This window comes from Panthera uncia, chromosome C2 (assembly GCF_023721935.1).
Source record: "Panthera uncia isolate 11264 chromosome C2, Puncia_PCG_1.0, whole genome shotgun sequence".
Classification (NCBI taxonomy): Eukaryota; Metazoa; Chordata; class Mammalia; order Carnivora; family Felidae; genus Panthera; species Panthera uncia.
In genome coordinates this window covers 95,694,559-95,965,634 of record NC_064810.1, presented here as the reverse complement: position 1 = coordinate 95,965,634, position 271,076 = coordinate 95,694,559, and the positions used below count along the sequence as shown (strand labels likewise).

The 271,076-nt window shown below is 37.4% G+C and overlaps 5 protein-coding genes and 1 pseudogene across 8 annotated transcripts in view; 2 read left to right on the top strand and 4 right to left on the bottom strand.

Moving 5' to 3' along the window:
- The window catches only part of WDR49 (WD repeat domain 49), a 145,813-nt gene extending 105,979 nt beyond the window's left edge, over positions 1-39,834 (bottom strand). The window contains exons 1-5 of the mRNA XM_049628591.1: positions 39,071-39,834; positions 18,391-18,831; positions 12,722-12,898; positions 11,717-11,891; positions 611-778 (exon numbers count right to left, since the gene is read on the bottom strand). Of these exons, the coding sequence (XP_049484548.1) occupies positions 611-778; positions 11,717-11,891; positions 12,722-12,898; positions 18,391-18,831; positions 39,071-39,232 (1,123 nt within the window). The 5' untranslated portion in view covers positions 39,233-39,834. The remainder of the gene's footprint in view (positions 1-610; positions 779-11,716; positions 11,892-12,721; positions 12,899-18,390; positions 18,832-39,070) is intronic.
- An 18,137-nt stretch (positions 39,835-57,971) lies between these two features.
- Positions 57,972-107,939, bottom strand: PDCD10 (programmed cell death 10). 2 transcript variants are annotated; one of them, XM_049628589.1, is made up of 9 exons: positions 107,813-107,939; positions 98,328-98,511; positions 88,301-88,508; positions 79,054-79,107; positions 73,229-73,346; positions 72,458-72,584; positions 64,840-64,918; positions 64,452-64,534; positions 57,972-61,851 (listed from the first exon to the last, which is right to left on the bottom strand). In XM_049628589.1, exons 3-9 carry the CDS (start codon positions 88,394-88,396, stop codon positions 61,770-61,772), a joined length of 639 nt encoding a protein of 212 aa, XP_049484546.1. In that variant the 5' UTR covers positions 88,397-88,508; positions 98,328-98,511; positions 107,813-107,939; the 3' UTR covers positions 57,972-61,769. The 2 variants fall into 2 exon arrangements, with proteins under 2 accessions (XP_049484546.1, XP_049484545.1); XM_049628588.1 differs by lacking the exon at positions 98,328-98,511.
- A 201-nt stretch (positions 107,940-108,140) lies between these two features.
- Positions 108,141-180,538, top strand: SERPINI1 (serpin family I member 1). Its single transcript, XM_049628587.1, has 9 exons — positions 108,141-108,837; positions 154,438-154,704; positions 155,735-155,965; positions 157,932-158,126; positions 159,815-160,019; positions 165,765-165,862; positions 178,186-178,272; positions 179,665-179,754; positions 180,224-180,538. Exons 2-9 carry the CDS (start codon positions 154,455-154,457, stop codon positions 180,298-180,300), a joined length of 1,233 nt encoding a protein of 410 aa, XP_049484544.1. The 5' UTR covers positions 108,141-108,837; positions 154,438-154,454; the 3' UTR covers positions 180,301-180,538.
- Positions 146,005-146,156, bottom strand: LOC125922270 (uncharacterized; annotated as a pseudogene).
- Positions 180,539-197,428: 16,890 nt separating the features above from the next.
- Positions 197,429-197,638, bottom strand: LOC125921175 (protein CEBPZOS-like). The gene has a single exon (XM_049628590.1). It carries the CDS (start codon positions 197,636-197,638, stop codon positions 197,429-197,431), a length of 210 nt encoding a protein of 69 aa, XP_049484547.1.
- Positions 197,639-255,307: 57,669 nt separating this feature from the next.
- Positions 255,308-271,076, top strand: part of LOC125921172 (uncharacterized) — a 27,920-nt gene continuing 12,151 nt past the window's right edge. For 2 of the 3 annotated variants that reach the window (XM_049628585.1, XM_049628584.1), the window contains exons 1-3: positions 255,313-255,489; positions 263,498-263,639; positions 268,083-268,176. In XM_049628585.1, coding sequence (XP_049484542.1) covers positions 255,464-255,489; positions 263,498-263,639; positions 268,083-268,176 — 262 coding nt within the window. In that variant the 5' untranslated portion in view covers positions 255,313-255,463. Of the gene's footprint in view, positions 255,490-263,497; positions 263,640-268,082; positions 268,177-271,076 lie in introns of all 3 variants that reach the window. The other variant, XM_049628586.1, reaches the window with a different exon arrangement.

The window sequence follows — 271,076 nt, the reverse complement described above, 5'->3', positions numbered from 1 at the left end:
TGTGGTGGTGGTAGTAGTCGTGGTGGTAGTAGTAATAGTAGTAGTGGTAGTGGTGGTAGTAGTAGTAGGGGTTGTAGTAGTGGTGATAGTAGTAGTAGTAGCAGTGGTGGTGGTGGTAGTAGTAATTGTAGTAGTGGTAGTAGTAGTGGTGGTGGTAGTCGTGGTGGTAGTAGTAATAGTAGTAGTGGTAGCTGTAGTAGCAGCAGCAGCGGTGGTGGTGGTGGTGGTGGTGGTGGTGGTAGTAGTAGCAGCAGCCGCAACAGCAGCAGCAGGAGGTTGAGCATTCGGTGGTGTTAGAAAGATGGCAGAATAGCAGACACAGCACCAAAACCGTCTTCTTTCTCTGTATCATCTCACATCCTCCACAAATTCTAATAAAAACGCTAATTCAAGCATTGGGGCCCTTTCTCATATTTCCACCCCAATGTAGTTCATACATGCCGCACATCACAATGCATCATTATCAGACATTCTCAGGCAATAAAATGTGAGCTGTTCAACTTGGTCTCTCTGGCAATAAAGCAAGAAGGTGGAGAGGCCCCGTGCATACAAATACACATCCCAGACTATTTATGAGGCCCTCAGAGTTACCATGATTTATTTTACATACCAATTAAATTGAGCCGAGAGTGGTAATCAAAAGCATGAATGCCCTCGGCAACATTGAAGGATGTCATTTTAAGAGGCTTTTTTGATTTCTCTCTCCAAGCCAGCACCACAGTGTTTGTATTGTTGGTTGTACTGGAAATGATAGCATCTAAAGATGCACTGTAAGTAACTGATTAAAAAAAAAGGATCTTTAGTTGGTTTCTCACAAAACATGAGCAAAATTCAACGGTTTTAATACCTAAAGTCAAAAATTAAACCCAGGTTATGAGGACACAACCCAATACATAGAAAATACCTCATTAATGCCTCCCCGCTCCACTAAAGAATTTACAGTGGGAAGTTACAGCAAAGTCTGCATTCTGACCTTTTACCCAATCTAAGGATACCTTGACATTTTTTTTTTAGTTGGCACACATGGCAGGAAACAACATAATCACAATAATCATATGGGATTCTGGAGTCTTAAGATGAGTGATTGGCCAGATTCCTGGGTTCTTCCTCCTGGATCTGAAGCAGGCAAACAGAAGCTTAGACACCCTCTGCTGCTCTCCCAGGTCCAAACCGTGCCCAAACCATGGTTCGTTTAAGTCATGACTGGACCTAGACAGGGCTCAACGTCTGGCACAAACACAGCCAGGGACTTGGGTAAAATGGCTGTTCCTATGTCCTCAGGGACACAGCACCAGATACCGTGGAAAAAATCTCATTCCCCAAGCAAGGATCTTGCTGCCTCTTGCCAGGAGGACCTGTCAGACTCCCAGGCTCCAAAAAGCAAATAGCCTGTTCCTCCATGAACAGTATTCTTATCGCCTCCTTGCTTCCTCTCCATCATTTTCTCTCACCTGTCTTTCCTTCAAAAAAGAAAAAAGAGAGAGAAAGAAAAGAGAGAAGAAGGAAGGGAGAACAAACGTAAGAAGTGATCAGTTCCTGGGGCGCCTGGGTGGCTCTGTCGGTTAAGCATGTGACTCTGGATTTCAGCTCAGGTCATGATCTCATGGTTCCTGAGATCAAGTGCCATTGAGGCTCTGTGCTGACAGCATGGAGACTGCTTGGGATTCTCTCTCTCCCTCTCTCTGCCCCTCACTCACTCGTGTGTGTGTGTGTGTGTGTGTGTGCGTGGGTGTGCGCGCGTGTACGTGCGCAAGTGTGCATGCATGGGCTTTCTCTCTTAAAATAAATAAGCATTACAAATTTAAAAAAAAGAAGTGATCAGCTTCTACAAAGGTGAACCTCACTAGGGAGCAATTAATGTCAGGACAATAAAGGTCCCTGAGCACCCGCTATACCACTGCTGCTTCTTTACAGGAAGTACCAACAGACTAAGTCTGATGACATCTGTTCTCATTAGGAAGCAACCTCACTGAAAATATTCCTTTTGTTTACAGAAAATGCTAAGGGTTACTGTAACTTGACTCAGTGAAGCAATACTATCTGATCTAGAGTATATAACAAACGCTATATCTTCAAATCCATGGAAATTTCAAGACGTCATTACGGTACAGTCAAAATAAAGTATTTCTGTGCAGAAGATTACTTTGTCTTGTGTTCCCACATTACAATGAACTATCATCTTCAGTTTTGAGGCTATAAAGAAAAACACATAAAAGTACGTTCTGCTCTGGTATTCGAAGGACTGCTTTTAGATTTGAATCTGCAGGCTCCCAAGTGACATTTATGGGTGTGTAGTGTTACATATCGGAGGCTTAACAATTCACACTTTATTTCCAGACCAAGATATAACTTGTATCTGATTAGACTGTGGAATGCCAGAGCTCCTGAGAATGCCCGAGTAAAAGGTGAGGGTAAAGCCATTTCCTTAAAATCAAATTATCTGATAAATAAAAATGTTTTCCTCCCTTCTTGAAGACAGCAAAGGAAATGATAGGTTATGATGGAAAAGTTTTTAAAATATCAAGCTAGGGAATGGGGTGAGCTGATAAAATAAATGATTTGTTTTTAATATTCTCAGTGAGTTTCAAGATTGGTGGAGGAAAAATACTTTTTAAATTACTTTTAGATACTGTTTTCAGGGGGAAAAAAGTCTTCAGGGGACAACTTGATCATGTCTGTCCATTAAGATGTTCACTTTCCATGCTTCCGCTCTTTGCCACTTAGTCATGAAAAAGGCGTTAAGCGAACTGCCATCGATCCCTGTTCTGTTCTCGTGCGTGTGCTGTCAGGATGACCCTGTGTAATGGCAATTAGTTAAGGTGAGGAAAGTGATCTGAAAATGGAATGTGATCCCTAAAAACCAAGTAAGTAATGCCATTAGGTGAAGTTGAAATAAGCTAGAATGAGGCCACCTGATATCCTCTGCCAACAGGTACAAGCTGTAGCAGAGTAGAAAATGGGGCCATTTCTAAGAACTCTTATTATCATTTTCCAAGCTTTTTTACTTTAGGAGTCATACAGCTTTAGGAAAACACCCTACCTTGAACTTTCTTTGATGATCTTTTGCTTGAGAGAGTTGGTTTTCAGTTACATTTCTTATTTTGAAGTTTGAGTCCCTTTCTCTGAGACCACCACATGGCCGCCTATATTCTGACCAGCTACCATTGTAAGAAGGACAGAAAGAATCACCCTATTTTGTTTTTAAAAATCAAAGTGCATCTAACTCAGTACTGCTGGGCACATTAAAAAATAATAATGCAATTAATTTAATGACTGTTCAAAATGCTGATTGGACGCCCATGCCCATGATACAAATGGATCTTAACCTCCCATCACGCTGTTAAACAGGCTGCAGGAAGAGACCTCTTCAAACCTAGGCTACCAGCTCAAAGCTCATTTCGACAGCTTTAAACACAGTGAGAGAACTGATAGGAAGGACACGGTGTTCTAGCTAACTCAGGAAGGCACCCTCTTTTTGTCTGGGCTGATTTAGATGCAGAGCAGTGGAACAAAGCACAACAAGAGACTAAATGTAGCCCTTATTCCAAACTTCATCTCTATCAATTATAAAGGCTTCCTAAGGAAATGTAGCCTGGTAGCTGTATTCTCAATTCTCTGGCACACCTCTATTAATTAGTGCAGCAATTACTGATTTTGTTATCAGTCCAAACTGTTTTGTACCTTCTCCCATCCATGGCCAAACAAAGGAGACAAAACACCTTTCAGAGTAATAAAAAAAAAAAAAAAAATCAATGCTTTTTTTATTATTGGCAATTTAGTGCTCACTTTTTCAAAAGCTATACTGCCAGTCTATGGTTTCCAAGGTTTCCAATGATATTGTCTATAAGAGGAGACAATTACTTGGGAAAAAAGGAAAACTTCTCTCAGATTTAAGACATTTATGTCTTGCCCCTATTGCATAAAATCTCTGTACTTTACAAGCATTTTTAGAATGTAATTATTTTTCTATTAAAATGTGACACAGAACCACTCAGACAAGATGAAAATATTTCTCCTTCAAAGTTTTAAAATAGAAATCTGAACCTTATCTTAAAGCAGTAAGTTAATATTCTTACGTCTGACTCTAAGTTTTTCCTTTGACATTTCAGTTTTATAAATATTTTATCCTTGGCTTCAACGAAACATTATTACCATACTTGCTCATTTATTTCTTTCTTTCCCCAATTGTATATTCTCTTCTCACACTAAGAATAAAATCAACAAAAAATATTTCTTGAGGAGTTCTAAGAGTATCGATTCATGTCGCTGGGGTAAAAAAAAAAAAAAATTATATATCAAATGAAAGCAACTGTTGGTTGCTTGCTCCTGGCAGGTTAAGTCTTGTGGACCAGGGATCACTATTAGGCCCACTGTTCTATTTTTTATTCCTTCCTGCCCTCCTCTCCCTGCTGCATTATTTTAGTATTTCTTTCCTTCTCCTCATACTGAAATAACTGAGCTGCAAATAAACAAAAAAAGTTGTATTTAAGCTTCTAATAGCTACTGCTAAATCTGGGAACAGGCATTCATTCATTGGTTAGGACTGAATTAGGTCCTTCTTTCACAGGTACTTTGGGCTTCAAATCTAAAATTTGAAATAAGAGGGGCTCCTGGGTGGCTCCGTCGGTTAAGCGTCCAACTTTGGCTCAGGTCATATCTCGCAGTTTGTGAGTTCGAGCCCCGTGTCGGACTCTGTGCTGACAGCTCAGGGCCTGGAACCTGCTTCAGATTCTGTGTCTCCCTCTGCCCCTCCCCTGCTCATGCTCTGTCTCTCTCTGTCTCTCAATAATAAATAAACACTAAAAAAAAAAAATATTTTTAAGAAAAATTAAATTTGAAATAAGAGAAAATGTTATAAACTCTTCACCTTTCTAGACTCTATATACTTTTTAAATTGCCTTCTCCCCTATCCATTTTCCTCAATATTGATTCACATAGTATTAAACTATATACTATTTGCAATCTTTTTTACCCCAATCACTTTTTTAACCATAAAAAACCCCCTATTTTTTTTTAAATCTACTAATAATGAGCAAGATTTCTTTTGGTATCTCTCTTTCCTTTTGAAATATTTTTCAGTAGTATTTATCCAGTGTCTTAATCTATTCAGGCTGCTATAATGAAATATACAGACCAGGTAGCTTAAACAACAAAAATTTATTTTTCACAGTTTTGGAGACTGGGAAGTCCAAGATCAAGGCACTAACAGATTCAGTGTCTGGTAAGGGCCCATTTCCTGGTTCATAGGTGGCCAAATTCTTGCTGCTTCCTCACATGGGAAAGAAGTGAGAGACTCTCTGAGGTATCTTATAAGAGCATGAATTCTATTCATGAGAGCTATACTAGCCACCTCCGAAAGGCACTACCTTCTTTTTTTTTTTAATTTTTTTTAATGTTTATTTATTTCTGACAGAGAGAGATAGAGCATGAGTGGGGGAGGGGCAGAGAGAGAGGAAGTCCCAGAATCTGAAGCAGGCTCCAGGCTCTGAGCTGTCAGCACAGAGCCTGACGTGGGGCTTGAACTCACGAATGGTGAGATCGTGACCTGAGCTGAAGTCGATCGCTCAACCAACTGAGTCGCCCAGGCGCCCCAAAAGGCACTACCTTCTAATACCATCATATGGGGCTTAGGATTTCAACATATGAATTTGGAAATGGACACAAACATTTAGTCCCTAACATTCTGCCCCTCCCCTATCCATGTCCTTCTTGAAAGCAAATTACATCCCAATAGTCTCAAAAGTCTTAACTCATTCCAGCATCAACTCTAAAGTCTAAGTTCAAAGTCTCATCTAAATCAGATACAAAGACTTGGGATACAATTCATCCTGGGGAAAATTTCGTTCCAAGCTGTGAACTCAAGAAATCAAACAAGTTGTGTGCTTCCAAAAAAGTGGTAGAACAGGCATATGGTAAGCATTCCCATTCCAAAGGGGAGAAATAGGAAAGAAGAAAGGGGTACTAGATACCAAGTAAATACAAAGTCTAACCAAGAAAACTCTGTGAAACCTTAACACTCAAGAATAATTCTCTTTGGCTTGATGTTCTCCCTTACAAATCCACTGGAATGGCCATGCTACTCCCGTGGCTTGGTGCTGCTGTCCACCTATGCTGCAGCTCTCTGAGGGGCTCCCACTGCTGTGCTGGCTCCTCTGGGTGTGGCTACACCATGACTCTCTGCAGAGCCATCATCCCTTCAGAGCTAGGTTGGGACGATCTGGCCCACGTGAACCAGAGAGGCAGCCCCATCCTCTGAAACCATTCTGCAATATCTCAGAAGAAAAGAAACAGAAACTCAAAGGCATAGAAAGAAAATCTAACTAAACTAAAACATAGTGATTTAAAATAAATTTTAAAAAGACTGAATAAACATGTATAAAGCTTATTGCAGGATAATATGAAACATCTAAGATATTTCACACACATAATGGGAGCCCCAGAAAAAAAAAAAGGAAGGGGTCAGACAATTTTGGGGAAAATAACAATAGAAAAATTTCCAAATTTAATAAAAACTACAGACCCATATATCCAAGAATTTCAATGAATTCTAAGCAGTGTAAACACACACACTCTCTCACACACACACACACACACACACACACCAATAAACTGAAGCACATCACAAGTAAGCTACTTAAAAACAGTGAGAAAGGGAAAATAGGGCAAAACATGGTACCATGTGTTACAGTAGACACTATGGAGAATAAAAAACCTATCATACGCCCTAAGAAGATCGTTTAGCTTTCAGTTTATGTATACATGTGATTTGCATGTGATACATCCAAATTTCCTCTGGGTTTGAAAGAGTTATGACAGGCAGGACAAAAGTTGTGATGTAGGTACAGACATTTTTAGGATTCCTTCACAGATTGAGCTGCATCTGAAAGCAAGATTTTTAAGAAGTCAGGAGCATAGCTCAAATTGAGAACCCTGAAAATCATGTAAGGCAAAGTCCATATGAATGACAAGAAACAGCAAAATAAGGAGTTTGGTAAAGGTAAGGGAAGTTTCGGTGTCAAAACTGGCAAGTAAGACTCTGCTTTGGTGGCAGGATCTGGAATATCCCAGAATAAGGGAATCCTTCAGAGGTAGTCCACATTGAGAAGGTGAATGGAGAAGAATATGAGCACTGGGTAGGACCAGGGCATCTGCAATCTGCAAATTGAACATTCCCCACCTGGAAACTGATGTTTTTGTGGGACATTCTAAAATGGCTCATCATTTCAAATGTTCAGACCTCAAGTCCTGAAGATTCCTGTTTCAGAAGGTTGCTTATTTCCCTCCTTCCTTGCTTGCTTTATCATTTCCACTTTCTCATCATCAAAAGCCTTGTAATTAGCCAGTCTGATTGCAGTGTCTTTCTTTGTCCTCCAACCTATGCCAAACAGAACTATCAAAGAAACCATTCCTAAATGTTGTGTGCATTAGGTCTTCCAAGTATCCTCAAAAACCTTCAGTGCTTCACTGTTTCATTTTCTATCAAGTGTAAACAGGGCTAGTTGCCAAGATTTCCAACATATGTCCCTATTAGACCTACTCACTTGTATTTGCTCAATACTCAGCCTCTCATCTATTCATGTCCATTTCTCTTCCCTTCATTGTGTCTGCTTGTCTCCCTTTACTCATGTTCTCTGTGTTCTTTTTCCCTCCACCTATCCATCCTTTGAGTAGCACCAGCTACTCTTGAAGCTTTCCTCATAATGTTTGCTGCTTAAGAATTACTATGGGAGAGGGGCGCCTGGGTGGCTCAGTCTGTTGAGCCTCCGACTTCAGCTCAGGTCACGATCTCACGATCCATGAATTCGAGCCCCGCGTCAGGCTCTGGGCTGATGGCTCAGAGCCTGGAGCCTGCTTCCGATTCTGTGTCTCCCTCTCTCTCTCTGACCCTCCCCTGTTCATGCTCTGTCTCTGTCTCAAAAATAAGTAAACTTAAAAAAAAAAAAATTAAAAAAAAAACTGCTTTAAAAAAAGAATTACTATGGGAGTTAATATCTCATTTATGTGGTTTAGTAGCTAATTTTCAGTACCATTGTACAATGTTCTAATAAGTTATTTTACATGAGTCTTTAATTCTTATTACTATACTAAGTTTCTTGAGGGTTATAATTAATCTTTCTTCTACAGTCTCCAAGGCCTAAAACAGTTTAGAGCACATAAAAGACAAATAAATAATTGTTGATTGATTGACACATTGAGTCCACAATTTAAATAAACTGACTAATGTAAATATATTTTTTCGGCTATTTTTCCAAAAATGAATCACTTAATTACAATGAGTTTTGATTCACAGAGCTAAGAAATATGTAATCCTAATAAGATAGTAAACATCCTTGATATTTCTTTCATATGTAAAATGTTTTTGTAGCCAGTTCCTAATTGCAGTGATTCAGAGGCCAGACTTCAAAGTTGGATTGCTTAGTTCATAAACATGAATTACAGTGTTGATACTAAACTAAGTTTCCATGTTCTTTTGTCACTAGATGAGGGAACCAAAGATTAGAATGATATTTTGGAAACACGATGAGCAATGATTTCACTTGAACCTACAGAAAACTCCTTGTCCTGCAACTTAACAGACAAATGCTTATAAGCAGTTACCAGCAGAGTTGAATTTAGGTTTAAATGAAACTATGACAGGGTCTAGAGTGGAAACTTTTCATTCTCTCACTGAAAGTGAAGAGAGTATTTAGATACTACTCATATTCAGAAAATATAATATCAAATTGAAAACTTTACTTGTTATATCCCCAATCTTTTCTTTTTTTTTTAAATTTTTTTTTTTCAACGTTTTTTTAATTTATTTTTGGGACAGAGAGAGACAGAGCATGAACAGGGGAGGGTCAGAGAGAGGGAGACACAGAATCGGAAACAGGCTCCAGGCTCCGAGCCATCAGCCCAGAGCCTGACGCGGGGCTCGAACCCGCGGACCGCAAGATCGTGACCTGGCTGAAGTCGGACGCTTAACCGACTGCGCCACCCAGGCGCCCCTATCCCCAATCTTTTCAATAACAAAATTCTTTTAGCTACTCCTCTGTATTTATTTATAGTAATTTAAGGTCATGGAACTCAAATAATACACTAATCTTGAGGAAGCCTACTACAAGCAGATTTTAAGAATTAGTACTTTACTACTATAGTCTATCTAGTGTTTGTTTTATGTATTAAAATAACATGCTTGTAAAAATAAACTATTGGACCTACACCAAAATAAAAACCTTTTTCACAGCAAAGGAAACCATCAACAAAATGAAAAGGCAACCTACTGATTGGAAAAAGGTATTTTCAAATGATATATCCAACAAGGGATTAGCATCCAAAATATATAAAGAACTAATACAACTCAATACAGGAAAAAAAAAAAAAACAACCAAAATAATCCAGTTAAAAAATGGGCAGAAGACATGAATAGACATTTTTTTTTCCAAAGAAGACATACAGATGGCAAACAGACACATGAAACGATGCTTGACATTACTAATCATCAGGGAAATACAAATCAAAACCACAATGAGATATCACCTTACACGTATCAAATGGCTAGAATTAAAAAGACCAGAAACAACAAGTATTGGTGAGGACGTGGAGAAAAAGGAACCCTCATGCACTGTTAGTGGGAATATAAATTGGTAAACAGGATGGAGTTTCCTCAAAAAATTAAAATAGAAATACCATGATCAGGTAATTCTACTACTAGGTATTTACCCCCCAAACCCAAAAACACTAATTCAAAAAAATAGATGCACTTCTATGTTTATGATAGCATTATTTAGAATAGCCCAGATACGCAAAATAAAGAAGAGGTGACATATATACATATATATACGTATACATATATACATACACATATACACACGCACTCGTACACACACACAATGGAATACTACTCAGCCATAAAAAACAATGAGCTTCCAATTTGCAACAACATGGATGGACCTAGAGGGTATTATAATAAGTGGAATAAATCAGATAGGGAAAGACAAATACCCTATAATTTCACTTTTATGTGGAATCTAAAAAACAAAATGAATGAATAAACAAAAAGCAGAAACATCCATAAAGACAGAAAGCAAACTGATGGTTGCTGGGGATGAGGTATGGGCAACACTGATGAAGAGGAGTGGGATACACAGGATTCCAGTTATGGAATGAATAAATCACAGGAATAAAAGGTACAGTGTGGGGAATATAGTCAGTGATATTGTAATAGGTTGTATGGTGACAGATAATAGCTACGCCTGTGGTGAACACAGTGTAACGTACAGAGTTGTGGAATCACTATGTTGTACACTGGAACCTAATATAACATTGCATGGCTAGTATATTTCAATTACCATGCTTGTTTGGAAGCAGCTGCAATAGCTCCCTGCATTTTTTTAGTACTGTGATTCTTATATCCATGTTATACAAACATAACACACAATTTTGTGCCTGCAACACAGAGGAGATAACCAAAAAAATCATCTTCTGTCTTTCCCACATTCAATATCATGCCAGAATTAAAGGATGGGCAGAAGGTATCAAAGATGTGATACGATTTATAGTGAAGAAAAAAATATAGAACCTATAGTTCCCATCTTGTGGGATATTACTATTGTGGGCCATGAATTAAAGAATTAGTTGCAACCTTCTAAACTCCAAAGAGGGTAAAAATACTAAAAGGGCCAATAGCTGGGTCCATTTTGACTATCTCTCCTTCAAAGTATATTAGGAATAGACCTATAAGATAATAGTCAAAGAGACTGTTAGTTTCCATTCCTTTCAATGGGCATAATTTAATGTTGCAATTTAAAAGTGAGAAAGTTATCATAGACTAGTAGATACTAGGACCCAAGAGATATCAGAACAGATATTGCACATGTAGATCCTGGACTAGAGGCAAACTTTGTATAAGTTATATATATTGTGAAACTAATAAACTCATTGATGACAAGGTATTAGGAATTTTCTGGCTTTCTATAGATGCTATTTTATGACATAATCTGTCACACAGAGAAATACTACTCAAGTACTGTAGATCAGACGAACCCAGTCACTATATCAACAAACAGGAAAAAAAGAAGATCCTTTTTGAAGACAATCAAAAGAATATACTTTCATGAAAACATGAAGAAAACAAAGGAGTGGTTTTGAGGGCACTTGTTGCATTCTTTCACTAAGCAGCCATGGATGTGGCTAGATGAGACTTAGAAAAAAAATTTTTTTATCGTTTTATTTATTTTTGAGAGAGACAGAGACAGAGTGTGAGCAGGGGAGGGGCAGTGAGAGAGAGAGAGGGAGTCACAGAATCTGAAGCAGGCTCCAGGCTCTGAGCTGGCAGCACAGAGCCGGATGAGGAGCTCAAACCCACGAACCGTGAGATCATGACCTGAGCCGAAGTTGGATGCTTAACCGACAGAGCCACCCAGGTGCCCGTAGATGAGACTTTTAGGATCAGAGTTGGGTTGAAGTTAAATGGATTCTATGACAATTTTTTCCCTTCTCTTGAGATGTCTTCAATGCACAGTTCACCTGAACTAATTGCATGAAATTTTAGAAGGAAAGAAAAGAAAGAAAGAACTGTTAGTGTGCAGGAGATAGCTGACAATCCAGGCCCAAACTTCCGGAGAACCAATTATTGGTTGTGAGACTAACATTTTATGGGAAACATTTTCAGCAAAAAATGTAAATGTAGACGTCAAAGGTGACCGTTTCTTTCATTACTGTTCAAATTGAGTACCTTGCCTGACCCAATCTCCATGATGAAGATTATGCTCTAATGTATAGCAACATTTGTGATATCCAGAGAGCAGCTCTGCCCAGTTAATAGTCACAGTGGCTTCTTCGTCTTCGTGTGCATTAGCAGGACGCTCAAACAGGGAAATCAAGGCCGTCGTGAAAACAATTGCTTGAACCTTGAGACAGATATTGAAAGGAAAACAAAAATGGGCAGGATCATTGTTGGAAAAAAAAATCTATGTTCTTTAAGATTAATAAGGAATAGGTATTGAATTAATGGGAATTTCCTCAATATTATTTAAACGATGCAGGCAGTCATACTAAAAGACAAAACAACTATAATGTTGGTAAAGCAATTACCAAGGGCAGTTCATTATTTGCTTTTATGATACACTTGTGATTAAAAACACAAAGAGTGAAAAGCTTTCACAATTAGGAGAGGAAATTGTTCAAATTAGACCACTTCAGAGCTCATGGGCATTCAACAAATAATAATTTTTTAGCGGTTAGGTGGAATGTGATAGAGGAGTCATTGCATCCAATGTCCGGGTTTTTGTGCTGCCCTCTCTAATGCATCTATCCCTTTGTTAAGTGATGCAGGAAACAAGCACTGCCCAGGGAGCGGGTACAGAGGAGGCTTTTAAATGAAAATCAGGGTAATTAATTTGAAAGAGTTATAAGAGATAATTTTGGGCATTTAAAATTTGATGTTTATTAAAACTGGGACCTAAGAGATCAAGCATCGTTTGGTGAAAAAAAATTACAATTTCTTTCTAAATAAGGAAAATGAGACTATACATAGACAAGAAAACCACATGAAGGCTGTTTTTCATAAGCAAGAAAGGGAACTGTGACCTAATCCTTCTTTTCCACGCCCAGCAGGTGTGGCTTTATAATTTGTAGTGTAGCTCAATTAGGAGGTCACACTCCTTGTATTCTATTTCTATGTTGAGCTACAGTTTGCTGATTAAATCCATAGTGTTCAACTTTTCCTTCCCTCACTTACCTTTCCAGTTATGTCCCCAAAAGAAAGAATTGATTCATTGGCATCAAGGACGTCATACCAATATTCCATACAAATCGGTGTTCCCTTCAGGCCTTGGAGTTTATATTGACAAGGAAATTCTCCTTTGGACAGCAGATCATAGAAACAAATCTCTTTACTCGTAAAAGCCACTGCTATCTAAAGTAACAAATAGAAAATATTTGTTCAAGAAATACAGAAATACAGAAAGTATTTTTTCTGATGAATTTAGTGAAATCAGTATACAAAGGAGACATGCGACTCTTAGCCCCAAATCAGACACTGTTCCCTTCAGGTCACTGACAGTATTATAGAGGCACAGCATGGCAGCACAAGTGGACTTTATTCTAACTTTGGACTCTAGCCAAGAAAAAGTTCTTCCCGTTAAAGGCATTTGAACATATTTTCCTCTGTATCTCCATTTCACACACCTGTCAACCTCATCCATCCACGGGAGACGAGATGATTAATCACAAAGGAAAGACAAAAACAGAGGTCTAGAGCATCACACAGTCATACCAGAAGCTTTACAAATTATGCTTTATAAAGCAAGCAGAGTCTTTCACAAAAATCAGTTGATAAAAACTCTGTAAGTAGCCTTCACAAGTTAGATAAAATCCCAAAACTATTTTTAAAAGTGTAAATACATTTGTCGATAAAATTGACCAAACTTCAGCTAAACTAACCCAAGATAAAAAAGAGTGAAAATACACATCACTGAAATCAGAAATAAAAGTGTATTCTGCTATCGACCTGATAAAAATAAAAGGAGATTATAAGAGAATATCATAAACAATGGCATGCCAACAAAGTAGACGACCTAGATGAAATTCCAAATTTCTGAAAACAAAAATAGTACCTAAACTAACTCAAGACCAAATAGAAAATCTCAGCAAACATATCAGTAAAACAACAAAATTGAATTGTAATCAAAAACGTTGTCACAAAGAAAATCCCAGGCCCAGATGGCTTCACTAATAAATGCGACCAAACATTTAAAGAATTAGCAACAATGTTTCTCAATCTCTCCAAAAAACAAAAAAATTAATAAATAAATAAAATGGAGGCAACTTTTCCAAAATCATTTTATGAAGCCAATACCATCTTAACACCAAACTACACAAAAACATACAAGAAAACTACATATCAAGAACCCTAATGAATACAGATGTAAAATTTGTCAACTAAACAATAGCAAAGAGAATCCAACAACATATAAAAAAGATGACATACCATGACCAACTGATATTTATATCAGAAAGCAAGGCTACTTTAACATACAAACATCAATCAATGTAACACACTCTATTAATAAAATAAAGGACAAAATCTATATGATTCTCTCAATATATCCAAAAAAAGCATTTGACCAATTCTAACACATTTTCATGATAAAAATGCTCAACAAACCAGGAATAGAAGAAAACGTCTTCAACTTGATACAAAGAACCCACAACTGATATCATACTTAATGGTGGAAAACTGAATGTATTCTCCCTAAGATCAGGAACATGATGAGGATGTTCACTCTCACCACTACTATTCAATACCACACTGCAATTTCCAGAAAGGGAAATTAGGCAAGAAAAAGAAATAAAAGCATCCAGTTTGGAAAGGAAGAAGTTAGACTATCTTTGTTAGTAGATGACATAATCGTAAACACAGAAAATCCTAAAGAATAACAGCAACAAAAAATGATCAAAACCAGTAAATGAGTTCAGTGTAGTTGCAGGATATAAGGTCATTTTTAAAAATCAATTTTTTTCTATACACTAGTAATGAACAATCTGAAAATGAAACTACCAAAAGCAGTGTTAGGAAAATACAAAGACAAAACATGTGCTGTAAGACAGTATTTGTAAATCATCCATCTGATAAATGTATATATCCAGAACATATAAAGAACTCTCAAAACTCAGTGAAATAAAACCAACAACAAAATGGGCAAAAGATTTGAACAGACATTTCACCAGAGGATATACAGGTAGCAAATCAGTATATGAAAATAAGCTCAATATTATTAGTCATTAGGGAAATGTGAATTAAAACCACAATAAGATCCAATACAAACCTATTAAAATGGCCAAAATTAAGTGGGTAAGAAAACCCTGATCATACCAAATGTTGGTAAGGATATGTTATATCCACATGGTGGAATATTACACAACAATAAAAAGATAAACTGATATATCCAATGACATGCCAAGTTAAAGAAGTCAGACCAAAACGAGTATACACTATATGATGTAAATTATATACAAATCTAGAAAATGCTAACTATTGTATGGTGACAGCATATCAGTGGCTACCTGACAAGGAGAGATGGGAGAGGTTGGACAGGAGATTACAAAAGGGCACAAGGACATTTTTGAGCGTGACGATTATGTTCATTATCTTCATTGTACTGTTGATTTTTCACAGTAGACAAATGTATTAAAATCTGTCAACTTGGGTATTTTTAGTATGTGCGGTGCATTTTGTATAATTACATCTCAATAAAGCTCTTTGAGGAAAGAAGAAAAAAGCAACCCTCTTTAAACTTCTATGTTGCAAAAGTGCAAAGGAAAGGCTAAGATTTAGTTATCAGTCCTGGAAAGAAGAAACAATGCGACATAATCATTACACAACATAACAACATAAACATTGCATGATAATAACAGAATGCTGCACACAGATATAAAAGAAAATCTGGGCTTGAACCATCTTGTAATCCATATAGTTAACATTAACACCAGATCCTTAGCAAGAAGAGACTGGATGTGATGATGTCCAGCTACCACTCTAGAGGCAGCAAAGACTCTGAAACACAGGTTCTGAAATCAAGCTGCCTCTGTATACAAATCTTACAACATGCATTCTGTGTGACCTGGGGCAATTTCCACAACCTCTCCTTGCCTAGTCTCTCATTCTTAAAGTAGGAACAATGTCCACTTCATGGTGATCTTGAGAAGATTAATAGAGCAGGGTGCATCACGTTGGAAGTTAATGATGATGATGATTCTTTACGTTCAAGGCAGTAGAGCCTACCATTTCCCACTTAAAAAAACCCTGGGTTTTTGGAAACACGGAGGACTCTGGCTCTGGCATAATAAATATGCAAGATGATCCTGGAACAGCTTGTCACACCAGAAAACAAAGAAGCTTTCAAAGACTAACACAGTTATAGCAGAAAAGACTCAGAAGCTGACTTGTATTCATTCCAGTGTATAAAGATGGTACAATTTTAAGGATGAGTTAGCAACTCGGTGGACTGAAGCAAATAAAATTGCTTAAACTCATGAGTTTGTGATGATATTGATAACAATAATGATAGTTTTGCTCATTTTTCGTCTTTAGAGGATTCTGAATACTGGCAAATAGAAGTAAAGAATTAGCCATTCATCCTCCTTTGTTCTATGATTTGTACTACATTATAACTAAATAATTGACAGGTGGAATTTCTTTTTATAGAGGTATTCCAGCTTATAAAGAAAGTAGAAATGATGGAATTAGAATGTCATCATCTTGCAACCCCTAATAAATTGACAGATCAAGGAATAATCAGCAATAACTGTCCACATCCCAGGAAGAGAGAGAACAGGCATTTTGTGCCTCCTGATTGAGGAACACCTATTTCAGAACGAACCATCTTGAAACCGATCAAGGCTTTAGATTTGACTACCAATTTACTGGAAATATGGGGAACAAGGAGACATGTAAAACAACCCCCTCTAAACACAGTCTGCAAAATCCAGACTGAGACACTTTAAAGAACAAACACCAGTTTCTCTTACAAAAACAGAATAGCAATAACAAAACAATGCAATAATAAAGAAGAGGTGGGGAAAAACACATAGATCAAAAGAGACATATCAACAATTCACAATGGTTTGGATCTTATTCAGATCATGATTCAAATAAACTATCAAATGAGGAATTAACAAACTATTAAAAAATTACAAGAAAAGAAAATGTGTATTTGACTGGATATTTGAGAATAAGGAATTATTGTAATTGCTATTAAATGTGATCGTGGTATCATGGTTATGCTAAAAAAAAGGAGATTTTTTATGAAATATTTACAGATTAAACAATTGTATGCTTTGGATTTCAAAGAGGGGAGATATAGATCTAACTAGACTGGCTGTGAATTGGAAATGGCCAAGGGTAGATATTGGTTCTTAATACTGTTATCTCTGGGAATGCAAGCTGGTGCAGCCACTCTGGTAAACAGTATGGAGGTTCCTCAAAAAACTAAAAATAGAACTGCCTACGACCCAGCAATTCACTACTAGGCATTTATCCAAGGGATACAGGTACACTGTTTCAAAGGGACACATGTACCCCCATGTTTATAGCAGCACTATCAACAATAGCCAAAGTATGGAAAAGAGCCCAAATGTCCATTGATGGATGACTGGATAAAGATGTGGTATATATATACAATCGAGTATTACTCGGCAATCAAAAAGAATGAAATCTTGCCATTTGCAACTACGTGGATGGAACTGGAGGGTATTATGCTAAGTGAAATTAGTCAGAGAAAGACAAAAATCATATGACTTCACTCATATGAGGACTTTAAGAGACAATACAGATGAACTTAAGGGAAGGGAAACAAAAATAACAAAAACAGGGAGGGGGGACAAAACAGAAGAGACTCGTAAATATGGAGAACAAACTGAGGGTTATGGGAGGGGTTGTGGGAGGAGGAATGGGATAAATGAGTAAGGGGCACTAAGGAATCTACTCTTGAAATCATTGTTGCACTATATGCTAACTAAATTGGAGGTAAATTTAAAAAAATAAAAAATAAAACAAATTAAAAAAAATACTGTTATCTCTGCTTGTATGTGCATTTAAAAGTTTCATAGTAGAGGCACCTGAGTAGCTCAGTTGGTTAAGCATCCTACTTCGGCTCAGGTCATGATTTCACAGTCCATGGGTTCATGCCTTGCGTCGGGCTCTGTGCTGACATCTCAGAGCCTGGAGCCTGCTTCAGATACTGTGTCTTCCTCTCTCTCTGCCCCTCCCCTGCTCATGCTCTGTCTCTCTCTCTCAAAACTGAATAAATGTTAAAAGATTTTTTTTTTAATTTTCATAGTGAAGTTTATCATCTGCTTAATATAAAATACTAAGAATATGGATTCTTTAAGTTATCTTCATCCTTCCCTCACACACTGATTTTCCTTTCAATACATTATCTTGCTCATAGGCTGTTACATAAGGATATTTGTACTGAGTGGGCCCTACCCATCAGAATTAAGAAATTGAACCGTGGTTAAAATCAGATAAGCAGTTCCCTGTGATTGCACTGAGTTGTGCCATGCATTGTAATAACCTCTCAGCGCCTCATATAGACCCATGATTCTACCATAAACTGTGGAGTCAGAAACGTCTTACCAGCCAGTAATGCAGCATGGCCACATTTGGGACAGAGCCAAGAATCTGAGTCACTGTCAGCTGTGTCCTTTAAAGGAGCTGAAGAAAACAGTCTGGGAAATTGAGAAGCTCACTGGCTCTACTCGCATTCCCTCCAGATCAGATGAGAGGCACAAAGTGGGACTGAAGCTCTCAGTCCCTGCTGGTGTTATACTTGATATTGATCAGGAGCCCCATCCTATCATTTTTCCCCTTTTACAGGCAATAATTTATTTATAAAGACGTGGTACCTTGTTTATATTTTCCAGAGAAACCATACTTGTCACCCACAGGTGTTTAAGCTTGGTGGCATCTGAAGTGATGGGAAATGTTTCTTGGAGCTTTAAATTCTCTCCCCAGATTCCTAATAAACCTTCTTTACTGATGGTCAGATAACGACTTGAACTTTTTAAGAAAATTACTTTTTGAATGATGTCCTTGTGTTTCGTTGGAAGGAGTTCAAGGTCTTTCCACTGGGGAACCACAGTTGCCTTTGCTCGTTCATCGTTCTCATGAAGTGCTAACAGCATAAATGAAGTCAACTTGTCCCAGTTAATGAAGCCATCTTGGGCCACATCCACTTTGTCAAAGAACTCCCCATATTCTTCCTTTGTGCCCCAACCAACAATCTCTGTCATTCTTTGCATGAACTCTTCTCTGGACATGCAAATAGTCTGACATGGTTCTGAGGGCTAGAAATAGGAATGAAAACAAGATGATAGTGAAAGCATCATAAGTACTAGGGCATTGTACCATACCACACCCAAATGTGGACCCAATCAGTAAGTCTTCCCAGCTTAAAAAAAAAAGTTGTCTTTTACTTTATAACTATACTTAAGTTAATTTGGGCTGGGGAGCAAATAACTGACAGGGCTACAAGCTGACATTCTCAATAACCAATGTCCTTATAACTGGAAAAGGGAGGCAGGAGAGTCAATGATTTGATATCATGATGGAAGCAGCAGTCAGAGTAACGTGGGGCTATGTTCCAAGGAAGGCAAGCACCTCCAGCAGCAGGAAAAGGTGAAACAGAGTTTCCATTAGAGACTCCAGAAGGAAGACAATTCTGACACATCCTGATTTTAGCCCTGTCCAACCCACTTTGGACTTCTGACCTCCAAAGTAAGATAATAAACTTGTGGCTTAAGCCACTACGTTTGTGCTAATTTGTTATAACATCAGTAGGAAACTAGTATAGTGGTTGACAGAAGATAGATGAACAGAGTTTAGCACAGCCAGTGAAATTATACCACAGTGAAACTTTAATGCATAAGCAAGCAGTCCACTTTGGTAAATACACCATTACAGTGAAATTACAAGTACACCATTACAGTAAAAGCACATATGTTTGATTTTTGTGATGAGTGGCACTTATGCTCTATAAAGTCTTTGCAAGTACTAAATTAGCAGCTACTGAACCATAGTTCAGAGACGAAATACAGAGTTATGTTTCTATGACCCTTTGGTCACAATATTTTCATCACTTGATCAATTCATAATTTGTTTTGTGTGTTTCTGTTGAAAGACACTTAACTTAGCATATTAAGTTAACTTATTAATATTTAATTCATGACCAATAGAAGAAAGTTTATCTAACACCTGTATTTTCTCCATAAGGCACATCACTGCCTTCTTAATGTTTATTTTTGAGAGAGAGAACATGAGCTGAGAGGGGTAGAGAGAGAGAAAGAGAGGGAGACATAGAATCCAAAGCAGGCTCCAGGCTCAGCTGTCTGCACAGAGCCCGACACAGGGCTCAAACCCACAAACTGCAAGATTATGACCTGAGCCAAAGTCAGATGCTTAACAGACTGAGCCACCCAGGTGACCCCACATCATAGCCTTCTTGTACTTAGGAACACTAATCAGAACCTTACCACCACACTTGGGGACCATTTTAAACAGTGAAATAACCAACAAAAACAAAAAATGCAAAATGAACTTGGTATTAGTAGACCTCAAGTTAGATGCTTGTTAGCAGTGTGAGTGCTAGAATAAAAAGGTAGAGTGTTATGTTGTTTGACCTCATCCTAGAATATGAACATTGGGGGCAGAAACCTTTTGCCACTCTGTACATGTCTGTGAATGACCATGAAAGTGTTTTTAGGATTCATTTTTGGGGTTACAAATAAATTTTAGTAAGCAGGCAAACTCACAAATACAAAATCTGTGAATAAAGAGAATAATACTATATCATTATTATTATTATTATTATTTGAAGTAATAATATTTCAAATAAGTATACATTTTACTATTTAATAGGTTGTTGAGTTTGGTGAGATTCATGATAAGAAATCTACTTTTCCTACTACCTTGGAGCCAAAGAGTCAGGATTGATAGTAAGCTCTGGGAGGAAGCATATTGTAGAGCAAGTCAAGTAATTGCAGATTTAACCCTAATTCCACCAGTAATTGTAGGAACTTTACTTCAGTGCTGAGGCTTACTCTCCCCATCTGTAAAGTGTATATGGCAATATCAGTTACAATAAAATTGTTTTTAAAATTAATTGATATATCAATACATGTAGAAAAAGCATTTGACAAAATTCAATGGCCATTCACGATAAAAACTCTTGGTAAACAAAGAATAGAGGGTAACTTCCTCAACTTACTAAAGAATATCTGCAAAAAAAAAAAAAAAAATGGACATCTGACATCACACTCAATGGTGAGAAACTGGAAGCTTTCCTACTAATATCTGGTACAAGATATCTCACAATTGCTTTTTAACATCATAATGAAAGTTCTAGCTAAGGCAATAAGACAAGAAAAGGAAATAAAAGGTTTAAAGATTAGAAAAGAATCAATAAAATTATCTTTGTTCACAGATGACATAATCATCTATGTAGAAAACCTGAAAGAACCAACAAATAAACTCCTGGAACTAATAAGCCATTACAGCAAGACTGCAGGATACAAGGAAAATATATAAAATCAATTGCTTTGCTATATACCAACAACAAATAAGTGGAATTTGAAATTAAAAACACAATACCATTTATATCAGTAACCAGAAAAATGAAATGAATATAAATCTAACAAAATATTTATAAGACCTAAACAAGGTAAACTACAAATCTCCAATCAATGAAATCAAGAAGAAATAAATAAATGGAGATATTCCAAGATCCAAGATAGGAAGATTCAATATTGTTATGATCTCAATTATTCCAAAAATAATCTATAGATTCTTTGCAATTCCAATCAAAATCCCAGAAAATTATTTTGTGGATATCAACCACCTGATTCTAAAGTTTATATGGAGAAGCCAAATACCCAGATGAGCTAACACAATATTAAAGGACAAGAACAAAGTTGGAGGACTAACTCTACCTGACTTCAAGACTTACTATAAAGCTACAGTAAGTACCAAAATAGTGCGTTATTGGCATAAGAACAGATAAAAAGATCAATGGAACAGAGAGCTCAGAAATAGACCCATATAAATATAGTCAATAGATCTTTGAAAAAGGTCCAAGGCAATACAATAGAGAAAAGATAATACTTATAAAAAGTGGTGCTGGAATAACCAGACATCCACATGATTAAAAACGAATCTAGACACAGACCTTACACCCTTCAGAAAAATTAACTCAAAATGGATTGCAGACCTAAATGTAAGACACAAAACTATAAAACTCTAGAAGATAACATAGAAATAAAGTTATATGACCTTCAGTTTGGAGATGACTTTTTAGATGCAACACCAAAGGCATAATCCATGAAAGAAAGAATTCATAGACTTCATTAAAATTAAAAACTTCTGCTCTGTGAAATACAATGTGAAAAGAATGAGAAGAAAAGCCATAGACTTGGAGAAGATATTTTCAGAAGATATATCTGATAGAGAACTCATCCAAAATATGTCTTAAAAATTCTTAAAATTTAACAATAAGAAAACAACCCAACTTAAAAATGGGCCAAAAACCTTACTGAATTCTTCACAAAAGAAGATATACAGATACAGATGGCAAATAAGCATATGAAAAGAACATCATATGTCATCAGGGAAATGAAAATTAAAACAGCAAGGTGTCACTACACACCCCATTCGAATGGCCAAAATCTGGAACACTGAAGCAGCAAATGCCGGCAAGGATCTAGAACAGGAACTCTCATACATTTCTGATGGGAATGTAACATCAGACAGACACTTTGGAAGGTAGTTTGGCGGTTTCTTACCAAGCTGAACACATTTTTATTATATGATCCAGCAATCACACTCCTTGGTCTTGACCCAAATGAACTGAAAATTATGTCCACACAAAAAAACTGCACAGATGTTTATAGTAGCTTTATTCATAATTGCCAATATTTGGAAGCAACCCAGTTGATGTCCTTCAATGGGTGAATGGATAAATAAACTGAGGCATGTCTGGAGAATAGAATATTATTCAGCGCTAAAAAGAGATGAGCTATCACATCATGAAAAGACCTGGAAATGCATAGTACTAAATGAGAAAAGCCACTCTGAAAAAGGTTACATATTGTATGATTCCAAATACATCAAATTCTGGAAAAAACCAAACTACAGAGACCGTAAAAAAAAATCAGCGGTTGCCAGGGGTTGGAGGAGTGGGGGAGGGAAGAATAGGCAGAACATAGAGGATTTTCAGGGCAGTGAAACTACTCTGAATGATACCATAATGGTGGATATACATCATTATGCATTTGTCCAAACCCCACAGAATATACAACACCGAGAGTGAATCCTAATGTAAACTGTGGACTTTGGATGATTATGATAGGTCAATGTAGGTTCATCAACTGTAACAAATGTGCCACTCTGGTTGGGGATGTTGATAATGGGGGAGGCTATGCATGTTTCAGGGTAGGGAGTATATAGGTAATCTCTGTACCCTCCCCTTAATTTTGTTGTTAGCTTAAAACTACTCTAAAAATATGACATCTTAATAAAAAAAAATCAAGTGAGGTATCATGTGAGCAAAAACTAAGTAGTCAAGTGTTTAATAGAATTTGGTCTAGGCTTTTAACTTAATTAAATTAACGTTCTGAGAAATAATTGGTATACATCCCTTTGAACTACTCAGAAGTCCATCATTCTTTTGTTTGTTAAATTATTTTTAGCCCCAAACATTTAGAGAGATGGAAAATTTTCAGTGACCCAGATTTTAAGTGTGGAGAAAGAAATCTGATCCTAAAACCACTCCATTTGAGCCAAGACTGCAAACTGTTTCTGAAAGCTAAGTCAATGTTGATCAAAAGTTTTATTTTAAACTGTTCTATAATGACATCAATCAGCTGCATATTTATGTTATTATATTATGTTATGTTCAAAACATTTTAAAGCTGAATCTCAGAGTATTTTCTTCGTATGAGTTAGTGATTTATTTTTATTTCTAAGAACAGGAAACTGTTTTGATTGATAAATACCAAAATGAGTCTTTTTTATATTCTAAAATACGGAATTACAACTAGACCATAAACAAGATGACAAACTTTCTTCCCCAAAGTAACATACACAATAACCTTTATAATTTTCTACACATTGATAATGTCACTCTGCACTGGGAGATTTGAGGAATACTCCCAATTTAGGAAGTTTGACAGAAAAGAGCAACTATATAATATACCTGAAGCTCTATTATTGACTGTTTAGTGATTTAAGTTTGAAAATAAAACCAGTTTTTGCCATACCTTTGGTTAAAATTTAGGAATTTGCTTTTATTGGGGCACCTGGGTGTCTCAGTCTGTTAAGTGTCTGACTTTGGTTCAGGTCATAATCTCACAGTTCATGGGTTCAAGCCCCACGTTGGGCTCTGTGCTGACAGTTCAGAGCCTGGAGCCTGCTTTGGATTCTGTGTCTCCTCTCTCTCTGTCCCTCTCCCACTTGTGCTCTGTCTCTCTCTCTCTCTCTCAAAAATAAAAAAATAAACATTAAAATTTTTTAAATTAAAAAAAAACGAAAAAAACGAATTTGCTATTAAAAATGCCCAACTTGTTTCAAGAAGCATTATGCCTTGATCAGTATGTGGTTTATGTTTATTAATTCTATTATATGCCAGCTTTAATAAATTAAATGTACAAGAAAGTATGTGATCTTTTATATAAACTTAAAGGCACATATGCATTAACTTCAACCTCACAGTTAATTCTCATTTTATCAGTGGCTCCCACTTATCTTCTGGTACTAGAATTAATTCACTCATTCCATTATATTATACTCATCGCATACTATGGTAGGGAGAGTGTAGGTGTGCAATTGGAGGTCTAAGCCTTAGCTTCAGTTACTGTACCTCTAAATAGGGACAATAAGGGGTGCCTGGGTGGCTCAGTCGTTTGAGTGACTGACTCTTGATTTCAGCTCAGGTCATGATCTTATGGGTGTGTGGGAATGAGGCCTGTGTCTGGCTCTGTGCTGACAGAGTGGAGCCTGCTTGAGATTCTCTCTCTCTCTCTCTCTCTCTCTCTCTCTCTCTGCCCCTCCCCCCCCACTCATACACATGCACACACGTGTGCTCTCAAATAGATAAACATTTAAAAGTAAATAAATAGAGATAATAATAACTAACTGTTAGGGCTGTTACCAGGCTTAGCTGATATTTTATGTGGACCACATGGGATAATTTAATGTGAGTACACCACATTTATACCCAAGAAATGTTAATTTCCTGCTAAATAGTTTAAAGAACAGAAGGACTTCACACCAGCAATGAGTCTTCTCTAAGGATTTAGCTAAATTCATTTGTTGGTGTGTGTGTGTGTGTGTGTGTGTGTGTGTAAGGATTTGGAGGTGTACATAATTACTAATTTTAGTAAACTGATCCTATCTATCAGGAGGGGCTAGTTGCTAATTAGCTTCTAAGAGACTTCTCAGCGGGCCCGAAGATTATGTGAAGGAGACTCGACTAACAGGATTATGCGAAGTTCTCAGTTTCTGTGACCATTGCCATCGGGGTAGCAGGTGCTAGTTTGGGGCTTAATACGAAATAGCAACCGTATACACCGTGTCAGTTGGTCTTCCTCAAATACAAAACTGTTCCAAGTGAGCCCAGTGAAAGTAAAGTTTACCTACCCGTTTCCAGAGCCCAAGACCATTTCATGCATACAAGACCAACATCTTGTCATTGTGACTCACTGTAGCCTGTACCTCGTCATGAGCCATTTCAACTGCTACTTTATGAATTTTAGGTGAGCCAGAGGTTCCTATCCTGGACTTCTTGGCAGAAGGTAACTCCACAGGAAGAAAGAGAAAATAATCCTTCAATCTAAAAATGAGCTTCCATATACCATGATTTGGTTGCTATAAACTCTCAATCTGTATTAGATTCAGTACTCAGTGGCAAAATAACATACCTTTGAGTCATTTTGGGGAAAAAAATATATGTATAATGTGTTTAAGTATACGTATATATCTAAATTAATACTAATTTAGTTAACATCTGAATATTATGCTTGAATTCACTACCTAAAATTTGTGGGCCCACAAGTCAGTCATAACGTCTCTCAGGGTATGTATGAAGGTCCAATAAGATAATCTGCACATAGGCCTTCTTTACATTAAATAATTTTCTTACAACTTTAAGTTATTATTGTTGAAGACACATCCACATCAACCTAAATTCACAAGCATATATTTAGTATAGCTAGGGAAATATAAAGAATTTAGGAAATTTGATTTCATTATAAAACATACAGCCTAAAATAATTAACTGTCAGTCCATTCAGTTGAAAATTTAATTTGGCTATAGTAAAAAGTATGGCTTTAATAAAACCTTCTTCCGGTGGACATTTGTTCCAATTTGAATATAGACTTTCCAAACAAAAACTCCTAACAGATTTTGAAAGTATACCCTTTCATTTCTATTTTTTTCTGGGGTGGGGGAGAGGAGAGAGAAGTTGAGAGAGGGAGAGAAGAGAATCCCAAGCAGTCCTCGTACTGTCAGTGCACAGAGCCCAACGAGGGGCTCGATCTCACCAACTGCGAGATCATAACCTGAGCCAAAAGCAAGAGTTGGATGTTTAACCAACTGAGCCACCCAGGCACCCCATCTGTCTGGTTCTTTTTGAGGTAAAAAATTAATACCCCCGTATTTTTGAAACTTCTCTTATAATAAACGTGAAAAATGTCTGCTCTATTAGAAAACATATTCTCATTCAGCTCTTCTAAGATAATGCTTGTAAATTTATTTCGCTATGTCTATGTAACTATTGAGCAATTAAAAAAAAACAACAACCCAGTATTGCTTCCAACTTTTCTTGCAAAAAAAGCTAACATACTCAGGATGTCTGCTTGATTATCTCAGTGGGCACAACTTTAGACATTTAGAAAATCTTCCTGTCTGCCTGAAAACCTTTCAAAGAATATTCGAAAAATCCTTTCCTTTTGCCTAGAAAGCATTTTCTGCAGATACGCTCAGTTCTCATAAGCTATTCTTATAAAAAAAAAAAAAAAAAAAAAAAAAAAAGAAGCACGAACTCTGTAAAACTTCCTCCAGCCTTTGAGATTTGTAAGATTTGGATTTCACTATAACTTATGTCAAAACTAAGCACTAAAACCTAAGTGCAAACCTCCAAAAATATACCCTTTGTAAGAAACTTGACAGCCTTTCTTTAAATTAAGAAGCGATCATGTGCTTTCAATTAGTAATGTGTAAGTGTGCCAATACATTTGTAAAATTATTTTTTTGCACAAAGTAGTTTATGTTTACTATAGAAAATAGAAAATATAAATAACCCCAAAATTAAAATCCTCCATAATGCCATCAACGTCTCAGATTTTCTTCTGGGCAGAAATAGAATACCTGTGTGTTATTTCTGAAATGGTGTCATGATATATGTATCTTTGTGTGCTGCTTTTCCACGTTACAGCATATCATGAAGGTTGCCTTGTGCAATATAGGTTGGTCTTTACCTTCATTTTTAACAGCTGCACAATATTCTATGGAGAAGATATACAATTTATGGCCCCACAGTAGTAAAAATTTCAATTGTTCCCAATGCTTTGTTGTTTTATATAAACAGTCCTGCAATAAACATCCCAACACATATGTCTTTGCTTATTTGTCCAATTATTTCCTGAGGGAAATTTCCTGGAAACATAATTGCTGGGTCAGAATTTAAATATTCTTAAAGCATTTGATATATCTTGCCAAATCCTCCTCCAAAAAGTTGAACAAATTTACATTTCCATCAGTAAAGTATGAGATTGTCTATACCCAAAACCCCCACTGAGCTCATTCCTCTTAAGACTCACCAATTGGCTGCTGAAAAAAAAGTTCTAATAAGCCTAAACGTTCACATACTTGCTGGCAAAACAAAGCAATACATTTTTAAAGCAGACGCTTCCTTCTTTTAAATTCTGCCAACTTTTAGAAATGCTATTTATATTTATTTTTTCCTTAACTTTTTCCTGTAGCAATATTTTTTAATGAAATAGGGAAAGAAATTTTTTCCTCTTTTTTCCCTGCTCTGTAAATAAGGATTTGCCCAAGGTAAGAATATAAGTGCCAGTTAAAAACTATGGAGAGACTGACAATCCAATTTCCTCAGAAATCTAGGTATTTTCTCCCATGTCAAAGTTAGCAGTGGGTTAACATGTCACTGACCCAAAGTTCACTGCCACCATTCACTGGTGAGTAATGAATATTGCGAATTAATGCCAAAATGTGAGTTGGCATGGGGTGCCTGGGTGGCTCGGTCGGTTAAGTGTCTGACTTCGGCTCAGGTCATGATCTCACGGTCCCTGAGTTCGAGCCCCGCGTCGGGCTCTGTGCTGACAGCTCAGAGCCTGGAGCCTGCTTCAGATTCTGTGTCTCCCTCCTCTCTCTGCCCCTCCCCTGTTCATGCTCTGTCTCTCTCTGTCTCAAAAATAAATAAACGTTAAAAAAAATCAAAAACAAAAACAAAATGTGACTTGGCTTAGGCGGATATTTCCACCCACCCATCCATCCATCCATCCACTGATCTAGTCATTAATAAATATATATTGAACTTGTACATCAGACAAAGTAGCATGGGGTAGGTTTATGTATTCATTCATATTCATATTCAACAGATAATTACCAAGCAACTGCTCCACGCCAAAGACTATTTGAAGCATTTGGTATCAGCTTTGAACAAGACAACAAGATGCATGCTCTTCAAACTGAATTTAGCATTTACGCATGTTGAAAATATTCTATAGACCAGAAACCTTTCCTTAGTTTGAAAGCTTTTTATTTTTTTTTTACTTCCTATCATTAAAATTCTGCAATGCTTTTTTTTTCTCTACATGAAAAATAGTTTCTAATACGGTTTCAGAGTCTCATTTTCTCCAGAACCTGCTAGTTTTATCAAGCATTTCACCCAAAATACTATTTCTTCTTGTCAAATATTTGGCATGATTTGGGGGTAATGTTCCATGACAGCTGAATGAGTGTGCACTATCAAAATGCATTCTTTCCTCCATCTCTATAATTAAATTTAAAATTAACATGCTGCTGTCTCATGCTGCATTCTGTTGCACTTGCCTCAATTTCCCTTGGTTACGAAGCCTATTGGTTATGAATATGTATTAGCGTTTGCTGTCAACCCTTGTGAACATCTTCTGGAGCAGAAGATTAGATATGCTATTTCAAAACAGATGCATCAGTTTAAATCATGGTCTGCTATGTTCACCTACCAACTTTCATGAGAGACTGAACAGCACAACAGGAGACACTAGTCTGCCAGCCAAGGTTCATATTGCCTTTTTTTTTTTTTTTTGGCTTGCTTCAGTGAATTTTAGTTTTAATTTTCATTTACAGGATGATATCAATGATTCGAGGGCTCACGAGTCTGGACAGAATTAAAATTTTGTGACTAACAAAGACACAGGTAAATGGATGCCTGAAAGTACCAACTACTTCTGCCCAACCAAACTCTGCACTTCATATCCTCTTTCCAGAAAACTAATCTCCCAACCTGCATTTACCTGCCTGCGTGATGCCCTTCCCTCAGGTGGCGGCTTTGACTTTACTTCCTTCAAGAAGCCTTCCAGGAGGCCCTTCCCCAATGTGAGCCGTATGCTCTCCCAGTTCTGTTCTTTCCTCAGAGCACGGAGTGATTACAGAGCAACTGCAAGTTTACTTGTTGGCATATACCCTTCTGTGAAGGAAGGTCAGGGTCTAAGTGCTTTTCAAATCCCACAGGGTAGACATTCAATAAATACCTGTTGCAAGAATGAGATAATGGATGAAAATATTTTTACCGTCCTCTTCCATATTGCAGAAGAGATGCTCATCTGTTTTACCAGTTACAGCAAATTTCAGAAGGAGATCATAGTAATAAACAATGGTCAAGTTATAGGAAAATACTGTGTAAAATAATGTTGGAAAATTCGAAACAATTCTAAACGAAGTTTAGGGTTGTCCACCATGAGAAAAGGGACGGAAATGGATATCAGAAGACACTGAGCAATGTTCTGGCTTTGCCCACAAGTCAAATGGAGCTGGACAAAAACAAATCCCTTTGTTTTAGATTTTTGTTTCCTCTCATGTAAGATGAAGGCAATAAAATAGGTCTCCACAGTCTGTCTCTTAATGTTAAAACTCAGCGAAAGGAAGCTGGTGGAGAAACATTACTTAGTAGAAGCTCGAAGTATTTATAAAAGGTGTCACTTTTAAATTCAGCATTGCTTAAATTCAGTGTTGTTAGATACACATTTAGGAGAGTACCATGGAATTTTTAGGTTATTAGATATGCTGACATTTTAATGACATTTATCTTTGCTCTGAATTACAATATAGATAAGGTGCCCACAAGTCATCTGCTATGCTTGTCCTGCTACAAGATTCTATTTTTCCGTGATTGAGACCTCAATACATATTGAAACACAGACATTTTTCATTTTAGAATATGATTTGCACGGTTCTGCAATTTTCCTTTTTCCACTGAACAGTAAATCCTGACAATTTCATATGCTTGCCTTATTCTTTTTAATAGCTGAGTAGTAGGAGTATACTGTCATTTCCTTATCTATTCATTTATTGACAAATATTTGGTCCATTTTAAATAGTCCATCTTACTGACAATATTAAAATGAATTACAATGAATATTCTTGTACATAGATTTTTTTTAATGCATGTCATAATTCATTTAGGATAGCTTATAGAATTGGAATTGCTCATTCAAAAAGTACACATTGGATACATTTTACATTTGATATGTTCTGGAAAACGGCCTACCAAAAAAGCTTTGACAATTCAGTCTTAATAATAGTACCCATTTCCCTGATTCTTTGCCAACAATATATATTGGTAATCTTTGCCAAGCTGATGAATGAAAAAAGATGTCTTCTTTTTTTATTTGCATTTCAAATCAAATTCCTAGTGAATTTGAATATCTTTTCACATGATTAGGAGCTATTTGTGTGGCATTTTGTCCTTGAATGCATAAAATATGTAGACATAGTTATGAAGAATAGAACTATATGTGATATGGGGATGTGCATTTATGGGCAGAAATGAATAAAAAATACACTGGAAAGATGCAACACAAGAGTAGTTAACTTGGGGCAGAGCAGTGGCTGAGGGTGGGCCGTGGTAAGAGGGCAATTTCACGTGTGACTCAACTTTTTACAATGAGAATAATGTTTTCCTCCTACCTTTGTTTTAATAATAAAGGGACTGTTAAATAGGAATCATAAAAATGAATGAAATTGTATTTCACTGGCTATACTCTCATTTTCTGTTTGCTTCTCTCCTTTCAACTTCCAGGAAATAACCTTGCTTCTTTGTTTATTGTATCCACTCCAGTTTCTCTACCTCCTTGAAAAAATTCCCTAAGATCTGTCTTACACACTCTACTCTCTTCTCCAGATATCTCATCTGCATCCATAGTGTCCACCCTCTGGGATCTATTGATGTTGCACTGACTTCTCTCTGCCTGCCTGATCCTTCGACTTGTTTTTAAATAACAGCATTGTACTTAGGGCATATGCAATTAAAACAACAAAAAGAACATACAGAAAGCTACAAAAAGAGGTGAACAGAAACCTGGGAAGGTGATAACCCAGCCTTGATGGTGAGAGAAGACTTTCTTGAGAGAGAAGTACGTAAATATGAAGTATGAGTATGAGTTTGCTGGGAAATTGTGGGGGAGGGGGCAGGAATATTCCAAGCTGACACCAGCATTTGATAGGCCCTAAAATAGCAATACTGTTAAATCATTCAAATAACTAAAATATGACCAGCATGACTTAAATAATTTGGGTAATGTTACAGTGCTGGATAATTTTGTGACTGATATGTTGGAACCATAAATCTAGACTAACTACCTGTGGGGAGGTAGAAAGGGATCGGATGAGGAGATAAGGATTCCCCTGAAAGGAATAGATGTTACGTATTCTTTACCATCCCAGGGAAGAAATGTAGAAAAATAGGTCTGAGACTAGAGCGAAGGAAAATATTTTCTGGCCTCCAGGCTCTATTTTCTGAAGAAAAATATTTTCTTCAACCTCCGGGTAGGTTTACAGAAAGAGTAACCTCTTTGCCATATAAATGTAACCAGAAACGAAGAAATGGAACAAATTAGTAGGATACCATGAGAAGGGTCCAAAACAGCATTGCCCAATAGGACTGTCTGCAATGATAAAAACATTCTATAAACTTAATTATCCAATATGATAGCTATTAACCACTTGTGGCTACTGAGTACTTTAAATATGGCTGGTGCTTGTGAAGAACTGAACTTTCATTTTATTAAATTCTTCTTTTTTTAATTTTCACTTTAATTTAAATAACCACCTGGGGCTCATGGCCACCATATTGGACAACGCAGGTCTGGAGCAATGTGGCAACCTGACCTCAGAAGTGTTGAGAGAATTAGAGAAGAACATGTGCACACGTGGAAGGGGAAGGAGTAGAGGAAAACACTGTCCCTGATAGTCCTCAGCAGAGAATGTCAGTGCCCAGAGAGTCCAGATTTAATGGGGGTCATATATCCATGAAATGGTGGTAAGACATGATGAGGGGGGAAAAGACCCTGAGGTGCTTGTGGAAGTGTGAAGCAGAGGCTTGGGAAAAAGTTGGAAATCACCAAGGGACAATCCAGAGACTTCCTGGGGTGGGAGGTTGTGTTATCACTGAGTGTAATATACTTGGTAATGAATGACAAATGTGCAGTAATGGCACACATTATAGTTCTTCGGTTGCCTATTTTGTTTTTCTTTCTAATTCTCAAGAAAATTGAAAAAGTAGGCCGTGCCCTTGGTCTACAGGTCTGGCTAAGTTGATGCACCACAAATGAATAGCAACAGGCACTGTACTGTCTCTCTCTCATCTTTATAACAAGTTTCTTGGTTGCCTTCTCTGCTCCAATCCTGGCCAAAGCTCAAGGTTAAAATATTTGTTCACCTAAAGCATTCTTCACCACCCTCTTTGACCCGGATCAATTTTTATAAGCACCTGCTCCAAAAGCACACAGAGAAATGGGAAAGGGTATGAAGCTGTTAGAACTCATCACAAAATTCGGCACAAAGTCAGCAGTGTTTAAGAAGGTCGATTTTTCATGTGTGTTGACAAACAACTTTACTTGCTTTTGTTTTGGTGATGACATTGTTTGCTAGCCTCAACCACGAATTCTAGCAAGTCAAACAAAACCTCCAAAGAATGTCAGTCATTTCCAATTGTACCAGCTGCAGTGGTGTTGGATTTGCTTTGTGTTATTATTACCTTAATGTTGGATGAGCGGTAGGGGAGACCCCCCTGAGCTTCACTGATTTCCTGCTGCCACCAAAAATGGGTTTTTTGATTCCACGAAGAGAGGTGAGGTAAGAAATGCTCTGATCTACTGCCTTTGTTTAGCAGGTCATGAATTGACTGAGGCTGCTGAATGTACAACGTACTATATAACAGAGTTCTAGATTAAGCTTTACCTGTTTACCTTCTCATAAGCCTCCATTGAGATGCCTTTATTTTATTTATTTTTTTTAATTTTATTTTATGTTTATTTATTTTTGAGAGAGAGAGAGAGAGAGAGAGAGAGAGACAGAGTGTGAGCAGGCGAGGGGCAAAGAGAGAGAGACACACACACAGAATCCAAAACAGGCTCCAGGCTCTGAGCTGTCAGCACAGAGCCCAACATGGGGCTCAAACCTATGAACCATAGGATCATGACCTGGGCTCGAGTCAGATGCTTAGCTGACTGAGCCACCTAGGCGCCCCATAGATGTCTTTAGAAAGGAAAAAAAAAATAATAAAGTACTAAATTATTCTTATTTTTCCTTTTTTTCTTCCACCTTTTCTCTGCATTGATTTTATTATTATTTGCTGATTGTACGTTAATCCCAAGTTACGAGGGCTGAGCGCCTATGTTATTAACTTAACGTGGTTGTTTTGTTAACCAAGTCCTTATCCTATCAGATTCCTGTTCCTTACAACAACATCCCACAAGGTTGCCTTGTGGCCAGTGGGAGCCGTGCCATACAATGGGCTGGAAAGTTGACAATCTGTCCCTGGGTCCTGGCTCTGCCCCATGAGGTAATTCAATTAAATATTTTTGCGCTTCATTCTTCTTGTGTGTAAATGGGAAATAAAAATGTCTACCCTGCCTACATTCCAGGCTGGTGAGAGGATCAAATAACATGATGCCTATAGAAGTGCTTTATAAAATCTTATCATACTTGAAAGATATTAAATTTTTATTCATCATTTTCACCTCCACTGATTTCCAGGAAGAGTTTTAGTTCAGTTACAATGAAGGTACATAGGTGGTTAGACCATTAAAGCAAAGATAAAAGAACAGGGGTCATATAATGAAAATAGCAGATAGCTGTTCCAGAAAAATCTACATTAAGAAGAGCGGTATTAATTGAACACTAAATTCAAGCCTGACAATTAAGGCAAAACACAAAACATCGTTAGGCACATGAACTCTCCTTAATCTATGAAAGGAAGCATGTTGGTTTATTAGGAGAGACAGAACTTTTTCTACCATCAAACTCTAAGGATTGGGGATGAGACTGTTTTCTGGGCACAACCTGTGTACATAACCTGTGTTCCAGCTGCCCTTGCAGTTGGGGTGTGTCCGGGATCCACGAAAACCTTCCACATGTGACCCTTCTTGCTCTCACTCCTGCTACTAGCTTGATGCGTGGCAATCACAAATGGTGAGAGATGGAAGGAGCCCGGGCACCTGAATCCTTACCTGGAGCTGCCCACCAATTAGAAATATCTACTTCCTAATTTATATGAGCAAGAAATAAACCTCTAACGTGTATGAGCTATTATATATTTTACAGTGTGCACACGCTATGAAAATATAAATTGTCTAATGTGGAACTTTACTGGATAACATAATATAGAGTTTTTAACTATCAGTTTTACCTAAATTTTTTTTTAATGATCTTCCTGAACTGTCTCCTATTTTGTCAGAGATAAGCAAAATCTAATAGTTGTAAGGAAAGGGAATGAAACAAAGATGGGGGATTTTATTTGTGTTTAGGATAGTAATGCCTGGAGTGGAAAAGAAAGAAGCAAGAGACAAGAATTCTTCTGGAACATGAGATATGTCCAAAAAGGCCTGTCCATTTGGGGACCTTAATAGTGAAGATACAATGAGCAATGAAAAGGCTGAGAGAAGACTGGGGCCTTATGGAACAGGGAGAAATCTTGACGGATTAGAAAGAAGGACAAATAGGGGTGCCTGGGTGGCTCAGTCAGTTAAGTGTTTGACTTCAGCTCAGGTCATGATCTCATGGTTCGTGAGTTCGAGCCCCACGTTGGGCTCTGTGCTGACGGCTCAGAGCCTGGAGCCTGCTTCAGATTCTGTGTCTCCCTCTCTCTCTGCTCCACCCCTGCTTGTGCTCTGTCTCCCAAAAATGAATAAATGTTAAAAAAAAAAAAGACAAAGAAAAAAATAATTAAAAAAAAAAAAAGGACAAATAAAGCAAAGGTAGGAAAGACCTAATCCGTCTTTCCATATTCCCTTAGAGTCTACACCGCCTGGTAGGATCTCAGAGCCTTCAGCTTTGTCCTGTCGGAACAAGGAAGCATCATTCATAGGCTCAGCTGTAGAATCTGTCTATAGGCAGACTCTTGCGAATTTTATAAAGACCACCAAGAATAAGGATAACATAAATTCTGTGGATTTAATCGTTTTATTACATCTCAAGCACAATTTTCAGGAACTGTGGAATTGCCTTCTGAACTTCTCTGATGTTTTGAGACTAAGTTAGCACAAGTGTACTGTGCACATTCCATTTACCCCCAAGATAGGTTTGTTCTGAGAACCTCCCTGAACATCTCTGGGGATGTTAAAAATTCTACTAGGATTTTTGCTATGCTTTTCTCAATGTTTTATGCTTTGAGCATAAATAGCTCATCTTTTGCATGTGGTTTAGATTTCATTTCTAGCTATTTAAGCGAAAAATTTAGCAGGGCTGGGGCAAATAGCGGCATGGAATAGACAGGATAGGGCCAGTCCCTCATTCTGGGCCCACAACCTTGGCCAGAACAGAAGTTCCAGGAGATGATATACAGACACAGCTGCTGTCAGAGGTAGGTGGGGACCCAACCCAATGAGTCCAGCAGGGTGGGCAAACCATAGTCCAAGGCCAAACAGGCAGCAGGGCATCCAGGACCGAAGAACAGAAAGTCCTGGCGTGTAGAGGTCAACAATGTAGAATTCAAGGGAAGAAATACTCAGAAATTTACATAGCCAGACTCTGAAGAAACTCAATATATAACAGGTCTCAATGGGGCTTTTCCAAAATTCCATTTCCCTTGGACCATAATTTTCACTTATCTGCATTCCTCTAAAATCATCAAACCACAGCCATCTTTTTCTACATAATAGCTATAGCTTTTGACATATCTAAGAAAATGTAAAATATGGTGGACATCAAAATAATATGAATATCCAGAGACCATGTCATTTCTCTAAGCATTGCAAGTGCTACAGGGAAGTTTGAGTAACAACCATTTTACAATTCTTTGAAGAATACAAGTTTCATTCCATTCAGGTTGATATATGGCTTTTTGGACACCATCACTTGAAAGAAAATGAAATTTCTAGTACTTCTATCCAGGTAATTTCTTTGTTCTAAAGATGGGGATCGATTTAAAATAAAATACGATAAAATTAAAAAAAATAAAGATGAGGATCAAGACATCAGTTAAAATCTTTTGAATGCTAATAAAATGTGAAATAAGAGGTGAAGAATGATGCCTTTGTGCACTTCTATGTGAATTTGTCTTTGCAACTCACTGCTTCCACTTCCTACAGCATCTAAAAGGAATGTAAAAGCATAGTTGTGTTATTCAAAGTTTAAATCCCTTTAGGAAATGTAGGAGTTAGAATCAGGAGAATGTTAGAGGCCATGTGATTCAGCGTCTACTCCCTGAATAATACCCATGTTAATTGAGCACTTACTCTGTGTCAAGCATTCTTCCAAGTATTTTTCAGATAACAGCTTATCTAATCTTCACCACAAATCTGTTGTCCCCCACGTTAGAAATAAAGGAAACCAAGGCCCAAAGGGTTAATTTGCACAAAGACATACTGTTAGAGGCAAAACTGGGATTTAAATCCAAGAAATCTGATAAAAGAGCTTGCGGTTAGTGACTCTGAGTCATTTATACCACCTTACAATACATGTAAGCATTACTTGCTTCATTCCTAAATGTTACTACTAAGATGTATACGGTGTGTATATTTCATTTGGAAATACACGTGAAACATTCAATATGCAATTCAAAGACCCAACTCCCCATTTTTCAATTAAGGATATGGACTTTATCTAATATCTGACAAATCTGTAGCCCCAAATAAGCAATCTGTGTACAAAAAAAAGAGGAGATGAAGAGATCTAGTGACAGAATCTTCGCATTTCCAAGAGCATGTCTTTAATGGTTGGACTACAAATCACCACCTTTAGAGTTCCATGTTGCAGGACACTTAGGGCAATTTGTCCTTTTACAGCAATCTACACCTGTGGCCTGTGGGCCTAACGTTCATGACAGATGGACCGAACTCCAGTGAAATTATCAAGTGTATCATCCTTCTCTCAGTATCCATGCTGTGTTTAGAAATCAGACTGTCTCAAGGGCCTAACTTTTAGTCCTGTTGCACATTTGCCATTGGATTATTCCATTCTGTGTCTGTTGAGTCTGTGAAAAATGGACAGACTTTATTTTCTCTGAAAAGTGTATATGCAAAGCTCAATTTCTTTTTTTTTTTTAAACTGTCATTAGATTTTCTATGTTCATGCAAGCTCCAATTGCAATCTCTTCTCTCTCAGTAATACCTGCTTTTCCAACTGGTAATTTCAAGATAAGTGATCCAATCTTTGAAACATTTAAAGTTAAAAAAAAAAAATCTTGAGACTGATTATCCTGTTCCATTGGCTTCACTCCAGGCTGATCAGTGGTTGAAGAGAACACCCACTCCCACCCTTCGGCAGCAGTTTCATGCTTGAACACATCAACTTCAGGATGTCGACTCTCCTAACAGACCCTAGAATTCAGATTCTTTGTGTCCTAGCAGAACAAACCACCATATTTCTGTTCATGGCGGAGTCAAAGCTGTCATGATCTGGAGTTACGTTTTTCTGAATGTTCTCAAGCTGTCAAAATGTTTGCTATGTCTATCAAAATACGCCAGATCCATTTGGGGCATTGGACATGAGCAACACTGAAATTTTTCAGGCAAATGGGGTTGGATGAATAGCAAATATATGACAATTAAAATGAGGAAAGTGTAGGGCAGAGCATGTCTTTCCTACTAAATATGATGGATTATATTATAAAGAAATGATTGATATAATTGGGACATTAATTTATCATTATAGGTAGAATCTAACTGGTTATGCAAAACAGGGTACAGCAGACTTTTCCAGTAGTTAGCAACTCTTTTGGGGGGAGAAAGCTGAAGATTAAAATTTATGCCAATTACAGGCTGATATAATTGTTACATTTCATCATGCTTTATTAATTTCAAGGTGGTATTCCAAAATATTGCATGTCTGTCTCAAATTAATGTGGATACTCCCAAGCACCCTCAGAGGATCTTCTGAAGTCCTGAGAACATATTTTAGCAAACATAATGAAGTAGAAAGGAGGAGGGCTCATGTCTACCTAAATTCCACAGCACGAAAGAGCACTTCTTCGCACTCACATGAGAAACTAAAAATCATTTTGACGTATGTGGGTTACAATGCACAGCTGCAGAATTCCAAATTAATTAGCTAAGATAGAGAGAAGGAACTTATTTATTTATAGTTAAAATTCCTAAGGTCTATTTCATATGTAGAATTAAAATGAAAACTTTACATTTTGTTTCGATTGGCATTGTTCCAATAATTACCAAAAAAGTGGGAGACTGTTGCTCACATAGATCCTGGGACAATTAAGTGCCCCCCCCCCCCAAAATGGAGTCACTTGGAGTGAAGCAGGGGAGAATGTTTACAAACTGCTTATTTGCATTTCCAGACTTCCTAAGGACAGTTGTGCTGGGAGTCACCTTGGTCCCCACTCACAACCATAACCTTTAGGTTTCCAAAACTATGGTGATCTCTAGGAAAAATTTTGTCCAAGAATTAATCCTTCCTTGATGGCAAGGATATTCAACAGCGGCAATTTTGAACTAAATCATATTTTTTGGCCCACAGAACTGAGGACTAACGTTACTCTGGCGTGAAATCCAAGCCTGATCAGTTCTTTTCAATTCCCTGTTTGTTTTTAATGTTTATTTACTTTTGAGAGAGAGAGACAGTGTGAGCAGGGGAGGGGCAGAGAGAAAGGGAGACACAGAATCCAAAGCAGGCTCCAGGCTGTCAGCACAGAGCCAGACGAGGGGCTTCAACTCATGAACCACTAGATCTGAGCCCAAGTCAGACACTTAACCATCGAAGGTCTTAACCATTAAATAAACAATTTTAAGGGAAAAATCTGTTTCATCCTAGTCTTCATGAACAATTTAAACCCTCCAGTAATTAAGATTAAGGCTTACCTCAAAAGCACTCTGTATTTTGAGAAAGTCGCCCACACAGAGCTGGTTTTCAAGCAGGGCAGGGTGGTGGTCTTCATCTGTGGCCACACTTCCTGTTCCCCTGGGGCTCTTTGACCCCAGCTGTGGCCCCTTGTTCAACTCAAGTGCATTCTGGTAACTCATAATGGCTTCACCTCTTTTCAGCTGCCTTCAACTCTTTCTATACTTTTTTTTTTTTTTTAATTCAACAGGTGCCTTTGAAAACAAACCCAATTTAGCAACAGAATTCCAAAATGAAAGCACATTTCAAGACAGACAATTAGGAGACAAAATGTTCAAGCCAAAATGTTCAAGGTAGGGGGTAAAAGCCCTCAACCCCCACATGTCTTTAATTCCACAGTTTACTTTCAAAATCTACAATCGAATCCTTTTAAAACACCCCTCCTTATATTCTGTTTAATCTGGCTTGATTAAAAATGGATAAAGCTTCCCCCCCCATGTTTATACCAACCAATACAGAACGCAGCTTGTAAATCTCCTTTGAAACGCATTAAAAAAAGCAATTTCTCAGAACTTCTTTGGCTAACCTTGCTTCCGTTAGCATGTCAGGGGTTTAAACTCCATTTTCTTGTGTGACTTGCCCCTGCAAGACTTCTGTCCCAACGGAGGCCTTGCCTCCGAAGGCCACTTTATCAGCAATGTGCAATTCTTTGTTTCATCTGCTCCTGCTTGCCTTTGTGTGTTTCCTGGCAACCAAAGTGAAGCCAACTACAACTTTACCTAACCCTCCCCACTCCCCACCCCCGCCCACACAACTAATTACTGACCTCAAGGTTTCAATGCGTGATGTAAATGTTTTTTTTTTAAAGGACAATTCAGCTACTTCCTTTTCTATTTTATTTTTTTTTAATTTTTTTTTAACGTTTTATTTATTTTTGAGACAGGGAGAGACAGAGCATGAACAGGGGAGGGTCAGAGAGAGGGAGACGCAGAATCCCGAAACAGGCTCCAGGCTCCGAGCTGCCAGCACAGAGTCCGACGCGGGGCTGGAACTCACGGACCGCGAGATCGTGACTTGAGCCGAAGTCGGCTGCTTAACCGACTGAGCCACCCAGGTGGCCCTTATTTTATTTTTTTAATGTTTATTCATTTTTGAGAAAGAGAGACAGAGCATGAGTGGGGAAGGGGCAGAGAGAGAGGGAACCAAGGAATCCAAAGCAGGCTCCAGGCTCTGAGCTGTCAGTACAGAGCCCAACATGGGGCTCAAACGCGCAGACTTTGAGATCATGACCTGAGCTGAAGTCAGAAGCTTAACCGACTGAGCCACCCAGGCACGGCTCATCTCCCTCCTTTGTAATTAAACTTCATTGCTCTATTATTTACAAGCAAGTTTTATAAATATATATTTCTATGAAGCATGTTATATATTATGAAATAATAAGATTAGCCAAAGAAAAGAGAATGACATTCTGGAATTTTATGTTTTCCATATAGGAAACCTTTTATTCTTAATTAATAAGAATCCATTCCTATCTTCTCTTTGTCTTAGTTTTATGTATCTAAAATGGGGATGTTCATCAATTCATTGAACAGAAGGGGGGAAACCACAGCATCACATGATAAGCTTTGTAATAAAACAACTTACAGTATCATCACTGGTTCAGCTACCATTAAAGAAAGGGGAAAAAAAGAAGTATTTTTGAGTATTTTGAGTATTTACCATATGCTAGGCACTACACCAAGCATTTTGCATTCTTTTGCTTGCTTAGCTTTACAACAACCCTGCAAAGCAGACAAGATAGACAAAATCACTCTCCCCACTTTACAGGTGAAGAGAAAAAGAAAATGCCAAAAGCCACAAGAGATAAGGTATAAAATACGGGGGATGGCTCCCAGGCTTCAGAGACTGCGCTGTAGATGGATGTCCTCTCTGCACCTTTCGTTCACCTTTGCAAAACTGAAAAGTCGTCACTCTGTATTTTCTCAGGTCTCTTCCAGCTCTATCATTTCTATGAGCTGGTGTTCACAAGGCTATGGTGATACACAGTACATTCCGAAGAACACAGAGAAGGAAGCGTCCTAAAGGCATTCCTACACCAGTTTTAGAGGGGAAAAATATCATTCATGCATCCATTTAATTCATCTAGCTCTCTGTCCACTGTTCATTCCAAAGACCATTTATTAAGAACCTACTGTATGTCGTGTCCTGAATTGGATCTGGTCCCTGCACCTGAGGGAGTTTTATAGGCTTGTAGGAGCAATTACCTGGCTAGTTCATCTTTCATGCCAATCCCAACCTCTTGCTATTTCTGGTGCTGTGTTGAGAAAGATTCTGAAGTCATATCTAGACTCAGAGGAAAGGAGTGGCATTATAGATTACAGATGTGTATCAAGGGCACAGAAGGGCAAAGGGGGGGGGGGCGTGTTTACCCCAGGTTGGCCTTTCCTGATTTAGACCTTCACGTAAGCTAGGAAAATGTTTTTAAGTCCAAATATTATAAATTCCCCTAAGCTGTCTCAATAGGAACAAAATAGTTCTTTTTGCTATCCTAATTAGAAAACTAATAATAGTTTGGATCAGCTGGATCAGTCTCATAAATGTTTGTAAAATATTTTATAGTGATGTTCTGGAGAGTTGGGCTTTATCCAGGAAGAGTCACTAATGAGGGAAGGCTGAGGAAACAGAAAAACCATTCTCTGAAGCTGCACCGGGAGTTAGGTACCCCACTGGCTAACAATGCAAAATTCTCTAATTATTCTTAGACAAACTGCCTGGCCTACTTAGCTGCCATCAAGATGCAGCTCTAAACGTTTTCATTAGTCAAAACAGGAAAGTATAACGAGCAGCTAATAAATTACCGCAGAAGTTAATCAATCGACACCGTTTGGTTAGGTAAAATTACGGCGTGGGAAATAATTCTTGATCGTCAAGGCTTAAATGGCTTTAACCTTCTTTGTAACTGTGTGGTTAATTTTCAGGTTAAACTTCCACAGCACTGTAAAATCCATAACTAGCCTCTTGACTCCGCTGAAATTTACCTTCTTGCTTGCCGGGAATCAATTATGATTGTGTGAAAACCTGCCCCAGGCCCCCTCCAATACCAGGCTCTGTGGGCGAACGCGCAGTGATGAAGACAGTCTGTGCTCTCAAGGAGTGGACGTTTGAGTCAGGAGAGAAGGCTGGTGAGCTAGGGGGCACCTGCTCCCCTTCCCTGTAGGGACCCGCCAACACTCGCCAGCCCCGTGGAGCGCTCACACGTGAAAGGGTAGAGCAAACGGAAGCGTCCACTGGCCTGTGCTTCCTTTGGAACCTTGGGACTGAATCATTCTCCCCACTGAACACGCTCTCCTAAGTGTGCTTACATGACTCCCCCGGTCCAGCCCGTAATTTATACCCACCAGTGTACATGTGGGCCTCGCCTTTCCTCCAATCCCCCTTCCTTAGTTTGCCCTCCCCTCACACTGAAGCCTATCCTTACCGACATTCTTCATCTTTGCCTAGAATTCTCCCTGCACCTCCTCATTTTGACAGAAACCAGCTTTCCCTTACCAACCCAGTTTTCCACCAGACTATCCCACGTGAAGGCTGTCCCAGTCCCCGTTGCACGGGAACAGCAGAAGGGTGTCTTCTCCTGGTATCCTTGTTTCTTGAACCCATGCCTTCCCAACATGGCCCAGTGGCCAAACACCCCACAGCTCAGTTTAAATACAACCTCCTGCCAGAGCCTGAGGGAAAGCACTAGGCTTGCCTTCTGCAACTTTTAAGTCCTCAATAAATATTAGCTTCTTTCCTTCCTTGTTCCTGATCCTCCCCATTTGAATTAATTACTCCTTCCACTCTGCAACCACAGCATTTTGTTTATACTTTAAGCACAGCACTTTTTCTTTCTGCCTTGCAGTATAATTAGTTGCCTGTGTATCTCTGTCTCCTACTACATTAACTCTCTAAGAACAAGGATGATACCTCGCTAATTCTCGAGACTTACATTGCCAACACAGAGCTTCGCATAAGCCACACAGCAGTACAGCAATGTGTGCTCATTTGTAAAATGGGATGGGCAGAAAGTGAACTTCACCCATAGCTCTGAGATGTCAGGGAAGGATCCTGGGACTGGGTGACACTGAATCAGAAACAGAAGCAAAATTCCATGAAAAATAAAATGAGTGAGGGAAACAAAAGATTGAATCTTCAAAGCACTTAGAATAAACCAGGTAAGTGCTTTTGCAACAAAGCATTTTTTATACATACAGTTTCTGTGTAAGATGGAAATGTGTCGCAACCCTATTCCATCCCAGACACTGCTCTAGGTGCCAGAAAAGCAACGATGAATGAGACACACGCACCGTTGCTCAGAGACACAAATAATAGTAAAAGGTTGGTTTTAAATTAATCCTATCTTTGGAGAAAGCAGGTCTTCAGTGAACTCTTAGGCAATATAATGTTTGCCTCTTGATCTGCTGAACAATGTCCATAGTAACAAAACCGTATTTTCATAATAGCATTTCTCAGACTGTTCAAGTATTTAAACACTGAGAAGTCACACAATAATGATATCCTAAAAGAACTAAATATATAATTTTGCAATAAATTGCATGTTATAAATTTATAATTTGGCAGTGGCAGCCAAATTAAAAAATATGTGGAAGTGAAAGGTAAAATTAAGAACATTCTAATTATTGACAAGTGTTTCTACCACTTGAAAAGGTGCATTCTACCACTGTGCTTTTCTTGTGTCAGTAGACACATAGGATCCACTGAAAGGGATATTGAAAATCACTGCTTAAAAATATTCTCAGGTTCAATGTTTTTATGCAAATTTGAATGGGTGTTTCCAACAGCTAATCACTTTTGAGCACCTCTTTGGTTTAACAAACCCTTCTCCTTGAAATGCGTCCATGCCCAAAGTACATGTGGGCTGGCTGTCTGCACAGCTTTCACTGGGGAGCCACTTTCTGGGCAATTACTCTGAACTAGGTTACCAAATTCCTTTATGTTACCTCTCTCAAAGGACACTGCATTTTATTCTACAAGGAGCTTTAGAACAGTTTATCAAAGTCACCTTGATATCGAACACTTGCATCCATGTATAGAACCACTAACACATAGTCATAAAATCATTGCCATGAAAGGAGTGACTGGAAATCCAGTAAACATTTATTGATTTTCTCTTTGAAGAAAGACAGAAAGCAAGTAGGTTGAAAATGAAAAATTATTGAGTTCCAACGACTGTTAGGCACTTTCACAAATGTTATTTTATTTAAGCCTCATTATACGCCTGCAAGATACTTAATATTTTCCTTTTTTTTTTCTTAATGATGGAACTGAACAAGATTAAGTATCTTGCCCAACCTTACACAACTTATAAATTGCATAATGTAATAATACCATGATATGGTCTCTGCTAACACTTCACATCGATTATTTCATTTAATTTACTTTGATATCCTTTGATATGGGCACTATTATGGTCATCATCTTATAGATGGATAAGCTGAGACTTAGATGGATTAGATAACTTACCTAAGATCACCCAGCAAAGAAGTAGAGAAGTTGGAATTGAAAACCCAGATCCTTTTATGTGTTCCATAGTATAAAGCCATGTGCAGAGAAATCTGTTAAACACCAGGGTGATTTCAAATCCAGTTTGAAAGCTGAGAGGTATAAGAAGGGAGGAGATGGAAAGCATATACTAGGTAATGAAGTCAAAGGAGTTTAGAATTTGGAGTCAGAATACCAGGGTCACGTCTTGGTTCTCTCACTTTCGGACCCTATGATCTTGAGCAAACTGAGTAATAACTCAAAATAAAGATAGCAATATTGTTTATCTCAGAATTGTTTTAAGGTTAAAAAGAGATAATATGGTCAAAGCTATATATAAATCATAAATTCTGCACATGAATTTGCATTAATATCGGTACATAGTCAGAGGAAGGCAAAGTCCCTGCAAATTCAGGGAGACCAGGTAGGAGGGATTGGAATATTGTAACTGGAAGACAGAATGAAGGAAAATTATCCACAGTATGGTATTTTGTATTGAAGCTGACATTCTATAATCATTTTCATTGCTTCTAGGAAGTTCTTACATCTAAATTAATCCCAGAGAGAACAATGGCATACCAATTTTTTCGAGATTAGTTATTAAATGTAATTATTGTGTGTGTGTGTGTGTGTGTGTGTGGGGTTGGTTATCACTTTGAAAAACATTTTCTGCCTTAGGATTGCTAATGGCAACTATCAAAGTTTTCTCTAAGAAGACTTCGTCTATCTGGCACTGTCTGAATCTATTTTTAATAATAACAGAAATAACTTTTTCCCATAACCAAAGCAGTATAACAACTGTCTGTCATAACATGACCTTCTTAGACTATTTGAATGCCTGAATCCCCAGCATTAGATGTTTTATTTATAAAGCATTAAAAACTTTATTCTAGAAGCAAAGTGCATTTTAATTCAATCTGAATGCCCTGAGTGGTTCAGCGTCAGGCAAGATACTATATATACATATACATGTACATGTACGTGTACGTGTACATATACATATACATACACATATACAACAGAGACAGAAACAGAGATTGAGAGAGGAGACATGTAAGAGTGTAAGACTGCGAGCTTCTCCTATAAGTTACCTCAAGGGAGGACCATGGTCAGCCACAGTGCTTTGGGTGGGCACTGATCACTAACTGGGGTGGCAGAGGCAAAATGTGGAGATAAAAGTACCTCCAAAAGGGATAAAATACTATGGGACAAGAGATCCAAGGTCAGAGTCAGGAAAGCTGGATTTTCATGCAGTCCTCACCATATCCATGTAACTCTGGACATATATTTTCTTTGGGCTTCAGTTTCTACAGTCATAAGTGGAGAGAATAATTCCTACATGACCACTTCAAACACCTGCTTTGACATTCAAATGAGGTCTGAAAATACAAGACAGCTTATGTTACCATGCTTATTATGTTTATTATGTATAAACTAATGTAAAATGTAAATATAATCATTATAATAATATATTTATTAGGTACCTAGCACAGCTAGCTAGCTTGGCACATAGTAAGCATCAAATAAATATTTATTGAACGAATGTGTTCTTTAAATGTTTATTTAATTTTGAGAGAGAGAGAGAGAGCACGCAAGCAGGGGAAGGGCAGAGGAGGGGTGGGCAGAGAGGATCCAAAGTGGGCTCCACGCTGTCAGCAGAGAGCCCAATGTGGGGCTTGAACTCATGAACCATGAGATCGTGACCTGAGCCAAAGTCAGATGCTTAACTGAATGAGCCACCCCAGTGCCCCAAATGAATGTTTAATAAATAAAAAGGAGCTCAAAGAAAAAGGAATGGTCATATAATATATATATTATTTTATGTATATCATAATATATATCATATATTTCATATTATGAATCATATATTCATAATGTATATTATATATTTCATATATTCTTTTTTCCTGTGCCAATCTTCCACTGATCACACACACAAAGAAACAAAAAAAATCCAAACTACTATGAAAAATGCTGCCATTTTACCTTTGTTTACTCTAAGAAATTCTGTCTAGGAAAGCAAAGGGGAAAAAGGCAATAAAAAGGAATTCAAAACTTATAGCAAAGTTCTGAGACAAACTGTACTTTAAAAGATTGAAAGCTGTGAGCCTGAGAGAGAATGCTGCCTCAATAAATATTTCCCACAGAACACAATGCTCCCAAACATGGTGCTCTGATGAAGAGCCCTAAGGACCAAGGGGCTCTATTTCTCTGCGGCAGGAGCAGCGATAGTCAAATTAATACCGGAAGGACACTCCTAAATCAAGCTGTTCCAAGTGTGCTCACAGAGAAGTCATCTTACAAAATGCAGATGGAGTTTTGCAATCATTGCCTAGACCAAATACTGTCAGAGAAAATGGATCTTAATTTACTCAACATATTTTGATGTAATTTTCAAGATTCATTTTTGCCAATGTCTGAAAAACATGAGGTCCTTTAAAGACAAGCTTTACAAATATACTCTTGAATGAGGCAGGGAGTTACACATGTGTTGAGCAGATGATGGGAGTGCTGATTATGTGTGTTCATGGTCACCTCAGGTGTGAGTGTCTGTGTGTGTGTGTGTGTGTGTGTGTGTGTGCGTGTGGTGTGGTGGAGGCCACTTAGCTCAGGGAAGAGTTCATGCCCCCTTTTGGGAAAGTACAAAGATGGTAATGGTCTGGCAGATAAATGTACCAAGCAGGATGCTACATTTAGAGAAGTGAGTCAGGTCTCAACTAAGAGAAAAAAAAAATGATGTAAATTTATGACGATAACCAGCTGCATGAACTTGGGGAAGTTACTCAACTTCTCTGGTTTCAGAATCTTCATGAGTAGAATTAGAAGACTAAATCACATGATCTGTAAAACTCCCCTCCAGTACTTAGTTTTAAAAAGGGGGAGAGGGTGAAGTATAAGAATGCTCTATAGGGGCTTCCCCCCCCCACCAAAAAAAAAAAAAAAAAAAAGATGCTATGTTTTAGGTGGTATTACTGCATTCATACTGGCAGTAAGTACTTTTTTTTTTTTTTTTTTTTCCGATGCTGAACCCTGAACTACCAGGAACTCTTGTTACATTGCCAGTGGAGATTTTAACACTTAATGGCAAGTGGATTCTTTGAAAAGAATACAATTGAAATGTAGTTCTTTTTTCGCTTAGTCGTTCCTTTTCATACATTGATACTATGTGACAAGCATAGCGTTCAGCACTGGTGATATAAAGTGACAAAGCCAAACTGGTCCTGTCTCTAGTAGGGTGAGATAAATAAGTACAGGATTATCCTACAGTGCTATACTCAATAATAATGATCTTCTATAACAGCTATCAACACACACATACATAGATATTATTGCACTATTCTTACAGTTAATGTAGTTTTGAAATGTTTTCAAGCTAAAAGTTAACAGTGAAAATTTCAGAATTTGAGCTCAAGCAGGTGAAGCACCACTGATGTCCTGCTGAGTTTATGAGGACAAGCCTCCCTCATGGAAGCCACTGGCTCTGGGGTCAGTTCAGCTTTTATATCCAGGAGTCACACAGCACCCCTCCTCGCCACCCAGGTACCCATGACAGTGCCCATTCTCCAGTGGAGTCTGCATCTCATAATATTGCTTGTTTCTCATAGTATTGGCTATTGAGTATAAACATTTGCAACAGTGAAGCATTGGTGATTGAACAGTTTCCTTAGTTGGATTCTCCTTATAATTCCTGGAATTAATGTGGAGAGAGCAAGTTTACAAAAGGTCAGATACCAAGGCATCTCTGAGGCTCAGAAAGGCTACTAAAGGACCCATTAACATTTTCCTCCTAGCTATCTTGCCAGCAATTTGGGTTTCCTATCCAACACCCCCTTCTGGCGTCTGCCTTGCTAGTAGAACCCCGTTCCATACACAACATTGTGGCCAACACCAGGAAAGACAGCTTGCCTTCCCAGATTCCCTTCCAGGCAGAAATGGCCATGTGACATAATGACACAGTCTGGACAATGAAACCATACGTGGAAGCCTGTTGGGACCTTGGAAAGTCTTTTGCTTTAAATAAAACAGGAAAGGTACTCCCTCTTCTCTTCATCCTGCCCTGTATGCTGACAGGATGACTGGAATAGCAGAGGGAAAAAACAACAAAAATGTCAGAAAATTAATACTTAAGCCCCTTAACCAACATCAGCAACTGTTTTTTTTTTTTCAAGGTTTCCTATGTTAAAAAAACCCAACTATTTATTTAAACATTACTTAGAGTTTTGTTACCTATAACCTAATAACCTATAACAGATATAAACAACGAGGAAGGTAACATTTGTCTTGTTGGAAATACTAGTGCATGTGCAAGGTTTTGGAATTGTTGGACGTAGGTTTTTGAGAACCGGCTAAGTGACATGTCTGATCAAGAACAGGCCATAAATGCTGGAGTGTGTTTCCTTAGGTGTGAAATCATTTCCCCGGATTTCTCTGCCTTTTTGTATTTTGAACACAAAGACAGCAAAGGAATAGGTAAAGGTTATTTCTTTTTTTTTTTTTTTTTTCCTTTTACCTGGGAACAGAGAATTATCTGTTTTTTTTTTTTTTTTTTTTTTTTTTTTTTTTTTTTTTCTTCTGCTTCTTCTTTTTCCTCTTAGGAAAGAAAAAGTGGAAAACAAATCTAGCTATTTTCAATTAACTAGTTATAGATAGAATTTTAGGGATCGTTCTTTTCTAAATTACAAAAAAAATCTGATTAGCCAGGGGAGCTTTCTAGCTGGTAGCTGTGCAGACCAACAGAAAGAAGAGGAATGCCTAATTACACTACTTCCTTTTTCTCCCCTTTCCTTCATTTTAGTGGTAAATTATCAGCAAAGAAAGTGGGGGGGGGATATATTGGGGGAAATAGGGAAAATAAGAGAATAAATCTAGTGTTTTAGCATTAGGAAAATAAATATGAGTGCTTAGTAATCAGTACTCCACGAATACAGCTACCCATGAGGCAATGTAGATCAGGCTATTTTGGTTATAAAAAACAAGCTCACTTAGGTAGCCAAGTGATGGGGATTTGTTATATAGAGGAAGGATGGGGAGAGAGAGAGAGAGCCAGAGAAAGAGAGACATATTAGGCACTCAGAAGTAAGGAATTACAGCACTGCCAAGTTTGATGAAGATCATTCAGGAACCAAACAAGGGCTGGGAATTGGATTATTTTATCTCAATAGCAAGCAATTGAATGTTCACCTAAATGTCACTTGAGCAACTCGACGGCTGTTTCTTTTTGTATTTCTACATTCTTTCACTACAAACTGACAACTTACCCTCTGGTCAACTTGCTTCACCTCACCTTTACCCATGGTTTCTGCTTCCTCCTGACGTTGGCTCATGTGTGTTCCTTTTGCTTTATCGCCTCACTGTATACCTTTGGCTTAATCTCCCACTGTTCCAATCAGTACAGCTAGGAAGAGTGACAGAAATAGCCAAGATCCTTTCCCTTCAGCAATGACCATGGTGGGGCAGTTTCCTTCAGAAGAGGCATCTGGAGGAAACCAAGGTCCCTCATCTAGCACCTGTGAGTACCACCGGAAATAAGAGGATAAAAAAGATGTTAGCGAGTAGACTGGTATGCAGAGAATAACTTCCTATTCATACTTGCAAAACCAGACACCGTAGGATAATTACAGAGTACAATGAGGTATTAAATAAGTTTGTGAATAGCCGATTTGATTTAGAAAGATGACTGCTATTTCCCTGCAGTGGTAGCAAATGACTGGGTTTATTTTCTCAAAGACCTTAGTATACATGCTTGAAAAAGCTTAGCACTTTTGCTTGGAATATAAATGTCAAACTGTCAAAATCATAACAACTCTCAAACAATTTTTGGAAAAAGCTTAATAGGAAAGGGAAATGCATAAACATCATAAAAGGGTCAGATACAAATGCCGATCAAGAAAGTCGGAGAAGCAGAGCGGTATTCAGCTGTTTTCACCACCACAGAAATCTTAATTCCGTTTAGAATTCAATCTGTGTAATTTCTTCTTTTTCAAATTTCCTTTGGAATTATGTCCTACTGCTAATTTGTAGCTTTCCAGGCAATGTGCCCAGGTGAAGGGACACCTTTTCTGAAGCACTGTTTGCTTTCTTATTTTTGCATCTTTACAAAACAATAACAAGTCTCTTAATTCATGCTGAGTAAAAGATTTTGGAACATTTATAAGGTAATGTTTGGATTCCTCCTATAGGATATTTTCCCTGTAGTCCTAATTTATTTTCCCCTATGGACTTCCTCCCTCCTTGCAGAGTGACCTTGAGTAGATCAGGGATTGCCTAGCTAATTGATCAAACATTATTTTGGGTGCTTTTGAGTATTTTTGATGAGATTAACATTTAAATCATAGATTGCCTAGAATTTATCGCTTCTGTCGTGTGGGTGGGCCTCATTCAATCAGTTGAAGGCCTGACCAGAAGAAAAAGTCTGACCGTCCCCTAAGTAAGAGAGAATTCTGTCCTACCTGATGACTTTCAAACTCAGTTATCAGTTTTTTGTGTTTTTTTTTTTCCCTGTCCTCAGACTGGCACTGCACCAAAGTTCTCCCACTTCTCAGGCCTTCAGACTTGACCTGGAACTAAATCATTGACTCTCCTGGGTCTCTAGCCTGCCAACTCACCCTGTAGATCTTGGGATTTGCCAGCCACCATAATGACATAAGGCAATTCCTTATAATAAATCTAACTAATATAAAGTCCTATTGCCCATCTTCCATCCCATCATCTTCTAGAGGAGAGAAAGCAGAGAGGGAGCCAAGGGCAAAATACAACGGAGGTAAACTTAAGAGAGTAAAAGAAATGGCGGGGGGGGGGGTTATATTTTGGGGTATCTCTTATGTGTCCCAAATTTTATAGATGAGGAAAGTTAAATTCAGGAAGTTATAATTTATGTAAGGTTACACAGCCAGTAATAAGAAGTTATTCCACCCATAAGTTTCATGAAAATAAAACTTACAATGTAATTTCCCTTTACCAATAGTCTTCTAGTAAAGTGTAACAACCTGGAAGTAAGGACTTTCTATATCCTTATGTCTGAGTCAGTTGTTGTTTTTTTTTTTTTTCCTCATGGGACCTTTTCCAGAATAACTAGTATACTAGTATTACATCTTCAACTTTTACTGTTTTCCTCTGTGGTGTTGCCCTGTTTTATGGCAATTCATTAATGAGCATTCACTATTTCTTTTGACTGGTATTTCCTGTGCTTTCTTTCTCAATTCTTTGTGGGACTTGTGTCCATCTTATCACATAATATCAACGGTAGAACTTAGTTTTGCTGTTTCCAAGAATGCTGTTCTATTCAACCGTAGGTACCAGACTTTGCTTGCCACATAAATCTTGAGTTCCATACTCCAAGCAGGCAGTATCTTGAATGAAGCTATACACTGAATTGTGCCATCCACAATTCCTATGTTGCAGCCCTAATATGATGGTATTTGGAGATGGGACCTTTAGGACATAATTAGGTTTAGATGAAGTCATGAGGGTAGGGCCTTCATGATGAGATCAGTGCCCTTATAAAAGATACCAGATGGTGCTTCCTCTTCCTCTCCCCATTCCCCTCTTTCTCTCTCTCTGCCATGTGAGAACACAGTAAGAAGGCAGCCAGGAAGAAACAAGCCAGAAAAAATGTTCTCACCAGAACCTAACCATGCCAGCACCCTGATCTCAGATTTCCAGCCTCCAGACTGGAATGTGTGAAAAAACACATTTTTGTTGTTTAAACCATGCAGTTTATGGTACTGTATTATGGCAGCGGCAGCCAGTGGGCTTAGACATCATTAAAAACACTAGGTATTACTCCAAAGGCATACTATTATATCTTTTATCACAATTGGTATGCATAGTTCACTGGATGACTCGAAAATCATTGAATTTAGTCACATTATTTAATAATTCAAAGTCCACAAGGATTCCATTTTGGCAACATGAGTATGCCACTTAGAACTTACTCAGAACAGAAATTTGTATCCCAAGTTAACCTGCAAGTTAACAGCAAGAATACCAAGACTAGGGAAAAGAGAAAAACAGAGCTTATTTTCTATTAGTGCTACTTATGGGCAAAGGGGACAGGGAAAACTGAGAAGAAAGAACCAACCGCTTTCTGCTGAATTTGCCCCAGTGAAAAACAGAGTGAATGATTTATCTCTAAGACCCAATCTTTTAATCCATAGGTCTCAGGGATTTTGGATTTCACAAACTGGCAAAATTATTTTTAAAACTGGAAAGGAAACTTCAGGTTTGGAGAATAATGGTGCCTCTCTGATTCTGTATATCCCCACAACCTCCTAAATAAAATGATAAATTCAACAAGGAGAGTAAGTTAGACCTTAGGTGACTTATACCTTCAGTATTACTAGCAGACAGAGAACGCTGCAACCGTCAAATGACGTGTAAGTAGAGAAGAACAATTCCAACAGACTCTCACTTCTCTTTTGCTGATGGCATGCCTATGAATGAATAGGGCAAGTAAGGGGAAGTTTAAAAGATTCCGTGGAAAGGACTAGAAAGAAATAGAGGAGTTAGGAACAGCAAAAGTAAAATCATCCCTAGAAAGAGAAAGTACAACATAAATGACAAAATTCTGAACACAGAATTTTGGTATATGGTGGGTATACCCAGGTGGGCATATGATGGATGATTCCCAACATTAGCTGCACAGAAGACACAGGAATGGAAATGGAAGCTTTGGTAAAGCATTGCACCCAGAGAAGAATGAGACAGGAGAAGGAAACAAAATACAAAGAGAACATTAAGTATCTCGTATAATAAAAAAGAAACAAGGTGCACTAGTTTTCTCTTTCCCCAACATCAACACAATTCATTTCTGCTACTGAAAATCCCCACTCCCTCCAAAGAGGAAACCAAGAAGCTAAAGAAAACTGTACCAATACACCCCAACTAAATAAAATATCATCAGATAAGTGTATGGTATATGAAAAAAGGAGACTGAATCATAAGTACAAGTACTAAGAACAGAAATGCACAAAAATAAGGAGAAAGAAATGAGAGTTGATTGAATGCAGAAACAGAAAAAATATATATGTATATATACCAAAAGATTATATTACAAGGTGCCCAAGAGAAAGCAGACTTGGATAAAAATTTAATAAAGGATCTTAAAGAAAATCAAGGGGAAAAATGCAAATAAAAATTAAAGAAAGAAAGTTTAAAAAAAACACAGAGAAAGTAGTTGAAATGGAAGACAGGCAAAGAGGGTCCACCATATGTTTAATTGATGTCCCAAAGGACAAAAACAATGCAATAAGGTTAATGTTTAAAATTATAATCCAAGAAAACTTTCCAGAAATAAAAGAAGACCTCAATCTACACAGAAAGGGCACATCAGGTACCAGGAAAATCGACCTGGAATGGTCAACTCTGATACATATCCTAATAAAACTAATAGACTCTGAAAATTCTCAGAGCTTCCAGGCTAAAAACAAAAACAAAAGTGAAATAATATTAAGACAAGAGAATTAGACCGATATCAGACTTTTCAACATAAACAACAACAAAAAAAAATGTGTAACAGCAACATATAAAGCAAGACAACAGTGAAGCTACATTTTCAAGAAACTGAAGAAAAGAAAATGTTGACCAAGAATATTTTTACACAACCAAGATATCCTTTAAGTATCAACACTACAAGGAAAATAATGTTGAACCTACAAAAAAATCAGAGAATACTAGATAAATGTGTAATATAACACTACTATACTACTATAATGGTAGTATATGGTGTAATACTATCTAATTGTGTAATAAAAAACAAAACAAAACACCTAGAGGATGAGCTTCATGCAACCAATAGGTGGTTGAGCATACTTAGGACTCATCAGAAGGACTCATCAGAAGCATTTCATCTATTTAATTGTAGAATTTAGACCATCTATGTTTTGATAAAGTAGAAAAATGCAATTAAAAAGGAGAGAAAAAGGGGAATGTACAAAAAGAACAATGACTCCCATTTACTAATAGGTGAGAATTAAAGGATAGGATCCAAAATTGATGCCCACATAGTAAGAGTTTAAAAAAAACCAGGGGATTACAAATCCTACAAAATATTAATACAAAGACATGACTAGAATCAAAATAGAAACCTTCCTAAATGCCAAAAGGAAGTTTTTTTTTTCCCAAAGCAAAGAGAGTACACCAAGTAGAAAAGATATGAATTATACCATAATGCACATACAAATTGTAACAAGTTATATGACAGAGTAAGTCCAAACATAACAATCATACCGATAAATGTGAATGGGTTTAACTCAAGGCCAAAAGACAATTTCAAAAGGCATTACACTAAACAAAATGAACACTTTATAATGTTAAAATCCACATTTCACATTTAAGATGCAACAGGTATGAATATCTATGTGTGAAACAGCACAGCAATCACCTATATAAAACAAATACTACAAGGGATGTAAGGAGAAACAGAGAAACCACTACTAATCGAGACTTTAACACACAGTACAAGACAGGCCAAATGAATAAAAAAAAGTAGGGATATACAAGAACTAAACGACATAAGGTGAATTTTTGTATATATATTGAATAGTACATCCTAATAGAGAACATACAATCTTCTCAAGTATACATGAAACATTCACATGGATAGGCAAAAATTTGATCATATATTAGGGCACAAAGAAAACATCAGCAGGTACTATAAAGTTATTACAAACAATACTTGCCGATCACAGTGCAATAAAAATAGAAATTAAAAATGCAACCAAAAAGGCTCTTCCATTTAGAAATTAAGATATTGCAGTAAACAACTTAGGCAAGATAGGGAATAGAAATAAAAATTACAGAATTTCTGAAAAATGATAATAAATAAATCTGTGGGATACATTCTAAGCAGTGATCAGAGAAAATTTCATAGCACTAAATACCTACATCAGTAAAAAATAAAAATTAATTACATTCCCAACTGAAAGGGCTAGGGAAATAACAACAAAGTAAAACAAACCTGGGGGTGGGGGTGGGGGGGAATAAATACACGAGCAGAAATTAAAAATTTTTTTAAATCAAAATTAAAGAGGTAGTGCACAGAAAATTAATGCATAGAGTTCTGGAAAAATAAAAACAACATAGACAAAATATTTCCTAGTTTAATAAAGAAAATAAAGGAGAGAAAGTGCAAATATACAGAATAAGAAATAACAACAAATAGCTATTGATACAGAGAAAAAAAATTAAACATAAAAGATGTCACTTACTTCAAATGAAATACATCTGAAAACCTAGAGAATACTTTCTTAGAAAAATATGGTTTAACAAACGGACTCCTGTAAAGAAAGCTTACAAAAACAATTTGCATATAAGAAATAAAATTGCCAAAGAATTACTCCACAAAAAAAGCACCAAGCCCAGATGGTTTCATGAAGGAATTGTTAAATTTGTCTACATAATAATAATAAAAAAAATGTATGATAAAAAAATGCATGAGCAAATTCAAAATCACAAAGATATAAAAATGGTGCTTAAACATGAAAGATATTTAAGTTCACTCATAGTGAGAGAAATGCAAATTAAAGCTACAATGAGATACCATTTTTCACCCATCAGATTGGCAAAAATGCAAAAGCTTGACAATATATTGTTAGTGAAGTTTTGGGGGAACAAAGTCTCAAACATTCCTGGTAGAATGTGAATTACCACAACCTTTATGAAAAGAATTTGGCAATACGTAATAAAAGTACATATGCGTATGTCCTTTGACTCAGTAATCCCACTTTCAGGAATCTACCCTGAAGGTATATTTCAAACAAAACAGAAATATGTAAGATCATTCACTGTAACATTATCTGTAATTTTGCAAAATATTGACAACTCCCTGAATGCCCAAGCATTGCAGATTGATTGGATAAAACTATGTACCTCTCACACAATGGAATGCAAGGCCACAATAAAGAGAAAGACAGAGATAAAGAGAGAGAGAAAGATAAAGACAATCTTTATGAATTTACATAGAGTGACTTCAGGCCATGCTAAGTGAAAAAGCAAAGTCTGTAAGAGCATATATGTGAAATAACTAATAAGCAAATGAAAAGATGCTCAACTTTGTCCTTAGCGAAATGCAAATTTAAAGATGAAATAACACTTTGTATCTACAAGAACATCTGTGATAAAAATTAGTCATTAACAAATGTTGGTAAGGATGTGGAGAAACAGGAACCCTCATACATTGCTGGTGGGAATGTAAAACACTATAGCCACTTAGAAAACAGTATGATGGTTTCTTAAAAAGTTAAATATAAATTAATCGCACACCCAACAATTCCAGTCTCAGGTATTTACCCCAAAGAAATGAAAACCAAAGACAAACAGACTTGCACATGAACGATCTTGGCAGCACTTGTGCATCAGGGCCAAAAAGGAAGCAACTCAAATGTCCACTAACTATTAAAAGAAGAAACAAAATAGGAGTCCATAGGATGGAATGCTATTTAGCATTAAGAATACTGATAGAAATGCTGACATATGCAATGACATGGTTGAACGTAAAAATATTATACTAATTAAAAGAAAGCCGGACTCAAAAGAGAATAGTGTAGGATTCTATTTATATGAAATGTAAGTCTAGACAAAGAAAGTAGCTAGTGGTAGCCTGGAACAGGAGAGAAGGCAGGGTGTGGTGGGAACATAGAGTAACTGTACCCAGGCATGATAAAGTTTACTGGACTGATGAAAATGTCCCTAAAACTTAAGTTTGGTCAGGTTGCACAACTCTTTAAAATGAGTTAATTTTGTGACATTATACCTCAACAAAGTTATTCTTTCAAGATATATATGTGAATTTTATAATACGTACAGTATGCATCAATACAGTTTTTGTTTTGTTTTGTTTTTTAAAGAGCAAGTAAACTGGGGCGCCTGGGTGGCTCAGTTGGTTGAGCAGCCAACTTCGGCTAAGGTCATGATCTCACAGCTCGTGAGTTTGAGTCCCGCGTCGGGCTCTGTGCTGACGGCTCGGAGCTTGGAGCCTGCTTCAGATTCTGTGTCTCCCTCACTCTGCCCCTAACCCACTCGCATTCTGTCTCTGTCAAAAATAAACACTAAACAAAAAAAAAAATTTAAAGAGCAAGTAAACAGAGTTGTCAGCCCTCCCAGTTTTAGCACTGCAAGTCCTGTGTGCCAGGAAAGTTCATCATGGGCCAAAGGGCTTGTCTCTCTATATGCAGGCTACCTTTAATGTAAGAAAAAAGGTGGGGGTGGGGGAGGTAAGAAAACATACTTACTTTTCTTCATAAAAAGAATCATGGGGGGACACAGTGAAGTTGGATACCTATGAAGGGGCTGGAGAATGGGGCAGAAGGGGTATGAGACCGTAATACTTCTCAGTATACCTTTGGTATAGTTCTAATTTTTAGAAGCATGCTAATATCCCGTATATTTTAAAAACTAAATCAACAAGGATATGAAGTATGTGTGCGTGTGTTTGGGGGAACCTTAAACCTGGAAAAAAACTGAAACAAATGAATTCGATTTATTTCAAATAAATAACATAATCACAGTAAAAGAGGGGAAAAAGAATTAATCCAAGTAATTTATGAACACAGAATGTATTTATATATCCTTATTATCGGGCAGAGTACAAGTGGGGAGAGAACTGCAAACAAGCTTTTAAGTGTTTTTTACAGTGACATGGGCAAAACAATTCTCAGTACTATTTTAGATGTACTACAGGATTGACTGAGTGAATAAATGAACTTTTTGGAGTGCCCAAATTCTGAAGAAAAAGAGACAGAGAAATATGGAATGGAGAAAGCAAGAAAGAACCCTGAGGATGGCCTGGAACTGAAATTATCAGTGTGAACTCATGATTTCTGAAATCAAACACGATGTGTATAGAAGTACCTGTGAAATGTACATGGTGCATTCATATTACGTTTATGTATGTATAGGCCCATTTCCTAAATCTGTCTGAACAGGCCTAGAAACAGATGACACCTAGCAACCAGACCTACGTGTCTAATATCACTCCCCAGGAGTTTCTTGAAGAAACTGCTAATTCTAGATCCTAGAACATCTTTTATTTAAGAAAATGTGCTAAAAAAAAAAAAAAAATTAAAACGGATGCCACAAGGGCATAGGAGCCAGACTGAAGGATCTCCCATTGAGCAAATTTAAGACAATGTAAGCACCAAAGTAAGTAATGAATTATAAGCCACTGAAAAAATAGACAACCAGGAGTCCAAAACAATAGTAAATATAAAACTGCACATAGATAAGCATAGATGAATGACTGGACGGGGACAGAGGAGGGCTCCTGCTTACAGTAGAGGACAGAATGCTGGAGTTGGAAAAATCACCAAAGGCTGCTAAATCCTGGTGGAATATGATGTTAACATAGACTTAAAAAAGAGTCTTCCTCAGATTGTTTAGTAGACACCAGGTAAAAAATACTAACTATATATTGGAGAAACTGAAAAACACCTTGACCAGGTGACCAAAACTGACATCACCAATAGCAGACAGACACTCTGTATGTGATACTCTGATGACACAGTTTCAACGATGGAGTATTCTGAGAATGAATAATCTGAATCTAATGAGGAAACTCCAAATGAGGAACATTCTACGTAGTGGGGGGGGGGGGGGTGCCAAAAGACTGCATTCTTCAAAAACATGTCATATCAATGCCATAAAGACAAAGGCAGACATGGAAATGATCTAGAGTAAAGGGGAGATGAGGGCAAATGAACAGCCAAATGATTAAAAAATGGTAACCTCTAAACAATAGGTGTATCTGGATAAAAGATGTATTGATGTTCTTCGTACCATTCTAAGTCTTGCCAATTTTTGGTAAATTTTAAATCATTTCCATATAGAAAAATAATGTTAAAAAAACAATTAGGAGGAATTGTGATACTGGGTTGTGAACTTCATGTTTGGCTAATAAAGTTATTTAAACTGCAATCACTTAAAAAAAAACAAAAACAAAACCCTAACATCTATTCTATTTAAAAAAGTGTGAAGAGGGAACATTTTAAACATCCAAAACATAGGAATAATACGAGAGAGAGAGAGAGAGAGAGAGAGAGAGAGAGAGAGAGAGAGAGAATGGGCCTCTAAAATGCAGAAATTTAGATTTAAGAGAAAAACTTCTCAAAACTTCTCACACTGTCCTGATTTTTCCCATTTCCCTGTGGACGAGGAGTGTTTTGTCAGGTGGTGTTAGGGAATTAGTATTCTAAGCCAGATGGATTTTCAGCAATGAATGAAGTACAGATCAGTGGAAAGATCATGGAGGCAAACACTGAATTCAAATCCCTGCACCAGCAGTTGCTAGCTTTGTAATTTTAAGTGCCGGTAGCCAGTTTCCTTAACTGCAAGGCAGACAGCTAAATCATGGGACTGTTAAGAGAATTAAATTCAATGAATGTATTTAGAATACTTGGCAAAGTATTCTTGGCAAAGAGAAGGGTGCTCAACAAATGTTTTCTCCTCCTCCTTTTTTTCCTGTTCTCTGGAGATGAATCTGACTAGGACCATATTGGCCCTTTCCTCACTGACCCAAACGCGGCCCCATTAGGATCATGTAGGAAACTGCATTATCCTGAGAACAAACCCCCCCTTCTGAGTAAACTTTGTGGTAAACTTCATGTAAATGGAAGCCAGGGATACTGGACAGTGAAATGGAAAGACAGATGGCTTATAAAAACAGATGATTTGGGGAATGGCTGGTAACTGGTGAGTTCCGTTAAAGAGGTCAGGACAACTGGAGGGAACATAGTATTAGTTTATGTTATAAAAGTCTGCTGCTCAGAAAAAGATAAAACAGTATATTTTTTCTTCATATATTCACAAGTCTATTTTGCAAACAACCATCTGTCTACTTCCAAGAGTGAATAATTTATATCAAAAATAAATAGTATTAAAATCACCAATTCCACTTGTTTTACTATGAACTTTTGAAAAAAAAAAAAAACAATTCAGTAAAATGTCCATAAATGATGAGATTTCATCCAATTGTCTATTTTTTTTTTGCTTCTTTCCATATACTTCCTGTTCATATCTAATAGGACGATATCCTCTTATGTTGCCCAAGATAGTAATTCTTTATATTTTTAGAAAAGAAAAAAGTTAAAAAAAACCTAAATTGCATTATAGCAAAGAAATTTGTATTGCCAAAGAGAAATTTAGCTTAACATTTAAAATCTTTATAAAAGATAAACAAATCCTGAGTTTCCCTTTATTTTATCATAATTGAAAAATGAAATCACTTAATATGATCACCTGATACATAATTTCCGTAAAACTTCTCTATGATGAAACAAAGCTCTATATATTTAAAGAGTGTGTATAACATTTATAACTCATGACAATTCCAAACCAACTAGCACTGGTATAGCTCCAAAGTACTATTAGTTGTGGCTATTTTTGGAAAAAAAAAGGTACAAAGCTTATTACGTAGGGCCCAGCATACCAGAAAAACTTAACTTTACATTGTCACAGAGTTCAAGAAGTGACATTACAGTGTGAAGACACTATAAACTGCCATTTCTTTCTCATAAGTTTCTTAAAACAGGTTGCAAAAATATTCAGTACCTCATATATAATAACTAACAAAAATATTTCCATTGGCTACCGTTTGCCCAGAGTGACTAAGGACCAAAAAATAGAATTCTTGTTGCTTTATTATCTGATAAACTGCTAGTAAGCTCCCGTTAGAAGTTCTTTAGACATTACACCAAGTTGTCTTGGTCTTCTGATCATATATATATATATTCATATATATATATATATATACACATATATATATATGTATTTTTTCAAGTAAAGAAATGTTTAACAGATGTAAACTATTTATTGAATATTTGCCACCAAATATTGTTAAATACATTATCTTGCAGCATATCGCTTTCAAGTTAAAATGTCAAACAAACACCAATATTTACAATTCTTTTAAGGAATGTTATATAATGACACATTAAGGCGTAAATTCTTTTGGCTTATAATTCTTAAAAGAATGATAATAGCAAAAGTGATGCAAAATCTTCAGTGTGAGATTATGATTAAGCTACATTTTACAAAAATATGGTGTAAGATGGCAATAATCCCATTCAACATCCTGGATTAAATCCCTTCAGGAGGGACTGATAATTTATACAGTCAAACTTTAAAATTTACAGATAAAGGCAGTTCAATACTGCCACTGAGAAGTACATCTCTTAACATATACAACTTTCAGGCCACAGTTTTGAAGGTCTGAAGTATCAAGTTGGTTTGATGAATTAGTCGGTTGGCACTTATGAACACATTTATTGCCCTGTTTAAAAAAAAAAAAAAAGCATTAATTTTACCAAAAAAAAAAAAAAATCATCCTTTAAAAATATTTATACTTGACACCATCTGCTAACAGTAGCACTGAAATCAATTTAGGGGGAAAAAAAGAAAGGCAAGTTAGTACTGAGGATCTTATCCTTCATACCAGTTGGTACTGAATGCTCCTGCATCATTTGAAACTATCCTAGGAATTACTGCCCCCTAGTGGTTCTGGCTGGCAATAAGGTGTTGGGCTGCTAATGATAGGTGGCGCCTCAAAACCCAGATCTCATGGCTAGGTTGAACAAACTGGCCAAACAGGATTCAATGTAGTCTCCAGCTCTGATTTCATGTAAATTACCAAAACAGAATCTTCTCCTCAAAATCTCTATATCAATGGACATGATACTTAAGAAAAAAAGTTAATTACTCGAAATCTGAATTATCCCAATCTCTCTTACCTTCTTTCAAAAACAAAAAACAAAACAAATAACCATGAGAATTCTAAACTACTTTTGAAATAAATCTACTTTTAAAATAATCATGTGGCTTCAATATTGAAAGCTGATGATATATAAATATATGTTCTTAGAAATTACTTTGTGGTGCACACATTTCTTCTATCAGCCCATCTTTGGGACAAAGAACTGATGCCCTAGTCCCATAATGTGGTCTTATCAGTTTCTAAGTATCATAGCTAAAACTTGTATCTTTACATCCTAGACATTTCTCAAAAAAGATGGACCAGAAAGAATTAGTGCAATTAATGCAAATACATCCCTCTATTGAAAGATGGCTCAAAGATCAGGTTCTGGTAACAGTTTCCAGTTTTGAGAAAGCAGGTACAAAACTCGTGGCACATTATTCATACGCAAATAATTATAAATTAAAGAAGCTACTGAATGGAGAAAAAGTAGTAGCAGGGAGCCTGAATAATCCATATGCAGAGTACGTAACTTCAGATTAATGGAAATTAGGCTCTAAAGGAATTTCAACCTTTCAATGTGCTTATTTCATGATAGTTCTTAATTAGAATCAGAAATAATGATCCCATCAAGTAAATTATTCTTTTAATGTGTTTTGGTTATTTGGGCTTAGCAGTGGAGACCAAGGAAAAACAGATGTAAGGTTATTTTCAGAACACACCTGCAAGCTTATTAAACTAAGTCGTCAAGGAACATTTCTCCTAGACTGAACAGTAGTAGGGAATAACACAAAACCATTAATAAAATGTAGCTCGGTATCTTTAATTTATAATGTAAATATTTCAACTTACTTGAACTGTTAAAAAATAACTGAAAATTAACAGACCATTCTAATGTATTTTATTTTTTTAAATATTATTATAATACTGTAATGGTTTGACATGGATTTAGGGATCTTTAAATTTCAAATGGTAGGATAAAATGTTAGAGGCCCCTGCAAGTTATAAATGAAATAATCACTATTTAGATGATTTTTCTGACTTTAAAAACAACGCCCAATTTACCTTTTTAGTATACTACTCGTAGAAGGACCCTGAAAGCTTCCCTCCTTCCACAAGTTAGTCACAACCTTTGCATCACTTTTAAATCACCTGGAATACTTCTTTTTTTTTTTTTTTTTTTTTTAAGTTTAATTATTTTGAGAGCAAGAGAGAATGGGGTAGGGGTACAGAGACAGAGGGAGAAAGAGAGAATCCCAAGTAGGCTCCATGCTGTCAGCACGGAGTCCGACACGGGGCTCGATCTCACAAACTGTGAGATCGCGACCTGAGCTGAAATACAGGCGGAATGCTTGACTGAGCCACGCAGGCACCCCCTGGAATACTTTTTAAAAAAACTTAAACCCTAATTCCAAGCTAACTGAATCAGAACCTCCGAAATTGAGACCACGGCATTGGAATTTTTAAAAACTGAACCCAAGTGATTCTAATATGCAAAGTGCATTAAGAACCACTGCTTTAACTTTAGTTCTCAACAGACCTGGCAGCATCAGTATCATCTGGAAACTTCTTAGAAATGCAGATTCTTGGGTGCACTCTAGACCTACAGAATGGACAATTTGTTCTTTAATAAGCCCTCCCGGTGATTCTGAGGCTACTAAAATTTAAGAACCACAGCCTCAGGGGCTGGTAAAGTAGGGTAGTAAGCCAATCTCACTCCCCATGTTTCTGTATGGCTTGCAAGCTAAGAATACTTTTGTATTTTTAAACGGTTAAAAAAGAAGAAGAAAAATATTATGTAACAGGTGCAAATTATACAAAACTCAAATCTCAGTGTCTGTAAATAAAGTGTTGTTAGAACATGGCCATAATGCCACTTGCTCCCATACTATGACTGCTTTTGTACCGCAACAGTGGAGGTAAAGTACATAGTTCTGACAAGCCCAAGTCAAAATACTTGCCATGTGGCCTATTTCAGAAAAAGTCTGTCACCTTCTGCTCTCAACTAGCTATGGCTGGATTATCAACCACACGCTATTTTTATAAACAGTCTATCTTTGTTACTAGTTAACTCGAGTATTAACAATATAGTAAAAGGGAGTAATTTACATGGTTTTAGTATTATATAAAACTACATAATTTAACTTTAAAAGACAAGGATGATAAATGACACTACTTACTTGCCATCTTTAAAATAGGTTTTCAAAGTATCACTGAAACTTTTGGAGTATTTTACAAATTCTTTCTTTTGGTGTTCAAGTGCCTATAGACATTAAACATAGTAAGAAAAAAAATATTAAATAAGAAAAGAGAAATAACACAAAAGCCAAAATCAAAGACGGGAAGATTACACAGAATACAGAATGGACTTTATATTACGGATTAGAATTTTCAGAAGTATTTACTTAAATATATGTAACAGCATATTTTAATTCAATGACAAAACCAGTGGTTAATGATACAAAACTATTTCCCATAATCAAACCATCTTAGTATTTAATTCAATAAAGCAACTAAGTGTAAAGCAACATCTAAGGTGGTAGCTTATAAAGCTTCTACTAAACTTACCCTGCGGTTCTGGTATTGGTACTTCTTGAAGACATTATTCACTGTATCAAGAAGTTCTTTTATTGCACTAGCTATATCCCTGTTGGGTAAGGAAAAAAGAATCTCCTTTAAATCAATTACATTTGGAAGAGGTTTGTCTGTGTGCATGTTTATTGTATATAATATATATAAATATACACACATATTTTAAGGATTACTAATTACGCAGTTAATGACCACACTAATCCTGCATCATGTGCAAACATCCGACTAGTAGTTTGAGTGGAGCTTTTAGCCCGTACCTTTCTGTGACCCTGACCTCTCTTGCACTGCTGACAGTTTGGTCTAGGTTTATTCTGCAACTTCAACCTTCCCAAATCAGTAACATTTCATTCAGCATTACTTACTGAAATTTTTAAGAATTATCTCTGCTTCTCATCTCTTCCAGTTATGATTTTTCCTTTCTCTGGCTAACGTAGCTAAATTCAAGCTACTATCTTCTTCACTTTTGCTATCTCATGAACAATTATATAAAATTTTTACGCTACATGCAACTCCCTCCTATATTTACCAGCACTTCAAGTTACATATACCTCATACTCTGAATGTTTAAAATGAAATATTTCCTTCTCAGACTCTTTTTTAAATTTTTTTAATGTTTATTTATTTTTAAGAGACAGAGAGACAGACAGAGTGTGAGCAGGGGAGGGGTAGAGAGAGGGGGAGACACAGAATCCGAAGCAGGCTGCAGGCTCTGAGCTGTCAGCACAGCTGAGAGGGCTCAAACTCATGAACTGTGAGATCATGACCTGAGCAGAAGTCGGACGCTTAGCCAACTGAGCCACCCAGGTGCCCCATACATCTCTTAAGATATATTTACCTTCTAACAACTGCCTATCCTCCTCTTCCAAACCTTTGTTGTAATTATTTCCCTTGGAAAATACATTTAAATTTCTGAGAAAGGCAGTATCAGAATATTTTTTCCACCTTAACCCTTTTCAGCTATCATCCCTGGACTATATATGCATCAACACCTTCCTCTCCTTTTAAGGAGATAAAGAAATCAGTAATTCTCATGAGTTGAATGTTATTCTTATCCGTAAACCATTTTTTTTTTCTAAACTCTGGTCTTTTATATCTATGCCCTTTTCAATTTTCATCTTCTAACTTCATAGCAATATTTTTGGTCAAACTGAACTTAAACTTCTGCTATGCAAATGTAAATGTGAAGATATGAATTAGTAAGACATGAATCTAGACCATCCCAAAGATAATCTTTTATTACTGACTTTTTAATCACAAATGTCAGATTTCAGGTATTTCATACCTAAAACATTTCAGCTTTACTAAAGAAAAAAACCAAAAAAGCTCTGTGTCCAGATTTCTGTATGTGTTTCATAGATTTCCCATAAATAAGCAAGTGGGACGACTAAGAATTACAAGTATGCAGGATTTTGGTATAAAGGAAGTATTTTAGCCTATTCTGAAATAGTAAAATATTTTAATAAATATTTACTTATTACCTCCTGTATGTCAAACATTGATATCAGGCTGATACATTAAAATATGAAATATGCAAGTAGGACAATGAATTTTACATAGAAATGGTATCTATCCACTCATTTTTTCCTCCTCTTTGCCTCTAGTTTAGGAACAGCAGTTTTAACTCATACAACAGTTCCTTTCATCTATGGTTTCAAGTAAGCTGACTCCTTCTGTATTGCTATGATGTGCATAAATTCATTACTGCTTAATAAAGTGATGTCATGTGACTATGAGAAAAATTATGATTTCAGAAAATAAATATTTGGAATGTACTTCAAATCCATAATGAGCCCATTTAAAACAGAACATAATGGAGCAAATTAGAGTGATCAAACAGGTGTTTATACAGAAGAACTTTGTAAATACTTTAATATTCTACTTTAAAGAAGGGATTAGGGGTGCCTGAGTGGCTCAGTCGGTTAAGTGACTTCGGCTCAGGTCATGATCTCAAGGTTTGTGAGTTCAAGCCCCGTGTTGGACTCTGTGCTGAGCATGAAGTCTGCCTGGGATTCTCTCTCTCCTTCTCTCTCTGCCCCTCCCCTGTCATGTGATTTCTCTCTCTCTCTCTCAAAATAAATAACGATTTTTAAAAATAAAAATAAAAAAGGACAATAAGAATGTGCTTTCTGGGCTAATCAACAAGATGAATATATGCTCCATATATAATGACAATGGCTGGATTCTATAGGTCAAAAGAGCAGTGAGTTCTCACCCACTCACCTCTTAGATAAAGCAAGGGTTTACTGAATAGTAGTGCCCCAGGCTTACTAATGAATATTGGGAAGCTATCTATATTTTATTTTATTTTTTTATTTTTAAACATTATTTTTTTAATGTTTACTTATTTTTGACAGAGAGAGAGGCAGAGAATGAGCAGGGGAGGGTCAGAGAGAGAGGGAGACACAGAATCTGAAGCAGGCTCCAGGCTCTGAGCTGTCAGCACAGAGCCCGATGTGGGGCTCAAACTCACAGACCGTGAGATCATGACCTGAGCCAAAGTCGGACAATCAACTGACTGAGCCACCCCCATGGCGCCCCATGGAAGCTATCTACATTTTAAAAGAAAACTTAAAAAATAAGCCCCCAGGTGATTTTGCTGATGAACCAAATTTGGAATCCAGTGTTTGGGAACCTAGAGCCTAGAACTAGGCCATAGAGTTTCATAAAGAATTCTATGGAATGATCAAGGCTGTTTATCCCTAGGCCTGCCCTCCTCTACAAACAATCTGTGGTTGGGGCACCTGGGTGGCTCAGTCAGTTAAGCATCTGACTTCGGCTCAGGTCATGGTCTCACGGTTCGTGGGTTCAACCTCTGTGAGCCCAGAGTCTGCTTTGGATTCTGTGTCTCCCTCTCTCTCTCTGTTCCTCCTCCGCTCGCACTGTCTCATTCTCAAAAATAATAAACATTAAAAAAATTTAAAAACAATCTGGGCAATTTATGTCAAATATGACATCATCTGTATGTACACAGAAGAGTTTTTTCAGTTAAGGCACTAAGGTTTGCACCAGGGAAGCTAAACTGTATTAGTAGTTAAGGGTCCATTTCCAACAAGAGAAAATAATCAGCCCTAAAAAATACTTCAGACAATGTAACAGATCAAGAAATGGAGAAAACCTGAGGATAAAATAACTTCAGTGTAATTACAAACAGTCTGGAGTTAAGTGATTCTGTGAAAAGGGACATATAATATAGTTACAATAGCAAGGAATTTTAGCAATTTGTAGCTTTTAGTGGGGCAATTTTGGGGAAACATACACTTGAAAGAGAGGACAACAGGCATCAGACGAAATGTAAACATACACCTTATCCAAAACTTGCATAGAATAGTAGAGCTTTTAATCATGTCACCCAAATTTATATAACATATGTTTATGTGAACACTTTAAAGGAAGGAAATTCCTATGCTGTATGTTTAGTTTGGTCTAGACTGGACAACTCTGGAAAAGCTATTCTGAAGCCATCTGGAAAACCAAACTCGTGAATTTTAGCATATAATTATGCAAATGCAGATAATAAAGAGTGAATAGATCAACGCATGGCTTTCTGCTTTATTAAGGTACAGGTCTCTACTAGTCATTCATTAGAATGTATCAGACTTTAAAAAAACCCTATTAATTAATTTTATTAAATATTTGTATAAGCTTAACTGTAGTCAAACAGAAACATTCATTAATCAAAAGAACTTTTAACGTATTTGTTTGTCGGATCATTTTCCTAATCATCTCCATAGAGAAAAGGGGGAAAAAAGCCCTATAATACAATACAACATGTGCTGTAAGCATATGTGCAGTTCTGTGTGAAGCACTTTGTGTATGTCATTTCTTTCAATTCTTGCAACTGTCACCCTCATCTTCAGACAGAAGCTAGAAAGACAGAAGCTAATAAGCAATTTAACTGAGGCCACACTGCTAAATACTGGAAGAGAAATTCAAACCCAGGTCTGCTAACATACACAAAAATACCTGGATATTTGTTAGTGGACAGGAGTCTTTTTACTACTTTAATATAACCCATGAAATCACATGTAGTACTTGGTAAAGCATTTGATACATGTTTATTGAAAAATATTGCTAAAATAAATGAAGAAGATAAAACTACCTTAAATATACAAAAGTAAAATATTTTAAAGAAAAAAACAGTAACTACATAATATGTTGTACCTGAAGGATAAGCCTTAATTTTGGTGTGATTTTATCCACTAATTTGTTAAACAATTAACCATGGGGACGATATGTACCAAAATGTATCAATCTATATCAGTGATACAAATAATTACACCTTACCTATCTATATTAATTCATACATGGTTGAATTTTAGTCTCAGAAATAATACATATTATCAACACAAACTTTCCATGGCCAATTATACCTCCTCAAACGGTTAAGAAATAAATGTGAATTGCCAATATTCTTAATTCAGTCATGCTGGGCACACTCCAGAAAACAGAACTGAAATATTAATACTGCCCGATAAATGAGAGACAAGCCCCTGATTCGGCCTCTGTCAAGGATTATGGACAAGACTCTTAGGCTCCTGACCTCGATTTCCTTACAATTAAAATGTGGTTGTTTATAAAGTGTTTTTCAAACCTATCTCTCCACAGCCACAGTGGGTTTAGCAGGGATGCTTTGGGGACTCCACAGAGAGGAAAGATGGTGTCAAAGTAGCAGGAGGAGGGTTCTGGGCCTATCATACCTACCCCAGCTTCAACCACAACACTGTTCTCTCTCTTACCTACCGGAATTCTATATTAAGATGTCCTTTATCACACCTCTTCCAAATGGTAGAAACTTTTTTTTTCAATCACCAGATTAGATCAGCATTATGCATCTCGGATTGGGAAGCAGCAGAGAAGACCATGGAGCGAGTCTGCCTGGGTTCAAAGCCAGATCTACCAACTTACCAGCTCTGTGACCTTGGAAAAATTACTTAATTTCTTCACTTGTTATGGCAGTGTTATAATAAGTTAATACACACGAAGCACTTAAGAAAGCACTGAATACATTATTCTAAGTGACTGCTATTACTATGAAGATGACATTGATTCTATAAACTTCTCCTTCAATGACCTGAGGCAAAATCTGCCGAAAATATTATTTTTAAAATGTCGTATTTTCATAGAAACGTAGCAGCGATTATAAGCAAATATATGATCAAAACACATTAAAATCTTATTAAATTTTTTTGAAAATGCCAAAATAAGTTGTTTAAACAACTGTGCTTCAGATCACTGGCAATTTATCCTTTTATGAGCTAAAACATGTTTACTTTTTATGAGACTAAAAATAAAATTTCATGCACAGTTGACTGTCTTTCTTTTTTACATATTAAAAATAGTTAAAGGAAGTTGAGGCTTTCCTATAAGGGTAAAATATCTACCTTGGTATTTGCTCCTGTGACATGAAATTTGGCTACCCAATGAAAAATCTTTCTCATACTTTCAGGTTCTCAGTTAGAAGACCTACAAGAGGGGCACCTGGGGGGCTCAGTCCACTGAGCATCTGACTTCGGCTCAGGTCATGATCTCACAGTTGGTGGGTTTAAGCCCCGTGTGAAGCTCTATGTTGACAGCTCAGAGCTTGGAGCCTGCTTCCAGATTCTGTCTCCCTCTCTCTCTGCCCCTCCCCATTCGTGTTCTATCTCTCAGTCTCTCAAAAATAAAAAACGTTTAAAAAAAAAGGGGGGGTGGAAAAGAAGACCTAAAAGAGGAGGGGTGCTCCTTGATGGCTGGGTTGGGTGCCCAACATGAACCATTATTTTCTAAAATGGGATACTCCTCTCCCCATACCACTCAAAATAGGTGCCCAAACCAGCTAAAACAGCATTTTGTAATGTGAATTGCAAAGAATACTATTTCTAAGAGATGAATGTTATTATTTACTTCCAGTGAACCTCTTTATATTCTTCAACGATACGATGTATGTGAACAGACACCTTTCCAAAGAAGACATCCAGATGGCCGACACATGAAAAAATGCTCAACATCACTCATCATCAGGGAAATACAAATCAAAACCACAATGAGATACCACCTCACACCTGTCAGAATGGCTAACATGAACAACTCAGGCAACAACAGATGTTGGTGAGGATGAGGAGAAAGAGGATCTCTTTGCATTGTTGGTGGGAATGCAAGCTGGTGCAGCCATTCTGGAAAACAGTATGGAGGTTCCTCAAAAAACTAAAAATAGAACTACCCTATGACCCAGCAATTGCACTACTAGGCATTTATCCAAGGGATACAGGTGTGCTGTTTCAAAGGGGCACATGCACCCCCATGTTTAGAGCGCACTATCAACAATAGCCAAAGTATGGAAAGAGCCCAAATGTCCATCGATGGATGAATGGATGAAGAAGATGTGGTGTGTATGTATGTGTGTGTATATATATATATATAATGGAGTATTACTCGGCAGTCAAAAAGAATGAAATCTTGCCATTTGCAACTACGTGGATGGAACTGGAGGGTATTATGCTAAGTGAAATTAGAGAAAGACAAATATCATATGACTCCACTCATATGAGGACTTTAAGAGACAAAACAGATGAACACAAGGGAAGGGAAACAAAAACAATATAAAAACAGGGAGGGGGACAAAACATAAGAGACTCTTAAATATGGAGAACAAACAGAGTTACTGGAGGGGTTGTAGGAGGGGGGATGGGCTAAGTGGGTAAGGGGCATTAAGGAATCCACTACTGAAATCACTGTTGCACTACATGCTAACTTGGGTGTAAATTTAAAAAAATAAAATAAAAAAATAAATAAAGATAGGATGTATGATGACGCAGCCTCTTCCAGAAAAACAAAAAAAAAACCAAAAAACAAAAACCTGAAAATCTTTCCTTGTCAGCATTTTCTACTTGAGGTTTCACTAAAAGGTTGCACTAATAATGCCATTCTAGTTATTCCCAATTTTCTTCATTTTATATCCAGTCAGGCTGAAGAAAATTATGAGACTCTTTACTCATCGGAAATCATGTTTGGAGTTTCCCCCCCTCATTCTCCCACCCTTTCACCCCTGAGGAGAGTGCCCCTGGTTTGAGAACCACTACTCAAGGATGATCCTTCTTGCTGCTGCTCACCAGTCAGCCTCCTGGCCCCATGCATATTCTCAGTCTAATTTAACCTGTATCCCAAAGGTAAGGATTTGGAGGTTTACGATTTGGCCAATATTAAAAAATGCTATTCAAGCCTAAGAGTACATTACTTATCTTAATGACTTATGCCATTTCTGAAACAAAAATAATACTGGTATCCTCTGTTACCCATACTATAATTTATCCAACTTCTCTATTCACTTTAATCTGACATTTACATTTTTCAATTATTTTTTATAGTTCAAACTGCATTCCAGTTTATGTACATTTCATTCACTTTTTATATTAACATTCTAAAAAACATTACATTCTAATGCCAAATACCACAGCTTAAAAGTTAATCAAAAATACAGCATTTAAAAATTTCAAGTTTGATTTCAAATTAGCATTTCAATTTAATATTAATGTCATACCAAAATAAAACACCTAGTATTAGTGGTTCTTTTGAAGTATTTTCAAGAAAAGAAGAACCAAAGCCAAAAGTTGCTTACTTGATTGTCTGCAGAAACCTCACTCGGTCATTGATCTCATCTGGGATCTTACTGAGAATTTGTTTAAGTGCTCGTGCCTTTTCGTTTAGGTCCTGGAATTCTGGCTCTGGTCGTTCAATCATATACTCTGACAAAATACATAATAAAAAGCATCATGCAATTCCCTGCCAAATTCAAGTACAAGAATTCCCAGTATTGGTTAAAGAGATGTGGCAGAGTGGGGAGAGAAAGGCCAGATGATTAGGAAAGACAAGGTTGCAAAAGCAAAATTCATTAAAATTCAACTTAGTTCGGAAATAGTATTAGGGCCTTCACTCTACAAGTGAAGTATCAGAAGATGAAAGACCAAACATTTTCCATTTTGGGATCAACGGAAATCCCATGAATCTTAAATAACTAAACAAACGTCTCAGTCAAGTTTATCAGGCCTCTGAAGCTATACTTGACACAGAAACCTTAAACCTTATGACATTCATAACAAATATAATGGCAACAGATATCTGTCAATGGGGTAGATGAGTTTAATAAAAACCTTTATATTTAATATATCAAAACCCAAACAACCTACTAATATCTTCAGCACATTCTTGAAATCTCACTTAAAACACAAACATAATTTACATTGATTTTTTTCCCCACTATCATCACAATAACAGTAACAGTAAGGAAGGGAAGGAGAAGGCAAGGGGCGGAGGCCCTTTTGTCAAATAAAGATTTGGAGGAAATGCTTTTCAACAACTGTAAGAAAAGTAAACAAGACTCTCTGACTACCTTCTACATCATCAGCTGCCATTCGAAGAAGGGACTCTGTGAAGTTAACTTCTACACTTTTTTTCTCTAAAATTTTCATAATGATGTCTTGCGTGAGTCCTGGATTTTCTTTTTCAGCCTATAAAGAAGAGAAAGCTAGTTTTAAAATACAGAAGCTCAATCAGCATTTTAAAGCCAAAACTTAATCGTTTAGAACCTGCTGAGAATTTCTTTCAGTGATCAACTTATGAGGGCAGAAACCTTTGTAAAGTAGGTGTCCTGATGGCATTCACTTATGTTTCCTCAGAGCTTATGCACGAGGCTTCTTGTTACAGCCAGGGTCTCTTTTGCCATTTGAACGTAAAGTACTTAATACTTCCTACTTCTCCTCTACGCTCACTTGCAATCAAACTAGTAACAAAAATAGAAATAAAGGTTATATATATTTTGATAATCCATCAATTACTCTTTTCAGTAGTTTAAATATACTAAGGATATTTAGATTTTTTTCTCATTAGCTAATATTCCAACTTGAGAATCAAGTAATACTTATGTTACCAGTACTTTGCAGATCCTTGGCATTTAAATGAACAGTAAGTCAAGAAAAACAAAAATGAAACAAAAAAGCAGGGTTCCCTTTGCAGGTTTTATTTAAGCTATATAATCCCTTAACTACTTTCCCACATAATGATTTTCATTTCCTATTTTATTTTTGTAGCAAGAATATTTGTAGCAAGGATAATTTACAGAACATCATTTCATCCTTTTGCTATCTCCTGAGCTTGTCTCACTAATGAGTCTGTATTGGTTCTATGTTACTTACATTCACTAGGGCACTAAAATCTTCTAGCCATTTCAGGACTGAACATAGGAGTTCTGAGCTTATCAAAGTTAACTTTCTGATTTGGGTCTTTCCCAGTGATTTTGTCCCATTTTACTATTTTTAAAAATTTTGTAATGACATTCTAAGTTTGTTTTAAGATGCCTGTCAATTTGAATCATTGTGCTGATGATTTCTTATCATTTTTGCCCAATATTAAACGGCAAATAGAAACACCATTTATGATCATAATCGGACAGCGATCTATTTACTTCCTTATGTGTCAAGCACACTTAACCTCTGCCTTTACAATTCTTTTCTGGTATCACTGCAGATCTAGCTTTCTTCTGTTCCTATGCTCTTTCCATTATAACATCTTGTTTTTCAAGTACCAAACACTGAAAGGTTTTCGGATGGAATGGGAAAAGAAAATATGCACATTTATCTCAATCCTGGGACCATTTTAACTGCCGTCGTATGCTACTTAAGGAAGTCATTTTCATAGATGATTAGTAACAATAAAGTGTATCCTATGAATTCATTCCCTTTTATAACCTGTTTTGATTTTTCCTTCCATGAGTATATGTAAGATAGAATCTATTTTTAAAATACAAGACTACCTTTCGAAGAAAAATTGTATAAATATGGGTTAAGATGGTATCAACATTAATTTGGTGAATTGTCACAAAATTATATACACTATGTAAATAAGCCAGTATTTGATAACAGTGGTTTATCTTCCTTCTCTGAGTAGCATCAAATTGCCTATATAATGCATTGTTTTAGGAGGCAGGAGCGCATTCCCCACCTGCTCACAAAAAGTTTCAGCAGGAAGACAATCTCTCTCTGATTAAGTTATAATACGGTGCCAAAAGAACTAAATGCTGACAGTCTGAGAATAAAGTTTCCAACATCAAGTTGGTCTGGAAACTGCCCAAACTGGAGCATTACAGAAATCTTGCAGAAGTATCAAGCCTTCTCAGTTCACAAGTGTCTTAGTGCTAAGAAATATACCTTAATAGTGCTATGTATTAAGTAGTTAGGTTCAAACAACTTAATAAGTACTTGCGTTCTTCTAACAATGTAGTCGTCTTTAAGAAATACATAAATTGAAAGAAGAATACTTTCTTTAATTCTTAAATAACCAAGATTACTTGCTACTGAGATATATGCACCTGTTGGGCACTGCACAATTCTCAAATGTTGGAATCAGATTGGACCCTGCCCTCACTTCCTGTTGTATATTGATTTTCTTGTGGTACCTGCTTTTTCTCACAGCAATGGCCAAAATTCCAACCTCATAAAGATATGACATCATTGAAAGGAATAGGGCTTAATCTAGTATGTTGGAATTGCAAACTACTTCAAGCTAGCATAGTTCACAGGGTCTAACAGATGTTTAGTATCACTATGTTCCTTTAGATGTTTAACATAACTCATGGCACCCATCTGAGTTTGCTGTGGGGACGCAGGGTGCCTAGGCACATAGCTTAGGAATTATAGTCTTAGTATCTTCTGGCTGAAATCCTAATTAAGCTACTTACTTTTAATTTTAAATGCCTTAAATCTACCCAATTCTTCTGACTGACAAAATAAACAGATCTATGCTTAAACTGGTGACTTTATCTATCTATATCTTCAGGTCTGCCCCAGAATACAACCTTGAATTCTATGGTTGTCCAATTTTTATAAAGAACCCAACTATGACAGGAAACTATCCTCAAAGGCAGTAACATCCACTCTTGTGATTCGGTGATTCTCAACAGCAAAACCTATCAAAACTTTCCAAGAGGAAAAAGAACCAAGGAGAACAGGTATCTTAAAAGATAGTATTTATTAGTATTTCATCTTGGGAGAAACTATTTTAATCCTTTTTCTTGTGATAATAATAAAAATAAATATTAAACCTTGATAGATGACACTGTGTTGTGGTCAAAGAACTGGAAACATAGGCATATATATTATGGATATTAATAGGGATATATGGGTGAGTGAGGCTTTTAAAATCTTTTTCAAGGGCGCCTGGGTGGCTCAGTCGGTTAAGCATCCGGCTCTTGATTTGGGCTCAAATCTTGCAGTTTGTAAGTCTGAGCTCTGCATAGGGCTCTGCACTGTCAGTGTGGAGCTTGCTCGGGATTCTCTCTCTCTCTGCCTCTCCCCCTCTCTCAAAATTAATAAACTTAAAAAAAACTGTCAAGTAAGTTCTAGTTTTAAAAACACAAAATCTTCATCTTTTTAAGGCATGTCCTTTTAATTCCATTTGAAATTTAACAAATTAAATTTGCTCAGTCGATTAAGCATCTGACTTTGACTCAGGTCATGATCTCAAAGTTCTTGAGTTCAAGCCCCTCCTCGGGCTCTGTGCTGACAGCTCAGAGCCTGGAGCCTGTTTCGTTCGGATTCTTTGTCTCCCTCTCTCTGCTCCTTCCCCTGCCCCTTCCCACTCACAATGATGGTCTTTCTCTCTCTCAAAAATGAATAAACATTTAAAACATTAACAAATTAAATATGATAATAATGATAAAATCAAGGCAAACTAATTTGTTTTCCTCTCAAAATAACTTCCACTTTCCCCAATTAAGAATCAGTGCCAAGGCTAACAAAATTTATCCATATGGTAAACCAGATCTATCATAACCACATACTTTAAACACAGTTTAAATTGTACTTTAGTGTTAAAACATCAGATTATATATAAGTATATTAAAAGAAAAAGCTTAACAAAATTATTTTGTCTCTTTTAGGAATAACATTGAGGATATCATCTACTACTTCAGACAGAGTCCTCTTTATGATGAGCAGGAGAAATTTCTCTCTGTTCTTGCTATCAGAAAAGTTGAAAAATGGACTTTTGCCTTATCAATACTATATTGTTGTTTTTTTTATTTTTATTTTTTACATTTATTTATTTTCGAGAGATAGAGTGAGACAAAGTGAGAGTGGGGGAGGGGCAGAGAGAGAGGAAGACACAGGATCAGAAGCAGGCTCCAGGCTCTGAGCTGTCAGCACAAGAGCCTGACGCGAGGCTCGAACCCACCGACTGTGAGATCATGACCTGAGCCGAAGTCAGACGCTCCACCGACTGAGCCACCCAGGCGTCCCTCAATACTATATTGTGAAATAAGTTGCCTTTCCTTCCCTTCTTTGGCCACACTGAAAATAGGTTGAAAGTCAGCTTAAAACAGTTTCCATCATGCCTCCCTAATGACTAAATATGCCATTCCAAAACCACACCAAACTCAAAGAAAAAAAGAAACACAACACTGATGGTGTTACTTGATTCATTTTCTTCATTAACCCAATGATTTGTCAGAACATATTTTAATTAAGCTACTATGTATACATATACAGGCAGTGCTTTTTAGAGTATTAATCACATCAAAATAGCTCTAATCTAATACATACAATGTAAATTCTTATGGTGAGGGAGGAGAGATGTCTAGTGACATAGTCTATGCTACCAGTTAAGAGTGGTATCGATAGGGGCGCCTGGGTGGCTCAGTCGGTTGGGCGGCCGACTTCGGCTCAGGTCATGATCTCGCGGTCCATGAGTTTGAGCCCCGCGTCGGGCTCTGTGCTGACAGCTCAGAGCCTGGAGCCTGCTTCGGATTCTGTGTCTCCCTCTCTCTGACCCTCCCCCGTTCATGCTCTGTCTCTCTCTGTCTCAAAAAAATAAATAAACGTTAAAAAAAAAAATTAAAAAAAAGAGTGGTATCGATAAACTAATCTTTGCCATAAAAAGAAATCAAGCTGGATGGCATTATGGTTTTATTCCAATAAAACTTAACTATACATTTTTTTCTAGATTTAAACATTAAAATACTTTACCTGAAATATAAATTATCTTAGCTACAGACAGAAACAAATACACACAAAGTAAATAAAAATTAAAGATTTGGGCACCCTGATATATACCGGGAAAGGAAGGGGGATGAATAAAGTTTTATATGAAAGACTGCACCCAATATGTAGAATAGGGATGTCCAACAGAAATATAACTCAAGCAACAAATGTCATTCATTGTAATTTTAAATTTCCTAGTGGCCACATTAGAAAAGTAAAAAGAAACACATGAAATCATTTTAGGAGTACAACCAAAATATTACCATTTCAGTATGTAATTACTATAAAATACTTATTGCTGAGTTATTTTACATTCTTTTTCTTGTACTAAGTCTTCAAAATCTGGTGTATATTTTGTACTTGGAGTACAACTCAATTTGAACCAACCATATTTTAAGTATTCAACAGCAACACGTGGCTAGTAATTATTAAATAGTACGTGGCTAGTAATTATTAAATGTCTCCAAATCTGAAGACAATGAAAAAGTTGACTCTAAGTGACTCGACCGTATAAGGAAAAGGTATCCTTAATCTGACCTACACACAGTTCTTATTTTCCCATCAAAAATACTGTTTTATACTTAGGTTCTGTAAGTAAGCAATATGAAAAACATATTTTCAAATTATAATTTTACAAAGAGCTTTTTTTTTTTTTTGATATTTTTGGGAGGGAGGGAGGGAGAGAGAGAGAGAGAGAGAGAGAGAGAGAGAGAGAGAACATGACCGAGCAGGGGAGGAGCAGAGAGTGAGGGAGACCAAGAAACCGAAGCAGGCTCCAGGTTCCAAGTTGTCAGTGAAGAGCCTGATGTGGGGCTTGAACCCGCGAACTGTGAGATCATGACCTGAGCCAAAGTCTGTCACCCAACTAACTGAGTCACCAAAAGGTTTTTATCAAGTCAAATAACAGGAAAAGAAATTGAAAATATACTCTAAAGCTAAAGAGAAGAGACTCCAAAGAAATTAGTTTCAAAAGCATAAAAGTGATAAAAAGATGAATGCTAAGGAAACAGCATTTCTGTCAATTCACTTTTTGGAAGTGTTTTAAGCTTTAAAGAGTACACTAAAACAGACCTGAGATAGCTGAGAGGTTTTCACTAGAAGGAAATAAAGTGGCAATTATCACATGATATTCAGGTTTATATGTAACATACATTTTAATCATAATAAATTATGTGCACCTCACCTTAATGAAAGCTGCTCTCAGTGTCTGAGCTGCAGACAGGTTTACTCGTTCTAGCTGTAATAAAAATTTTAAATCACTGTTAATATCAATTTTCTTAGAAAAAGCACATTTCTGATATTCCAATCTATAGTAATCACACTGATACATCCATCATTTGATTAACAAAAACACTTGCTAATTATTCTAAATCACCATAATTCTTCAAATATACAGGCTATCTAAAATTTTCATTAGAGACCATGAGAAATTAAGGAATATATAGTTTTTCATTGAGAAGAGAAGAGAAGAGAAGAGAAGAGAAGAGAAGAGAAGAGAAGAAAAACACACTCGGGGCACCTGAGTGGCTCAGTTGGTTGAACTTCTGACTCTTGATTTTGAGTCAGGTCATGAACTCAGGGTCGTGAGATCAAGGCCAGCATAGGGCTCCCTGCTGGGCATGGAGCCTGCTTAGGATTCTTTCTCCCTCTCCCTGCTCTCTCTCAAAATAACAAAAACAAAAACGAAAAAACGAAGACAAGCTCTACTTTAAAAGTAGATTTAAAATAAGCATAGAATGCAAAATAATATTAAGTCTCTACAGAAAGAATAAACATATTTACTTCAATTATTGAAAATGGGATTCAAGATCAATTCTCAATAGTCTATTTCAAGTACATGGTAAGTTGGGTGTGCACCGAATATAAAATGATCAATACCAAGAAAACATTTATTTAAGATTCTTTGTATTTTACTCCTTTTTAATTATTTTACAATTCCTCAGCCAGGAATTAAGCTGACGTTAGTATATTTTATTAATTAGAAAATAGCACTGATAAAAGGTTTGATACTAAATAAAGACTGTGGATCATCTGTCTTCTATGTTACCGGGATTAAAAAAAAGGTTACCTAAAATACTGTCTCAAAAGTTGAATTCCAAAGCTTCTAATTTTAGTATCAAAATGTGAGGTTTACAATTATGAAAAATAAGTGTCCTTATTATATACTTTATAGAATTCATTTTTCAGTGAGCCAAAAAAAAATAAATAAATAAAATTTCATTAAAAAAAAAACGCCATTTGCTGGGGCGCCTGGGTGGCTCAGTCAGTTAAGCATCTGGCTTTGGCTCAGGTCCTGATCTTGCAGTCTGTCAGTTCAAGCCCCGCATCAAGCTCTGTGCTGACAGCTCAGAGCCTGGAGCCTGCTTCGGATTCTGTGTCTCCCTCTCTCTCTGCCCCTTCCATGCTCATGCTCTCTCAATAATAAATAAATGTTAAAAAAAAAAAAAAAAAAGCCATTTGTTGAAGAGTTAACTGCTAGGCTTAAAATAACTACCTTCGGTTAAATTCATATTCCTTTGGTCTCTAATGATTGGGCCAATTAACTCAGTAAAACTCAATGTGTATATATATGTGTATATGTGTGTGTGTGTGTGTGTGTGTGTGTGTATTTTTAAGCTTTATATTTAAAAAAAATTATTAACCTCCATATCTGAGAGAGTACAAGTGGGGGAGGGGCAGAGAGAGGGGGACAGAGGAACTAAAGCAGCTTCACCCCCACAGCAAGCAGCCCAATATGCAGCTCAAACTCACGAACTAAGACCATGACTTGAGCTGAAGTTGGACACTCAACTGACCGAGCCACCTAAGTACCCTAAAGTATATATTTTTTTACTGGGGACAATATTAAATGTTCAAAAACAATGTAACTTTTATAGATTTTTATGCAAGTGGAATATTTTTACAAAAACCTTATGAACAGAGCATATTTTGAAGTAAATATTCCTTTCAATCCTTGGAGGCAATAAAATGTAACTTTGCCTTTATAAACAATATAAGCATACATACATGTATTTAAGGAATGGCCTACACTTTATTTTCTAAACAAAACAGAAATGCCAAGAACCTTATCTCCCTACAAGTTATGCACCTGAAACATAAGGCAAAAACAACAAAATCTGCCAAGATAAATACGTTATCTCCAAAAATAAATAACAGACCATTTAATTCAGTATTTAGCTTGGCTTCTACAAATCCTGTAAAACTAACATTGCTGGGAAGATACAAGGGAACCACATAGGCAAATACAACAAAGAAGCAACTACGTAAGATTATAAAATTAAAGAAAGTATGCTTCCAAAAATGAAAACTTCTTCCATGGAATTCATTTAATTATAATGAATACTACTTAAGATTAAAATAACAATACAGCTCTTCTCATCTCAAGTTCTTGTGCAAGGGAGGGAGAGGCAGGCAGACAGGATGAATGTTTTCCACTCTGATAGGAACCATTTCCTTATTTGGGTTTACACCACACTCTGACCTCTTTCAGCAAGTCAAAGGTCTGAGTCAGATGTGTACCTTCAAGTGTCAGCATTATTATCTCTTTCTGTACTGGTTGTTATGTGAAAGGGTCAAGGCAAGTAAAAGAGGCCCAGAAAATTCTGTGAAGAAGTAATAAAAGTACCAAGACAGACATCAGCATCTCTGGATTTCTAGATTAAGTTTACATAAGTTATCTTAGAAAAGAAAAGGAAAAGTCAGGTATATACTAAATCAAATCTGTGAGCTGTGAAGCACCTCACCAGAACTCTGCTGGGAGTCATTTTGGGATACATTATATACCCACACAACTTGTAATAAACCCACTAGGCTTTATTACTCATACGATATCCACATTGCCCAGGGAATACCAGGCATGCAGGCACATATATATTTTTTGAATTGAACTTAATCTCTCATCCATAAATTTATCTAAATTGTTCTTGAATCTATTTATAATTTCAGCCTGTAATACTCAGGCAGCAAGATATGTTTTTATCTTCCCGAATAAAAAGTGCTTCCTTTTTAGATCTTTCACTTGTGATAGATGATTTGATTATAAAATCATGTTCATCCTACCTTTCATGACAATGTAAGGTTCTGTTGTATCCTAATGACAATTATCATTTACTTAGCACCTGTAATGAACTTTGTTATATACAGTATTTTTATAGAGTATCTCATCCTCACAATCTGTAACTAGCGATCATCATCTCTATTTTAAAAGGCAGAAATTCAGTTTGCATAAATTTACCCAATGTTCAGTAGCTATAAGTACAGAGGCAGAATTCATAACAGTTCTCTCTGGTTCCAAAACCTATGCACAAGCCACTAATGCTACCCAGCCTCCCTGAATTCACCCTTTGCAGACTGGCAGTCCCCCTATCATTGAACCTCTTCAACTACTTAAGAACTAACAAATTCCTGAGTTTCTACCATGTGTAAGGAGGTCAGTGTAACAGATACAAAGAAATAGATTATAGTCCTGGAACCCCAGAAGATCAATTTAAGTAAGCCACTACACGGACACTGATGGGATCACTATCAGTTGAAGTAGGAAAAAAAGTCTTTATGAAAGAGAGATCTGAATGGTCCTAAAGAGGGTATCCTCTTAAAATCTTCTTCCTTGGCTATTCTCCCACTTATGTATTTCTTCAGGTTGGCAACACATGGGGGTGTAAACACTGTATGTAAGTTCAGAACAGAAAAGAATTTCCATTTTGTTTCCAATGCTTTCATTAATTAGCCCAGTTGCTTTTTCTAGCTTTTGAGATAACAGTTGTTGGCCAGGGTATCTTTAATGAGCCAACATCCATCATTTCTTAGCTGTAATTGATAGTGCACACACCACATTTTGAATTCTAAGGAGGAGGAAAATATGATTACACCTTGATTAATGGATATCTATCTGGACAAGGAGGGACTTTCCTTGGGGCTCAGCCATCTAGGATTTCCATGTCACCAGTAAAAGGGTAAAGGAAAAAAAAAATGAGCATGAGAGAAAGGGGCACATAATATCTCATTTCACCAAAAACATAAGGACAAGTGCCTCAAGTCCTACCTAGAGGGTTATGATAGGCTGGGTGAAGCAAGGCTCACCTCACATCCTGCCTACTCTCAGTTTTGTGAGCTCCTCCTGGAACTTATTTTTGATAGCTTCTGAGAGCACTTACTACTAACTGCAAACTTTGCTTTAGAATGTTCATGAAAATATTTCAAAAGGTTACACATAATTTTGATTCCACAGAGAGCTCATTTATTACATTGGTCCCTCCAAAAGTTATTAGTTCTTTCCTATACTTCCTTTTCTACTTATCAAGCCAGTCTCTTACACCCATAATTTAAAAAAAAAAGAAAAAATCCATTTAACCCTTTGGTTGCTCAAGTTTTACAGGTCTTGCATAAGACTTTCTTTTTTTAAATTTTGCTTCCTCAAAATCAAGCATGATTTCCCCCATGCTGACATCTTTCTCCCTTCCCCACAAAGACTACTGCTCCTATTCTTTAAGGAACCAAACAGGGCCAGGACACCAGTATAAAAGGTACATTTCTCATGACTCAAATGAGAATGAGGTGAACCAGGTCAAAAAAAGAAAACAAACAAACAAACAAACAAACAAAAAACCAAACCCTACGACAAAAGTAGATAGAATCAAGAGGCCACCTACTAACTTCTGTGCTGTCACACAGAAGACAAATGCAGTCATGTGTTTTATACATAATAAATGCAGTTAACCGTTTCTAAATTGATCCATTCCTGGGGTTGCCAAGTTGTCCAGCAAAAAAAGTAAGCAGAGCCACCTAACTTTTACAAAAATGTCTCCTTAAGAATGGTCTACAGAAAATTACATGAAAGATTCCTGAATAACAGCTAATACTTCACTACATGCTTGGTACTATTCTTAGCACTACAATGTTTGAAGTCATTTACTTCACAGAGTTATGAAAAATAAACATGTTACTGGTTATCATTATCTTATAAATAATAAAAGAAGATAAGATTATACAGCCTAAGTAAGAGGCAGAACGGTAATTCTTATGCAAGATATCAAGTATGGTCACCTCTGGATGGTGGGATTTCAGGTAAAACCCAGGTCTTCACTGTCGAGATGTTTACCATGCTCAACTTTTGGAGTTTGATTTTTTTTCTTCCAATTAAAAAAAATTATACTTCACCTTAAAACAATTCCTCTACAAAGTCATAGGAAGGGGTGCCTAGGTGGCTCAATCGGTTAAGCAACCAACTTAACGCTCAGGTCATGATCTCACGATTCGTGAGTTCGAGTCCCGCATCGGGCTCTGTGCTGACAGCTCGGAGCCTGGAGCCTGCTTCAGATTCTGTGTCTCCCTCTCTCTCTGTCCCTCCCCTGCTAGCACTTTGACTCTCTTTCTGTCTATCTCTCAAAAATAAATAAACATTAAAAAAATTAAAAAAAATTAAATAATAAAATAAAAAGTCAAAGGAAAAAATGATACATGGTGTATCTTTTCCTGGAATGAAGAACTGAACTATACCTCTCTCCTCCTCCATACACAAAAATCAGTAGATAGTGATACAGTACCTGAGAATCTGATCTAGGACTTGTCATGAGGCTTCTATAAACTCATTATTTCATAATGCAACCAGGAGACCGATTACACAGTACATTTACAACACATGCAATATACTTGGGACTCTGAACTCTGCAGCAGCTGATTAAATAAGAAGCCTACTCCTTTCTCAGCAGTCTTGGCATAGCTTCATTAAGTTTAGCAAGCATCAAACTCCCAGAATACCATAAATAACTTTGCTTTGTGAGCTGGAGTAACAGTATTACAATTTCCCAGGTGTAAGGATGTCCTACTATCTAAAACTCTGTTCTACAAGATGACTTCCAGATTACCACTGTCACTACTACGGATGTAATGTCAAGGTGAGAATGCATCAGCTTTTAAACTTACAATACACTGTGGACAAAATTAAGTGCAGCTTTTAGCTTCAGAGGAAAACATTCATCCCTACTCTGATACTATTTTCTATAAGATTAATTCGACAACCATTTTATCTTTAAATCCTCATAGCACAGAAAAACAGAGCCAAACTAGATTCTAATTTTCCCATTAGTAGACTTGTGGAAAAATCTATGTTTGAACTATAGTTAAATATTAATGTTTAACTGATTAGGTATCTTATTTAGGATGTTACGTTAATATACTGGAATGTCAGAGAACAAAGCTAGTATTGTATTCTTTCCAACCAAACACTGCACATTTAAAGGCACAATTATTTTATGCCATTCCTAAATCAAGCCCCAGATTTCATTCATATCTCTATCAGAGAGGAGACCTACTACCACTATTTCTAAAAGACTTTATTTCTGAATACTTGTTTTTTTTTTTTTTTTTTTTAATTTTTTAATGTTTATTTTTGAGAGAGACAGAGATGGAGTGTGAGCAGGGGAGGGGCAGAGAGAAAGGGAGACAGAATCCGGAACAGGCTCCAGGCTCCGAGCTGTCAGCACAGAGCCCGACGCGGGGATCGAACTCACAAACCGTAAGATCATGACCCGAGATGCAGTCGGACGCTCAACCGACTGAGCCACCCAGGCACCCCTCTGAATACTTGTGTTTAAATAACATGACAAATAATTTTTATACAAAGCTTGATACCATGGTGTTAGATCATAAATTCGAGAACTAGACCCTGACAATTTGATATAATATCTCTCAGTCGGCTACCTCTTGCCATTTCATTTTCATATTCAGTTCTAACAACTAATTCTTGAACCAACTATGAATCATTTGGCAACATGTTCTAATTCTGGGCCCATTAACCCACATATTTTTTAAGATATCATCTGGCAAGAATCATTGCCTTTATTTCTGGAAAAGATTTACCAGTCCATTCATAGCCATTTCTTTTTCTTTCAAATTAATTTTACTTACACATGAATAAATTAGAAAAGATGGATCAGTATCAATCCCAATAGTGCATTTTACCAGAATCTCATATCCTATGTAACTATTTTCCAAAGTGAAGATTCAAATAAAATCCATTTTCCATATGTAGGAAAAGATCACTCTAATTGTTAGAAAAAAAAAGCTTCTCTAATTCCTCTTCACTAACTAGAGAGTCAAACAGAAGCTCTACAACACACATTGCCCTTCCTTCAAGTAAAGACTCAAAATACTGGATGAATATAGAAATGCCCCAAAACAACTTGGGCCAAAAGCCTACAGGGGTAGCTATATAGACCAGGAAAGAGAGAGCACCTCTGGGTAGAACTGCCATACTGCTTCTCGAAGTACCTGAGAAATTAAACACTAATCATCAACAAAGGTTACTCAACAGCTCTCAGTGACTATCTTCTTACCTCCTACATGGTACAAGGATAATTAAATTATGTATTTGCTTAAACATCTGTGCTCCCCACAATTCCTGAGGACAGGTATATTGCCTTTTTCTTCTCTACATCTCTAGGCCCTAGCAGGCTACTCAGCAAATAAATGGTTGACATTTAGTAAATATATACTAAACAGAACTGAAGCATTTGCTTCTAACAATAACTGTAGTCTTGTAATAAATGGTAGGTATTAGAACAAAATGGTGGACTTACTGGAGTGTTGGCTATACTTGCAGAGATGGGTATAACCAGACCTAAAAGAGTACCTCCATTGCTACCATGGTACCAGTGTAATAGGGACATGTTTTTCAAAAGATGCCTCCTATTGCTTCCTCTTTAGTAACAAAACTTCTAAATTTCCCAACATCCTTTGCAGGTAGGTGTGTTCATAAGACTAAGTCCTTGCCAATGAGATGTAAATGGAAGTCTTGTACAGGAATTCCAAAAAGGTTACTTTAAGGAAGCTGAATCAGCTCGAAAAAACACCTCACCCCCTGCTCCATTTTTTTTGTACCTTCCAGACAACTTAGAACACGATGAATGGAGAATCAGCAGCCCAAGCACTATGATACTGAGTCATAATTATACTAGCACTGGACCACTTACTGCCACAGTTTTTTCTGCAAGAGAAATAACTTGTATCCAAGCCACTGTTTTTGAGTTTTCTTTTATCCTCACTGAACATAACACTATTTGACAAATAGCATTTGGAATTCCAAAGTGTATGTCTGAAATGGCAACTATGTCTGTGGTTTCCAAGTTGAAGAGGATGAATCGTTCTCTATTGTCCCTAAGACTTAAGACCATAAGTGCATCAAATACATGATCAATAAAACTAATAATATGGGAGAAATGGCTTTGAAACCCAGAATCTTACTCTAATATAAATACTTTACAAAAAGGAATAAAAAGCCCATGGAAATGGTGAGGGTTTCCAGGTTACAGTAGCAACAATAAGGTTAATGCTGTTGACAGCTTTATAATTAATTAAGTGCAAAAAACCCCACAACAACCCAAAACAAACAACAACAACAACAAAACGCCTTAATTAAATGGACAGAAGGGCTGAAGCCACTAAATTTACAGTCCTAGCTCTTAGTCCTAAGTAATTTCAGGAACGCAATTTTATGTAATAGGAACTTGGCTCACGATTAAAAGGAAGGGTGATTAAATTATCTGTAAGGAACTTCCAGCTCTGTAATTCTCTACAAATCTTAGCATATTAATATTAAATTAAAAGAAAAAGTGCAAATGTACTATTATTAACTCCTAGAAAATTCCTCAAGTAAAAAAGCAACTACATCTGCTCTAGATACTAAAGCAATGGTATCTTCTCTTTATCAGTAGAAATGTTTTAACACTACTAACTAGAATTCATCAGGATATTTTTGTGCCTGTTCTTCTGCTACCTAAAATGTGCTTATCCCCGACTCTTCAACTGTCTACCCCTTTTATTTATCTCTTTTCTGTCATAGTGTATAGGTCTCATCTTCATTGAGGCTGGTCCTGACCCCTAAAGCAGGTCCCACCTGCTAGGTAACAACAGGGTTTTTTTGTTGTTTTTTTGTTTTTGTAAACCTTCATAGCACTTACCACAACTTCCCATTTATATAATTACTTGCATTGTTTTGTTCACTATTTGTCTTTCCCTCTATAGTGAAACTTCCAGATGGGAAGCAATACGTCTAGGTTTTTTCTTCCCCCACTTTTTTTTTTTTAATTTCTTTTTAACGTTTATTTCTGAGAGAGAGCATGAGCAAGGGAGGGGCAGAGAGAGAGGGAGACACAGAATCTGAAGCAGGCTCCAGGCTCCGAGCTGTCAGCACAGAGCCCTATGCGGGGCCCGAACTCACAGATCGTGAGATCATGACCTGAGCCAAAGTCGGATGCTTAACCAATTGAGCTATCCAGGTGCCCCATTCCCTCTATTTTATGTCCAGTCCTGGTACAATGTCTAACACATAGATGAAACTAATTTATGCACTTGTTACATGAAGGAATAAATGAATAAATGAAGCAGGCATCAAGAATTGCAGAGACCATATGAGGAAATGTTGACCGACTCACCTCATTAAACACAGGATACATGACTGCATAGAGGGGCATAGAAACCATGGAAGTGGTCTCAGCTTCATTCTTCATCTCTTCCATTGTCATCCTCATTCAAAAGCCAACTACAGTAGAAAAGGCAGTGCTAAAATGCAGAGGAATCTTCATTCACTGCAGTATTTCTTCTCTTTTTTGTGATAAAATAGGGCACAAAACATATACTGACCTGTTTGAAAGGGAAGAATGAACACAGGTTTACTATACAAACACCAGTAACTTTCTTTCCCAGTCCCTATCTTATGAACAACTGATTTGTTAATATATCTTACTTATGAAGGTATCCCAGATCTGTGAGACATCTCTTCCTCCTCAGACTCAAGAATTTGCCCTTTCTTACAACAAATTTCCCTTATTAGGTACTAATTCATAAAGCTGTGATTCAGGAACCCACTCATCTTCAACTGAGACAGTGCTTTCTGAAGCACCATGGAATAATCATGCATCTAATTCCACTACATACAATAAAAAAAGTTAACACAAGGAAGTACCAACAAAAATACATAATTATAACATTTATATGTAATATAAAGCTGTAACTATAGAGAACCACATTAACGAACTAAGAATAAGGAATTAAGGTGTTTAGATTAAAATTTTTTTTTTGCTAGTAGTTCATTGATTTTGTCACCTAAACACAGTCAAGCACCAGAGATTTAAGACAAATCTTAAAACTGGGAAAATTCTATCAAATGTGGTCTATTTGGGGGGAAAATGTTTATTTAATTTTGCTAGTGGTACTTTTCATATCTTGGTCCCCAAATCTGGCACAAAAACTTAAGTACAGAGATCCACAGACCCTGATAACTTGGAATTAAAAATACTGAGGAGCACCTGGGTGGCTCAGGTGGTTAAGCATCTGAATTCAGCTCAGGTCCTGATCTCACAGCTTATGAGTTTGAGCCCAGAGACAGGCCTTGTGCTGACAGCTCAGAGCCTGGAGCTTGCTTCAGATTCTCTGTCTCCCTCTCTCTCTGCCCCTCCCCTGCTCACACTCTGTCCCTGTCTCTCAAAAATGGGTAAACATTCAAAAAATAAAAAATAAATAAAATACTGAGAATTTGGGGTGCCTGGGTAGCTCAGTTGGCTGGGCATCCAACTCTTGGTTTCGGTCATGATCCCATGGTTTCATGAGTGCAAGCCCTGCACTGAGCTCCATGCTGACAGTGCGGAGCCTGCTTGGGATTCTCTGTCTCTCTCAAAATAAATAAAAACTTTAAGAATTTAACAATCTAAGAGGGAAATTTTGCCTTGAAGAGCTGAGGAAATATATTGGTTTTTAAGAGAAAGCAACTGTATTTATTTTCTTTGCTAGGCTAAAAAATGAGCCTAAGTGTAAAGTGAAAGAATAGTATTAGTGACATATTTTAAACAATATATATTAATATATATTTAAAAGCCATCAGTTTTGAATAATTTCTACCATTTACAAAGCATTTTCAGATTATAAAACATTTTTCACATGCTTTTAGTCTTCACAATGTAACTAACTTACCTTACAGCAACTGCCATTCTAATTTTACAGATGGAAAAGCAGGTTCTGAGATGGTAAATGACTTGACCGAGAACACACATGCAGGGGCACAAGACTTAATCATAATACTTTCAATCCAGATCTGATAATTTCACATAAAAGAACTAAGTTTGAGCAGGAAACAAAGAACCTCAGCTCATCTACCCAGGAAAATGCCCAGAAGTTATTCATTCACTGAAAAATGTATATTTAGCACCTACTGTGTATAAGATGCAGTAGGGAGTGATCAGGATGTGACCCTAATCATTAAAAACTCATCTGGGCCAGAATGTGGAAGACCTAAGCAGTTTGAAAAATAAAATCAAAGGCCCGGAGTATGTATAGCTTCAAAAAGCTCTAATAACTCGTCCAATTTGAGAACTGCTTACTATCTATCCTTCCATATCCTTACAAGTGAAGCAGAACACAACCACTACTGAAACAGTTTAGTCCCATTTCTGGTAGTTCTAAACACAGGAAGTTTTTCGTTTTTGAGCTAAAAGCTGCTCCCTGACTTCACAGAACCAAATAACTAACTAAAAATAAAAAGGCTAATTCCTAAGTTTTATCTCATAGGGTAACAGAAAAACATTACCTGATGAGATCATTTATTTAAGCAGACTGCTTCGGTCATACCATTAAAGACAGAACGGAGGAACACGAACTGAAGGGAAAACTTAAAACATCTAGTATATTTATATAAAAGACCAACCAGATTTGAGCAAGTAACAAGAGGAAGTAGGTAAATATCAACTGTGGCCCTGTTGTTTCTATTTAACTACATAAATTTGGTATTCTACTTTTCCACTTTAGAAGTAAATTGTGGGGGCACCTGGGTGGCTCAGTCAGTTACGCGTCCAACTCTTGATTTTGACTCAGGTCATGATCTCACAGTTCTTGAGTTTGAACCCTGCGGTTGGGCTCCGCACTGACAGTGTGGAGCCTGCTTGGGATTCTCTCTCTTTCCGTCTCTCCCTGCCCCTCCCCCACTTTCAGGCAGGCTCTCTCAAAATAAATAACATTATAAAAATAAATTGTGAATACTATTTCATATTAAACTTGGAACAAAAAAAGAGGGGCTGAAATGCAAGGATAGGAGTCAAAATGAAAATGATGGACAGTGGATGCACTGTATAGACAGTAATTGAAGGCATCAGTATCAATGAAAAAACAAGTGAGAAATAGCAGAACAGGGCCAACACTTGAAGAGTTATCTCATTACCTATACAGTATTAGACCTGGGACTAAATACAGAGCAGTGAACAAGACAAGACAGTCTCTGACCTCATGGAGCTTATCCAGTGAAAGGAAAGCCAGAAAACAAACAATTAGTATTACAAGGGAGAAGTCAGGATACTATATTGCAATGGGAGAATTGGGAGAGAGAACCAGTATCACAGAAACAAGGTGTTTCAAAGAGAAGGTGGTCAAAAGTTTTAAATGTCCTGAGCATGGACAATAACTTAAAAAAAAATTATTTGATTTCTTAAAAAAATGTTAATGTTTATCTTTGAGAGAGAAAGCCAGAGCACAAGTGGGGAGGGGCAGAGAGAGAGGGAGACACAGAATCTGAAGCAGGCTCTAGGCTCTGAGCTGTCTCAGGACTCACAAGCCATGAGACCATGACCTGAGCCGAACTCAGTCGCTTAACTGACTGAGCCACCCAGACTCCCCAAAATCATTCGATTTCTTGATGAGCTCACGAGTAACAAAGAGTACTGTCACTTGTATACTGGGGGGGGGGGGGGGGGGGGGGAACTACCTGTAGGAGCTGACTGAGTCTAATGATCTCAGTAAAAAGGAAGTGAAAAATTAAAGTAGGCTGAATTGGATCATTTTTGTATTTTTCTCTTTTGAACATATGTGTACCCCTGCATATATAAAGGCAGATGGAAGTGATCAGTAAAAGTGGCTAGAGTCACTTTCAGGATTCCTGCTGGCATCCACCCATCTACCCCAATAAATCTGTTCAAACACTTAATTTTTTACCTTTTGTAAACAGCTGTATTGAATTTTTTTCCACTGTGTTTCATCAGTAGTATTATCCCATGTCAGGAAATTTTCACTTGAGATTATTTATGATTCAAACTTAAGAAAACACATGTATGTGTTTCTCACCTCTAAAACTAACTATGCGGTAGATAGCTACTATTTATCATCACAAAGAAAGTATTATAGCAATATTATGAGTTAAAGAGGCGGCTAAAGAGGAGGCACACATTCACAAACTGGGGCCACTCATGGTTTCATCAGTGTTTAAATGAGATTAAAAATCAACAATTTCAATTAGGTTTCTTAAATATTAAATTGTTCTGTCATTTTTAGTACAAGTTAAAAAATGCTGTCATTCCTTCTACAGGCTTCTTTATTTGAAAAGGTTCAATGAACAACCTGCAATTACTCCCATCAACAAAGAGCCTGTTACCCAAATAGCAAAGGTACTAAGCTGATCAAGGGCTGAGGGCTGAGACCCTGCCCCTTTGAGAAGGATGTTCCTTTCACAGTGGGTGTGGTCAGGCCCTGAGTAGTTGGGCAGCACCTTAAAAGTTTCAGCTCTCTAGTGGCTACTGGTTTCTGAGGTGAGTGCGGATCATGTATGCATAGCTAACTGAAGATAAATAACTCCAAATCCCAAACCTGGAAAGGCCTTAAGAAGTCACCACATCCACCATCTAGTACAGTAGAAACCACAGTTCAAAAAAATGACTTGCCATGGTAGTAATTGCTAACTAACAATAAATAAAAATTTATTGTGGGTATGGTGGCAACATAACAACTACTTTGTTTCCCATTTCGAATGTGTTGCATTGGGGGAAAAGTTTTGATTTCAAAGTAAGCTTTGTTTCACAAGGAATTAGTCACACACACACACACACACACACACACACACAACAAAAAACAAAAAAAACAAAGAAAAAAACCAAGAACCAGAACTACAAGACCAGTAACACAAAAGTATATTTTTTTAAAAAGTGTATTTATTTATTTTCAGAGAGAGAGGGAAGAAAGAACGCATAGGCGGGGGGCAGAGAGAGAAAGGAAGAGAGAGATCCTAAGCAGACTCCACGCTGTCAGCACCGAGCCCAACTGGGGGCCTGATAATCACGAACAGGAGATTATGACCTGAGCTGAGATCAAGAGTGGGACACTTAACTGAGCCACCCAGGAGCCCCAAAAAGGTATACTTCTAAGCAAATTCTTCTTCAAAAACACCCTCTGTGATATGGGGCTACGAATACAAATAGAATATAAGCAACCTATTCATTTATATTTTCTCATTTCCTTGAGTGATCAAAATAGCACTGCTAATCTCTAACACACAATGAATAAGTATTAAATATCTCCCTGCACTTAAGACCATTATTTGTTTAAAGTGAGGAGAAAACAAAAATAGGTTCTTGTCCATTCCACTGCAAAACGATTAGTCTTAGAGGATTTCTCCCCTGCCCTGCCCTGCCCAAAGAACCAACAGGAGTCTGTTCATTTAAAGAAATACACTCAGATAGATCTCAAGGTTCAGAATCAGCAGTTCCTGAAAGAGTCTCATTTTAATCCATCTGGGCATGAGATAACTCTAGAGCTAAAGTCATTTACTCACAAATATAAGGAGTGGATAAATCGAAGTCCCTGGAACTGAAATACAAAGTTCTTAGGGAGAAAAAGAAAGCTCCTAAATAAATTCTACACTTAAAAACATTTGTGAGCAGGGGGTGACTGGGTGACTCCGTCAGTTGAGCATCTGACTCTGAACTGATTTTGGTTCAGGTCATGATCCCAGGGTCGTGGGATGGATCAAGCCCCACATCTGGCTCTGTGTGAAGTGTGGAGCCTGCTTGAGATTCTCCCTCTCTCTGCCCCCTCTCCCTGGCTTGCACTCCTCTAAAACAAAACAAAACAAAACAAAACAAAACAAAACAAAACAAACAAACAAAAAAACATTTGTAGGCAGGTCTATTTGCCTTGTTTTTCTCTATAGGCAATTCCAGAACTTAGTCTCCTCACCTGGTCTTAAATTCTTACAATTCCTTTCATTTCCTTTCTTAAAGAGGAAAGTTTTATTTATTTATTTTGCTTGGGTCTCCAATCTCCTCATGAACACTTAGCTAAAAGAAATTTATTCATTCTAGCAAGAAGCAGATTCATGTTTATGCTACCACTTATAAATATATTTCTTTTTACCAATACAGACCTTAGTTAGTGCAGCAGATACATAGTAGACACTAATAAATGTTTGTTGAATGAACAAATTAATAAGAGATGGTCAATTTATAAGTTAAACCAGCCTTGCTAATAGTTTTGAAATATCAAGCCTACCAAAACAAAAACATACAAAGAAATCTAATTAATTCTATTAACAAAGATTTTAATTTACCGGTCACATTTACCAGTTTTCACTACTTCTCGTTATCCCAAGCTCTTCCTAGTACAGTAAGCTAAGAGAATATTAGCATCAGATGATTGCAACTAAAATCAGAATTCCAAAAGAAATTTACATGAAAACCAAATCAAACTAGAGAAACAAAACAGTTGCAGATTATAAATTCTAATGTCTCATTTTTATTAAGGGTGAGAGGATGTATTTTAGACCATAGGACTTAATTGGCATATAACTTAATAGTTCACAAAATTCTCAAAGTGCAAGAATTTCCAACATAGATTAGCCTTGCTTTACATAGGAGCAAGATCCAAAAAGTATCAGCTTTTAGCAGAAAGCAAAACTTTCTCTAAGGGCAAGGGTGCATAAGTGGTGCAGTTCCTAAATGTTGGACAACCTAAGCCATCACAGTCACTTCAGTGCTTATTAAAAACATTCCCAAGATGACTCAATCAGAATCTCCAAGAAAGGGTCCAGGAAGCTGTGTTTTGAGTAGACAACCCAGATGATTTTCGTGAACAGGACAGGCTGAAAAGCACTGGTATGGAAAGAACAGTGCCTAGAGAGTCAGAAAAACTAGTTGCCAAGGCGAGACTCAGGGAAGGGGCACAGGTAAAACTAAGTACCTGAGACAGGGCTTCTTTTTGGTTCTGACTTTGTGTAAGTTTCACTTAATCACTGGTTTGTTTTCCCAGCAGAAACAAAGAGGGGATAAAACTACGTAATTTTAAATGCTTTGAAACTCCAAATTTCAGTGATAATAAAATTTTATTACTGCGATCTACCAGAGGTTCAAAGGTAATATCATGGGAAGCTAAAATTCTTTTTATTTTTTTTTAAATTTACATCCAAATTAGTTAGCATATAGTGCAACAATGATTTCAGGAGATTTCCTTAGTGCCCCATTTAGCCCATCGCCCCCTCCCACAACCCCTCCCATAACCCTCAGTTTGTTCTCCATATTTATGAGTCTCTTCTGTTTTGTCCCCCTCCCTGTTTGTATATTATTTTTGTTTCCCTTCTCTTATGTTCATCTGTTTTGTCTCTTAAAGTCCTCATATGAGTGAAGTCATATGATTTTTGTCTTTCTCTGCCTAATTTCACAACATAATACCCTCCAGGAAACTAAATTTTTTTTTATCAGGTCATAAAAACTATTTACAAATTCTAGTAAAGAGATCCTCCCCAATAGCTGGTTGATTCAAGGTTTCAAATACCTGACAATTCTTTGCTTTCTCTTAAGCACCTGGCATCATGAATCATATCCATCAGGCTCCTGGAGAAACTCGACTTATTTTAAGGCTGTGTAGCTCAGTCTGGCCATTTTGCACAGCTGAAAAGGTGAGTCTTTGATATCGCAACCTATCGTTTAGGGCCTTCTCATCTCAAAATGTAACCACTTTTAAATAAGAGACTAAAGGTTTAGAGAAGAAAGCTAGGAAAAGGGGAGGCAGAGGAATAGGGTTAAGTAGAAGATCCTACTTAGATCAAAATAACCTTGAAGCCTTCAAGATAAAGCTACATCTCTCTCCTTCCTTTGCAAATTATATTGTCTAGGATTCACTCTCTTCCATATATAGTTTGCTTTTTTAGTAAGGTTATGTGGAACTCAACCTCCCTGAACGTGTACTACGATCAGTTCAGTTTTTGCTGAATTTTGCAGTTAGGGACATCTAGAAACAATCTCTTTTGTTTTGGTTTGGTTTTTAGTGTTTACTTTGAGAGAGAGAGTGAGAATGCACACGTACGCGCGCGCACACACACGCAGGGGGAGAGGCAGAGAGAGAATCCCAAGCAGGCTCTGTGTGGATAGTGCACTACTAGTGCAGAGCCTGATGTGGGGCTCAATCTCATGAACCACCGTGAGATCATGACCTGAGTTGAAATTAAGAGTCGTATGCTTAGGACTCAAGTCGTACACCTGACCCACCCTAAAGCCCCCAAACAATCTCTTGTTAATGGTAAGGGTAACATATGACACTTTGCCACCATATTTGTTTACATATATCAATATTTTTTCTGGACATCTTCAAAATATCAATGGAGAATTTGTTCAGAGCTATGGAAAAAAAGACCATTAGGTATTAAGATCTGAAAACAAGGGCTCCAATTCCGGTACTATCATCATAAACCATCTTAGCTCTGAGCAAGTCACTTTACCTCTCCATGCTTTAGTTTCTTTAAAAAGCTGAGCCGTGGGGCGCCTGGGTGGCTTAGTCGGTTAAGTGTCCAACTTGGGCTCAGGTCATATTCTCGCGGTTTGTGAGTTCAAGCCCCGCGTGGGACTCTGTGCTGACAGCTCAGAGCCTGGAGTCTACTTCGGATTCTGTGTCTCCCTCGCTCTCTGCCCCTCCCCCACTCATGGTCTGTCTGTCTCTCTCTCAAAAATAAATGAACATTAAAAAATTAAAAAAAAAAGCTGAGCTGCACACTTGAAAGGGATATAGTTAGAATAAAAGATGAAGTAATTTCTAAATCAAACCATAAAGTCTCTATAATAAATACCTGTAATTTACTAAATATTATATTTTTGCACTTTTAAATAACTATTCAAAGAAAGTACGCATTCCACAATGAATTATCACTTCAATCAAATTTTTAAAGGCACCCTCTCTATCATAACACAATTTCCAGGTATCTAGTTGATACCACTATCTAGTTGAAGGACTCCAGCTACAGTTTTCTTAAAAATAAGATCAAAAAGGTAAGTGTTCATATCTCTGCAAACATGACTGACCAAACAAGCATTTGATGAGCTATTAATTGAGAAGAGAGGTTCCAACTAAAACATCATCTGAAAGCTAAGATGTCTCTGAAAACAGGTAACACTGGCAAATTAGAATACAATGACCCATGAAGGAAAAATGCAAAATGTAAAAGTGCTCTAAATCTAACTCTATTACCTTTATCATTCTTTGTTAATTCTTCTATGTCTGTCATACAGAGGTGTTCCGTAACTAATAAGCAGACTTGGTTCTAAACATATACTTAAAAATTAGTCCCTTAAAGCTTACAATTTATTTTTCTATAGAGGATTGGGGTTCTAAGAAACACTTCAAAATCCACAATGCTACCTAAAGGAAAACAGGATTAGGACTGTTTCCATTATACTTAGGTAACATTAATAGCACTGTCATTAGAGAGGTGGGTAATAAGCTTAGTGACTCTAGAACCAGACTTGCTTAGATTCATTCCTGGATCTACCACTTACTAGATGGAGTGACCTGGGGCAAGTTATCTAACTAGTCTGAGCTACAGTTTTCTCATCTATGATAGGGGAATAATATAACAGTCTCCCTCTGTTAAGGCTGATGTGAAGATTCAACAAGTTATTAGATACAGTGTTTAGAACAGTGCATGGCACATAGCAATTATTCAATATTAGCTATTACTATTACATTTTTATCTCGGATGAAATAACAGATCTCTTTCTAGAAATCAGGTCTCCTGCACAATCATCTAGCCAGGAGAATCAAGGACTCCTGAAAGCCAGATAAATAGTGAAGGATAAGTAATTCTAAGCCTCTTTAAAACAGCAGAACTGTTATTTGTTTTTCAAATATTTTATCAAGAGAGGTAAAACACACTAAACTGTTCATTCATCCAATAAACATATGAAGTAACTAGCTTCCTACCCCTCAGCCTCTCCCTCTCAGAGGAGCTCTTTAACAACTCTCCACAGTTGGAACACCACTGCTCTAGACTATCAGGACACAAGCACGGTAAACAAGGCATTATGAAGAACAAAGGGGAATGGTCCCAGAAGTAAGGGTTAGGTGTTGGCAAAAGCCTTTCTAAGCCCACATTTTCCCATAATTCAGTTCTCAATCTCTCATCAGTAAATTTACTCTTACTCTTGTCATATGCTTATGCATTTAAGAAACTTAAATATTAAGACCCTCAAATTTTAAAGCTATACCAGCCATTATATATTATCTAGTCCAATTTTTATATTTTACAACCTTAGAAAGAAATGCCCTTAGAAATTAACATTAAGAAACAAAACAGTGACAGACATTTTAAACAAATATGCTACTGAGCTACTCCAGCTTATCATACAGGTTATGTTAGTCTGCCAAATGAACTACTTCTAGACTAACCTGCCCTGCTCCATATGTCATCCATGGGTCAATCTGCTTACAGCCAAGACCCCCAGACTCCACGCTGAGTGAAGACTGAAGCCAGGAGGAATGGGGCTCTGATTCAAAGTCGCTCCAAGTGGTACAAAGCAGCAGAAGTTTGAGATCTTCAATTTGGTGCTGCTGAGACTTCTGACTCGCTCACCTTACAAGTTAAACCGTTTCGTGTCAGTGAATGTAGATTTTGGAGAGTATCGTCTCTTTTGTGTGGGAAGTATTGTTTAATATAGAAATCTATATGGACAAGAATTAAGTATTTCTACACACAGATGGACAGTACAGAGCAGTAGGTAAAGCTCTCAAATTCAAAACAAAGATCTGAGTGTTATTGTTTACTAATCTCTCTATATTCAGTGAGAAATTAATGAAAATACTGACTGAAGTACTCAGCTTCCTGGTTATTAAGAGTACTAAATGCATATTAAGCATTTAATACAGTAGCTGACACACAATATGCATTCAATTCATATTGTGATTGGTATCTTAGATAAAATTCACGCACCTGACATGTCCTGTGGATTGGAACTAAGGTGAGGCAAACTCACACCTAAGAGCACACAATTTACTTCTGACTTGCATGACAGAGTAAGTGCCTCAAATTTTGTACCCTAGGCCCCTCATTTACCTCAGCCTAGTCCACACCTGCATATCACACACAATGACAACCTCATATTGATATCACAATGTTATACAGCCCACTTTACATAGCATATTTTTAAAACTTTTTCTCCCTCATTTGCCAAAATGGAGACATAAATAAATTACTTGGGCCACCAGAAAAAAAGGTTACACGTCATCCAAAGCAAGTTACAGTATTAGAACACTTAAGAGAATTTGGTCAATAAATAAATTTTAACATTACTTGTCAAGCCTACATTAAAATTACTTTTCATTCTCTTAATGTAAATAGATCAACTTAATAAAAGAAAACTGTGGCCCAGAAGCAGACTGGGTAATGGAGTAAAATTAAGATGCAGTCAAAGACTTCAGGATAATTCATAAAAGGGTATAACCTATATGGGATAATGAATAGCTGACAACAAAATCAAAGGGCTAGTTACCTTTGAGTTACCTAATGGGAAATGGGAACAACAATACAAGTAGCAACAATTGGCTTCTAAGATATTTCTACAAAACTAATTTAGGGGGAAAAATACACATCTCTTTAGTTGTGACAATCCTCAATCTTTTTCCTATCCCAATGCCTAAGTTTCCGTTAAATCCTGGTCTGAATATAAATGAAACATTTGTTGTAGGGCAAGAAACAAAGTTGTCCCCTTGAATATGTTCATCTTTTGCTTATAAAGCTCTTAATCTAGTGGCTCATGAATCACATAATCCCAGAGTAGCCATCAAGTGTCTGAGGGACACCTTTCTATTTTCCTTTTTATCAGTATTTGTGATCTCCTATTTTAATTTCTACAATATGCATTTAAAATACCTTAGAAATTCAACTAAACTCAAATGCTCATACTGTTCCTATGTTCTCTATGCTTGAAGGTATAATTTAAGGAGTCTGTACCACAGGGGCTAGGCCTATCTGCTCTGTATCACTTATAATCTTAGTTATCTAAGATTTACCTTACAGACTCTTAATTGCCTATGGGCCTCTACCAAATACATTGTGTATTTTCTTTACCTTACCTTACCAAATTTCTTTCCACCAAAACATTGCCACAAGGCACTCACATGTTGATAAAATTGTTAGCTGCAGATAACAGACTGAGTAGGTCATGTGCTTAAAACTAGGAGCTAATAAAGACAAGGTTCTATCTTATAACAGTTAACTTCACTTTTAGCTCCTAACTGATCTCCAATACAAATGCTAGGAGTCACAAAAAGAAACGAAGGTATCTGCTTGTATACATACTTCCTCTTGTACCCTTCCTTTGCCAAACTAATTAATTTTTTAAGGAGGGACACCAAAATTAAGGTAGGACCTCAGAAATCTGGTGTTTTGACAACACTGCCAAAATGCCAATTTTATTATGGATAAAGACATCCAGAAAGCATATATATTTCTGAACAAAAAGATCACAGCAAAATTCAAAGTGCTTTGGAATTAAATTAATTAAACCTTGCAACACTATGAACTAGTATAGGGAGCAGTTGCAGCCTAGAGGTCAGGTCTGACTCATTTATCACTCCCAAGTGTTTTTTGTTGTAGCAACCTTATATAAGTCTAAGGAGGCAGCAGGGGTGTGACATCTTAGGGTTTGGTCATTCCTTAACTCCCATCTCCACTGGAGTTCCGGTTCATCCTGAACACAGGGTGGTTGAATAAGGTAGTAAGGCATGTTTCAGTACCAGGGACCACATGGCTAAGTTAGAGAAGGTGTAATTGTTTCTCCTTTGTATCAGCTCTGGCCCAAAATTACCAAACGAATTGATGCATGCAAAAAGTACATAAGAAAAGGGGTAAGAAAGGGTGAAAGATAAAAAGGAAAAATTAGAAAAAATATATATATTAGAAAGGCTAAATGCCCACGTAACAGTTTTTCCATCCCTTTCCCCTAAAGAGAAGATTTGTTACTTTCTCTATCTCCTAGCAGCTAGTACAGTACTTTGGCATAGTCAGGCTAAGTCAGCAAACGCTAGTTGGAGATGTGGTGATGAAGTCAGAAAAAGTCTGTGCCCTTGAGGGTGGTGTCTGGCAGGGAAGAGGAACAATAAAGAAATACGCCATGTAGAGCTGCCGCTCTGCATACCTCCGTGAGTATACCTGCCTCATGTTATACACATACTCACCGAGCAAGTTCAACACCACGTGCATGCTTAACATTTTTTGAAGAAAACAGAGAAAAACAACTATTGAAATACATAGATGTTCATAATTCCATTCCATACACATAAGCCCCAGAATGAAAGACAGAAAAGACATGGATCTGCTATTCCCCCTGCCAGACTCCCAGCTGCAGTACCTCTCACAACGAGTAGCTCACCACACTGTGATGCCCATATTATACATACTACTTTTCCAACATGGCTCTGAATAACAAGTCAAATACTTCACCTACTACTCAAAGGAAAAAGTAAATCTATTCCATGGCTAAAGAAAACTGGCTGGGTTAAAGTTATGTTAGTCTTCAAGGTGTAACTCCCTAAGAGATTTTTTTTAGAGTAAGTTTGAATATAAGTAATTTTTGCCTGCCATACTGACCTTACCATCTAATATAAAAGTTCTCTGTAACTGCAACTCTAAATCTAACTGCCTTCCAATAGAGCTCAATCATTGACATAATTTTTATGGCAATGATTTAAAATATGGTCTCTTGAGTGAGGCAGCTTGGATTCAAATCCTAATTCTAAGCAGTTACTGATTATATATAACCTTGGGCAAGTTGCTTAACCTCTCTGTACTTTAGTTTTCCCATTTATATTGGGGATAATAGTGCATCTACTTCTACTGTTGCAAGGATTATATGGTATCATGTGAAATGCTTAGTCTGATGCCTGGCACTGAGTTACTGCTCAATGAATGCTGCTATCAGATTATATTCCAGCTTATTCTAAACACTTAGAGCAATTTCACATGTAATATATACTCAATAAATATTTGATAAATGAATGAACCAAAGTATTATTATGTAATCCATACTTACTTCTGGTAAACTTATTTCCAAGGCACTGGCCTCAGCAAACAATAGTGACTACCATTTAATATGTTCTACTGTTGTTCCCCAATAATTCATAAGCTTGCTGATAAAATCACCCTTTTTCCTTTTAAATAGTAACACTTGATTCTAAACAACTATAGTAAAGAATGAGATTGAGACTGAATAGATTCAACTTGCTCTTTGGGTAGTAAAGTTACTCAAACCAAAAATATGAATGATCTTGTAAGATTGTAATGCTATATTACATTGAAGATGAAATTCATTTTGTAGCTAAAATTATAAAACTAAATTTTTCCATCTTTCCATAAAAAAAAAAAAATGGACCATCAACTACATTGTTTACCTTTCTGCAAATAAATTATTTCTACTTGCTGCAATAAAAGTGCTTTCATTGGTTACACTGTGATGTGCCCTAAAAATTCAGTACCTAAGACTGTAACTTTCTATTAACATTTCAAATGCAGTCATATACACTAACAATTGCACTCTTTAACTTCTAAATCCCGTTTACAGCTTATTTACTGTGAAATTAGCTTAATATTCTTTGTTTTTAAAATTTTTTAAGTCTGTTTATTTATTTTGAGAGAAACAGAGACAATAGGAGTGGGAGAAGGGCAGAGAGAGGGAGAGAGAATCCCAAGCAGGCTCTATCTATGCTGCCAGTGCAGAGCCCGACATGGCACCTGAACTCACCAAAATAAGCCAGAACCAAGAGGTGAATGCTTAACCAGCTGAGTCACCCAAGTACCCCTAGCTTAATATTCTTCATAACATTACCTATTATCATGACCTTAACAATCTAAAAACATGTAAGAAGCAGTACTTCAGATTTATCCTCCACATATTGGTTATGCTAGGTAAATATGATTTAAAAAAAATTTTTTTTAATGTTATTTATTTTTGAGACAATGCAAAAGGCAGAGTGCAAGCAGTGGAGGGGCAGACAGAGGGAAACACAGAATCTGAAGTGGGCTCCAGGCTCTGAGCTGTCAGCCCAGAGCCTGACGTGGGGCTCAAACTCCCAAACCATGAGATCATGACCTGAGCCGAAGTCGGACGCTTAACTGACTGAGCCACTCAGGCGCCCCATTATGATTGTTTTTAAATCCAAGATTCAAATAACATAAAAACTGACTTTTTAAAAAAGTCAGTTCAGGACTTATCAAAGACATATTTATTAATAAAAACTGAGAGCATCATCAAATTTTAAAGCCAAATACCAGCAATCATTTTTTGACAATATCTTGTGGGACAGGGAATTGGCAAATTCATAAAAGCATATAAGGTTACAGCAACTCAGAGCTGTTGAATTTATTCTGAGATTATTATAGTATTGAAAGGATTAGGAAATTTGTTTTCACGACTAAAACCTAACACAAATTTATCCCTGAAATTTAGTTTGCATGTTTTTAAAATAATGATCTTTTTACTTTCATAAGTATATAGGTTTAAAGTAAATAAGGTATTACCTTAAGACCCAGTGAAATATGAAAATTTTCAAGAAGCCCAAAATATATTAACTTTTTTGAAACAAGCACTACTCAGTTTTACAAAGTCACCATGTCTAAAGCAGGTGATATTAAAAGTAAAATTCAAAAGAAAATGCCATGGTTAAAAAACAAAATGAAACAACAAAGGAAAAAGCAGCATGGATTCTGCTGAGGACAAAATGAGATCACATTAGGGAAGCGTAGAATCCATTAAAAAAAGTCAGTTAGTTTCCTCCACATCTGTATTTTGTTATAATGAATGTTGCCTGCAAAAAGCAGGACAGTGATAAGGTCTCCAAAATGCTCTGTTGTACAGAAAGTTTGCTGTAACAGAATATGACTCCTTTGTCATTTTGCTATAGAAAACGATCTATTCTGATTTTAGAGATCTCCAAAAAAAAACCAAACATCTTTCTACAATTTATTTTTTTAATGTTTATTTTTGAGAGAGAAAGACACAGAGCACGAGTGGGGGTGGGGCAGAAAGAGAGGGAGTCACAGAATCTGAAGCAGGCTCCAGGTTCTGAGCTGTGAGCACAGAGCCTGACGCGGGGCTCAGCTCAAACTCATGAACCGAACCGGAAGACATGACCTGAGCAGAAGTCAGACACTTAACTGACTGAGCCATCCAGGTGCCCCTTTCTACAATTTGTATTATAAAACTTCTGTCATAAGTCCTTCCATCTAAAGGTAGAAAGCGAGTCTGTTTTACTTATTTCTGTATTTTTGTCCCCAGCAGAGTGCTGGAGGCACTGTCCATGGATGTACTCATTCATTCAATCATTTATGCATTCATTCAGTGAGTATTTACTGAAAACTTACTTTGTGCCAGATACTGTGTAAGTAGTGAGGTAAGGCACGTGACAAATGACAGGACCCTACCCAGGTAGCTTATAGTCTAATGAGGGAGACAGACATGTATCACATGAATTACAGAAATGATGGAGTTCCTACTGTGATGATGCTACAAAGGGGAAGTATGGAGTATGATGAAGATACAGTGGGAACTTACTATAGTTAAGTTCTAATTTTAGGAAGGAGGAGTCAAAGAAGGTTGGGAAAGGTTCCCCAGAGGAATGACATTTAAACTGAAATCTGCAAATTAACTAGGAGTTGGCCAGATCTGGGAAGGGGAGGAAGAGCAGTCCAGCAGGGAGATGGTACACGTATAAAGGCTCCCACGTCAGGAAAGAACTTACATATGTAAAAACTGAAAGGTGCAATAAGTAAGAAAGGCTGGGTACAAAGATGGAGAGCTAGGAAGGAGGCAAAGGATAAACTACAGCATTAAACAGAGTAAGAGAATAAGGGTATTTGAATATTTAAGTAATTTTAAGTCCCTTTATCACGTAAAATAAATAAATTTTTTATTAAAAATTTTTTATTAAATAAATATATATTATTATATAAATAAATTATATAAAAAAATTTTTATTAAATAAAATAAATAATTTCAGGCACTGAGTCTTTATTCTATAATATAAAGGTCTACAATCAGAAGACCTGGATTATGCCTTAGTCCCACCAGTCACTAGTTAAATGACCTTACACTTAACCAATCTGAAACTCTTCATTCTCTGTATAAACAGGTACTTAATTATTTTACCTACTGGGGATAGAATAATACAGAGTCCTGTTCTCATGACTTTCTATACTTAAAAATAGATGCATATGGAGACATCCTAAGTCCTGTAAGAGATGATGTCCAAAAGCTGACACCAAGGCTCCTGAAAACAAAAATAAGAACAAATGTGGACACTGGTGAACTACAAACTACGATAAAAACGTAAGTGAACGCATAACTCTGTGAACCCTAACTACTTCAATGTGCAGAGATCCAAAAGGACCACAATATTTTAGCATGTGACTGAAAGAGGATAAATGCAATAAAAACATTATTCCATCACTGCAATATAGATGAAATATCGAAACTGTAATGGACGTCAGAGATGACGAGTAATGACAGAACTGAAACAAGGAGAAAAATTAACACATACTGAACAAGTGCATTAAATTAATTTTACTTATTTCCAAATTTTTCTGACTTTTGGGTCAAAAGCTCATTCCACAACTTCATAGCTGCATGCCAAAAGTTAGAGAACTCACTTTACACTTCCCCAACAAAAAAACAAACATCTACACTGCCATCTAGAAAACATATTAACACTCTTGCTTTACTATCACTAACTCATGTTCAGTTTACAGTCTATGTAAACTACCATATCCTTCCAATATAGCATAGTTATCCCCACATAAATTTTCTACTTGTTTAGTTGATCTTCCTTTCCTTGTGTCCTGCATTACTCATGGTGCTACGTTATTCCTAGAATTCCAACTTCATTCTATAGTATCAAACCTCCACTTTATTTTAAACGTTATGTTAACTTCTAGACCATCTTAACTTCAGTCATACGGGGAACAATATATCTCTAATCCTATAAAATGTTTCTGCATTCAAAAGTCAAACACTGTTGATAATATTTTCAGAGTACATTAAAAAATCAGCAGTTTCAATGGTTAACATATACAGTAGTAAACCATGATTAACTATTAGCTAGATACCTAAGTATTGTATATAAACTTATCACAAAGAAATTCTGATGTCAAAAAACATACACCTAAAAGTCTATTAAGGAACTATCCAATAAGAACATTCATACATGGTCACACTAACAATTATAAAGGAGAAGACTGTTACAAGCAGACTGCTTTCTGCTTAATACAAAATGTAAACGTCCGATTTTCCCATTCTTTAACATAAAATAGAATGAATTAAAAGTCGTAAGTAATGCTAAGAAAAATAAAATAAGTAAGTGCCTGACGTTTTTACACACATGCACGTGCACATACCCACACCAGGGTCAAGAAAATCAAGGGGAAAGTAGAGATCAACAAAAATGTGATGTTACTTCCAAAAAATGCAACGTATATTCTTTTCTAATAATGTGCACACTATACTCTCTTGTTGCTGTTATTATTTGAAAAAAAGTGTAAAATAAGTTTTTTGAAAGAATTCCTACGCTACTGTTGTCAGTTTTACAAAATGAGAGTAAAAACAGTCCTACAGTAGGAAGGGAAAGGAATGCCTTGTAACTATAAGGATGGGATATATTTTTTCGACATTCTCCTATCTCATTATCTGTTTAAAATGGTGGTACAGGGGCACCTGGGTGGCTCAGTGGGTTAAGTGACAGACTCTTGGTTTCAGCTTAGGTCATGATCTCAGGGTTCGTAGGTTCAAGCCTCCAGTTGGGCTCTGTGTTCACAGCTCAGAGCTTGCTTGGGATTCTGTCCCCCTCTCTCTGCACCTCCCCCACTCGCTCTCTCTCTCTCTTAAAAATAAGTAAACATTAAAAAAATAAAATGGCGGTACAGTTCATCACTTAATATACTTCTAATAAGTAAGTTGAAACTCAACATTATTTTTCCAAAAAGTTAGAATGTGTCCTTCTTTTATTGAGGAATTTCTCTAACTCAAAAAACTCTTCACTTCACAAAGGGCTTCTTAAAAATGCACAAAATGCATTACTTTGCGATTTTCCCCCACTCACTTCAAAAGACCACCAACCTCTCTACCCCTTTTCTTTCTGGTGCGGCAGCTCTATTCAGAAGCGGGATTACAACTGGATTAGATCAGATCTGTCCCTACGTGTGTGACCTTGGGCACGTCATTTATCCCTTCAGTTTCTCATTTGCATCTTTGAAACGGTATCTTTGAAAACAGAACGGGTGTAAAGATACCTTGGGACTTATATCTAGGAGGGTTAAGGTTTTCTGCTCAGAGGCAAAACTGCCTCCTTAGAGGGGCCACATCATGAAACTAGAACTGAATCCGTAGGTCTCTGTCAACATTTGACTCTTCCTTCTACAGTTCTCTTCTTTCAAAGGGCATAACCTGAGTCACCTCAAGAGCAGACTCCCAAGCGCCCCTTCCCTCCTCCACTCCTTCCCTATCCTACTTCTAAAGCAGGGGGAAAACAGCAGCCACATCTCCCCGCCCCAAGCCACACCTTCAGAGGACCCCACCCCAGACACATCCGCCTTCTCCCTTCTCCGGGGGCACCAAAGGCCAACCTCGCCCTTCCCCTCCCGCCCCCACCTAGAGGAGACTTCCTGGAGGCGTTCAAGGCCCGAGCAGGGCAGGCAGCATTTACAAACCCGCTTTACGCCACTCGCGTAGGGTAACCTCGCTTACGCCCATAGGGCCCCGTTCCCAGCCCCGTCCGCTCCGCCTGCCAGAACCAAGCCCAAGTGCCTCAGCCACGGCCCCTGTGTGACCCCAGACCTCTTCTGCTCCGCTCGGGGCTACAGAGACTGGGAAAGAACAGCCACACCTTACCGGCAACTGAGGCACTGACTTCACTTCCCACCTTTGGAGCCCTCTTCAACTCCCGGATCAATTCACTCCGGCGACGCCGGAAGGACCCGAGAGGAACCAGGCGTTGTCCGGAATCCTGCCCAGCCGGAGTCGCGCAGGGGCCTATGGGGACTCGTAGTCCCACTCGCCGGCGTCGATTGCAATTCCTGCACAAGCAAGACTACAACTCCCGGCAGGCCGTGCGGTAGAGCCTAAGGCGATGGGTGGGGACACTTCTACCCAATAAAAGGACAGTTCCCTGCTTTTGCGGGAGGAGGTGAGACGGATAGAGAGGGTGCTTGAAAAGCGGGGGGAAGGGAGGGGTCAGCGCTCACCTGCGCCAATCAGGGTGCTGGGTCGGCCCTGCCAGCGACTCACCCATTGTGGGGGCGGGCTAGCGGAGCAGAGGAAGGAAGGGGGTTGGGGAGAGAGATTGAGGTGGGGAACGAGGGGTGGCTGAGCTGTGGGCGCTGCATCGGGGGGAGAGGAAGCAACGCGGGAATCGCCGGCAGAGAGGGAGGGGGCTCTGTGGGGATGCGCTCAGGCCGGAGGGGCAGCTTCCCCGAAAGCGGTAGAGCCCCAAAGACACCAGGCGGCCAGACCTGCGGGTCGCGGAGGAGTAGAGTGAGCCTGGGCTCCTCGAGGAGGCTTCCGGGCCAGGGAGGCAGCTCCAGGTGTGAGGCCACTGACTGAGGAGAGAAGGGTCCCCAGGGAAAGGGAAGGGGCAGAACAGCTGCAGAAGTGCAGGGAGCGGGAAGGTACTAGGGCAGCAGCTTCCCGCCGCCACCAGCCGGGGCAGCAGCAGGAACAGCAGTGGGAGGAGCAACAGCTGCCGAATTCACCAACTAGAGGAGGGGGAGGCGGGGCTTAGTTCACTGTAGCAGCCTGAGGCGCAGTCTGGACTGTAGTTTCCCGGGAGAGACGAGAGCAGGAACACGAGCGGAGCGGAGCGCAGTCCTCCGAGCATCAGCTCCAGCATCCCACCAGGGGTTGCAGGTGTGTGGGAGGTAAGCGTGGGTGCCTCTTCTGGGCGTCCTCATACTGCCCAGGAGAAAGCGTCTTCCAATAGGAATTCTGTCAAGGCACAGGTAGAGTCTCTGACTCGGGTTAGGGAACGGGTGCGAACCCTTTTAGATGAAATACGTACATTTTGGACTTTGAAGGGGGGAAAAAGCAAAAGGTGGCTAGATTGTGGGTATAAAGGGCGTGGTTAAGTGTTTTTGGCGTGAGTTACACCATTAAAACTGTTTTGGGAGATCTTAGGATTTAGGGAAACCCGGATAATTGAAGATGAGGTTGATGGTATCTGGGTAGGTGCGTAGCTGGTTAAAAAAAAAAAATGTCATTGATATAGAATTACTTCAGAACTCTTTCACTAGGAAAATAACTTTGCATTCTTCTTCAGTGTCTACCCCTTACGTTTTATCAGATTGTCCTACCACCGACCTGTTTTCCAGGGTGGTTTACTGCAGGTTCCTAAAATTGAGAGATCTGTATTAAGCAAGCAAATGCAGGCAGAATAATCAAGATGACTAAACCTATCAGAAGTATAACTTTGCCAGCGATAATGTAAAAATGTTTTAATGGATGGATACTTAGCTTTCCTTCCAGTGGCTCTAGAATATTGGAACAAAGACCAGGACTCAGCCTACAGTGGGAACATATGGTGTATTTCGTTGCTGCTTCTTATTCTCTCATTTGGGTCTGGTAATATTTATGCATTTGAAAAAAAAAAAACTAAAGTACAAGAAAAGCTGTGCGAGGATCTTTTCTGTTAAGGGGGTATGTGCTAAATGGTTACCCTTAGTGTGTGTCGTGATGGGTTCAGGCTTAAAGCACATGTAATAGTATCATAAAAAAATAGTTTATTCTTGGTATTAAACCATGTACAATTTCTCTGAATGTTATTAAATACCTGTGGATGAAAATATGTTTTAATACTAGGTAAAGGTGAAAGTCATACCTACCTTTGTGCAACTATGATAAAATTGCAGGCTTTCTTTTTAGAAAGTATGTAAATAGCTATTTTCCTAGTCATTTTCTTTTTGTTTCCAAGGTTCTCCAGATTACACGGCTTTTAATCATAGTAGCATATTGCAGCACGTTTTCCTTTGAAATGCTTTCATTGTGACAGTTGTGTATTCCAGGGTCAGGGTGAATAATTTGGATTTTTTTTTTTTTTTTAACTAGGGCCAATACAGTGGGGTAATTATCTTCTGTTTTCTGGTTTTCATGCTTTCCTCATTTACTTAGTATTTCAGGATTTTATTTTTGTAAAGCACACACAGTTCCTTTTTCAAAAAAAAAAAAAAAAATGGCCAGAAGGAATTCTCTTTATAGATTAAAGTTCTATCCTACTGAGTGCTACTACTGATAAGCCTAAATGACTTATCAGTATATTTACTCCTCCCCTCCAGCACCCCCTGCCACATTCTTATACGCCAGAGAAATATATACACGGACAGATCTTAGAAAAACAGCCGCTTTTAGATTGTCCCCAAGCAAATCAGGTATTAGAAGCAGCAAAGAGCTTAGAAAAAAGAAAAAGCAACAGTAGCCACTGAACTTAGCAGTCGTGGTAAGGATCTGAGTTTATCTTTGCTATATATCACAGGCGAGTTTATTAATCCACGTAGCTGAAAAGACACTATGTAACTGATTTTAGGAGAAAAAAATGAGTACTAGAATATAGTGAGGCTTTGAAAAGATTGTTTTTACCCTTGTTATTTGTCATTCTGTGGATTGTTCTGAATTAGTCTTAGAATCTTTCTTAGTCTCTGCTACCAATTGATTCTGTGAAACTGAACACCCGCTGTCACTGATTTATTTACTCCATGTAATAATAACAATTAATAGTAATTGGCAATGAAGTTCTTTCAAAGCCTATATTAAAAGATCTTTTGAAAGAGTTTGGTTGGGAATCAGTTAATAATCAAGTAAATGGGATAGAAAAAAAAATCAAAACAGTTGGAATTCAGATGTACTCTGAATCCCAACTATTTCTAGGTCTTCTGCTGTGAGGTATCATAAAGGATAGAGTCTCATTAGGAATGACTGAGTTTGTAGTATTAAAGTACTGGATTTTTCTCCTGCTTCCAAGATTTGGATCCTTTTTATTATGTCAGTGAAAGAGATTGGGTTCCTGTATCATTTGGGAGTAAGACCATGTTTTTATAAGGGAGAAATCTTTAGCAATATATAGTACTTAGGTATTTGTTACCTTGAACTTGTGTCAAGAGATTTTAAATTGGTGTTCACGTTAAATCTCATATACTATGAAGTCTTCTTGACTGTATGTTACTGGTGTTGAGATGATTGTTCATGTCACAGTTTATAATTTTATGTAAAGTACTACCTAGGTAAAAAGCATATTATTTGTTCTGCTCTTGATTTTTACTATTTGTATATGGCTATTAGTGAGCATATGATGAGAAAGAAAAACCAACAGTGCAGAATGTCTCTCTGGAATGGATAGTGCTCTGGAAATCACTATTTTTTTTAGCCAAAAGACTTGGTTAATTTCGAATTGCAATATATTTTGAACTTTTTTTAAATACAGGATTCTGACTGTAAGTTTATTGAGTGAAAATAATTGAGTAGCATAGATTTCTCTAACAGGAGGATTCACTGATGCATGCAGCACAAAAGAGCGAGACTTAAAGGTTCAAGATCAAATGGTTTTGGTGTGTTGGGAGGCTGATTTATAGAAGGAGGTAGATATGAAAAATGCTGTTTGATAAACAGCTTGAGAAACTGCCCTTAGCAAGAGAGAAAAGAGATTTGATCTGTATTGTTAAATGCCTAGAAGTGATTTCATGGCCTTTTCTCCCCCCAATCATTGCTGGAAGCCTATACCCATTGTGGGAGACAATACTTTCCTATATTGCATTTTACAAGACCAGTGCTCTAACCCCTGAGATACGGAGCCTTGTTTCCTATATTGCATTTTAAACTGGAGTCAGACTGGCAATAATTCATTAGATATTGAGTGATCGTGGGTTATTAACGCAGAGCAAAAAAAGATCCACTGTGTATATATTCACTTCGAAGTGACTGAATTATTTGGACATAATATTAAAAAGAAGTAAGAACCCAAAAGGTGTTTTCCCCCTTAGTAACAGAGATACTTGAACCAGATACTAAAGATGAGCAAGAGCATCCCCCTCCCCCTTCTTCCATCAAACTTCAAAGGTTAATTACTGCTTTGGGGGATCAGGATTAATTATACAATGGTAACAATTTGTTTTTGTTTTGTTTTCAATCTAACGTCTTCAAAATTTAGTCCTTAAATTTTGGTAAGTGTGTTTGAACCAAGTAGGTTATTAGCTTCTAGAGACCACATACTTCTTTTCTATCTCCTGCTCATTCTGAGCATCTTGTGTCATGCTCAGCATAAAGTAGTGGCCCTATAATCGCTTACTGAATTAGAACTACTGGCTAAGACTTTTTAATGTACACATTGAGACATTTTGCGTTTTGATAGACAAGGGTTAAGTTGACCTCGCAGAATAGTTACTATACATTAGCCTTTCTGAGAATGCCTTTGTGCTGGTTGGCCTTTGCAGAAGTGTCCATTGAGCCCAATTTCATTCAGACAGTGTGGGTTGCAAAGACTGATCTACAACTTTGTGTGGTACCATTTCTAAATTCATCCCAGAGATAGGGAATGTGTATGAGGGGAAAGGGCTCTCCCACTGGTGACAACCAAGTTTGCATTTCCAGCCAGGTCAGTCTATGGATCAACACAATTTGACCTAAGTAAAATACCTTTGCTGAAGCTTACCCATGAAACACACATTTCATTCCATAAAACCTGAATTTATTCTTCCATTTTTATAGTCATTTGTTAAAAAAAAAAAAAAAAAAAAGCAAGAAGAAAGGAAGTCAGACTGTATTTAAGTACATGTGGAATTGGGCATTTATTGTCTTTTGCATTTAAGCTTCCAGAAACAGATTAATCTGATTAGTGTAAGAATGAAGAATTCAAATGTGATTTTTCTTCTATTACTCCAAAACCTGGAGAATTTGAGTTAGTTGTCAGTAGTTCTTTAGTAGTAAATTTAATATAACATATTTACCTGCCTTTTCTTTGCTTTTTAACATAGCTTTGCTAGCATGCAAATAGATACAAATTGCTTAGAACTCATGATTGATTAACCTTCCTTCTTCATGTTCCTTTGGCATGACTCTTCATGCTTAGCATTGTGCCTTGTGTAGAATTAGCTGAGTTTGTAACTGTCTTCCTCACCAGATGCTGAGTAACTTCAGAACTGTTTCATTTACCTTTCTATTTAAGAGCCTTATATAAAGTCTATCCTTGGTAACAATTTATTTAAATGTTTGATTACCTATAGAGAAACATAATTTTACATTTTTCACAAACAAATACAACTAAAAAGGGGATTGTTTCTTGGACCTCTCTTTTAGCACCAAATGCAGCCCTTTGCCCACAACCGTTGCTTATATAGAGTTAAATATAAATACTGATGTCTATTGTGACATTGTGAATGAACAGAGCAAATGTTGCTATTAATTGCAACATTGCATAGGCGTGTACTTCAGATATAAATTTATTAATTGGATGCCTTTTGGCATTGTCTCTCTTTGCCTCTAAAATTTTGCTGACTTAAAGATGTACTTTTAAGTAACATTCCCCACACATTCATATACACACGGTCTATGGCTTTTCTTCTTGATACATAAAAACAGAGACTTAGAGAAAAACAGATAAATGTTACATGAAGCTTTGTCGTAACAAATTTAACTGGTCTTGAATGTTCAATTTTTAGTGAAATGGTTGCATTGGGAGGCCTTATTCAGGCTTATTAAACCTAAATTATATAGATATTTGTCATTTTGAGCCAGCAAGGGGAAGGGTTGAATTTGGCATTCACAGGGCTCTGTGCTAGCCTTCTGTACATCATAGCTACTGAAATGTGCATGGTACTCCAACTCCAGCCACTGCTTCAAGACCCCCTTCTGGTTCACCCTAGGAAAGGAGCCTTCTGAGCTCCTCCCAGCTTCTAATTTAGTGTGGGAAGGAAGGCAGTTAGAATTTACTTTGATTTAATAATCTCATTTTCCTAAGTGTACTGTTTTTCCCCGATAAATCTCATACCAGAGTTCTCAATAACAGTAACTGAAGGGTCACAAAGTGATTTCTATGGCACAATCTAGTAATTCAGTGAGTACCTAACAACTTGGAGTCCATTTCCTTCCCACCGTCTTGGCTTCTTTTGAGTGGGCCCACAACAGTTCACTGGAATACTTTTGATATGTTACCCACATTGGATTGCTTCTGTCATTTTCTTGATAACTTAAATTTGCTTTGAAAAACTAACTAGTATGGAAACCAATTTGACAATAAATTCATATATTGAAAAAAAAAGAAAACTAACTAGTTTTATTTGAGGTCTTTAACCCTATGTAACTTGAAGTGTTAGTTAACTTTACTTTTTCCATCTTTTAATAGTGTGCTGTAAACACTTTATTATAATGTATAATTTTAATTGTTGGGTACTTCAAAAAGCCATCAAAAATCATTGAAGAAATCAATGTTTTTTAAGATACAGTCAGCCTTCCAGTTAAACCTGTATACAAAGCATCTTAAATTGCTTACAGATATCAAATCACTTGTTCTATGGTCAAACTAAGTTAAACTGTATTTTATAAGTCACTTGACATCTAATACTGGATAAAATTTTAATAATACCAGTATCCTGACAGTCACATAACAATGGTATAATTTTTGTTTTTGCTAAGTCAGGGAACTTTTTACAAATTGTATTAAAAATAAAATGCTGGAGAGCCTGGGTGGCTCAGTTGGTTAAGCATCCGACTTCAGCTCAAGTCATGATCTCGTGTTTGTGGGTTCAAGCCCCACATAGGGCTCTGTGCTGACAGCTCAGAGCCTTGGAGCCTGCTTTGGATTCTGTGTCTCCCTGTCTCTCTGCCCCTCCCCCACTCATGCTCTGTCTCTCTCTCTGTCTCAAAAATAAACATTAAATAATAAAATGCCAATAATCCAAAATTATAAACGCCTAATCATAATTATTTGTTTTTTAATTATAAGAACAGATTTAGTTAATAATTACTAATATAAAGTTAAGTATTTTGAAGGAGAAAGAAATCTTATTTTCAAGATTATTAAAAAGCAAATTCTTAGTCATATGGCCCAAAAGTAATTGACAATTTAAAAAAGTTTTACAGTACGTATCAACTAGAAATGCTTTCAGCTTCAAGTTTTATGTACAATTAATATAAAACAATAGGGATTTATTATTCTAGAACAAGAGGTCTAGAAGTAGTTGTTCACTTTTTTGTTTAGAAACTCAGTGTCGTCAAAGTTTTGTGCTCATGCTTTTTCTCGTACTTGCTGCACGTAGGGTGTTCCTCCTGATCCAGATATCATCTTCTACTTCAAGGCAGGAAGAATAAGGAATGGCTGTACCTACTGAGTGTTTCTCTTTTAGTCAGGAAATAAAAGCTTTCCCAACAACCTGTTCCTGCAAATGTCCAACGTGGACCTACTGGCATATGGCATGTGGATGCCTCTAGCTTTTTTTTTTTTAAAGTTTATTTATTTATTTTTGAGACAGAGAGAGACAGACCATGAACAGGGGAGGGGCAGAGAGAGGGAGACACAGAATCCGAAGCAGGCTCCAGGCTCTGAGCTGTCAGCACAGAGCCCGACGCGGGGCTCCATCTCACGGACCGTGAAATCATGACCTGAGCCGAAGTCGGATGCTTAACCAACCGAGCCAACCGGCGCCCCTGGATGCCTCTAGCTTTAAGAGAAGCTTAGGTATCAAGGACTTTTGGCCTTTGCGGTGGATAAAGCAGGGAAACAGTAGCTTGAGAATAATTTGGGGGTAATGAGTCAATAGTTTCAGCTGTAGTCTCATAATTAAGACCATGTTAACTTTAAATTGTATTTCTTCTCATTCTAACTTGGCCGACTGTTTGTTGTTTCACCCGGGTTAGAAAAAGCTAACCATCTTATACCACGTTTTCATTTCTGTAGCTACCAAACTTCAAGTCTCTGGGCCAAGGCATTCCTCACAGACTGATGGTATCTCTGGTTAAAAGGTCATCTGGCCCATACAACATTTAATACTTGTCCTATACTTTTTATCACAGATGTAATAACACCTGAAAGGATGATTCTCTTATAAATCTACTTTAAATTTCAAGGTAACAATGAAGCTCCATATAGACTGTATTTGAGAATATAGATATAATACAAATGAAAGAACAATTAAATATTAGATTCTTTTTTAAGATTTGTTTAGCTGCCTGAAAAAGTAAAATAAGCCAGTTTCATAGAGAGGAACTCACTCTAAAAGATTTTAATCCTGGAGGCGTCTGGGTGGCTCAGTTGGTTAAGCGTTCAACTATGGCCTAGGTCATGATCTTGCCGTTCCCGAGTTCGAGCCCCGCATCAGGCTCTGTGCTGACAGCTCAGAGCCTGCAGCCTGTTTCAGATTCTGTGTCTCCCTCTCTCTCTGCCCCTCCTGGGCTTGCGCACTCTCTCTCTCTCTTTCTCAAAAAAATAAACATTAAAAAAAAAAAAAAAGATTTTAATCCTGGAAATGATGTTATTACTCATTGCTAAAATGTGAAACATATCATCAACATCCATACAGTAATTATTATCTAAATTTTGACTAATTCTTACAGTGACAAATCTTTGATTTATGGTTTTCATAAACTGTGATTCCTTGAGGTTAGGAAAGTCTGAGGAAAGAACTGAAACTGAGAAAATGGAAATAACTATATAGTTTTTCTACATTAAAAAAACTCATAAGGAAAGATGTTGACTGTAGAGTCTTATATAGCAGTTGTCTGAATTTCTCTATCAATATCTTTATTTTTCAATTTTTACATTTCTGTCATTTGATTTCAGGTGAGTGGCTGTATTGTGTCAAAATTCTCCACATAGGGGCACCTGGTGGCTGTGTCGGTTAAGCATCTTATTCTTGATTTTGGCTCAGGTCATGATCTCACGGTTCGGTTCATGGGATTGAGCCCTGCACATCAGGCTCTGCTCTGAGGCGGAACCAGTTTGGGATTCTCTCTCCCTTTCTCTCTGCCCTTCCCCACCACTCATGCTCACTCTTTCTCTCAAAATAAATAAATAAACATTAAAAAAAAAAAATCTCTTCAGATACAGTCATATTTAAATTTCTAAGCTACTTTCACAATCTGTAGCATGGGGTTGGTGCCTCACAGAGATACAACAAAATGTATAAAGTCACTTTTTCCTTGGCATGATCTTTTGTCAATAAAGTTAACAAAAAAAGACATGTGAGACATATTTACATAAAAACAAAGATATGTGACTTAGGACTGATACTACAACAGCTACTATGGTAGAATTCCAGAAGAAGAGGAAATTGAGCTAATGTGGCGGTCAAGGAAGGCTTTGAGAAAGACGTAGGGTAGTGTGGTGTGTTGGTTAAGAGCACAGAGTGGCACACTACGGCCTATAGGCACACTACCTTTTTGGTAAATGAAATTTTGGTAAATGAAACACAGCTGTGCCCATCATTTACATATTACGAAGATTGCTTTCTTGCTACACCAGCAGAGTTGAGTCATTGTGATAAAGACCATATGGCCCAAAGCCTAAACTATATCATATCAGGCCCTTTAAAAAAAAAAAAGAAAAAAAAGAAAAAAAGTCTGTCAACCACTGGTTAAGAATGTGGGTTCTGCAGGGGCACCCGGGTAGCTTAGTCTGAGTGTCTGACTCCTGATTTCAGCTCAGGTCATGATCCCAGGATTGTGGGATCGAGCCACACATCTGGCTCCACACTAAGGGTAAAGCCTGCTTAAGATTCTCTCTCTCCCTCTGCCCTTCTCCCCTGCTCTCTCTTTCTAAAATTAAAAAAAAAAAAAAAAAAAAGAATGTGGACTCTGCAGTCAAAACTGAGTTCAAATTTGGTTTTGTAATCTGTAACTTGACTCAAGTGCTGTTTATGTTGCTATAATGAGATTTCACACAAAGTGCCTTGCAGAATACCTGCCATGCTCATAAATGTTATTTTATTAAATGTTAGATTTATATTATGATTTATTATTTTAAGTGAACAATAACTTGTAATTCAAATAGGAACTTTCAACTCTAAGTACTCCTTAATGCTAAAATAAATGTTCAGGAAACTGGGAAGGATGTCATCTAATTGTAACCAAATTTTCAAGTGTGGCACAAAATATTGTATAGGGATAATAAGATTGATAATAGAACTGAAACAACCTCAATATACGGAAAAGTATAGCCCAGACTTTAAAATACAATTAAGACTGAACAGCATATTGGATATTGTAGGAAGCCATGCCAGTCAATTAAGAAAGAAATTAAGATACTTAATTGAAATTTAGAAGAAAATGAGATTTAAAAGGGAATATACTACAGAAGAGGCATCACTACCAATCTTATAGAAATAAAAGATTATTAAGGAATACTATGAACAATTATATGGCACAATTAGATGAAATGGGCAAATTGCTACCAAAAGACAAACTATCAAAGCAGAAGAATAGAGAAGGTGAATATATACTCAGAAATCCCCCCAACAAAATACTAGCAAATCAAATCTGGCAACAAATAAAAATTATACACCATGATCAAGTGGGATTTATTCTAGGGATTCATTCTAGGTTAGTTTAACATGAAAATCAACCAGTATAATACACCATATCAATAGAATAAAAGGCACATGATCATCCCAATAGACACAGAAAAACATTTCACAAAATCCAACACATTTTCATGTTGAAAACATTCAACAAATGAGGAATAGAAAAGAATCTCCTGGGGTGCCTGGGTGGCTCAGTTGGTTAGGTGTCTGACTTTGGCTGAAGTCATGATCTCACGGTTTGAGTTTGAGCCCCGCGTCAGGCTCTGTGCTGAGGGCTTGGAGCCTGGAGCCTGCTTCAGGTTCTGTGTCTCCTTTCTCTGCCCCTCCCCCACTTGTGCTCTGTCTCTCTCTGTTTCTCAAAAATAAATAAATGTAAAAAAAGAAAAGAAAAGAATCTCCTAACCTGATAAGAGACATACAAAAACCCAACAGCTGACATCATTCTTAATGGTAAAAGACTCAATATTACTTCAAGATCAGGAATAATAAGGATGTTTGCCCTCACCTTCTATTCAACATTGTGTAGAGGTTCTAGCCAGGGTAGTTAGGCAAGAAAGAGAAATAAAAATAAAAAAAAACCCAGATTGGAAAGGAAGAAGTCAATCTATCTATTCACAGATGAAATGATCTTGTATATAGACAACCCTAAGAAATACACACACACACACACACACACACACACAAAACTATTAGAACTAAAAAATAAGTTCAGCAAGGTTGCATGATATAAGACCAAGATAAATTGTATGTTTGTATACTAGCAATGAACATCCAAAAACAAAATTAAGAAAAATAATACAATTAAAATAGCATCAAAAAAATTTAATACTTAGGAAGTACAAGACTTGTACACCAAGAACATAAAATGATGTACAAAATATCACTAAAAGAGAGTAAAGAAGACCTAAATAAATTGAAAGATATCTCATGTTTATGGATTGAAACATTCATTGTTAAGATGGTGCTTATTTCCTAAATTTATCTGCCAATCCAGTGCATCAAAATAGATCTTTCTTGGAAAAATTGACAAGGTGATCTTAAAACTTAATGTGAAAATGCAGTGTACCTAAACATACATTTATTAGTGGAGTAGCACTGAGAGTTCAGAAACAAACCTTACATATATGGCCGATTGATTTTTGACAAGAGAAAGGACAGTCTTCAACAAATGGTACTGAAACAAGTGGACATCCATATGCAAAAGAATGAAATTGGACCCTACCTCACACCATATACAAAATATGTGACACAAAATGGATCACAGACCTAAACAAATGAGCTAAAATTATAAAATGCTTACAAGAAAATATAGAAGTAAACTGTCACCACCTTGTATTAGTTTTCTTAGATATGACACCAAAAGTACAAGTGACAAAAGAAAATATAGACTTCATCAAATTTAAAACTTGTGTTTCAAAGGACACAGTCAAGAAAATGAGAACACAAATCATAGAAGGGGATTAAATATTTGCAAATCAAATACTTGGGAAGAGACTTCTAGCCAAAGGGCATAAAGCGCTTTTTTATAATTCAAAAATAAAAGACAACCCAATTAAAATAAGCAAAGGAATTGAGTAGAAATTTCTTTCTCCAAACAAGATACACAAATGCCTAATAAGCACAGGAAGATACAGAATAGTGGTCACTAGAAAAAAGGCAAATCAAAACCACAATGAGATATTACTTCACATCCATTAGACAGCTAAAATAAAAAAGACAATAACAAGTATTAGGATGTGGAGAAAATTGAACCTTTATAATGTTGGCATTATAAAATAGTGCAGCCACGTTGGAAAACAATTTGGCTAGTACTCAAAATGTTAACCATATAGCTAGCCTATGACCTAGCAATTCTACTCTAGGCATATGCCTAATAAAATTGAACAAAAAAAATATCCACACAAAAACTTGTACACAAATGTTCATAGCCGCGTTATTAATAGTCAGAAAACAGGGGCAGCTGGCTGGCTTAATAGAGCATGGGGACTCTTTATCTCAGCGTCGTGAGTTCAAGCCCCACATTGGGTGTGGAGCCTACTTTAGAAAAAAAATGTCAAAAAGCAGAAACAGCCCACTGTCCCTCAATGAATGGATAAACAAAATGTATAGCCATACGTAGAATATTATTTGACCATAAAACGGATTGAATAACAAATGCTACAACATGAATGTCTCTTAAAAACAGTAGGCTATACAGAAAAAGCAAGACACAACAAGGTATGTTTTGTATAAAACATTCAGAATAGGCAAATCGATAAAGACAGAGAATAGGTTAATGCCAAGAGACATGGGAAATGTAGAGTGACTTCTAATGGTTATGGGGTTTCTTCCTGGGATAATGAAATGTTCTAAAATTAAATAGTGGTGATGGTACAGCTTAATGAGTACATTAAAAACCACTAAATTGTATACTTTAAAAGTGTACATATAAAAGTGTAAGTGAGGGGCGCCTGGGTGGCGCAGTCGGTTAAGCGTCCGACTTCAGCCAGGTCACGATCTCGCGGTCCGTGAGTTCGAGCTCCGCGTCAGGCTCTGGGCTGATGGCTCGGAGCCTGGAGCCTGTTTCCGATTCTGTGTCTCCCTCTCTCTCTGCCCCTCCCCCGTTCATGCTCTGTCTCTCTCTGTCCCAAAAATAAATAAAAAACGTTGAAAAAAAAAAAATTTAAAAGTGTAAGTGAATACAGTTGAGCCTTGAACAACACAGGTTTGAACTGCATAGGTCCACTTATGTGGCAATTTTTTGGTATAGTACCATAAATCTATTTTCCTTATGATTTTCTTAATAGTTTCTCTAGCTTACTTTATGGAAAGAATATAGTATGATACACACACACACACACACACACAGTATGTATTAATTGACCTTACTTTCCTCTGTGTTTTTGATTTGAGTATTTGATGCAGAATATTATTAACATTTTTCTACCATAGGTAGAATCTTAGAAAAATTTTAACATCTGGTTTTAAGACAATAGCAGCAACTATATACATGTCATTTATTCCATGATTTCATAGTCCTGGTCTTGAAATCTTGATTCTCATTAGGTTGCAAGGAAATATACACTTTTTTGTTGTTGGAGGTGATGGTGGTGGTGGTACGTATGACTGAGAAGATTGCTGTTTTTTCTTCTGCACGCTGAATCGTACCTTAGCTGGATAAGCAGTTTTGAGTCATTAATTCTGTATACATTAATCTATTACCTTCTATTATTAATTATGAAGTGCTGCAAAAAAGCAGCAAGGCTTTATCAGTAAGGCTTTCAGTCAACAGTGGACTATTGGTGAGTTTTGGAGGAATCAAAAGTTATACACAGATTTTCAACTGCACCAAGGTCAGAGCCCCTAACTCTCGCATTGTTCAAAGGTGAACTGTATATTATAAAATTGAAAAAAAAAAATAGGGAAGAGTTACAGAAGATTGAACTGTAAGGAACCCAGACTAGCAGATGAAATCGAAGGAAATATCCTTATTTTATATAATTTCGTCTCAGAACACCAGGTGAAATTAATGAACAGAGACCAAGATCTGGCCACACTTTGTTCAAGTTGTTTGTTTTTATTTTAAAATGAAGGGGAGAGGGAACCTAAGGAACAACAAACAAAAATGAAGGGAGTGGAAATCAGCTTGTCGTCAGACTTTTCTGCAACACTTAGTAATGGAAGGTAATAGACTTCTACAGAATTATATATAAGTTTATGACTCAAAACTGCTTATCCAGCTAAGGTACGATTCAGCGTGCGGAAGAAAAAAACAGCAATCTTCTCAGTCATACATACCACCACCACCATCACCTCCAACAACAAAAAAGTGCATATTTCCTTGCAACGTAATGAGAATCAAGATTTCAAGACCAGGACTATGAAATCATGGAATAAATGACATGTATATAGTTGCTGCTATTGTCTTAAAACCAGATGTTAAAGTTTTTCTAAGATTCTGCCTATGGTAGAAAAAAGTTAATAATATTCTGCATCAAATACTCAAATCAAAAACACAGAGGAAGCTGTATAAGAAAGCATATTAAATGCTTTACTGTATAAATCATGGATTCAGTAAATGTTTTATTCTTCACACTCCTAGAAAATATATATTTCAGAACATAGGAAAGAAATGTGATCAATGCAAAAAAAAAAAAAAAAAAAAGATAAGCATGACAAAATGTTAAACAAATATATTACAATTACCAATAGATTTAGACTTTTGTTGAAAGGTAGAAATTACCATGCTGGGTGAAAAACAAAATCAAACCATTTAGTTTTTTAAAAAGACAAAGCTAAACAAAATGATACCAGTTTAAAGTAAAAATATGGTAAAGCAATAATAAACAAAAATTAGTTTAAAAATATAGGGTGGCCATATTTTTAAAACAAGACCAAATTCAAGGCAAAGGCTTTAATCTGGTGAAAAAGGGTAATTTATATTGCTAAAGGTGTAATCCGCACTGAACATTTAACAGCCATGAGCCTATTTGTATTGATTGTGTAGAATTAAATAAAACAATCTGGAAAAGAAAATATGACCTTGGTATCAAATGTGGATTCAAGGGAAACAAGTAAATAAACATACAAAGTGAAGAATAAGGAAAGAACAAAAATGGACTTGGGAAGAGGCAGAGATGGAGGCAATATGCTGGCTCAGAGTGGCAGTAATGATGATCTACATCAAATTTTCAGGGAAAATTTGGGGTACACCATCAACAGTTTTTGTCCCTGTGTTAGCTAAGGTGCAGAGTTGATGAAACAAGTCAGAGGTCAGCCCACAGGTAAGTTGTGTGTGTGTCTGTTTACTGTATTTGAATACCAGTTTTCCACAATCCCCACCATCTCTTTTGTCTTCTGTGGAGCAACTTGGGGTCCTTTACATTGTGCCCCTGGCCTCTGTAGACATTTCAATTTGTGACCCTGGCATGAGGTTAGGGAAATGGTTAAGGTTAGGGAAGTGAGGTTAAGGAAGAGTGACTATGAAGGTTGTGAGTCCAAGCAATAAGAGAATAATTGTAGTTCAAAAAGTAATAATTGTATATACTTAAAAAAGGTTACAACGGAAGATTCTTAATATCTTTTTTTACCACGTTAAAATATGAGTTTAGAAACCTAAAAGAAAGAGTAACAATTGGGGCGCCTGGGTGGCCAAGTCAGTTGAGCGACCGACTTTGGCTCCAGTCGTGATCTCACTGTGGGTTCGAGCCCCGTGTCGGGCTCTGTGCTGACAGCTTGGAGCCTGGAGCCTGCTTCGGATTCTGTGTCTCCCTGTCTCTCTGCCCCTCCCCCACTCATGCTCGTCTCTCTCTGCCTCAGAAATAAATAAACATTAAAAAAAAATTTTAAAAAGGAAATAGTAACAATTATGAATCTACGGAAGCATTTAAATCTGTTTGTCTTAAAGGGATTGTATTTATTCATCTGCGTTCAGTTTGGTTCATATTATAAGTAATGGCTTACTGAGACGTTGATACATCACTATGTAAAAATTTCCTTTAGCTTTTAGAGTGAAGAAGTCAACTTTAATTAAAATACTGTCTCATTTCCTCTCTTTTCGGTCTTGAAATTTTTGTTGTTGCTCTAGTTTATGCTCATATCACCTTCATTTTATGTCACCCTAATTGGAAAATTTTAGTTTTTGGTTTGCTATCTGATTCTTAAGTGCCATAAAACATAATAATTACGTATTTTACCCTCATAGAAACATAATGTTCAGCTAGCTAACTAGCATGAATAATCCATGGCTGAGAATCAGTAACCATATTTGACAAACCAGAGTAATTGCTGTCTTGATACAAGTGAAGACAAGCCCTTGATTGTAAGGCTGACAACTTAAAACCACAAGTTTATTTCACTGTATGTATTGTTCAATAGTACACCAGCTGATATTTTAAGAAACGTTTTCTTCTTTTTCCCCTTTAGAATAACTTGTAAATGAAAACCTTTAACAGGAAGATCTCATTTATCAAATGGATCCAGAATTCCTACCAAAACAGCAAACCTTAGAACCCAGGAAGTAAGCTTCACAACTCAGCCAAATTTGTTGCTCTGAAAGTCACTTTATTTGTTAGGCCCTTATGCCCTACTCAGAGCCTGTTTACTTTTAATAAACTGTTTAATTGTTGACTATTTAATTTGTATGTATAGACAAATTAAAAAGAATTCAATGACATAAGCCGTCTCAGTGATACAAATGGGAGGAAAAATATAAAACTAAAAAAAAAAAAAAAAAAAAAAAAAAGAAACGTTATGAAAAGAGAAGAGGTCTAAAAAAAAAAAAAAAAAAAAAAAAAAAAAAAAAAAAAAAGCATCGTTGTGAGAAGGGCACATGTCTTGACAACTCAGTGAAGAGATTTTGCTTAAGCCAGACAGAAAATTGGAGATGTGTGAAATTGCAAGTGCTTTTCCTGCTGAATGTGCTTACCAGGAAATGGTATTACTGGGGTTATCAACAGTCAGAATATGGTGATAGGTTGTCAATGGCATTTTCGGGCTGTCAACTTGATTGTCAGTGTAGAACTAATTGGTAAAGGGTATGTAGCATTAGTGTGTGTGATTTGTTTTAATACCTTTAGCATATATAAGGTAATAGAGGAGCCTCTAATGTTAACAAAAGATTACTTTTCATATGTGAAAGGGCAACATTTTAGTACCGTATCCTGTCCCATGATTTAAATTTTGTTCTAAATTGTGTTTGTACTAGGCTGAACTTCATGAAATTGCCAAGATTTGACTCTTTTTGACCTACCAGAAAAAAAAAAAAAAAAAAGAGAGAGACAGAGACAGAGACAGAGACAGAGACAGAGGCACTTCACATGATTCAAATGAATTCAGCGGCTCTGCCAGCCTACCTACATAGTATTGTTCCAAACTGGGAAAGTGTTTTTCAACAGAAACTGAAATATAATTTTGTTTCTGGGTGAGTAATAAACATGCCTTGTGTCCCTTTTTTTCTGCCAGGCCCACATGGATGATCATTTTCTCCCTTTATCCTCCCACGCCTTACATGTATTAGAATTTCCCAGAGCTTGGCCATAGGCCATCTCCCCGACACTCCTCAGGAAATCTCATCCATTTTGATAGTCTTAACTGTGCTGACAATTCCCAAATATATCTCTGTCCCTGACCTGTACTCTGAACTCTAACCTTATTTATTTAACAGCTTCCTTAACTCCCAAAGTGGATGTCATGAGGGTATTTCAGATTTATCTATCCAAAGCAAAATTCCTGATGACCTTCTCTTACCCCTCTCTGTTTTTGATCCAAACTTCTCCATCTGGAGAAGGGCACCTTCACCCACCCAGGTGGTCTAGGAGAACCTGGTAGTCATTCTTCCTTTCTGTTACCTATGTCCTATCCAGTCTCCCTCTTAATAAGAATGTCCAGAATCTGTCTGCTCCTTTTCTACCTACATCAATGCAGCTACTATCTCCTTTCACCCAGATTCACCTATTCATTGTTGTAATAACCACTCAATTTGTCCTTAGGCTTCTACTCTGTGCTCCCTATAATCTATTCTGTAAATATCAGCTTCTTAAATGGTTCTACATTGAGGAGAAAATACAGCTTCCTTGCTGCCAACAGGGCCCTATATGATCTGGCCCCTGCCTACTAAGGCCGGCCCCCTCTTTCCCTTTTGTTCACTGATTTCTTTTAATTCTTCACAGTCACAAAGCTCTTTCCTGCCCTCAGGCTTTCATATTTTCCCTCTGTCTGTAATACTGCTTCTCTCTTTAACTCTTACTTATCCTTCAGTCCTCAGCCTAAGTGATCCTTGCCCAGCGAGGCCTCCCCTGATCCCCTCTCCAATATGAAGTGGGCCCCCATGAATCTTTCATATAGCACATTATGTTTTATTCATTGCACTTAAGACAGTTTGCAATTAGATATTTGCACATATATTTGTTTGGTGTAAACTCCGTGAGACAGGGCCCTTGTCTGCTCTGCTTACCACTGTGAGGGCCCAGAACGTAGTAGATGCTACCTGCTTAAAGTGAAAAACGGTCTATTTTGGATGTTTGTGCTTGAAGAAAACCAGATTGTTCAGACGAGGTTGTGATAGGAGAGTCCTCTGGAAATACGGTATACGGCATGGGTTGTTCCCAGATCTCATCTTCATTTAGTGTGAGTTTACACAACTATTCTGAGCTCCTAAATTGTAAGTTTCTGAAAGCAGATACTTTGTCTATTTTGTTCACTATTGTATCCCCAACACCTAGAAAAGTGCTTGGTAAAAATTAATAAATATTGATTCAATGAATGAACTGTTTCCTCTTTTGCAAAGTTCTTTTCTCATGACGTGAAGATTGAGAATGAGGGGCAGTGAGGTGGGTGCATTAGAATACCCTCCGAGGCTTTTTTCAAACTACCTAAACTTCACTCTCCTCACCTCCGTTGCCTATTACAGACTGGCTATTCTTGAATATATTCCATTCCTCAGATGTGCTGAAGCAAAGATTAAGAAACACCTGCCTAGAACCAACGTCACTGGAATAATATCTGATAAATGAGGGCTGTATGTCAGAAGACTGTTTATGTTGTTAGTCAAGTGTGTGTGTGTGCGTGCGCATACGCGTGTGTAACTGCATATGTGTGGAACCACATCTATATGGAATGGCAATGATTATATAGTGGTGCTACTGTCTTTCTGTTGGAGAGAAATACCAGAATGTGTGCTTGATAGAGCATGCCTCTGGGTCTATTACCTTGGATTTAATTCTAAAGACAGTTGCTAACCCATAACTTTTAAAAAGGGAGGGAGGGTAGGAGGGCAGGAGAGTAGATTTCTTTCTCTCGGAAATCATGTATTAACCTTAAAGCTCCTTTTTCAAGGGAACTATTTATACTTTCAATGACAGTGATCGGAAGAGACTCCGTTATGCCACATTTACCTTTGTTTTATGTCAGTTTAAGCATTTGTGAGCTCTGCAATCATTTTTATATCAGTTAATTAGGCATGAAATCCAGGCAAGAGAGAGGGATGAAGGTTAGAATCACCACAGGATGTCCACAAATCCCAGAAATTGGGACAGTGGGAATTCATCAACCAACGAACCACACATCCCGGCCGGACTCCCGGCTACGGAGACACAACTTCACCAGTTGGAATAGATGGAAGTGCCTCTTAAGGCCCTCTACTGGTCTGTAATTGTAAAATGTTTACAAGCATTTGGATTATTTATGCAATTGAAATATTTAACCAATTCAAAGTGCCCTACTTCTGTGAAGCATATATTTTCATAAGTTGCAGTTTCTAGCATAAATCTGTTCTTTCCATACTATATGGAGGCTGTTCAAATTGGAATATTTTAAGTGTCAACGTAGAATAACATTAAGGTTTATGACCTGGCTTTAAGAAAATCCACAGTTCAGGGACGCCTGGGTGGCTCAGTTGGTTATGCATCCGACTTCGGCTCAGGTCATGATTTCACGGTTTGTGGGTTCAAGCCCCGTGTTGGGCTCTGTGCTGACAGCGCAGAGCCTGGAGCTTGCTTTGGATTCTGTGTCTCCCTCTGTCTCTGCCCCTCACCCCACCCATGCTCTGTCTCTCTCTGTCTCTCAAAACTAAATAAACATTAAAAAATAAAAATTAAAACAAAGAAAATCCACAGTGCAAAACTGAATTTACACATCTTTGGGACACACTGGGAGTGTCCCTAACCAGATTAACCCATTAGAAGTCAAACTACTTCTGGTAAGCTATCCTCTATATAGAGAAGCAAAGTTAATTGAACATACCCTCATGATTTGGCTTAGTTGGAACAAGCTGTAGCATCTGTCATTTTCCTGCTGCTGCTCTATAGTGCTCCCAGATTTGAAGAGCTAAATCCTTTCATTTCCTTCCACTTTAGAATTTCTCAGTCTTTCATTGCTTGTGTGCATGCCCACCCATGGACTTCAAGGTTAAACTGACCTTGTCCTGTCCCCAGCCTCCACCCCCAGGCCCCAGTAGTTGTGTGCTTCCTAGATGCCCCCTAGCATGTTTTCTTTCCCTGTGACTGACCACTTGACTTAGTTGGCCTTCCTGAGTTACTTCTTTTCTTCCTTTCCTGCGGTCCACAAACATCTTTGATAACTTCCCTGTAGCCTCAGGCTGCACAATGAGCCATTCTGTTGTCTGAGCTGATATTTTCAAAATACATGCCATCAGCAAATCTAATCCTCCATCCACTTTTACTTTAATCTTCCAAGTCTAACAGGTTACTAGGTCATACCTCTCACTATGAGCATTACACATATAGCACCCCCCCCCCCCACACACACATATCCACATGTCGTAAGTGTATCTGTAAAGGGGAAAATGATACATTCTAATCCGAGGTATATTTCAGGACAGTAGTTTGGAAGCACTTCCTAATTAAGACACTGAAAGAAAGAATGTGGCATTGTGAGGATGTCTCTAAGCTGAACTCCTTTTAGAGGCAGTTAAGATTTTTTTTATCTACAGCACATCTTCACCTCTGTCTTGGAGTAGACAAGTAACCAAGGACTCTGGTAGATTCAATATTTTAAAATCAATTTACATGTGAACATAAGTTCTTGTTTTTGTTTTTTTTTTTTAATTTTGTTTTTTTTTTTTAACGTTTATTTATTTTTGAGGCAGAGAGAGACAGAGCATGAACGGGGGAGGGACAGAGAGAGAGGGAGACACAGAATCCGAAACAGGCTCCAGGCTCTGAGCCATCAGCCCAGAGCCTGACGCGGGGCTCGAACTCACGGACCGAGAGATCCTGACCTGAGCCGAAGTCGGACGCTTAACCGACTGAGCCACCCAGGCGCCCCAAGTTCTTGTTTTAAAAAAATTAGATGACAGCCTTAGATTCCTTCAAATGCGCTTGTTGTGATATTGCTATGCTTTGTAGAAAGAGCTGTTATTTTAGTTTAAGATGTTGGCAGAGAGGGACTATGAGAAGCCTGTGGTTAGCACTGGAACCTTGTACAATGCACACCAATATCACTGTTCATATTTGAAATTATAAATACAAAATGTGAATTCGAGATGGCATAAGTGACTTTTTAGAAAATATCTTGGTCTTTATCTGTTTTTTTACTTTTCTGTTCTGTAACCTCTGAGATTGTAGTACCAGCTATTATTATTAGCTATTAAAGGAAGTAGGTGTTGCTGTTTTTTGAAATTTTTTTTCATGTTTATTTATTTGTATGAGAGTGAGAGACAGAGCCTGAGCAGGGGAGAGGCAGCGAGAAAGGCACAGAATCCAAAGCAGTCTCCAGGCTCTGAGCTGTCAGCACAGAGTCCAATGTGGGGCTTGAACCCATGAACTGTGAGATCAATGACCTGAGCCAAAGTCGGATGCTTAACCAACTGAGCCACCCAGATGCCCCTCTAATGTTTTTTAAATTAAACATCGAAATAAGTGTATCTGGTCATCAGTCATAAGATAAGGCATCTTTCTGATTTGGGAAGAGATAGATAAGCAAATGCCCCAAATTAATATGGCAGTCATAGCCATGGAAGCAATTTCTAGTCTTCCACTATAATTATTTAGATTAGCTATTTGATTTCCATTAATCAAAAGAAGAAAACTAAGTAACCACAATATGCAACTAACTGTCTGCCTCTGACTTTAAAAATAATGTATTCTGGGGCGCCTGGGTGGCGCAGTCGGTTAAGCGTCCGACTTCAGCCAGGTCACGATCTCGCGGTCCGTGAGTTCGAGCCCCGCGTCAGGCTCTGGGCTGACGGCTCGGAGCCTGGAGCCTGTTTCCGATTCTGTGTCTCCCTCTCTCTCTGCCCCTCCCCCGTTCATGCTCTGTCTCTCTCTGTCCCAAAAATAAATAAAAACGTTGAAAAAAAAAATAATGTATTCTGAGTCTCCGCTGACTCTTCATTATGTCACAAATCTAAGCCTGTGTGTGAAAAATAGAGTCGGGGACTGTATGTAAATGAGGTTTTCCACCCATAGGGGATCAGCTCTGTGAGATTCAGTAGGTATTTAAACAGCTACAAAGGATTTATTAAATAGAAAAGTGCATCTATTACTGATTAGGATATTTTGAGAGAAAGGCACATTAAACCGCAATTTTTAAATAATCAAGTTAGTGAATCACAGTATCAAATGAATTTAATGCTGAAAAGAATCTTAAAGATCAAAGACCAACCCTCCCATTTTACTAATGAAGCCAAAAGCTTTTTCTATGACCACCTGGAACATTTCAGCTTTTTGAAAGGACCTCAGTTCCACTGAACTCAAGGTCACTGAAGACAGTATTTAATTGTTGCTTATATCCATGGTGTTTGCATAGTGTTAGGAACATATTAAACATTCAAAGTATAAGTCTGTGTGATGAATTAGTAATTGATTTTATGAACATTCACCTGTCTGTTGCACAGCGATTTATGTTATATAAATCATACTCAAGGTTGGCTTTAGCTGTTTTCAAAAAGTTCTCATTAGAGTAGTCTAAATAGATTATAATCAATCTCTCTCTCTCTCTCTCTCTCTCTCACACACACACACACACACACCATAAGATATAGCTATTGAACTTTTAATTAAATTTTTTTAAGTTTATTTATTTTTGAGAGAGAGACAGCATGAGTGGGGAGGGGCAGAGAGAGAGGAGGGAGAGAATCCCAAGCAGGCTCTGCACTGTCAGCACGGAGCCCGATGCAGGGCTTCAACTCATGAAACCATGAGATCGTGACCTGAGCTGAAACCGAGTCAGATGCCTAACCGACTGAACCACCCAGACACTCCTAAGTAATACTTCTTTCCAGCCTCTGTATATTCAGATGAATGAGGGATATAAATGTCCCTAAACACCCTTACCAATTGCCAGATGGGTAAATCTCCAGCCAGAGTATAAATGTAAAGGGTATTCAGTACCCTGAACTTCTATATCCTTATAGGTCTTTTGTCTTCATTTTTGGAACTGCTGGTGTCTGGGTCACTGTGTCCTTGATACTCCAGACATTTTTTTACAGCTATACATTTTAATTTTTTCTCATATGCCACATCTCCAAACAGGCGTTTCTTGGGGTAGATTGATTTTCGGCAAGGCATTGATTTGTGTGAGTTGAACCATCAAAAAAGGCCATAGCACATCTAGGACAATTTGAAAAGCAAATCAGTACTGATAGTAATGGACTGTATAACCCATGGAATAAAATAAATACCTATGGATCCATACTGATACAAATAAATAATTTGGATAAATAAGTAAATGAGAGAAAAGGGATAGCTCTTTCTTGCAGTAGAATTCCTATTAAGGAATGAATGTACAAAGAATAATGGAAGTAGAAAAACCACCATTTGGCAAACACTGTGTTAATTGTAGCAGATAAGGATAATCGGTGGATATTAAAATTAGTGGCCAAAAAACATGATGAGAAATAGGATATTTGCAGTCTTACTATATCTACCCATAAGATACATTTGAAAAACTGAAGGAGACAAAGGAGACATGACAGCTAAATGCAGTGTGAAACCCTGGATAGAATCCAGGACTGGGAAGATTAGTGGAATAATTGGGAAAAAGTTGGAATAAGGTCTATACATCAGCTAAAAGTAACATATCAAAGTTATTGTCCTGGTTTTGGTGATCGTGCATCAGTTATAAGTAAGATGGTAACATCCGGGGAAAGTAGGTAAAGGGTACATGGGAACTCTTTTTTTTCCAATGTCTTTGGTAAGTCTAAAATTATTTCAAAATTAAAAAATATTTTTAAACATAAATTTTAAAGAGGCATCTGGATGGCTCAGTCAGCTAAGAGTCCAACTTCAGCTCAGGTCATGATCTCACGGTCAGTGAGTTTGAGCCCCATATCAGGCTCTGTGCTGACTGACAGCTCAGAGCCTGGAGTCTGCTTCATATTCTGTGTCTCCCTCTCTCTCTGCTTCTCCCCTGCTTGTGCTCTCTCTCTGTCTCTGAAAAATGAGTAAACATTTAAAAAAATACATTAAAAAATAAATTTTAAAAAGGCCACAACACTTTCTGGTATTTGAATGTCCCTTTATAAAAGAAGCCTAAGATAGGGAAGTTTTTTGATCCACACTTGACATAGGAAATACATGCCACCCATTTCAGTGATTTGCCCAAGGCTACCCATTATGGAGCCAGGTGTTCTGTTAGATCCAGTTTTTCTCACTATAGCCCCTTTGTTCTCATAACTGCTTAACAAAGAAGATGGAGAAGGCATTAGTATTCCCACTTAATACACTTGGAAACATCGAGAGTAAAAGATTTGCTGCTTAGTGAGTGGTGGAGTTAGAACTCAAGTTCAAGTCTTCTCACGCTCCATCCAGTTTCTTTTTATTCATATTCCATAAATGTAGCTATTTCTCTATTACCGTCTTTCATTCGACAAACATTTGTTTAGAATCTTCCAGTCAAAACACTGCACTGAGAACCATACATACAAATGTGTAAATAACTTTTGGGGGCTGACTTCATTGCAGTGAGTTATGAAAGAGAAATGGAAGTTAACCAGGTGAAAAGGGCTAGGAATAGCATTCTAAGCAGGAACAGTAGTAACTCAGCCGCCAAATATCGCAGCAAGGACAACAGAATTGGCCTTGAAGTCCAGCATCCTTGAGGTCCTGTTTATTACTTCTCTGCAAACATTCAGTGCACATCCACCAGTGAAAGGCCACTTACAGACTGTTTAAAAGTAAACTTTATTTTCTTCATATTAACTGTGCTCTGGGAATTGTTTTAGAATCTACTTACATCCTGCTTCAACTGGCAAGCTTAAATTAATCTTGCTGCCCGAATATCTCTGTGGTCCAGCTGGCTAGCCTCATCATTTCCTCTTTGTGGTGCCATCAATCATATCTTACTAAAGTCATAATGGTTCTGGTAGGAGAAGGGCCAGCCACCAGCTAGATAACTGAAGTCAAGAGAAGATGCTCCAACCTGGCTTCGGAACTCATCACAACTTGTCCTGGCACCAGGGCGGTGGAAGGCAACCGGCCAGAGAAGAAGCCAGCCTCCAATCCTCCCACACTGTGCCCCTGGGTTGAACATACTGCCTCAGCTCAAATTCATAAGCTGGCAGCAGGAGATTCTTCAGTTCTGGTAGCCTTGCTCCAAATAGTGCAGGTGTGGTGTGTGTGTGCGTGTGCACACGTGTGTGTGTGTGTACGCTTATATGCTCAGGTGTGATCTTGACTACTTCATAATCCTTAATCTGCTTAAAATCTATGGATTATTGAAATGGAACATCTCTTCTGAATTTATCTAATCTGACCAAAGATTACACAGTTCAAAGGATCTGAATTTGCCTTTCCTTTGTTGGTTTCACACATGTGTTTTTATCAGCCTGTGCAGGGGACGAGTTCAACATCAGGATGATTTAAGGTGTTAACTCTTAAGTTTTATTCATAACAATTCTGCAAATAACAGTGGCCAAGTCCAGGGAGAATAAGACCAGATGATTATTCTCTGAATGTGGGTAGTCTTGAATCCTTAGCTTTGGAATGCCATTGTTTTAGTAGCATATGGGATACACGTATCTGTATTTGAGCAAGATTTAATGCTAGTACAATAGTTACTCCTGATACACAATTAGTGCAGATGAACTCTTTGGTTGTGCAAGAGCCCTCTTCAGCCTAACCTGGAGGGGGAGAAAACAATGCTGCCTAAATGGTTTACTCAGGTGTGATATTTTTGTTCTAAGCCTGCCTTCAGATATGCGAACAATAGACTTTTGGGATCACAGTTTTGTTATAAGTTTATTCATTGTACGATTAGCCACTGAGTTGCAACACCTTTTTTTTTCTTTTAATGTTTATTTCATTTTTGAGAGAGAGAATGAAAGCCAGGGAGGGGCAGGGAGAAAGGCAGGGAGGGGCAGGGAGGGTCTGGAGGAGGTTGTGTGCTGACAGCAGAGAGCCCTGCCTGGGGATCAAACTCAACGAACATGAGATCATGACCTGAGCCAAAGTCAGACGCTCAACCAACTCAGCCGCCCAGGTGCCCCAAGGGTTGCAACACCTTTAAGTCTTGAAGAGTCCAAATAATAAGCTACAAGTTCAGTGGTGGCACTTTCAGTTTGTTAAACCATATCTTGGCCCCAGATTAAAATCTTTGTGGGCCTCTACTTAATGGGGAGGAATTTGCCCAGATTCTCCATTAAAAAAAAAAAGAAATTAAGTTCCCAGCTGAATCAGCTTCCACCTGTATCATCATTTGTATTAGTATAAAAACTTTAGGCCATGCTAGCCTTATAAATTAGTTGACTTGGTAGATTGGAGGAGTGGTGAGTAGTACCTGTATTATCTGACTTATGTTTGTCTTTAAATAGTGTGCTTTCAGCCAAAATTACTTGATCTACATTAACCCTCTAACAGTTATGCATTCTACTGATGCCCTAATTTCATAAGACATTAGAGTGATTTCTGTTGCATAAATGATAGCTTTCATTGCTTATAAAATGTGCTTAGACACACTCAATAATGTTTTCTTCAAACTTATATTGCATTGATTACATCTGGCAGTCCCATATGGTGAAAGTTAGTTACAACCCTTCCAATTAAATTACGGTTGGAAACCCACTTCTGGGGTGCAGCTTAGCAATCTACTAAATTCCTCAATGACATTCAGAACACGAAATAATTTTGAGAGAATAAATTTACAGTACAAGTGGGAGCAGAGAAGAAGGTTTTCAATCTGTATTAATTTATTTTTCAAAATTCATTACTTGCACGGTTTACTTTCCAAGCTAATTCTAACCAAAGATGAGTAACACTGCTTTGGCAAGAGTATGTGCGTAAGATATTTCCATATGTTTAAGCAGATCTACCAAGTACAGTGCTTACACACGAGTAAATGCAGTGAAAAATGTACTGAAGGCAGGTTCTCTGGCACCTGCTCCCTGGCTTGTTCTTAGCTAATGACCTTGCATCCTATTTCGTGGAGAAAAGGGAATCCATTCAAAAAACTTTCACAGTCTGAGCACCTGGGTGGCTCAGTCCGTTATGCATCTCACTCTTGATCTCTGCGCGGGTCTTGAACTCACGGTTTGTGGGATCTCATCCTGTGTCAGGCTCTGTGCTGACATTGTAGCGTCTGCTTGGGATTCTCTCTCCCTCTCTCTCTGCATTCCCCCTCTTTCTCTCTCATGTGCTCTCTCTCTCTCTCTCTGTCTCTCTAAGTAAATAAACTTAAAAAAAAAAAAAATTCAAAGTCTCCTGCTACCAAAGCTCCACACCTGAAAGCATCTGTACCCACGTACTTTGCCTTTTCTCCTGTATCTATAGATGATTTATCTGGTGCTTCTATGTGCCCCTTCCTGTGCACAGGTTCTCATCCTCTCTCCTCACAATACCTAACTCCTGAAATGCCCTCTCCTGAATCATCAATCCCCCTTCTCTCAGTGCATGGCTACTAGGAGACAAGTGTCCTGTTTGGTACCTCAAACAAGCAAACAAAGAAGACCCTCTCCCGACTGTGGTCTCCATCCAGCTACTGCCAGATTTCTCTGTTCTTCAAAGGGGCTGTCTTTTTGCATTCCTCCCCACTCTGATTAGACTTTCACCCACTCTCCGCTTCGCTCTCTCTATTCCGTCAGGGTTGGCTGATGTTGGAACTAAAGACACACTCCTTCTTCAGGCTCTTGCTAATAATCCCTGGCCTCGGACTCCAGTTATCAGGGGCATGGCTCTTCCTTAAAGCCCATGTCCAGAAATCACCTACTCAGGGAAACCTGCCTAATCTTTTTCCTTCAAACTGCAATACTCCTTGTCACCCTCTCTCTCTCTTACTCCCTTTTGCTGAGTGGTCCCCCCCCCCCCCCCCCCATGCCCAGGATATTTACGAATGCCTTATGACAAGGCGGGCTGTCTAGGGAAAGCAGCCTGGGCTCTGGTACCAGCCCTGAGTCTCTGCTCACTACCAACTGGGTGGTCTTAGGCTACCTACCCTCTCCAAGTTTCAATTTGTTCATCCGTGAATGCAGGTAATATACGTAAATCATTCATTCAGCATATATGGAGGTCAGACAGGCCAAGCCATGCTCTAGGCCCAGATAGTCCTGAGCGAGACATATGTGATTGTGTCCTCATCGAGCTTACAATCTGGGGAACAGGTCAACATTCAGCCATCATCCTAGAAACAAATGTAAACATCACAGCCCACCACACTGTAAAGGAATAAATGAGCTGGTTTGTGAAGTGCCTCGTTTTAATTAGCACTCACTATTTCCTCCTCCCCTGTTCTCTCACACCACCATTGCATTGTTTTTACCTCAGTCCTACCTACAGGTATATCCTAGTTGGTATCTACCCTTGAGTACATCAAACAATCCCCTGACAGATCTCTTAAAAATACTAGGGCCCGGGTCTAGAATTTCTGATTCAAGTGGTTGGTGATGTGGCCCCTACCCTGTGTTTTCATCATGTCCTAGGAAATTATGATGGTAGAAGTCCCCGGACCACACACTGAGAAGTGCTGATTTAGAGAAATAGTTTAATTATCCTTTTTTTAAATATTGGGTTATAAAAACATTTTAAAGTCATGTCATTCTGAATAAATTACACTTCCCAAGAAGCCATTTAGTCTGGGACTTTTGCCTCACATTAATGATATTAATGATCCTTAGAGGCTACACACACACTATCTAATCATACTAGATTCTCAATCTTAAAGTAACTCACCTCTCTGAGGACACCTTTTGTTGCCTAGTAACTTCATCGTCAAAAAATTGAGTTTTAAAATGCCACCCGTGTTCATTGCTAAAAAGTGAAGAACATCAAAGAAAACCACAACCAAAAAGAAAATTGACCAGAGAGCCTCCCTGCCTCAGACACTGAGGAGAGCTGTCAACAGATGATGCCGACTGCTGCCATTATGAAGCCATGCAGATTCAAATATGAACATAATCTCACTTCATTAACATAATTACATTAAGGCAAGTAATTTTGAAATATGACATGTTCTGCAGTAAGGTCATAAACCCACAAAACTATTCCTTAAGTAATTACAAGGTAAGTTAGGTATTATTCAATTCAGAATTATGGAAGCTTGGAAAAGCTGACTTGTGGGTAAAAAACAAAAGCACAAAAGCATACCAGTGACAATTTATTATTTGTCTTTTAAACTAGAGTGATCACACTTAGTTGTGTCCAAGGAGGAATTTGCACAATTGAGTTTTCTAGACAAATGAAACATATCTTGGTAAATATCCCAATATTTTGTTTCCAATGGCTTATGGGTAGTTTATCTAACATATATTATATGCATCCTTCCATATGTCCTGAGCAGAGTAAGAATTATTTTTGAGACGGCTGAAGGGCATCCTCATGAATATCTAACACTGGATGCTGCAGTAATACCATGATTCTCATAGGAAATGCGCCTATAGTAAGTCGTCCTAGGCTTTAAGTCTTTATATCAGATCTACATAGTTTTTCATTTGCTGTAGACCAACGTTTTTTGTGGCTTCTACCTAAAGTCAGTATGCCTGTCTCCAGCAACCTTTCTCTCTCCCTCTTTTTTTTTTTTTTTTTCTTTCTTGTAATTGCTAAAGATGGGAAACCAAATGAAAACAAAAATTTATGTTGGGACTGTATATAAAATAAAAGTAAATATTCTGAAGTAGGGTCCACGGTATGCCCCTCTGAGTCAAGTGTACAAGTTTTAATACAAAATGTGTATCTTGGGGCGCCTGGGTGGCTCAGTCGGTTGGGCGTCTGACTTTGGCTCAGGTCACGATCTGGCGGTATGTGGGTTCGAGCCCCGCGTTGGGCTCTGTGCTGACTGCTCAGAGCCTGGAGCCTGTTTCAGATTCTGTGTCTCCCTCTCTCTCTGACCCTCCCCCGTTCATGCTCTGTCTCTCTCTGTCTCAAAAATAAATAAACGTTAAAAAAAAATTTAAAAACAAAACAAAACAAAATGTGTATCTTTATGGATTTTTATTTTTGACTATTTTTTAAAACAAAGATTTTATTTGTTCTAGTTTTTCCATTACATTCTGGATTAGAGAGATCATCTGATGTTGTGACCTTTGCATAAGTTAGAACCATAACACAAGCCTAAAGATTACAGGAATGTTCTATAACTTCTAAGACGTTATTGCTTTTTTGCCCCAGTCATTTTTTTTCTACAAGTCAGATGGCCTTAGAGTCATTCTTAAATAACTAAGAATTTAGGCCTTAATATTACTTTCATCATTCTGATATGTAACTTATGGTACCTCAGTGTAGTTTTAATAATTATCAAAAAGTTTGACCATATTATTATGTGGTTAAGAGCTTTTTAAGTATCATTTTAGTGAAAGATCTATTCATGTCCTTTGCCTAATTTTCTATAGGATTTTTGTTGATTTTCTAGATTTATAGAAGTCTTGTATAAGGTAGGAAAATTATCTTTTTATCTGTAATTTAAGATTTTTCAGTTTGTCACTTCCCTTTGACTTCACTCTGTGGTTTTTGCTGTACAGATTTTTTAATTTTCCCTATAGTCATATTAATCATTTCTTTAATGGCTCCTGGGTCATTTCTATGTTCCCAGGATTTCTCCCTGGAATTTTAAAGCTTCAATTTTCACTTTTAAAGTTTGACCCATCTGAAATTTATTTTAATTTAAAGTACAAAGTACTCATCTTCTTTATTTTTTAATATATGGATATTCTGTTCTTAGCATGTACTCAATAATCTCCTACCCCACCAATTGGACATGCCAAGTTTTATCATATACCAAATTATATTTCTCACCACCCTCTTCTAATTATTACAGTTTTTAAATGCATTTTAGTATTTCATCGGTATTATTTTTCCCCCAGAATTTTTTTTCTTTTGCTATTCTTGCTTAGTTTTTTCTATGTGAATTTTAGAATGGCTTGTCTAATTTTTAAAGGTTGCTATTTTTACTGAAATTACACTAAATGCATACAGTAGTGTAGGGAGAACTGAAATCTTTATGGTATTGAATATTCCTATCTATGGAGAAGATGTCCATTTCCATTGATCCTAGTCATTTCCCACATTGTCTCATAATACCATACGTGATTTTTAAAGTTTGCTTGTTTCACCCAGCATCCAAATAAAGGTCAGGCATAGCAACCTGTGGCTATGTCTCTCGAGACTCTTTGAAGCCACTGGCTTCCTGCCTCCCCAACTCTCACTGGCCTTTATTCCTGCATTTTATTTGTTGAAACTGAAGTTGTCCTGTGGAGTTTCCTACCACCTGGATCTTGTTGACTGTGCCCCATGGTGTCATCCAACATGTTCATCTGTCCTTATTTTAGGAAGATTACATAGATGAAACATTCTAGTCTTTTTTGTGTCTAGTTTTTAGCAATATTTCAATTTTTCTTCTGTATAGGTCTTCCTTATTTCTTTCTAGGGCTTTTAATGGTGTAATTTCAATGTAGGGTCAGTAGGCAATATTTATCAAAATTACAAGTACTTGTGTTTTTTGACCTAGCAGCTTCACTTCGAGGAATTTACCCTGCAGAGATCATTGCACACCTGTGAAATGATATATTTCTGAAATTACTCATTATCTCATTATTTGTAATAGCAAAAGATTACAATAATCTAAATTCCCATTGGTAGGAGACTAATTAAGTATTTTATGGCAATCCATACAGTAAAATGCTGTGAAGCTGCTAAAAAACAAAACAAAAAAACGAGGAAGGCTTTTATGTAATGATAGCAAATAGTTTCCAAAATGTGTTGCTAAATGAAAAAATGAGGTTGCACACCACTGTGTATATGATGCGTATTATGTTATTACTTCTATAACAAAAGATGAAATGTGTATACTGTACATATATAAGAATCTCTGGGTGATGACATTGGTTGGTTCCACCAAAAGAAATTGGCAAACGAGGGGATAGGAGATAGAAGATCTTCACTATAACCCTTTTCATAACTTTCGAATTTTGTTGTCTGTGAAGGTTTTACCAATTTAACTTTCTCTAGTTAAAAAAGTTAAAGTATTATAATGTACTCTATAGCAGGGTAAGACCCTAATTAATACATTTTTTTATTTAAAGCCTGTTGTAGCATTATAGGCAAACATAGGATCTATATGTTAAAGGTGGTGAGATTTCATCTAAACTACAAGATACCTTGCTAGCATGGAGTCCAATCAAAAACTCAGAGGTCCCTCCTCCCCCCCTCCACACCCATACATACACAAACACAAAGCTGACACACACACAAGGAATTTAAGCAGAGTTGGTTTTGTGGAATTCCTGCATTCAATATGAGAAGTGGACCAAGTGACCTCTAAGTCCTATCCACCTGGGGCAGCGTGGCACAGTAAAAATAGCATGAGATGTGAAGCCTTCAGATGAAAGCTCAGATCCCCTTTTCACTCCTTAGTAAGCCATGTGAACATGGTAAAATATCTTAAACTCACTGAATTTGAGCTTTTTAATCTGTAAAATGGGGTCACCTTCCAGCTTATTATGAGGATTAGCCATGATTTGTTTATTATGTATAGATGACTAGCCCATTACATTATTATTTCAGCTCTAGAATTCCATGAAGTAATTGGTCTCTGGGGAGAAAACTGATGTCAGATGATCTGTTTTATAGGAAGAATTTCTCTTTTAATTTGAAACTGAGATATTCCTCTCATATTCTTTAAGCGTATTAACAATTCCCTAGCCTTCAAGATCCCAGACACTCACATGTAGACTCAAGCAACACTAGAAATGAGAAAATATGACAGCATATCCCTCCTATCTGAGTAGACTCTCTTGAGCTTAACTCAAGTTGAGCTTTGACTCTCATTGTTTTTCTTACTGGGACTATAACTGTATATTTAAAATATAGATCTGTAGATCTATTCCATTGTAAAATCTGTGAGGCTCAAACCAACCTGATGCCCATCATTCAGTCATTCTCTGCAGGGCCAATTATCTGTGTGTATTTTTTAAAAAGTTAACTTAAGAGAACAATTTCATTCTATTCTAATTTATGTATAGGCAAGTTGTCTGCAAGATAGACCCTGACACATATCTTGCAGTCCTAAAAATATTCTCTGAAATTTCTCTGACACAACTAGCTTTAACTTTCAATAATGTTTAGGATATGTAAGAAGCAGCTCCCTAGTTAGGAAAATGAAAAGTAGACATCCCTGCCTGCATTTCACCATGACTCTTGTGCGATCTTTCTTTCGGTGGTTGACTGAGGAGAGCAACACGCTCTCACGGTGTGCCAGGGCAGTGGGCACTGGTGACCAATATAAGATCCATAAAATATCCCTCCCATTTGACCTGCCCAACCATGGGGAAAGCCTTGAGCTGCTTTATAAGGAAGGAGTTTGATAAAAAGGACCATTTCCAGTCAGTGAGAACCGTGAAACTTAGAAGATGCAGAAGAAAGCAATTAAATCCATGCCTCTCCAGATCTCTGAAAATGATAAGGGTTGATTTTTATTTAGATTGCTTTAAACTCTGCTTTGTGGAGGAGAAGTACACTGTCACCCCAAACTTCTTCTTCTCCTCTCTCTCTCATTTGCTTATCTTTTTTTTTTTTTTTTTTTTTTTTTTTTTTTTGCCTATTCAACATTAACATTGGCTGATTTCCTTAATCATCTTTCTACACACTTCCTACAGCTATTACTATATTGTAAATGTGGTTCTGAAATTTACAGGGAGATGTAACCAGAATACTTTCATGGAGCCTTTTTATATCTACTTAATGTTTCCCTTGTTGGCCCAGGCAACAAAAATTACAAGTTGCTTTTTCAGACACTGACAGTGATGAACAGGAAGAGGAAACCAAACTTTCTTTTAGAAATCCCCCACACACAGTGTGTGTGGCAGGTTTATAAATAGAGTTAACAGGTGGATATTTTCAGGCAGCATTAATACATTCATCAATATCAGAGTAATTTTGTTTTTTAGTTTATAGGAGTATTAAAAAACAAAGCAGTAAAATTAGTTTTTGACACATTCTTTCTCACTTTCATTTTCCCCATGCTCTGTAGTCCTGCAAAAGACTGTCTAGAAAACAATGCCTGTAACTTAATTTCCCCAGGGTACAGTAAGTAAGCCACAAGTATTTTTTGTTTGTTTGTTTTTTCTTTGCAAGAAAGAGTCACCTAATTTAGGTTGGTGTTTGTGTCAGTTGCTAGCATTTCTAACACAAGGTGAAAGAATTCTAAGAGAAAAATTATAATAAATATTTTCCAGCTTCTCAACTAGTATGCATTTTAAAAGTGTGCGATATTGTGACTTTTCAAAATACTGAAATAACTTCATGAAATAAAAAGTAGTGAAACAGCAAATGAAAGTTCTAACCTTCAGCCTGCGGCACAGCAAATTCTCACTAGATAGTAGGTTGAAACATATGAAGCTGCCATTATTTGACCACTTTGACTTATAAAAATGGCAAATTCACAAAATTCAACCTAATATTAATATCCTACTCCAATCATCTCGGTGTCAGAAACCCATGAGCTTATGCCATTTTACTACCAGAGCACTCGGGTCTTGAGAATATTATACTTATTATCTAAGATAAGAAAACAGCTTTGTGTGGTCTCAACAGCATTTCACCTCAGAAGAATTTAGGGATGTCCTCAAACCCTCACACATGCTCTTATGAAATAAGGCAAGAGGTAAAAGCCAAAGGTGAAACCCAACACCAGCTGTGAGGGCTCTTCAAGCTAAAATAGTAAAATAAAGGGGAGAGACAGAGAATGTGTAAAAGAAAGACAAGACAGGAACGCTAAATATAACCCAAATATAATTTGGTATAAATACAAATGTAAATACCTTGTATCTGGGATACTGTGGTGGGTGTGGCTAACAGCCCTAACTACTGTCCTCTATTAGGGTGTCATCACATTACCATACTGTATTTATAGTTCTGACTGTGCATTATCCAGACCAGTTTAAAACTGGCTTTAAACACTCTGAAAGTCTTTCTGTGACAATTTTTTCTTGACATAATTTCTCTGGATGTTTTACCTCATTTCCCAGCCCTTCAGGATACACTCAAGCATTAGTGAATGATTGGAGGGTGAGTGGGGCTCATACTCCCTCCATTAGCAAAACAATTGAGAAGCACCCTTACAGCTGAGTATTTGCAGATTTTCAGGGGCATAGCCCGCTTGTAAAAACTTTATTACACAAGCAACATTTTCATATCGGGAATTAGAAAATCCAATATTTTCAAAGCTCTGAATTAAAAGCTGGAGATCTCTTTAAAGAATGTATACCTAATACATGAAGGGAAATACCACAAAAACATATATTTTGTATCTTCCTGTTATCTTCTGTATCCCTAGCATTTTGCACAGGACCTGGCATGCAGTTATCAAGAATAAGTATTTTTTGAACCACTGACTGAATGAATGAGTGAGTTGAATTCTAGAGATTGCATTCACATTTCAAATTTGTATGTTTTTTAGCCTCTCTCATAGCTCATTAAACATCCTTTGTATGTAAGAAGTTGTTCAGTACAAATGACTCCATTTCCTCACCTATAAAATGAGGGTCTGGTCAAGGTGTTTCCAGCAGGAACATTCTGCAGTTTTTTAAACAGCTAAGCCCATAGGCTGGGGGAGAGCAATCAGTAGGGATTTCTTAAAGTATTAATGGGTAAGCTAAGACCATTAATGCCTGGCTTAGTTTCAAAATGGCCTTGAGCCACATATGACCTTGATTGATGATGACGTTTTAACCCATCTCTCTGAAACGACTGCCTGAATCTTGCCTTAGGGCTTGTGTGTCACTTGTCTAGCTCTCCTGACAATATTCCAAAGGAAGTCATTCGCTGGCAAGGACAAAGTCTCCCTGCTTGTGCCAAACAGAATTATTCATTACCACTTTATGGAAAGCCCAAGTCACATTTCCAGGAGGGCTGGGATCTGCCAGCTCACTGGTGCTTGTTGGCATTGACTTTACTTTCCCCAGTAGTCACCCACTTTAATCAAAAGCCTTTGGAATTCTCAATGGAGCCTCTTTATTGATTGAGATCTCTTGAAGAAAAGGAGTATGTTTATAAACAAAATATCTTATGTAAGGAGACATGGTTTTTGGAGTTCATTCTACTAATTTTTCTGTGTTTGTTTTAAGTGCTTGTGTTATAGGCTATTTGGTCAAGAACCAATGTTATGAAGAGTAAATCTATTTGGCCTACCTCTAGCTCTGCGATGTCAAATATGATACCCACTAGCCATATGTGGCTATTGAAATTAATTAAAATTAAAATACTTGGTTTTCAGTTGTATTGGCCACACTACAAGTACCCAATAGCCACAGGTAGCAAATGGCTACCTCATTGAACAAGTACACATATGTAACATTTATGTCATTGCAGAAAGTTCTGCTGGACTGCATTTTTCTAACTTTCTGAAGGACACAGAGTAATTGAGTATTTTGGTTTTTGGATTTTAGAAATTTCTTATGGCCTAACATGGGAAAATATGTGACCAGAGTCTCATTTATTCATCATTGATTTATGGAGCTAAACAGTTTCCCAAGAGGTTATCTTTGTTGTGAAATGTTCTTGAAAGTTTATAACCCTTACCTCCTACTAGAGGATGTTTGGCACCAAAAAACTCCAAAACTCTTTGGAAGCCTTGGGCATCCACAAAGAAAGGAATTTTTTTTTTTTTTCCTCAAAATATCTGCTCGCTATTTATTTATTTATTTTTGAAGTTTTTGTGTGGACACTTTTTCTTTTTCTTTTTCTTTTGTTTTGTTTTGTTTTAATTTATTTATTTTTTAATTTACATCCAAGTTAGTTAGTACATGGTGCAACAATGATTTCAGGAATAGATTCCTTAATGTCCCTTACCCATTTAGCCCATCCCCCCTCCCACAACCCCTCCAGCAACCCTCAATTTGTTCTCTATATTTAAGAGTCTCTTATGTTTTGACCCCTCCCTGTTTTTATATTATTTTTGCTTCCCTTCCCTTATTTTCATCTGTTTTGTATCTTAAATTCCTCATATGCATAAATAAAGTCATATGATATTTGTCTTTGACTGACCAATTTCACTTAACATAATACCCTCCAGTTCCATCCACATAGTTGCAAATGGCAAGATTTCATTCTTTTTGATTGCCACGTAATACTCCAATATATATGTATATACCACATCTTCTTTAAGGAAAGGAAATCTTCTAAGTCACAGTTCATCTTCATTCCAGTTAGCCTCCTCCTGATGCTGAGGAATTCAGACTTAATATGTTCATATATACCAAAGCACTTTACAAATTCTGGGGAGTTTTAGCACATTTTCCCTTGGTTGTTTCTCAACATTTCCAGGGTTAGTTAGTCCCTAAATGAGCAGGCCACCATAGACTCTTCCAGGCCTAACCTTCTATTTGGATGCATGCAAAATACCCAAGAACTTTAGGCCTATTGCACAGCCACTCAGTGCCAGCTGCTATGTGATCAGTAATTCCAAGCCACAGAGTTCTACTAAATCATTCTGGGGTACCACTGATACAGTACTAATTCAACCAATAATTATGGAATATTCAATAATAAAAGACTAATGTTCCAGTTCCTTCCCACTTTGATTGTTGGAGTATCCCATGAAAATAAATATTTTTGGAAAGAAAAATTTCCAACTGCAAGGATTTTTAAAATTAGTAAAATTATCATTATAATTTAAGGGTTATAATCTTGACTCGCAAACAAATGTAAAATGAAAAAATATCAAAGATTTTCTGTAGCTCGTTAACTAATGAGAGACTCAGGAAGCTATTAAACTGATAAGAACAGATACTACACTTGATCTTAGCCAAAAGGCGGAGAAGCGATGACTCAGGAGGCTATTATAACCAATTCATTAGAGAATCCAAAAGGCAGATGAATATATAAACTCATGAGGAATACTGAAACACATTTACATAGTAGATACAAAACTAGTCAATATCCACAGGGCAATAATCAATTGCATTCAATCATACATGTACACTAAGTATTTTTTATAGATAAGAATTATTTGCATCCCTATCAATTATCTTTATCTTAGAGAGCTGTAACATTGTTCAAAGAAGATGAAGGGTTCCAAACTCATAGTCAGATACCCTGGAAGGTATGTTCTAGATAATTCATAGTTTTTCACTGAAGACATCCAGTAATCATGTTGGTCCATTTTCAAGTCTTTCATAATTTTTTTCTGGTAAATTATGTATCTGTAGCTTACTCTCTCCATAGTTCTGCCCCTTTGATTTTACCTGGCCATTTTCTCCTTATTTCTGAGATACTTGATAAGCTTTCCTTTTTCTTGATTCAGTAGAACAGGAAAAAACATAAAGATGTGATTTTTTTTTTTTTTTTTTTTTGGCAAAATGTAAGAGAGTATGGAAAGAATCACAGTGGGCTAGATAGCTGGGGTGAGAAGCAAAAGAAAGAAAAAGATGGAAGGATCATAATTTCATAAATGTTGTGATTAAAGAATTAAACCTCCTGCATTCCTTTATTTCCTTGGTTCTGATCTCTTGGTTTTAAAATACATCTTTAATAACATCTTTCTTGGGAGAAAGAACATTTTAAGGAGAAAATTATACAGTTCTTTTTTAAAAATAGCACAACGAAGTATGTTTATTTATACCCTAGCATATTATGCCCTTAATAAGCAAGATTTTTCAGTCAGAGCCTTCTTTTCATTGTTCTGAATCACTTCTGGCCATCATTTATGAGGCACATGACATGATACTCTTCATAATGCATTTTCTGATCAAAACTTGTAGACCTTTGTGATTGAAAATATAATCTTAAGGCATTTCAAAAATTGCTGGTGTGTTCTCTCCATTTCCTTTTGATTATTTGACTAGTCGACCCCACACCCCTCCACACATCTATACAACTAATTTGAAAGTTATCAGGAAGCTATTGACAGCCTAGCACTTGAGCAACAGTCCTCCACAAAGTATGCATGTGTCATTCACCTTTCCTGGCTTTGAAAACACTATGATTTATATTGAGAGATTTGGCACATTCTTCTGCCTCTAATTGTGCTGCTTGGCATCCAACAGACCGTTCTTTTGTACATATCCCGAGGACAAGAGATATATCCACTTGCACTTACATGGGTCTTATATTCGTGAATCCTTTGTAAAACGTTTGGCTGCTGTTTCACAAGAAAATCAGCCAGTTCATTTCTCGAGTGGTAAATGCTTGCATCACTTATAGTAAACCTACATCCTCTTCTCTGTTCTCTGCCTCCGTGGCTCCTTTTCTGCCATACAGTACAGTGCTATTGAAGATAATTCTGCCTCCAAATTTAAGCAAAAACTCAACTGTGGGAGGCACCACCAAAGAAAACAAGTCGACTGAGAAAACAAGGATAAAAAAGTAGCTGAAAGTTTACACTTATTCAGGCGATGACACTTAGGCAGGAAATGACCACAGTGGCACAGCTTTGCATCTGAGGACTGGCTGGTTTCCTTGGACATTGATTATAAGATTTATTCTAATTTCAGAAGAGTTAACATCGGGGGTGGAGACGAACATTACGCATATTACAGTTGAGGAAATTTGCTAAATTATAGGTTGGTAAAATATGGATTGTTTCACAAGGTAATGACTCCTTTTTTTGTGTGTGACAAATTCTTTGACAAATTTTCCAGCTTCATTGCTGCTGATCTAGGTCAGCCCTTTCTTTTAGTGAATCAGAGAACAATTCCAAATTTCCGTTCCAAATTCCACCAAGTGAACTAGAACTAACCAAACTTAGAGCAGTGGTTTCCAAACACCCAGTGCTAACCCTGACGGGGGGAGAAAAGAAAAAAAAATTAGTGAAACCATGAATTCAAACATAGCCACTTTGAAGAACGGTCTTCTTTTCATGATGAAATATTTATTCTTATATGTGACTGATACATTCATTCTTTTATGTGATTGTAAGAGGCATTATTTTTATAAAACTGTTTTGCCCCTATCCCAGTGTAATATAACTACATGTGGGGTGCCCGGATGGCTCATTGGTTAAGCATCCTACTCTTGATTTCTGCTCAGGTCATGATCTCATGGTTGTAGGATCAATCTCCACACATCCAGTGCCAACTCTGGGCATGGAGCCTGCTTGGGATTCTCTCTCTCCCTCTCTCTCTCTGCCCCTCCCCTGCTCATGCTTGCTCTCTCTCTCTCTCTCTCTCTCAAAAGAAATAAATAAAAACATTTAAAAAATAACTACATGCAAAAATATGAGAATTAATAGGCCAGAGTGCTTCAAGATAGTGTTCTTTGCTTTAGATACTTTTTCCTTAGTTCTTTTCTTCCTTCCTTCCTTTCTTTCGATCTTCTTCCTTTTTTTTAAATGTTTATTTTGGAGAGAGAGAGATAGAGTGTGAGTGGGGGAGGATCAGAGAGAGGAAGACACAGGATCTGAAGCAGGCTCCAGGCTCTGAGCTGTCAGCACAGAGCCAATGTGGGGCTCAAACCCACAAACCGTGAAATCATGACCTAAGCCTAAGTCGGACACTTAACCAACTGAGCCACCCAGGTACCCCTTCCTTAGTTATTTTCTGTGGCTGTTTTTTTGTTGGAGAAAGGATCTTCCTCAGCAATTCTTTTCACCATCTAAAGAATACTTTCAGTTTTTCTCAGTTCGCAATTATGAAATCATTTTTTTTATTTCAAATAATTGGGTTATCCAAAAAAGGCAACAAGTTGTATTTATGAATAATCCATCTTTCTATAAATACCATTAACTACTAAGAAAGATTTTTTTTAAGTCTTTCTTACTGTGCTAGCTTTCAGCTCTGTGATCACTCATCCCTCAATTATAAGATTTAATTCCCCGACCTGTTCGAACGCAGTGTTTTCTAAAGCAAAATGCACATATGCACGGGCCACAACCTATCCGGCCACTAGTACCATAAAGGAGAGATGCAAGAGTTAATGGTAATTTATTCATAGCTCAACTACTTCTGCCTTTTCTAGCAACGGCACAATCAACTACTATTCCGGCACTGCAGCCCCTTGCTTTTATGTAAAGGCATTTTATTCAGTAGCTTGAAAATAATGAATCTATGAAGTAATGCTCCATGTAAGAGTAATTCGTTTTAGAATGTGTTGATTATTATGATTAATGGTGGGGCCCCGGCATTTTGTAGACTAATGTTAATACAGTAACATTTGGGTAGCACCTTTGGTGATTTTTCAAGGTGGTGCGCTTGTTTGTTAATGCATCCCGTGTCCAGCCATTGCATTATGCCAGCATTGGTGACAGTGCCACTTTGTCAGTCTGGAAAGACCGTCTCCGACTCAATAAGGAAACACTTTATCAAAGGGAATAAAAAATGGAAATGAGCTACTACCTGTGGACTAAGATTAAATTAGCTTTGAGAATTTAGAAGCAGCAGCTACTCCTGCTTTTCCTTCTCGTGCAGCATTTGTGAGCCTTTACATCTCAAGCTATGTTAGTTCAACAAATATTTGGTACCTACTATGTGTCAATCATGAAGTGCTTATTCTGATTCTTTTAAGATATACAAAGATGAATGCACTGACATCTGTGCCTTCAGAAAACCCAGGAAAAGAGATGGCTCGTGTACAGAATTATCTGTAATGGAAGGAAGCAGTGGTATGTGCTATTGGAGAGGTGGAGACGAAATGTGCCAACATTTCAGAGGAGGGGGAAATTGTTGTTGTAACTGAAGAATCAGGAGGGTGTTCATGAAGGAAATGGAGGTAGAGCAGAACCTTGAGGAGTGGTTAGGATATGAACATATGGAACCAGGTTGAAGTAGTTCCAGAAAGAACTACACAAGCCAGCAACAGGAGGGAGAAATTCTGGGATATGTATTGCAAAAGGGAGTCTGGCAAGAATTGCGGGATCCCCGAAAGGGGAATAGTGGGTAGAAACACGTTGGATCACACTACAGTGAGACTAAAGATTTTGGGCTTTACTCTAATGGGCGTGAGGAAGAGCATAAGATTTTGTAGGATTTTGTAAGTATACCTGTTCGTAATGGTACAATCAAAACAATTCATCTGGAGGCAATGCATACGTTGGATTAAAGAGGGCAGTAACCTAGACTTCAGAGAATGGCTGAAAATGGTGGGTCCTTGAGAATGCATTAAGAGGAACTGCCACCATGGCCATGGGAATGGTTATGGGATAATGGATAGAAGTGTCGGGAATGCAGTATGGAGTAAGTATTGACAGCTCATTGAACATAAGGAAAAGGGATATTGAAAGGAGTCAAAGACTTTGATGTAGAAAGAAAGAAAGAAAGAAAGAAAGAAAGAGGGAGAGAGAGAGGGAGGGAGGAAGGAAGGAAGGAAGGAAGGAAGGAAGGAAGGAAGAAAGAAAGAAAGAAAGAAAGAAAGAAAGAAAGAAAGAAAGGGACCTGGGTGACTCAGTTGGTTAAGCGGCCGACTTTGGCTCAGGTGTGATCTCATGGTTCTTGGGTTTGACCTACACTGGGCTCTGTGCTGACAGCTCGGGGCCTGGAGCCTGCTTCAGATTCTGTGTCTCCCTCTCTCTATCTCTGCCCCTCCTCAGTTCATGCTCTATCTCTCTCTCAAAAGTAAATAAACATTAAAAATTTTTTTAAAAAATTAAAAAAAGGAAGGAAGAAAGAAAGAAAGAAAGAAAGAAAAGAAAAGAACGGTTTTGGTTGATAAGACAGAGTCCTGTTTGAGCCACCTTGAATTAGAAGTGCCTGCCAGAGTCAAAGGCTAAAACAATCCCAAGATAATTTGCAACGCACATCAGAAATTAAGATTAAAAATAAAGCCAGGGCTAGACTTTTACTTACTTGGGAATAATATGAATAGGGATAATGGTTGAAATATCTTTGCTTTGAGAGAAGTTCACCAGCAGACAGGAGAAGAACGTTACACGGAAGAGAAGAGAGCCAAGAATAGATCCATGGAGAACACTCCCCACTGAGAAGGTAGAAGAAGGGAAGAAAATCTTCCCTTCTCCCCAGAAAAAAAAAAAAAAAATCCTCAGAAGGAGTAGTTCAGAGGCACCAGACAGGAAAGGGCCAGTGACCAGGGGTAGGGTAAGTAGGATCAGAAAGACTGGGCCAGTCTAACAGAAGTCATTTTTCTTGCACCCTGGAAATTTTGCCTTTAAAAGAAGGAAAGATCACTTAACTATAGATAAAATGTGTGTTTCCAGAACAGAGTTCTTTAAATATTTACTAAAGAGTTTCCTGATTTAAGCCACATGTAAATCAGTGGCTGCCGCTCACTGCCCTGGGAAGAGCCCTCTCTCACAGACATATGGCTGTTCTTTCCAGGACACCTCCAGAAGCCTAGAGATACATTAGTGGTTTTGACATCTCTTTCCCCCCATAAGGATACACCGCAGAGCCACAGGTCCACCAAACACTGCTTCTTTCTGCATCTGGCCCATCTGCCATGTAGACCAGGGGTTCCTGAGGCCAGTGAGTATCCTGGTCAGTGAAAATAATGTTCTGTTATCCACAGGCGTGCATTTTCTGAAGAGGTTATTTACCCTTCTCCTGATTCTTAAAAGAATCTCTTTTATTAAAAAGGTAAGGACTATAACTGATTATATGCTTTTGTACAATGATGGGAGTTCCTTGAGGACAAGATCCCGTGCTTATAAATTTTGGTAACTTCATGGTGCTCTTTTGATCTTGGCTGAATGAATGGCTAATTGTGCTGCATTAGATGGGCGAGGAGGAATGATAAAATACTCATTTTGGCTCTAAAGCCTCTTCCTTGACTTAGCAAATATACAAACCTAGGAAACATATTCTCTAATGATAATGCTATTATTAATATAACTTGTAGCTTAAAATGAGTGCTTCAAACACACACTATCTCATTTATTTCTTCAATAATAGTGTGAAGTAGGGATTGGCATCTTAATTTCATGAAAGAGGAAGCTAAGACTGAGAGAAGGCATGTGATTTGCCAAAGATCGTACATCATGTGTTAGCTTATTTATCTCATGGTACATTCACTTGGAAATAAAAATGCTTATGAACATAATAGACGTGGCCTTGTTTGCTGGAATGCTTGTTGGTTGGCAATAGGTTGGTTTTGTTTTATATGAAGGAAAAATGTTTATTAACCTAAAATTTGATACTCATGTTAAATGCAATGCTTTCCAAATAGCTGTGCTATTGGATGACAGATAACACTACCGTATAGTGACTTCAACTTCTTGGCCTTATACTCGATAACATTCAATGAGAGTAATGAGGCCCAGGTTTGGGTCTTTGCAGGGTATATCAGACAGCAGTATAGTGTTAGGTTTAAGAGCAGACCTTTGAGTCTGACTTATATTTCCAAGTTCTACTGAATGGTAATACCTCCCACGTATTAAATACCATATATGTCTTAAGGTCTCTTTCAACTAAGAGAGGTACCTGCTAAATTTCCATCCAAATCTAGAGCTTCAAGCTCCCCTATTCTACTTCCACCTTTTCTTTGAGTTCCCTAGAGTACAGAAGGAAGAAAGGATGCCACAGCAGCCTGCCGTTGATGGCCCAAGTTCGTAGGCTAGCAGGGGAGCTGCGTTCTCTGCCCCTGGCTTCAGTCCCTGCACCACAGGCACCCCTGGCCACTGTTCTACAGCAGTGCACTTGATCTCCCACGGGCAGCCATCGTGTCTCCCACAGTGTGGGTTTTGAGAGTCCATATTTACATACAGGCTGAACCTTACCTTCCTAAGCAAAGGAGAGTGATCTAAACCTTCACACAAAAGTGGAGGGGTGGCGGCAGTGCTCGGGATTTCTCAGACAAAAAACTGATACCTAAAACTGAGCCCTGAAACGTGAAGGACTTACAAACTAAGTAGGCAGTTCTCTGAAGTTGGAATTCAAACACTGCAGGAGGGATGAGGTCGTTGTGACTCGGAAGCTTGGCAGAAGCACACCAGTCTTAGGTGAATGTGTGTGCATCTGTTAACTGAGTAACGGGGACTGTTAATGCTCCATGCGAACTGAAACACAATTTTCTAAATGTGTTTGCTCAGTATCACTTTACATGTTGTTTTAGTGATTTTTTTTTTTTTTTTTTAAGATCGTGAACAAGGAAGCTACTTGATTGTCCTAATGGGCAGTTCGGCTTTTAGATGCCTGCAGTGACAAAGCGGGAGAACACAAGGAAGGAGGAAATTCTGTCCCCAGTGTGTGCTTGTCACTGTGTGCTGTTTGTGGGGAGACAGGGCTGCTGGAATACTGGAGTGCCAAGGGGCAGAAATATTATCTAGAGCTGTCTGGGCACTGACACTCTCTCTTCCAGAGAGAATATGGTTCAAGAACCAGAGAAGCCTCATATTTAGAAATACTCATTTAAATAGAAGCATCAGTTTGTATAAGTTGAAATGGTAATATCAACCTGAGTACAAAAGGACAGTATTGTAGAAGGCTCCTCTGCCCCGAGATTGTCACTGGGTGCAGCTGCCTCATAGAAGCCAATGTACAAAGGGAGAGTGCATAAGGATGTGCTGACCCTGCTTTTTCTCTGGGTTACCACTTCCTGTGGGCTCTGCAGCCTGGGCTGAATAAACTGGGGCCCGTGGCAGGTGTGTGTCTGATCTTTTCCTGCCGGTTGACAACCCAGTTGCATGGTGCATTAATTTTATAAATTGTAGTAAATGGGTAAAGCGTTATTTTCAAATACCTGACTTCACTAGTTCATCTTAAACCTTGTACATATCTTTTGGTTTTCATTATTTTTTTTCTGGACCTGTGTAGTTTAGTGTAAGCTAGAGTAAACTGTTTCAAAATCATGACCAAAATATATATGGTGAAGATAGGAAAAATTGATAAATCAGCCTCATCAAACATGGTCTATAATAACTCGTTATATATGCATCTGTATACACTCTTGTACACAGTGGGGACCAGGAAATACCTTGTTCCTAGAAAATCCTCAGAATTTAGCAATATTATTTATTCACTTGACTATGAATTGCCTTTTTAAAAATAGTATCTTCCAGCATATCCTTTAAGGGGGTTTCGTTATGAGATATTAATACTGTGTACATTTAAAAACCTGGTTTGCTTTATAGCTTTGCCAAGAAATAATTATTACTTATTTTACCTTTCACTCCATTTCTCAGAGATAATTAATGATTAATACATAAACTACTGTTTTTCAGGTTTGAACTCTCCCATCATGGCTTTCCTTGGACTCTTGTCTTTGCTGGTTCTGCAAAGTTTGGCTTTAGGGGCCACTTTCCCTGATGAAACCATTGCCGAGTTGTCAGTGAATATGTATAACCATCTTCGAGCCACTGGGGAAGATGAAAATATTCTTTTCTCTCCATTGAGTGTTACCTTCGCTATGGGAATGATGGAACTTGGGGCCCAAGGGTCTACCCTGAAAGAAATCCGTCATTCGATGGGATATGACAGCCTGAAAGATGGTGAGTGTGCTTAGGTTTACATTTTCAAGGTGGTTTGACTTTAACTGTCAACTCAGTTATGCTGTCTTATGCTTCAGGCTGCAGTATTTACATGATGTGAGAAAGTGATGTCACGAGACGGTATGGCTAGGAGAACCATTAGGAAACCCAAGAAAAGTATTAATTCCTGGCACCATCTTTAGCTGAGTTAATCTAAGGAAATTGTATATTTTATTAGTATTATTTCAGTAAGCCTCATTGTGATAAATAAAAGCACACATGATTCTTAATGAGTTTCCAGTCCAGAGGGAGAGACGTGTATTAATTATCACCTGAATAAGTGAAAATTTATAACTATGAGAACTGCTATAAAGAAAAGCAACATCATTCTCTAAGAATATCAGAAATTTTTGCTTGAAACCAATTGTGTCTTCATTTTTAAAGGAGCATCGAGAATTCCTTGAAATGTTTTATTGTTATGAAAATGTTATGTATTGGGGAAAGTTTTTAGCCAAAAGGTGTTTTGAAATCACTTTGACAGGATGTATGATTTTTATTTTAATGTTTTTAATATACATGAGAACTGACTCATTAAAAAGTTAAGAACTCAATAATTTCGAATAGATTTTTCTCATTATTAGGTAAAAAAAAGTCTAGTGAAAGTAAAATTTCAAGGACTATTTTAATTTTTAAACCAGGTAATTAAACTTAATCCTTTTTCCTGATAATTATAAAACGAAGACCAATGTAATGAAAATAAACCTAAGTACTTTGAAAGGAAACAACCCCAAAAAATCTATAGATTCTGCCAAGGTATCACTGAAAATGAAAACTAATGCCAGTTGATAATACTAAAAGTTAATTTGAAAATCCGGAAGTAGCACAAATACCGGAGCCTCCTAATCATGTCTGTGTAGGGAACAAGTTAGTGCTCTTCCCTTGGGCTCCAAGTTCCATCAATCTCCCTTGCTGTGTTTCAGTGCTTCTCCACTCCCCGTGATCGTTCACTGTGTTTGTTCCACTAATAAACTTATCCTTTGTCATTTTTCAGGTGACGAATTTTCCTTCTTGAACGATTTTTCTAACATGGTAACTGCTAAAGAGAGCCAGTATGTGATGAAAATTGCCAATTCCCTCTTCGTGCAAAATGGATTTCATGTCAATGAGGAATTTTTGCAAATGCTGAAAAAGTATTTTCATGCAGAAGTAAATCATGTGGACTTCAGTCAAAATATAGCTGTGGCCAACCATATCAATAAGTGGGTGGAGAATAACACAAATAGTATGTCATTTGGTTCCTTTCTTTCTGTAATAGTTTAGTTTTAACTCTCTTTTACTTCTGAAATTACTTGCCCCTCACTCCATTTGAATTTTTGAAAGATAGCATTTAGTTGAGTATCTGATAATTATTTCGTATAGATTATAGTCTTTTTAGAAGCATTACATATGAATAAGCATTTATGAAAGAACTTAAATCTTTTGGCATGTAAAGAATTTTGGCACTATTGATATATCAGTCTGAAATCTGTGTTCTCCAATAACGGGTTTCCTCTGTATGGTAATCTTAACTACTGTGTGGAACTTTGTTTGAACTAACTTATTTAATGAGTTAGATAGCAGTTAGGATGACAGTTGGTGGCCCTCTTAACAATATATTTAAAATAGAAAATAAGAGAGAGCTAAAAATCAGGGTTTGCTTTTAAATGACAGAACTATAGGATTTCTTTTTAAAAGAGCAGCCCATTTTAAACCCAAATAAATGGAGAAGTAGAAAGCGATAAGTTTATTTCAATATTTGTTTCTAATCTTAGAGCATCTGGCTGGCTCAGCTGGTAGAGCATGTGACTCTTGATCTTGGGGTTGTGAGTTTGAGCCCCACGTTGGGTGTACAGATTACTTGAAAAATAATCTTCAAAATAATAAAATAATATTTCTAATCTATACTTTAAAAATGTATTTAAGCTTTCCAAATGTTTCATATTTTATCATTTTATTTTCTAATTTTACCCCCAACATAATTGAAATTAGAATTTAAAAAAATGAGACCAAACTGAAAGGAGATTACAGATGTTCATTAGATTAATTCCTACTGTCAAAACCCCCCAAATAATATCAATCTAATAAATTTTATGTGGGAACAACAAAAACCCTGACCATGTGCCCTATATCCTATTATGCCCCAAATTCTGAGGCACCTTTGTAAGGACCTAAAGAAGTTCTATGATTAATAAAATGAGAGAATATAAATTTTGGTCCTATCTTTTTCAATTATGACATTAAAATGTAGGATAAAAGAAACTTATGTTTGTATTTTAACATTCAAAGAATAATTCAAGAATAATAATACATTTGGAATAGATTGATTATTAAAAGCTATTTCCAAACTCTTTTTAAACATTTTCAGCTATCAACAAAAACCCAATGTTTTTGAAAATAGATTTCTAAAGGAACATTTCAAATGATAGAAATGATAGGTTTTCACTCATCTGTTTTCACCTAGTTGAATGCAGTTGTTATATTTGGTAGAAAGATATCCAGTGTTTATGGGGGGAAATTTTGAATTGGATGACATTTTAATCGTGTATGTTATTTAAGAATGAACTCTGAAATGATCATTGAGTGCTTAGTCTATGTTAAGAGTTTTACATGCATCACTGCAACTAGAAAGTGGTAAAACCTGAGATTCTGTTGTATGTGGTTCCGTAGTTTCTTCAAGTGTCAGGATCCTACCAGTTTTATTTTAGGTGGTGTGAATGTTTTAGATCCCTTAATCTGTAACTGTGTGTGTGTGTGTGTGTGTGTGTGTGTGTGTGTGTGTTGTGTGTTGTGTGTGTGCGCACGCACGCGCGCTTGCTTGCTTGCTTAACATTTTTCCTTTGAAAGCAAGATACTTCCTTCTTTTTTTAATGTTTATTTATTTATTTTGAGAAAGAGAGAGAGAGAGCAGGGGAGGGGCAGAGAGAGACAGAAAGAGTCCCAGGCTCTGCTGGCAGTGCAGATTCTGACGAAGGGCTCAAACTCATGAACCATGAGATCATCACCTGAGCGGAAATCAAGAGTCAGATGCTTAACTGACTGAGCCACCCACGCATCTCAAATGCAAGATACTTTCAATTTTTATTATAAATTTGGTAATGGTATACAGTTTTTCTGGATTACTCTATCAGATGGTAGTTTGGTAATATTTTGGTCTCCTTTCACCTTCAGATTTAATATGAATTTTCATCTCTCCACTTTTTCCTGCACAGATCTCTTGAAAGATTTGGTATCCCCAAGGGATTTTGATGCTGGCACTCATTTGGCACTCATCAATGCTGTCTATTTCAAGGGGAACTGGAAGTCACAATTTAGACCTGAAAATACTAGAACCTTTTCCTTCACTAAAGATGATGAAAGTGAAGTCCAAATTCCAATGATGTATCAACAAGGAGAATTTTATTATGGTAAGATCTTTTGGCTTTTATTTTTCTTGTCTTGCTGTATATTAACAGCTTTTTAAGAAAGAACATGAAATATTTATTACACAAATGTCAATCTTATTTGGACTACAATTCAATTTCCTTGGCTCCATTTTCAAAGGCCTCTCTAATTAGATCCTCAGTGAATATTATATGCACTGACAGTTTTCCAATATGTTTCTTTAACTTATAAAGTTGATTACACCCACAGAGCGGCTTTATTCATATGCAAACACCTGATCTGTGTAAGAACATTCTGAGTTACTCCAAAAAGCCATTGGCTTTGGGGTGGTTGTCAGTGACTCATATGTTCCACTCTGCTCTTGCTTTGGATTCCTCACCACTATTTGAATTATAAGCATTTCTTTAAAATTTTGCTTTCAGACTTGTGTATGACATAATTATTCATTTACAGTTTCATTTATTGTGAGTCTATGAAATGTGATACAACTCAATATCCTTGGCATTATTTTCAAAGATATTTCATTGGACCGGAGCGCCTGAGTGGCTCAGTCAGTTGGGCATCTGACTTCGGCTCAGGTCATGATCTCATGGTTTATGAGTTTGAGCCCCACATTGGGCTCTGTGCTGATGGCTCAGAGCCTAGAGCCTGCTTAGGATTCTGTGTCTCCCTCTCTCTCTGCCCCTCCCCCGCTCATGCTCTCTGTCTCTGTCTCAAATAAATAAATGTTAAAAAAATAAGTTAGAAAAAAAGATATTTCATTGGACTTTTCAGAAGGTTAGGATGTTAATCCTTCTTACACACTATATTGAACTGTAATAATTTGTTATCATAGCAGAAATGTAATTGTAAGCCAAGTACATATTGGAACTAATAGTTCATGCTATTTAAAAGTATGATGTAAAATTAAAAGACTATAATCATAGTTAATCAAATTAACAGTCAAAATAAGAACCAAACATTTAACCAAAGTGTTTAACGGGATGTCTAAAGGACCTAGATCAGTTATAGGAAAATATTTATAACAAAAGCATTACATTTTCTTTTTGAAAATGAGGGAAATTTTAAGGTGGTGGTGGGACTGTTTGTTTTAAAGATTTCTTTATTTTTGTATGGAAGCCTGGTGAATTTAGCTGAGTTATTAGAACACAAAGCCAATTACCTAATTAACCTAATTACCTAGTTTGGAGGTCTTAAGCACTACAAATACACTAGATAACTACTGTAGAATGTAATAGATTTCATTTGGACTATGCTACTCTGGCCCCAAGACTTTTAGCTGTGGTGATAATACAGTCCCAGGTATTATGTGGTTAATTTTTCCCTTCTTAGAAATCTTAGTTAGATGGATTTCATCTAACTTGGATCCTGGGCTTCATTTTTTTACCCAGGACTTATTGTTGTTTCTAAAAATATCCCTTAAATATATATTCATTTGAAGTATCTCATTTAAAAATAAAAAGTAAGTCTAGAGAACATATTATGACAAATGTGATGTAATTCTGGGGATTCTAAAATAAAATAATTTCTTTAGGGCCGAAGAGTCCCTTGAACTTCAGGGCCTATTTTTTTCTTTTTTTTAAACCCTCTTTTCCTCAGATGCCTGAAGTTTCTTATATTCTATATACTATTTTGGAACAAAGTTATTACAAATTAAAACTTTTATTTGAACTTTGATATGGGCCTTTAATCACCTTTCTTTTCCTTTTAGGAGAATTTAGTGATGGCTCCAATGAAGCTGGTGGTATCTACCAAGTCCTAGAAATACCATATGAGGGAGAGGAGATCAGTATGATGTTGGTGTTGTCCAGACAGGAAGTTCCACTGGCCACTCTGGAGCCATTGGTCAAAGCACAGCTGATTGAAGAATGGGCAAACTCTGTGAAGAAGCAGAAAGTGGAAGTGTACCTGCCCAGGTGAGAGGCTTCTGTGTGACCCCCTCTGATACATCTCAGAGGGAGAGATAGTAATGGAGGTTCTGATTCAGAAAAAACCCTTGCCACTGCTTTTGAATTTTAAGTCTTAGCTACTCTCTTCAACACCCCTTCACTCTTCCCTCCTCTTCCCCTCCTCACCTGCGCTTCCTTCTCCTTTTTTTCTTTAAACTTTTCTTTTGTATTCAGGAGGTCCTGCCCAGAGACACAAGCTCACTTAGTGATTCATTCAGTGCTGTTTACCAAGACCTAGTTTCAGATCCTGGTCAATATTCTTAGCTTCATTTTAGAAGATTTCTCAATAGATTGTCTCTGAATATCATTTGCATTGGCAGTCTTCTGTATTTCATTAATATTTAAAGTTGATTATAGCTGGAGAGAAAATAATCTCCAACATTGTTGGAAGGAGCGCAAGCACGTTACCGTGCTGGGTGCCAAGATGCAACCATAAATAAGCAAGAAGAGGCTTAAAATTCTCCCTGTGGCTTAAATAATAAAATCTATGCAGGGTCCCGATGTTCTTCTCAATGCTGCCTCTGGCCACACACCACAACAAATGTTCTGTGGCATGTACTATCCACGTGGTTGTCGTTAGGCTACAGATAACCTGCTCTTGGCCTGCCTCTGGGTCTCCATGCATGTTTTTGCATTGGCCTAAAATGCCCTTCCCATGCTTCTTCGCCTGATATTGATGTGTATTTTTCCTTATATTTTTAAAGAACTTCTTCTTGATAATATGAGAAATTCAGGACTGTGTTAATGCTTCCCTTATTAAATTCCATGAATTAATGCAGCATCTCAAAATGCTTCAATTCTGTGAGGATGCAAAGTTATTTAGGGGTATTTTAACAGAATTCTAAATGAATGCTTAATAAGTATCACAAATCCTAATTCAACCATATTCACTAGAAAATGTGGCCTCCAGGTCCTGTCCACTGAGAAATTGAACGTGGCAGAAGAAAATTAAATTTTCATTTTCTAAGAGATACTCTTCAATTATGGAATACTTTAGCTTGCTTTCTCATATTAATGCCTGATACTAAACTAGACACAGTTAATTACCATGCATCCATTTCTCCAGAAGTTCTATGAACTCTTCCTCTGCATGGTTAATGCATAGAGAGAGAGGTTAAATAGCTAGATAAGATGAATGTGGTTTCCTTTTTTAAGAAATTGACGGTTTTCAAATACTTATATGTAGGTAATAATCAATGGGAAACGATCCATCAAATGTTCAATGAAGGTGATGATTTTTGTGCCCTCATTTTAGCAAACGTAAAAATTTTCCGGTAGCCATTTTCTAGGTTTACTCACGTGTCTGTTTTAAGTGGTTTGTATAGTTTTATTCACGTGGAGATATTACTTTGAAAACACAACTTTGCATTTCTGTAATTTGACCACATTCTTGTCCTGCTTGACAGGTACTTTTATTTTCCATTACATTAGATTGTATACTTACAGGTTTTAAATGCTTTTCTTAAAGGGTATAAAGGTGTATGGTATTTTAAAGAGGAGAATGGGCAACTACTTTTGCATTTTTATTATTTTCCCCCCTTAACAATAAGTCCTACAGGAATCAAATGCTGAATTGAAATTGTGTTTTTATCAAAAATACAAAACTCTATTCAGGAGAGGGTAAAAATTTTCCACCTATATGATATAACCAAATCTAGTGAAATACCAAAAGGTTTATGCACAGTCATACATTTCTAAGATTTAAATGAGATTACCAGATATTCTTGCAATTTATTCATACTAGCAAAAATAGTTTGGCTAATATATGTATATGTATATATATATAATATGTAAGATATCTAATAAGCACTTGAGAATAATGCCTGGCACAGATGCTTATATTGTAAGCATCATATAATTATTATCTGTTATCACTATTATTTATTTTTCAGTGTACGTTTTAACTCCTAGTATTCACCTTGTGTTAATCTATAGGTAGCTTTATATATACTTTTCTTTTAGTAGGATTTTTTTAAAAACCTTGCTCTGATGAACATTACCTTCTTCATTATATAAGGTAGAAAAGATTTTTCTAAAATGAAAATCAAATATCTTGGAATACTTGGAATGCAGATGTACCTGGCTGTCGTATCTTTCCACTCTTTTGTAGTCTCAGATTTGTCATTTTTTAAAAGTTTATTTATTTATTTTGAGAGAGAGAAAGGGAGAGAGAGAGAGTGCATGCATGAGTGGATGAGGGGCAAGGAGACAGGGAGAGAGAGAATCCCAAGCAGGCTGCATGCTGTCAGCACAGGGCCCAGCATGGGGCTTGATCCCCCAAACTATGAGATCGGGACCTGAGCCAAAACCAAGAGTCTGAGGCTCAACTGACTGAGCCATCCCGGCTCCCCTCAGATTTGTCATTTTTGATCAGAGTGCTTGAAATCAATGGACATGAAGTGGTTTTCTATTTTGTCAACAGAGACCATCCTGTTATTTTGAAATGATTGCCTTAGAAATACAGCACTTTAGTTTGATGTTTGTAAAAGAAAACTCATATATAACCCATCTGATTTTGTTTTTTAATGTGAGTGCTTTTTATAGGTTTTTCTACAGAAGCTTTCTTGATTAGTTTCTTAATGGCCTATAAATTTTCTAAATCTCGTTATATGTAACATATATTTATTCTTTCCTAACACTAGCTCTACACAGCTCAGTCTCCAATGCTTCTGCCTCCTACATACCTCTTCAACTTACTCAGAAATTTGCAAATGCATGATTACGTTATTAAAATGCGCATGCCTTTTGGGTTTAAAAGAGCAATGTTGTGGCTTTTTCTTTTTAAATTCAGTGGGTGAAATATAAAAATCTGTAGGTTGATTGTTTTTAAATAGCCATTGTTGGAATTCTAGTTATTAGTGGTAGGAGGCCTTGCAGTCAAACAGAATTTAGCTCATGTCCTCATTCTACCACCTACTAGCTGTGTGATTAGGGCTAAACTTCAGTTTGTTCTTCTGTAGAAAAGAGATAACAATGCATAATCTCATGGGATTCTGTGAGATTATCATTAGGATGATTAAATGAGATACCATATGGGGCGCCTGAGTGGCTCAGTCGGTTAAGCATCCGACTTCGGCTCAGGTCATGATCTCGCGGTCCGTGAGTTCGAGCCCCGCGTCAGGCTCTGTGCTGACAGCTCAGAGCCTGGAGCCTGTTTCAGATTCTGTGTCTCCCTCTCTCTCTCTGACCCTCCCCCGTTCATGGTGTCTCTCCCTGTCTCAAAAATAAATAAATGTTAAAAAAAATTTTTTAAATGAGATACCATAAGTAACAGGATTTGCATAGTGTCTGGGAGCCCTCAGTGTATGGGAGATGACAATGATTATTTATATGAATATTGGTCTATATTAAGAAGAAAGGGATAGTAAATGGATAATAGCTATGTTTCAATAGCTTGATAAGGAAACAAAGATCAGAAATGGCTAAGTGGAAATTGTTTACATCCTGTCTTCAACTTGGAACACTCAATGCACCTAAACTTTTTTCACTTCACCCTGTGTGTATTGCCCTATGCCAGATACTACAGATATTAAAATAAAAAAGACACTAGATACACTAGACTTGACTAATTTACAGTTAAAGCAGCATGGATTCAACAGCTATTTGATGAAATTACTCCACCACTACTGAAGTGCAAATATAAACACCTTAACGTCTATAATAATGTGAATGTTATGCATAATGGCATTATCACAAGTGCTATCAACACTATCTGCCCTTTATTGCATGCCTCCTACGTGCCAGCACCATGCTAAGACTTCCAGAGACCTCGTTCAGTCCCCTCAACAATACTATGATGCAGGAATTACTAAGGCCATTTCCTACACTGCAAAACCGAGGCTCAGAAATTAAGGAGCTTGCCCGAATTCAATCTGGCTGAATTACCATCCTCACCCGAAACAGCAAACCTCAGAAATGTGACACAGACCAGGTTGCTCTTAAGAAGTACAAAGTATCCTCTCCTGATCTCTTCCTTCACTTTCCTGTTTTAGGTGGATCAGGACACACAGAGTACCACCTGGATCCCTGCTCTGCCATTTGTTAGCTGGATGACCCTGGTCACATTATCTCATCTTTCTGCTCCTCAGTTTCTTCTTCTATTAGCTGAGGATGATAATAATACCTGCCTCCAAGGGCTTTGGTGATATTTAAATTAATCTGTTATAATCTTGGAATAGTTCTTGGTAATAATCTTCATATAAGCGATCAATCAATCAATGAATAATAAAAGTAAAGCAGACACACAAAACATCTTAATCAAGCGATTGAATGTATTCTTTGAGACATTTCGTATTTCCCAACTCATCCCCCTTCTCTACTTTCACAACCAACACCTGCTCTTTGAAGGAAACAAAAGGAACAATGTTAAGTCCAAGTTAGAGTATAGGATACAGATAAAATTCAGTACTTGGTTTAATATGTTTGCTATACATTTATTTGTCTGTTTGTCATATTTTCCCCATAAACATGAACCCGCTAAAACTATTTTCCCCTGATGATACCTCTTGATGTCTGAGTCTTGTTGACAGCAGTCATTCCCTTGTCACCAGACATCAGAAGTGATGCTAATGTAACGTTTGGTGACTGTCACAGACTTGGCTTTTTAAAGGACAAAAACTGACATTTATGATCTTTACTGATGAAGAGCCAACACCTTGGAAAAAAAAGAAACGCTTGGTTCTAACTAGTCGTTTTCACCTGTTCTAAAAAAGTAATAAAAACCTTTGCTTTCCAAGAACTGCATTCATGTGTTAATGCAGCCACGTTTTCTCCTTGTTTTATGCTAGAAAGATGGGTGACACACTTCATCGTTTGGGGAGAGACTCCACATTAGGACCAATCAAACTTTCTATGGAAACCATTTTTTAAATTAATATTCTATTCATGACCACGGTACCCATTTTTATTTCAGTTTTAAGAGATGTTTTATTTCTTCTCGCAAACGTGACGCACTTCTACGTATAAGAATTCATAAAGTCCATCAGGACAAAAAATTAAGATTAAAATTCTTTTGCTTAAAAAAATCTCTAATATAATTTTAAAAGTGTATAGTTTTTAAAATGTAATATTTAGCTTACTTTCATTGATGAACGTCTTTCTGTGATGCTACCAGGAAAAACAGGCTTATGTCCTAGAGGTTAATATAACCATGAGGATATATATTTTTAACACGATAGCTTTTATATTTCCTTTCTCTGAGTGTATGGAGTTGAAATGCTAAATGTATCCATTGTACTGCGATTGGCTGTCTCCACACACAGGGAATTGAGCAGAACGCTAAAAAGAGAATCAAATGCCTTGGGCAAATGTTTGGTTAGCCATTGACAGCTTAAAAAAGTCAAATATATTACTAGGTCAAAGGATTTTGAAAGCTACTCATTTACAAGTTTTACATTCTTGATCTCAAAACATTTATTCCACCGTATCTATTACCGTCCTCATCAAATAGTTTTCCTACTTAATAATTTAATACCATTCTGATACATTATTCTTTTTGCCATCTCCTCTTTTTATAAGCACAGTCAAATCCTAAAAGTATTTTGACTGAAGCACAGTCAATACTTGCAGTCAAAAGCCAGTTGTAGCATAATTTGCTGTTCAAATCAACATATCTAACATTTTGCTCTTGTGCCAGGTTAACAGGATACTGTAACTAAATACTTTAAAAATGCTGTAACTAAATGCTTTTCCCCCTATGTGTTTGTTCTCCAGGTTCACAGTGGAACAGGAAATTGACTTAAAAGATGTTTTGAAGGCCCTTGGAATAACTGAGGTTTTCATCAAAAATGCAAATTTGACAGCTCTGTCTGGTAGGAAATAAACACCAATTTTTTTTAAATGTCATTATTTCATAAAAGCTTTGAAAAGTGATGATGTTGAACCCTCCATTTACTATGGAGTTCTGAAGTAAAATAAAGTTATCGTTTGCCAAATGTAACGAATACATTTACCTTCGATACCCCAAATTATAAATCATGGTCATAACATTGTTTATATTATTCTGGTCCATGTCTTATCTTCAATAATGGATATTCTCCAGAAGACCTGTCTTATATATCTTTAAATTCCCCATCCTACCTGTCACAATGCCCTGTAGAGTAGATAATCAATAAACATGGTGATTTAGTATCTCAATATGTTTGGTTACAGTAAATTATATAGAAAAGAAAGAAGGAAGAAAGGACAAACCCATACCTGCTGTAAGAACTAAACAAGAACTAAACACTTTAAAAAATTGTTTTTAGTGTTTATTTTTTTTTTTTTGAGAGACAGAGCATGAATGGGGGAGGAACAGAGAGAGAGGGAGACGCAGAATCGGAAGCTGGCTGCAGGCTCTGAGCTGTCGGCACCGAGCCCGATGTGGGGCTCAAACCCACAAACCGTGAGAACATGACCTGAGCTGAAGTCGGATGCTTAACCAACTGAGCCACCCAGGGGCCCCAACGCTTTTTAAAAGAATACCTAGTGAGATGATGTAAAGATTATCTTTAGTCTTCAATAAGAAACCAGTGGTTTTGTAGTAGCTTCAAAATATACCTGGCATATCGGGTAATTTATTTTAAATATCCCAAGGTGGGGGAAGACCCAGTTGAATTATTTGATTCAGATGCCCTAATTTGTTCAAGGTAAAAATCATTAACATATTAGCAACATTAAGTACTTAGAACATGTAAAATCCTTTTGGAGATATTTTAAGCAGCTAACCCCAAGACACTTATCATTGAAATAAGGTACCTGTGAGTTTAAGACTTAGCTTGTATAACGTTGTTCTATCATTTCTGTGGAATATGGAAACTATCATAGATAGATAGATAGATAGATAGATAGAGATAGATAGATAGATAGATAGAGATAGATAGGGACATAATCAAGATTAAAAAAAACAAAACAAAAAACCTCAGTGTGTAAGTCCTCTTTATATGCAATCTATTGGACCCAATTCTCCAACCAGAGAGAGCTGAGGGCAATAGAAGTTTCCTTAGCAGTTTATGTGTTCAGGAGAGAATTTAGTTTTCCTCTCCTGAAGTAGCATCCTATAGAAAATCAAGCCGACCAAATAACAGCTTCTATGAGGAGTATGAGGATCCATGGATTGAATTCAGTGAAGTGGATGCCTCTACCCCTGAAATTGCATATAAGTGTGTACACACACACACACACACACACACACACACACATGCAGAAAAAGAGAGAGTGGAGATAGGTTCATAGATTTCAGGAAATTCTCAAAGAGTTTATAGTCAAAAAGGCCTTGCCTCCCAGATTTAGAATTGGATGGATTGTTTTCTAAGCAGCACTCAGCAATGAGATGATGTTGACGTATCTGATACCACAACTTCTACCCGATTAGAGAGCCTACATCTCAAAACACCAGTAGAGCTTTTCTAGGTGTCTACTGTATAAATGTTCCTGTCCACATCAGAGAAATGTGAATTTTGCCTGAGTAAAGGTTTTCTTGGCTTACATTCACACTCCTAGGGCTCTGAACTCTTCAGTGGGATTGTGAATGAAGTAGGACTGGGGGAGACTTACAAGCTAATGGACACTTTTGTGCTTGAGTCAGAAATATATCTGTGGCTCAAGCATAGTATCATTTAAACTTCTTATGCTCCCTTCCTTAGGAATTGAGAGAATCTGTATACCACACTGGCCAAATTCCAGCTGGATAATTACATTCCACTTTCCTACCGTGGCTCTATTTTCTGTTTTATTAGAGATTCCTCACTGTCTCACCCAAACATCGAGGCAGTTACTTCACACACATAAGAGTCTCTGCTGCTTCTCAGTCCTGAGGGAGTAGCACTGCAGTGGCAAATCAATTATTGTGGTCAGTGTAGCTTAAAATGTTGGCAAATCTGGGAGGTTTATGATGTAATATTTAATTGCCTTTAGTATGTACAGAGACAATAGAGAATAAATATGTATTATGAATGCAGATGGTTCAGAAATTTGAAATCACACTCGGATCTCTCGGAGTTCACATAGTCTCTATGTGAAGTCTCTGTTCATTTGACCAAACCTCAGTCAGAATTTAACCCTTCTCAGAGTACAGAGGCTGCATTCCCACTACCTGGCACATGGCTGACACACAGTTGGCACACAGCAGATGTCCACTAAAGGATAAAACAAGGGAGGGAAGGAGAGAAGAGGTTTCTTCAGGGCCACCTTACATATTACATTTCTCGGAACATTTAACTCCTTAAAACATCAGTAAGAAATCCAGGATTGGCCATCCTCAAACACTACCCCGTTCGAGTCTTCAGGATAACGTGATGAAAGGTCTAAAGTCAACTTCTCAAGCTTTCAGTGGGAACTCTTTATTCTTAACTCCTTAGTTTTGCCAGAACCTTGGTAGACTCAGCATGTCAACCCACCCCAACCAATATATCCTTTCTCTTTCTCTCCCTCTCCCTCTCTCTCATTCTCTTTCTCACACACATCCACATTAATTTATGAATCATTCTTTCAAAAACTATTTACTGACACAACTATAAAACTTGTCCCTCTGCTTTTACTGAATTTGATAGTGTTTATTCCCTGCTTTGTTCACTTAGGCGCCATATGCTTTGCCCTACATGGTTGGTGTCCTTTTCAGGTGTCCAGTTTTCTTCCTCTCCAAATGACATGAAAACCCTGATGATTAAAGTGTCTATGACAGGGCACCTGGGTGGCTCAGTTGGTTGAGCGTCTGACACTTGGTTTTGGCTCAGGTTGTGATCTTGTGATTGGTGAAATGGAGCCCCATGTCAGGCTCCCTGCTGGGCATGGAGTCTGCTTGAGATTCCCTTTCCTTCTCCCTCTGCCCCTTCCCCACTATCGCGCATGTGCACATGCTCTCTCTCTCTCTCTCTCTCTCTCTCTCTCTCTCTCTCTCAAATTAAAAAAAAAAAAAATTAAAGTGTCTGTGACAGTAACCCCTGCAAGTACCCAGGAAAATTATTAATGTGTATTTGATTATTACTTTCTGCCTTAATGAATTTCATGGTGAGAATTTCATGGTGTTTAAGATATACAACATTAATTACATTCAATGCCATGTCTATTCATTTCATTTAATAACTCTTTGTGAGGTAGATGGTGTGAGCACGGTACTATGTCATAAAAATGAAACAATGATTAAGATATACCTACTCTGAAAATGGATGCAGACTTGTGGGGAGAAAGACATAAAGAGTGGATTTAATAAAAGGAAGAGTGGTAGAAATGCTTTATTGGAGCACTGGTTCTCAGCCAGGACAATTCTGTCCCCCAGGGAACATTTGGCGATAACCGGAGACCTTGTGGATTGTTACACCTGGGGAGTGCTATTGGCATCTATCCAATAGATGGCCAGGGATGCATCTACATCCCAGTGATCTATGCTGCACAGGACGGACCCACAACAAAGAATAATCCAGTCCCAAATGTCAAGAAACCCCACAGCAGAGAAAGCATTGGGAAAGCAGAGAGGGAAAAGAAAGTCAATGGGCAGACTGGGAGCACATTGGTTCAAAAGATGGAGGAGGATGGGGTGCCTGGGTGGCTCAGATGGTTGAGTGACCATCTCTTGATTTTTGGCTCAGGTCAAGGTGCTGGGGTCATGGGATCAAGCCCTGCATCAGGCTCTCTCTCCCTCGGCCCCTCTCTCCTGCTCTCACTCTTATGTGTGTGCATTCCCTCTAAAATAATAATTTAAAAAAAAATGGAGGAGGAGAATATAGGTATGTATTTCAGTTTTTAAATGCATTGAACATTTTTTAATAATGTCTTAGAAGATGATAGCAGTGGTTACCTCTGGAATACAGGACAGAGGCTGTTAGATGAAAAAGGAGATGTTGTTTCATGTACCACTGTATACCGTTTAGGATTTTTCCTTGTGTATGCACAACATCTTCAATTAAAATGCTATATTGAAAACTGGGAAAAACTTTTAAAAATAGCATTATTAGTAGAATTCGTAAGTTCAAAAGCACCCAGAAAACAATTCAGTACTATTGTGATACTACCAATTCTTAAATTATGCAATGAAATTGTATCTTTCTTTAAAGATAGCAAATATGATTTAGCAGTGGAACAAAAAAACAAAAACAAGAACAAAACAAAAACCCCTGCTCCACATTCTCTTGCTTCTGGAAAGACGCAGTGACTTGAGAGTCCTTTGCTAAGACCTCTTGAATCCACTCTTTCATTTTCTATTCCATGGCATCCACCTTTATTTCAGACTCTCATGACCACTGCCCCAGACTATTTCAATAGCCTCCTAAATGGTTTGCAATCTCTCTTCCGTCTAATCTGTTTTATCTACCACTGCCAGGATTAATCACCTTAAAGCCCGCTCTCAGATCATCTCAGCTGCTGTTCAGAGCCTTCCTTGTTCAGTCTGCAGTGTACTGTCCGCTGCTTGGCAGGGCATTCAGACCTCAGCTCCCTCCAACCTTAACTCCGATGGAGTCCTTACATACAGCTTTCGCCAGCCAAACTGACCGCTGGCTCTGCACCTCACATCTCCCCAGGGCCCCATCACTGTAATGTCTCTCCCACCTGAAATAGATCTTGAACGGATCTTCAGCTTCGATATCGCCAGCTTCATCAAGCCACGTGATTGCACCAACCAGAAGTAATTGCCCCTTCATAAATTCTACAGTATTCTGCACTTTTCCTTATGCTGCATAACATACCCGATCTCAGATTATCATTACTTATGCATTGGATATCCTCTGCTAGAATTTAAACCTCTCCAAATTGATCCTTATGTGTGTTTAGGAAGCACGCAGTTCTGTGTTTCTGGCTAGTACTCACTGAAAGAAGAAATGAATAAGATGAAATGCTGTGTATTTACTGTGCTTATTTTTTTTTAATCTCAATTTGATGTCCATTGCTTTTGACGCTAAAATCCATTAACATAAAACACAGTAAAGACTCATACAATAAACATGGAATCTAGAGAGTGCTGAGAATCATTTTCTTCTCAGGCTCGATTTAAAAAGCTCATCTAGTGGCAGTGAGGATCCTGTTATAGAGTAGGGCTATTTTTGTAATGGAAATGAATGACTGTCAGCATTTGGATTAATAGATAATCCTCTTGGAAGGTGGAAGGGGAAGGAGAAAGAGAGTACTAAATCCTTCAGCACAAAGTACGAGCTTTAATAAAGGAGCCAATAAAGTAAAGGAATTAAGAAGACACAGCAAAAGCCACATTCCGGTCAGACTCAAGTGCTGAGATTTATGCGGGACTGACTCTTACATCCTGCCCTTGTTTGTTCTTCTTCTCCTTGCACCTGTAAGCCAGAGGGCTGCAACTGTCTTCCAGTCCCCTACCTCCACTCTGCCTCCTACTTTTTTGCCTGGACTGTTGTAACAGCTAGCGAACTTGAACTTCTGCCCGTAGCTGTTTGCTCATCTGATTCACGCTTTACAGCTCCTGCCGCAGATTATCTCCTAGAATCAAAGCAGTAGTGCCCTGTTACTTCTGGATGAAGCCCAGGCTCTCCAGACTCGTGGTTCAAGCTCTTAAAATCAGGCGCATCCCCTGCCATGCCCCGCCTCCTCATTGCCTAGGATCCAATTGGACGTCAAGTCTTTGCCGAGGCTTGTCTCATTTGCGATATAATCCTCTGCTAGGGATGTCCTTGCCCCATTCTCTGGCTCTTTTCTGGTTACCTTCAAGAACCAGCCCAAATGGCACCGCCTCCAAGAAGCTTTCCCTGACGTCTCTCCCTTCCAAATGGTTCACTTTCCCTCATCTGGCCTGTCATCGTGCAATGTGCTATCACAGGTTCTACCTTTTCCTTAGATTGTCTGTTCACATACCTGTCTCTGTCCTCGGAGCTCCTCAGAAGCAAGGACTGTGGCATAGATGACTTTCTGTCCTCAGAGCCCAGCATGGTGTGGAGAGCAGGACAGATGCTGGCTGGGTAGGAAGTGGTGATGGGTCCGCCTCACTCCAGGTGTAGAGGCTTCTCACAAACGTCTGGCCCTCCTCACTCTCTGTGCTCCAGCCACACAGGCCTTCTTTTGGGTCCTTGAACACACCTGGCTCCTATCTGCCTCTGCACTAGCTTTTCCCTCGGCCAAAAACTGCCTTCAGGTGTTCCCGTGGCAGGCTCCTTTGTATACGTTAGGTCTCAGTCAAATCCACCTTCTCAGATGGCCTTTCCCAACACCTTGAGTCAAGTAGCTCCCCTTGCCTGCCCCCATCACCAGCCAACACTTCACCTCATCCTGTTTCTTAGGAACACTCACCACACCCTGAAATTGTGGCCATTTATTGATTTGCTTTTTTATTGTCATTGTTATTTCATGTCTGCTTTCCTCCCATTAGGAAGGAACTTTTTAGTTTACTACAGTATATCCAGCGTATCCACAATGGCACATGGGAGGTGCTTAATACCTGAATGAACGAACGAATGGACAGATGAATGAATATTTGCTGGTCTATAACAAAATTTCTCCAGAAAAACAAACACTCTTCCTACCTTGGAGGAACTCAAATTCTACGAACCTTTCTAAAGTTCATAGGTGGGGCTGAAGCTAAAAATATTTTAGCGACTCAAGTACAGAGACGCTTTTGATATTCTCAGGTTCTGTTATGGAACGCTCTTCATTTTGTTATTTTAAGCATGTCCTTGGTGACGCAGAAAGCTATTTAAATTGGCTGTGTTTAGGAACAGTGCCACAAGGGAGCTAGTGGCATCCACTGGCATGATGGCCATCCTGCCAACATTATGTTAATCACAGATACTTAGAGCTTTGGTTTCCTGCACAATATCTCCTATGAACAGAGTACTTGATAAATATTTGCTCAGTGACTGAATGAATGCCTTAGTATTTTGCCCTGCTTTCTGCAGAAGAGCTTGAATTATTGCCCAGCTTTTCTCTGGTAAACCTAGGGCTTGCTGGCCCCTTTCCCATCTTCTCCTTTGTGAAAAGCCCGGCTCCACGCTGCCCAGAGGAAAGCAGGACTAGTTATTTGGCAGCAATGTCTGCTGCGGCCAGAAGGGGAGGACTGCTTGGGGCCAGCATACGCAATGTTTTTTTGCGTGTAGCTTTGTTTGCCTTTGATTTATTTATTTTCCTTTTCTGGAGAACAGTGGACTTTTCTCTAGTCAGTAAGACGGGCTCATCAGTGTAAATCTCCTTAATCCCCCTCACATTTTGATTCACCAAATATCCGAGTGCCTACTTGGTGCCTGGCAGTGTGCAAAGCATGGCAAGTAGGAGATAAATTGGACAGCGAGGTCTAGGCCCTGAAGGAATAGGTGTATGGCGTATGGCCTAGCGAGAAAGACGGCCTTGATTGACGCCTAATTACATGAGGATGAGCAATATTGGAGGCAAGCATAAGAAGCCATGAACTTGCCTAGTAGATGCCTGCATGACCAGACTGGGTGGTGGCAAGTCCCATTCTTGTTGAAACCACTTTCGGCTTATATTTTAAGGTGACTGCTTGCAGTGTGTCCCGAGAGAAGAAAGTTTCATTTTATTTTTCCCCCCGCTATTTGTGCTGTGATTTATCTGTTACTTTTTCTCCCACTGGTATATCTCATGGGGCAGTGTGTTTCTGAAAGTTAAGTGTCCTGAGGTCTCACGTACATCTGCAGACATTTGCTGTCCGTTGGAGTTGGAACATTGGATTCAATCTTTATTTTGCTGTCTTTGAAATATATATGAGGCCACCGGCCTGTTGGATCCCGTTCCCTTAGCTCCTTCTCCACGACTGGATTTTTAAGTTTTTAGTCTGCGTGTGGTCCTTGCATTCTCTCCCTGTCTAGTGCTGTTGTCCATCAATTTTCTTAGAGCATCCACTTTGGATGAATGTCATATGTTTTATCTATTACAAGAATAAACTTTATAGCCATGCTTGTGAACAGAATTGTGGCCATGACGACCATAGAGTGACGTATCCAAAGTCTTATTATAGTAGGAAATAGCTAGTCCCTTTCATTCAACGATTACTAAATTCCTGTTCGTGCTAGGTTAAGTACTGGAAACTCACACATTACCAGGAAACTCTCTTTTCTTAACGTTAGTTCAGTCACTAGGCCCACGAAACGTCAGAAGCCAGGGACATCAAGAGCAATGACACAATCCTTGCCTTAAGGGATTTGACAGTTCAGGAAGAGAGAAATATTGCAAATATAAAGGCTTCAGTAGAATAAGACGCTGGGTTCAGTGGGAAAGAGTGGTTAGTTCTACCTTAGTGATGAATAGCAGTCAGAGGAGAGCAGAAAAGCCCAACAGGGCTCAAAGCTGAGCTTTAGAAGTAGATTAGGTATCTGACTATACAGGGGTAAGGGAGTTTCTGGGGAAACAAAGACACAGAAGGGATCAAGTATGGTATGTTTAGATTATCGCTATGCAAATAATCTGGAGCACAGAGCATGGCGAGAAGCATGCTAAATGAACGGCACAAAGGCAATCTCCTGGAGACCCCCATATTGCACCCCGAGGTTCGTGGGTACACAATATGCCAAAGGCAAGGTGGGAGGCAGAGCCAGCAGGAGTGGGGAGAAAGGGTTTTCAGTCGGGTAGTAGTGGCATAAACTGGTTTCTATTTGATAAGATCATCCTGGAGGAAGCCCTAATGTGAAATGGGGTCAGTTAGGGCAGTTCTCAACCACTGTGTCATTACACACTAGGACATCCCTTGAAACCTCATTTGAAAAAAGTATTTGCATATGTTGCTGGGTTTAATGTTCTGATTAAAAAAACAAACAAGCAAAAAAACGTTTACCTCTATGTTAACAGGTGAGTTTGGCCTATGATTTTCTTTCCTTAGCCTGCCCTGGGTCAATTTTTATCTCAAGGTAAAACTATCCATAGATGACTTAGATTGCTTTTATTCTCTTTCTAGAGTTTCAAATGGTTTTATAAGAGAGAAGCCTATCTGTTCTTTGGAGGATTGGTTAAATCACTTAGAAAACCATCCAGGCTTGGAGTCTTTAATTTTGAGGAGGGAGAAATTTTTGTCTACTTATTCAACTATTTTAATGGTTACTGGATTATTCAGATATTCTATTTTTTTCTTTGTTCAGTTTTATAATTTATATATTCCTATAAAATTGTCCAGTTGCTGACAAGTCTCTTTATTTTCAAAACTATCTGCATATAGAAGCACAAGAGTCTTTTAGGGGAGATAGAAATATTCTGTATCTTATTTGTGGAGAGAGGTTCAAAGATATATCAAAACTTACCAAACGTGGTGTTGTTTTGTAAAATATATCTTTGTTTTCCTGTATTGTAATTATTGTGTTGTTAATATATATAGTTCATGGTAAATAAATTACACCTCATAAAGTTGATTCACATTTATCTGCAGAAAATTGTACCAAGTATTTTTTGTGATTTTTAAAAATTCTCTTCTCTATCTTAGGACATGTTCTTTTTTGCCTTAATATTGTTCATTGGGGGTAATTTCTCTTCTTTGTGAATCTTGTTAAAGGTTTGTCCACTTCATTATCTTTTAAGTAACTCACTCTGTAGGAAGAACCCTCATCATCCTTGCCTTCTTGATCTTTCTGCCGTGGTGCCTTGTAGTATCCCTCCTCTCCATCTCCCTACCATTCTGTGTGGGTAAATGAGGGCATATAAGAGGTTAGGTGACTGGAGGAGAAGACCCTTGTGGCAGAAACCAGAGTGAAAGGGATGAAATTCCTTCTTTCAAGGTGTCTAGTACAGTCAACAGATCAGACTCAAGAGCTAGGAGGCAGTTTCCTCTGTGCAAATTGATGCGGCTACCGTATCATTTGGTGTCGTTGAAAATGCCCCTCCGAATACTTAAAGAGGGCTTAGCTGGCAGTGTGAACACCCATTACCCTTTAGGAACTACGTTGTCTCACTTTTACGTCCAGGGCCATCATACCGCCTCTTGATGCATGACCCTACCTTAACTGGCAAACTGAAGAAAATGGGCAGCAGAATCTGAAAATAATATAGCATCAGTTAACTAGTAAATAGTTAATATGTTTTACTCTCTTGGAATTCATGTATTTGTTTTGTCAGCTAAATATATCTGACTAGTTGCTTAATGCAGTTTGTATTGTTCTTTCTATTTGTTGTGGAAAAAAATGAGTCTTCTGGATTTGAGGGAGCTAATTATACTTAATTGTTTAATGTAAAAGTCTATTGCTTTTTATTTTTCTTCTAGTTATCAAGTGCATTCTAGGAGAAAATATCATAGTATGTGAGACTATTTCATAATGCAGTGTTTATATCTTAATACTAAATATGAGCTGAGGAAGTAATATCCCTATTAAAAATATATTCAGAGTTGGCACTCAGTTGTCTTGGGGCTGATTCAAAATAAGCAGGTGCTGTGTGAAAGATGTACCAAAAATATTGTTGAACATTATTCCCTATCAGTGTAAGATAATTATGGGTTTTTGAAAACTAGAAAGGAAAATGTCTGTTGTAGGTAGGACTTGGTCACTTACAAAGTCTTACTAAACAGCTTAATGGGAAATCCACTGTGCTTTTACTGCATCAGCAACAAGGTTATCTTAAATTTGAATTAGACCTCCCAGAATGGAAAAAGGGGGTGAGGGGGGTGGCAGAAACTTGAGTAATCTCTTATCTTGCTTCCTGATGCTACTTTTCTTTTTACGTATTTGAGCTATCTTTCGTTCATTTTGTTTTAACTTTGGGGACAAAAGTTGGAAACCCAAGTCTGAAAGCTGGGACTGCCATAACAAAGTCCCACAGACTGCGTGGGTTCAAACAGACCTTTGTGTTCTCACAGTTCTGGAGGCTGGACATCTGAGATCAAGATGTCTTCAGGGTTGGTTTCTTCTCAGGCCTCTCTCCTTGGGTTATAGGTGGCTGTCTTCTCATATTGTATTAATGTTCTCCAGATAAATAGGACCAACAGGATGTGTGTGTGTGTGTGTGTGTGTGTGTGTGTGTGTGTTTGGAGAGAGAGAACTATCTGTATCTATACAGAGAAAGAGACAGAAACTGAGAGATTTACTAAGGAATTGGCTTGTATACTTGTGGTGACTTTGGAAATTTAAAATCTTCAGGGTGGACTGGCAGGCTAGAGATTCAGCGAAAAGTCCCAAGACTTCATCTTTGTTCTTCTAAAGCCTTCAGCTGATTGGAAGAGGCCACCCACATCACAAGGACAACCTGCTTTACTCAAAGTCCACCAATTCAAATGTTAATCTCATCCACAAAAAACAAAACAAAACAAAACCCCACATCTGTACAGAAACATCCAGAATAATGTTTGACCCAATACCTTGGCCCAGCTGAGTTGACACATAAAATTAGCCATCATGCATGGTCTTTTCTATCTGTGTCCAAATTTCCTCTTCTTACAAGGACATAAGTCATATTGGATTAGGGCCCACCCTAATAAACTCATTTTCATTTAAGACTCCATCTCTAAATACACTCATAGTCTGAAGTCTTAGGGGCTAGAACTTCAACAGATGAATTTTGAGAGAACACAACTGAGCGCATAACAGCCATTAATTTAAAAGTAAGCATAACTAGAAATACAACCTAAAGGGAAAAACAGTCCTCTTAATGATGAAAATGTGTTATTTCCTCTGACTTTAGGATAAAGCATGTTTGTGAATCCTCAGATAAACCAATTAACTGGAATGGGAAGTAACTTTTTTACATATTCATGTTTGTACAATCTAGAAGTCAATTTTGCTTTTCTTTGCCAAGGATATTTCTATTATCACCATAATTAGAGATTAGATTTTTAAACATTTATTATTCTGGCTATATCTGGATTTCTACCTGTTTTCATTTTGTGCTTTAAAATTTCAGATTAGAGTGTAATGTGTGAGATGTTTTATCTTGAATTATGAACTAATTTGAAGTTGCTATTAAAAACAGAGCCACATTCCTGCTTCCTCTGGCAATATAAGACATAAACATTGGGAAAATTACCAATACAAATAAATGAAGGGAAGCACGAACAAGAGAATATAAAATAAGGACAAATCTGAAAAGGCTTCTCTGAAATCATAATATAATCTTACAACATGATCTCTTATGTTTTACATCAGTATCTTAAGTCACTTATATTTCCCAAATCTGTTTAAATAAAGGGTAAGATGCTTCCCTCTTTCTGACACTGAAGAAATGCTTCTCTTCTCTCTTTTTTTTTTTTTTTTTTTGTTTTTTGTTTTTTGTTTTGCAGATAACAAAGAGATTTTTCTTTCCAAAGCAATTCACAAGTCCTTCATAGAGGTTAATGAAGAAGGCTCAGAAGCTGCTGCTGCCTCAGGTGCCAAGATAGAGTTTTCTAAAATCTTCTTGTCTTTTTTAGATGTGTATTTTTAAAATCATCTTGGGTAGGGGGTGGGGGTCATTTTTAGACCCAAGCTAAAAAAAAAACTGACTCTGCTTTAACTCAGAAGTCAAGCTAATGCTGAGTTTTCGAAACAGAGTATGAAGTACACACGTCCTCCATTGCCCTGATACTGGAGAACTCCCACCTCTAAGGAGAGGCAGGGGGACATTGACAGCTCTGTAAAAGACATTTCCCTGCTGTGCTGCCTCTTTTGATATTTTAAATACTTTCTTGCTGCCCATTTAAACACTTTTCTTCCCACCTAATCATTTGTGGAAACTAGTTCTTCATTTTGTCAACAGTCTTGATTTTTTAAAAGTACATCCATAAACAAGGTGTAATAAATTATTTTAAATAATTGTAACTCAATGATGTTAATAAAATACTTTTATATAAATAATTTGAAAATGTAGACCTACATCATGTGTTCACAGCGAAATGTTCAATGTCCTTGATTGTTCTCAGTGTTCTGATTTCCCTAGTTGAATGAGAATGATTTCTCCATTGAATTTTTTCCCATTTGTTTTTGTTTTTGTTTTTTTGGTTTTGGATTTGTTTCAATCTCATGTTCAATAGCTATGTGCAAATTTTAGTAGGATTTTGCCTTCCTTTGGCAAAATGTAATATATCATTTTTAACTTCTCCATAAATTTGTCCACTAAAAGGATATCACCAGTTAAAACTGTTTTCAGGAAGAAATAGAAACACGGTAGTCTTAGGCATCAAGAAAGCTTAAGATCTTACACAGTTTGATCTTGACCTTTTCCTGACAACCAATCACCCTGTAGCAAGTATAATGCGGTTATCCCATAATAAGGATCTCAGGGGAATTCGGTTTCCCAGCTGTAGGAAACATCATGCCTCCCTTCCTGCTGTATATTCCATTTAATCACTGCCGTTCTAGCCAGTTACTAAAAGCCTGATGACTTCCCACGTGAAAATCCCCATTTTAGACAAAAGAAATAATGATTCGAGGATATAAAGAAACTTGGTTTTTTTGTCTGGGGTGTTTGTTAATTCTCCCCCTTTCCTTAATTCAAAGGTCATTTTAATAAAGCTATGTGTATTCATCTGAAACAGAATAACAGGCAGAATAACTTTTTCTGGTATTTTGGTGGAGTGGAGATAGGAAACTGTATGTGTGTGTATGGTGTGTTTAAAGATCAAATAGAAATGTTAGCACCTTTACAATTTTTACTCTAAGTCTTTAAAATCTTGTTTTCCTGTAAATTGTTGCCTTTGCATTAAACATAGATGGTTTGGAGAAATTACTCATTAGTCTCTGCACATCCACAGACATGTAATTACTTTCTCCCTGCGCTGTAGGAATGATTGCAATTAGTAGGATGGCTGTGCTGTATCCTCAAGTTATTGTCGACCATCCATTTTTCTTTCTTATCAGGAACAGGAGAACAGGTAAGTCTGTTATGAGCACTGAATTGTATCTATAGGCCAAAGAGAGATAATTTTTTTTTAATTTTTTTTTTTAACGTTTATTATTTTTGAGACAGAGAGACAGAGCATGAACGGGGGAGGGTCACAGAGAGAGGGAGACACAGAATCTGAAACAGGCTCCAGGCTCTGAGCTGTCAGCACAGAGCCCGACGCGGGGCTCGAACCCACAGACCGTGAGATCATGACCTGAGCCGAAGTCGGACGCTTAACCAGCTGAGCCACCCAGGCGCCCCCAAAGAGAGATAATTTTTAAAAACTTGAGAGCATTTTTACCACATTATGTATCAGATAATTTCTCATGTTCAATTTTTTTTAAAGAGAATTATTTATATTTTTATTTTGAGAACACTGCTAATTATAAGCAAGAAGGAAAGTAAATATCCCACTCTTTTGTTCACATCCTGTTCTGTTCACTTCCAACCCAATGCAGGTACAGTCCTATTCATGGGCCGGGTCATGCATCCTGAAACAATGAACACCAGTGGACATGATTTTGAGGAACTTTGAATCATTTCATATGTAAAATAGTAACCAAACACATTGTGTGTGCAACTGGTACAGTTAAGATTTGTGTTTTACAGTATATCTTACGATACTATTTAAAAATAGCTCCAGATAAAAACAATGTATGTAAATTATAAACCAACTTGTCAAGGAATGTTATCAGTCTCATTGAGGTGATGGTCCTGTGGTGTCACTGTGTTTGTTGTGCTGTTATTTAAAATAAAAGTACATATTGATCATGTGAACAGCTCTGTTTTCATTTTATAAATTGTAGTATAAGGATACTTCTAGGTAAAACTTGGGAACTGATTTTGTGGACATCTGAAATCTTTCATAATCATGCAAAAGCAAAGCGCCAAAGTAAATTAGCACCACCATAATAAGCAATAACAAGTCAGATGAAGACAGGTTCTCCACAAAAATTCTAATTGTTATTTCTCTGAAGATGGTGCATAGTGTAGTATAAAAGAGTATAAACTGAATATCTTCTGTAGGCTCTATGACAAAACTTGGTGGAAAAAAATAGGACTATTGAAACCCCAGATTATAGCTATAGTGTATTTACTATGTCTTTAAAAACCCACTGGGCTTCATAGGCCTGATATAGATTAGAAACCTGGTATATCACCATGTTTTGCTGCTGCAAGTCACATCCAAATTTCAACAAAGTTCCCAAAATAAACCACATGAGCACATTAATAATAAAAATGTTCCCTTTGGCAGGTCACCAGAAAATTAACTAGAAAAACCATGCTAGTACAGATACTGGAAACTGGTAGGTCAAGGGCTGAATGCTGCCCACAGAGATGTTCTTGTTTATTCTGTGTGGAAGGATTTTATGTTTTGAACTTGAATGTCTATAATTGGGGTATCACATTCTGGGTTTCTCTCATGGCTCTTGGATGCATTGGTATTTGGGACCTCTGGAGAGTCATGGTAGGTACTTAGCAGAATATATTGGCCTTATTTTAGCAGAATATATTAGCAGAATATATTGGTCTTATTTTCTAGTACAAGAAGATTCCAGTGGGGGCTATGCCCACTTCTTATGTCTCCAGTAAATTACTTAGTTATCCTTTGACTGAGATAATGGTATTCCTTGGATGGGTGGGGGAAGGAGCTGGCGGAGATGATTTCATCACGTTCCATGAATGGAACACCAAATTTTTGATTCTGTGATTAATGGTTGTAGAAAAAGTCTTAAACAGTTTCCAAACTTCACAGAAACAATTTGCATGCGACTTACTTGTGTGTTAGGTATTTTGCTATGATTTGGAGCCGTCAACAAGAATTGATATTATCATTAACTTTAATTCTGTTCAAGGAAGTAATGGTTTGGGGAAACCAGGCTTGACCCTAGACCTACCAAGTTCTAAACTCTGGGGAAAAACTTGAAAATCTGTTTTTAACAGATTCCCCATGGCGATTTTGTTATACACCAGATCTTAAATATTGCGCCCCCCCCCCCCAAAAAAAGGATACACATGGAATACTTACATAGTAATTGTTTAGATACAGTATATTTATAGAAAATTAGATCAATCAATTAAGTATCCTAAAGTATTAGTGCTTTTCAAACTTTATGTGTAAGGGAGTAACCTGGGGATCTTATTAAAAATGCAGATTCTCATTTAGAAGGTCTGGGGTGTGACCTGACAGTCTGCATTTCTGACAAGCTCCCAGGTGATGTGACTGCTTTTGGTACATGGACTCAGATTGGTATCAAAACTCCACTTAACATAAGGTTTGCACGTTTCGTACTTTTATATATGGAAACACAAAAACTGTGTAATATTCATACAGCTTGGAGAGATTCAGGGGGTGGGATAGTAGTCTCCATTAAAAATGCAATGCACTTATACAAAAAGAGAAAACAATGGTTTTACTCTAAAGCTTCTTTTTCATGTACATACAATGGAAAAATGCAGGCCTCCTCTGCATATTAGAATACTTGAAATATATTCTTTAACAATATGGAGACATTTATAGGCAGTGCCCACAAAAAATTTATGAATACCCAAGGATACAATGCTTAACACTGAATCTTTTACAGCTTATGTTTTCAGAAGGCTTATAGTTTATTCATAAAGCTGAGGTTATTGTAAAACAGTGCTCTTGTTTTCATTTATAATGTACACAGATTGGGCTAACTGATGTTGATTCAGTGTTGATATTCTAAGTTTGTGATATTCTTTATTACCGTATCACTACTTGTTAAGCATTACATCTATTGCTATATCTGTAAGTCCATCAGTCAACTAAATGAGTTATCTATAAGGAAGAGTAAATATCATTAGACAAGCATGAGAATGTTATAAAGCCCCAAATGCAATTTTTATTAGCTGGTATAAGATTAAACTCTACCATTCAGAATGTTGACCTTAAAACTATTTCATTACAATTTAGATGTCCCTTAAATGAAAATGGATTCTGCCTTGGTATTAGCATGTCTGTGGAGTTCTTAAAAAATACAATACTTGATAGTACCAAGTTTTTCCTATTGTTTGACTTTGTTTATAATTTCTTCAATATCTTCATTTCTGTTGAAAAGGTAACATCTCATAGTTCAGTTCCATTTCCTTTAAAATGTATAATTTCTCTCTCTCTCTCTCTCTCTCTCTCTCACACACACACACACACACACACTGTGCACAGCTTATGGAAACTTCTTTCTCTTTGACTATATATTTTGGGAAGAAATCGACAATTATATATCTTTTGCTTTTATTTTAAATCTTTCCAGCTTTATTGAGGTATAATTGACAAATAAAATTGTGTCTATTTAAAGAGTACAATGAAATTTCACATACATATACATTGTGAAATGATTAACACAATCAAATTGATTAACACATCCATTATCTCACATAGCTACCTTTGTGTTTGTGTGGTGAGGTTTACTCTCTTAGCAAATTTCAAGCATACAATATAGTATTCTTTTTATTTTTAAAGTTTATTTATTTATTTTGAGAGAGCACACACACAGCTGGGGTAGGGGCAGAGAGAGAGAGGGAGACAGAGAGAGAATCCCAAGCAGGCTCCACACTGTCAGCACAGAGCCTATGCGTGGCTTGATTTCATGAACTGTGAGATCATGACCTGAGCTAAAATCAAGAATCAGATGCTTAACCAACTGGGGTACTCAGGTACCCCCAATGTAGAGTATTCTACACTATAGTCACCATGTTGTAGCTCAGAATCCCAGAACTTGTTCACATTACAACTTGTGCTTCTTTGACCAACGTCTATTTCTCCCACCACCACCCCTCAGCCCCTGACAACGAGTCTACTTTATTTCTATGAGTTCCACTTTTCCTTTGTTTTTGTTTTTTTTTAAGATTCCATATTATGAATGAAATCATACAATCTTTGTCTTTGTTTGGCTTATTTCACTTAGCACAATGTCCTGCAGATTTATCCATGTTGTTGCAAATGGCAGGATTTCCTGCTTTTTTATGGCTGAACAATATTCTTGTGTGTGTGTGTGTGTGTGTGTGTGTGTGTATATATATATACACATTTGATATATATACATATATTTGTATGTATATACATAATTACAAAGGTAAATATATATTACATTTTCTTTATTCATACATCAATGGACGCAGGTCATTTCCATAATTTGGCTATTATGAATAATACTGCAATAAACATGGGAGTACAGGTGTCTCTTCAAGATACTGATTCTGTTTCCTTCGGATATATATTTTAGAGATTAACATTTTATCATATATGTGATTTGCATATATTTCCTCCCATTCTGTAGGTTGTCTTTTCATTTTGTTGATGATTTCTTTTGCTGTGCTAAAGCTTTTTAAATTGATGGAGTGCCACATGTCACTTTTGCCTTTGCCGCCTGTGTTTTTGGTGTCACAACCAAAAAATTATTGCCAAGACCAATGTCAAGAGCTCTTTCCGCGTGCTTTCTTCTAAGAGTGCACACATGGAGAATCTGAGGCTTAGCCCAGCCGCTTTGTTTCGTGTCTGCCAACAAAGTTATTCTTGAGGGAATGTTGAAGCCTCTATATGCACGTAAAAATAGCTCATGGAAAAAAGATCTGTGTCTTATGAAGAAAAGGAGAGAAATTCCCACAGAAGAATCAGTTTATTTGTTTTTTATTAATTACTTTGGTTTAAAGTATCATCTTGTTCGTATCAGGTTCTGATTTTGGTGAGACAAAGATCCACGTATTTATGAAAAGGATGTTTAATTAATGAAAATCAAACCGGTGCAGTTAATACATGTACTGTCCTTTGTCCAAATACACTTTTTATTATACATTAAGTATAGATGAACTTTTCCTCTATTTGAAAATTGCAGGGGTTTTTTCTTTAACTGGGGAGAGATAAAGTGGTTATGTGTGACATATGGCATGTTCCAGAAAATGTTTCTTCAGCAGTCATCACAGCTTCTAGCTGATATAGCAGTTTTTTTCTCTTCCTCAAATAGGAGACAGTGTTTCATCTCTCTCCTTTTTTGAAAGTTTTGTGATAATTCATGGATACATAAATCTGACATTTATCCACACAATGGCTCTGTGCTCTGTCTGTTATTCAAAGAAAATTACTGATAGAGAGATTATCTTTTTTCCATATGATTGAGTGACCCCCTCTTCTGGTATTTTCTGCTTAAATATTTATAACCAAACTGCTGTGGAAAAAAACACAGGCTGTGATATGGGAGAGAACCAAGTTTAAACACGAGATCTGCCACTTACTAGATGCCTGTCCCTAGAACAAGTTGTGTAATCTATATATTCAAATAATAACATTTACTTCATAGGATTATGTTAAATATTAAATAGTAGTCACTCATCAAAGGCTAGCTATTAGCATTAATATCATCATATTGCAGACCATCTAAGGCACATCATTTCTCACGTTTGCACATTTATGAAAATGGAGTGATTCATAGGGTCTCACACTTGCCAGTAGAGGTGGCAGCTGTGACATGACATTGCTTGTGCATGCAGTAATCTTGTTGATGATGACTGTCTGTCAACAAACTATTTGAGAACAAGTCATAATGACTATTTGAGGAAGCATTGCAAATCCTGATTATCACCTAAAAACCTTGCATTGGTTCTTTTTTTTTCTGTAAGATACGGTGCCAGTTTCAAAGTTTACAGAATAGTTGTCAACAGCTTAGAAGAAAGTTCTAGAGACAAAAATGGCAGTCTGGGCAGGACTGTGTGTCACCAATGATCTCGGGGGCACAAAGGACAGCAGTGTGGGCAAACATGGACATCAAGCGCTGCACAGAAAGTGACTTGGATCTGGACTCTATTTTTTTACAGTTTTTATTTATTTAAAAAAAATTTTTAACGTTTATTATTGAGAGAGAGAGAGAGACAGAGAGACAGAGCATGAGCAGGGGAGGGGCAGAGAGAGGGGGAGGCACAGAATCCGAAGCAGGCTCCAGGCTCTGAGCTGTCAGCACAGAGCCCCACGCAGGGCTCGAACTCACAAACCGCGAGATCATGACCTGAGCCGAAGTCAGTCGCTCAACCAACTGAGCCACCCAGGCTCCCCTGGACTCTGTTTTAGAAACGTTGTATTTTGCATATTTTCATTTCAAAATGTACATAATGATGACATATGAGAAAACTCATTTAAATAAGTCCACAAGGCATACTTACTGTTTTGAATGAGTTGAAAATAAATGTTTATCCTATTCAATGTGTCACAGTTTAACTGAGTGATTTTTCTTTCTTAGTACCTAAAACAAAGGAGTGTCTTACAGCTTATGTCTCGAATTGGATAAAACTGCATATTATTCACATCAAGACTTGTGAAGGAATCACATTTATTAAAGTACGTAAAGTACATGTCACCTATAATTTTCAGTAGTTTGCCTTCACTGGCTGTTAGGGATTGCTTAGCAGTTCAAATTCAAAAGGAGATGGAGGAGAAGTTCAAATTCAAAAGGAGGGGCGGGGGAAAGCAAGAGGGGAGTAAAAAAGCAAATGTTCCCAAACTACCTGCACACAGTAACTACTTCCAGCAAAATGATTCTACAGTACCTGAAGTGGACTAAACTTGGTCATTAAAAAAATATCTGAAAGAAGCTTGTTTCTGGCATTCATCACAGGGAGGTGAACATAAATGACTGAAATGTATCTGTGTGATGAGGGCAGGGGAAGGGCTGGGGCTATTGAATCCACTTTGTCTTTTTAAAAAATTACATCTCAATATAGCTTAATAACATTCTCACTTTACATACTGCACATGCTAATTAGAGGCAGTCCATGAGGAGGCTACTAATGATCAGATTTAAAGTGCAGAGGCTGCATTTCGCCCTGAAATTTCTTTTTCTTTCAATAACATCCTTTTCTCCAATAAGATTGTTTTAATTAGCTAGTCTAACAATTCACAGAAGTTATGAACACACAACACTTCCTTAACAGCAGACTTTTAATCTTTAATTTCATTGTCTTTACAAGGATTAAGTGGAAGCCAATTTCTAGAGCATTTCCTATGTCAAAATGACGCCAGTGGAAGAAAGTTTAAAAAGAAATGCTAGCTCTTGATTTTTGAAATAAAATATCTTTCCAATTGAAGTTATTCAAAAATATTTATTTGAACCAAATGAAGTTCATCTGGTTTCTACTTCAAGTAGTTGCTTCTGAATTTTTTCACCGATGTAAATTACATTCATAAAGCTAAAATTTTTCAGCAAGAACTAAAGTGTCATTTACCTGAGCAAGTTTTAAAAGGGAAAATGATATGCCACAAGATGTCACTGTAATCCTAATAAATGGGTAAGGGTAATCGCTTTTATTTCTACGTTTAAAGAAATTAGGTGAAAAATCCTCACAATAGGCACAACACAGTTGCTAATATTACAGTCTATTTTCCAGATCTATACCTATAAAAAGCACATCAGAATAAACCCCTGGCATTAAATGGCAACTCTCATAAGAATCTTCTGCTCTTTTGAAAAAAAATCATCTTCATTTTCATGACACAATTCCATCTAGCCTATTTCTGATTCAGATTTGAAGTAAAATAATACACTGGACTCATTGGAAATAAAAACTCCAGGTTAAAGATCCAGTAGAAGCTCTTTATACTCATCCTATGATGTCTTTGATATCTATGAAAGATTCAATTGCCAGCCAGAATGGAGATGAAATTGTGAAAAAAAATACAGTTTGGATTGAGAAAGAAAGAAGAAAAGAAAGAAAAAAGAAAGAAAAGAAAATTCCTGCTTGATAATGTACTTGAGACACAAATTGTAAATGAAATACCCATTCTTGTTAATTTCCCCTTTGAAAATCTTTTTCTGATTCACATCCTATAGTCAAAGCACACAGATGAAAGGGACATCTATAAACCTATTTCAACTATACCGACAAAATCAGGGGAAAAGTGAGTTTAGTTGGTTCTTTCAAGATCGCTTTTACCATTACTGGTGGACAGAATAATATATCATTTCTGAAAGGAGGCACTTCCATGTCTCTGAATGTGTAAAATAATGTTATATTCAGAGTCCTTAGGTGATATGTACAAGGGACTGATTGGCTGGCATACATGGATGTGGAGGCAATTTTTTTAAGCTGTCCCTTACTTTTTAAAAAATAATGTCTCAGTGAAAAAAACTTTTGAAAAGCAAATCCTTATAGCTAAGCATATGAAAGCCTTTGCTACCTGTAACTTTGGTGATCAGTTTTCATTTGACTGAAGTTTTTCCATATTTATTCACTTAAATATTGCTAATTTATCATGCACTAAAGATACTAAAATGAATTAGACACAGAGCCAATGGACTATTAAAGCTCTTGAAAACTAGCTGAAGATGGGACCTGTATTAGCAGATGCTGTTAGGATAGAAGCTCATATTGTGTGCAGCTGGGGCGTAGAGGAAATGAGTTCCTCGGGAGTTGGGGTAAAGAGGTCTAGTTCTCTATAAATCCCAAATAGAGGGCAACAAAGATCTTCAGGTGATTGTTTTTTCACTTGATATGCTGATTTATTTTCTCTGTCCTAAAAGAAAACCTGACAAAATGCATGGTTCAGTTTTCTTTTTAGCTTGATAAATTTATTTAACTAATCAAACCATCCATTTTCTAATTTGCATGATGTTGTTAACACGACAGAAATGTAAGAAATTGCTCACTTGAAGATAGAAAACATTTCTAAAGAGATGTTCTCTAATGCTCCTGTGGGTGCATAGTCTTATTGAATTCTATACTTTTTTGTCTCTGCACATAACTTAGTGTAAAAAAAGGGGGGGGGGGTTATCCAGTGCTTATACACTGTTCTGTAAAAAAGGAAAAGATTTTTAAAAATCATTTTAATGGCTAATAAAGATACAGCAAAGTCTATACATTTATCTTATCAGCTAGAAGTTCTCTCCCCATTAGTAAAGCATTTTACATCCCCCATATCTATTTTCTAGAGCTGTGACAGGAAAATGGATTCTCACCTGTGATAGGGCACAACTAGAACGATCTGTGGGAAGCCCCAGCACAGGCACGAATGGCTTCAAGGTTCAGTTCCAGATAAGGAAAAGGACTCAAGTGCTGGCAAAGAAAGAACTTTTATGGCAAAAACTCGGATATTATCACCAGTGACAGTGCTGTAAATCTGAGCACGAGATTTATAGCTGTAGACAGACATGTAAGCTTTTTCTGGGCAATGACTTGGCTAGGAGTGGACAGGAACAGGTTCATATCCTAATGCTCCTCCAGCTCTGGGGAGATCTCTGTCCATGAACGTCACCAGGACCACCACCTCTTGGGCCACCTCTATAAGGGATGTATGGAATACTGTGCCTAACCACCCACATCTGATGTTGTTTATGTCCTTTGCACAGCTTCATTGTCTTTTGGAGCAGAAACTTACATACCGGCAACCTAAACTAGGTGCAAATCATTCTCACTGACTCTGCAACCCCAACCAGCTTCTTTGGTCTGGCCCAGAATCTGCTATGGTTGTTATTAAAGTAAAAGTTCCGGCAAATACAAATTAAAACCACAGTGAGATACCACCTCACACCAGTCAGAATGGCTAATATTAGCAACTCAGGCAACAACAGATATTGGCGAGGATGTGGAGAAAGAGGATCTCTTTTGCACTGCTGGTGGGGAATGCAAACTGGTGCAGCCACTCTGGAAAACAGCATGGAGTTTCCTCAAAAAATTAAAACTAGAACTACCCTATGACCCAGCAACTGCACTACTAGGTATTTATCCAAGGGATAGAGGAGTGCTGTTTCAAAGGGGCACATGCACCCCAATGTTTATAGCAGCATTATTGACAATAGCCAAAGTATGGAAAGAGTCCAAATGTCCATCAATGGATGAATGGATAAAGAAGATGTGGTATGTGTATATATATATATATATATATATATATATATATATACACATACATACACACACACATATACAATGGAGTATTACTCGGCAATCAAAAAGAATGAAATCTTGCCATTTGCAACTGTGTGGATGGAACTAGAGGGTATTATGCTAAGTGATTTTAGTCAGAGAAAGACAAATATATGACTTCACTCATCTGAGGATTTCAAGATACAAAACAGATGAACATAAGGGAAGGGAAGCAAAAATAATATAAGAACAAGGAAGGAGAACAAAACATAGGAGACCTTTAAATACAGAGAACAAACAGGGTTGTTGCGGTGGGGGGGTATTGTGGGTGGAGGGATGGGCTAAATGGGTAAGGGGCATTAAGGAAGACACTTGTTGGGATGAGCACTGGGTTTTATACATAGGGGATAGATCACTGGAATCTAATCCTGAAATCATTATTGCACTATATGCTAATTAACTTGGATGTAAGGTAATGAATAAATTTTAAAAAATCATAAAAAAAAGAATGGGAGAGCTGCCTGGCAAGATTGAGATGTATCACTTCTGGGCTGCTAAGTAAAAGATATGTATCTATTTATATTTATTTAAACATTAAAATTTGAGGATACTGTTAAAGTGGATTCTAAAATAAGAGCCTAAATACTCAAGTTAAATTATTTGTAGAAAATTGTTAAGTCATTTCCTCATACTAAAGCACAAATAAATGTTGTAAGAGTTAGGGGCTTAAAAATAAAACCATAAATTGAAACATAAAACAAAAAAAAAGTAAAAGTTCCAGCTGCTGTCAAACAGGAGACATTTTCTTCAGAGAATTGGATTTTTTTAAATTAAAAATAATCATTAAAAGAAGACTGAATAACAAAAAAACAAAACAAAAAACAAAACAAAAAAACACCCAAAAACCCCCAAATAATCCAATTACAAAATAGGCAGAGGAACTGAGTAGAGATTTTTCCAAAGAAGACATACACATGGCCAATAGGTCATGAAAAAGTACTCAACATCACTAATCATCAGGGAAATGCAAATCAAATCCACAATGAGCTATCACCTCACGTCTGTTAGAATGACTATCATAAAAAAGACAAGCAATAGCAAGTGTTGGCAAGGATGCAGAGGAAAGTAAGCCCTTGTGCACTGTTGGTGGGAATGCAAATTGGTACAGCCACTATGGAAAACAGTATGGAGGTTCCTCAAAAAATTAAAAATAGAAATACCATACGAGCCAGCAATTCCACTTCTGGGTGTATATCCAAAAGAAATAAAATCACTATCTCAAAGTGACACCTGCACCCCCATGTTCAATGCAGCATTTATTAACAATGGCCAAGACACAGAAAAACAAACTAAGGGTCCACAACGGATGAATGGATAAAGAAAATGTGGTGTATATATACAATGGAATATTATTCTGCCGAAAAGAAGGAACTTTTGTCATTTATAATAACACGCATGGGCCTTGAAGACATCATACCAAGTGAGGTAAGTCAGATAGAGAAACACTAATAATACTGTGTGATCTCATGTGTGCAATCTAGAAAAGTTGAACTTACAGAAGCAGAGAACGGATTGGTGGTTGCCAGAGACCAGGGGTTGAAGGTGGGGAAGATGGGTGAGGGTGGTCCAAATGTACAACCAAACAAACTAAAACAAACCTAACAGTTCATAGGAAGGGAAAAGACAGACCCAGCCAGCCCTATGGCAAAAAAACTTGGCTACCTTTTGCCACCCGTTCCTTTTTCTCCTGGACACATAACATATCCCAGCTTGCCTTGCAGATGCATGCAGCCAAGCAACTAAATTCTGGCCAAACAGTCGTGAGTGGACATATGTATGTCATTTTCCTATCCTCTACCTCTTTTTCTCCCGTCACCTGTTGGCCGGATATAGAATGTCTGGAGATGTTCTCAGGCCCTAGGCGCTAGCACTACAAGAGGGAAGGAGGCTGGTTCCCTGAATGGCCACTTGCAGAAAAGATATCCAAAGGAGCCATGGGACCAAGAACTCACTCATTTGACCAGTGCGTCAGCAAAAAACTACAACTTGTATAGTTACGTCACTAAATTCAAGTCTGTTAGGGCAGTTACCCTGCTATGACTTCTCTAAGCAAATGCATGACGGATTTATTCTCATAAGTATGCTGTATACCTTTTCGCTCTTTTTTCCATTTTTCTTTTCCTTGACATTTTACCAAAATAATACACTGGAAGATACTTATCCTAGATACCAGTGTGGTCCCCAGTTAGCCAGACAGATTTGTTTTGAATTAATGCTTGATCTTTGTGAGGTTGCTCTCACTGAACACTGCTAAATAATGGAGGATATTACTTTCAGGAGGGATTTTCAAATGCTGGCACCTTAAATAGCCCCCTTGCACGAGCCTAGCGTGTCAACGAACAGGTATTGATTAGATTTTTGCCACTTCTCTGCTTCCGGCTCCAAGAACCAAATACTTGAAACAGACTTTTGTTTCCTGGGTCAGTCTGCCCCGAGATGCAGCATCCCCACCCCCGCCCCGATTGCTTCTTTCTGAGGAGCTCAGAACTGTACTTAAAGAGAGACCTGACTGATGGATTGCCTCCAACACCCTCAGGCTGAGGCTGCTACAGGTACCGTCTACTTGTAACCTCATCATCTCTTCCCAGGTCTGATTCACTAAGAAAAGCAGCCAGGCTGTATAATAGGATATCCTACTAATGAGTGCTCATTTATTTATTAATTCATCCATCCTTGATTAAGTACCTATCAGGCTCTATGGGGGCACAAAGAAGCAAGTGAACTTAGCTCAGCCCCTACCCTCAAGAGAGCTTACACTGTTGTAGAAGGAGCTGGGAGAGAGACAGACGGTACACAGGAAGTTATGATCCTGTGCAAGGTGTGTGGTACAGGGGAGCTCCAGGTAGGTATTTGTCAGAATTAACTGAGCTATGCAAATGTAAGATTTGTGCACTTTGCTGTATGTAATATAATACACTTTTAAAAGTACAGTTAAAAAGGAACCTATTTAAGCATTTTTTTAAAAAAATAACATTTGTTTGTAGCCCCCCCTTCTCTGTTGCAAGGAACACTTCCTTCAGATTTGTTTTCATATTGCATTTATTTAAATATATTTACCTGTTATTTCTGATGTTTAGTTTGGGCCTTTATTTTCCCTTGGAAATGAAGATGTTTACTGATTCTTTATAAAGTAACCTACTTTGGGGGTATTTATGGCATTCGCATTTCACAGGCATAACACAAATTAAAACAGTGTTAAAATACTTTGAAAATGTTAACAGGCTATGGAAGCTCTAAATGATAATACAGCAGATGAGGGAAAACTTGCAAGTAATTTAGCAGTTTTGTGTGCACTTTCCCCCAGAGAGACAAAACTGAGTTCAAGCTATAAATATAAGAAATCAGCTCTGAGAGGGGCACCTGGATGGCTCAGTCGGTTGAGCGTCCGACTTCAGCTCAGGTCATGATCTTGTGATTCACAAATTCGAGTCCCGCATCAGGCTCTGTGCTGACAGCTCAGAGCCTGGAACCTGCTTCAGATTCTCTCTCTCTCTCTCTCTCTCTCTCTCTCTCTCTCTCCCTGCCCCTCCCCACTCGCACTCTATCTCTCTCTCTCTCACACACACAAATAAATACAAAAATTTAAAAACATTAAAAAAAAAAAGAAATCAGCACTGAGAATACATTTCAAAATCAAAACAGAACAGAGAAAACCCCAAAACCCAAAATGTCAAGCAAAAACAAATAAAAGAAATAGTCTAAAACAAAACTATGTGCCCCAAAGAGACATACTATAATAAAAAGGGACATAAATAGAACAATTTTTAAAAATTTTTTCTTAATGTTTATTTCTAAGAGAGAGGCAGAGTGCAAGCGGGGAAGGGGCAGAGAGAGAGAGAGGGAGACACAGAATCGGAAGCAGGCTCTAGGCTCTGAGCCGTCAGCACAGAGCCCGACACGGGGCACGAACCCGCGAACGGCAAGATCATGACCTGAACTGAAGTCGGCGCTCAACCAACTGAGCCACCCAGGCAGCCAAAAAATGGAACAATTTTCAATGACAGTATAGAAAATAACAGATCATCAAATATGATCTTTGAAACAGATATTAAAGATAGTTTTCAAAAATAAACAGTTCTATTTTTTAAGCGTTAAAATCCTGACACACTCAGTAAATCCCATGAGTAATGTATCAAGTAGTAATGTATTTGGTGTTATGAATGTGTAAGTTTACAAGACAGACCTTAAAAGTTTTGAAAGTGGGAAGAAGTATAATCAGTCATTCCTTCAGTGGTGACTTTGCAGTTTCAACTCTAACCAAGATCACTTTTTAGTTCACTGTGTTAAATTAAAGAAAGTATGACCTTGGCTAGAATTTGGCAGAAGTCACATATGGGGCTGCAAACACTATGGAAAATTAACCTATGCACATCTCAGGAACAGGATTGTGATTTTTGTGTATTTGCACTTCCCACTAGCCCTCAACGACCTCCCAGGATGCAGAGTTTACCCTAAGGCAATGGAGGTACAAATGTTTTCTGCTAGTAGTGACCCACAGGCACCAAATAATCCTTAATTTGCTCTTAAAGAGAACTTGGTTCAATCTTGCATTTTACAGCTGAGGAAACAGAGACCCTAAGAGTATGTAGCTCTTGCCCAACATAACCATCATTATCAGCTTCATCATCATCTTGAACTTACCGTGCCCTCTCCGTGTGCTGGCCACTGAGATGTACACACATCATAGCATATCATCCTCTTACAATCCTCGGTGCTATTTTCACCCTTATTTATCAATGAGGAAATGAATGCTCAAAGCAATGGTATACCATGCTCAGGGTCACACAGGTGAAAGAAAAGTCTTGGGTTCCTCCTTCAGAGCCAGAATTCTTTTTTAAATTTTTAAAATTTATTTTATTTTTAACATGTGTTTATTTCTGAGAGACAGAGAGAGGCAGAGCACAAGCAGGGGAGGGGCAAGAGAGAGAAGGAGCCACAGAATCCGAAGCAGGCTCCAGACAATGAGCGGTCAGCACAGAGCCGGACCTGGGGCTCGAACCCACAGACCACGAGATCATGACCTGAGTAGAAGTGTGACACCTGACCGAAGGAGGCACCCAGGTGCCCCAGAGCCAGCATCATTAATCACTGTATCAAACTGCCTATTGATTGTGCTGTCATAGTTAGAGCTTAGGGCTCAGGACTACCAAACAGTCGGTACAGCTGATACACAATTTGTCACATTTTAGGCATTCAAAGATACTGTGGAGCAAATGAATAAATAAAACTATAAGCACAAAACATAATGTTACGTCTTCACAAATTTATCCGCAACGAATTTTCACCAATACTTTTGAAAGAGTGGCTCCATCAATACAGCTACTTAGACATGCTTTATTTTCTTTCACAATTACTTCTACATTTTAATCACTATTTTAACAGAAAATAAAAGATACTTGAGAGAGGGAGAGTGTGCATTAACTGCCAGAAGTTGTGTCCTGAGAATATGGCTAATATGTATGAGGATACATTGAAGAAAATAAGAATAAATATAAACAACAAAGAAATAATTAATGATAAAATTGAAACTATTAGTTTTTTAAAGAATTAATATAACGTCAACTTTTTGAAGTTTCTAAAAAAGATGGCCTATGTAGTATATAGTGATATGTGTATACACATACCTATATTTCCCTAAATGAGCATTGACTTATATATCAATATATGTCTTCTGATACCCTTTATTGGTGCTTTAATGTCATCTAGCAGGTATTGAATAAAAATGTCAGTAAGCCAGACAAGAATTCATTTCAATCTACCATAATCATATGTTACAGATTTTCTGAAAGTTACAAATTTTATTATTTTTTTAACATTTTTTAATGTTTATTTTTGAGAGAGAGAGAGAGAGAGGAAGTCAAAGCATGAGCAGGGGAGGGGCAGAAAGAAAGGGAGACACAGAATCTGAAGCAGGCTCCAGGCTCCAAGCTGTAAGCACAGAGCTGGATGCAGGGCTTGAACTCATGGATCGTGAGATCATGACCTGAGCTGAAGTCGGATGCTTATCCAATTGAGCCACCCACGCACCCCAGAAAACACACTTTTAAAGTATATGTTCTACCCACACATTGTATTGCAAAACACACTCTTTATTTCCCCATTTTGATACCAACATGCTCAGTCCCAGACTTTCTTTTCAAGCCAAAAATATATCAATATATTCAATATCAGTTTATTCAACAAATATTTCCTGGCTACCCATTATGTGCCAGGCCCCTAGGATAAAGAAGGAGGCATTAGTCCTATTTTTGCATTCAAAAAAATAAGTAGCTCTGTCAACTTGGTGGTGAATTATACGTTAAAATTCAGTTGACCTTTAAAAAAGGCTAAAACTGTCTTTTTGCCAGATGTGTGATTGCCTGGGAAACTTTTATAACAAAGAGTCTAAATAGGTTTTTGCTTTTTCTTTTAAATTCTTCTTAGTATTTCAGAAGATGGAGAGCTTTTTTTAAATTAAAGATGGAAAAATTTTAAGTTATTACGAGTTAAACAGAGTTCATCTCTACAAAAGAAGAACTTATCCATGGATATTTTCATTTTAGGGGCAAAATCATATAATTCCTATAAGATATTGCAGCCAAATGTATTTTTTGAATTCATTGTGTAATATTTTTCACCCCTACTCAGCATTCCTAATAACTTCTGTGATTTTTGTAGAAGTAATATCCACTCATTGTATAAAATATGAGCTAAATGGCCATCAAAACAGGAATAGATATGCAGCTAAAGGAAATAAACCAGAGTTTCTGGGATTAATCTGAAAAAAAAATCTTAAATACAGAGAATTGAACAAAATACATGTTTATAGTATGATTACATTTCTTTCTTTCTTTTTTTTTTCCTTTCTTGTCCTAGTCTTTTATTTGTTAACCAGTAACCTTTAAAAATAAATGCATAGGAATGCAAATTGGTACAGCCACTCTGGAGAACAGTATGGAGGTTCCTCAAAAAATTAAAACTAGGGCTACCCTATGACCCAGCAACTACACTACTAAGTATTTACTCAAAGGATACAAAAATACAGATTCAAAGGGGTACATGCACCCCGATGTTTATAGCAGCATTAGCAACAATAGCCAAATGCATGGATAAACAAATTGTGGTATATATATATATATATATGTATATACACACACACACACATACACACACACACACACAATGGAATATTATTCGGCCATAACAGAATGAAATCTTGCCATTTGCAATGATGTGGATAGAGCTGGAGAGTATTATGCTAAGCAAAGTAAGTCAGAGAAAGACAAATACCACATGATTTCATTCATATGTGGAATTTAAGAAACAACAAATGTTCATGGCGGGGGTTAGAAAAGAGAGGCAAATAAGGAAACAGATGTGTTAAATAGGTGATGGGGATTCAGAGGGCACTTCTTGTGATGAGCCATGGGTATTAAATGTAAGCAATGAATCACTAAATTCTTGAAACTAATATTACACTCTGTTAACTAACTGGAATTTAAATAAAAACTAAAAAACTAAAAAAAAAAAACATTATAGTTAACTAACTAAATAAATAAATAAATGCAGAAGGAAAGCAACAAACAAAAGCGGGCGATCTGCATAGTGGGTGGAAAATGACCGTAAGCCACGGCACAAGAGAAGTTCCTGTTTTGTTCTGTGGGGCCAGGAGGTTACAGTACTGTGTGCTCACCTTTCCTCTCCCCGATGAAGGTCTCAAACAGCTAATTTTTGCTTTTCAACTATTTTTATTCATCTTATTCTCTGACTCCATACATTCCAGAAGGCTCAACGGATTTGTAATACACTTCCAAGATGAAGGGAAATTTCTTGCTCATTGTTTGCCTGACATCTTGACTTGTGTCCACCTTATTAAACAAAAAATATGCTCCAAAAACACCCACAAATTCAACTATTAAAACTCCTTTAAAGATCTTCTTGGCCAGTGGTTCCACAGTGTGGGCCATCATGTAACCAACAGGCAGGTGAGTGGGCAGCAAGGGAGAACTGCATTGCTGTTTATAATGCTGTACCCGAGACACTTACATCTGATACCATTTCTATAAAACTTTAAGCCATATATAACAATACCATATAGTACTAAATGGCTGTACATAGTAAAAATATAAAAATCTCTGTGGGTCAATAAACAAGTTTGGAATATTGGAGATGGAGAGAAAAGACTAGAAATGAGATCAAAGAAGGGTACCCAAGGGAGGAAGAGGTCACATGTATTTGTACTAGACCAACAATTAACCTCTAGGCAGAACTTACAGGTGATTCTAGGGGCCCAGTGCTGATGGCCTTTTGACCAATGTCAGAAAGTGGCTGTTTCCTATCATTTAATGTTTTCAGGTTGTTTAAGGTAAGAAAGTCACTCCTGACCTTATTTTCTTGTGGTTTGAAGTACAAATCTTCCTTAATTCTGAAAAATAACAAAGAAAAAGGGAAAAGAAAGAAAAGTAAAAATAAAAAAAATAAATAAAAGAAAAGCCTCTGAAATTGGCATAGTAAAATGTTGTTAAGAGCTGGCACTTTGAATTTCCAGTTCTGAGATGTTTATTATACTATACTTTATACTTTTCTATATATTTGAGCTGTGTCACAATTTAAAAAGGTAAATTATATGAAATTAGAAATAAGAGAACACTTAAAAAAAATTCTGACAAGCCAAAAGGCCACAATTCTACCATCCAGAAATAGCCGCCTCTACATTTTGGTGTGTTTTTATAGTCCTATGTGTGGGAAATGAGACAATACTTTTTGTTACAATTTTAAAAAATTATATAAGTATATTTTCAGAATATAAATATTCATCCTCACATCTTTCCTGAATGACATTTCATTGTATTTCTGTAAAATGCTATATTTAATCAATCCTCCCTTCCTGGAAATACAGGCTGTTTCAACTTTCATAATTTGAAATAATGTTTTAACGAATGTTCTTCTACATGTATTTTCTATACACAACCATGATAACTTCCTTAAAGTATACTTTTGTAAGTAAAGTTTCTGGGCCAAAACTATACATAGAATTTTAGGTTTAAAGCATATTTTGAAATTGCTTTCCAAAAAGATATTAAGCTACATTAACATGAGAGACCTTATATTCTCAGAGTAGCACTTATTATTTAAAAAATCTTTAATAGTTGCATAATATTGAATTTTACTCTTTTTACTATTGGAATTTTCTTTTTCACACCTTTGCCTATATCTTAGCCAGACATTTATCTTCTTTCCTATAGTTCTATAAGATTTTTATATTAAATAAATTCACTTTTTCTTATGCATTTTGAATATTTTCTCTATGTTGTGTTTTGCCTTTCCTTTTAGTTTAGAGTGTTTTTAATGTCTTGAAATGTATAAGTTAAATCTATCAATATTTCCCTTTATGTTTTCTGCTTATATGTATAGTCATTTATGTAATCTGTAGCATTTCCGTTTCACTTTCTATTTGGATATTCAACACATATGGAGTTTATTTTAGTATATTTGGGCATATGGTGCTAGAAATCTAATTCTATTTTATTATAGATTATTACAAATAGTTGATCAGCTGTCTCAAAGGCATTCATTGAATAATCCAGACTTAACCTGCTAACTTGAATTTTTTTCAATACTTAATTCTCATATATCCTGTTTGTGAATTTTCCATTCTTTTGCCATAGTCAAATAAGTTATTTTTTTCATGAAAAGATGTATTTCTAGTACATTTTTGAAAGAACTTTAAGAATTGAGTTTTCCTACAGTTAACATTGTGTTAAATTTTTTAATGCAATTGACATAACTTGAAGTTGTTCTTGGAATTCTCGTCTACTTATGCCTAGAGAAGATAAAAAATTGAGGCACAATCTATCGATTCCTGACATTTGGAATCATTCTAATCAAAATGAAAATCCAAGGAAATGGAATTTATAATCACAACAATTACAATATATGAAGCACAAAGACTTAGGCAATACTGACCCTTCATTGGCTAAAATGATAATAACAGGAAATTGCAAAGCTGGGCTAGCTTGTTATCCTTGCTTAAGCTACTGGGTATTATCATCCACCTGATAGAAATCTCAGGGTTATACCTCTCTATTTTATCTCTATCTCTTCTTTGGGTCAGTGGAAAGGATGAAAATTCAAAGGACATGATCCAAACCTTCTTACTCTTATCCTCGTTCTCACCTTTGGACAATGAGTATTTGAATTTCTTACATTCTCCCTTCTCAAATTACATGAAATTACAGTTATTGCCATGGACGAGGGAATGTACATAAGATATTCCTTCATTGGACAAAACCCCCTGAGCCTTAAGATCTACATCTGTTGTATTTTTTAATTAAATGAGCTATAAATGTGCACAATGTCATTGCGATAGAAATTTATGAATGACTTGGCTAAAGCATCATGTTTCAAAGTAAATGTTTCAACCCTTATCTTTCCAGGTCTCCAGGAAGCTCAATAACCATTTTGCATTATAGGGATTTTAATATATGTAAATACAGAGGAAACAGGAACAACGAACTACCATGTGTCCATCACTGAATGTAAGTAATCATCAACATTCTGCTGTTTTTGTCTCAATAGCCTTTGATATGATGGCATCTCCCTCCTTTTCTTCTGACAACACACTATCCAAGTTTGCCCCTATCCATCTGGCAGTTCCTTCTCAGGCTCTTCCTCTTTTCCTTAAACTATCTGTTTCCCCTTGAACCCAACTACTCCCATGGCCTCATTTACCATATTTAAGCAACTCCTAAATTCATACATCCTGCTCAGATATCTTTTCCGGGGAACATTAAACTCAACATGACCAAATGTACACACATTATCTTTAAACTCTCCTTAGCACAGCTCCTCTCTGATGTCTCAAGAAATGATGTATCCATCCAATTACTCATAATGCAAACAGAGATCTGATCACTGATAATTTTCTCTTCCACAATAAATTACCAAAGTAGCCAACTTAGTGTCCTAAACACTTTTCAAGTATGTCTCCTTTCCATTTGCACTGTCAACACGATGATCAGCACTATCTGATGAAATATAATGAAATCCGTACATCCAAGCCACACATAAAATTTTAAATTTCCTGGTTGACACATTAAAGAGTTAAATTTAAGAAGACGTATCATTTAGTTCAATTTATATCCCAGATATTGTCATTTTAAACATGTAAGCAATGTAAAATACTATCAATAAGATATTTATACTCTTTTTTTTTCTTATGAAGTCTTTGCAATCTGGTGTGTATTTTGCACTGCTCAGGACATCCTAATTTGGACAAACCACACTTCAAGCACTGAGTGGCCACATGCAGCTGGTGCTCACCACGTTGGAAGAGCAGATTTAGTCCAAGCTGTGACCATCTCTTTTTGGTGGTGTCTGTTAATGGGCTTCAAACATCACTACTTGGTTTCCTTTCAGTTCATTCTTTTGAATTTCCATTGGAAACTGGAGTTTCCATTTCCAATGGAAACGGAGTTTCCATTCAGTTCATTATTTTTCCAATGCAGATCTGTCTCATGATTGCAAACTATAATCCTTTAGTGATTTCCCATTTTTCCTTTTTGGCTAAAATCTGAAACTCCTAACATAACCTACAACACTCTCCTTGATCTGATCGCATTTGATATCTCCAATTTGTGTAATGTACGAAGCCTCTTTCCATTCACAGCCTTTATACAAGCTTGAAATATTCTTGTTCCTATCATCTTTATTTATTAGCCTAAGTGTCACTTACTTAGAGAAATCTTCCTTGACACCACGTTCCTCTTGTTCCTCCCAAGAATCCAATTACTTTGTCTTTCTACCCACAATACTTTTACTTCATGGCAAAAGTTATTTGTGTTATTATTTGTTCAAGACAGGCCTCCAATTTGGGTCTGCTAGTTATTCTGGTTCATCTTTATATCTCCTCACCAAGAATAGTGCTTTGTACTGAATAAATATAGGTTAAATGTATAAATTTTACTTTCTTAGCATTATTCACATGAGAAAAAGCTGAGGTTACCAAGATGGGCTTAGACCAATCATGATTCACATCCCCAGTCTAGGGAAGGGACTCTTATCCTTCAGCACAAAGACACCTCATCCTTGAACAAAATTAATATTCTGTGAACAAGAAAAAAAAGAAGAGGTGGCTATTGGGTATGCTACCAACGCTGTCTACCAGAAATTTCCAATTTATCTTTGTGATAGACTGTTCACCTACTTCGGCTTACAGCAGCCCAAGAAAAGCAAGACTGAGCCATCTGGAGATAAATTTGTGGATGGAGGTTTTATTTTGTTTTTAAACTATAAAAATAAAGAGGAAGAAACACACTGTATTAGTCAGGTTCTGCAGAGAAACAGAACCAATAGGATATATATAGATATATATATATACATATGAAAAGATTTATTATAGAAATTGGCTCAGGCGATTATGGAGGCCGAGAAGTCCCACAGTCTGCTGTCTGCAAGCTGGAGAACCAGGAAAGCTGATAATATAATTCAGTCCAAGTCCAAAGGCCTGAGAATGAGGAGCTGCTATGTCCAAGGACAAGAGAAGGTGGACATCCCAGCTCAAGAACAAAGAAAGAGAATTTCTCCTTTCTCTGCCCTATTGTACTGTTAAAGCCCTCAATGATTGACGATACCCATTTATACCAGTGAGGGGAGATTTCTTTACTCAGTCTACTGATTCAGATGCTAATTGTTTTGGGACATACCTTCACAGACACACTCAGAAATAATGTTTTATGAGCTGTCTGAGCATCACTTGGTCCACTCAGATTGACACATGAAGTTAACCATTACACATGCACTATTAACTAACATTCACAAACATTTTCCTTCATCATCACATTTGGTCCTCCCAATAATTCTGTACAACCTCATTAAGTTAGTGTTATTACTTATCATCTTGCATAATTTACAAAGGAGAAATCTCAGTCAAAAAGGTTAAGAGACTTGTCCAGGAATACCCAGAAATCACATAATGACTTGGACAAGGACATAGGTGTTCTTTTTTTTTAATGGACATATGTTTTTTATTATTATGATGAATTTTTAAACTTTTTTTTAATTGTAAGATTATTTATTTATTTATGTATTTATTTAATTATTTTTTAAATTTACATCCAAATTAGTTAGCATATAGTGCAACGATGATTTCAGGAGTAGATTCCTTAGGGCCCCTTACCCATTTAGCCCATCCCCCCTCTCCTCCAGTAACCCTCACTTTGTTCTCCATATTTGAGTCTCTTCTGTTTTGTCCCCCTCCCTGTTTTTATATTATTTTTGTTTCCCTTCCCTTATGTTCATCTGTTTTGTCTCTTAAAGTCCTCATATGAGTGAAGTCATACGATTTTTGTCTTTCTCTGACTGACTAATTTCACTAAGCATAATACCCTCCAGTTTCATCCACGTAGTTGCAAATGGCAAGATTTCATTCTTTTTTGATTGCCAAGTAATACTCCATTGTATATATACCCCACATCTTCTTCATCCATTCATCCATAGATAGACATTTGGGCTCTTTCCATACTTTGGCTATTGTTGATAGTGCTCCTATAAACATGGGGGTGCATGTGTCCCTTCAAAACAGCACACCTGTATCCCTTGGATAAATGCCTACTAGTGCAATTACTGGGTCATAGGGTAGTTCTATGTTTAGTTTTTTGAGGAACCTCCATACTATTTTCCAGAGTGGCTGCACCAGCTTGCATTGCTGCCAACAATGCAAAAGAGATCCTCTTTCTCCGCATCCTCGCCAACATCTGTTGTTTCCTGAGTTGTTCATGTTAGCCATTCTGACAGGTGTAAGGTGGTATTTCATTGTGGTTTTGATTTGTATTTCCCTAGTGATGAGTGATGTTGAGCATTTTTTCATGTGTCGGTTGGCCATCTGGATGTCTTCTTTGGAGAAGTGTCTATTCATGTCTTTTGCCCATTTCTTCACTCGATTATTTGTTCTTTGGGTGTTGAGTTTGATAATTTCTTTATAGATTTTGGATACTAACCCTTTATCTGATATGTCATTTGCAAATATCTTCTCCCATTCTGTCAGTTGCGTTTTAGTTTTGTTGATTGTTTCCTTTGCTGTGCAGAAGCTTTTTATTTTGATGAGGTCCCAGTAGTTCATTTTTGCTTTTGTTTCCCTTGCCTCCAGAGGCATGTTGAGTAAGAAGTTGCTGCGACCAAGATCAAAGAGGTTTTTGCTTGCTTTCTCCTCAAGGATTTTGATGGCTTCCTGTCTTACACTGGGGTCTTTCATCCATTTTGAGTTTATTTTTGAGTGTATGGTGTAAGAAAGTGGTCCAAGTTCATTCTTCTGCATGTCGCTGTCCAGTTTTCCCAGCACCACTTGCTGAAGAGACTGTCTTTATTCCATTGGATATTCTTTCCTGCTTTGTCAAAGATTAGTTGGCCATGCATTTGTGGGTCCATTTCTGGGTTCTTTATTCTGTTCCATTGATCTGAGTGTCTGTTCTTGTGCCAGTACCATACTGTCTTGATGGTTACATCTTTGTAGCATAGCTTGAAGTCTGGGATTGTGATGCCTCCTTCTTTGGTTTTCTTTTTCAAGATTGCTTTAACTATTCGGGGTCTTTTCTGGTTCCATACAAATTTTAGGATTATTTGTTCTAGCTCTATGAAGAATGCTGGTGTTATTTTGACAGGGATTGCATTGAATATGTAGATTGCTTTGGGTAGTATTGACATGAAAGAGGAGAGATCACAACCAACACAGCAGAAACAAAAACAATAATAAAAGAATATTACGAGCAATTATATGCCAATAAAATGGGCAATCTGGAAGAAATGGACAAATTCCTAGAATTTGTCCTAGAAACATATACACTACCAAAACTGAAACAGGAAGAAATAGAAAATTTGAACAGACCCATAACCAGTAAAGAAATCTAATTAGTAATCAAAAATCTGCCGAAAAACAAGAGTCCAGGGCCAGATGGATTTCTAGGGGAATTCTACCAAACATTTAAGGAAGAGTTAACACCTATTCTCTTGAAGCTGTTCCAAAAAATAGAAATGGAAGGAAAATTTCCAAACACTCTCTCTGAAGCCAGAATTATCTTGATCCCAAAACCAGACAGAGACCCCCTAAAAAGGAGAACTATAGACCAATTTCTCTGATGGACATGGATGCAAAAATCCTCAACAAGATATGAGCCAACCGGATCCAACAATACACTAAAAAAATTATTCACCGCGACCAAGTGGGATTCATACCTGGCATGCAGGGCTGGTTCAATATCCACAAAACAATTAACATGATTCATCACATCAATAAAAGAAAGGACAAGAATCATATGAGGCTCTCAATAGATGCAGAGAAAGCATTTGACAAAATATAGCATCCTTTTTTTGATAAAAACCCTTAAGAAAGTAGGGATAGAAGGAGCATACCTCAAGATCATAAAAGCCATATATGAATGGCCCAATGCAAATATCATCGTCAATGGGGAAAAACTGAGAGCTTTTCCCCTAAGGTCAGGAACAAGACAGGGATGTCTCTACTCTCGCCACTGTTATTCAACATAGTATTGGAAGTCTTAGCCTTTGCAATCAGACAACACAAAGAAATAAAAGGCATCCAAATCAGCCAGGAGGAGGTCAAACTTTCACTCTTCGCAGATGACATGATACTCTATATGGAAAGCCCAAAAGATTCCACCAAAAAACTGCTAGAACTGATTCATGAATTCAGCAAAGTTGCAGGATATAAAATCAATGCACAGAAATCAGTTGCATTCCTATACACCAACAATGAAGCAACAGAAAGGGAAATCAAGGAATCAATCCCATTTATAGTTGCATCAAAAACCATAAAATACCTAGGAATAAATCTAACCAGAGAGGTAAAAAATCTATACACTGAAAACTATAGAAAGCTTATGAAAGAAATTGAAGAAGATACAAAAAATGGAAAAAGATTCCATGCTCCTGGATAGGAAGAACAAATATTACGATGATTTTTTATGTTTATTTATTTATTTTGGGAAAGAGAGTGCAAGTGGGGTAGGGACAGAGCCAGATGGAGAGAAAGAATCTCAAGCAGGCTCCACCCTGTCAACACAGAACCTGATGCGGGGCTGGATCTAATGAACTGTGAGATCACAACCTGAGCTGACATCAAGAGTCAGATGCTTTACTGACTGAGCCACCTAGGCACCCCTGCTTTTTATTATAATACTAAGTAAATAGTATATATAGTGTACTATAATATAGTATAGTATACAATACTATTTAGTACAAAATACTAAGAGTATTTTTTAGAGCAGTTTTAGGTTCACTTAAAAATTGAGGGGGAAATACAAAGATTTACCAAATGCCCCCTACGCCCACATATGCATAGCCTCCCTCATTATCATCACCACCCCCCCAGAGTAGTACATTTGTTACAACTGAAGAACCTACATAGGCACATCATTATCACCCACAGTCCATAGTTTCTGTTACAGTTCACTCTTCATATCGGTGTCCTTATTCCCAAATTCAAACTCTTTTCCCTACAGTGGCATTTCTCAGTATGAACCTCACCTGGGAATGTGTTAGGGAAAGCAAATTCTTGGGCCTCACTCCAGACCTAATGAATCAGACACTGGGAGTCTAGCCTAGCAACCTGTGCCTAATAAGCTCTCCAGGTGACTCTGATACTCCTAACATATGAGAACCACTACAGTACATCCTACTACCCACACTGTTTTCTCTTATGTTGATCAATTGTTTTCTATTTGTTTCATGATTTGGCAGAAAAAGAAAAATACTGATTTTGCACTCAGGTGTATCATAAGAAGTCAAAGTCATCTTCGCCTTACTTCCAAACTCAAATGGCTCTTGGATTTAGGGATCTACCCATTGGGCCCCATTTCCAAGGTTACATACTTGAATCAAATGAATGGTGGCCAGTTACTCCCTATATACGGCCTGAGTTGTATTTCTATGTGGGCAAGCAAAACAAGTCAGGGAAAGTCTGCATCTCACAGAACTTATTTTCTTTTACTTAACAATGAATTACAGTGAACTCTCTCTTCTGCCAAAATGAAAGCCCTTTGCCCTCTATTTCCCATATACTTCCATGATCCAGCCTTCTTACCACAAAACCTGCAGTATTTCTCCTTCTTAAGAAAACAAAAACCTAAAAATTTTCAGTGACTAATAATTGTCTCTGACAAAGATGTCCTAATTCTAGCACAAGATGAATTTGTCTTCTTCCAACTTTGCCCTTGTCTTTTGCTACATTATCAGCACTACAATAATTCTAACCCATAAATCAGGGGCTTATGCCTTGCATACTGCCTATTCTCCACATTTCTGGCATATTTGTGAGAATAAAAGAAATTGCAGACCCAAGGTCGATTTCTGTCCCAACTGATATATTGGCCAAGACTGTCTCTCTCTCTCTCTCCCAGCTTTGGAGCCCTAGTGTTCCCTGTCAGTATCTGCCTGACCATAATGTTTATCCACAGACTTTTCCTGCTGCTTAGGTTTCTCAAAATTCTATACTATCACACTTTACCAGATTGTCTCCCCAGTAACAAATCTTATATTTGGAACCTATTTAAATGACCTCCACACAAGAAACAAGTATTGTGCTGACTTTGAGGTCAGGCCAACCTTATATAGCTGATGACCTTGAGCAACGTGCTTACTTCTTCAGTTCAGTGTCTCATCCATGAAATGGGTATATGCAGTGGTTCTCAAATTCTAGGGTACATTAGAACCATGAGAGTTTGTAAAAAGGAAAAATGGAGTGCAGAGCTTTCCACAGAGTTTCTGACTCAGTAGGTCTAGGGAAGGGCCTGAGAATTCATGTTTCTGAAAAAGGTCCTAGGTTATGCTAATGCTGCTTGTCTGGAGATCACACTTTGACAACCACTGAAATAACATTATTAGTACGAGAAATACTATTTGTAAAGTGCCCAATTCAAAGTAACCACTCAATGAATGTTCGTTTATTGTCCTCCACCTCTATTCCACATGGAAATAGATGACAAAAATGAATTAATGACATTGGATTTGAATGGAATTGAGCTAAATGCAATTATCTCTGGGCAAAGCCTTTCTGGAAACAAACCAAAAGAGATATTTTGTGAAAATAAAATAAAGGAGGCATTTTAGGTAAATGAATTTTTAGAAGCTATTGATAAATATTGGCAAAGGCATCAAAGGGAACTTCTACACAGCATTAGTAGAAAAATAAATATAATAAATAAATAAATATATTTTTATATGTATATATTATATATAATATATGTACATACATAATATATGTATTATATACATACATATATTATATATAATTTTAGAGGACAATTTGGTAGTACCTACTAAATGTGAGATATACATAAATTTTGACCCAGCATTTCACTTCTAGAATATGTCCTTGAGAAATACATACAGATGCACAGGAATATAGTGCAATATATTTGCATAGCAGCTCCTAAACTCAAGTATGTAAGAAATGTATTTTTTTTTTTCCTGCAAGTCAACTTGATTTATACTTCAAGCCCATTGCACCAGGTGGCAAAAATAAATCCCATTCATTTCAGGATTCATTTACTGACATTCTTCTGGAGTTGCATCTGAGAACCAGGGACATGAGCAGAGCAGAGGCATTGGGGTATGTGCAGAGTATTGGTCTTATGTCATAATCCATCCACACTGTCATCTCCTGGCTTGACCATCATTCTGTTGGTACTTGATAGATTTTATATACAGATTACTGCTACCTTATTGCATGACTTCCTCCTTGCAGCCCCATCCTGCCCGTTGATTTTATTACCTCCATACCTTGTCAGATACTATGGAAGCTGAGACCCTTATTCGTTTTATGCCACTTTTAGATGCTCAGTGTCACTCTGATGTTTCTGTGTCATGTAAATTCTGAGGTTGTCTAGGGCTCTAATCAACTATATATCTTCTTATTTTAGTCCTACAAATAGAGGAAATCAATAAAGTTTAATGGCTAAATTTGAAAGTGTCACAGATTGCCATTTGAAATCTTGTGTCATTTTAGTTTTTATCAAATACTGAAGAAGGGAAAATAGCCATTTTGATGGTGAAAAATCTTGTTTTCAAGACAAGTCCCAGATGTAAGCCACTCCTTAATCAGTGACTCAGTGATTATAACTTAGCAACATGCAAGTCTGTGTTAGCTATATATAGCTCTATTTTTGTATGCATTGAAATGAGCCTCTGATGGTCAAAATAGTTTTGTATTTTCAAAATGATAGCAGCTGTTTATCCTTAATTCTGAGAATAATTTGGGGAGTAATGTACTTTACTTTTTACCCAAAAGACAGGGATGACTTCACTGTTTAGATACAGAAAGAAATATGTTAAATCATTCAACCAATGCTGCTTGGAATAGACTTCTTTAAAGCATATTTTGATTGTGTAACTGTTCTGAACTAAACTTGGCTTGCGAGATCTCTGGATGTTACATAACTTCTGAGAAAATACAAAAGTAAGAAAGAAAGAAAGAAAAGACAATGAGGTTGAGGCATTTCAGCATACATTTTGTTTTTTTAAGTAGCCATAAAGTGCCAGGTGTTGTAATACAAAGATAGATAGAACACAGGTCCTGTCAATGAGATCTTGGACTAGGTGGGGAGAAAAATCAAGTAATAGAGACAAAGTTCCATCAGACAACACAAAGTACAAAGACAGATAGCATATACCCTATCTGAAGAAAGGCTTCAAGGCAAAAGTAACATTTAATCTGTGGTGGAAGAGGGAAAGAAGCATATTCAAGAAGCAGGGACAGAATTTCCCAGGACAAAAAAAAAAAAAAAAAAAAAAAAAAAAAAAAAAAAAAAAAAACATTCATCAGACTGTAAGTTCTGTGTTATGAGGAAGACATGTTGAGTGTTGCTTTTTCTTTGACTAAAAATGTTTTCAATATCTCAGAGCTAACTAGGGGAATTTATAAGAACTGCATGCATTCTATCCATAACATTTCCCTTGGGAGTGCATTGTTCGGTTGAATTTGGGATTGTAAGAGGAATAGTTCCCCCACCTGTCACTTTAGAAGGTGGTTTAACCCAATTTCTGGCTGTCCTCTTTGGGATGTGGGGCTAACTTCTTAGCACTTGTCCTTATCTATAGGTCCTAGAAGCCAGTTTCATGGCAATAGGAAAAGTTTCACTCAACACTCAACACTGGTTCCCAAAAGAAATATAATGCAAGCCACATATGCAATTGTAAATTTTTCTAGTAGCCATGTTAGAAAGATGAAATGAAACAATTAAAATTAATTTAAAAAAAAATTTTTTTTTTCAACATTTTTTATTTTTATTTTTGGGACAGAGAGAGACAGACAGAGCATGAACGGGGGAGGGGCAGAGAGAGGGAGACACAGAATCGGAAACAGGCTCCAGGCTCCGAGCCATCAGCCCGGAGCCCGACGCGGGGCTCGAACTCACGGACCGCGAGATCGTGACCTGAGCTGAAGTCGGACGCTTAACCGACTGCGCCACCCAGGCGCCCCTAAAATTAATTTTATAATATACTTCAAACCAATGTGTCCAAAATATATTTCAACATGTGATCAATATAAAAATTATTAATGAGATAATTTTCATCCTGTCTTCAAAACCTAGTATTAATTTAAAAATTACAGCATATCTCAGTTTGCTCTAGACTCCTTTCAAGAGGGCATTTTAGGCAAAGCCATTTATTTTTTATAGATTGTCTTGTGACAAAGCTAACAATGGCTCCTTACCATGCTCACGGAATAAGTCCCACTTACAATTAGACATAAACTTGTGTCTTAGACAATCGAGTAAAGGAGAAGATGCCTAATGCAGTTCTCCTTCTTGCTCCACAGGCTTGGAGAGACCACTTCTTTCTATGTCCTTCCTTACTAAACAGTTATTTAGAGACTCAGTTGTTTTAAAATATCTGAAAGAGTATTATTTTTCTAACTCAGCTGACTGCCTAATTAGATAGAGGCAAACTTCTAGGATAGCTTTTCTTTGACCTTTGTATCACAATTTTTTAAAAAATCGATGAAATTTGTTATCTCTTACAACACAAATCAAGCTTTTCTTCCACATCACCCTTTGCAGATGGATACGTCTGCCTCCAATGGCCTCATATCTGAACACAGGCTGGATATGCCCCCATCAGCTTGGTTTCAGATTTCTTTCTTTAGACTGAGCAAGAAAGAATCAAGAATCAAGAGTAAAACTTCACTCATTACCTTTTAAACTTATTTACTTATTTTTTGTTGTTGGTTTGGCAAGTTGCCTCATTCCACAGAGACTTTACAAGGTGCTTATGTCTTATGTTTGAAGGTGAGAACTGTGATCTAATCTGTATTCTGCGTGTTACTTAGCACACTGAGGGTGCCCAATAAATATTAAACAGGAAGGCTTTATTGAATCACTTTATACCATACACTTCCTAGTGCCTCCTTTGTGCCAGCTTCCAGTACAAAACCATTATAAAAAGATGGGTGGCTGGATGGATTAATAAGTGAATTTACTTGATAGTTTGCTGCCAATTTTTTGCTACCTGTAATGAAATCATATTTCTCAGTCCTCTCCCATGAATCACAAAGAGAACAGTCTCACATTAAGACAAAGCCTAAATTTGAACAAATACATAGTAAGCTCTCTGTCTCTGAAAAATTTAAAGCAGAGGTTAAAGCCCAATAAACTCCATTTCCATCCACTCATAAAACCAGAACCTCCACAATGACCTTCCGGCACCTCAACATCAAAACATTTTAACAATATCGGGATATAGGGTAGTCATAATATTGACTCTGAATTATTCAAAAATGAATTATATTCAGTACAGTTTTAATTCTAAAAATGTTTTATTCCTTCAGAGCTATTAATTTATTAACCTCATCGATTGTTAAAGACTCTATAGAGCACCTCTTATGCTCTAGGCTTTGTTTCCAAGGTCTGGAAAACATAAAAAAATCTTGCTTTAATGAAATGCATATTCTATTGGAATATTTAATTCAATAGGTGCTCAATATTTAAAACCTTTAATCAACCATTTTTATTTGATTCACACAATTAATGGTTTTAATTTATTCCTACTGAACAGCAAATCCACAAGGTCGGTGGTAGAACTGAGGCAAGAGTCAAGATTATTTGAGGCAAAATCTATGCTCTTTTCACAGGACTGTGACAGATACTTGTCTTTCTATTCAACTTGTTCAGACTTAGGTTAGGAAAGCTGCAAGGTTTCTTACAACTCTAGGACATTTTTCACCCTAGTTCTCTCTCTTTTTTAGTGTTTATTTATTTTTGAGAGACAGAGAGAGAATCTGAAGCAGGCTGTAGGCACTGATGCAGGGCTCAAACTCATGAACCATGAGATCATGACCTGAGCTGAGTTGAAGTTGGACACTTCATCATTGGAGCCACCCAGGTGCCCTTCTCCTTAGTTCTGTAATAAAATATACTGTAATCCAAATACATCTCAAGAAAATTGGTTTTCAATTTGAAAATGAAGATAATAAGACAAAATAATACTGAGAAAGCAATCCATTCCTAAAGGGTTTTTAGACGAAAAACTTATGAAAAACTTGAACACAAATATGCAGTATAAGGGTGCCTGGGTGGCTCAGTCAGTTAAGAGGCCACCTCTTGATTTCAGCTAAGGTCATGATCCCAGGATTGTGGGATTAAGCCCTGCATTGGTCTCTGTGCTGAGCATGGACCCTGCTTGGAATTCTCTTTCTCTGTGTGTTTCTCTGTCTCTCTCTCCCCCTCTGTCCCTCTTCCTTATTGCTCTCTTTCTCTCTCTCAAAATAAAAAACAAAATTGTAATTAAAAAAATTCAGTATAATCATGTCCTTATAGATCTGATTAACATATGACAGAAATTATACTGTAAACTGATACTATTCCATTTTATGTCCAAATATGTTAACCTCTACTCTTCCAGAATTGTTCTGCAATGTGTTTCTCAGGCTAACTAAGATTTGATTGTCTCCCTATAAAACAAATAGGTGTATTATAAATTCCCTTTCACCTCCTCAAATAATATGACTTTCTCCCTTCCCCAGAAAGCCTCCCACAGTCAAACTGCTTCACACTACTCTTGAATGGCTATTATAAATATAATTGTGTTTTAGAAGGTTAGCGTAAAAGGTGGTAGAGAGGGGCGCCTGGGTGGCTCAGTCGGTTGGGCGGCTGACTTTGGCTCAGGTCATGATCTCACAGTCCGTGAGTTCGAGCCCCGTGAGTTCGAGCCCCGTGAGTTCGAGCCCCACGTCGGGCTCTGTGCTGACAGCTCGGAGCCTGGAGCCTGTTTCAGATTCTGTGTCTCCCTCTCTCTGACCCTCCCCCATTCATGCTCTGTCTCTCCCTGTCTCAAAAATAAATAAAACGTTAAAAAAAAATTTTTTTTAAAAAGGTGGTAGAGAAGGAAGGTAATATAGAAGGCAAAAAAGAGTTTGGGAGAGATATCTCTTAAATAATTGGAGCCCATTCAATTAATTACAAAATTACTTGTTTTAAAAATTCTCTAAATAATTTTGTTGTTCCAGATTGACTGTCTTATGTAAATAAAGGCTAATTTCTTAAAAAAATTTTTTTTAATGTTTTATTTATTTTTGAGACACAGAGAGAGAGAGACAGAGCATGAATAGGGGAGAGAAAGAGAGAGAGGGAGACACAGAATCCGAAGAAGTCTCCAGGCTCTAAGGTGTTGGCACAGAGCCTGACGCAGGGTTCGAACTCACAAACCGTGAAATCGTGACTTGAGCCGAAGTCAGACCCTTAACCAACTGAGCCACCCAGGTGCCCCAATAAAGGCTAATTTCTAAAATTTGTCTTTGAATTTTGTATCACAGCTTTAAAAAAATTAAATAAACCTATTATCTCTCAAGCCACCAATCAAACTTCACTGATTGAGGTAAGTCAAGGCGCCCCGCTTGCAGATGAAAAGACGGAAACTCTCAAGACCACAACATTCTGAGCCCCTGGACACTCTTCTTAGTGCCACTCTATATTATAACTGCTTTCTGAATCTTTGGTTTCTTAAAGAGGCTGTTGGTGTCTCAAAATCAAAATGATACCTTTCAGTTGCCTTTCTGAACCTCTCTTGATTTCATACATTCCAATAGCATTTATTAAATCATTTTCTGTGCCAGATGCTATTTCACAGCAATGCAAACGTGAATGTCATCCTACCTGCTCTTAATGTATTTAGAGTCTAGAAAAGTGAAATACAAGAAAAAAAAATGGAGTGAAGTGTAGTCATAGAGACATGCATACTCTAATGAAAGTATTATGAAAGGGTTCCTGGCCTAGACTAAGGATTCAGTGGGAAGGTTTCCTGGTGTACAAGATGCTCAAGAGAATCTGAAAGTGATTGGGATTCCTTAGGGAGGCATGTAGGCAAGTTACCTCTGCTCCTTTCTGAAATTTATACCCATCGTGAAACTCACTGATATATTCCATATGCTTCATATCTCTTGCTATATATAGTGAGTTCTATAAATCCAGGCCCATATCTGGCACAAATTTCTCTCTTATACAGGGTCTAGAATAATGTTTCTAAGACAAAAACTCTCAGTCAAGCAGTCCCGTTCTGCAATACACAGGTGATCTGGGATGAAGAGAGGTATAAGCCCAGTGTAAAGGTTCATATTAATGACATCAGAAATACATCTCCCAGGACTTGACATTTTTCCACATTGAAGCAGATATAAGACCTTGGAAGCCTTTTAAGAAATAACTGACTAACTCCCAATTTTCATTTGCTTACTGAATCAGGGCCATGCAATAACCCTAAGGGAGTCATTTACATTTTGTTCAGCATACACTTTTGTCAAACCTCACATTAGAACAGGGTAGACAACATAAGCGAATATTGAATGGTGCTAAAGAGGGTAACTTTTCATACCATATATCAAAAAGAGAGTGCTGAAAATCAAAGCAAGACAAAGCAATTTCAACCAAGAGACGAATTGAACTGTGGCTTCCTTATCCGTCTGCTCACACCTCCTCGTTCAGTCCCAAGAGTCACAGCAAGATGCCAACACATGTGTTTTTATCTGAGTACGAATGCACGCACGCATGCACAATTCTGGTAAGTTATAGTCCTAAATGCCTATAGCAATCATCTCTGATAAACATATCAAAAAGCTTCTTTATTACTTTTCTGTATTTCCTATCTTTATTTGTTGCAATGCATGTGGATTACACTGATCATCAGAGAATCTATTGTGCTATTAAAGTCCTCACCTCAACTTTCCTCATTCTGTGTGTGGGATGTGCGTGCTGTTATGGTCCGCAGCGTCTCGCCGTCCCCAGCACCATGATGTGGACCCTGGTCTCTAACCAGTGTATTTGTCGTAAGCAGGACATCCTCATGAAAAATTTCAGCTAGAATAGGAAGAGGCTACTTGAAATCAGAAGTGCTGGAAAAGGCATTTTGTAGTTGATTGGCGCACGAGCGCTGGCAGGTATCTAATCTTTCATTTCCATGTTCGTATGCACTGAAAAGCCTGGCTTTGTCTATGTGGATTGTCCAAGTCATGCATGCTGTGTGTAGGCTTCTTAACCTCCTGAAGCAAGCAGTGTGTTTTGCCTTCTTGGACCCTCAAGATACACAGTACAACCATCGTACAATATTCGGTTTTCTCTATTGTGTGGATGTTACCTAAGAGTGTAACGTCCATTGAGTGAGGCCATGTTTTCCCCTTTTGTAACTCTCCAGAGATGAGACCATAGCTGGTTAAACAGAACATTCTACCTACTTCTTCACATCTTCAGTACCATGGTGAGAAAGACAAGTGCCCTGGGAAATTAAAAAAATGCCACATTTAGAAAGATGCTTTTTGAATTCCTTTTTAAAATGGCCTCAGGAAACATGTATATATAATAGGTATTTAGAAATATTGCTCACGGTGAATAGAGTATCAATCTATACTTCATTATATACAAAATGATGATGAAAATATATGTTATTATTGTTGAAATCATGCCACAGAAATATAATAGACTGTGTCTAAATCAAACATAGCAGCCTAAGAAAACAAAACAAAAAAAATCGCCTTTTCTTGAGCAGCTAATTTCATTATTTTAGTAAGTCTTGGTTTGCTTACAAAGGATTGTTTCCTTTGGAAGAAGAGAGATGGACACATTACATATCTGACAGGTCATCATCTTGTAGGAAACACAAGTGTGGAGCGTGAGGTGGTGTTTCCTAATGAATTGAAAATATGATGCCAAGACATTTTCTAAGATGATAACTGACTAGTTCAGGGCTCTGAAAAGGATAAATTCGTCACTCTTGTACAGATCAGAAGGTGAGCCTTCATGTGGGGATGGAGATGTGGGTAAACCAAGGCTCAACTCTGCCAGTCGAGTGGGGCTGGAGTGAAGGTGGGGCTGGCCCCCAGTGGGCGTTTGGACAAGGAGCCACCTGCACCACTGCGTCAGCACCTTCCCGGCAGCTACCCCTAGCCCCGGCACCATCAGCCTCCTGAGAACCATCCAGACCCCTGAGTGTGCATCCCGCTGAGTGATGATCCCCAAGAACGAGAGTGCTTGGAGCTCTTCCTGAACGACCTGCTCCCCAACTCCCTGCAGCATCTGGTCTTTCTTGGCTCACCTGAGGCTCACCTTTGGGTGAGGCTGCTTCTCCCAGATTCTTGTCTACCGACCTGCAAGGCTTGCAGGAAGCCTTGAGGAGAGCTGGGAAGGAGGCTGAGGCTGCTAGTGTGGGATGATGCCCTAATAGTCCCCACACTCCACTGACATGCCTCTTCTGTATTCTTAGCTAGGACTTCACCCCTGAACCCAATGCGACCAGAGCAGCCTCTGCTGCTCACGCTCCTGCTTGTGACAGGGAAATTGTCAAAAACAGCCTAAATTCTTGCCAGGCCTCCTCATGAACTCTGCGTAGTATGACCTTAAATATACTAGCTAAGCCAGAAACCTGAAATAGTTCAGCTCTTAGAGTAATAGAATTTGGTCTTCCCCTTCCTTTAGTTGCAATCTTTTTGTTGTTGTTGTTGTTGTTTAATGTTTGTTTATTTATTTATTTATTTGAGTGGGAGACAGAGACAGAGTGTGAGCAGGGGAGGGACAGAGACAAAGGGAGACACAGAATCCAAAGTAGGCTCCAGGCTCTGAGCTGTCAGTGTGTGGCTTGAACCCACGGACCCTGAGGTCATGACCTGAGCCGAAGTTGGGCACTTAACCAACTGAGTCACCCCTTCCTTCCATTGAATTCTTAATTGGTAAGTTTCAGGCTTTCTTTGTTGATATGAAAAATCTTCAAGACCCAAATTCCAAAGATTTTGAAGTGAAACGCTCATAAATTCAATTAATTTGCCATTAATGGCCATTCGATTACTATTCTGGCTTAATAGTTGATTAGGGGAGTACTTTTGGTTATTTATTTATGGCTTTGTTGTTGATTCCTATTTTACTGGATTGACTGGAGAATATGGCCTCTGTGGCTCCCTGTGGGATGAAATATATAATTCAACCTTGTGTATGCTCTGATAATGTAAGAAAATAATGCATATTCTGTCAGTCGAATAAAATGTTTTAAATATATAGATATTTGTAAATATTTGAGAAGGAGTCTGCTGATCTTATTTTTAATGCATTGCACCTTTACTTGATTAAATTATTTTAATATTTCTGGAGTATTTTGTTTTATATACTGTGATGCCGTGTGTGTGATGAATAAAGATATTGACCTTATTTTGGACTACAGCTTTTATCATGATATAATAACCCCTTTGTCTCATTTAATGCCTTTGTTGCATACTTTGCTTTATCTGATTTATCAATATTGTCAGTCTTTTGTATTTTTTGTTTGCATTTGCCTTTATGATTCTGCACATCCTTTTCAACCTTTGTCTTCATTTTATTTCAGATGAGTTTCCTACAGAAAAAAAAATATATCTGCATATATCTTGTAATCCTGTTTGATATTCATTGTTTCATGACAGGGAGATGTGGTTCATTTGAATTTATTGTGAAGATTAGTATTTTGGTTTCGTTCTTATCATATTTAATATTTACTATTTATTACTTTTCCTATTTTTACCTCTCGCTATTTCTTGCTCATCATAGTAAGGTTTTTGCTAGTCCTATTAAGTTTCTCTTCCCTTGTCTCATTTTTAAATTGTTATTTTATGATTCCCTATGCCCCTAAATACTCACTATTCTAATAATATTATAATCTATGTGTATTTATTAATATATAAAAGTTAATAAGTACCTGTAGCCACCAAAATATTTACCTTTCCATCACCTCCCGTCTCTTCAATTCCCCTCCTATCCTTTTGAAGATGAGACATTTCCACCACCTCCTTCATCCTGAGCAAACTCTCCACCCTTGCCAACATCCAGTACTTGCATTTTGTGGCAAAAGTTTTAGATTTTTAATGTTTCATATCTTGGCTAAGTTTTCTGAGACAGCATTTTCTTCTGTTTAGGAATAAGTACTTAAAATTTAAATATATTCCAGTCATATCATCTTATCCATTTATTTTATCTCTGTATTTTAAAATCCATGGCATCTCATGGCTCAACATTAGAATATCCATCACTATGATTCATTAAGTAAATAAATTAAAGATGGAACATCATATTGCCTTTTTACGCTTTGGGTTTTAGTAATATCCTTTCACATTCATAATCCAGATAGCGAGATAAGCAAGATTTTATGCACTGAGGCCTTTCCTTCATTGCTCTTTCAAACTGAAAAACATTGCTGCCATTTTAGCCAACAGTTAAACTTTACTACAAAATATTTTGATACCCTTTTCTTAAAGTAACCTGCAACTCACATGGTGATGCTCAAATCCCATTTGGGAATTCAGCAAACTAGCCGATTCTGCAACGTGAAATCCTATGAGATTTTGGATGTGTATTTGTCTGAGTACATGGGAGTTGACATCAAATACTTCACAAATACTATACCTGCCAGGAATCCACATTTTCTTTATTGGATGTAGAATTGTGAACTCTTTAAGAAATAGCTGAATCATTATTTCTTGACTCTCTCCTGCTTGTTAAAGCAGGACTATAAAATAGCTCAAGGAAGGCACTGAGAAATTTGCTTTCATTATATTCAATAGCCTGCATCTGTCCAAATCACATATGAAAGGATGTGGACAAATATAAATTAAAATTGAATTTTGCAGAAGAAGTTGAAGAACTTCCCTAAGATAAATTAAATGTATAAACTGAAAACTGATATAAGTCATAAGCTCAGTCCTACATAGACAAAGGGACTATGGCAATTTTGTGGACATTTTCCCTTTCTTCTCTTTTTTACTTTCCCAGACTTCTACAGATTTTCTAGAAAGAATAAAAAGATGAATAAATTTTAGAGACGCTAAAGGTGTATAATAAATTTCTTCATTAATTTTTAGGGTGTAAATTGGTATAGACTATCATGAAGACATTTGAAATGTATATACTTGGTTATTTAAAGTACATACACTTTTAACTAACCTTTTTTTAATGTTATTTCATTTATTTTGAGAGAAAGAGTGAGAGAGTGCGGTAGGGGCAAACAGAGAGGGAGAGAGAGAGAGAGAGAGAATCCCAAGCAGGCTCTGCACCATCAGTATGGAGCCCAAAGTGGGGCCCAATCTCACAAACCATGAGATCATGACCTAAGCTGAAATCAATAGTTGGACACTTAACCCACTGAGCTATCCAGGTGCCCCAGTACATACACTTTTAAACCCTAATTTCTTTAAAATTTACCTTATGAAAATAAGCAGTTGTATAAATTTGTATGTAAAAGTTGCTTCCTTCATTGTTTTCATAGGAAAAAAATAGAAAAAATCCCATAAACATCTATTAAGGGCCTCATTAAATAATTTATTATACACCGATACATTCAGTAATTAGAAATGGCCACTTATGTATTGACATTGAATAATGCCCACAATACATTAATTGAAAGGTATAAACATAGAAAGAAACATGTGTATGTCTAAACAGAGAATATCTGTATATCTGCTTGTGAATATAACATGGAAAAATACTTCGAAGGCAATGGTCTGAAACCTTATTGGTTTATTTGCAGGAGCCGAAAATATGTTGATCATATCATCTATGCGGTGGGCATTGCTTTATGAATGGCTGCCAGTATTTCTCCCTCCTCCTCTGTTTCTTTTCTTCTTTGTTACTTCCACCTTCTCATTTTTCCTTTTTTTACTAAGGTTGGTTGATGAACTCATTTGAAATGAATAAGACATTCATATTCCAATGAAATAGAGAGGGATTAAAATAAAATAAACATGAAAAAGATGGGAAAGGCATCTTATGGTTTATAAAAATGTGGTTTAATTTTAAAAAACAAAGAAGAGAAAGAAAAGAAAAAAGTCACTGGCTGTACTGAATGCTAAAGTTTTAAATTCATTTTGATTTGAAGTAACAAAAAGACAGAGATGTCTGCTATCCCTACCAATTATGAGACACTTTCTGGTGAGATTATATATTCTTTTGTATTGAAACATAAAATCCAATAAATTTTTTTTTTAATTTTTTTTTCAACGTTTTTTTTTTTTAATTTTATTTTTGGGACAGAGAGAGACAGAGCATGAACTGGGGAGGGGCAGAGAGAGAGGGAGACACAGAATCGGAAACAGGCTCCAGGCTCCGAGCCATCAGCCCAGAGCCTGATGCGGGGCTCGAACTCACAGACCGTGAGATCGTGACCTGGCTGAAGTCGGACGCTTAACCGACTGCGCCACCCAGGCGCCCCAATAAAATCCAATAAATTTTTAAGGCAACATATTGTAATCAAAACTAGATTTTTTATTGATGTGGTTGAAATTTTAAATACATTTCATTGCTAAAATCCTCAAAAAGTAAAATGATGTAAATGACAAATTATGAAATTGTGCTCTGATATTTAGTAGGAACATTTAACTCTAGTAATGGGGAGGGGCAGCTCCCAGAAGCAGAAACCTGCATTAAACTTACTGTAAATATTTTTCACACTTTTTGTGTAATCTCTTCCTTCACTATTCTACCTGCACTTACGATTCAGGCACACACTAAGTAAGGTGTGGTACTCACAATAAAACTTCTGGCACTTTTCCAACTCTTTGCATTTGTTCTTATTCATATATATGTAAAGTCTTCATTTTACTTGTATCTTCTTTTCTGCTAACCTAATGTCCAGGATGTAAGATCAAGTTTTATTTTTGAAAATAGAAAAGGAAGGAAAACTTACAAATTCATATCTAGCATTACTCTGATATCAAAACTAGATAAGGAGTCCACTAAAAATGAAAACTACAGGGGTGCCTGGGTGGCTCAGTGGGCTAAGCATCCATATCTTGATTTTTGCTCAGGTCATGATATCAGGGTCATGAGATTGAGACGTCAGGCTCCACGCAGAGCCTGCTTAAGACTCTCTCCTTCCTTCTCCCTCTGTTCCTCCCTCCCCCCACCCCCAAAAAAACCCACAACAGGCCATATTCCTGATGAAAAAGGATGCAAAAATTCTCAATAAAATACTAATAAACTGAATCCAACAGTACATCAAAAAGATCATTCACCACAACCAAGTGAGATTTATTCCTGAGTTGCAAGGATGGTTCAATATTTACAAATCAGTCAATGTAATACACCGCATTAAGAGAGGATAAAAACCATATGATCCTTTCAATAGATGCAGAATAAGCATAAGACAAAGCATAACATCTATTCATGATAGAAACCCTCAACAAACTAAGGTTAGAGGGAACAAACCTCAACATGATAAACACCATATGTCAAAAAAAATCACAGCTAATATATTCCTTAATGGGAAAAACTAAGAGCTTTTCCTCTCTGCTGAGGAATAAGGCGGGGATGTCCACTCTCACCACTATCATTTAACGTAGTATCAGAAGTCCTAGTCTCAGCAATCAGACAACAAAAAAGAAGTAAAAGGCATCCAAATCAGCAAGGAAGAAATCAAACTTTCATGTATCATGTTGCAGAGGACATGATACTCTATATAGGAAACCCAAAAGACGCCACAAAACATTGCCAGAACTGATACACAAATTCAGTAAAGTTGCAGGGTATAAAAATCAACATACAGAAATCTTTGCACTTCTATACACTAATAATGAAGCAGCATAAAGAGAAATCAAGGAATCAATTCCATTTACAATGACACCAAAAAACATAAGATACCTAGGAATAAACCTAGCCAAAGGGGTAAAGGACTTGTACTCTGAAAACTATAAGACTCTTATTAAAGAGATTGAAGAGGACACAAAGAAATGGAAAAACATTCCATGCTCATGGATTGGAAGAATAAACATTCTTAAAATGTCTATGCTACACACAGCAATCTACACATTTAATGCAATCCCTATCAAAATACCAACAGCATTTTTCACAGAGCTAGGACAAACAATTCTAAAATTTATATGGAACCACAAAAGACCCTGAATAGCCCAAATGATCTTGAAAAAGAAAGAGCAAAGCTGGAGGTATCACAATTCTGGATGTCAAGTTACATTACAAACCTGTAATTATCAAGACAGTATGGTACTGGCACAAAAACAGTCACTCAGATCAATGGAACAGAATAGAAAACCCAGAAATGAACCAATAACAATATGGTCAGCTAATCTAACAAAGCAGGAAAAATATCCAATGGAAAAAAGACAGTCTCTTCAACAAATAGTGTTGGGAAAACTGGACAGCAACATGAAGAAGAAAAAAACTGGAGCACTTCCTTATATCATACACAAAAATGTATTAAAAATGGATAAAAGCCCTAAATAGAGATAGGAAACCATCAAAATCCTAGAGGAGAACACAGACAATTACCTCTTGGACATTGGCCACAGCAACTTCTTACTAGATACATCTCTGGAGGCAAGGGAAGCAAAAGCAAAAATAAACTACTGAGACTTCATCAAAATAAAAAGTTTCTGCACAGTGAAGGAAACAATCAACAAAACTGAAAGAAAGGCCACCAACAGAAGGTGAGAATATACTTGCAAATGACATATCTGATAAAGCATTGAAATTCAAAATATATAAAGAAGTTTTATAAAAATCCACACCCAAAAAACAAATAATCCATTAAAAAATGGGCAGAAGACACGAATAGACATTTTTCCAAAGAAGACATCCAGATGGCCAACAGGCACATGAAAAGACGCTCAACATCACTCATCATCAGGGAAATACAAATCAAAACCACAATGAGATACCACCTCACACCTGCCAGAATGGCTAAAAGCAACAACACAGGAAATAAAGGTGTTGGTGAGGATGCAGAGAAAGGGGAACCCTCTTACACTGTTGTTGGGAATGCAAACTGGTAAAGCCACTCCGGAAAATAGTATGAAGTTTCCTCAAAAAGTTAAAAATAGAACTACCCTATGCCCCAGCAATTGCACTACTAGGTATTTACCCAAAGGTTACAAAAATACTAATTTGAAGGGATACATGCACCCCAATGTTTATAGCAGCATTATCTACAATAGCCAAATTATGGAAAGAGACCAAATGTCCATAGGCTGACGAATGGATAAAGAAGATGTGGCATACATATATATACAATGGAATATTAGCCATTAAAAAGAATAAAATGTTGCCATTTGCAATGATGTGCATGGAGCTAGAGTGTATTATGCTAGGTGAAATTAGAAAAAGAGAAACACCACACGATTTCACTCATAAGTGGAATTTAAGATACAAAACAAATGAGCATAGGGAAAAACGAGAGAGAGAGGCAAACCAAGAAATCTAGCTATAGAGAACAAACTGATAGTTTCCAGAGGGGAGGTCAGTGGGGGTGGGTTAAACAGGCAATGGGGATTAAGGAGAGCGCTTGTGGTGAGCACCGGGTATTGTATGTAAGTGTCGAATCACTAAACCACACCTGAAACTAATATTACACTGTACGTTAACCAACTGGAATTTAAATAAAAACTTAAAAAAACAAACAAATAAATTTGGCTAAGGAAACATACAAATGTTCTACTTTTGAGATTGCTAATAACTTAAAATATTAGTTAAAAAAACAAACTGTTTTTCATCTCTGTTGATTAAACACAAACTCTTCAGCTCTAGAGCAGATTAATGACTCAGAAGATACCAAATATTGAGCGGAAAAATGCTTCATATAATCTGCTGGTTAGAGAAAAAGCACTTGGCTCTCAAAAGCATAACAGATCCTTAATAATTCACTGGACCAAAGGAAAAAGAAAAAAAAAGGAACTTCTTTCAAATGTATGCTCTCAGCATACATTTCAAATGGCATTTTTGAAGTTTGCTGTTTTATGAATAAAAGGTTTTCCTTCCCCTTCCTGCTTCATGGCAGAAAGTCTCCTCTCCCCAACCAGGGTATCACAACCCCCTGCTGCTGGTGTCTCCAAAACCCCACCTCTTCCCTGTGGTCAGGAGACAGTGGTTGGTCACTGAGAAGTTTGAAAGAACTGAATGAGGTGGGAGCCAAGCTTTGGGTGGGAAGGCGCTCACATTTCACTCTGTTCTTAAAAAGCATATATTTAGTAAATGACAAAGCTGTGGTTTGAGTTCTCCACAGTGGCGATTGTACAGCATAGGAACTCAAATGTATTGTTTTCACAATCAAGACAAGGAGATTTGATACAGGATTCCTTGTCACTAGAGGGCAGATGTATTTCTGGTGTGGCTATAGCAACCAGATACTGAATGTATCTACCCATATCAAACTTTGACAAATCTTCTGAATCATGCTTTCCTAAATTACTCTTGAATATAGTCAGTGTAAAACATATGATGCTCAATTATGATGAAATTTTAAAAATTTTAGGACATTTTGAATTAATAAAAAAAATTAACAAAGGCAATTAAAAGGAATTACTAACTACTTACTCTAGGTTAAAAAGATTCATTTAAATGTTTCAAGTATGTTTTTTCCTAAGCCTTCATTTTAGTATTATTTTCTGTGGAAAACTACTGTAACCAATGACTCTTCTCAAGCTTCTTCGCCTTTCTGACAGTTATCCTAACCATCCTTTGGCATTATTGCAGTCAGGATGGATACAAAGAGCCATGGAGGAAAAAGAACAACAAAGCTAAAGAAGGAGTTGAATCCCTAATGCAAAATAAAGATACTACTGGGACTTGATTCAAAACAAATGTTGTTTAAAGTTTCAGCTGTGTTTTTTGCCTAAGTCTCCTCAGTTCTGTCAGCCAGTGGTTTCTCACTTACCTGTCAGAGCTGAGAAGTCCCTTCCTTCCCTGTCAGCGCAGGCAGGGACCAACAATACATCATCTGTCTTTGAAGTGGAACAAACATCCTTTTACTAACACAACCAATCCGAAATGAAAAAGAATATATTATCACAGACTGGTGGTTGTCAATAAAGATGTTTTCATAGCAACTAGTCATTCAAACACAATAAACAGTTGCAGTATTCTGTTATCCACGTGACAAATACCTTTCCCACTAAATTGTGTCCTCACAAAGTTAGGAGACTATTTTAGACTTTGAGTTCCTTCACCTTGAAGAGAATTCTAATTACAATGAAACCCCTTATTTGCATAATTCTTCATTCAATTTGTATTTTTTTCCTGAATTTTACCCTTTTAGAAATCCGTATGACGCTAGTGGTGAACACAATGGTTAAGAATTTTGTTGGTGAAGTCTTCACGTGCCTCAGTGGTTACACTGTGATGGTCACATTGCAAGAATGCGTATGATGCTAAAAGTTCATAGGGATTGTGAAAACAAAATAATACAGCTAACACACAACAGAGAGTGGCAGAATAAATTGTAGCTAAAATGTTATCATAACTTGAAGGAGTGGTTTGTGTTACTTTGTTATAAATAATTGAAAAATATTTTATTTGCTGGAAAACGAATCCTGAGTGTTCAAAGATTTCTGCATAGATAACTAGGTACTTAGTACTGCCTTTTGAGATACTATTCCTATGCTGCAATCTCCCAGACAATGGTCTTTAACAAAAATGTGTTCAAATTGGAAAAATAAACTTCCAGAAATACTCCTCACTGAAGGTCCGGTTTACACGGAAGAAGAAGCTATGATCAACTGTCCTCTTGAGAGGGGATGTCCAGAAAGAGCAAATTCCTGACTGTCCTCTGCTTGCCTAATGCTTCAATACTGTTGACCTTAAAATAGGGCTACTGGGGTGCCTGGGTGGCTCAGTAGGTTGAGGGGCTGACTATAGATTTTGACTCAGGTCATGATCTTACCATTCTTGAAATGGAGTTCCACGTCGGGCTCTGTGCTGAGAGCACAAAGCCTGCTTGGGATTCACTCTCTCCCTGTCTCCCCCTCTCTTTCAAAATAAATAAATAAACTTAAAAAAAAATAGGGCTAGCAAATTTACCTCCATTTTCACTAACCCAATCTTTACAATTCACTACAGATCCTAGACAAATAGTTAGAAATTATTTTAGCAGACTGCTTATTTTAAGTGCTACATATATAAAAATATTTCAATATCAGAGACTTCTTCTCCATGAGTAAATATTTTCAACCCCAAATCCAGTGTAAATGATCTCACGAAGAGTTATTTTTCCAATAATAGACATTATGATACAATCTTTTGCCCCCACTTTGCACTAGCCACTGCACTATATTTTACCATTGTTTACATCATTTGGGGCACAAAAGGCTTAAACAGTTAACCTCCTGAGACATGCCAGCCAAGGAGCGGCTAATGATGTTACATGTGAAGTGTCATGGCATTCTCATTTCTGTCCAGAGAAGAAAATCTGCTTTCAATTCAAACCCCAATAAAAAGCTCTTCTCCCAGACAAACTAGGCTAAATAACCCATCATGACAGCACAGAAGACTGTGGGCAAAGACCCAGAGGAAGCTGGCAAGAGAAAGGCAATGCTACCAGCAGAGAGAGACTGTAGGAGCTGTGGCATCACGCAAGCACAGAGAAAAGACATGTCCTGTCAGTAAAGGCTCTTAACACTAGGCGTTTTTTTCCCCACAAAACAGATTGAGAGTGAAGCAAAGCTTCCTTAGCAATACTCTGCTACCTTCTCAGCAGTTAGTAAATGGCAACTCACCGTGCAGGCAAAGGGGTAGGAAAGTCAAGCCCTGAAAATAAATGGGATGCCTATAGAGAGCAAGTGTAATAGAATTTGGAGAGCATATGGAGGAAGAGGAGTCCGGCCTGTGTCAAACAGAGGTCCATAGATTAATTGGATACATCTAGCAAAATATTTTCCCTCATTCTTCCGTGAAGGAACATCAAAAACCAATGGCCAGTCCCTTATACTTGTATGTGTGCAAGGGTATTCAAAACAGAAGCATCATTCTCAAGCTATGGTGTGAGTTCAAGCATTTTCAAAAGATGATTTTGTTGTGTTCTTAGCCCTTTATCATAATCTTCCATTATCAGATTTATTTATAATGTATGCTTCCTGGTTGTCTCTCTCCTGCCCTGGAATGTAATTATAGACTGAGACAGGGGCCTTCTCTGTCTTGTTCTCTTTGATACCCTTAGAGTGAAGAAGAGTGCCTGGTGTAGGCACTCAATCAGTGTTTGTATTACTAAATGTACCAGGTGCTGTTTTAAGCCCTTTAATCCCCACATTAGCCATGATCTGGGCTCAATTATATTTCCCATTTTACAGATGAGTGAATTAAGGAATAGAACAGTGAGGTGAGTTGCCCAAGTTTGGATGCAGGTAAGTGACAGAACCAGGATCTGACCCCAGGGAGTCAGTCCCTCCCACTCATATTCCAACTACTACCTCTAGTAGGTATCTATTCACATGTATATGTATTCACTGAATAAGTAAATGAAAATGTATTTTTGCCTGGGGGCCTAATATATTAAATTCTAACTACATCCTTTCTAATATAATTCAAACTTCTTCTGACCATAGACAAAGTAATTGCCCATATGGACATAATGATTATGCCATCCTACAACTTGTACTGCCTTGGTTTTCTTTGCAACCTCAATTATAGTGCTTTTTTATTATCATGGCTGTACAGAACTTTATGACTGGAAAAGTACCACATTCATAATGAGTTGTGCCTCATTTTGCTAGACATTCCGGCATTCTCATGAATAATTATAATTTTTTTACGCAGCCAGATAGCACCCTGGTTTGTGATTCTGCCTCGTTTGTGTTGTATCACCTTTTGCGACTAGTTCACTTCATGAGGTTTACTGACTTCATTCAGTGAGTTATTAGTTTGCTACAAACTAGAATTTGGGAGATAGTTCAATGGACTGTGTAAAAACCAGAACTGAATATTTGAACTTAGGAGTACCTGAGAAAATCCATGGTGCTGGTGCATCCCGGACATAAATCGCACGAAGAGTGATATATTCTCCTTCCTTTGTCAAGTCATATACCCAAAGTTACACCATCACTAAAACTGTTTAAAATTTGGTGGATGTTTCAACACATTTGCTGAACTACCAGTTGCTTACCAACCAGTTACAGTCCTAGTTTAAAATAATCTCTACATTGTTTTTCCATGGAGGAGCAAGTAATTATGCAGCCAGACAATGCCAGAGGTGCCAGATAATACCACCTGTTCCTCAAAGACAGTCCCTTAAGGGACTGGACCATCGCAAAGCATTGTTGGGAAAACATGGAAGTAGACAGATTCTAAATACCTTTTCAGTGCTGAAAAGCTATGGTGGTCTGAGAAGCTTACAAACTGGGAACAGTAGGTAACATAGATTATGCTTAAACAATACCATACTTTACTTCATTAATAAAACACTTTAACAAATAAGTTGTTCATCGAATGCAAATAGGTTTTAGAGACAATTTCATGCTTTGGTGAATGGACTTGAGTACACGTTAGAAATACTTAATTCAACGGTCCTATTCCTGTCTGATATGAGGAAGTTATAAAATCTGTTAAGCTTCACAATTTAATTAGTATGTTCCAGACTCCATCACTCGCTAGGTGGATGGCCTTTGTCCAAGTAGTCACCACTCTACGCCATAGTGTCCTCAACTACACAATGGGAAAGAAAATCATAACTCATAGGCTGTTAATAACGATGCCTGTGCTCTTCTGATACATAGTAAGTGCTCATTAAGTGTTCATTAATAGAAGTACAAACAGTGGTACTTCAGAATAAAATAAACTAAGTCAAGAGTGTGATGGTCTGAACTGACCGAGAACCTCTGAGGTAGATAAAACAAAATGCATTTTTGCTGTTGTTGTTTAAACAGATTTGAATGAAGAAAAAGAAAAGAAGCAGTTCTTCTCAAAAGAAAGCCAAGTTTGTCAGTGAGCAAAGCTTAGGGACAGCTGAGTAGAAGAGTCGTCAGCCATTAACTTCCTCATTATGTGCGAGAAACACCAAGAGCCTGTCCAGAATTGGGGAGCAGAAGGGTGCAGTGGAGAGAACAGAGAAGAGACAAATAAGGGGCTGTCACCATTCACCACCTCTGCCTGAATACTTTTGAAATATAAAGTTGTAGGAACAAAGAGGAAAAAGTCACCATTTTATTCCTCTCTTGAGATTCATCCAGAGGAAAACATGCAGACTGCAGTCATCCCCAGGTTGGGCTCACTCAGGCAAGTTTCCCAAGGCAAGTTTCACTTCGTTCTAAGGCTCTTGAGAAATAACGCTGCAATTCCTGCTGCTACAAATAAAACAAGAGGCAACAGCAGCTAAAGCCCTGGAGACTCCAACAGTGAACCTGAGGGTGGCTTCTGAGAGTGTTCCACGTAAAGCTGGAAGACTTTAGAGAATTCATAATTGAGCAAATACTGGGAAAGCATGAACTGGGTTAGGTACCACTTGTTCCTAGATTTTACGTTTGCCCAGCCCTTAAATGAGATTTTCTTTCATATTAGTAACGAGAATAATGAACATAATCTGTTTTGTGCATCTTCTACATTCCAGGCGTAGTGTTAACCACTTTATTACATTTTATCTTATTTAACACTCTCAACCTGATTGGATAGCTAGAATGATTAGCTCTATTTTACAGGCCAAGAAACCAAAGCTTAGAGAGATTAATCAACTTGCCCAATTCACACAGCTGGTGACCGGGACAAATGGGATTTGCACCTATTTGATGCCAAATGAGGAGTGTCCTTTTATATTTTGCAATAACTTTTCATTTCATTTTGTTTTACGATCCTTGAAATGTACATTCATTGTGAGAAACACAGCAGGAAACACAGATAAACAAAATAAACATATCTTTAAAGAATTTAATTTGCTTAAGAAATGCTATTTATTTCAAAATCCTTCTCAGCAGTTTGTCACACTTCTCTTCCTATGGAGGGCTAACTTCTCGAGGACTTTCTCTTGTCCCTCCACTGTTCCTTGGACAGTTCTTGGTGCATAGTGGGCACTTAAATGCGTGTGGACCAAATACACGCAAGAGGAACAGAGCTGTTAGGGCTGCCGTGCATGCCAGCATGGTAACATCTCATGGTGGCACTTCCTAACTGCAGTCCCAGAGTTATTCCCGGAGTTCGGTGGTCGTCTTGCCCAGGCAGCCCAATTTTCTGATACTAAACATTGTGACGTTATAACAGCATCCCAGGTGCTGTTGGAAAATTTGGTTAAGGGTGAATATCACGGAACTGCTCACTCCATTTTTTCCTACTCCGAAAACATCTTTGAGCTTACTCATAAGCTTACTCATTTAGGAGTTAGTTACCCATAACTTACTCATAAATAAGAAAAAAAATTCCTCTTCAATTTCTTTCTTTTTTTGAATAATGTACTTGGTTTGTGAGGGAAAAGTCTCAGTGAAGGAAAGAACTAAGAGAATAAGGTTGATAAGGTATAAAATATATCAGACTTAGATAGTTTAGTCTAGGGAATTTTACTCTTTGGGTGTATCCTTATTTTAAAACATAATTAGAGGGGCACCCGAGTGGCTCAATAGGTTAGGTTCCTGACTCTTGATTTCAGCTCAGGTCACGATCTCCCGGTTCATTGGTTTAAGCCCCAGTGTCAGGTTCTGCACTGATAATGCAGAGCCTCCTTGGGATCTCTTTCTCTCCCTCTCTCTCTCTCTGCCCCTCTGCCACTTGTGTGCGTGTGGACTCTCTCTCAAAATGAATTTAAAAAATAAACACAAAAAATTAGAAAGGAGCAAAAAGAAAGCATGAAAGTATCCAAATAAGATTCCTGATCAGCTGCTTCTTTTGTTTGATTGATATATACATATACGTATACGTATATGTATACGTGTATGTGTATGTGTATGTGTATGTATACGTGTATGTGTATGTGTATGTGTATATGTATATGTATATGTATATGTATATATACATATACACTAGTTTTTTAAAGGTTTATTTATTTTAGAGAGAGAAAGAGCGCAAGTCAGGGAGGAGCAGAGGGGAGGAAGGAGACACAGAATCCAAAGCAGGCTCCAGGCTCTGAGCTGTCAGCACAGAGCCTGATGCAGGCTCAAACCCATGAGCTACGAGATCAGGACCTGAGCCAAAGTCGGATGCTTAACCAACTGAGCCACCCAGGCGCCCCTTGTTTGATATATTTTTATCATGCATTTGATTTATAATATTGATTTATCAAGCGTAAGGAATTTTTAATCATAAAAATTACATAACATCCCTTCCAATATTTGATCTTGTTTTTTTTTTCTCTACACGTATGGTAGAGCTTTATTCCTTTGTATGCCCAGATAGGATCTTTGTCCGAAAGAGCTGCTCCACTCACATTCCAAGTACAATCCCAATGAGGCCTGCCGATCACACTGTGCCACCCCCAGGATAGGGCATGGCGCCAGGTTGGGGTCAATTGCATCCTCAGCCTTTTGAGTCACAGAAATTAGTCTAGGGATACATGTGGGACTCAGGCCAATTGGAGTACTTTCATGGAATTTTTCTAACTAGAGGCAGGAAATAGCTCTGTTCCTTGCTGGTTACAAGACTATGAGAACACAAGGCCAGAGCTATCTGCTGCTAGTTTCTGCCTCATAGAGATCATGGGCTTAAGATGTCGAAGGCAGCAACCAGAATTAAGCAGAAGTATGTATGTGAGCATATGTGTATGCACGTGTGTGGCATCAGTGTGTGTACGGGTGTGTGAGAGAAAGTCAGACAGATAGACAGAGATGGAGAGAAACCCACAGTCTCTGAGGCCAAATTTACTGTCTAAGATTTGATATTAGGAGCAAACAAACTGCCCATTTGCAGAACTAGTTCACACTGAATCTTTGTCGTCTAACTAAGAGAGTCCTAAGAGCCAACACTGAACACACAACATCTGCAAGACGTCTATTTTCTAGCTTCTAGTCCCCTTGATATCTGTTCTGAAAGAAGATTTATATAGGGAATTCTGAAGTCTCTTTGGCAACTGCATAAAAATTATATTATTCAACAGTGTGTTACCTGTCTTTTTGGGTCCAGGCACTGTGCTAAGCACTAGATGACTGGGGCAAGAAAGTGTGTTATCTTCACAGCAGAGGCATCCATAGAAGTCAATTAGTGCCGAAGGACTTCATCAGACACCTGTAGAAAGTGTGGGAATGCAAAGGAGCAAGTGAAATGCTCCAAAGGAAAGTTCAATCTTGAACTTTCAGTATATCCTGAAGAATGGCAGGATTTTGTCAAGCAGAGAACAGAAAAGGGCACTATGGACGGAGAAAATAGCACGTTGCAAGGTCATGGACATGAAAAAACACACGCCTGGTTTGGAGAATAATAAAACTGTTGATATGATCACAGCATAGTGTTGGGGAGCTAGGTAACAACTGAGGGATTAGGCTATGCAATTAAGCAGAACTCTGATTCTAAGAGCCTTAAAACGCTATGCTAAGGACTTAGGACTTCATCCTATAGGCTATGAGAAGCCATTTGGAGTGCTCAAGCACAAGAGTGACATGATCAGATTTGTATATACATGTATGTAATGAGCACCCGTGTACCCATCATCCACTCAATAGTTATCATTCTCTTGTGTGGTGAGAGGTTGAGCAACTGTTCATACAGTTGAGAGAAATTTGCATTTCTTTTTCTATGAATTTTCTGAGGATCAGTTCTTGGCCCTTTTTATCTTAATTTTTATAAGCTCTTTATTCATTAGGGAGACCTTTGTATTATGCATTAGTATACCTTTTATAGTATATTTTACAAAAACTTTTTTTTCTCAGGCCATCACTTGTAGTTTTTACTTTCCTTATAAAAATAAGGAAAGTAAAATTTTACTTTAAATTTTTACTTTAAAATTTTACTTTAAAATTTTATTTAAAATTTTAAATTTATTTATTTCCTTATAAAAATAAGGAAAGTAAAATTTTACTTTAAATTTTTACTTTAAAATTTTACTTTAAAATTTTAAATTTATTTAAAAATAAACCTTATAGTTTATTTTTACTGTGAAACATTTTTAATTTTTATATAATGCAATTTATCAGTCTTTTCTCTCATTGCTTCTAGAATTCTTATTTAGGAATTCACAAGTGCTTTTTCAAATACGTCCATCTTTCTTTTCTTACCCTTGATTTACATATCTGATCCGTTGGGACTTTATCCTGGCTTATGGTGTAAGAGATGGATCCAATTTAATGTTTCTCCATATGGCTACCCAATAATCGCAACAACAACAACAACATATTTAAAAGTTCATTTTTTACCCAGTGATTTGAGATGCTACCTATACTGTATACTAAATGTCCCTATACAATTGCCTCTATTTCTGGGTTTTCTATTTTTTCCATTAGTCCATCTGCCTATTCATGTGCTAATATAAATTGTTTGAATTATAAAGGCTTTATAGTACTTTTAAAAAATCTGACATGGCTTTTCCTCCTGTCCCTTAAGAAGAACTGACAACTTTATGATATTGGCCTCTCTCTTTCTCTCACAGAATTGATACGTATTTCTATTCATTAGGATCTAGTTCTTTCAAAAGCAATTAGTTTGTTTCTTTATAAGTTTTGAACATTTATTGTTAAGTGTATGTCAAAGTATTTTCTTCTCTTACCTCTATTTTCTGTAATAAATGTGGCCCTGTCGTCAATTATACGTTCTGTTTTTGTTTATACATATGTGTATATATGTACCTATATACGTGTACATATGTATGTATATGTGCAGATATATATGGGTATATATGTGCATATGGATGTATATATATATGTACATATAAATGCTATTGATATTTATATTCTCATTTTATAATTGATTACTTTACAAAATTCTCTTATTGATTACTGCATTTTTCCATGGATTCTTTTGCATTTCCAGATATATAATTACCTCTTCTCTTAATAAATATAGTTTTACCTCTTCATTTCCTGTTTACCTTCCAGTAATTGCTTTCTCATATCTAATTGCGCTGTTAGTATCTGCAACATAATGCTAAATTTTATGGATATACTAGGTACCTTTGTTCTTGACTTTAGAGAAAAAACACTACAACATTAAATATTAAACATTAAACATTGACTTATGGTTTCCCCAGCTTTGGGTATGAAATAAGTGCATTGTAAAATGCTAAGAAAGTTTATGGAGTATTTTTCAATGAATGGGTATTGCAATTTCTCTAGTCCATTTACTGCATGTGTAGAGACAATCACATGATTTTTCTTCTTAGTTTATTAATAGAATGCATTATAATGATGGATTAACTAATATTGGACAATCCTTACAGTCTTGAAATAAAACCAACTGGGTCATACCCATTTTTTTAAAATTGTGCCATTGGATTATCCAGGCTAATATTTTAAGATTTAGATTTGTGTTTTAAAGAAAAAATTCTGGCAAATTTTGACAGCTATTGCAGAAGGAGGAAAGGTTGGAGGATATTTGTAAAAATCTAGGTGAGGAATTACTGATAAACAAAAATAAGAGTTACTTATAGTTTCTCTGTTTCATATCAGCCTTCCCTTGTACTCTATACTATCTGTCTTGTTCATTGGCACATCTTTAGATCCCATTATAGTTGACAATGTATTTCCTGAATGAGTGAAAGAATTTTGAAAACAAATAAATGAATAGAAATTAACCAGAAGGAATAAACCCAGGTAGAGTCAACAGGATATAGGGACTGAATAAATGTGAGAGATTAGAGAGACAAAATTAGGTAACATTGTTACTATTAAATTAGGTAGGGAATTTAAGAAAGAGAACTGATTTCAGGGATGAGTAAGGTATTGATTTGTAAGATTTGGGTAATCATCTTAAGGTTTCTGTAAGATGTCTGAATGGAGACATCCGGTGGCTCTATTTTCTAAGAAAAAGCCCTAGACGAAATGTTTATTAGGTCCTTACTTATTGCCAAATGCTGTGCTAGGTGCATTACATGCATTGCTTCATTCTAACCTAACAAGATATTAGGATTATTATCATTTTCAAATTCCAGGATAGAAAACTAAGACAGTGAAGTTGGATAACTTATCAAGATGGCCTAAACATTAAGTGGTCCAACCAGCATTTCAACCCAGACAGCCTAATGCCAGAGCTTGACTATGCCCCCTATGCGATGCTGACTCCTAAGATTTGGAGAGCAACCGGTGTATTCATTGTAGTTGAAACATGGGGAAAAGTTCAAGTGTGTAGAACAATAGTGAAGAGTGATAAGAAAAAGCTGAGAGCAAAAGAATTAAAAAGCAGTCAGAAGAGGAACCCAGAGAAGAGACTAAGCAGAGGCAGGCAGAGAGAGGAGGAAAAGCAAGGAGAGAGCAGGTCATGGATACAGGGAGGAGAGAATCTCAGGAGTGTTAGAGAATTCCAGTAGGGAATTTGGTTTATTTGCTGACCTTTATTCTTTATTTTTAAATTTCAAAATTTCCCCTCCTGTTAATCAATTTCTATTCTAACCACCACCACCTCCCCCCCCCCAAAAAAACAATAAAAAAGATATCTGGGGGTGACTGGGTGGCTCAGTTCGTTAAGCATCTGACTTCAGCTCAGGTCATAATCTCACAGTTCGTGAGTTTGAACCCCATACTGAGTTCTGTGCTGACAGTGTGGAGTTCTCTTGGGATTATCTCTCTCCCTCTTTCTGTGCTCCTCCCCCACTAATGCTCTTTCTTTCGAATAAACATTAAAAAAAGATATCTGGTGTGAAATATTGCAGGATATCCACAGCTATCTTAATGAAATGAAATATTCACAGTATTATCGAGCAGAAAAGGAATCCCTTTATCATGAGATGAGGTCAGTATGTTAACTTAGTAAAATCATAAACTTACAAAAATTCACATTATAAGCCTGTATCGCTTAAATATATTTCAAGTCCTCAGTCAGAACACAAGTAGCATGCAACTCCACAAAACGAATTTAATTAGAATTACGATCTCTAGCAGATTCTGAAATTCAATTTTTATACTGAGAGACAACATCAAACACTTCTGTATACGTTATTCTACAAGCACAGGTTTTTTCCTTCTTTACTGCACCCTTTCAAATAAAACTTCCTATAAAAAATAAATAACATAGTGATCAAATGAACAAACCCTGTATCAAAGGTTTTCTTAACGTGATACAATTAGTTTAACGCAGCAGTAAATACATTAGCTTTGCTTTCTGATCTTTATGTCATGTCCTTCTTTGTAAGACACAAGATACAAGATCAATGAGGTTATCCATTTGGCCTTGCTTGAAAACATTCCAGTGCATTGCCATTCATCTTCATAGTCATCTAAATGCAATTTGTTACCCAGGTTTGTGATTCGACTTTATATTTTATGGAGTTGATAAGATTCCAAAATTGCTTTCAGAATCATCCATCTTGTACACATTTCCCCCCATTATCCAAAAGTAAAGCATTCCTATGAAAATTTTCATAAGCTGAAATGGTATAAAATGAAGAGTACGGTAACATGTTTTTTCCCCTAAAATTGAAAATCTTCTTTGGATTCCTTTCAGTTAGCAATAACAGGTACTAATGTAAGCAAAGCAGCATAACAGGAACTTGCGAAAAGCAGGGGATACCTGTAGAGGGAAAAGCTTTCTCCTTATCTGTGCAAGGAAAACTGTCATACAAATCAGACCCCCATAATGAGTTCTTTAAGAGCAGAGAGGATGGATCAATAGAGTTTTATGTTTCTGCAAGTCATAATTCTGAATGATCTTATAACCAGTGTCATGAAAGGACTTGCTGCCTATGGTAACATCTGCCATCTAGTGGCTGACTTAAGCTATCACATAACGAACTAGAAAATTTATTTTTATGGAAATAATAATACTGAGTAGGTAAAATTTTGGTCATTGTATTCAATCCACTTTTTTATATTGCTAACAAAGTAGGACACATATAGATATTTATTTAAAAAGCTATTTTTAGTGCCAAATTTGATCTAATAATAGTTCACTCCCTTTTATGTAGGCATCTTCAAAGTAAAGGGGAAAAATAAAAACAGGAGAAAAAAGATATGACAATATTCAGTAGAAGATATGAAAAGCATATAATTTAATTATATTTCTAATTATTTAGAATAAGACAAATAAGTTCCAGGGTGATTCTATTTTATCTCTAAGCAAATGCTAACTTATTGCTGAAATACAATTAGAATAAATAGAACTAATATATTTAAACGGAAACATCACAGATAAAAATGAGTGTATAAACCTCCCCGTCTATTTTTCCTATTGTTAAACTATTATATGCATACACTTCATCATCTGAACTGGCAGAATTCACTTTAATTAGATAGTCGCCTTGCCAAAGGCCACGATCAAACTTCTGTCCTTACCTTACTCAATTCCCAGTGGCACTGGACACAATTGACAGACCCCTCCCTCCTTTTGGAAGCACTTTCTTCACTTGGTTTCCAGGGCCATCTTCTTTGACAGCCAGCTACATAATTTGTGGGTCCAAAGAAAGACGAAATTGTGGGCTCCCTTGTTAAAAAAGGGCAAAAAATGTCTATAGGGTACTAAATCATAAAGCTTTTTTTCTTTCCTCCATTGTCTGTCTCTCAGCTTGTCATGGTATTTTTCTATTTGCTTTCAATGTTGTTCATAAGTAAAGAAAAACTTTAAACTTAGAATTATCAGCATGAATTTTACCATTCATCTGAATATTCTGCAATGCCAGATTTAAGTGAAAATATAAGAACATTTAACTCATACGAATTACACACGAGCTCATACATGTGTACATATCTCACTCTTCCCAGAACAGGAAACGCAGTGCACAAAACTAACACAACTGTTTATTTTGCTTTTTGATCTTCACATAGTCTATCAATATTCTCTACCTCTGGCTTATAGATAGGTTAGGAAGGATTGAAAGGATACAGATTGCTCTATCTTTCCCTTTCCTTCTGTGTTATTGTCTTCAATGTGGGTGGCTACTAGGGAAGTAACATAAGTAAAACAGGATATGATAGGGTTCCTTGGTTATTCATGATTCTTAGGTCACTATTGCCTTCTTCCTGCTCTCAAAGCATATTCTGGTTTGAAAGAAAGCATGGCATCTTAAGACTATCAGCAGCAACACCACCACTGGTTCTGTTGCAGGTATAATATGTTTACTTATACTTGAGTCTTCCTTGAACACCCAAGCTGTAGGTCCATTGGAATACTGTGCCCATGCAGCAGCATCAATGTGAATGGGGTGTCCGGGAATGATGGACATATATATTGCACTATCTTCTCTCCTCAACTTGCATACTCTATTGTCTCATCAGACTTTGCTTTATAAAACACAAGCTCAAAGATAAAATTATGAAGAATTGGTGGCAGCTGAGCAGCCAAGCATGGGTCCTTCTGTGGCTACACAGGTCACATACCCATGACGCCCGATCTGCTTCCTGGGTTTCCTGCTACATTACTGGCTGCACCTTCTCAATCTTCCTCATTGGTTCTGGATAGTGTATGAGTTGGGTCACCCTTACACCTTCTTCTTTCATTCATTTCTTCCTTAGATGATATTGCCCAGTCCCTGGGCTTTCAATATCATCTAGATGTAGATTACTCCCAAATTTGTACTTCCAGCCCTGATCTGTCCTCTGAGCTCCAGGCATACCTAATGACACTGCTCGCCTGGCCTTTCTACATTGATGTAGAAAAGAGGAGTCTGCTTCGATTATTCCTCAACCCCCCCCCCCCCCTAAATCTAAAGCAAACAGAAACCCTGTCAGCTTCACTTTTACAATATATCTCCAATTCAACCACTTCTCTCTACCTATGTGGAGAGAAATCTAAGACACTACTACTAATTTCCTGTAATGGCCTCCTAACCAAACTCCCTTTTTTTCCATTTGTTTCTCTATGGCTCTTTCTCCATACCGCAACTGGAATGATCTAACGAGGGAATCATTACACAAATTTTTGCTGCCTAAATGGATTCTTAGCACATTTTGAATAAAGTCCAAACTCATCAAATTATCTGGGATGCTTATCCTCCTGACCTATGGCCCTACAACATTCAGTCTGGTATTCTGCATTCCAACAAGCTTTGGCTTTTTCTTTGTGGAAAACTTACCAAACTCAGTCTTATCTTAGTCTCTGTGCTTGCTGTTACCCCTGTCTGGGATACCTCTTCTCTTACTCAAACTTTACATTGTTCACTTTTTCAGGATGCAGCCAGAGCAAAGGCCCCAAGGCCAGATTATGTCTGGCACGTCAAAGAACAACAAACAGGTTAGTGGAGTGGGGACAGAGTGAGCTACGGGAGGACTAGGGATGGGTTGAGAGAAGTAATGGCACCAGATCCTCTAGGGATACTTTATGAGGGCATTAGTTTTACTCTGAGTGAAATAGGGAGACCTGGGGGTTTGAGCAGAGCAATAACATAGATGATCCACGCTGTAAAAGAATCACTCTAGTGGCTGTGTTGAGAGTAGACTGTAATGGGAAAGGTTGGGATCAGGAAAACAGGAAAATATTGTGTATTCCAGGTAAGTGGGTAGCTTAGACCAGTGTGGTAGCTATGGAAGTGGTAAGAAGTGGCTGGAGTCTGGATATATTTTGAAATATAACCATCAGGAATTATGTATTGGAGGGAGAGGGGGCAACGATGACTCCATAGTTTTTATCTCCAATAACTATTAAGATGAACCTTTCATCAACAGCAACTGGGAAGGCTATAAGTTGACCAATTTTGAAGAAGAAAGGTCAAGAAATGTTCTGATATATTGTATTTAAAAGGAATTCAGACATCCAAAAGGAGACTTCAAGTAGGCAACTAGATAAACATGCTTGGCGCTTGGGAAAGAGTTGGAACAGAGATATAATTATGTAAGTCTTCAGCATATATAGAGAGTAGTGAAAGATGAGACTTGATAATTTTAAGGGTAGAAAGAAATCATTTGGAGCACTTGAACATTAAAAGAGTAAAGAAGAAATCAAAAAAGGAGACAGAAAGAGCGGGGGGAAAGTAACAAGCAAGCCAGAAGAGAATGATGTTCTAGTAATGGTACTCAAGTATGCCCAAGTCCCATGAAGTAAGGGTGGTTCAACATAAGGAAATCTGTTAATATAATCATATTAACAGGGTGCCTGGGTGGCTCAGTCGGTTAAGCGTCTGATTTTGGCTCATATCATGATCGACTCAAGTTATGATCTCACAGTTCGTGGGTTCAAACCCATGTAGGGCTCTGTGCTGATAGCGCGGAGCCTGGAGCCTGCTTCAGATCCTGTCTCCCTCTCTCTCTGCTCCTCCCCTGCTCATGCTCAGTCTCTCTCTCTCTCTCTCTTTCTCTCTCTCAAAAATAAATATGGTTTGAAAATTTTTTTAAATAAAAAATATATGATGTTAACATAATTATTTTGATATAATTAATAAAATACTAGTAAATTGAAAAAAGTTTCTCATTTTTTTCCATTCTCTATTCAAATATTATCTTCTCAGAGAGGAGTACCCTGGCTACCCTACCTAAAATAGCATCCTTCCCCTGCTCCCCAACTGTGCATACACGGTACTATTGCCCTGCTTTATGTTTCTCAGAACACCTGCTTGTAATTGCACTCCTTACTCATTTGTTACTTGTTGCTGTCTGTCTCACCACTAGAACATAAACTCGGAGCTCCTGGGTGGCTCAGTCAGTTGAATGTCCAAATTTGGCTCAAGCAATGATCTCTCAGTTCATGAGGTCAAACCCCACATCAGGCTTTCTGCTGTCAGCGCAGAGCCTGCTTCAGATCCTGTGTTCAGATCCCCACCCCCTTTACTGCCCCCTCCCCCCACTCTCTCAAAAATAAAATAAACATTAAAAAAGATAGTATAAACTCTATAAGCACAGGAGCTTTGTCCATCAACTGCTGTGTCTCCAAGGCTTGAAACATTGCCTGGAACATAGAAGGTGCTAAATATCTGTGCAATGAATAAAGGGATGCTTTATCTTCATATTCCTGGAAACTAGCACAGTGCCATATTTTGTACAATATAACTACTCAATAAATATTGTGGGAGGAAGGAAGAACTGCATTGGAAGGAAGAATCATTATTTCCAAGTTTATTGGTTTATTAGTTCTATACAAAATAATAATGTATTTAATTCTATGTGATCAGTATCTAAAATATTATTTTAAAGTTAGATAAATTCTGCCAACATACTTACATTTATATTTTAAAATACATTACTTGTTATTTAATTAATATGGCTAGAAACTGTTTTATTGGGTCATGAATGAGATTAAGGCTTAAATTGCAAGAATTTTTAAATCTTCTTTGTTCTTTTACTTTCAACTCTGATTTACCCTGCTAAAAAGGTACATAGACAAAATATTTAATTCTTTTCAGTTGTTATAATCTCTCAGGCAAAAGTCAAATTCAATTATGCTTTGTCAACAGATGACTGATTGCCCAATGAACATCTAAATGACATTTCATTGCCTTTGTTGATAAATATGACATCGTACTTTTATCTATCATGCATGCAAAGTGATAAAATATAATTGCTATAACTTTTGGAAAACAAGCACTTAGATCTCTTTAAGTGCAACAAAAGCAATGTTGCATCTCAATAAGACTAGCCCTATTCTAATAGATGCTCAGTAAATATATATGCTTAGTAAATTTTTACATCTTTTATATTTGTAATTCAGAATACACACACTAATGAAGTAGCTGTTTTATTATGAATAAATTCACAGAGCCGGAAAGTAGATATAGGAACTCAAGGTAGATGAGTAACTTGGGAGATAGAGCTAAATGAGCATAGCTAAAGCAATATTCATTTTACCTGTTTGCAATGTCTTTCTGAATCAGCAGTACATATTGAATTATACACCTTCAGAAATGGTCACTTCTCTTTGAGTTAGGTTCAATAAATACTTATTAAACAGTTCACATCTGTACCAAGAACTATGCTAAGATTTAGGAATATAAGATGTATTTCTTGCTTTCTGAGGCTCCCAGTCGAGTGGGGAAATGAACAAATATATTCTTATTTCAAAAAAAATTACAATACCAAGATAGAACAAACATAGGCACAAAATTATAAGGGAGCAATGTGGACTAAAGTATCTTGAAAGACAAATAGGATAGAATTAGACAAAGCATTAAGGTCTGTGGAGAGTGCTACAAAAAGGGGAAACAGTGAAACAAGACACCTGTGCCTTGGAAATATTCAGAGTGTTCAAAATAGGCAAGCGTGATAGGTATGTCACTGGGGGTGGGAGAGGAATAGGGGTAGCGTAAGAGACGAGGTTTTGAGGTAGACAGTCAAATCATGGAGATCTCTGGGTACCACACTAAAAGATCTTAGACATCAACCTATAAGCAGTGGACAGCCACGAAAGGGTTTCAGGCAAGGAATAACATATAGGGCTGTGCTCTTCATACTTACAAGCTTATACAAATTAGTTGGAGCTTAATGTTCTTAACTTTGGATTCTGATTCAGTATGCCTGGTGAGGACGTGCATTTCTAAGTTCTCAGGTGATATGCTGGCTGCTTACTGGTCTGCTCTCTGATCACACTTTGCGGAGCAGTATTTTAGGACGCTTTTCTTTGGGAGGATCCCACAGGGACAAACATCACGTCAAGATACCCAGGAGACTACTACAGCAGTTTAGATGAGGGGTGATGAGGGCCTAGGCCAAAGAAATGGCAGTCAGTAAAGATACTTTGAGGGCAAAAGTGGTATGGGTTGTTTCTCAAGTTTATGCTTGATGACGAAGGATATAGAAATAAAAGTATATGGGGTGGACTGGGAGATGCTGGTGGGGTTTGACCCAATAACCCTGAATTCTAGATAGCAATTTAATGTGTGTTGTGCACGTATAGCTTTAGTTATATTTTACAGTTAGAGATCCAGACTGGGAATCATCAGCTGGTAGTTACGATAAAAGGAGTAGATGAGAGAGCTTCGACAGAGACTATAGAAAGGTAAGAGAAGAGAATAAAGGACCGTCTCCGGAAAAAAATAACATAAGACAGGCACAGGGTAAAAAGATAAAATACAAAAGAGTAGGAAGAAATTAGGGAGGCAAGGGAGAATCAGCAGACTGGAGGATGACAGAAAACATTTCCTTGTAAATCTCTTCGCTGCTTGGGAATTGTTGGTTTTGAAAATGCTGACACTTCGTATTTATGATATAACATGCTACATATCCGTTTATGTTTTAAAATGCTGATGTTACACTTTGATAGTGATTCCCAACTGCACACTGCTGAATCTACACACCAGTGGGAGTAAAGAGCTGTTCAAAGAAGATTATACTAAGCCACTTTCTCAGTTCTCACTGACTGAAATGTAACAATGTTCCTTCTTTTGTCCTGAGTGGGGACAGCATCTAACTGCCCCCCACCCCCACCCACTAACCATAGGCAAGTGTTTACAACACAGTGAGAAGTAATTTCCAATTAACTTGGACCCTTAGGACATTGGAGGTGGTGAGACTAAAGAAGATATAGTTTTCTTTAGATTCAAGAAGGAATCTAAAATTTCATTAAATTGTTTTTAACTATTGTATTTTAGTTTCACGTGATAGCTATTTAAAGAAGAAAGAAAGAGGGGCGCCTGGGTGGCTCAGTCGGTTAAGCGGCCGACTTGGGCTCAGGTCACGATCTCGCGGTCCGTGAGTTTGAGCCCCGCGTTGGGCTCTGTGCTGACAGATCAGAGCCTGGAGCCTGTTTCAGATTCTGTGTCTCCCTCTCTCTCTGCCCCTCCCCTGTTCATGCTGTTTCTCTCTGTCTCAAAAATAAATAAACGTTAAAAAAAATTTTTAAAGAAGAAAGAAAGAGTTAAAGAGCGGAAACATAGGAGAAAGAATCATGGATGATAGGAAGGAAAAATGAGATAAATCAAGCAAAAGAACCAGAGGAAAACATGGAAACAGGCAAAAATAAAGATCTTCACAAGAGTAATAAATTTGTGTTTCCCTGGAGAACTACATATTATATAGAGAGGTACAGTCAAGCTTTTCCTATCAAGGGTCAGACAGTCAATATTTTTGTTTTCCCTCTCTCACAACTACTTAATTATGTCATTGTAGCACAAAAGCGCTCACAGACGTTAGGTAAAAAATGCACATGGCTGTGTTTCAGTAAAACCTTACAAAAATCAGGCAGCCACCTGGATTGGCCCACTGACATCTTTTGTTGACTCCTCCATTCGAGGAAGGATCAACAAATGACAAAAAAACTCCTGTAAGGGCCACATATATCTCTGCTATTTACCCTTCTTTGTTGTTGTCAGGTTTGTGTGTGTGTGTGTGTGTGTGTGTGTGTACTTATTTTATAACCCTTTAACAATATAAAAGCCATTTTTAGCTACAGGCTCTATAAAAAGTAACTATGGGCCAGATTTGGCCAGTGGGCAGTAGTTAGCCTGGCCTGTCTAGAGCACACCTTTCTGTGTTATCTGATTCTAATATGATGCAGGGTATTTTGCAACTCTGTAAATTGTAAGTAACTCACACAAAACAGAATAATTTTTGTCTGTAGAATGACATGCAAATTCTTTTCCATAGAGGTCCAATTGATTTCCCTTACTTACTGTGGAAGAAGCTAGTTTTGCCTCTATTTGCATGTTCATTTAAAATTCCCAATTATAAATATATCATTTTCTCTTTTAACTGATTATAGCATCTTGCCAATTTCATCATTGATGAGTTAAAAATACTTGACATATATTCCTTTTAAAATCTATATGAGAATCATGACTTTGCTTTTTTTTTTTTTTTTTTAATTATCCTTTGAACACTGGTATGATCCTTATTTTCCACAATACCTACCAGGCTTCCCCTAGAGACCTTAACAATGGAGTGGATTCTCCCAGCTACATTCAGTCTAATCTTTTATAGTCCCATCCATTCCCTGACACCTTCCTCCCTGATTAACAGCTGGCCACTCTTTCACAACCCTTCTTGATCCAAATTATTTGTCTGAAAAACCACCTCTCTCTAATCTTCCTTTTCATGTGGTTTTTTGTTTCATACACATGCATAATCTTACTCATAAATTTTAACTTTGGGAAGAAAAGATTATTGAGACAATTTTCAAAAATCATGGCAATGAAATCAATTGAAACTAAGAGCCCACTTTCACCTAAGAAGTGAATAATCCACCTCCTGTGTCACTGTAATGATTTAAATGTCCATTTGCTGGTGGGCTATTACTCAAAAATGAAAAGGAGCAAGTCCTGCTCATGTAGGAATATCAGTAAACCTCAAGTGCATTATAATGAAAGAAAGAATCCAAATGCAAAGGGCTACATGCTGTATGATTAGTTTTCATGGCATTCCAGAAAATGGAAAACTATAGGGACAGAAGACAAATTAGTGGTTGCCAGCAATGAATGTGGGGGAAGAGATCAACTAGAATGGTAGGCAAGGGAAATTTTGGGACTAATAGAACTGCTTTCTTCTTAAGTATGGTAGCGATTACATGACCGTACGTATTTTTCAAAGTTCATAGAGCCAAACAGCCAAAATATATGAAGTTATTATATATAAGCTATGCCTCAGTAAACATGAGTAAGCTTATTTATCAAATCATCACCTATATATTTATTTTGCTAAAAAATCTGAGGATCTAATGTCTTAAGTTGAAAAACAAAACCTAAACATACAACTTGCCATAAAAGTATAACACTATTTTAACTGATTTTAAAAATTTAAATTATAGCCAGAAAAAATACTTCACTTAGTTTACTGAGAATTTGTGTGTGTGTGGAATGATGAATGGTGTTGGCTTTTGTCAAATGCTTTTTCTGTATCTATTGATTTGACTATGTGATTTGTATCCTTTATCCTATATATATGATGGATTACCTTAATTGATTTTTGAATGTTGAACTGGTTTTGCCTACCTGGGATAAATTCCACTTCGTCGTGGTGTATAATTATTTTTATACATTTCATTGTTGGATTAGATTTGCTAATACAGTTGACCCTTGAACAACATAGGTTTGAACTCTGTAGGTCCACTTATATATGATTTTTTTTCAATAAATATAGTACAGTACTATAAGTGTTTTTGTATTATGATTTTATTTTCTCTAGCTTTACTTTATTATGAGAATACAGTATATAATACATATAACATACAAAATACGTGTTAACCAATTGTCTATGTTGTCAGCAAGGCTTCTGGTCAATAGTAAGCTGTTAATAGTTAAGTTTCTGAGGAGTCAAAAGTTATACATGGATTTTTCAACTGGGCAGGGCATGGGGCTAGTCAGCAACCCAGTTCTTGCATTTCTCAAGGGTCAACTGAACTTTGTTGAGAACTTTTGCATCTATGTTTGTGAGAGATATTGGTCTGTAGTTTTCTTGTATTTTCTTTGTCTGATGTAGCATTATGGTAATACTGTCTTCACAGAATAAATGAGGAGGCGTTCCCCCTGCTTCTAATCTTCTGAAAGAGACTGTAAATAGCACATTTTTTTTTCCCCTAAAATGTTTGGTAGAATTCACTAGTAATGCCACCTGGAACGAGTACTTTCTGTTTGGGATGATTATTAATTATTGATTAAATTCCTTTATTATTAGATTTTGGCCTAGGCAAATGGTCTTTTCTTCTTGTTTGGCTTTTGGCATTTTGTGTCTTTTCAAAGACTTGGTCCATTTCATCTAGGTTATCAAATTTGAGAACATAAAGTTGTTCATAGTAATCCCTTATTATCCTTTTAATGTCCACAGGATCTTTAGTGATATCCTTTCTTTAATTTCTGATATTAGCAATTTGTTCCCCTTCTTATTTTCTTTGCTAGCTTGGATAGACATTTTTTATTTTGTTGACTTTTTTCAAAGAACCAGCTATTGGCTTTCTTGGCTTTCTTGGTTTCCTGTTTTCAATTTCATTGATTTCTGCTCAATTTTTTCTTTTCCTTTTTTTTTTTTTTGGTGCAAAAAAAGCTGATTTTATTAAAGCACAGGGACAGGACCTGTGGGCAGAAAGAGCTGCTGATTTCTGCTCTCTTATTGTTTCTTTTCTTCTGCTTACTTTAGATTATTTTGCTCTTCTTTTTCTACTTCTTTAAGGTGGAAGCTTAGATGATTGATCTTAGATCTTTCCTCTTTTTAATTTTTTTTTTAACGTTTATTTTTTTTTGAGACAGAGACAGAGCATGAACGGGGGAGGGTCAGAGAGAGAGAGAGACACAGAATCTGAAACAGGCTCCAGGCTCTGAGCGGTCAGCACAGAGCCCCACGCAGGGCTCGAACTCACGGACCGTGAGATCATGACCTGAGCCGAAGTCGGCCGCTTAACCGACTGAGCCACCCAGGCGCCCCTCCTCTTTTTAAATATATGCACTCAATGCTGCAAATTTCCCCATAAGCACTGCTTTTGCTATATTCCACAAATCTCAATAAGTTGTGCTTCCTTTTTCATTTAGTTCAGAACATTTTAAAATTTCTTTTGATATTTCTCTTTTGGCCCATGTACAGTTTAAAATTGTGTTGTTTAAACTCCAAGTATTTTGGAATTTTCCAGCTATCTTTCTGTTATTGATTTCTAGTTTAACACTACTGTGGTCTGAGAGCAGACATTATATGACTTGTATTCTTTTAAATTTGTTAAAGTCTGGGGTGGCCCAGTTGGTTAAGCGTCTGACTTGATTTTGGCTCAGGTCATGATCTCACAGTTTGTGAGATCAAGCCCCACATTGGGCTCTGTACTGACAGCATGGAGCCTGTTTGGGATTCTCTCTCCATCTCTCTGCCCCTCCCCTGCTCATGCTCTCCTCTCTCTCTGTCTCTGTCTCTCTCTCTCTCAATAAATAAATAAACATTAAAAAAAAATGTTAATGCCTGTTTTATGGTCCAGAATGTGGGCTATTTTTGGTGAATGTTTCATGTGACCTTGAGAATTATCATACTGTTAGATGAAGTGGTTTATAGATGTCCATTACACCCAATTGATTGATGGTGTTGTTAAGTTCTACCGTGTTTTTACTAATTTTCTGCTTGCTGTTTACATTCAGAGTCTTCAGTTCATCTTTTTCACTTGTTAATCTTTTCTCCATTTAAACCTTAGCCACACTAAACTACCAGTGATGCCCAAACCACAACACTCTCTCACCTCTAGCCTTCTGCTCATGCTGTCCTTTTCTCCAGAAGCATTCCCCTCCTTTTCTTTTTCTACCTGACTCTTGCTTAACTCCAAGTGTCAGCCTAGATGCTAATTCTTCCAGAAAGCCTTCTCTACCACGCCTCCATTCTAATGCATAAAGTGTTCCTTTTAAGTGATTCTGTAGTTTTACAGTTACTTTTATTGTAGCACTTTTCCTGCTAATGAATAATGTCCTACTTTTTTTACCTTCACAATAGAAGTGTCTTCCTTTAAAAAATCTGACTTGTTTACTTTGTATTTCTGTCACCTCTAGCACAGTGCCTAGCATACATAGTAGGAGCTAAAATGCCTCTTAACCAACTATGATAGAATTTTTAACCAATCTGAAAAATAATTTAAGTATAGATGAAAGTTCTTTATAAAAATTGATTTATCCTATGATTTAATAAGCAATGACCATTCAGCAATTTTATTTCATTCACCAGAGCTAAGCCATCAAATTTTGCCACTGGAAAATGAACCCTGTTCATAAAGGAAAACAAGAATAAAGGATTTAAAAAATATATATAATTTGATTTTTATTTCGTATTTGTCACAATAATTCTTTTTAATCACTTCTCTAAGAGTTGCCAGGCTACATGGTGCTTTCAGTTAATTACAATGATTTCAGATTCAGGGTGCCTGCGTGGCTCAGTCAGTTGAGTGGCCAACTTGGGCTCGAGTCATGGTCTCATGGTGTGTGGGTTTGAGCCCCACATGGGGCTCTGCACTGACAGCTCAGAGCTGGAGCCTGCTTTGGATTGTTTCCCTCTCTCTGTGCCCCTCCCCTGCTTATGCTTGCTCTCTCTGTCTCTCTCTCTCTCTCAAAAATAAATAAACATTAAAAATTATTTCAAATAAAATAAAATAATTTCAGATTCGATGAAATTACTTGATGCTTTTATATATTTCTAGATAACCAGACTAGACATCTCACATTAAAACATAAAGCAAGGTAGCAGTCTAAAAGGCATGCAACATAATCAAGTCAGAATTGCAGTCTTATTGCTAAGGATGGTCAATAAGCACTTAACAGTGTTTTTACTGATAATGATAGGTTAATTGACTTCAAACAGGATAGTAAGAAAAACATTAAAAATTTCTAGGCATAAGCTGCTTTTGCAAGTTGATGTGATATATGCCAACATCAGCATATTAACCAAAGTTTGGAGATAAAAACTAGAGTGCAATGAAAGAAGAAGTTATAGAGTATACAGTGGCTTCCTTAAATGTTGAACATTTATTAACCTCCTTTCACCAAAAGAAGCAACTTATTATGGTGAGGAAACATTAATAATTTTAACAGGCTCTGGCAAAATGAACTAGAACTCTTGGCACATACCATATTTTTTTTGCAAATGAAAATTCAAAAATGTGAATTTTCATTGGCATTTGGCTGGCTGCCATTTATACTGTAGAGAGAAAAATCTTTAGAACTCATCAGTTAACTTGTGTTAGGCTAAACATGATAACATCTATATGAGAAAAAATTTAATATTCCAAGAGTCAGCAGTGCTGTAACAGCAGATTTGGGGCAACCCCAAATATAATTTAGTTTGATCTCATGCACCTTTTATCAGAACCATTCTGTACCCGTATTTTTCTCCAGAGTTGAGATGTTAACTCATCCCATTATTTATCTGAAAGCAAGAAACCCTTCTTCATACTTCATATAAATCCCTCGTTTACACATGATGTTATCATACCACAACACATGAGTTATATTAGTATGACATGCCCTATGGCCTTCTGTGAGTTTCAGGATGATAAATCTGCTAAATAAATATGATGTTTCTACTCTGTTGTGCACTCTCCAGCAGCCTATTTCCTTCTCTACAATGAATTTCAAAGAGGGACTCCAAAGACCCAGAGACTGATCCACAAGTTAGTGTCAGCTAAGTCAAGGGCAAATGGGAAAAACAAAAGAAACATAGTAGAGTTTTATGAGGAGATGTGTTGTTAATTTAAAGGAATATTCTTTATTTGAAAATACTGTTTTTCCTATTTGAGTTACCTAATATATCTTTTCATTTTAGAAATGTTGATGAGAGTATATAGTACTGTTGTTGTGTTTTAGTTACATTAGTTGAAAAACAAATTGCCAATTCAATGTCACTTAATTAGAAATTTGCTTGCGTACTTATAATCAAATTGGAAACTACCATTTTACAATATGACTTTGTAATAGGAGCTACTCTTATGTAAATTAAATTTTAGATGGAAAAATCTGTATTTTATAGATACACATATAAAATACACATGCAATTAAATATATAGGTATATGTTCACAAAACTGTGTTAGAAGTTTCCATATTAAGCAAGGATTCAAAAAAAAATCTAAACTGACAGGAACTTGAGCCATCTCATATTTTCTATCAGTTGTATTGTTGCCTAAAAACAATTTCTTCCAGTTTAAGTTTAGGGCTCTCTTTGGCTGCTTTTTAGTGCGTACTGCTAAAGTCTTTGGTTCCCCATTTTCTTCATAGGGGAGAACTTATTCTCCCCTTGAAAAGTCAATCTTTTGAAGCACTTCCAACTCCACGGTTTCCTTCTACTGCTGAGTATCTATTATACGTCAGACCTGGGCCAGGTACTCAAAATTCTGTGAGACCAAGCACATAACTGCTCACCCCACAAGATAAAGAAAGAACAAAAGCTTAATTTGTCTTTAATTTACTCCTACAGGAAGAAAATGAAATCTTTTTATATGATTATTTTTTCCCCAAACAATGGAATGTGATGCTGCATCCATATATTACAAATAGGCCATAGAATTTTTTTTCCAGAGTTTTGCCTGGTTTCCCCATCATGTATTCTTCATACTATTATTAGAAATATACACTTCTTGGGGCGCCTGGGTGGCTTGGTCGGTTAGGTGTCCGACTTCGCTCAGGTCATGATCTCACGGTCCGTGAGTTCGAGCCCCGTGTCGGGCTCTGTGCTGACAGCTCAGAGTCTGGAGCCTGTTTCAGATTCTGTGTTTCCCTCTCTCTGTGACCCTCCCCCGTTCATGGTCTGTCTCTCTCTGTCTCAAAAATAAATAAACGTTAAAAAAAAAAAGAAATATACACTTCTTTTTTTTAAAGCTTTCCAGGTCATTCTATTGGAAATTGATCTTCCACTGAAAGAAGCCTCTTGAAACCTTTTCCATAAGCAATAAACATGTAAACACACAAACATTTCCCCATAGTTACACTGTGACGTACTCCCCACCGTAATTACCACCTCTCAGTTGTGAACTGTCTCCATCTTCCATATCAGCAGGATGACTTTAGACCCTGTACTTTCCCTCATTCATTTAACAAATACTTATTCCATGCCTATGATACTTAGTGACCATGTTTGGCATGAAAAAGTTCAAGTAGTAAACAATACAGATAGCAAACTACTGTGCTGTCAGTTTCCTTTATTTTTTAACATTTTTTAAATGTTTACTTATTTATTTTGAGAGAGAGAGAGAGAGCGCAGAGGAGGAGCAAAGAGAGGGTGAGAGAGAATCCCAAGCAGGCTCTGAGCTGTCAACACAGAGCCCGACTTGGGGCTCAATCTCATGAACCATGAGATCATGACTTGAGCCTCATGACCTGAGCTGAGATCAAGAGTCGGATGCTCAACTCACTGAGCCACTCAGGCACCCTGTACTGTCAGTTTTCTAACAGTATGTACCAACTGCTTAGTTGTCCTTAACTGATATAAACAACTTAGAGTTGTCAGAGAACTTTTGTCACTTTAAACCTTGATTGTTCAAAAGTACTTTCATTCTGAGATAATACTTTTTTTCTTTTTTTGAATCAGATACATCAGTGCCATGCTGCTCATTGTAAGGATGCTAATCCTTTCTGAGATGGGTAACCATTGAAGTGTTTTGATCAGAACAATGACGTGTATATTAACAGAATGACTCTGGGTGCTGTTTGAGAATGGAATGTAGGGAGGTATGGCCTGAAGCAGAAGATCAGTAAAGGGTCTCTTGTAATGATACTGTTAAGAAATGTGGGGTCTCTGGAGTGCCTGGGTGGCTCAGTCAGTTAAGTGTCCAATATCAGCTCAGGTCATGATCTCACAGTTCATGAGTTCGAGCCCTGCATCAGGCTCACTGCTGTCAGCACAGAACCTCCTTTGGATCCTCTGTCTCCCTCTCTCTGTGTCCCTCTCCCGCTCCTTCTCTTTCTCTCTCTCCAAATAAACGTTAAAAAAAAAAAAAAAGGAAATGTGGGGCCTCATGCCAGGCTAGTAGTTGTGGAATGGGTGAGCAGGAATCAGATTCTAGATATATTTTAAAGGTAGAGCTTACAGGATTTCTTCTGGGATTGGATGTGATGGTGGAGGAAAAGAGAATAGTTGAGGATGATTCCATGATTTTTTGGTGTGAGTAAATTCAGGATATGAAAGGGACAGAGATAAATAGGAGATCCAGAAGTTTATTTTTGGACTACTAAGATTGAGATGACTTTAAAATACCCCAGAGGAACTTCAAGTAGGCAGGTGAATATATGAGTTTGAGATTCAAGACAGAGAGGAGGGTCTAGGATAAAGTTATATATTTTGGAGTCATTAGCATATAGATTGTTTTTAAAGCCATGAGACTGGATAAGATCATTAATGGAGTGAGTTAAGAGAGAAAGAAGTCTAAAGACTGAGCTCTGGGCATGAGGATGTCCAGAGACTGGGGGGAGGAGTAGAGAATAGCAAAAGAGATTATAAGTTACAAAGAAAATTGGTGGAGTGTGTGATCCTCAAAGCCAAATGAAGAGAATACTTCAGAAAAGAGAGAGAAACTCAGTGTTTCAAATGCAGTGGATGATCAAGGAAATGAGGACTAGGAGTTGGCTATTGAAGTTAGCTACTCGGAAGTCATTAGTGATGTTGCCAAATGTAGTTTCGGTGCAGCCGTGGCATGAAAACATGACTCGAATAAGCTCAAGAGAGGCCAGAAGGAGAACTGGATGCAGCAAGCATAGCACTTTCAACACTTTGTCCCATGCTGTGATGGATGTAAAGCAATAGGATAGAAATTGATTGGAGAAGTGGACCAAAGAGTGTTTTGTTTTATTTCTGTTTTAAATGGAGAACATTATAGTGTGTTTATATCTTTGTGGGAATTATTCAGGAGAGAGGACAAATTAGTGATGTAGAAGAATGTCTGATCAATGGCCTTGAGTGGAGATGAAGGGATAGGACCTCGTCCATGAAAGAAGACAGAAGCACTGATAAGTCATAACTGTTAACGTGGGAGAAAGCAGAAAAAATGGGCAGGTTAAGGTGAGTTGGTGGGTAAATAGATGGTGGTACCCTCTGGAAATTCTTTTCTGATTGTTCCAGGGGGGAATCAGAATGAGGTGGAGATCATGAGTTGGAAAAGAGAGGAGAAGGTATGAGAATCATCTGGGAGACTGAGGAGGAAAAAGCGTCTGGGGATTCTGACAAAGTCAGAAATGAACTGCTGGACTATTACACAGCTTTTGCCTGTGGCAATGGAGCAACAGGTGAGTTGTTATGCTCTATAGAGCTAAAAAGATAAACTAAGACCAGATGTGATTTATTTATCTTAATTAATTCGTTTTTGGGTAATATTGGTCTACAACATTTGGACTTGGGAAATTCTGAGGAGGCTTCGAAAAGTCAACGGTATTTGGTCTCTTTATCCCCCTCGTGGAAAAAAAAAATGCGGAACATTGAGGTGTAATATTTCAGATACTTGATAGCTTCTTAAAACCTATACTAACTTGGATAGAAACAAATTTCTGGATCTTCATCAAAATGTTAAATTAAACATTTTAACTTGGAAGGTTGTTATGTTAGGTTTGAGCCTAAAGCATTTTGGATGTAAAACTGAAGTTCTAGCAGATACTTAATGTGGAGAAGAATATGTTTTCACTCTTTTGATATGAAACACATTCATAATATTACTGAAACATTTGCTGTCTATGAATGGCTTACCAATGCATGAAAAAAGGGAATAAAAAGGTGAACATGATGCTTTTTCCAAGATACGTCAAATATCTTGTTTTACTTTTTTTTTGGAAAGTGTTACAAATTTTATTTTTGTGATTATTATTATTTATATTTTAGTTAGCTAACATACAATGCCATCTTGGTTTCAGAAGTAAAATTCAGTAATTCACCACTCAGTGCTCGTCACAACAAGTGCCCTCCTTAGTACCCATCACCCATCTAGCCCATCCCCACCCACCTCCCTCCATCAATGCTCAGTTTGTTCTCTATCATTAAGAATCTCTTGTGTTTTGCCAAATGTCTTGTTTTCAAACAAGGTTGTAAATAAAATCATTTCCTTAATGTCTTGTTCTCTGAAGCAGGAAAGACTATGGAAGTGTTTACTGTGCTTTTGGCAAACGATAAATTCTCAGCTCTCAGAAATGCAGCTAATATTTTTCTATTTTGGGAAAAGGAGACCCACCAGTTGCAGGTTTAGAGAACTTGGATTTTATCAGTGCATGCAGTTAAAAATTCACAGTGCTATTGATGCACACAGTAGGTACTCTAAACAAACTTGTTGGACCAGGGCACCTGGGTGTCTCGGGTCGGGAAGTGTTGGACTCGGTTTCGGCTCAGGTCATGATCTCACAGTTCTCATGGTTCACGAGTTGGAGCCCCCGGTCAGGCTCTGCACTGACAGTGTGGAGCCTGCTTGGGATCCTCTCTCCCCCTCTCTCTCTGCCTTACCCCTGCTCACTCACTTTTTCTCTCCCTCTCTCCCTCCCTCTCTCTCTCTCTCTCAAAATAAATAAATTTTTAAAAACTTGTTGGACCAATAAAAGAATATACAATATAATATTCTCTGCTTTTTCTGTGAAAAGTTGTACACATTTGCTTTGAAATAAAAATCTATTATTCTTTCTCATGCTTAACAAGTCCGAATTCCCGGTCTTCAAAGTTTTATCTGAGCAGGTTTCAAGCAGGAGTTAGATAACTTCCCTTTTGCTCCTTCTGCTCCTTCCAAAACTACAGAAGAGAAGCAAGAAACCAAATACTGAGGGATATATTGCACAAGTACCACTTTGGCTAAACCCAAGCCCGATGCAAACAATTCAGGAAATAATGGAACGGAAGACCGCAAAGTTTTCAGGAATCTATGGTGGTTTGTTCCCTCTGCTGTCGTTTATGTTTCTGTAGTCAAGGTTCAGTTACACCGCAGTGTAGACAACTCCCTGGAAACAATGTTCACTCTTACCCTGCTCCAGCAGCACAAGAATTCCTTTGATGAGCTCTAAGAGATTGGTAACAATACCTCCTAAAAGGCCAGGTTGCTAGGTAACAGCTTGTGTCCTTGGTCACAGTGAATACATGGAAGACCCCCCAAAGAGGCAGCAGGTTCTTGGTGGACAGTTCTCATATCCCCTCCCGGGAACACGATGAGAAAGGTCTTTGGAAAAATAGCTTTATGAAGGCCAGAGGAAATTTATGCACCAGCAAGGCATGTCGGAAAGGTAAGAAAAACGAAATGTTGAAAGTAACTTTAGTCGTTACTTGAGAGAAAACAAACATAGATAGCGTTACTGGATTACATTTCATTTAAAAATACAAAGTCACGCAACCTGTGTTACCGATGACAGTTGCTTTGAGAGAGAAGAAAACCCTACCACCACCCTCTCTCCCAACGCTGATGCAGCTGGCTACAAATGCAATTTATTTGATCATTGTAATGGAGAGAGGTGGCCTTACTGTTTTAGGAATAGTATGTCTCTAGATACACTGGGGTCTTTGGGAGAGCATGTGCGAATTTCTGTAGAAAGAGGAGAAAATAAGAAGGAAATAGCTATTAGCTGACATCTATTAGTTATTAGTTAATATTAGTTAATATCTATTAACTAATTAAATTTAAATGGAGAAAACAGAACTTTTACCAGCTCAGTAGAGCCAAAGATCAGATTAAGAGGCCAAAACCCAATCCTTGTTACCTGACTCTTCTATTCTAAGATTCTAATTTTTTTTCTCAAGAGAGAGAAAGCACATGAGCAGGGGTGAGGGGCAGAGGGACAGAGAGAGAGAATCCCAAGCAGGCTCCACACTCAGTGCAGAGCCAATGTGAGGCTTAATTGTACAATTCTGGCATCATGACCTGAGCCAAAAACAAGAGTCAGACGCTCAACCGACTGAGCCACCCAGGCACCGCTCCTCACTTTTAAATTTCATAGCTGTTCCATAAATGTTTTCCAAACTATGCCAATTATTAGAAAATATACAATTACAGAGTTTTCAAGTTTCTTGAGCTTTTTTGTCTTTCTATTGGTATGTAACTTGGCTCTCATCTTTCAAAAAGCGACATTTGCACCGTCAGTTTTCAGGATTATAAACACTGTGGTTTCATATGAGTGTGTGAAATTTATTGATAGCTTCCGTTTACTGCCTGTAGCTGAGAGAGGAATCTTGCTTAGGTGCAGGGTTTAGAGACTGAAGCAGCTCCCTTACCAAAGCTCTGCTTTTGTTAGCAAGCCGTGTATATCTCAAACAGTGCCTCGGTGTTGTTGATTTTTGTGTTAAAAACTGTCATAATTTGGAGAAATGGGCACATGAAGTAATAGTTTTTAAATGGGTAAGAAGTTCTGTGAGAAATTATACACTTTATGTTTCCCAACTTGCTAACAACCTTTAATACACAATACCAGAGGAGATTTATTTGTGAGCCTGCCATGAAATGGTATTTATGACCAATATTATTATCTTTAAATGAGTAAATATGTACAGAATTATTTTAGAGACAGTGTAAAAAGTGATGAAGTGATGCCCAGCCTACAAGTTAAACTTTAGTCTTTAAATTTTGAAGGAAGCAGGAAGCAAGGAGGCAAGGAAGCAAGGAAGGAAGGAAGCAAGGGAGGGAGAGAAGGAGGAATGATGATGGGAGGGACAGAGGGAGGAAAAAAAAGAAAAAATGCTTTCTTAGTGCTAGTATTCATTCAATCACATTTCTGCACATCACAAAACAAGGGGCTTATTCATACTACCTTCCTCTTACACAGTCAGTTTCATTTGGGATTTTACAGTTTTATCCCCGTTCACAAGATCTACTTCAATCACTTATTAACCTATAGTGTTTATATTCTTCTTCTCTCTTGTAGTGTTGTAGGTGGTTGAATTTTCTGCTACAACGCCATATAGAGTAGTAAAACATTCTTCAAGCATTGAAAACCTTCTAAGTGGAAGTTACATATGTGGTTACAATAAAGTTCTAACAATTTCTAAACATCCTCTCATAGAGGAAACATCGTGGTATTGCAATCTCTCTTCATTGCTTCTGGCGTTGAAATATATCTATGCTTCTATAAATGTCAGGGAACCCACTACTGTTTTTTGAAGTTTACGAGATTTCCCTCTGGAGAAGTTGGATAGATGTTTGTCCTTTTACTTTTGTTGTACCTTAATTTGGGGGCCTATTTGTGCTTATAAGAATGTTCACAGGGCTGAAGAACAGGATGAAAATGCATCCTGTAAAAAAAATCAAACTTTAGGGGCGCCTGGGTGGCTCAGTAGGTTAAGTGTCCAACTCTTGATTTTGGCTCAGATCATGATCTCATGGTTGTGAGCTCCTGCTTTGGGCTCTGCATTGAGTGTGGGGCCTGCTTAATAGTCTCTCCCTCCCTCTCCCTTTACCCCTCCCCTGCTTGATCTCATGTGTGCACTCTCAAAAAAAAAAAAAAAGAATAAAAAATGCAAAATTTAAAGAATACAAGTTCACATAAAATTTAAAACTGTCTCATTCAGACAGAACAAGAAAAATGACAACTCTAGTTGTGCTTTTCTCAAGATATATTGTTACGTGGTTTTAGAATCAACAATCTAAGTAATTTAAGATATATCTGTTAAAATCTCAGGTTGTGGGTACTGACATACTTTGGGGATATCTGTAAAACACATAATTTTTTGGAACAATACTCAAAGGGAAAAAGATATGGCACCCAAAATATGCTACTTTGGCATAACGATTACTTTGAATGAAGTTAGTTAGGAAACAGCCAGTACAAGAAAGTCACTCTGATCCTCCTCTGTCTCCCTGAAAGCAGGAAATAAATCTCCCATGTGAGGGACCCTCCCTGCACCAAGAGGGTAGAAGGCATTGTTATCACCAGAGAGAGGGTATTTAGGGCTGAGAGGACTGTGTAAACAAATATTTACTACCCCAAGCCCAAACTTCTTTGACTTGTCAATTCTTCAAAAATTTATTATTTCTGTGGCACCTGGCTGGCTCAGTCAGTACAGCACACAACTTTTAATCTCAGGGTTATGAGTTCAAGTCCCATGTTGGGTGTGGGGCCTACAAAAAAAAATAGCTCTTAGTCTGGAAGAAATTTGGTTACGTTTTTGAGTCTCATATCTTCATGGGCTCCCGTATGTATGAAATTGAATCTTTCTCTCCTGTTAATCTATCTTGTGTCAAATTTAACGATTAGACCAGCCAAAGAACCTAGAGTGGAAGAAGGAAAAAGTTTTCCACCCCTACGTTTTATTGGTATATTATTATTTACTCAATGAATGGGTTTAGTTTTAGGAACTTCATTTAAAGCCATCAGAAATTTAAAAACCTGTATACCTAATTTGCCATTTTGGAAACGAACACACTATAGCATCAGATTTCTTCCTGATTTTATAAGAACTCCATTTAGAGTCTTTCTGTTACCTCATTATCATCTCTACTATACAGAGATGCACAATCACTGTCATATTACAAATGAATAAAATACAGGCACAGACAGCACAGGGAGTCTGGATTAAAAAAAAAAGAAAATAAAAACAAAGAAAGGTCAAGGAAATAAGAAAGGCTAGAATAATATCTCCTTTCATCCAAAATTAATGCTCCAGAGTCCATGGAAATTTTCTTCCAGGCCTTAGTTCAGAATTGCCTGGTTTTAGCAAGATCCCACAAGATTTGAGAACCTAACAATACTTTTGGGAGAGACGGAGGGAGGTTGAGGATTTGGGAAAAGTGACCTTGGCTAACTGAGAAATAAGACTGAGCTTCCTTCCTTCCCTCCTAAACACAAAGTTCTCATGATGCGGCAGTGAATATAAATGGGATGTTTAGAAATTGAGTCATATAAACACAATTTTGACAACCGTAGGTGTCTAAAAGGAGTCCCCTGGCCTTTTGTATGATGGGTGCCCGACAATACCTCTTTCCACCCAGGAGCTCAGCTTCTCCTCAGAAATTAGGCCATCCGCCATTTCCCCCTTCACTCGCCTTACATAATCACCAACTTGACATTTTAATTAAACAGATAGCACCCACTGCAGCTGACAATTTATGAGGCTTATAAATTCGTGACTGAAAAAGGACGTCGCAATCTTCTGACGAAAGGTGCTCATGAGTTGATAAGTTACGTTATTGTTGCTTTCTATCCAGCACTCTCAGCTCACCTGATTCCTTCTTGTTAGCCATTCTACACTTTTTAAAACTAAGAATAGATGGCCAATTCAGATAATGCCACCTATTTTAAAGACACTATAAATCACTGCTGACAAATGCTGTATACTTTTAGCCATGGCACCTTCTCCATGGCAGCTTTATATTGGAGCATTAATAAAATTAATTGCTCTTTCATAAGGGTTGAGATTTGTAATTTATGATAACTGTTTGTTCACTGCAGGCAGAAAGATTAAAAATGAGTAAACCAATATACCAGCTAAACTGCATGTGTCTGGTTTTATTTTCTTTTGTGGAGGGGGAATAGGAGAGGGTTTTAAAAACAGCTTGATGTTATCTGGAATGGTGTTCTCATGGGTTCTACTACTCAAGGCGTAACTTTTGTTTTCAGTAAATAGTAGCTGCTCAGATTTACATGTCCTATTAACCAGCGCTATTATTTATATGTAGTTAGGCGGAGCGATCGGAATAAGAAAATCAGTATTAATGGTTTTCCTTCATAACAGTTGCACCCTCATGATGATACAGCTTTACAGTTATTTAAAGAATCACAGTGGCTTATGTAAAGCTAATCTGAGTCATCGTGGTAAGAACACTTGATCATTTCTTAATGTGCCTTGGGCAAATTATGCCACCTCTCTGTGCCTCAGTGTCCTCGTCTATAAACGATAATGTTCATTGTGTTATAATAATACAAACAAAATAATCATGTTGATCACTTTATTTGGTAACTGTGAGGCTTACATGAGTAAGCTAATCCATGTAGAGCCCTTGGTACAGTGCCCAGCACATAGCAAGTGGTTAATAAATGTTAACTATGAAACTATTATATTGTAATAGTCGTAGTCGTCATCATAGCAGTGATGTTACAAAACAAACAAAAACCACTACCGGTCAGAGTCTACATTGTCTTCTGAATATTAAACATAAGGAGCTGACCATTAGAGATGCTAAGTGCCTTGGCTAAAGTATCTGTTCCTCAGATTCCTAGGACTTACAGGTCTTTCAGCTTTGACTTCAGCGATGTACACATTACAGATGGGGTGCGTGGGTGGCACAGTCAGTTAAGCCACTGACTTGGGCTCAGGTCAAGATCGCACAGTTTGTGAGTTCTGGCCCCACGTCCGAATCTACGCCTGTGGAGCCTAACTGCGATATTCTCTCTCTCTCTCTCTCTCTCTCTCTCTCTCTCTCTCCGCCCCTTCTATGCTCTCTCTCAACATAAGTAAGTAAACTGGGGCGCCTGGGTGGCTCAGTCGGTTAAACGTCGGACTTCAACTCAGGTCACGATCTCGCGGTCCGTGAGTTCAAGTCCCACATCGGCTTCTGTGCTGACAGCTCAGAGCCTGGAGCCTGCTTCAGATTCTGTGTCTCCCTCTCTCTCTGCCCCTCCCCCGTTCATGCTCTGTCATTCTCTGTCTCAAAAATAAATAAACGTTAAAAAAATTAAAAAAAAAAACATAAGTAAACTTAGAAAAGTTGCAGATGAAGTGGAAGTTAGAAACATAACCTAAAAGGTGCCCCATTTCTTTTCTTTTTTAAACCAAAGATTCAGAAGTTATCTTACTGCTGAGATTTCTCCCAAAAAATCAGACCAAAGAAAAATTTTATTTGAAATTGAAGACAGAAGTAACAGAACAAAGAAGATTTTGAGAGTGCCCCTCTGGTTTCTACCACAAGGTTCCAGCACACCACTCTTCAGACACTGCCCCCTGGTGTGGGTCCGGAGAGCAATGAGAATGCGACAGATAGAAACTAGACTTTGGAGCCTCAGAAAAAATTTCACATGAATAACAATCAGACTGGTCATCTATTGGTTAGAATCTTCTCAGATAACCTGAAAGAGACAGAGACAGAGACAGAGACAGAGAGACAGACAGAGAGAGTTTAGGGATGTTAGCAGCCTATTTATTTGTGTTACCAAGCTTTAATTAACTTCTATTATTAATAAATGTCTAATAGTAATCAGGATAATGGCATAAAGAGGACTTCTACTTTAAATCCCCAAGTCATCTGATGTAAACTAAGATGACGAGATGATTTTGAGTTATTTTTAAACTGAATCTCACATTGAAATGATTGTACTTAATCTGTAGCATTATACAAGATAAATACAGTAAAACCCGGTCAAGTGGATCTCTCTTGTCAGATCTTTTAATTATGTGACTTTCTTTTTTTCCCCTGTGACTTCTTTGGAGAGATTGGATAAGTAAACTATGACCACTTCTCATACATTAGATTAAAAACAAGAGAGAAGAAGACCTCCAGATTTTTTATTCACACTGTGTAACCATCAATGGAGTTTAGAGTAACACGACAACAATCACTGATGAAAGATTCAGCCATGTTCATTATCCTAGTTTCCTAACTTCATTTTGGCAGAAAATAGCTAGAATATTTTATTAAAAACAAATGAACCAAAAAAGTCAGCTAAACTTTCATCCTGTTCATCCCAATATGTTATTCCCTTTTCTCCCAGTGTTTTCCCCAATTGGTGACCAAAACTCCAGTTATCAATCACAGGATTTACCTGCCTCAGGAATAATAAATTTCACACAATTTGCTGTTTTTCTTCTAGTGTTTGTTAATTTGTTTCAATGGCAAGGCACACTTTGCGAATTACAAGAAACAATATCCAAACTATTAATGAATTGCTCAAGTGGGAAAGATATGAGAGACATACATTTTCTGACTTTTTCACATAATTAAGATAAAATTCTTGATTTGTTATTTAGGTGCAGATGGAGGAATAATTTTCTCTTTGATAATAGGGTATGGTTTTTTAAAATGTTTATTTATTTTTGGGAGAGAGAGAGACAGAGAGACAGAGAGACAGAGGGAGAGAACATGAGCAGGGGGGGAACAGAGAGGGAGACACAGAACCCGAAGCAGGCTCCAGGCTCTGAACTGTCAGCACAGAGCCAACACAGGGCTCGAATTCGTCACCTGCGAGATCATGACCTGAGCCAAAGTCAGACGCCCAACCGACCCAGCCACCCAGGCACCCCCAGTTGTTTTGTTTTTAATGACACAACAATGCTATTTGTGGAATATGATGTACTGGCTATGCTCTTCTAGTGTACCAGCTCAGCTAATACATGGAAAATAAAAGACATATTAAATTGTACTTTATGAAGGCAACCTCATATACAAGAGATGTGTAGTTTCTTGTAAGCAAAATTGCTACCGAGGCATAATTGTGCCATAAAATATAGAGGGTTGTCTTAAGATTCTTGGAGCCTGAAAAATGATCTATCAAGAGTAAAAAGAGGTCAGAAAGAAAGAGAGATATGTATAGTTTTACTTAACATGAAAAAGCATATTTAGATATTATTTTAAAATTGGCTTAAAATAATGTACAGCGCCAATTACAGAAAGAGAAACTTGCAACTATTCCTGAAGAGATAGGGAAAAGTGTAAGAAAAACAATGAATAATGAACCAGAGAATTGCTCTAGGAGAGCAGAAAGGGTGTTTTATATCTCAGGGGTATAAAAATGGGGATACAGAGAGCACTGGGCTGTTGTTAAGCAAAATGGTCGAGTAATATTTCAAAGTGAGTAAAACTGATTAAAGAACCTGAATTTTTTATTTGTTTGCCACCAATTTGTAGAAGTATAAGAGGTTTGGGGAAATTCCAGGGAAAATGTAAGCCAGATTAATGGGGAAACCAAGAGAAAGTTTAAGGATGCCTGCTTGTACCAGTCTGCCCCGGTAGCTCCATTAGGAATGATGTCTTACTATGAGGGCTGACCTCCTCATTCAGATCTTGAAAGGATGTATGTGCTTTTCTCTGTACCATTAGATTTACTTTTCTAAGACATACAGTCTAGGCAGACCCTCTTATCTTTGGGGAGAATTTGCCTCAAGTGACTATTAGCCATAAGAAATGTGCTTAGGACTATGACAAGACGTCAAAGTCCCTCTGAGATCTAGATAAATTTCTAGGGTATCATTTATCCTCTCAGTGGAAAGGTTGGTGCTTATAATTTGTTGCTATGGCTGCTATATACAAAGAAATGTACATTTAAAGATTTTAAAAGAGATACACAAACACTTTAAGCATTGTCTTTGGCTCAGCTCCTCAGGTCGAAACACAAGCAGTCAGATATGTGCATCTGATTCATCGTATTGCTCCAATCTGAGTGAGTCACACACTCGGTCAGCTCTGTCAAGGAACAGAAGGTTTCATCCACATTCAGATTCTGGAATATCGTCCCTGGTAAATACTTTTCATTTGCTCTTTACCTAATGCGAAGTTCATAAAATGTACTTTATCTTGCATTGAACTTTTAAAATTTAAATCCAAGTTAGTTAACATATAGTGTAATAATGGTTTCAGGAGTAGAATTTAGTGATTCATCACTTACATATAATACCCAGTGCTCATTCAACAAGTGCCCTCCTTAATGTCCATCACCCATTTAGCCCATCCCCCCACCCCACACCGCTCCAGCGGTGTTCTCTGTTTGTTCTCTGTATTCAAGAGTCTCTTATGGTTTGTCTCCCTGTTCTTATATTATTTTTACTTCCCTTCCCTTATGTTCATCTGTTTGTATCTTAAATTCACATATGCGTGAAGTCATGTGATACTTGTCTTTCTCTGATTGACTTATTTCACTTAGCATAATACACCCAAGCTCCATCCACGTTGTTGCAAATGGCAAGATTTCATTCTTTTTGCTTTCCAAATAATATTCCACTGTGTGTGTGTGTGTGTGTGTGTGTGTGTGTGTGTGTGTACCACTTCTTTATCCATTCATCAGTTGATGAACATGTGGGCTCTTTCCATATTTTGGCTATTATCAATAGTGCTGCTATAAACATCAGAGTGCGTGTGCCCCTTTGAATCAGCACTCCTATATCCTTTGGATAAATACCTAGTAGTGCAATTTCTGGGTCATAGGGTAGTTATACTTTTTAATTTTTTGAGGAACCTCCATACTGTTTTCCAAAGTGGCTGCACAAGTTTGCATTCCCACCAGCAGTTCAAAAGTATTCCTCTTTCTCCGCATCCGTGCCAACATGTCATTGCCTGAGTTGTTAATTTTAGCCATTCTGACAGATGTGAGGTGGTATCTCACCGTGGTTTTGATTTGTATTTCCTTGATGAGTGATGTTAAGCATCTTTTCACATGTCCATTAATTAGCCTTCTGGATGTCTTCTTTGGAAAAGTATTCATGTCTTCTGCCCATTTCTTCACTGGATTATTTGTTTTTGGGATGTTGAGTTTGATAAATTCCTTATAGATTTTGAATACTAATCCTTTATCTGATATGTCATTTGCAAATATCTTCTCCCATTCTGTACATTGCCTTTTAGTTTTGCTGATTGTTTCCCTCACCGTGCGAAACTTTTTATCTTGATGAGGTCCTAATAGTTCATTTTTGCTTTTGTTTCCCTTTCCTCTGGAGACATGTCGAGGAAGAAGTTGCTGTGGCTGAGGTGAAAGCCCTTGTTGCCTGTTTTCTCCTCTAGGATTTTGATGGCTTCCTGTCTTGCATTTACAGCTTTTATCCACTTTGAGTTTATTTTTGTGTCTGGTGTAAGAAAGTGGTCCAAGTTCATGCTTCTGCATATTGCTCTCCAGTTTTCCCAACACCATATGCTGAGGAGACTGTCTTTTTTCCATTGGATATTCTTTCCTGTTTTGTCAAAGATTAGTTGGCCTCTTTTAAACATTTTAAAATAAGTGTACAAAGTTCTTAAATCTACCCTTGTAATTGGGAAGGAATGAAATGTTGACACCCTCACTCCTGACTCAGAGGGGAAATGGAAAGAAGCTGGCGTGGGAAGGAAGGCAAACTGGAGAAGAATAGAAAAGGCAGTGACCACAAAAACAGAAATGGCATCCCTTCCTTTCCCCTGCTGAGTTCAAATTCTGTCTCTGGCCTAAGATTTATCTCCTTTCTTTCTGGAATGTCCTTTGTCCTCAAGATGAAATGGTTTCCTGCCAAACTCACCACTTCCAAGACTTTCCCCTCTGCCATCTCAGTGGAACCGTATGTGCTTTTCCCTCCTTTCCTTCATTTATAATTGTTTCATCTAGCCCCCTGGATCAAGATGGGTTACTCCAAATATCTGCCTCTCCAATGATAGGAAACGAGTTTTTCAAGCACAAATGCCATATTTTATTTAACTTTATATCCCCAGTGCCTGCCACACAGCAGGGTACAGTATATATTTTTGAATAAATGAGTGAAATGAAATGAAGCAAACCAACTTTGGAAATATCTATTGAACCAATGGATTAATCACTTCTTCCATCAGAATTAAGAAAGGAACAACAAAAAGGTAAGACACAAGTATTCACGATTCCTTTAGGAAGAAGCAGTGGTCACACAACTGCGGCATATTGACAACCTCACATAAACATAAACAGAGAAATGTAATAGCTCATTTTCCTATAATATCAGAAATCCCAAAATCAACCACAGAACTCCTTTAAAAAGGCAAACAGTATTTTGTACAAAATTAGATGTCGGTTGAAAAATGGAAACTTTCTTCTCAAATACAGCTTTAGCTTAGATTCTTCTTTTTCCAGTAAGATCATCAGGAACTAGCACAAAAAGGCAATGGGGTATGGCAACTCCAGGGAATTTAACTTCTAATATATTTTTATTCTATGATAGAAGCAAGAAAAAACAATCCAAAAGCACATTGGATATTGGGAACGAAGCTTCCATAAACATGTGAACTCAACAGCCAAGAATAGTCCAGGGATCACATTCCTCAATAATCTAAAATGTATGTTTCTTGGTTTTTTAAATAATATTTCCAAAGAATGAGTGAATTCCTTAAAATCATATTAGCAAATCCTCAGATTATCTCAAAGAATTGCTCAAGCATTCATTAGCTTTTTAGCTTTTTGCTATCAATAAGGTAGAGAGATTTTGTTACTCTATTTTTATTTATTTTTTTAAAAAATATTTTTTAACGTTTATTTATTTTTGAGACAGAGAGAGACAGAGCATGAACGGGGGGAGGGTCAGAGAGAGGGAGACACAGAATCTGAAACAGGCTCCAGGCTCTGAGCTGTCAGCACAGAGCCCGACACGGGGCTCGAACTCACGGACCATGAGATCATGACCTGAGCCGAAGTCGGCCGCTTAACCGACTGAGCCACCCAGGCGCCCCTTGTTACTCTATTTTTAAATGAAGATATGGAGGTATTTACTAGAACAGCCATGGTCATTAGTGAGTAAGCAATGAAGATAAAAAAATCAAAGCTAAATGATTATTAAAAAGCCACCTCTTATCAATTTCTTCTGAGTCGGCATGTTCCAAATTCTGCTTCACAAGATGCACGAGCCCCCCGTGCTGCTTCAAAAATAAAAGTTTTTATGATTTAAAAAGTCTGGGGGAACACTTTGTGAGTAGAGACTCACGGTGTATATTAGCAAATAATGTCTCTGCGGAGTCCTGTAGCAAAGGGAAATGCTTCACTTAGTTCAGTCCAGAGCCTCATAAGCTTATTCAGTGGTGGAAATGTTTTTTTTTTGTTTTTGTTTTTGTTTTATGTTAGTATTAGTCACACAAATTTACAGCTCAAGCAAAACATAAGCTCTGTGCAATGCTTCTCTGTGAGATGAAAGTGGTTGTTCCAAATACTCTAATGACATTTCTTTATATCAAATATTCTGGGTTTGTTTGTTTATGTATACAACACTGGCTAACAGAAGAATGAATGTATGGTGTCTGTATTTAACAGGACACTCTTTTCCGTGTAATATGCCTTTTCATTTGTGTTAACCTTGAGACTATCATATACCATATAAGATATGGGCAATTTTGATTGACTACAGCCGCCATAATGGTAAACAATAAAAAATTGCCCCAAATATGATGTTGGCACAAAGTCTGGTTGGTAATACACTGTCCAGAACAAGGAAGATGACCAGACCTACAATATTTCTTTCAATACTGGCTGCACATTTTAAGAACAATGTCAATAAATTAGAACTCTTTCCAAGGAGAATCATATAATGATTTGTCAGCCATGATCTGTGAGTAATAACGGTACAACTTAGGAAGAAGATGACAATCGTTACGAAACACTTAAAATAGTAGCCACGTGTGACTTCTATGGAGCCTCAAAAGGCAGAACTTTGACAACTGAAGCAAGTTAGAGAGGCTTGGGGTCCCATATAATAAAGAGCCGCCAACAATTAGAACAGTTATAAAACGGAAAAGGGAATGAGATCTCTCAATCTAAATAAATCAGGTAGTTTCGTTTTATATTTTTACCAAGCATTTTAAATTTGGTACAATAAACCAATATTTGACTATTCCTTTATATCCTATCAAATTTTATAAGTGTACTAGTGTGACTGCAAAGAATTGTTAGCTGTAGCCCCTAATATACATTCAATAAATATTAAAGAATGATTTATCAGAGGTGCTGTAAAGCGGATTCATGAATGGGTATACGTATGTATTACTGTTGTCATTTATCACCAGATGTAAATCAGTTGCAGGTGTTGCAGATGCTAATCTGTATAAGAATACATAATTTAAAATGAACTAAAATGACTTCTATAAGGACACCGTCAGGTATTTGCAGTTCAATGTGGCTGAATGTTTGGCGATGATCTGTATTACTTTTACACATAAAAGTACATGAATCGCGTATGACCAGATGCTATTTCTCCTCTTATTTTAAAGCTTCCATCAGACTCCTTTAAGTTCCTCACTTGGCACAAGGTAGAACAACATGACATTCAAGGAAGTCAGCTGCGTTGCCCAAGAATAAGAGAAGGTAAAGAACAAATGTATGTGTTCTTTGTGTACGTGCTCTGAGTTGATTGTATCTGTGGATTAGAAACATTACTTGGGGAAACAAATATATTACTTGGAGGTAGAAAAATTTTCTTTATCAAGACCACAGAATTATTAATATAGTTAGTGAAGCCACTTTAAAGCACGGTCACATATCTGGTTATGTAAATAATGAATGTTCAGTATTAAATACTAGAAAAATAGAAAGATGAAAATGAGCTTGTAATTCAATGATACACAAATAACCACTGTGATTTATTTTGTTTCTGTTTAGCCTTTTTTTGAAAAATATATTCACATACTTCTTCACGGAATTGTACAAAAAAATTGTATCTTGAGTTTTTTTGCTTATCTCGTTATTGGGAGCATTTCTTCCGTGTTATTAAATATTACCCAAAACATGTTTTTTTAAAGGTCATTTATCTTTCCATCATATGGATATTACTAAATATATTTAACCAGTGATCTTTGTTGGAATTTTATTATTTACAATATTTAATGATCATGAATGACATTGTCACTTTGATGAATCACTTTAACCTGATTTACTTATATCATTGGTTTTTAAAACATCAATTGGGAATCTAAATAAACCAGGGAGTTTTATTTTATATTTTCACTAAGCATGTTAAATTTGGTAGAATAAACTAATGTTATTCTATTCCTTCTCATTCTGTCAGACTTTACAAGTGCACTACTGTGACAGTATGAAGAATTGTTATCTGTAGCCCCTAATATACACAATGTTTAATTTTTATAGCTTTCTTTTTCTTTAAATTTTTTAATGTTTATTTACTTCTGAGAGAGAGAGAGAGAGAGAGAGAGAGAGAGAGACAGAGTGCAAGCAGGGGAGGGGCAGAGAGAGAGGGAGACACAGAATCCGAAGCAGGCTCCAGGCTCCGAGCTGTCAGCACAGAGCCCGAAGCCGGGCTCGAACTCATGAATAGTGAGATCATGACCTGAGCTGAAGTCTGACACTTAACCGACTGCACCACCCAGGAGCCCCAAATTGTTATAGCTTTCAATGGATTCTATATTATGTAAGAATAAGCACCATCCATTTCTCATGTCTCTTTTGCATATACCATAAGCTGATGAAATAATATTAGACATAATTTCGGCTGCAGTGAGTATTTAGTCATTACAAAACATCAAATATCTTGGCTATCTTCCATCTGTATTTACAGATTTGCAGTTATATTGTATACTGTACCATTGTAATACTGATTTAGAAGAAGTTGCTTTAAATATATTCGCCTGCTCATTTCCCTCTCCCAGTAGCATCACTTTACCACACAATGCCTTTCTTCTTTCACTCAAATTCAGTTGACAAAGAGGGACTAAAATAGCATCATTTTCTGAAACTTTGGGTAAAATATGTCCTTATGTTTTAACTCTGTCAGCTTTGTTTGCAGCTCAGCACCGACTCCTAGTTTTAAAATATTAGTAGACAGTACTACTAGAGGTAAACTCAAGTTGCTCTGTGGGGACTGAGAGAGAATACTTTTCAAAGAACAAGAAATTATGGGGAATTAGGAAGGTGGGAGGCCAAAGGAAGTAGAGGCCGTATGTGTCACATGAATAAGGAGTCCATCAGTAAAAGGAAGAGAGGTCTTACCAGGGTTCAAAGTGGGCAGCTGCAGCTGGTTCTTAGACTTCAGTGTGTGGACAGATTCCCTGGAGGCCTGTGGAAAAAGCACTTTTCCAGGCCCAACTCTCAATGAATCTGATGTGGTTAGCAGGAAGTGGGGCCCAGGAATCTGCATTTGTAAAATTATCAGGAAATTCTGTTGCAGATGATCGGAGGGCCATACTGTAAAAATACTAGTTTCGGAAGTCTGGAGGGATGAAATTTGAATAGACAGTGGAAAGACTGATACAGTAAGGGTGCTGGCATGTGTGTGTGTGTGTGTGTGTGTGTTTGTGCTGGTAGTGGTGGTGGTTGATGATTTTGCCACAGTGAGGCAAAAATAAATTGTACTCTGAGCATGGATGGAGAGTTGAGGTTTAGAGAGAACTGAACTGAAGACACTGAGGGATGACAGGGGAATCAGATGTAGGAGTAAACTGACAATGAGTATGTGTAAAGAGAGCACGGTGGCCTCTCTCCTTCCCCGGTTTAAGTGCCAGGTCATGTGCTAAGGTCATCAGTCAACAAAACTAATCCCACATAAGGACCACAGTGGCCATTCATGCAGAGGAATCATCGCTCTGCAGAGATAAGGCACATTTTCCTTCCATAGACCATTAACAACACCCAATCTCTTGCAAATGACTAGTTGTAAAAGGAATGGAACATGATCTAGGGGATTGAAAACATGGGAAAATCTCATCACCTCAAACCGTGAAGGAAATAGATGTCCCTTGTTCACTGTCCTTAATTTAGTTTAAGTTTTGTGTGTGCATATGTGAGATAGACAAGTGCTTTTCAAAAGCATTCTAGTAACAATTACCCTTCTTCTAGATTAGATCCTGAAACACCCATCCAAACTACTTCAGTTCATCTCGGTTGCCCCAATTGTACATCCGGGAAGAGTTCTTAAGAAAAGAAAGGTTATCTTGCGTGTGATAAACAGCAATTTCCCAAAGCTTTGATGGCCAGATCAAGACTGACTTGACTCCTCCCAATTAAATGAAGCAAAAGAGCCAACTGTTGGCAGAATTCTTTCTTTTTTTTTATTTTTTATTTTTTATTTTTTTATTTTTTTTATTTTTTAATATATGAAATTTACTGTCAAATTGGTTTCCATACAACACCCAGTGCTCATCCCAAAAGGTGCCCTCCTCAATACCCATCACCCACCCTGCCCTCCCTCCCACCCCCCGTCAACCCTCAATTTGTTCTCAGTTTTTAACAGTCTCTTATGCTTTGGCTCTCTC

Excerpts from the sequence above, each read along its gene's own strand:
- PDCD10 (XM_049628589.1), bottom strand. The coding sequence starts at position 88,396 with ATGAGGATGACAATGGAAGAGATGAAGAATGAAGCTGAGACCACTTCC. Across the intron at positions 72,585-73,228 it reads GGCAGCTGATGATGTAGAAG|AGTATATGATTGAACGACCA; the intron begins GTAGTCAGAGAG and ends GTATTTTGTCAG. Across the intron at positions 64,919-72,457 it reads AGGTTTCTGCAGACAATCAA|GGATATAGCTAGTGCAATAA; the intron begins GTAAGCAACTTT and ends CTTACCCAACAG.
- SERPINI1 (XM_049628587.1), top strand. The coding sequence starts at position 154,455 with ATGGCTTTCCTTGGACTCTTGTCTTTGCTGGTTCTGCAAAGTTTGGCT. Across the intron at positions 154,705-155,734 it reads ATATGACAGCCTGAAAGATG|GTGACGAATTTTCCTTCTTG; the intron begins GTGAGTGTGCTT and ends GTCATTTTTCAG. Across the intron at positions 155,966-157,931 it reads GGTGGAGAATAACACAAATA|ATCTCTTGAAAGATTTGGTA; the intron begins GTATGTCATTTG and ends TTTCCTGCACAG.
- LOC125921175 (XM_049628590.1), bottom strand. The coding sequence starts at position 197,638 with ATGGCCCACACTGTGGAACCACTGGCCAAGAAGATCTTTAAAGGAGTT.